At 42.7% G+C, this 270,415-nt stretch overlaps 5 protein-coding genes across 27 annotated transcripts; 3 read left to right on the top strand and 2 right to left on the bottom strand.

Annotated features, from left to right (window-relative positions):
• Window positions 1-50,393: 50,393 nt before the first annotated feature.
• On the top strand, window positions 50,394-52,772 carry PGAM2 (phosphoglycerate mutase 2). The gene is made up of 3 exons (XM_055557078.1): window positions 50,394-50,854; window positions 50,976-51,156; window positions 52,557-52,772. Exons 1-3 carry the CDS (start codon window positions 50,441-50,443, stop codon window positions 52,721-52,723), a joined length of 762 nt encoding a protein of 253 aa, XP_055413053.1. The 5' UTR covers window positions 50,394-50,440; the 3' UTR covers window positions 52,724-52,772.
• An 845-nt stretch (window positions 52,773-53,617) lies between these two features.
• On the bottom strand, window positions 53,618-66,277 carry DBNL (drebrin like). Of its 5 annotated transcripts, none has more exons than XM_055557073.1 (13): window positions 66,104-66,277; window positions 62,065-62,120; window positions 60,168-60,280; window positions 59,511-59,585; window positions 58,435-58,581; window positions 57,539-57,616; window positions 57,049-57,200; window positions 56,878-56,926; window positions 56,381-56,474; window positions 55,691-55,786; window positions 55,476-55,588; window positions 55,130-55,226; window positions 53,618-54,651 (listed from the first exon to the last, which is right to left on the bottom strand). In XM_055557073.1, the coding sequence occupies exons 1-13, from the start codon at window positions 66,184-66,186 to the stop codon at window positions 54,512-54,514; spliced, it is 1,293 nt and encodes a 430-aa protein (XP_055413048.1). In that variant the 5' UTR covers window positions 66,187-66,277; the 3' UTR covers window positions 53,618-54,511. The 5 variants fall into 5 exon arrangements, with proteins under 5 accessions (XP_055413048.1, XP_055413050.1, XP_055413049.1 ...); XM_055557075.1 differs by having other exon boundaries at window positions 56,381-56,456; XM_055557074.1 differs by having other exon boundaries at window positions 56,878-56,923.
• A 6,493-nt stretch (window positions 66,278-72,770) lies between these two features.
• UBE2D4 (ubiquitin conjugating enzyme E2 D4 (putative)) lies at window positions 72,771-98,574 on the bottom strand. Of its 17 annotated transcripts, none has more exons than XR_008706197.1 (11): window positions 98,454-98,548; window positions 96,645-96,708; window positions 96,349-96,559; window positions 88,878-88,941; window positions 85,006-85,037; window positions 84,839-84,916; window positions 81,531-81,636; window positions 79,687-79,824; window positions 78,217-78,258; window positions 77,313-77,343; window positions 72,771-75,037 (listed from the first exon to the last, which is right to left on the bottom strand). XR_008706197.1 is itself a non-coding variant. In XM_055558120.1 (11 exons), the coding sequence occupies exons 3-10, from the start codon at window positions 96,379-96,381 to the stop codon at window positions 77,316-77,318; spliced, it is 477 nt and encodes a 158-aa protein (XP_055414095.1). In that variant the 5' UTR covers window positions 96,382-96,559; window positions 96,645-96,708; window positions 98,454-98,547; the 3' UTR covers window positions 72,771-75,037; window positions 77,313-77,315. The 17 variants fall into 17 exon arrangements, 16 of the variants coding, with proteins under 16 accessions (XP_055414095.1, XP_055414097.1, XP_055414094.1 ...); XM_055558120.1 differs by having other exon boundaries at window positions 79,731-79,824; window positions 98,454-98,547; XM_055558122.1 differs by having other exon boundaries at window positions 72,771-74,463; window positions 79,731-79,824; window positions 98,454-98,547.
• Window positions 98,330-198,117, top strand: URGCP (upregulator of cell proliferation). 3 transcript variants are annotated; one of them, XM_055558112.1, is made up of 5 exons: window positions 164,875-165,226; window positions 181,236-181,306; window positions 189,459-189,509; window positions 189,753-189,791; window positions 192,892-198,117. In XM_055558112.1, exons 1-5 carry the CDS (start codon window positions 165,213-165,215, stop codon window positions 195,483-195,485), a joined length of 2,769 nt encoding a protein of 922 aa, XP_055414087.1. In that variant the 5' UTR covers window positions 164,875-165,212; the 3' UTR covers window positions 195,486-198,117. The 3 variants fall into 3 exon arrangements, with proteins under 3 accessions (XP_055414088.1, XP_055414087.1, XP_055414085.1); XM_055558110.1 differs by lacking the exon at window positions 164,875-165,226 and adding an exon at window positions 165,513-165,667; XM_055558113.1 differs by lacking the exons at window positions 164,875-165,226; window positions 181,236-181,306 and adding an exon at window positions 98,330-98,870.
• Window positions 198,118-203,667: 5,550 nt separating this feature from the next.
• On the top strand, window positions 203,668-225,855 carry MRPS24 (mitochondrial ribosomal protein S24). The gene is made up of 4 exons (XM_055558131.1): window positions 203,668-203,750; window positions 203,830-203,898; window positions 204,012-204,123; window positions 225,420-225,855. The coding sequence occupies exons 1-4, from the start codon at window positions 203,712-203,714 to the stop codon at window positions 225,701-225,703; spliced, it is 504 nt and encodes a 167-aa protein (XP_055414106.1). The 5' UTR covers window positions 203,668-203,711; the 3' UTR covers window positions 225,704-225,855.
• The last annotated feature ends 44,560 nt before the right edge of the window (window positions 225,856-270,415 follow it).

The raw sequence follows: 270,415 nt of genomic DNA, 5'->3' as shown, positions 1-270,415 counted from the left end.
AATCCAGGAAGCCCAGAGAGTCTCATATAGGATAAACCCACAAAGAAACACAAGACACATACTAATCAACTAATCAAAATTAAACACAAAGAACAAATATTAAAAGCAGCAAGGAAAAAGCAACAAATAACATACAAGGGGATCCTCATAAAGCTAACAGCTGATCTTTCAACAAAAATTCTGCAGACCAGCAGGGAGTATCAGGACATACTTAAAGTGATGAAAAAAGTTACAAACAAGATTACTCTTTAGCAAGAATCTCATTCAGATTTGAAGGAGAAATGAAAAGTTTTACAGACAAGGAAAAGTTAAGAGAATTCAGCATCACAAAACCAGCTTTACAACAAATGCTAAATGAACTTCTCTAGACAGGAAACACAGTGAAAGAAAAGGCCTAGAAAAACAAACCCAAAACAATAAAATAAATAGTAATAGGATCATACATATCAATAATTATCTTAAATGTAAATTAGTTAAATGCCCCAACAAAAAGAAACAGATTGGCTGAATGTAGAAAATGGCACCCCTATATATGCTATCTACAAGAGACCCACCTAAGAACTAGGGACACACACTCACTGAAAGTGAAAGGCTGGAAAAAGATATTCCATGCAAGCAGAAATCAAAAGAAAGCAGGAGTAGCAATACTCATGACAGATAAATAGACTGTAAAATAAACTCTGTTACAAGAGACAAGAAAGACACTATGTAATGATTAAGGGATCAATCCAGAAGAAGATATAACCATTATAAACATATATGCACCCAACTTTGAAGCACCACAATACATAAGGCAAATGGTAACAAGTATTAAAGGGGAACTTGACAGTAACACAATAATAGTGCAAGACTTTAATACCTGACTCACACAAATAGATCTTTCAGATAGAAAACTGATAAGGAAACACAACTTTAAATGATACATTGAACCAATTGGACCTAATTGATATCTATAGGGCATTTCATCCAAAAACAGCATATTTCACTTTTTTCTCAAGAGCACATGGAAATTTCTTCAGGATGGATAACATCTTGGGTCACAGATCAAGCCTTGGTAATTTTTTTTTTTAATTGAAAGAATTTCAAGCATCTTTTCTAACTGGACTAGATATCAAGTACAGGAAAAAAAGTACAAAAACACACAAGCACGTGGAGACTAAATAATACACTTCTGAATAACCAACAGATCACTGAAGAAATCAAAATACACCTAGAAACAAATGATAAAGAAAATATGACAACTCAAAACCTATGGGATGCACTAAAAGCAGTGCTAAGAAGGAAGTTCATAGCAGTATAAGTCTACCTCGAGAAACATCAAATAAACAACCTAACCTTACACCTAAAGCAACTAGAAAAAGAACAAAAACACCTCCAAAATTAGTAGATGGAAAGAAATCATAAAAATCAGAGCAGAAATAAATAAAAAGAAAATGAAGGAGACCATAGCAAAGATCAATAAAATTGTAAGAAAACTAGTTCTTTGAGAAGATAAACAAAATTGACAAATAATTAGCTAAACTCATTAAGAAAAAAATGGAGAAGATAAAAATCAATAAAAGTAGAGCTGAAAAAGCAGAGGTTACAACAGTTAATACAGAAATACAAATGATCATAGGAAACTACTACATGCCGTAAGAAGCAACTATATGCCACTAAAATGGACAACCTGTAAGAAACAGACAAATTCTTAGAAAATTATAATCTTCCAAAACTGAACCAGGAAGAAATAGAAAATATGGAGACCAATCACAAGCATGGAAATTGATACTGTAATCAAAAATCTTCCAACAAACAAAAGCCCAGAGCCAGATGACTTTACAGGGGAATTTTACTGAAAGTTTAGAGAAGAGCTAATACTTAACCTGTTCATCAAACTCTTCCAGAAAATCTCAGAAGAAATAAGACTCCCAAACTCATTCTATGAGGCTACTATCACCCTGATACCAAAATCAGACCACAAAAATGAAAATTACAGATCAATATCACTGATGAACATATATGGAAAATCCTCAACAAAATTCTAGCAAATAGAATCCATCAATACATTAAAAAGATCATACACCATGATCAAGTGGGCTTTACACCAGGGATGCAAAGATTCTTCAGTATACACAAATCAATAAATATGATACACAATATTAACAAATTCAAAGCTAAAAATCATATGATCATTTCAGTAGATGCAGAGAGAGCTTTTGACAAAATTCAGCACCCATTTATGATAAAGAAAATAATAATAATAACTCTCCAGAAAGTAGACATAGAAGGAACCTACCTCAACATAATAAAGGCCATATATGACAAATCCACAGCAAACATTATTCTCAATAGTGAAAAACTGGAAAGCATTTCCTCTAAGATAAGTAACAATACAAGGGTGCCCACTCATAGCCACTATTATTTAACATAATTTTAGAAGCCCAAGCTATAGCAATCAGAGACAAAAAGGGATAAAAAGGAATCCAGATTGGAAAAGAAAAAGTGAAACACTCATTGTTTGCAGATGAGATGGTACTATCTATACATAGATAACCCTAAAGATGCCACCAGAAAATTACTAAAGCTAATCAATGAATATAGCAAAGTCTCAGGATATAAAATTAACACAGAGAAATCTCTTGCATTCTTATAAACTAACCATGAAAAATTAGAGAAACTAAGGAAACAATCCCATTCACCACTGCAACAAAAAGAATAAAATACCTAGGAATAAACCTACCTAAAGAGCCAAAACACCTGTATGCAGAAAATTATAAGACACCAATGAAAGAAATCAAAGATATACAAATAGATGGAGAGATATACCATGTTCCTGGATTGTAAGAATTAATATTGTGAAAATGACTATAGTATCTGAAGCAATCTACAGATTCAATGTAATCTCTATCAAACAATGGTATTTTTCACAGAACTAGAACAAAAAATTTCACAACTTGTATGGAAACACAAAAGCAATCTTAAATCCAAAGCAATCTTAAGAAAGAAAAAGGGAGGTGGAGGAACCAACCTTTCTGACTTCAGACTGTACTACAAAGCTACAAGTCATGAATACAGTATGATACTGGCACAAAAATAGAAATATAGACCAGTGGTACAAGATAGAAAGCCCAGAGACAAACCCATGCAATTATGGGCACGTTATGTTTGACAAAGGGGGGAAGAACACACAATGGAGAAGATACTGTCTTCAGCAAGTGGTGCTGGGAAAACTGGACAGGCATGTGTAAAAGAGTGAAATTACAACAGTTCCTAACCACCAAACAAAAAGATAAACTAAAAAGGAATTAAAGACCTAAATATAGAGACCAGAAATTATAAAACTTTTAGAGGAAAACATAGAACACACTGACATAAATCACAGCAAGAACCTCTATAACCCACCTTCTACAATAATGGAAATAAAAACAAAGATGAACAAATGGGACCTAATTAAACATAAAAGTTTTCATTCCAATCCCAAAGAAAGGCCAAAGAATGCTCAAACTACCGCACAATTGCACTCATCTCACACGCTAGTAAAGTAGTGCTCAAAATTCTCCAAGCCAAGCTTCAGCAATATGTGAATCTTGAACTTCCAGATGTTCAAGCTGGTTTTAGAAAAGGCAGAAGAACCAGAGATCAAATTGCCAACATCCTCTGGATCATTGAAAAAGCAAGAGAGTTCCCCCAAAAGACATCTATTTCTGCTTTATTAACTATTTGCAAAGCCTTTGACTGTGTGGATCACAATAAACTGTGCAAAATTCTGAAAAAGATGGGAATACCAGACCACCTGACCTGCCTCTTGAGAAAGCTGTATGCAGGTCAGGAAGCAACAGTTAGAACTGGACATGGAACAACAGACTGGTTCCAAATAGGAAAAGAAGTACGTTAATGCTGTATATTGTCACCCTGCTTGTTTAACTTATATGCAGAGTACATCATGAGAAACGCTGGACTGGATGAAGCACAAGCTGGAATCAAGACTGCCAGGAGAGACATATCAATTACCTCAGATATGCAGATGACACCACCCTTATGGCAGAAAATGAAGAACTAAAGAGCCTCTTGATGCAAGTGAAAGAGGAGAGTGAAAAAGTTGGCTTAAAGCTCAACGTTCCGAAAACTAAGATCATGGCATCTGGTCCCATCACTTCATTGCAAACAGATGGGGAAACAGTGGAAACAGTGGCTGACAATTTTTCTGGGCTCCAAAATCACTGCAGATGGTGATTGCAGCCATGAAATTAAAAGACGCTGACTCCTTGGAATGAAAGTTATGACCAACCTAGATAGCATATTCAAAAGCAGAGACATTACTTTGCCAACAAAGGTCCGTCTAGTCAAGGCTATGGTTTTTCCAGTGATCATATATGGATGTGAGAATTGGACTCTAAAGAAAGCTGAGCACCAAAGAATTGATGCTTTTGAACTGTGGTGTTGGAGAAGACTCTTGAGAGTCCCTTGGACTGCAAGGAGATCCAACCAGTCCATCCTAAAGGAGATCAGTCCTGGGTAGGGACTGATGTTGAAGGGACTGATGTTGAAGCTGAAACTCCAGTACTTATGGCCACCTGATGCAAAGAGCTGACTCATTTGAAAAGACCCTGATGCTCAGAAAGATTGGGGGCAGGAGGAGAAGGGGACTACAGAGGATCAGATGGTTGGATGGCATCACCTACACAATGGACATGGGTTTGGGTGAACTCCGGGAGTTGGTGATGGACAGGGAGGCCCGGTGTGCTGTGGTCCATGGGGTCTCAAAGAGTTGGACACGACTGAGCAACTGAACTGAACTGAAACGTAAAAGCTTTTACACAGTGAAGGAAACTATTAAAAAGGGTGAAAAGACAAGCCTCAGAATGGAAGAAAATAATAGCAAATGAAACAACTGACAAAGGATTAATCTCCAAAATATATAAGCAGCTCATTCAGCTTAATACTAGAAAAACAACCCAATCAAAATTGGGCAGAAGACCTAGCCAGACATTTCTCCACAGAAGACATACAGATAGCTAATAAACACATGAAAAGATGTTGACATTGCTCATTAGTTAAGAAATACAAATCAAAACTACAATAAGTTATCACCTCACACCAGTCAGAATGGCCATCATCAAAAAATCTACAAACAATAAATGCTAGAGAGGGTGTGGAGTAAAGGGAACCCTCTTGCACTCTTGGTGGGAATCCAAGTTGATACAGCCACTGCTGCTGCTAAGTCGCTTCAGTCGTGTCTGACTCTGTGTGACCCCATAGACGGAAGCCCACCAGGCTCCTCCATCCTTGGGATTCTCCAGGCAAGAACACTGGAGTGGGTGATACAGCCACTAGGGAAAATAATATGGAGATTCCTTTTAAAACTAGGAATGAAAGTACCATACGACCCAACAATCCCACTACTGGGCATATACCCTGAGGAAACCATAATTGAAAAACACATACATACCCCACTCTTCACTGCAGCACTATTTACAATAGCTAGGATATGGAAGCAACCTAGATGTCCATTGATAAATAAATGAATAAAGAAGCTGTGGTACATGGTACATATACACAATGGAATATTATTCAGCCATAAAAAGGAATGCATCTGACTCAGTTATAATGAGGTGGATGAACCTAGAGCCTATTATACAGAGTGAAGTAAGTAAAAAACAGACAAATATCGTATATTAATGCATATATATGGAATTGAAGGGGCTTCCCTGGTGGCTCAGATGGTAAAGAATTTGCCTGCGATGCAGGAGATCTGGGTTTGATCCCTGGACCAGGAAGATCCCCTGAAGAAGGGAATGGCAATCCACTCTAGTATTCTTGCCTGGAGAATTCCATGGACAGAAGAGGCTGGCAGGCTACAGTCCATGGGATCGCAAAGAATCAGACATGACTGAGCAACTAACACACACACTCATGGTATCCATAAAGATGATGAACCCACATGAAGGCCAGCAGTGGAGATGCAGACATAGAGAACAGACTTGTGGACGCAGGGGAGGAAATAGAGGGTGGGACAAATTGAGAGAGTAGCATTGAGACATTTACATTAGTATGTAAAATCAGATAGCCAGTAGAAATTTACTGTATGGCACAGAGAACTCAAATCTGGTGCTCTGTGACAACCTAGAGGGGTGGGATGGTGTGGGAGATAGGAGATAGTGTCAAGAGGGAGGGGACATACTTATACCTATGGCTGATTCATGTTGATATACGGCAGAAACCAACACAGTAGTGTAAAGTAATTATCCTCCAATTGAAATTTAAGAATTTAAAAAGTAGATCACTCCAGTGCCAGGTACCAGGAAACTAAGGACCACCTCAGTAATCTGCAGAAATTGTTATAACTAGCCCATTATAAGCCGCCTGCTTTGGCTTTTCCATTCCTTACCACAAAAGAAACAAGGAAGGAAAGAAAAAAAGAAAATAAAGATTTTGCTCCCACTTTATTCTTGTTCCTTCTGTTTCCTGACCCTGGTGCTTCTTCATGTGGTCCTGCATGCTTTGCCTTGCCCCCTTCTTTGGGGAACTGTAAGTGATACATTATTTAAATGCAGTTGTATCCATGTCTGTCATCTTACCATACCTCATTAACATAAAATACTGGCTATATTTTAGAACAATAATGACTGATAGCCATAACTGAAAGTCATCTTGAGGTGATGAGAACAGCTGACAAATTTGCTTTCCCAGTAGAATGGAGAACTAGACTTAGTCTAGCCTGATACCAGGGAGTAGAAAGCCTCTGTATTTGCCTCACCCTTGAAACTGGAAGCAAAGGCTTTTCATATTGTTCCAGTTTTTTCTCCCTAGACACTCTGCCATAGAGAGTGGTGAGATAAAGGAAAGAAAGAGACTCTATATTCTAACAAACATTTAACACCTATCTTTATCAAACTATTTCAAAAAATTACAAAGGAAGGAACACTAGCAACATCATTCTGTGAGGTCAGCCCCAACTCCCTGGCAATTATGATTAAGAGCTAACACTTCCCCAGGGTATTTAATTATCACTCAGAGTCTCCTATAAGATATAAAGTTCAGCCTGCTAAACCACTGGGAAGTTTAAAAGTTGTCTGAGCTGTAGTACCTTCTCTCTATGAGAATAAAGTATGGCAGAACGATCTAATAATTTCAGGGATATAGTGAAGTTTTAACAAAACTTGAAATAAGATGTTTCTTACATGCTATTTGCACCAGACATTCAGCACACTGTGGTTTTCCAGTGAGTGGGAATGGTACTCATCCTGTAATGCTTGCAATAAAATGTCTAAAGAGACTTGTGATAAAGAAGTTCCTTACAAATCCATTCCAAGCTACTCTCGGCAGTGTTCTTTTGGTGAATGGAAGTGATAGCCCACCTGTGATGCAACTGTGAACTATTTAAAAACACTTATAAAGTCATTCCTTACAAGTTATGTGCACAGAGTTCAGCACCAATTTTTTTCAGTGTTTGTAGTAATACGCATTCTGTAATACATGTGGTGATGTGTTAACTAGACATGTTAATAATAAGATAATTCTTACAAACTACAGTTGACTCTTGAATAACATGGGGATTAGGGACACCAACCTTCCACACAATCAAAAATACACAAATGACTTATAGTAGTCCCTCCATATACATGGTTCCTATGAAACCAAGGTTCCTCTGTATCCATGGTGCTGCATCCTCAAACTGACCGATCATGGCTTCTGTGATAGTACAGTATTTACTATTGAAAAGAATCCATGTGTATGTGAACCCACATAGTAACCTTTGTTACTCAAGGGTCAACTGTACTAGCAATAACTGTTCAATACTATGTTCTTTAGGAAGTGGAAGTGATACCCATTCTCTAATGCATATAGCATTGTTAATTGAAACTTGTAATAAAGATGCTTCTCTTTTTTTTTTATTATTTTTTTTTATTAGTTTTGCCAAATATCGAAATGAATCCGCCACAGGTATACATGTGTTCCCCATCCTGAACCCTCCTTCTCCTCCACTGGGACGACCCAGAGGGATTGTATGGGGAGGGAGGAGGGAGGAAAGATGCTTCTTACAAGTGAATTGAAGTAGCACTCAATGTTCTTTCGTGAATGCAACTGAAAACCATTCTAGATGCAAAGTATTAATAAGACTTGTAATAAAGATTTTTAAGTTGAGATATAACATACTATATTAGCTTCAGGACACAATGTAGTGATTGGATATTTTTATACATTATGAAATGATCGTCACAAAGAAACTAGTTACCATTTGTCACCATACAAAGTTGTTACAATATTATTGGCTATATTCCCTATGTGTACATTTTTTGTTGTTCATTTGCCAAATCATGTCCGACTCTTCACGACTCCATGGACTGCAGCATGCCAGGCTTCCCTGTCCCTCACCACCTCCCAGAGTTTGCCCAAGTTCATTGAATCAGCGATGCCATCCAACCATCTCATCCTTTGTGACCCTCTTCTTCTGCCTTGCCCTCAATGATTCCAAGCCTCAGGGTCAGCTCTTTGCATCAGGTGGGCAAATTGTTAGAGCTTCAGCTTCAGCATCAGTCTTTCCAAAGAGTATTCAGGGTTGATGTCCTTTAAGATTGATTGGTTTGATATCCTTGCTTTCTAAGGGACTCTCAAGAGTCTTCTCCAGCACTACAGTTCAAAAGCTTCAATTTCTCGGTGTTCTGCCTTCTTTATGGTCCAGCTCTCACATCTGTACATGACTACAGGAAAGACCGTAGCCTTGACTATATGGACATTTGTGGGCAAAATGATGTCTTTGGTTTTTAACACACTGTCTAGGTTTGTCATAGCTTTCCTGCCAAGAAGCAGTCATATTCTAATTTCATGGCTGCAGTCACCATCCAAAGTGATTTTAGAGCCCATGAAGAGGAAATCTGTCACTCCTTCCACTTTTTCCCCTTCTACTTGCCATGAAGTGATGGAGCCGGATGCCATGACCTTAGGTCTTTCAATGCTGAGTTTTAAGTCAGCTTTTTCACTCTCCTCCTTCACCTTCAATCAAGAGGCTCTTTAGTTCCTCTTCTCTTTCTGCCACTAGAGTGGTATCATCACTGTATTTGAGGTTGTTTCTCCTAGCAACCTTCATTCCTACTTGTAATCATCCAGCCTGGCAATTCACATGATGTGCTCTACACATAAGTTAAATAAACAGGGTGAAAATAAACAGCTTTGTCGTACTCCTTTCTCAATCCTGAACCAGTTAGTTGTTCCATACAGGGTTCTAACCGTTGTTTGTCACACTGTTATAACTCAATGAAGCTATGAGCCATACCATATAGGGCCATCTAAGATGCGCAGGTCACAATGGAGAGTTCTGACAAAACATGTTCCACTGGAGGACGGAATAGCAAACCACTCCAGTATACTAGCTGTCAGAACCCCTGTGATTCCACATATGGGTTTCCCTGGTGTGAGTGAGTGTGAAAGTCGCTCAGTCGTGTCTGACTCTTTGTGACCCCATGGACTATACAGTCCATGGAATTCTCCAGGCCAGAATACAGGAGTGGGTAGCCTTTCCCTTCTCCAGGGGATATTCCCAGCCCAGGGATCAAACCCAGGTCTCCACATTGCAGGCAGATTCTTTACCAGCTCAGTGTTAAAGAATCCATCTGCATTGTAGGAGACGGGTTTGTCCCTGGTTGTGAAGATCCCTTGGAGTAGGACATGGCAATCCATGCAAGTATTCTTGCCTGGAGAACCCCATGGACAGAGGAGCTTGGCAGGCTACAATCCATGGGGTTGTCGGACACAACTGAGCAACTGAGCACACATGCACATATGCACCATCCCAGATATAAGTGAAAACATGGTATTTGTGGTTTTGTTGAGGATTTGTGCATTTATATTCATCAGTGAAATTGGCTTGTAATTTTATTTTTTCATGATATCCTTGTCTGGTTTTGATATCAGGGTGATGCTGACCTCACAGAATGATTTGAGAAGTGTTCCTTCCTTTGTAATTTTTAGAATAGTTTGAGAAAGATAGGTGTTAACTTTTCTTGAAGTGTTAGGTATAATTCACCAGTGACCTTGTCTGGATCTGAACTTTTGTTTATTGGGAGTTTTCTTATTACCAATTCAATTTCATTGTTGATTATTGATCTGTTCATATTTTCTGTTTCTTCCTGATTCAGTCTTGGGAGATTGTAAATTTCTAGAAAACTTTCCATTTCTTAGGTGTTGTCCATAGTAATCTCTTGTGATCCTTTTTATTCTGTGGTGTTGGTTGTCATTTTTCTCTTTTTATTTCTAATTTTTATTTGTTTGGCCCCTCTCTACTTTTTTCTTGATTAGTCTGGCTAAAAGTTTATCAATTTTGTTTATCTTTTCAAAGAACCAGCTCTTACTGTTATCAATTTTTCTACTGTTTTGTAAATCTTTATTTATTTTTTTATCTGACTTTCATTGTTTCTTTCCTTCTATGTCTTTGGGTTTTGCTTGTTCTTTTTCCAGTTCCTTTAGGTGTAAGGTTAGGTTGTTCATTTGAGATCTCATTTCCTGAGGTTAGCATGTATCACTATAAACTTTCTTTCCTCTTAGAACTACTTTTCCGAATCCCATAGATATTTGGATCATTGTGTGTTTTTTTTTTTGTTTTGTTTTCATTTGTCTCCAGGTATTTTTTTAATTACCTTTTTCATTTCTTCATTGAGTTATTGGTTGTTTTGTAGCATATTTTTAACTGCCATATGCTTGTGGGTATTAATCTTTTTTTCTTTCCTTGTAGTTGATCTCTAGTCTTAGAGTATTGTGGTCGAAAAAATATGCTTGATATAACTTTAGTCTTCTTAGTGTTATTGACACTTGTTTTGTGATATATCCTAGTGAATGTTCCAGGTGAACTTGAAAAGAATGTGTTTTCTGCTACTTCTGTTTTATTAATAATGTTTTTAATAATTATTTTTTTATTTTTGGCTGTGCTGTGTCTTCCTTGCTTTGCACTGTCTTTCTCTAGTTGTGGTGAAAGGGGGCTACTCTTCATTGTGGTGTGAAAGAGTTAAAGCTTAGGCAGGCAGTCCAAGGCCCTTTAAGGAGGAGGTGAACATTCTGGATCATGCGTTCCTTAAGCCTTGTGCAACAATGTGCCTTACCCAAGAACTGGCCTTTCTTTAGGTCCAGAACTAATGATAACACAGCACAATGTCCTACTCATGGAAATGCTTTTCTTAGGCTCTATGTTAATGATTATAATTGTAACAAATCACGCGTGGGAACCTGTTTCTCAAGACTTGTACCCCTGATTACACAGCAACAGTATGTCTATCCCAGAGATGTTGCCCAGAACCCATTCTCCCTGGCTAATCATCTCAGGATGTATGCCGTGGGAAATGGTCTGGTGGAATTCTTACAACCTTGAGGTATTCTTTTTATCTATTTTCAGCAGCAAATTGAAAAGTATATAAGGCCCCACTTAAACTAGTGAGGTGGGTACTCTCCTGCTCGCTTCTGTGTCTATGTCAGAAGCTTTTCCTGTCACTTTCACTTTAAATAAAATCTACACAAAGTTCTGAGTGACTGAGACTGTCTTTGGTCCCAGAGTTAAATCTTCTCCTTCGGAGATCAAATCTGGTGACACTGTTCACTGAACACCATAAACTATCATCTTGGGGTCGCATCCGGAATCATCAAGACAAGGTAAGAATGCTCAGAGCTGGGACTCCTTTGTTCTTTTACTGTAAAATCTCTACTTTACTAACTCAGAAGCATATGGACTGAGCTGCTTTCCCTGGTCAGCTTTTCCGGGTCTCTCTGACCATTTCATAACTGCTTGGGGGAATTAAAGCTACTAACCTAGTGTGCTGGATTGTAGACTTTCAGGGGACTTGCAATCCATGCTGTTCTTGTGTTTTTCTAGCCAGACCCCCATTTCAAGTTTTACAGGACACTGCAAGTAGGAACACATTAGGGAACTAGCTGGAGCTCTAGCTCCAGAGACAGCTCTCAGACTGGAAATCACCATCCTGACCCCAGAGACCCAGAGGCAAGTTCTTGTCATGGCTATGCCTCCGGACTGTATGGATGGAGACATTGCTGGTGAGCATGAGATTCCTCAGAACACAGATTGGGGAACCCCAGATTTGGGCAGACTGGAAACACAGCAAGCTTCTTCCCTTGGTAGTGCTAGCTCTTAGTGGACCAGAGAAAGCCCTCTGGTGGCTCCTGTTTCAATTCCTTAGATTTTTTTTTTTTTTTGTACACGCTGCTGGACAGGAATATAAAGGTTGACTTTGACACTCCATGAACATGAAAGATTATTTTTCCCTCACAGGCCAGCCCTCCATCACCTCCTTTGTTATCGCATAGACTCATGTGGCAACTTTCAGAAGGGACATCTTGGGTTTTCTGTTCATCCGTTTATGACTTATCACTTCTACTGTGGTCAGGAATATGTTCAACAATGTGCACAGGCACACAAAAGACGGATGTTTCCTCTAGCGGTCTTGGCTCGGGAGACATTCCAGAAGGCTATTCTGCTCCACCCAGGTGGCACCAGAGAAAAAGGGGAAATGAAGCCAAGGTTTTAATGGTGAGGAACTGTACATCAACCTGGGATGCCATCAGGTCTACCCCCGGTGCATCTCCACCCCACCTCAGTGGTAGAACAGGGAGGGGTGAGAGTGAGACACCTGCATCAGTAAGAGACAGGTTAGGGGAGGAACCTTAGGTGGGAGACCTGTCTCCACCCCCATCTAGAGCAGGGAGGGGTGCCTCCAGTAGAAAAAAGCCATGGCCCTGGGTGCTGCTTTTCTCTCTCTTACAGATGGGAGCTAGCAGTTCCAGAACCACCTTCTTTGAACTGTGTCTTGAAAAGATGGGATAAGTTTGATCCTCAGACCCTAAAAAGTCCTCTGCTTTCTTTTCTTTAAGTGAAGACTTCACCTCCCTAGAGAGACAATCCCTGCTGGGACAACATCTTATAGTCAGTCTCCACCCCTGTCATCAGAGCCAATTTGAACAATCTTTGGTTTAATTTTAGCTATGAAACTATGACTACAAAAAGGAGAGATGACATTTTTGTCACTGAATGGCCATGATATTCTGAGAAAACTGGTTAAAATGAAATCTTTTTGAAATCACAAAACTGGTTCTTTTTGCATGTGCAATTAGGAAAAAGCTGGCTTATTAAAATATTTTTATTGGAACTCCAACTCTGTTTGAAAAACAAAAACTGGCCTGGGAAAAAAACCTGAAGTTAACTCTTATCATGTCCTTCAGATATACAGCCCACTCTTTCTGGGACTCCAGCCATGAGCAAATTGGTAGAACTTCATGACAAGAGGAGAGAAAAAGGGCAAAGAGACATTTTAAAGTTCAAGTGTAAAACTGTGAGGTCTCTCTCTGTCTAGATTTATGTGTGTCTCAGTGTGTGTTTCTATCTTTGGACAACATTGCTGAAGGCTAACTGGTCAATGAGCTCTTTTTAATTGGCCTAAAGAGAAGTAAGTGCTTACAAATCAAACAATTCTAAATTCAAGAAAATTAAACTGAAATGAATTTCAGGCTTGTGTGAACTGGGAAATATTCATTATTGAATTGATACCTCGTATTGATGTTTGTTTATTGATCTAATTAACATAGACATTGTGAAAATACTTTTGCAAATGACATAGCTTTGGGTGATTTATGTTCACCGATCTACAAAATGATAATATAAAGTACAGTTCATTGTTGCTAAAGTAAGATGTGTGTTTTTAATAAAAAGGTATAAGGAATGGAATTACATTCTATTAAGGAAAAAGAAAGCAAGGCTAAACTTACACAGAACTTTGCTGTTCTCTAAATGGGCAAATGAAGTGATAAGTACAGAAGTGTAAAAACGTTTTTGGCTAGTAAAAGAAGAGTTTTGTACATGGTACAAGTTTCTTAAGACATTAAACTGCCTTTGAAACCTTTTATTGTTTCTTTGACTAAGTAAATAGCTATTGTTTCACAGTGAATATAAGCTGGTACCAAACTGGAATTTGGTTTTCTCTCCCTGATTAAAAGAACAAAGTTTTCTTGAAAAGAAAGCTAAGTCGCTTCAGTCGTGCCCGACTCTGTGCGACATCATAGATGGCAGCCCACCAGGCTCTCCCGTCCCTGGGATGCTTCAGGCAAGAACACTGGAGTGGGTTGCCATTTCCTTCTTGAAACATGGCTTTTAATAATAGACTGTGGCACACATAGACAAAGCTCACTCTGTTTCTACAACATTAAACCATCAGGGAACTTTAAATGGATAAACAATGGCTATAAACCAAATAGTTGGGGCTATGGGAAATACAAGATGGCCGCTTGGCTTTTCCTGGCTCCCTGACAGACTTCACTTTTATTTAATAGGATAAAGCCTTTCCTGGCTGTAGGGTTAATATCTCACAATGGAGCAAACATGGTTAAAATGTGTTTTCTGAGATCTCCAGTGATTGGGGCACCCACTTTGCTGGACAGGTCATACAGACATTGGCAAAGAGCTTCACAAGTTTCTTAGAGACTATTGCTTTCACTGGCATCCTCGGCTGTCAGGCAGGACTGGCAAAACAAAGGGATTGGTTGCATGAGATTAGACTGCTTAATATGGTTACAATTTTCATGACTTTTTGTCTGACATATTACTGGCTTCTAACCTTTGTTTTCAGATATAAAGAAGCTCTTCTCAAGTTACTGATGATTTAAAACAATTTAGTAATTTACACCTGCGGGTAAAATTAAAACATTTTTTCTTTCTGCCTCGCCCTTCCATAAATTTGAGACATTTGGGTTCTGAACAGCCTCATCAAGTTAAAAAAGACTGTCTCCCATCATACACAGAAATCTCAAAACGTACTGGGGAGCGCTAAAGAAAAACCCACCCAACCGATATCAGGCCTGTGGCATCTATTATATTTCACTGAATATTAAGTTCTAGTTTTGTTAATTAAGGTCTGTATTTATTAAGATTCACTTCTGAAATAGTTCCTTGTGATTATGCTACATCACTAAGAGGTTTATTTAGGTTAATAAAAAGGACACTCTGAGTTTGTTTCTAAAGCTTATCTCAGTAACCAGTCTTTGAATAAAGATCAGATGCCCCAAGATCTACAACCAGGAGATTAACAGCAGGCTATAGTCATTTAATAAACTAAGTCAGATGACCTGGAGATGTCACTGAGCTACACCTAATGGAAGTTCTTAAGTTCTTACTTACGATTTTACTATTACTGCTAACTAGTTGCTACATGGCCTGCTTCAGGAAGTGTTGTCCCTTACATTATCAAGTGTGTGACTGAGGCACTGATATAATGATGGTATACAGTTCCATATGAAATCCATAGTTATAATGGTGTGACTCTGTATGTGAGAAGAAGCAACACGAGGGAATATTTTCCTGGACCAAGAGACTAGTGAGACAGGTGCAGTCCACAGACTTGACACTCACAGGGCCTAGTCCAGTTAACAGCACACCCAGTGGCCTATCAGTGAAATCTGTGACAGACCTGGGAATGAGCCTTCCCAGCACTGTGGGACAAAATGGTCACGAAACCTGGTCAAACTCATGGCCATCAAGGGACTCTGCGACTGGAAACTGGCACTTGCTGTCTGCCTCTACAAAGGTTAAATCATGGACACTAAAAAGGTTAAATCACGGATGCTGATCTTCAACATCCCCTAAATGGAATTCAGGGTGGAAATCAGAAATTAGGTACTCACTCTGTGCTCTGGAAAAATGGACAAAACAGGCCTTCAGATAGTTAGATATTTTCAGGTAAATATTTTCTTGAGCCCATATTCTTGCATCTTCTCATACTTAGAAAAATGCTAAAATTGTTAATGGTGACAACTACTTGGGCTTGTATGTTAATATCATAATAAGAGGCTAAAGCCTACTTGGACAAACTTAGACAACTGGCTACCTGCATATAAGTCTCCCTAAAACAGCTGTCTACATTGGGGTTTAGACTCCTTCTTCTAAAAAGAAATGGTAAGATTTGTCTGTTAAGGCTCATGTTGTCACTCTTCCAACTACTTCTAACTGGGTTTGTTATACCTACATTCAAAATGTATATGAACATGCCAAACAGCTCCAATCTTATAAACAGGGCAGCCCAAGTGTTGACTCTATCTAGACCAGGATCAAAGTTACTACCAAATGTGACCTGATTCTTACTCTTGCTTGGACCCAGGTTTCTTTTAATTTCTGTTTGCATGGAATATCTTTTTCCATTCCTTCATTTTCAATCTGTATGTGTCTTTAGATATGAAGTGAGTCTCTTGGGGCAGACTATTTATAAGGGTCTTATTTTTGTATCCAATCTATGGGCTTCCCTGGTGACTCAGCAGTTAAGAATCCACCTGCCCATGCAGGAGATGCAGGTACAACCCCTGGGTCAGGAAGATTTCCTGGAGAAGGAAATGGCAACCCTCCAGTATGCTTGCCTGGGAAATCTCATGGACAGAGAAGCTTGTACCACAGTCCATGAGGTCACAAGAGTCAGACACAACTTAGCAACTAAAGAACAACAACAACAATCCAGTCTACATCTTTTAATGCAGAATTTAGTTCATTTACACTTAAGCAATTATTAGAAAGATTGTACTTACTGACATTTTGTTAATTGTTTTGAGGTTATTTTTCTAGTTCTTTGTTTTTCCCCCCTTTCTTCATTTGTGATTTATGACCATCTCTCAAGTTATGTTTCAATTTCTTTCTCTTTTTTGTCTGTATTATAGGTTTTTTTGGTTTGTGGTTACCATATTTATACATATAGAAAAAGATGTATATATGTATATAATACATTATATATATGCTTATTTTAAGTTTAGCAGCCTCAATTTTTACTCTATTCTCACCTCACACTTACTGCTTCTGACATATTTTACATTTTTGTTCTATGTATTCCTTAACTACTTATTTTGGATATAGGTAACTTGACCAATTCTTTCTTTTAGCTCTCCTACTAGTTTTATGGGTGTCTCATGTGGCACAGTGGTAAAGAATCCACCTGCCAATGAAGGAGATGCATGTTCGATTCCTAGGTTGGGAAGATCCCTTGGAGTAGGAAATGGCAACCCACTCCAATATTCTTGCCTGGAAATTTCCATGGACAGAAGAGTATGGCAGGCTACAGTCCATGGGGTTGCAGAGTCAGACACGACAGAGCACACACACAAACACATGTTTTATAAATGGCTGAACTTTACTAGATGTTTGGCTTTACAAATGAGATTATTCCTTTTTTAATTTTCATATTTCTTATTGTAAGCTTTTCTGCTTAGGGAAATCCCTTTAACATATCTTGTAAGGTTGGTTTCATGGTGACAAATTCTTTTAGCTTTGCTGTTTTGTAAAATTTTGATCTCTCAATCAAGTCTAAATGAGAGACTTGCTGAATAGAATATTCTTAATTTCTGACGCTTTCCTTTCATGACTTAAAATTTATTGTGCCACTCCCTTCTAGTGTCCAATTTTTTGCTGAAAAATCAACTGATGATCTTATGGGAGTTTCTTTGTATGTAACTCATTACTTTGCCCTCACTTCTTTTAATATTCTTTATTTTTGCCATTTAAATTACAATGCTTGTTGGTGTGATCCTCTTTGAATTGATCTTGTTGGGATTCTATATGATTCCTGGACCTAGAGTGTGTGTTTTCTTTTCCAGGTTTAGAAAAGTTTTCACCTGTTACATCTTCAAATATGTTCTCTGTTCTTTTCTCTCTTATTCTTCTTTTGGGACCCCATAATGTGAATGTTAGTACACTTGATATTGTCCCACCAATCTCTTAAAACTGTTCTCATTTTTAAAAAATTATTTTCTGCTCAGCCTGAGTGACATCCACTACTCCATCTTCAGTTCACTGATTCATTCCTTTGTACCATCTAATCTATTGCTGATTCCTTCTTGTGAATTTTTAATTTCAGTTTCCATATTCATCTTCTCTGGTTCTCTTTGTTAGAAACTTCTAACTTCTCACTCTGTTATTCCTTTTTCAAACATTCTTTGAGCATCTTTATGATCATTACATTTATTATTTATAGAGTAGATTGCTTATTTCTACTCATTTATCTCTTTTTCTTGGATTTTACTTTGTTCTTTTGTTTGAAGCATATTCCTGTGTCATCTAATTTTGCCTAATTCTGTTTTTATTTCTATGTATTTGGTAGGTTGGTTGTTTCCTGATCTTGGAGAAGTGGCCTTATGCAGGAGACATCCTATGAGGTCCAGCAGCACCCTCTAGTTACTAGAGCTATATACTCTAGGTGTGCCCTCTGTGTGTGCCTCATGGGCCCTTCTGTTGTGGTCGGCTGACTACTATGGACATGCTGATTGATGTGGCTAGTCTCCAGCCCTGTTGATCGCCAGGCCCGGCTTAGTATGAAATTTGTTGACTGCTGGTGGGTGGGGGCAGGTCCTGTCAGAGCTGGTGGCATGGTCTGAGGAGTCCCAGTTCTGGTACCCACATGCTGGTGGATGGTACCATAACCCAGGTGGGGGGAGTCCTCAGATAGTGTCAGACTGCTGGTGGATGGAGCTGTATCCTAGGGTGCCGGGAGCCGGCGAGAGACATTCCACTCGTGACAAAGGTCATGAGGAAGGAGGCTCGGCATAGGCAAAGGCGGGATCGAGCCTCGGGAGTGTCCCCAGATATTCTCGAGCATCTACCCCCCAAAAACCAGAGTCTGCCTACTTTATTGCTTTGTGCTCTCACCTCTGACTTTACTGGGGGCTGTCCCCCACCACCATCTCGCTCTCTCTGTCAAAGAGTTAACTTACAGCTCCAATTAATAAAGTTCCTGGGCAATTAGGAGTGTTTAAATCCAAACCCCCATGGGGGGGGGGGGGAAATAAATCCAAACCCCTCAGATGGCTCTCTAACTCGCCTGACAAGTTTACCCGGACACCTACAGCTATGCATACGATTGTTTACAGTCTCCCAGCCTCCAGAGGCACGGGAAGCTTAAGATATTCAAATAGCTTAGAGCCTCTCAGAGAATTAGAAACTGTCAGAATAAAACTAGTAAAAGATTTCAATGATGAGCCAATGTTTGTTGCCAAGTTTTCACATCCCCTGAATTGTATCCTTGAATGTGCATTAATTAATATAGTTGGTATGTAGAAAAAATAAGTAGTGGCCTTGGTGTTAGTAACTTTAGACCCTTAAGGTAGTAAATTCTTTACTTTGTAAACCCATTACACATCCACCCTATAGGAACGTAATCTTATCTTCGGAAGATGGCGCCAAACCTTAAAATAATTACTCTTAGAGAAAATAAGTCTTTGTTGATAAGTGCTTGTCAAGAGTCATAAAATGTTAATAGGCCTCTGGCCAGAAGATGATGTAAATCACCTAAACCATTTGTATACGATAAATCTGCAGGAAAGAAACCCTGGTTTTTGATAAGCATCAAAGACTGCTGATTTTGCATCCCCTATTATCCTCTATGTGTAACTTAGGGTATAAAAGCCCCTGTTGAAAATAAAGCTATGGGCCTTGCTCACCAACGCTTGGTCTCCCCATGTCATTCTTCCCTTTAACTTCCAGCTGAGTGTCCATCTGGAGCGTGGATGTCCTCTGCGACCATTTATTTGCCTGGGCTTCTAAGACCCACTCGAGAAGGTGTCTAAGGTGGGGCACCTTCCGCTATTCGAGAGGGCGCCTGCGGCCTCCGTGGTCAGAGCTAACCTGGTGTCACGGGTTATATTGATTTTCCGCGTAAACCAAGCCACTCAGCTTCTTTTCTCCACTGAATTTTCCTACTGAGCTATCCTCATTCTATTACTCTTTATTATCTCTAATTAACATTTGAATAGGTCGCCTAGCCGTCTCTCCTTCGAATACCCTGGATCAGCCGGGGCTGGACCTCGGCACTAGGGTAGCTTTCTGTGGGGCTGGGAGCCCTGGGACTAGTGTCAGCCTGCTGCTATGTGGGATCATGGCCTAAGGGCTCACATGACTGGTGTTGGCTTGCGGCTAGATAGGTCCAGATCCAGGAGTAGCTGTTTGTGTGGTCCCGTGGGTCCTGGAACTAGTGCCAGCCCAACTATGAATGGGGGTGGATCCTGGGCCCTGTGATGGGAGGAGCAGGGTCTCAGTGCTGCAGGGGACTTAGCACTTTCTACGGCAGCCAGTCTGCTGATGGGTGAAACTGTGTCATTATCTGGCTAGTTGCTTGGGCTGGGGCGTCCCATGACTAGTGCTGACAGGTTGGTGAGCTGGGCTGGGTCCTGTTCTGAATAAACTAGAGGGAGGATAGAAAAATGATACTTGCCAGTGTTCTTATGGTAGGATGAATTCCCAATAATGAATAATGACTCTCACCAGCATCTATGTACCCAAGGTGAATTCCAGTTGCTTCCTTCCTCTCTGGGAGGCTTTTTAATGTCAGCAAATGAGTCTGAGCTGAGCTCTTTTCAAATTACTGTTTCTGTCCTGGGTCCTGGAGCATGTGAGATTTTGTGTGCCCTTTAAGAGTGGAATCTATTTTTGATGTAACATTTTATATCTTTTTTTTGTGTGTATCCCTTAACTACTTATTGTAGTTATGGTTGATTTTACTACTTTTGTCTTTTAACCTCCATGCTGACTTTTTAAGTGGCTGGTCTACTGCCTTTGCCATGTACTTGCCTTTACCAGTGAGATTTTTTTTCCCCCCATATGCTTTGTAATTCCTAGTTGTGGTCTTTTCTCATCTGCATAAAGAAGACTAATACTTCTTGTAAGGTCATTTTATTAATCCTGAACTCCTTTAGTTTTTCTTCTCTGGGAAACTGTCTTTCTTTCAAATCTGAATGATAATTTTGCCAGATAGAATATTCAGCCTTTTAAATATATCTTACCACTCCCCCTGGCTTATAATTCTCCCTTTATTCTCCTTTCTGCTGAAAAATCAGTTGATAGTCTTATGGGGGTTCCTTTGTATTAGTTGTTTTTTTTTCTTGATGCTTTTAAGATTGTCTGTTTATGACATATGCCATTCTAATCATAATATATCTTGGTGTGGATTTCTTTGTGCACATCTTGTTTGGAACCCTCTGTGTTTCCTGTACCTGGATTTCTGTTTCATTCCCCAGGTTAGGAAGAATTTTAGTGATTATCCCTTCAAATAAATTCTCTCTGGAGAAACAGACATAGAGAACAGACCCATGAACGTGGGGCGAGGGGAGGAAGGAGGGGAGAGGGAGAGGGGGAGTTGTATGGAGAGAGTAACATGGAAACTTACAATACCATATGTAAAATAGATAGGCAATGGGAATTTGCCGTATGACTCAGGGAATTCAAACAGGGGCTCTGTGACAATCTCAAAGTGTGGGATGGGGAGGGAGATAGGAGGGAGGTTCAGGAGGGAGGGGACATGGGTATACCTATGGTGGATTCTTGTTGATGTATAACAGAAAACCACAAAATTCTGTAAAGCAATTATCCTCCAATTAAATAAAGTGGCAAAGATTTTTTTCTATCTCTCTCTCTGTTCATCTGAGACTCAGTTCGGTTCAGTTCAGTTCAGTCGCTCAATCGTGTCTGACTCTCTGAGACCCCATGAATCACAGCATGCCAGGCCTTCCTGTCCATCACCAACTCCCAGAGTTCACTCAAACTCATGTCCATCGAGTCGGTGATGCCATCCAGCCATCTCATCCTCTGTCATTCCCTTCTCCTCCTGCCCCCAATCCCTCCGAGCATCAGAGTCTTCCAATGAGTCAACTCTTTGCATGAGGTAGCCAAAGTATTGGAGTTTCAGCTTTAGCCTCAGTCTTTCCAATGAACACCCAGGACTGATCTCCTTTAGAACAGACTGGTTGGATCTCCTTGCAGTTCAAGGGACTCTCAAGAGTCTTCTCCAACACCACAGTTCAAAAGCGTCAATTCTTTGGTGCTCAGCTTTCTTCACAGTCCAACTCTCACATCCATACATGGCCACTGGAAAAACCATAGCCTTGACTAGATGGACCTTTATTGGCAAAGTAATGTCTCTGCTTTTCAATATGCTATCTAGGTTGGTCATAATTTTCTTTCCAAGGAGTAAGCATCTTTTAATTTCATGGCTGCAATCACCATCTGCAGTGATTTTGGAGCCCAACTATGATCCAAATGTTAGTATACTTGATGTTGTCCTAGAGGAACCTTAAACTCTTCTCATTTTAGAAAATTATTTCTTCTTTTTGCTGTCCTGATTGGGAAATTTCCTATTCTTTCAGATTTCTTATCCATTCTTCTGTATCAGCTAATTGACTGTTGAATGCCTCTAGGATTTTTAAATTTCAGCTATTCTTTAATTTGGTTAGTTCATTATTATGTTTTCTAAGATTTTGTTGAAGTTCTGAGTTCCTCCATTCTTCTCACAAGTTCAGTAACTATTTCTCCGAACACTTTGTCAGGCAAATTACTTATCTCTGTTTCATTAGGGGTTTTTCCTGCATTTTTGTTGTTGTTCTTTCATCTGAAACATGTTCATCTCTCTTTGACATTTGTTTGGTTTTTATTTGAGTTAGGCAAAACAGCTACTTTTCCTGGTCTTGTGTGAGATCATCCTGTGTCAACTGCTGTCACCTGGTGGCTTTTTCAGGTTGGCTGGGGCTGGAGTGGGTGCAGGCTGAGGGAGATGGAGCTGGAGGGGTAAAGGACAAGCTCAGTTTACAGGGCAAACTGCTCCTGAGGCTGAATTGGCAGGTTGGTGTGGGCTGAAGTGGGCAAGAGCTGTGGGTAGCCCTAAGACAGCATAACCCCCAAGGGTGTGTGGATAGAGCTGGAGTAGGTCCGGGACAATGAGACTCTCAGGGGCCTCAAAATGGCACTCACCAATGCCAACAAACAGAGATAGTTTCATCAGGTTCCTGCCCATTTGGCAGAACCTCTAGTGTTAGTAAATGGATTTCCTTTCAGATAGTGTAGGTACCTTTTAAACCACTGTTTTTTCAAGTATCCAAAAGCAGGTGTGTGCAGTCTGGTGCCTCAGCAATATGCCTCTTTACTACAGATCATTGCACTGAGCGAGGGATTCCTATCTCCATCTTTCAAATCTGGTTCTGTATGGTCCTTTTATATGTAGTAGTCATTCATTCTGCCCTCAGGTAGGTCTTCAGGAGAAAGTGCTCTGTGTGTAAGTGTAGATTAGTGTGTCCGTAGCAGGAGGTGAACTCAGAGTATTCCTATGCCATCATCTTAGACTCCTCTGATTATAAAAAAAAAAAAAAATTATTGGCTAATTGGAACATGTTTTCAACACTGTGTTATCTAAGTAAATGGGAGTGACAATATTCCAGAATGTATTTACTGAAGTGTTTAACAAGACTTGTTATAAAATTATTTCTTAAAAGCTATTTGCAACAGGTGTTCAGTAGAGTGTTCTTTCAGCTGAGCAGGGAATAGCCAGGAGAGGACAAGAAGGGAAATAAAGGGTAATATGGAAATTAGAAAGTGGAGTGATTCTTGGGACCAAAGTTTGCTTGTTCTATGAAAACATTTAATTTCTACTTTTTAAGCAAACTTTAATTGTACAATATGGTGTTATCAACTGTAATCATCAGGTTTTTACATTAGATCCTCAGACCTTAGTTTATAGCTCCCAGTTTGTACTATTTTACCAACCTCTCCCTAATTCCCCACACTCTGGCAACCACTTTTCTACTCTGTTTCTATAAGTTTGATGTTGTTGTTGAAGTTCCCCACATAGGTGATACCATGCAGCACTGGTCTTTCTCTGACTTATTTTGTTTAGCATAATACTCTCAATGTCCATCCACATTGTTGCAAGTGGCAAGATTTTTTTTTTTTCTTTCTCATGGCTGAATTTTACACACACACACACACACACACACACACACACGCACACATCATATACCTTCTTTATTCATTCATCCATTGAACACATTTCCTTTGGCTATATACCCAGACGTATGATTGCTGGATCCTAAGGTGTGGAGAGTCTATACATCCTCACCAACACTTGTTATCCCTTCTCTTTGTGGTGACACCCATTCTAACATGTGTGAGGTGATAATGGTAATTTTGACATGCATTTCCGTGATGATTAGTGCTGTTAAGCATCTTTTCATGTACCTATTGGGCATTTGTATGTCTTTTCTAGAAAAATGTTAATTCACTTCCTCTATTTTTAATCAGATCGTTTGGGTTTTGCTATTGAGTGTATGAATTCTTTACATATTTTGGATTTTAATCCTTTATGAGACACATGATTTTCAAATATTTTCTCTCATTTCATAGACTAACTTTTCTTTTGTTGATTGTTTTCTTGACTGTAGAAATTTCTTAGTTTGAGGTAGCGTCACTTGTTTATTTTTTATTTTTTTTCCTTTGCTTTTGATATTCAAAAAATTATTGCTAAGACCAATATCAAGGAGCTTTCCCTCTGTGCTTTCTTCTAGAAGTTTTATGGTTTCAGGTCTTACGTTCAAGTCTTTAATCTATCTTGAATTTATTTTTGTAAAAATTTCCCCAGAAAACTGGAGAAACTTAAGCATCTACCAGGACTTCCTTCTCAACAGTTAGGACTGAGGAATAGGCTTCCAGATAAACTTGACTACAACATCTTACTACTTCTAGACCCTTAACTGTAATATCCTTGACATCTTCTTGACCGAAGTCAATTAGTTCTGTCTTCAGGTACAAGATAGCAACATAGGAGGCTCCTAAACTCAATTCCTGGAGAAGGCAATGGCACCCTACTCCAGTACTCTTGCCGGGAAAATCCCATGGATGGAGGAGCCTGGTGGGCTGCAGTCCATGGGGTCACAAGGAGTTGGACATGACTGAGCAACTTCACTTTCACTTTTCACTTTCATGCATTGGAGAAGGAAATGGCGGCCCACTCCAGTGTTCTTGCCTGGAGACTCCCAGGGACGGCAGAGCCTGGTGGGCTGCCATCTATGGGGTCGCACAGAGTCAGACACGACTGAAGCGACTTAGCAGCAGCAGCAAACTCAATTCCTCCTCTGGGTACACTAAATCTATAGCTACACAAGAAGCAGTTCCCTCTAAAAGAAATCTTGAAAGTAGTTGAGCAATGCCCACATCTCAGCTGAATAAGAAAATACTCACAGTGAAAGTGCTCACCAGTCTCCCAAAGGAGTTTGTGAATACATCTAGCTCCCTAGTTTTGGCAGTTGCCATCCAAAGGACACACTCTTTGATCACCTGTCTCTGGTGGCCAGTGAGGCTTGCGTTTGCCGGGCCCGCACAGGTCTGTTAAAAAAACAAACAGATTTCAACCCACTATCCTCCCAAGGTTTACAGAGGACACAGACAGAAATTCCTTCTTGCTGTCCTTCCTTGCAAGAGGCTTATTTACCTATGTTAAGATCTTCTGCCGGAGGGTCAGGCTTCTAATTTAAGATACATCCAGAGGCGATCCTCACGTCTGACACGCTGACAAGTCTTGGCACGCCCTCAACTGCTGGCAGCCACTAAAAACAAAGAGGATATCTTGGACTATTACAAAGGTTTGAGAGAAAACCAAGAGCTCAGAACAGGCTAAATGATAAGGTTCATCTCCTTCATGAGACCATTCTATTAAAATCAAGACTGATAGAGGTGGCTATTTCATCTAATGCACAGAAACCAACATAAATAATGAAGAAAAATGATCAATAGAGGTGTCAACGACAAATTGGTACTTGTCATGGGCATTTGCCATTACAGGTGCTGTAATGGGCATTAAATTACAGGTGCTGCTGCAGCTGCTAACCTTAAGCACCCTGAAGAAAACTCAGGGTGGAGATCAGGAAGGAGGCACTCTGTGCTCTGGAAAAACTGGCAGGACAGGTCTTTAGATAGATGTTTTCAGGAGCAGATTTTGCAAGCCCAATTCTTGCACCTCCTCATATCTAGAAAAGCACTAAATTCCTTCATGGTGACATCTGCTCCTTGTGACTTACAGAAATATTCCACAAAAATATGTGCTTGACTGTAAGAACTCCCTTTCACCAAAATCACATATATATTGACCTTCCCCCCTTAACTCTTTGGAGCAGTTTCTCAGAGCTATCTGAAATGCTCTCTGCCAGGCTGCAGTCCTCATTTTGCCCCAAATAAAACTTAACTCACAACTCTCACTTTGTGCAAATTTTTTTTAAGTCAGCAGAAGAATATGCCCCCTCTCCTAAAAATAAGCTATAACTCTAGAAACAGATCTAAATGAAATGGTCATAAGTGATTTACCTGATAAACAGTTCAAAATAATAGTCATAAAGATGCTCAGTGAGCTCAGAACAATGCATAAACTAAGAAAGAATTTCAACAAAGAGACAGAAAACATAAGTAAGTACTGAACAGAAATCACAAACCTGAAGAATATAATAACTGAACTGAAAAGTTCAATAGAGAGATTCAACATCAGACTAAACAGGAAAAAAAAAAAAAAAAAAGATTAGCTAACTCAAATACAGGGAAGTGGAATCTGTCCAATCAAAAATGAAAGAAGAAAAAAACAAAAACAAGTGAAGAGAGTTTAAGGGACTTAGGGGACAGAATCAAGTGGGTCAACATATGCATCATAAGAGTCCCAGAAAGAGAAGAAAGAAGGCAACCAAAAGGTTATTCAAAGAAATAATGGCTGAAAACTTCCTTGAGCTGGGGAAACAAACAGACATCCAGATCCAGGAAGCACATAAAACTTCAAATAAGATGAATCTGTCACGCGAGTGTATGTTCCTCGGCTCTTTGTCTCGTCACAACAAAGATCTGGAGTGACGGACACTAAAGCCCCCTAGGCGTGTCACAGCTCTCGGGTCTTGGATAGACCGTGTTACAGCTCTCAGGTCTCGAATGGACCGTGTTATAGCTCTTAGACAAATCAGTGTTACAGCTCCGTGTTACAGCTCTATTTTATTTAGAAGATAGCAGGAAAATCCATCTTCGAGGCATGAGGGCACATTGATCGAAAGACACGAGGAGAAGAGCGCCCCAGCACCGGAGAGAGAGAGAGAGCAAGCTAGTTTTGGCTCCTCCATTTATATGTTTATCTCTCCCTGGGCCTGTCCTATGTAAATTGGGCCAGCCAGGAGTGTTGTTTGTTTTACCTGAGGTCCTCACTCTGGTCCTCGGACCTTCTTTTGTTCTATTTTTGCAGGCTTTTCCCTTCCTTGTCTTTTAGCCACCACCATTTTGGACTCCTTTTCCCTATTCTACCCACCTAACAAATCCAAAATGATTCACACCAAGACACATTATAATTAAATTGTCAAAAATTAAAGACAAGGAGAAAATCTTAAAAGCAGCAAAAGGAAAAAAAAAAGACTTGTGATACTAGGGAATCCCCCAACAGAGTTTTCATCAGAAACTATTGCTGGGAAAAATAAAACCTGCCAGTCAAGAATACTTGGCAAAGCTGTCCTTCAGAATTGAAGGAGAGATACAGAATTTTAATAATAAGCAAAAGCAGAAAGAGTTCATTACCGTTATACCAGCCTTACAAAAACTATTAAAAGAACTTCAAGCTGAAACAAAAGGACATTAATTAGTAACAAAAATCTAAAAATATAAATCTCACTGGTAAAGTTAAATATATAGTTAAATTCAGAATAATGTAATAATGGTTATGAACAGTTAAAAATCTACAAATCACTTTTAAGTCTAATAAAAGCTAGAAGGCAAAAGTATTTAAAATAACCAAATACAGTAATTTGTTAACTGATAATACATGCAAAAAAAAATGTAACATTGAAGACATAAAACATTGAGGGGGGGTGTATGAAAATGTACAGCTTGGTCCAGAGAATCAATATTGCTGAGTAGGATGTAGAACTCACCTCTCCCCCACAAACACATCAAAAATACATCAACAGAGTGAACAACTCTCACAGAAATTTACTAGAAACTGGTAGATCTCTTATACTACCAAAGTTGCAAGGAAAATTCCATGTTAGTGGGCAGAAGTGGGAGAAGAAAAGGCATCAGAATGGGACTGGTACCCTGGGAGGAATCTGTGAAGAAGGGAAGGTCCATACTAGCAGACTCTCACCTGGAGAGTCCCTTTGCCTGTTCAGAGGGCTGCTGGGACACATAGAGAGGCTGGAGGAGCCTGGATTCTGCTTGCAAAGAGTACTCATGCTGACCTGCTTGCAATCAGCGTGGAGAGAAACCGGTGATAGCAGCTGCCACCTCAGTGCAATTCTCAGTCTGAAACATGTCCAGAGAGGATGCTAGTACTTACAGGGGCTAGACATTAAATCCTGGGTGGTTGATCCCTGGGAGAGAACTTGGTATAGTTGTGTATAGAGCCCAGAGTGTCTGAGGTGGTCCAAGCCGAACTGAGGAGTTCATTAGCAGGGGCATGGCTGGGGTGCGTCTGGCCTTGAGCCCAGTGACAGCACTTGCATGTGAGAACGGGTCCAGTTGTGGTGGGCTTTGTTGCAGCACACACCGGGTGGTACCACAGAAATGCAAATCTCCATGGACAGGCCCTGGAGAGTACACAGTAGTTTGCTTCTCTGTGGAAGCACTCCAGCTCCACCAACCTTGCACTGCAGTTTGGAGCCAGATCTGGAGCAGAGAGGTCCTGGGGAAGGTCTGCCACAGAGTCAGCCCAGGTTGGTCCCAGGTGGATGCAAAATCTCAATTCTTACCTCCTCAGTACTCAGCACCAGCCCATTCCGTACCACAGCCTAGCACTAGATCTAGGATGAACACAGCAGAGAAAGGATATTTACCTTGAGCTGCTTTGGGCAGAACTGCAGGTGCTCACACAGATTGCACCTAAGTTCCCTGTGGCCATATGGGCTTAACGTGCTTTAGCAGTCACCTCCTTTGAGACAGGGCATGCACTCAAGGGCAACAAAGCCTTACCAAACCCAACCTTCAGGGTTTCTACTGCAACAACTGCAGAGCAGAACCTACGCCCTAGCAGGGCTGTGGCAGCCACTGAGCAAAGAGGAGGCCCTGCCCACATCCAGCACAGGTCTGGACTTCACAACAGCAACCACACTCTTATCAAGGGGATAACAGCCAGCACACTCTAAGGAAAGACAAGCCTTGCAACATGTCCAAAGCAGTCCTTACACCAAAAACACTGGACTCACACAATCTACACAGTGATACTCCCACATAAGCAAACCCCTTTAAGACCACAGTAGATAGCTGTTTCTCCTGAATTCATAGAGACAGAGAAGGTTAAGTAAAATAAGAAAAGGAAAAGAACTATTCCCAATGAAAAGAACAGGAGAAATCCTCTGAAAGAACAAACAATAAAACAGACCTCACCAGTCTATGAAACCCCAAATTTTAAAAAAGGTATTAAAAGTGCTAAAGGAACTAACAAAGGTTACCCATAGAAATGCAGAACACATAGCAAGAACTAGAAATTATAAATAGAAATGTATAACATGTAACAAGGAACTAGACATTATAAAGATACGCCAATCAAAATTAGACAAGTCAACTGCCAAGGTAAAAACCAACCTTGAAACAACAAACAGCAGACTAAGTAAGAAATAATTAATCTGGAAGATAGAATATTGGAAATCACCCAATCAGAACAGCGTAGGGAAAGACAAACTTAAAAAGTGAAAGTAATATGAGATCTATGGGATAATTTAAAGCATGCCAAAGATTGAGGGCAGGAGGAGAAAGGGAAGACAGAAGATGAGATGGTTGGATGGCATCACCGACTCAATGGACATGAGTTTGGGTAAACTCCAGGAGCTGGTGATGGACAGGGAGGCCTGGCGTGCTGCAGTCCATGGGGTTGCAAAGAGTTGGACACAACTAAGCGACTGAACTGAACTGAAACTACATATAATCAAGGTTCCAGGACAATGAGAAGAGAGAAGGGGATCAAAAATGTATTTAATGAAATTATGGCTGAGAACTTCCCAAACTTAAAAAAAGAACACCAATACTCAGGCACAGGAAGCACAGGAGCCCCAAACAAGATGAACCCAAACAGACCCACACCAACATATATCAGAAGTAAAGTGACAAATTTTACAGAAAAAGGATTTTAAAGGAAGCAAGAAAAAAATCTTAAACTCAATTACAAAGAAACCCCCATAACGCAATTAGCTGATTTCTCTGCAGAAACTCTGCAGGGCAGAGGGAGTGGCATATATTCAAAATTTGAAAGAGAGAAATCTGAAACCTAGTATATTCTACCAAGCAGATTATCATAAGAATAGAAGGAGAAATAAACAATTCCTCAGACAAGCAAAAATGAAAAGAATTTAGCAATATAAAACCTACCCTAAAAGAAATATTAAAGGATCTTCTCTAAACAGAAAAGAAACAAGAGTCTATGGGAAGGGGAAAATCACAATAGAAAAACTAAATATAGAAAAGGATTGAAAATCACTTAAATAAACCAGCACATAGATTAAAAAACAACCAAAAAATTTTGTGAAGGTGATTATAACTATTAACAGCAAAAGGATAAACATGAAGATGTAAAATAGGACATCAAAATCACAAAATGTGCAGGAGAAAAGTAAAAAAAAAATTGATCTTTAGAATGCATTTGAACTTACATGACTACCAGTTTAAAGTAAGTAGGTATGGTTATTGGTTGACATACTAGAAAACCATGGTAACTAAAAAGCAAAAACATAATAGATTTATAAAAACCAAAAGTCAAGGAATTCGAGCATAATACAAAAAGAAACCATCAAACCAGAAAAAAACAAAAAAAAAGAAGTAATGAAGAAAATCAACTGGGAAATGAAATTTAAAATTACAATAAGTACATATCTATCAATAATTACTTTAAATGTTTGAGCAATACTATTTGATTTAATATCTCAATAAAAAATATTTGAAATAATTAAGATACTCATATGGTTTCTATCTTTCAATTAGTTAACATAGTGTATCACATTAATTGATTTGCAAATATTGAAGAATCCTTGAATCCCTGGAATAAAGCCCACTTGGTCATGATGTATGATCTTTTTAAATATGTTGTTGGATTCTGTTTGCTAGAATTTTGTTGAGGATTTTTGTATCTATGTTCATCAGTGTTATTGGCCTGTGGTTTTCTTTTTTTGGTGGCATGTTTGTCTGGTTTGGTATTAGGGTTATGGTGGCCTCATAGAATGGTTTTGGAGTTTACCTTCCTCTGCAATTTTCTGGAAGAGTTTGAGTAGGATAGGTGTTAGCTCTTCTCTAAATTGGCAGAATTCACCTGTGAAGCCATCTGGTCCCAGGCTTTTGTTTGTTGGAAGATTTTTTATTCCAGTTTCCAATTCCATGCTTGTAACGGGTCTGTTAAGATTTTCTATTTCTTTCTGGTTCAGTTTTGGAAAGTTGTACTTTTCTAAGAGTTTGTCCATTTCTTCCAAGTTGTCCATTTTATTAGCATATAGTTGCTGATAGTAGTCTCTTATGATCCTTTATATTTCTCTGTTGTCTGTTGTGATTTCTCCATTTACATTTCTAATTTTCTTGAATTGATTCTTCTCCCTTTTATTCTTGATGAGTCTGGCTAATAGTTTGTCTATTTTATTTATCTTCTCCAAGAACCAGTTTTTAGTTTTTATTGATTTTGCTATCATCTCCTTCATTTCTTTTTATTTCCGCTCTGCTTTTTATGACTTCTTTCCTTCTACAAACATTGGGGTTCTACTTTTCATCTTTTTCTAGTTGCTTTAAGTGTTCAGTTCAGTCGCTCAGTCGTGTCCGACTCTTTGTGACCCCATGAATCGCAGTACGCCAGGCCCCCCTGTCCATCAACAACTCCCAGAGTTCACTCAAACTCATGTCCATCGAGTCGGTGATACCATCCAGCCATCTCATTGTCTGTCATCCCCTTCTCCTCCTGCCCCCAATCCCTCCCAGCATCAGGGTCTTTTCCAATGGGTCAACTCTTCGCAGGAGGTGGCCAAAGTATTGGAGTTTCAGCTTCAGCATCAGTCCTTCCAATGAACACCCAGGACTGATCTTCTTTAGGATGGACTGGTTGGATCTCCTTGCAGTTCAAGGGACTCTCAAGAGTCTTCTCCAACACCACAGTTCAAAAGCATTAACTCTTCGGCGCTAAGCTTTCTTTATAGTCCAACTTTCACATCCATACATGACTACCAGGAAAACCATAGCCTTGACTAGACGGACCTTTGTTGGCAAAGTAATGTCTCTGCTTTTTAATATGCTGCCTAGGATGGTCATAACTTTCCTTCCAAGGAGCAAGCGTCTTTTAATTTCATGGCTGCAATCACCATCCACAGTGATTTTTGGATTCCAGAAAAATAAAGTAAGCCACTGCTTTCACTGTTTCCCCATCTATTTTCCATGAACTAATGGGACTGGGTGCCATGATCTTAATTTTCTGAATGTTCAGCTTTAAGCCAACTTTTTCACTCTCCTCTTTCACTTTCATCAAGAGGCTCTTTAGTTCTTCTTCACTTTCGGCCATAGGGGTGGTGTCATCTGCATATCTGAGGTTATTGACATTTCTCCCAGCAATCTTGATTCCAGCTTGTGCTTCTTCCAGTCCAGAATTTCTTATGATGTACTCTATATAGAAGTTAAATAAGCAGGGTGACAATATACAGCCTTGACACACTCCTTTTCCTATTTGGAACCAGTCTGTTGTCCCATGCCCAGTTCTAACTGTTGCTTCCTGACCTGCATACAGCTTTCTTAAGAGGTAGGTCAGGTGGTCTGGTATTCCCATCTCTTTCAGAATTCTCCACAGTTCATTGTGACCCACACAGTCAAAGTCTTTGGCATTGTCAATAAAGCAGAAATAGATGTTTTCCTGCAACTCTCTTGCTTTTTTGATGATCCAGCAGATGTTGGCAATTTGATCTCTGGTTCCTCTGCCTTTTTTAAAACCAGCTTGAACATCTGGAAATTCACAGTTCACATATTGCTGAAGCCTGGCTTGGAGAATTTTGAGCCTTACTTTACTAGCATGTGAGATGAGTGCAATTGTGCAGTAGTTTGAACATTGTTTGACATTGCCTTTCTTTGGGACTGGAATGAAAACTGACCTTTTCCAGTCCTGTGGCAAGTGCTGAGTTTTCCAAATTTGCTGACATATTGAGTGCAGAACTTTCAGAGCATCATCTTTAAGGATCTGAAATAGCTGAACTGGAATTCCATCACCTCCACTAGCTTTGTGTGTAGTGATGCTTCCCAAGGTCCACCTGACTTCACATTCCAGGATTACTCAGTCATTAAAAGGAACAAAATAATGCCATTTGCAGCAGCATAGATGGATCCAGAGATTGTCATACTGAGTGAAGTAAGTCAGACAGAGAAAGACAAATATATGATATCTAGTATATGTGGAATTTGAAGAAGAGGTACAAATAAACTTCTCTATGAAACAGAAATAGAGCTACAGATGTAGAAAACTAACATGATTACTGGTGGACTGGGGAAGAGGGGAGAGAGAAAAATTGGGAGATTGGGACTTATATGTACAAACTACTATATATAAAATAGATAATTAGGGAGATTAGATCAAGATGGTGGAGGAATAAGATGTGGAGCTCACCCTTTCCCCACAGATACATCAAAAATACATCCACATGTGGAACAATTCTCATACAACTTCTACTGAACGCTGGCAGGCCTCAGACTTCCAAAAGGGTAGAAAACCTCCATGTAACTGAGCATGGCAAAAGAAAAAAGAACAAAAGAAAGAGAAAGGAATCTGGATGGGCCTTGTGCCTCTGGGAGGGAGCTGTGAAAGAGGAAAGGTTTCTGCACACTGGGAAGTCCCCTCACTAGCAGGAACTGAGAGAGCTTCAGAGCCTTGGAGGACAGGGCAGCAACAAGTGTATTGAGGGCAAAGTTGAGAGAGACCCTCAATTAGGGTCAGTGCCAACTGGCACTCCCCAGCTAAGATAGCTGTCCACTTCCCCACTGGGGTAGGTGAGGGCTGGGTACTGAGGCTCAGGCTTCAGTGGTCACACCCTGGAGAGAGGATTGGGGTTGTGTGAAGAGAGCCTGAGGGGGATAGGGTGCAGTGCATCACACCTGAGGGAGTCCAGCAAGAAGCCTGGGCCTGCCAGACAGACAAGGGATCATTGTTGGGAAGCATGCGAGGACAAGAGTCGGCCCACAGTAGGAGCTTCTTTCTCCAAGCTCACAGGCAGCAGATAGCACCTGCATGAGCTCCAGGGGCCAACCCAAGTGACAGCACAGACTGCTGTTGCTGCTGCCTGTGAGCAGGCGCAGGTCACCTGCTCAGGTCACTGCCTCCACCTTCCTGGGAGCTTACACAGCTACCACCACTAAGGGCTCTGTAATCTAGGGCCAGCTTCCCTGGGAGGGGGTGTGACCTGCCGCTAATTCTGCTGAGGAGGGACCCCCTGCCCCCACCTTCCTGGGAACCTGCATGAGCTGTGAACCTGAGTATCTGCACATTCCCTTCTCAAGGTGGTAATAGCCAGAACATGGTGAGGAAAGGACAGCAAGCATCCAAACCCAAAACAGCCCTCATACCAAAAAATATCAAACCCATACAAGCTATGCAGGGATGCTCCAATTTATAAATAATCCTGCAAGACTACAATTGATACTGTTTTTCCTAAACTAACAGACTAAGAGATATATAAGCAAAAATGAAGAAGCAGAGGAACCACTCTCAGTTAAAACTAAGAAAATTCCTCTGAAGGAAAAGTGAAATAAACCTCTTCAGTCTAACAGACACTCAGTTCAAAAAGAAGGTAATAAAAGTGCTGAAGGAATTAAGGAAGGATAGTGACAGAAATGAAGATTACTGTAAAAAGGAACTAGAAACTATAATGAGGACACAAGAAAATTTAGAAAATCCATTTGCCAAGATGAAATCTGAGCTCAAAGGAATGAATAGCAGAATGAATAATGCAGAAGAATAAGTGACCTGGATGATAGACTAATGTAAATTACCCAATCAAAACAGCATACAGAAAGCAAAAAAAAGAAAAGCAAGCAATATAAGAGACCTAACATATAATATAACACAGGACAATCTATACATAATACGGATTCCAGAAAAAGAAGAAAGAGAAATGGGATTAAACATGTATTTGAAGAAATTATGGCTGAAAATTTCCAAAATCTAAAGAATATATTCAGAACAGATACCCAGAACAGAAAGCACAGATGGTTCCAAACAAAATAAACCCAAACAGACCTACACCAAGACATATTATAATAAAAATGACAAAGATTAAAGATAAAGAGAGAATTCTAAAGCAGCAAGAGAAAAAAGAGTTCCTTACCAAGAAACCCTCATAAGGCTATCAGGTGATTTCTCTATAGAAACACTGTTGGCCAGAAGGGAGTGGCAAAATATATTTAAAGTTTTGAAAGAGAAAAATCTGCAACCTTCCCACCAAGATTATCATTTAGAATAGGAGGAGAAATAAAGAATTTCTCAAATAAGCAGAAGCTAAAAGAATACATTAATACTAAACCTATCCTAAAAGAAATAATGAAAGGTGGTCTCTACATAGAAAAGAAGCAAGAAGAAAACAGGCGGGAAGAAATCACAAGTAAGTCACTTAAACTGGGCTTCCCAGGTGGCACTAGTGGTAAAGAACCTGCCTGTCAATACAGGAGACATAAGAGACAAATAACCTATTTATACGGAGAAGGCAATGGCACCCCACTCCAGTACTCTTGCCTGGAAAATCCCATGGATAGAGGAGCCTGGTAGGCTGCAGTCCATGGGGTCGCTAAGACTCGGACACGACTGAGCGACTTCACTTTCACTTTTCACTTTCATGCATTGGAGAAGGAAATGGCAACCCACTCCAGTGTTCTTGCCTGGAGAATCTAAGGGACGGGAGAGCCTGGTGGGCTGCCGTCTATGGGGTCGCACAGAGTCGGACATGACTGAAGTGACTTAACAAGCAAGCAAGCAACCTATTTATGAAAATAATGATAAACACAAGCAACAGCAAAAGAACAAACACAAATATGTAAAAAGGGACATCAATATCATATAATTCAGGAAAGGAAAATAAGAAAATGAAGATTCTTTTTTTAGAATGTGTTTAAGTCTATAGGACTATTAGTCTAAAGCAAGCAGATATAGGAAGGGGTTAACATAATTTAAAAATGGCAACCCCAAATCAAAGACAATAGAACAGATTCACAAAAACCTAATAGAGAATACAAGCATTAAAAAGAAAGAAATCGATCAAACCACAAAAAGAAGCCAAAAAAAAAAAAAAAAAGGAACAAAGAAGAAACAAAGAATCAACCAGAAAACAAGGTTTGAAATGGCAATTAATACATATGATTCATGTCAATGTATGGCAAAAACCACAATATTGTAATCAGGCTCCAATTAAAATAAATAAATTAATTTTTAAAAATCTATTTAATTGTAAGAAAAATACATATGCATCAACAATTAACTTAAATGTCAATTGACCGGATATTTGGCTCAGCTGGTAAAGAATCCACCTACAATGTGGGAGACCTGGGTTTGATTCCAGGGTTGGGAAGATCCCCTGGAGAAGGGAAAGGCTACCCACTTCAGTATTCTGGCCTGAAGAATTCCATGGACTGTACAGTTCATGGGGTCACAAAGAGTTGGACATGACTAAGCAACTTTCACTTTCACTTTCTTTCCAATCAAAAGACAAAGAGTGACATACTGGTTTAAAATAGAAAACACAAGAGCTTATAATATTCTGTTTACAAGAGATCCACCTCAGGACAAAAGACACATACACTGACAGTGAGGGGATGGAAAAAAGATATTTCGTGCAAATGGAAATGACAGGAAAGCAAGAGTTGCAACGCTTATATCAGACAAAGTAGACTTTAAAGCAAAGGCTATAAAGAAGGACATATATAACGATAAAAGGATCAATATAAGAAGATATAAAGATAAAAGGATCAATACAAAAAGAAGATTTTACACTCATTAACATATATGTACTTAACATCAGTTCAGTTCAGTTCAGTTGCTCAGTCATTTCCGACTCTTTGAGACCCCATGAATCACCGCATGCCAGGCCTCCCTGTCCATCACCAACTCCTGGAGTTTACCCAAACTCATGTCCATCGAGTCAGTGATGCCATCCAGCCATCTCATCCTCTGTCATCCCCTTCTCCTCCTGTCCCCAATCCCTCCCAGCATCAGAGACTTTTCCAATGAGTCAACTCTTCACATCAGGTGGCCAAAGTATTGGAGTTTCAGCTTCAGCATCAGTCCTTCCAATGAATACCCAGGACTGATCTCCTTTAGGATGGACTGGTTGGATCTCCTTGCAGTCCAAGGGACTCTCAAGAGTCTTCTCCAATACCACAGTTCAAAAGCATCAATTCTTTGGCACTCAGCTTTCTTCACAGTCCAACTTTCACATCCATACATAGAAGAACCCAAATAATAAAACAAATACTGACATAAAGGGAGAAATTAATAACAATACAATAGTAGTAGGAGACTTTAATATCCCACTCATACCAATGGACAGATCTTCCAGACAGAATCAATAAAGCAACAGAGGTCCTAAATGATACAATATAACAATTAAACAATTAATATTTTTCAGGACACTAAACCCCAAAAAACCAGAATACACATCCTTTTCAAGTGTACACAGAACATTCTTTAGGACTGAACACATCCTAACACAAAACTAACCTCAACAAATTTAAGAGTACAGAAATTATATCAAGCATTTTCTCTGATGCCAATGGCATGAAACTAGAAATCAACCACAGGAAAATAAATTAGAAAAAAATGATTACATGGAGACTAAATAACTTTCTATTAAAAAGCAAATGGATCAAAAAGGGAATCACAAAGGAAATTTAAAAATACCTTGAAACAAATGACAATGAAAACATAATCATACAAAACCTATGGTCCACAGCAAAAGCAGTTCTTAAAGGGAAGTTCACAGTGATATAGGCCTTCATTAAAACAAACAAAACAAGAAAAATCTCAAGTAAGTCTAACCTATCACCTAAGAAAATTAGAAAAATAAGAACAAACAAAACCTAAAGGCATCAGAAGGAAGGAAATAATAATAATCAGGGAGGAAATAAATAAAATAGAGATTAAAAAATAATAGAAAAAATCAATAAAACCAAGAGCTGGTTTTGAAAGAGTAAACAAGATTGACAAACTTCTGGCCAGGCTTACCAAGAAGAAAAGAGAGGAAACCAAATAAACAAAATAACAAATGAAAAAGGAGAAATCTCAACTGTATCACTAAAATACAACCATTAAAAGAATACTGTGAACAATTATATGACAACAAATTTGACAACCTAGAAGAAATGGACAACTTTTTAGAAACACACAGCCTACTAAAACTGAATCAAGAATAAACAGATAATTTGAACAGACCAATCACCAGAAATTAAATAGAATCTGTAATAATAATAATAATAAATTTCCTACAAACAAAAGTCCATGACCAGATGGCTTCACAGGCACATTTTACCAAACATAAAAAGAAAGTATACTAAAAAAAAAAAAAAAAAAAAAGAAAGTGTACTGACTATTCTCAAATTCTTCCGGAAGACCGAAGAGGAAGGAACATTCCCAAAGTCATTCTATGAAGCTACCATCACCCTGATACCAAAACCAAACAAAGACACCACCAAAAAAGAAAACTACAGGCCGATATCCCTGATGAATATAGATGTAAAAATTCAACAAAATATTAGCAAACTGAAGCCAACAAGATATAAGAAAGATCATACAGGGGATTACTCTGGTGGTCCAGTGGTTAATACTTAACCTTCCAATGCAGGGTGTGCAGGTTTGACCTCTAGCCGGGAAGGTAGGACCCCATATGCCTCAGAGCAAAAAAAAAAAACAGAACAAAAAAACAAAAAAACAAACAAAAAAAAACATGCCTCAGAGCAAAAAAAAAAAAACCAAAAAACAAAAAACCGTAGCAATATCGTAACAAATTCAATAAAGACTTTAAAATATGGTCCATTTCAAAAAAAAAAAGATCATACACCCTGACCAAGTGGGATTCATCCCAGGTTCACAAGGGGATGCTTCAATATATGTAAATACATCCATCAATGCAATACACCAATCTATCCTAAAGGAACTTAGTCCTGAATATTCACTGGAAGGACTGATGCTGAAGCTGAAACTCCACTACTCTGGCCACCTGATGCGAAGAACTGACTCATTTGAAAAGACCCTGATGCTGGGAAAGATTGAAGGCAGGAGGAGAAGGGGATGACAGAGGATGAAATGGTTGGATGGCATCACCACCTCGATGGACCTGAATTTGAGCAAACTCTGGGATTTGTTGATGGACAGGGGAACCTGGACAGATGGACATGCTGCCATCCATGAGGTTGCAAAGAGTCAGACATGACTGAGCAACTGAACTGAACTGAACTTTATACTAACAATGTATCAGAAAGGGAATGTAAAAAAAACCAATACCTTTTAAAATTGTACCAAGCCCCACTCAACCTAGGAATAAAACTGACCAAGGAGGCGAACAACTTATACACTAAGAACTATAAAACATTTTAAAAAGAAATAAAAGATGATTTAAAAAAAAATGATTCAAAGAAACAAGAAGATATCCCGTGCTCTCTGACTGGAAGAATTAATACTGTCAAAGTGGCAATAATACTCAAAGCAATCTACAGATTTGAGTCCTATCAAATTACCCATGACATTTTTCACAGAATTGGAACAAATAACCCAAAAATATATATGGAAAAATAAAAGACCCAGAATTGCTAAAGCAATCCTGAGGAAAATGAACAAAGCATAAGGCATAACTCTCCCAGACATCAGACAATACTACAAAGCTAGAGTATCAAAACAGTGTGGTATTTAGTACAAAAACATGTATATGGATCAATGAAACAGAATAGAGAGCCCTGAAATAAACTCACATGCCTATGGTTAATTAATCTTTAACAAAGGATGCAAGAATATAAAAGGGGGAAATGACAGTCTCTTCAGCAAGAGCACTGGGAAAGCTGGACAGCTGCATGTAAATCAATGAAGTTAGAATACACCTGCACACCATGCACAATAATAAACTTAAATGGCTTAAAGATTTAAACACAATATATGACACTATAAAACTCCCAGAAGGCAGCATAGGCAAAACATTCTCTGACATAAGTCATGTTTTCTTAGGTCACTCTCCCAATTCAATAGAAAGAAAAACAAAAATAAATAAATGGAACCTTATCAAACTTATAAGCTTTTGAACAGCAAAGGAAACCAGAAAAAAACAAAAGATAACCCCACAGAATGGGAGAAAATATCTGCAAATGATACGATAGACAAGGGCTTGATCTCCAAATCGCTCATCAGTTCAGTTCAGTTCAGCTGCTCAGTTGTGTCCGACTCTTTGCGACCCCACGGACTGCAGCACACCAGGCCTCCCTGTCCTTCACCAACTCTCAGAGTTTACTCAAACTCATGTCCATTGAGTACGTGATACCACCCAACCATCTCATCCTCTGTCATCCCCTTCTCCTCTCACCTTCAATCTTTCCCAGCATCAGGGTCTTTTCATATAAGTCAACAATAACAAAGATTGGATGAAATCTCAAAAATGACAGAATGATCTCTGTTTGTTTCCAAGGCAAACAATTCAGTATCACAGTAATCCAAATCTATGCCCCAACCAGTAACGCTGAAAAAGCTGAAATTGAACGGTTCTATGAAGACCTACAAGACCTTTTAGAACTAACACCCCCAAAAGATGTCCTTTTCATTATAGGGGACTGGAATGCAAAAAGTAGGAAGTCAAGAAACACCTGAAGTAACAGGCAAATTTGGCCTTGGAATACAGAATGAAGCAGAGCAAAGACTGATAGAGTTTTGCCAAGAAAATACACTGGTCATAGCAAACACCCTCTTCCAACAACACAAGAGAAGACTCTACACATGGACATCACCAGATGATCAACACCAAAATCAGATTGATTATATTCTTTGCAGCCAAAGATAGAGAAGCTCTATACAGTCAACAAAAACAAGACCAGGAGCTGACTGTGGCTCAGATCATGAACTCCTTATTACCAAATTCAGACTTAAATTGAAGAAAGTAGGGAAAACCACTAGACCATTCAGATCTGACCTAAATCAAATCCCTTATGATTATACAGTAGAAGTGAGAAATAGATTTAAGGGCCTAGATCTGATAAATAGAGTGCCTGATGAACTATGGACTGAGGTTCATGACATTGTACAGGAGACAGGGATCAAGACCATCCCCATGGAAAAGAAATGCAAAAAAGCAAAATGGCTGTCTGGGGGAGGCCTTACAAATAGCTGTGAAAAGAAGAGAAGTGAAAAGCAAAGGAGAAAAGGAAAGATATAAGCATCTGAATGCAGAGTTCCAAAGAATAGCAAGAAGAGATGAGAAAGCCTTCCTCAGCGATCAATGCAAAGAAACAGAGGAAAACAACAGAATGGGAAAGACTAGAGATCTCTTCAAGAAAATCAGAGATACCAAAGGAACATTTCATGCAAAGGTGGGCTCGATAAAGGACAGAAATGATATGGACCTAACAGAAGCAGAAGATATTAAGAAGAGGTGGCAAGAATACACAGAAGAACTGTACAAAAAAAGATCTTCACGACCCAGATAATCATGATGGTGTGATCACTGACCTAGAGCCAGACATCCTGGAATGTGAAGTCAAGTGGGCCTTAGAAAGCATCACTATGAACAAAGCTAGAGGAGGTGATGGAATTCCAGTTGAGCTATTTCAAATCCTAAAAGACAATGCTGTGAAAGTGCTGCACTCAGCAGCAAATTTGGAAAACTCAGCAGTGGCCACAGGACTGGAAAAGGTCGGTTTTAATTCCAATCCCAAAGAAAGGCAATGCCAAAGAATGTTCAAACAATAACAAAAAAACTCCCTAAAAAAATCCATTCAAAAAATGGGCAGAAAAACTTTAGATATTTTTCCAAAGAAGACATACAGATGGCCAGCAGACACATGAAAAGATGTTCAATATCAGTGATTATTAGAGAAATGCAAGTTGAAACTACAATGAGGTATCACCTCACACCAGTCAGAAAACACAGCCTTCAGAACGAGAGAAAATAATAGCAAACTAAGCAACTGACAATTAATCCCAAAATATACAAGCAGCTCATGAAGTTCAAAACCAGAAAAATAAACAACTCTATCAAAAAGTGAGCCAAAGAACAGACATTTTTCCAAAGAAGACATACAGGTGGCTAACAAACACATGAAAAGATGCTCAACATCACTCATTATCAGAGAAATGCACACTGAAACCACAATGAGGTACCATTTCATGCTGGTCAGAATGGCTGCTATCCAAGAGTCTACAAACAATAAATGCTAGAGAGGATGCAGAGAAAAGGGAACCCTTTTACACTGTTGGTGGGAATGCAAACTAGTACAGCCACTATGGAGAATAATGTGGAAATTCCTTAAAAAACTGGAAATAGAACTGCCTTATGACCCAGAAATCCCACTGCTGGGCATACACAGCAAGGGAACCAGAATTGAAAGAGACACGTGTACCCCAGTACACAGTGTTCACAATAGCTAGGACATGGAAGCAACCTAGATGTCCATCGGCAGATGAATGGATAAGAAAGCTGTGGTACATATACACAATGGAATATTACTCAGCTACACAAAAGAACACATTTGAGTCAGTTCCAATGAGATGGAAGAAACTGGAGCCTATTACAGAGAGTGAAGTAAACCAGAAACAGAAACACCAATACAGCATATTAACATATATATATATGGAATTTAGAAAGATGGTAATGATGACCCTATATGCAAGACAGCAAAAGAGACGCAGAGGTAAAGAACAGACTTTTGGACTCTGTGGGAGAAAGCAAGGATGGGACAATAGGAGAGAATAACATTGAAACATGTATATTACCATATGTAAAATAGATGACCAGTGCAAATCCGATGCGTGAAGCTGGACACTCAAAGCTGGTGCTCTGGGACAACCCAGAGGGATGGGTGGGGAGGGAGGTGGGAGGGGGCTTCAGTTTGGTGGGACACATGTACACCCATGGCTGATTCATGTCAGGGTATGGCAAGAACCAGCACAAAACTGTAAAGTTAATTAGCCTCCAATCAAAATAAATACTTTTTTTAAAAAGAAAAAAAAATGTAAAGCTATAATTCAAAAAGATATATACACCCCTATATTCATAGCAGCACTGCTCATAGTAGCAGCACTGTTCACAGTAGCCAAAACATAAAAAGAATCAAAATGTCCATCAACAGCGGGACAGATAAAGAAGATGTGTACATACATATGATGGACTGCTACTCAGCTATAAAAATTAATGAATAATGCCATTTACATCAATACAGATGCAACTAGATTATTATCATAAGTCAGAAAAAGAAAGACAAATAACATATGATATCACTCTGATGGGTTCGATAAAGGACAGAAATGGTAGGGACCTAACAGAAGCAGAAGACATTAAGAAGAGGTGACAAGAATACACAGAAGAACTGTACAAAAAAGATCTTCATGACCCAGATAATCACGATGGTGTGATCACTCACCTAGAGCCAGACATCCTGGAATGTGAAGTCAAGTGGGCCTTAGAAAGCATCACTATGAACAAAGCTAGTGGAGGTGATGGAATTCCAGTTCAGCTATTTCAAATCCTAAAAGACAATGCTGTGAAAGTGCTGCACTCAATATGCCAGCAAATTTGGAAAACTCAGCAGTTGCCACAGGACTGGAAAAGGTCGGTTTTCATTCCAATCCCAAAGAAAGGCAATGCCAAAGAATGCTCAAACTATCACACAATTGCACTCATCTCACACGCTAGTAAAGTAATGCTCAAAATTCTCCAAGCCAGGCTTCAGCAATATGTGAATGGTGAACTTCCAGATGTTCAAGCTAGTTTTAGAAAAGGCAGAGGAACCAGAGATCAAATTGCCAACATCCACTGGATCATTGAAAAAGCAAGAGAGTTCCAGAAAAACATCTATTTCTGCTTTATTGACTATGCCAAAGCCTTTGACTGTGTGGATCACAATAAACTGTAGAAAATTCTGAAAGAGATGGGAATACCATACCACCTGACCTGCCTCTTGAGAAACCTATATGCAGGTCAGGAAACAACAGTTAGAACTGGACATGGAACAACAGACTGGTTCCAAATAGGAAAAGAAGCACGTCAAGGCTGTATATTGTCACCCTGCTTATTTAACTTCTATGCAGAGTACATCATGAGAAATGCTGGACTGGAAGAAACACAAGCTGGAATCAAGATTGCTGGGAGAAATATCAATAACCTCAGATATGCAGATGACATCAGCCTTATGGCAGAAAGTGAAGAGGAACTAAAAAGCCTCTTGATGAAATTGAAAGAGGAGAGTGAAAAAGTTGGCTTAAAGCTCAACATTCAGAAAACGAAGATCATGGCATCTGGTCCCATCACTTCATGGGAAATAGATGGGGAAACAGTGGAAACAGTGTCACACTTTATTTTTCTGGGCTCCAAAATCACTGCAAATGGTGACTGCAGCCATGAAATTAAAAGACACTAACTCCTTGCAAGGAAAGTTATGACCAAACTAGATAGCATATTGAAAAGTAGAGATGTTCCTTTGCCAACAAAGGTCCATCTAGTCAAGGCTATGGTTTTTCCAGTAATCATGTATGGATATGAGAGTTGAACTGTGAAGAAAGCTGAGCGCTGAAGAATTGATGCTTTTGAACTGTGGTGTTGGAGAAGACTCTTGAGAGTCCCTTGGACTGCAAGGCGATCCAACCAGTTCATCCTAAAGGAGATCAGTCCTAGGTGTTCTTTGGAAGGAATGATGCTAAAGCTGAAGCTCCAATACTTTGGCCACCTGAAGCGAAGAGTTGACTCATTGAAAAAGACTCTAATGCTGGGAGGGATTGGGGGCAGGAGGAGAAGGGGACGACAGAGGATGAGATGGCTGGATGGCATCACTGACTCGATGGACGTGAGTCTGAGTGAACTCCGGGAGTTGGTGATGGACAGGGAGGCCTGGCATACTGCGATTCATGGGGTCGCAAAGAGTCGGACACGACTGAGCGACTGAACGAAACTGATCACTTATATGTGGAATGACTTCCCTGGTGACTCAGACAGTAAAGCATCTGCCTACAATGTGGGAGACCTGGGTTCGATACCTGGGTCGGGAAGATCCCCTGGAGAAGGCAATGGCAACCCACTTCAGTATTCTTGCTTGGAAAATCCCATGGACAGAGGAGCCTGGCAGGCTACAGTCCAGGAAGTCGCAAAGAGTCGGACACAACTGAGAGATTTCACTTGCCATATGCGGAATGAACCTATCTGCAAAACAGAAACAAACTCATAGAAACAGAGAACAGATTATGGTTGGCAAGGTAGTGGGTAGGGCGAGACAGGGGCCAGGAGTTTGGAGTTGGTAGATGCAGACTGTTACATTTGCACTGGATAAACAAAAAGGTCTTAACGTACAGGGAGCTATGGTCAATATCCTGTGGTAAACCATAATGATAAAGAATATTTAAAAAGAATGTATATATGTGTATAACTGAGTTATTTTGCTGCACAGCAGAAATTGGCACAACATTGTAAGTCATCTATACTTCAATAACAAAACTAAGATAACAAATAAGGACCTACTGTTTTCACAGGGGACTCTACACAACACTCTATAATGGCCTATCTGGGAAAAGAATCTAAACAGTGGATATACATACATATATATAGCTGATTTACTTTGCTCTCTCTCTGTATATATATAAACACACACATATATAAAGAGATGTAGAGGTTATTGTATAAAGATAAAAGGGTCAATCCAACAAGGGTAATTTTAAATATTTACTCAGCTATTAAAAAGTATGCATTTGAATCAGTTCTTATGAGGTAGATAAAACTGGAGCCTATTATACAAAGCAAAGTAAGTCAGAAAGAAACACACCAATACAGTATATTAACACATATATATGGAATTTAGAAAGATGGTAATGATGACTGTATATGCAAGACAGCAAAAGAGACGCAGAGGTAAAGAACAAACTGTTGGACTCTGTGGGAGAAGGCAAGGGTGGGATGATTTGAGAGAATAGCATTGAAACATGTATATTAACATATGTGAAATAGATCACCAGTCCAGGTTCGATGCATGAGGCAGGGTGCTCAGGGCTGGTGCACTGGGATGACCCTGAGGGATGGGATGGGGAGGGAGGTGGAAGGAGTTCAGGATGTACACCCATGACTCATTCATGTCAATGTATGGCAAAACCCCCCACAATACTGTAAAGGAATTAGCCTCCAATTAAAATTTAAAAAAAAAAAATGAATACCCCCCCAAAAATATTTTGTACCTGCATCAGGGAAAGCAAATATATATTTTTTAATATATGTATATTATTATATATTTGTATAATTTACATCTTTATTAAATATATTTATGTTTATATTAACAGACATTAAGGGAAAATAGAAATACAGAGTAATAATTGGGGACTTTAGTATCCCACTTTCAACAAAGGATAGGTCATATAGACAGAAAACAAGGAAAAATTAGACTTAAAACTATGTATTACACCAAATGGACTTAACAGACATATACAGAACATTTCATCTATCAACAGAATACACATTCCTCTCAAACACACATGGAATATGCTCCAAGATAGGTCATATCTACAGACAAAGTTCTTAAACAATTTTCTTAATAAATTTCTTCTGCAAGAAGAAACCTGGAAAATTCACAAATATGTGGAGATGACATAATATACTCCTGAATAATCAATGAATCAAAAAAGAAGTCAAAAGAGAAAGCAAAATATATTTTGAAACAAATGGAAATGGAAATACAACATACCAAAGCATATGGAATGCAGCAAAAGCAGTTCAAGAGTGAAGTTCATAGTTATATACACCTACATTAAGAAAAAGAAAGAGCTTAAATAAGCAATCTAACCTTACACCTCAAGGAACTAGAAAAGTCCAAAGTTAGTAGAAGGACAGAAGTAACAAAAATCAGAGCAGAAATGAATGACCAGATAACAGTAAATATCAGTGAAACAAAGAGCTGGTTCTTAGAAAAAAGAAATGAAGCAGACAAAACTTTAGCTACTCATCAATGAGAGGAATCAAACAAAATTATAAATGAAAGAGGAAGAGGATACATTACAACTAAGAACACATAAAGGATCTTAAGAAACTACTACGAACAATTATATACCAACAAATTCAACAATCTAGGAGAAATCTAGAACTGTCAGAACTAATAAACTCAATGAAGTTTTGAAATACAAAATATACAAGTATCAGTTGTTTCTATATACTAAAAAATAGCAGAAAAAGAAATTAAGAAAACAATCCTATTTACAATTGTATCAAAAAGAATAAAATAACTAGAAATAAATTTAACCAAGGTGGTGGAAGATCTATACACTGAAACCTAAGACACTGATGAAAAATTTGAAGATGATACAAATAAGTGTAAAACTATTCTATGCTCATAGACTGGAAGAATTAATATTGCTAAAATGTCCATGCTACCAAAAGCAATTTATAGATTCAATACAGTCCCTATCAAAATTCCAGTGGCATTTTTCTCAAAAGAGAAAACAAACAAACAAAAAAGCTAAAACTTTGTTTGGAACCTCAAAAGACCATGAATAGTTAAAGGAATTTTGAAAAACAGGAACAAAGCTGGAGATACACAGCTGTTTGTAACTATATTACAAAGCTACAGTGATCAAAAAAGTATGATATTGGCATAAAACACACACATAGGCCAACAGACAGAATAGAGAACTCAGAAATAAACCCATGAGTGGTCAACTAATTCACAACAAAAGAACCAAGAATAGACAATAATAGGGAAAGGACATGCAATAAATGGTTTGGGAAAAACTAGACTGCCACATACAAAATTGTCCTAGGTATTTTGGATATTGAGAGTCCGTTTAAATTCTAAGGAGAACGTTGATCTTATCATTTTGGCAGATAATCAGGTCACCAATGAGTTAGTCTAGGTCGAAGCCCACAAGTGCAGGGACCCAGGAATTCACTTGTAAAACTGTACTGGATCACTCACTGAATCTGTCTCTTCTCCATGCTTACCTAGATACTTGACAGTTCCCTGGCCCCTGCTTTTCAAGGCCACTGGCCAGCAATTTGGGGTCTTATTCCTCCTCCATCCCCCAGCTTGCTGCACAGCTCCTGTAGCTGCATGCAGTCCTCAGCTGCAGGAGAGCAGAGAGAGAAAGCAGTGGGTAGTTGCCATGCACTCTTGCAGACTCTCCTCCTCTGGCTAGAGGGTAGCTCTTCTCTCAGGGTTTTAGGTACCTGCCTGGCTGACAGGGCCACCTCCACATTACTGCCCAGGAGCTGTGGTGGTAAGAAGGGGAGAAAAGGAAGGGGCTTGTAGGAACTTTATTTCTATTCCTTGGACCAGAGATATTCTCTGGAGCCCTTTCTGTCCACATTGGGCACACTCCTAGGTTTCAAGTTGGGCAATTCTGGAAGAAAAAACATGCAACTTTGAATCTGACCTGCTTCATCTGCCTGATACTTTTCAGTTCTCTGAGATCTGCATTCTGCCTCTGTCCAGGATTTACAGCTCTGCTCATGGGGAGACCAGTGGAGGGTGCTCACTCCATCCTCCCATTAAAGAGCAGTCCTCCCGCCCCCTTGCTTGCTTCTCCATGGACCTCTTAACTGTCCACCATGCTACACACATCATGTTGTTGTCCATGTCCCATCACTGGGATGGAGACCCCCCCAGGCAGAGCCTTGCTTGCCCACTGCTTGAACAGCCCTGGCACACTAGACATGCCCAGCAAATACTTTTTTGAATGAACGAGACAGGTTGAAGTGTGCCACGATTGAGGAGCTGTGTGTCTTCTCGATCTTAAAACTTCGAGGTCCCCTGTTTTCTCAACATACCTCAGACAGACAGAAAGGCATGTCCCATCTCTTCCTTTGATTTGCAGTAAGCCCACTGGCTCCCCAGTCTATCACCTCCTCACCAGGCCATCTGCACCCAGCCCAGGCTAAGCAGCCTCATTTGCACCTAAGCCAAAGCCACCACCTCTACCAGGGCCGTTGGCTTGCAATCCTGCCCCCACAGCTGCAACTGACTTTACAGCCATGCTTCAGACTCTCCAGTGATTCTCACTCATTAGGGCACATGACCCAGGCCCTCCATGCCTCTTTACCACACACTTGTTTGCTGTTCTATAGACTGGTTCTTCGCTGGTGCAGCTGCAACTTGGCATCTTAACCCTGCCCCTCTGCTTGGTTTCTTCACTGCCAAGACCCCAGCGGCCCTTGTCCCCCCAAAAACTGAATGCAGAAGTCCTGGGCCTGTACCCAACTCTACTGCCCCCAAGTCCCAACCTCAGCTGACCTCTGTATGCTTCTGTTAAGTTGGGTACAGACCTAATACACAGTACCTCTGATTCTGAGTCCTGGATTTCTTTTTCTTTTTAAAGGTACTTTCAACTGAGAATATGCCTGTCTTGCATGAAGGCAGGTAGGGTGGGAGAGTGTGGCAGATGTGGGTAAGAACTTGACAAAAGGATGTGAAAGCTGAAAACCTTCTGCCCCTCTTTGGCCCAAGCAGCCAGGCCCGCAGCTCTCATTTGCCCTGGAAACCCACCTCAGCCCTTGCCCCACGCTGCTGCCACTTCCCACAGGGCCAGACCTCTCCCTTCAGGGCTGCGGCCCTCACCCATTCCCTCATTCTGTCCACAGCACCCTTTCCTTCTCCCCTGTCCTTTGAGGGGATTAGTGGAGATATGAGAGTTCCTCCCAGCCTGGCTGTCAGCCAGAGGCTTCTATACGACCCATCCTGTGAGCAGGTAAGGCAGAGCAAGAGTCTGCCAGGGCAAGAGGGACCTGAGGAGGGAGGTCAGGAGTGCTGCGGAAGGTCCCCTGCCAATATACAGACCCCATTCATAGGTTAACAGAGCAGAGCCACAGGGGGAGCCTTGTGGCAGCTCACAAGTATGCACGTATGTGAGCACACAGGCAACATAGGTGTGAGTGCAAGGCACAAATATGTGTACATGTAGTATATGCATGCACACACACACGTCCTCACAGGCACACACACGTGGGTGGGCAAACACGTGTGCATACTTACATACTTTGGTTCCTTTGACAGCATACTAGTATCCTTACTGAAATGCAGGCTTGTGCCCCAATTGTGTTGAGTGACTTGAAGAAAGCAGTTAGGATTTTATTGTGCCTCTGCCTAGGAGTGACAAGTTCCCTGGGAGCAAACAGGGTGACAGGGCTGGGAGCGCCAACCTCTGGGGGTCTTTCCCCAGAGTCCCTCTGTTTCTGCTAGCTCACGCATCTCAGGTTTGTCAGAAGCCCTGGCTTCTGTTCTTCACACCCAGCCCTGCTCAGCAGCCCCACCCAGCCTGGGCTGTGGGCAGTGGGGACTGGTGAGGCTATTTTAAGTCCAGCTCTTGGCCTGCCTTACACCTAACTCTGCTACTGGCCACCTGCCGCCGCCTGTCAGGCCTGGAATGCTGATTGGCAGTTGGCTGGGGCGGGGGCTGGGGACAGACCGTTATAAAGCTGGGGCACCCTGGAGTCACCCGCCCCTGTCCACAGCCCACCAGTCTCTACCACCATGTCTACCCACCGCCTTGTGATGGTTCGGCATGGCGAGAGCACCTGGAACCAGGAGAATCGCTTCTGTGGTTGGTTTGATGCAGAGCTGAGCGAGAAGGGGGCTGAGGAGGCCAAGAGGGGGGCCCAGGCCATCAAGGACGCAAAGATGGAATTTGACATCTGCTACACATCGGTGCTGAAGCGGGCCATACGCACCCTCTGGACCATCCTGGATGGGACGGACCAAATGTGGCTGCCTGTGGTGCGTTCCTGGCGCCTCAACGAGCGGCACTATGGGGGTCTCACTGGCCTCAACAAGGCAGAGACAGCTGCAAAGCATGGGGAGGAGCAGGTGAAGATCTGGAGGCGCTCCTTTGACATCCCACCACCCCCCATGGATGAGAACCACCCCTACTACAAGTCCATCAGCAAGGTGAGGTGCTGGGCTGTGGGAGGGCAAAGGGAAGGCCTGGGGACCAGGGCTTCAGGGATGGAAGCCGGGTTGAGGCGGGGGTGCCCACCTGGGGAGTGAACAGCAGCATGGATGCCCCCAGGAGCGTCGGTATGCAGGCCTGAAAGCCGGGGAACTGCCCACGTGTGAGAGCCTCAAGGACACCATTGCACGGGCCCTGCCCTTCTGGAATGATGAGATCGCCCCTCAGATCAAGGCTGGCAAGAGAGTGCTCATTGCAGCCCACGGGAACAGCCTACGGGGAATCGTCAAGCACCTGGAAGGTGAGGCCCATCCTCACATTCGGAATGGGCAGAGGCGGGTGGGATGACACATTCCCATGAACCCATGAACCAATCAGCCCCCGACTGCTCTTTTCATAGAAGGGACAGTCACTTCGTTGAGGCAGCTTTGTGGACATTAGCATCAGGGTAGGGTTTTTTAATTGTGAACTCCAGTTCACAGGAGGGTTGAGAAACCTCTGTTTAAAAAAAAAAAAAAAAAATTTCTCTGTGTACTGGGATGCCATGTAACATGAGTCTCCTTCTAAAGATTCTGGGTGAAAATGTCTGCCACCAGACTCAGGGCTCAGGCCCTGTACAGGGGTCCACTGGCCTGGATTCCCAAACTCAAGCCCTAGGTGAGAAGGGGGAAGGCCCAGGGGCTGGCATCCTGCTGAAGGACACCAACTCCTGAAAAGACAGGGCTATCTGGTTCTAAATCCCAGTTTGCTGAGTGAACTTGGTCAAGTCATGTTAATGGTAATCAAGGGCAAGGTCCTGCCCACACCCCGGCTCACACCCACTCCAAACAGATTAGTCAAAAGAAGGGAACAGGGTATGGAGAACACTAGAGACCTTAGGTTTGTAACTTGGCTTTCATTAAAAGAGAGCAACACCTCCCAGCATGACAGGCTCCTTCATGGACGCCCCAGCTGCCTTTCTGATGCTGAGTCCACACAAGTGCCTCACATTTGGCGTTGGGCCTAGCGGATGGAAAGACCACCTGCCCTCCCTCCTGGGACTTCCTGCAGCCTGGTCTAGGAGAAATGAATGCACTGAGGCAAAGCTGATTGGGATCTTGCACTGACCAGAGCATGTTCTCTTAAGCTCTCCTTGCATTAAGAGTGGGGTGACAGGAATACCAAAGGTCGAGCTGCTATTCCAGGCCACGGACTGGAGGCCAGCAGGCTTGGGTTTCCTCGGAGATCTCTCCTTTACACGTGGCAGGACCTCCCATCCGCCGTGGCCATAAGCAGCCCTTCTCCCTGTCCCTCCCTGCCCCCTCCCCCTCCCCAATGCACCAGTGCTCCTTTGCTTAGAATGTCCAGAAACTAGAACTCTCTAGAAACCAAATGGCTGTTTTCCCTGATCCCAAACATCCAGAGTCTGGCCAGAGTTCACGCTGGGCCAAGGGGGCTGATGGCATTGCCCCAGATCAAGACAGCTTGGGGTGGAGTGAAGTCCCTGGTTCGCCACAGCTATTTCTGTAGGCTGCTGTCTCAGTGCTGCCTTGACCTTCTTCGGGCATACTCCTGTGGCCTTGCTGTCAGGGCCAGTGGGAGGATTGCTGCCTGGCTGACGGCACTGTGGCCCATAAAGGTCACGAAACCTGCTAAATGCACGAGCAGGTGGCTAGCTGGTCAGCAGGCTGGACGGGGCTAAGGACTGTTCCTCTGGTCTAGGGATGTCGGACCAGGCCATCATGGAGCTGAACCTGCCCACGGGGATCCCCATTGTGTACGAGCTGGACCAGGCGCTGAAGCCCACCAAGCCCATGCGCTTCCTGGGGGACGAGGAGACCGTGCGCAAGGCCATGGAAGCTGTGGCTGCCCAGGGAAAGGCTAAGTGAAGGGCGGGCGGTGGCAATAAAGGCACCTCCTTCCACAGCGTCAAGTTCAGCACGGCCCCAGACGTCCAGCAGGTGGCTTGGCAGATGCCTACCCTCTACCCCAGCACTCACTCAGGGCTAGTTCCACAGGTCTGCAGCCTGGGATGCCACAAGCACAGCCCCAGGCCCGTGCTGCCTGCCCAACCCACCCCCAGTGGTGGTGGCCAAGACACTCCCTATGCCTGGCTATCAAGTGGCTCCTGACAACTCACCACGTAACCCCTGAAGCTGAAGAGCCACTTGGTAGCCTTCCTCTAAATTAAGAGTGCCCAAGGTCACCTAAGGGGTGTCCAAATGATGCAGCCCACCCCGTGGTGAGCCAGGACTGCAGCCAGGACACCACTTCCTTCACACTGGTTGTCCTCTACTATCTTTGCAGCCCCATGGTGGGAAGGGCAAGATGGTACCCTGGGCCCTGCCCTATGAGTGTCCCCTTGTCCAGGGACAGATAAGCCCACACGTGGCCTTAAAGCTGGCAATACATGATTCATGGAGCTCCCATGGCTGGGTTGAGCCTTGGAGTTTGTCCTAGGAAATCGGGACATGGTGGGACCTGCCTGCAGCTCAGCCTAAGTAGACATAAGTGCCATCTGCAGCCAGACAGGTGAGGGGGCAGTGGGGTTGGCCACCGGCCCCATTGGGTGGGGCTGGCAGCCTCCTCAGCACATCCTTTGTCCTACGCTGCTTCCGTCCGGCACTAGCAGGAGGAGCTGTAATTGCCCAGATGTGGTGGTGCAGGTGCCTCGCTCCATGCACACAGGGACATGGGCTGTCCTGGGTGAGGGGAAGTTCCCTATGGCAGGGATCAGAGTGGTCCTCGGCCCCTCCCAGAGAACTGAGATGCAGGAGGCTGACTTCAGTCACATGTAGATCTTTATGCCTCTTCAGGTGGCTAATGGTCGGTCAGAGGGTGTACACGTGAGGGCTACAACAGGGTGGATCAGAGCTAGCGCCTGTGTGGGGCAGGTGTTACTCCAAAGCAGACATGAGTGGGCTGGGGCAGAAATAAGGAAAGACAACAGCAACAGGCCACCAAGGTTACTTTTCCTGAACCTCTCAGGCACACTGGGGCCAGGAGACAAGACTGAGCCACATGGAAGGAAATGCAGTGTCTCTTGATGTTTTCACCTCCTCCTTCATATATTCAGATGGGGGCTTGGTTGTCCCTGTCTCCACTGCCTACAGCCCAGGCAGAGGGACAAAGAAATGGGGAGGACAGAGTAGGATCCAGAAAGACTGTGGTCAAAATTGTCATGACCCACTCTGACTTTGGTCATAAACTAAGTTCATTGTTCCCAATGATCACTGACATTCTAATTATAGAAATCATCCCTTGGAGCCAAGAGGAATAGGAAAAAAAGGCAAATGCAGGAGGCCTCGAGGTGCCCCTGCTCAGACCCCCGCCACCTGGCAGTGCCATACTCCAGGGGCAGAGGTTACTGAGGACTGGCTCTGGGCAGGCCTTGGCTCAGTGTCTTCTGTTGGGAGTCAAGGGCCAGGCTGGTTGGATCGAGTTTGGGAAGCTCTGGTAGCACGTTTGGAGATCACCAGCTTATTGCTGCATTTGGGGTAACAGAGGCCAAGCCACCCAAGCCAGAGGGAGCCAGAGGGCTTGTCCTCATCAGCAGATACCATTCCTGGAAAAGTGCCATATACAACCCTCACCCGACCTCTTCCAGCAAGAAGGAAATCACATCTGGGTGGGGAAGGGAAGGACAGCCCTTGGCTTCAGCCAGCAGTCGAGAGTCCTTACTCAATGAGCTCCACATAGTTGGCAGGAAACATGCCAAAGTGGCCATCTGGCCCATAGCCACGCCACCAGCCTTCGTCAATCACCTCAATGCCGGTGATGAGGTTCTCAGGGTCAAAGGAGATCTCGGTCTCGTCGGCTGCAAAGAAGGTGAGCCCAGATGCTGTGCTGAGAGCTCAGGGACCCTGGCCACCAGCCTGTCCTGATGCTGCTCCTGTGGCCAGTCCCCAAGGACACATCTTTCTACACAGTCTGGCTCTGGGACCGCTGTCCCAGTGAAAGGCTAGAGTATAGCACTTCCACACATCAGCCTGCTCCCCGAAGCCTCCACCCAAGGTCAATGGGAGGGGTACCAGCATCCAGGCTTGACCCATCCCTCTGGTCATATTTCTAGTTCCGGAACAAAGTGGGCAACCAGGATTCACACCAGTGGACAGCAAGCAGCTGCTCAGAGCATGTGGGGAGGCCTGAGTTGTGCAGGACACCCACCCATTCTTCCTTCTCACCCTCCTGTTTTCATTTCCGACACCTCCCAGGGCTATTTCCTTGAGGGGACCCCTAAATCCTGCCTCCTGATCTTGAGCCCTGTGGTCTGAGGTGGTTGGACAGCACATTACCTGCCTGGTAGTCATACAGGGCCCGGGCACAGAGCCCTTTCCCACTCAGCCCAGGGTAGTGGTCAATGGGCTCAGAGCTGGCATCTTGCTGCTGCACCTGCCCATGGACGGGAAAGAAGAAGCAAAGTCTGAGGTCTTGATTACCTCAGATTCAACCCTGCTTGTGACCAGGGCTCACCACAGACTTGTGGGGAGGGCACGTGGGACAGGGCCTCCTCCAGATCTAAGCAAGATAATTCACAGGTAGTGAGTCACTGAAGTTAGGTGTCCCATGATGGGAGAGCCAAGGAGTGCATTTCTGGGTATGTAGCCCCTTCACAAATCTGCCCTGCTGCAGAGAACCCACCGCTGGAGGCTCCTCATAGAAAGTTTCCTGCTCTGGGGGCTCCTCATACACAGCCTCTTCTTCCACCTGCACCGAACACGGAGGGATGCTGGGCACCGGCTCCTCGCGGAGATCTGTGTGAGGGGACACAGCTCACTCTGATCCAGGGGAGGGGAGAGGACAGCCCACGTCTCCCTTCCACCCTCAACCCCCAACGGGGCAGCCAACAGCCTTGCCTGCCCTGGGCCTTGAGGTGGCATGAGGTGACTCTCTGCTGATGGGGGTATCTGGTTGAGTGAGTTGCTTCTGCAGGAAGGGGCTCTTCAGCTTGCCTACAAACCAATGGCAAACATGTAAGACATGACACAGCTGGAAAAGAGGAAGAAGCAAGTACTTGCTTTTTCTGTGCTCTGTATTGCTCAGAGTGGGGACCTGTTCTGGGACAGTGAGCATCACACAGGGAGTGAAAGTGGACATGCAACAGCTACAGGAATACTACCTAGCATGCACACATCATATACGTGTATCGTGGGCTTTGTACAGTGTTCGAGAGCTGGCCAGCAGTGTAGTCTGATACAGCCTTTGAGGGCCAGAGAGAGGACTGATCAAGGCCCCTGAGGCCCAGATAACAGCCCAGCACGGGAGGTGTGCCAGGTGTACAGGGCTAGGACTGGTGAGTATTCTTTCCAGAGCCACACATGGCCCCTCCTGTCCTACCAGGTCTCTGGAGGAAGAGGTCAAGAGCAGGAAGGTGACACTTGGGTCCCAGGCTCGCATCCCAGAAGCTACCCACACGAGCACAGGCTCTCCTTACTTATCCCTTTCACGTTCTGATACATCTGTCACTAATTCAGGGCAGCCTGTACTGGGACCCCAGACCCCTTCGGCCATCCCCTGCTTCACAGCTGGACCAAGGAAAGTCTCACCTGGCTGGGGGCTGGAGATGGATGTGGTAGACATGGCCCTCTCCTTCTGCTTGAAAATCTCCCGTGGGTGTGCTGGCTGTGGACAAACAAACTCCTAGAGGAGTGCACGTGGACCCGGTAGTGAATGAGGCCCAGGAGTCCATCGGCCTGCCTGGCTCCCTGCAGCTGTGCAGGGGGGTCAGGAAGCAACACCCCAAAGCTGAGGGGCTCACAGGTCTTTTCCAGGACCACAGGAGACCCACATCGGGCCAAACTTCTGCCCTCAGCCTCCTCTCCACTGCCAGCTCTGAGACACCACGTGTCCTGGGTTCAGATCTGCCTAGCCCCCTGCAGGCCCCTTAAAGGAAGCCCCTCCCTTGGGCCTGTGGGGCAAGATGAGTGCATCTGGAGGAATCCATATGGCTATCATCGCTCCCAGCAGGCAGCCTGCACACCTGTCCTGGACGAGCTTCCACGTATTACTTTGGCCTCTCAAGGTGGGAGCATCCAAGACTCACCTGCTCCTCTCTGTTCCTTGAAACCACCTCATGCTGTTCATACTTCCTGCTGGGAGGGGCAAAGGGAAGAGCTGCAGCCTGGCCTCAGCATACTCCTTACCTGCTTCTGGGGGACACTCCTAGGGAGAAGAAGAGTTAGCCCCTCTGGGTAGGTGCCAGCCCCAACCTCACCTCTGGAGGCCAGCCTCGCCTTCCTGCTCCTGATAGCGCTGCTCCCGGAGGGCAGCCTCACGCAGCTCCCGCTCCCGGCGCTCCTGCTCCAGCTGCTGCCGCTCCTCCTCCGCGCGCCGCTTCTCCTCTAGCCTGCGGTTCTCCTCCTCCTTCTGCAGGGAGAGTCGCACCCGCCTGTCCCACTCAGCCTCTGCACTGCCAGCAACATAGACCTGCCCTCTCACCCCTGTCCTATTCAGGTAGGCTGCATAGGCTGTGGTCAAGTGTGGGCTCTAAAGCGACGCCCACTAGCTATGTTACTTAACACCTCTAACCCTTAGTTCAACCATTTGCAAATGGGTGCTAAAAGGGTTATTTATTCAAATCCCTTACTGAACAAATATCAGTGAACTTATCATAAGAAATACTGAGATGTAGCAGCTCATGTTTGGTGTACAGACAATGCTTCATAAATGCCAGCTCTCATCATTATGCCCTGGGCAGCACTTACCTCTGCTTTGGCCCAGAAGCTGTCTTTGCCAACCCTTTTGATCTCAGACACAGCATTGGTCTTCTGGTACACTGAGCCCTGAGAGGGACAGAGAATTCACTACAGGGCCACTGACAGGAGCACAGAATGGCTAAGAACTGCTGTGATGGCCATGGCGGAAGCAGTGCGCTTGGCCCAGTGCCTCTTAAGGAGGCCTGAAACAAAAACAGCCTGAAAGGCCCTGGAAAACAAGTGGGGATGCTCAGCCCCAGAGAAAACTGGAGTCGTCTCTGGTTGCACCAGACCCTTGTGCACGGACGCCAAGGCAGGAAAGGCCCCTGGGCCTGCCTGAGAATCCTGGAAGCTGGGCCGTGCTGAGGCAAACTCTGGATAGGGGTCCCCTCAGACAGCTAACTGCAATGCAGCACCCACAGAATACCCAAGAACCTCAGCTTTGTGTTGGGAGACTCAGCTCCACACCAAGCACCAGGCCACAAGCCCAGAGGTGTCTGGCCACAACTCAAGAGAGGCTTGCCCTGTACACCAACAGGAGTTTCTCCAAAGCAACCACTGTCCAGGGCTGCACAGGATACTCTGGTGCCATGGCCTGGAGGGTGGATGGAATTTCTCTGTAGAGAACCCCTGACCACACAGGCGCAGCATAAGAGGCTCCAGCACCACCACACAGGGTGAAAGGCCACTCCTCACGCACACTGGTGCCTGCCTCAAGGAGGGAATTCCTGCTTCTGTCAGGCACAGGGTCACCACAGGCACCTCAATCGGGCTCCAGGACTAGAGGCCAGACAGGTGGCAGCCCAGTCCCTTTGGGAATAAAGCACTGAATGTGGGTTTAATCAGTCTGAAGTTAGGGATTGCACACTCCTGTCCGGTTGCCCTCAGGCCCACATAGCACTCACCACTGGGGCCTGGGGGCCCGTGTCCTGGAAGCGGCTACTTTCCTTGTGGAAGGTGTAGTTAGCACCTGAGGCCCTGGCCACCTTTTGCATGATGCACTCGGGCTCCACATCCTCCTCGGCCCTGGCATTGATGGTCACATGGGCCCCCTGCAGCAGGAGCAGGACTTGATGAAAAAAAACCACTGCAGCCCCGAGAGAGGACAGGCTGCACACCTCAGTCTGCACAGGGCTCAGGGTCAGGAGGCCTGGTCTCACCAAGGCCTCAGGAAAACAAGCTGAGGGAAACCTACTGTTCTTGTCCCAGCTTTCGTGGAAGGCCCATGCCCTCCACAGTGTGGCCTGTTCAGTGGTGCTACAAGACAGCCCTGGCATTAAAGAGCTTCTTTCTAGTGAATGAAAACTAACCTCAAAAGGCACCTGGAAACAAGCACATTTTCTGCAAAAAGCAAGTTACTATTTCTCCATGAGAAATGAGAACTATGACCTTATTGGTACTAAATACCAATAAGCTTGGGACCCTCTCTTTTACCTCCTAGATGGAGAAACTGAGGTCCATCTGAAGAAATGTTGGCAGAACCAGAAAACAAAGTCCTGCATCTCCTTGCCAGTAACCAAAGAAATGCAATGAGTAAGCTAACAAGTGAACAACAAATACTTTTTGATCACAATGCTTTTGAAATGAAACAAAGTTCCATTATATGATGACTAAAATAAATATATGCAGAAATGGACTAGAAAAAAAAAGCATTAAAGGGAACATGCACATTGAGGTTGTGGACATAAGCAACTATCCTTCTCCTCCAGATCCTGAAAGTACTGCTGAAAATTTGTACTCATTAAACAAGTGGAACCCAAGGCTTAGCCCTGCCGTAAGACCTGCTCCAGCATGGCCTCCTTGTGGTCCTTCGTCCCCAGTGAGACCAGCTTGCAAGGGCTCTGGCTACATCCTGGGCAAGAGTGGAGCAGCCTCAGATGTAAGGCACACTTCCAACTCTGGATGGGATTCCCGCTAACTCACACCCTGGAACCTGGGGATCTGGTGAATGCTGGAAGGCCCCGTACGGAGCAGCACTCACCTTCAAGAAGCCGGCCATGGTGCTGACGTGGTTGGCGCATGCTCCCTTCCGCACGTCATTCACGCCCTCACCGGTCTGCAACATAGCACATTCCTCGGTGTGACCCAGGTCTCCTTGCAAAGTCACCGCCCACCCCAGGGACTCAGCAGTTTCCCTGTGTTCCAGGAAAGAGAAAACTGCAATCCTAAAGCAGAGGACATGGTGAGACCCCAAAACTCCAAGTTAGGGGGAGTCTGGGAGAAGGATGGTCACCTGTGGTAAGTTTCCTTAGAATTCCGTAGTCCCCACCCAGGGGAGCCATTTCATTAGTCCCTGTCCTATACTCCCAGAGCCCTCCTAGCCCTTATCCAGGCCCTCTGCTCCCTCAGGATGACTACATTGAAAGGGACAAGGACAAGAGTGTCCTATGATTGCCTGTACTCCATTTTACAGGAGTAATTCTGGGCCAGGACAGTGAAGTCTGCACAAGTAAGGCCCCAGGTGCCCTTTGGGCCACACTGAATGAACCCACTATTCTGTTCAGTCACCAGATTCAAGCTGTTGGGAAGTCAAGTTCTCCCCTGCTCCAGTCACAAAAGGCAAAGAAGGAAATAAGAAAAGGGAGTTTTTCTGGATCACATCTAGATGAGAACTCGGAAGCCCTCAAGTTCTACATACCCAGTTGATGAGGACAAACTTGGGCAGGCCGGAATTGGGGTCCTTGACCCTGCAGAAGGCGTACATCACCTTCCCACTGTTGAGCTCCTCCACCATCTCCTCCAGGCCCCCCTCTGCAGCAGTCACAAGGAGAGTCAGAGGTGGCCCAGGCACCCCACGCCCACCCTGGCACCTAGTCCACCAGGAAAGGAAACCCAAGCTGCTTCTAAGCCAAGGTTCTCAGTTCTATCTGAAACAGAATCAGATTCCTAGGCCTATCCCCATGAAGCTGACTTATGAGAACTGGATGGAACCCAGGGTCTGCATTTGTGAAAAGCACCTCAAGTGATTTTTAAGCTACACTAGTCTAAAAATCACTCCTCCTGCAAACCCACAGGTAATTCTGGAAGTAAAAATGTCATTTCTGCTGCAAACCAGGCAGGCACCAGACCTCCAATGGAGGAGCTCTGCAATAGTTTTACCACAGCCTGAACTCCACTAACTGCCCTGGGACAGCAGGGCCTGCTGTGAGTCACCCTGTCCTTACATGTCTGCTCAGACTCCAGGGCTACCCAGAGGCTCCTGAGCAGATGTTAACTGCCCATAGCCATATAGGGGCTCAGCTCTTAGACTCTGAGTAGGGATAAGGGAATGATGTGGAAATAGGAGTGGACGACCCTATGCCACTCTACCCTGACACTTAGGCTGTAAGCCCCATCATGTACTGGAGTTCTGGATTCTTCTCAGGTACCCCAAACATTCCCAGGTTGTGAGAAGGTGCTGGATCAGGTATTTTATCTATTGGGCTCCACAGAACCTGGGGCAGTCCTGCAGCCCTGCTCTGGGCACCCACAGCAGAGCCTGTGAATACCACTGTGAATGGTGGCATGAAAACTGAACTCTGCAACTCTCAGTTCCCTATGACATCACAGTGCACCTGATACCACTGTCAATGGCAGTCCTTCTAGAAAGACGACCACCAAGAACAACTGCTCATGGAAGAGGTTTTCTACCAACAAGTTACTAGAATCATTCATGCAGCAAGCAGAGAACATGCCAGTGAGCATGCACTGAATAATGAAGCTATGTCACTCAGGTCAGGTGAGCTGGCCTTGAGAATTGAGGAGTCAAGGGTATGAGGTGGGGGATCTACAGTTTATAGCCCTCTGCCCAGCACTGGCCAAGAGCCTGTTCTTCCCAAGACTTCCTATCACTCTGTATTTGAACAGCATTTTTCCAGGTCACCCCATCCCAGCTGACCATATACACTGATGTGACCTCTCCCAGGTGAGGGTATGCCCAGCAGATATTCAGTCCATCAGAAAAGGGGCAGAAGGAAGGATGTGTCTGTACCTTCTCTTTCTCCACTAATACCCAGCTCTGCGGGACTGTCATCTTGTCTCAGCTACAGCCTGGGGATAAGGACAGAGCACAGGCCAGGCCTTGGGCTGTCTGCAAGCTAGAGAGGGCAGGCCTATTCCCCATTTCAGCTCTTCCCAATTATGACACAGAGAACACTGCTGCCTTGCACCTCCAGGCAGAGACAGCCAAAGAGTAGGTATTTGCACTTAGAAACATCTGAAACCCAAAGCAAGCCAGAAGGAGCTGTGGGCACTATGGACTCCACACTGCTGGGGGAAAGCCTCTGTCCTGCCTGGCTGGCTGCAGTCACTCAGATCAGGGGAGCAGGGAATTCCTCAACATTGACACTGATGTGAGGCAGGCTCCTCGTTAGCCAGGGAAGGTGCCACTGGTCATGCCATGTGCAGGGAATACATCTGCACCCTGAGTGTCCCTCCTCCTGCTGTGATGGCGTCAATGCCAGCAGAGAGAGAGCTCTGATGTCACAACTCTCGCGCCGCCCCCCATCTCCTGATGCTCTTGTAGCCCATCTACTTCCTCATTTGACCATACTCACCCCCAGTGCCAGCCACACGGATGTCATTGCTGTTTCCTTCGTAAGTAAAGAGGGCCCTGAAACAAAACACAAACAAGCTTATAACCAGTGCCCTGGTAACCTTGTGCCCTCACTGAACCCACCAAAGCTTCAAGCTGCACCCCAAGAGCTCAGCCTGACAGTAACAACTGGGCTGACACAAGCCCCACTCTGAGGCAGGATCTCAGTAGGCTGCTGGGGCTCCCAGAGCTGAGCCTTCTCATCTGGAACTAGCCCAACTTACCAGAGCAGCTTGTCGTGAGGACCAAATCTATGGAGATAGGAAGCATGCGTCTACTTTGCAGAAAACTAGGCTGTGAAATTTTATGGCAAAGTTCTACACATTTATGCGTGAAACATTTACCTGGCTACCATGTATGTCAACGGTGGTGGTGGTTTACTCGTTAAGTCGTGTCAGACTATCGTGACCCCATGGACTGTAGCCTGCCAGGTTCCTCTGTCCATGGGATTCTCCAGGCAAGAATACTGGAGTGAGCTGCCATTTCCTTCTCCAGGGATCTTCTCGACCCAGGAATCGAAACTGGGTCTCCTGCACTACAGACAGATTCTCTACTGACTGAGCTATGAGGGAAGCCCACGTATGTCCATATGAACAAGCAAAAGATACTTGCATATTTCTGAAACCAGAGCACACCAAGGAGAAGTAGGGAAGAGAAATACGTGCATTTTTAATAACCAATGCCCTTGTGCATGTCTGCAGTCTTCTGGAAAGTCTGAAAGGTTGGTGGAGCAGGTCTGTCTGGGCTTGAAACTCTTCCAGCAAATGCAGAATTTTATAGGTTGCATTCGGCATCAGAAACCATAGAGGCCATGACTCAACATGAAGTCAGTTTCCTCACATGACAGGCTCCTATGGGCAAGTTCTATAACCTAGCAGAGCCGCAGGTCTCCACAGGTGACCCTGGGTCATACCTTCCTTCTATAAGACTATTCATAAGAACGCTGGCAAAGATTTGGGCTTTTAAATCTGCTCTGTAAGTGTTGAGAAGTATGGTAAATTGTATTAAATCTGGGCCATGGAAGGTCCTTTGACCAGAACAAAGGTTAGTCAAAGAGAACATTCTAGAAGAGACAGCATCCATGCAGTCCACATAAAGCCCAGCTATCAACCTGAACTCTGCAGAAGCTCAGCTCCAGAGAGTGCTGGCAGACCCCAAGGTGAAGGTGATAATCCATGGGACAGTAAGTCAAAGGCAAAACCCAGTCTGGTGTGTCATCTCCCCATGCTCCAGAGCACAGGTGTGCCAGACAGAAACTGCAGGGTCAACAGTCTGAGAGGAACCAAATCAAATTCCACTCAGCTTTCCAAGGGCCTAGAAAACACCACTGGGTAGAGCTGCCTAAGCCTAAGAAAGTCAGAAGAAATTATACCCAGGTCTAAAGATCTTGTAGACCTCCAGAATCTGGTGGCCAGAGTTCTGACCAGCCTTCCTCCTGGAGGAAAGAAGCCCATTCCTCTTGAAGGCCACAAACCTTGGCTGCAGAAGACAGGCACACTGGACAAGCACCAAGAAACAGAGACTGCGGCTCAGGCTTAGCTTTTCCAAGAAGAGCTCCAGCAGCTAACAAGCCACGCCCCATGCCTCCCATCTACCCCTCTGACTTCATTCCCCTTTATTCTAGGCTCCAGCCTAAGCCACCTTCTTGAATGTTCCCAGTTCAGAAGTTCATCCAACATTCAATCCAACAATGCTTCTTCTAAATCAACATTAAAAAAAAAAAAAAGAGAGATGTGTTGGCTTGTGCAGGCACACAGCACAAGGAGCATGGGGGCACTAAGTACCTTATCATTCAATCACTTTCAAAAACAGTCTGAAAACCTGTTACTTGCTAGTGATGGAATGCAGCTATGAATAATCCTTAAAAGGACATAACCACAGAACTTACTAATGGGAGACAAAACACACATGCAAACACATCACACTAACATATTGTCAGGTAGTGAAGTGGGTACAGAAAGTGAGCAAACATGCCACAACCCACGGGAAGAATCTGGTTTCCCCAGGAGAAAGACCCAGTATAGACAGCTGATGTTAGGTCTGCTCCCTATTCCACCTTGCTTTAGGGCCTGTTCCAATGCACCCACTCTGAATGTGAAATTTTATGACTGGAGACCACTTCTTCCTTCTCTGCCATTTTTCCTATACTCCTCTCAGTACCCCTACACCTGGGACAGAGATGGGGCCCACCCTACCCTTTCTGGTGATGAGAAAAGGTGACAAGAAAATCAATGAGGATGTCTAGTGTGTGTCTGAGGAAGTCAACCAGGGAGATGGGAATATTTGACTGCAACCAAAGGGACAGGAATCCAGAAAGGCCTCTCCAAAAAGGCAATACCAGAGCTTGAGAAATAAAGTTTGGGGAGCCCCCTTGGATGATGTAGAAAGGCACTCCAGGCAGAGGAAGCAGAAAGAACAAGGGTTGTGAGGAACACCAGCTTGCAAGTTTAAGGAAAAGAAAGAAGGCTGCTGCTGCTAAGTCACTTCAGTCGTGGCCAACTCTGTGCGACCCCACAGACGGGAGCCCACCAGGCTCCCCCGTCCCTGGGATTCTCCAGGCAAGAACACTGGAGTGGGTTGCATTTCCTTCTCCAACACATGAAAGTGAAAGTGAAGTTGCTCAGTCCTGTCTGACTCTTAGCTACCCCATGGACTGCAGCCTACCAGGCTCCTCCATCCGTGGGATTTTCCAGGCAAGAGTACTGGAGTGGGATGCCACTGCCTTCTCGAAAGAAGGCTAGAGTTGTGGTAAACAGGTGGGGCAGTTAGGAGCCAGGTCATGCAGGGCCTGTCAGCCATGGCAAAGAGTCCAGGCTGTATTTATGCAACAGGAAGCCACTGCGGAGTTTAAGCAGGGAAGTGACATGGTCAGATATTTTTTCAGCAGGTCTGTACATGCAGACCTGCCCACACTGACGTAGCACCAGAGATTCTGCAGACCCAGGAAGCTGGTATTCTGAAGCTCTTCCCTAAAATGCCTGGGAGTGAAGGAAAGGATAGGCACTAGTGTTCTCAATATCCCAATAGTACACTGTACAAAAGCCACTGGGCTGGGCACCAGGGAAAGCAGAGATGAGAAAGCAGTAGCACTTGACAACTGGAGAAAGACACAGTTGTTCAGCCTCGCCCAGAGAGCCCTTTTCCGGGCAAAGGAATAACGCTCCTAAAAGCTGGTCACCTTACTTCTTTATACTTAGCATATTTCTTAGAACTATAAATGCTCAAAACTGGTCTGTGAATGCAATTTAAGACATATGGAAAGTAAAAGAATTACTATGCATACTACGACCCTTGCTGCAGGACAGAACAAGGGTCTATGTGTGGGCTACCCTGCGCTCTGCCAGAGATTTCAGATTCAGGCCCTTTGTGCTATAAAGGCCCTACTACCAACATTCCAGCAAAGGATGTTACTGGAGGTGGAGGGAAGTTGGGAGCTTTTTCCAAACACACAACCAGCATCTTCCTTTCATTCATTCCCCTATAGTTCACGCATATGAAGTAGTATTCTTCTTAATGAAAGGGAGGTTCTTAAAATCCCTGGAGAGCCAAGGACCTAAACCCCTGAATTTCTCTGTTTGACGCCCCCAAAGCAAGGCTCCCATTTCCAGTCTGGCTGCTAGACCACCCTTCATTCGGAATGAAGGCAGATGTAGCTTCCGCTTTCTCAAGGAGGCCTGAGAGGGCTTTCTCAAAGTGCCCCATTGTCCACGGAAGTCCCCGAGCAGGAAACGAGAACCTGGCAAAGCCATCAAGCACAGCCAGGCCCAGGCTCCAACAAGGCCTGCGGGCCGAGACCGGTGGCTAGCGGAGTGGAAGGGCTGGGGACTTAGCGGGCCCCCACCCGGGTTTAAGCTGCACAAGCAGTGGGGCACGGCGTGAGGGAGGTGGGAACCTAATCTCGCGGGGTGTGGCGCAGGTGAGCGGCAGTCAGCGCTCCGCGCGCCCTGGCTCCCCGGCCCCGGCCCGCTCCCGGCCCGCTCCCGGCCCGCCCCGTCGCCCACCAGTCGGTCGAGGACTTCTCGTTGACCACACGCTCGTAGGCCTCCAGCAGCTTCGGCCCATTGCGGCTCAGGTTCACAGCCATAGCCCACACCTCGGTCTCCGCTACACTATCGCCGCCACCGCCTCTGCCGCTTCCCCGACCTGCCTCGCAAGGCAGCCCAAGGCCCCGCCCGGCGGCCGGAAGCCCCGCCCTGACGGCCGGAAGCGGAAAGGGGGCCGGCGGGACCCAGGGTGAGCGGGCGAATGTAGGCTGGGCGTTTGTTGGGCTGCGGGCGGGTTGGAAGCCCTGGGGGGGGAGGGGGGCAGGGGAGTCGAGGTATGTAGATAGCTGTATGGGGCGATGGAGGGAAGGTGTGGCCTTCTGCGTGTCCCCGTGCTCTGTCCTGCCGAGCCAAGGCACGCTCTCTGAGTCTGGCCGAAAGATACTACCCAGCCCTTTATTAGTTACACTCGCGGAGCACTTTCTTACTCTTATTACGGTTAAAGGCACTTGTTAGAGGATCCTGTGACGGGCACTGGGGTCCCTTGATCGTCTATGTGAACTCCAAATAGAAGTTTTATCTAAGAATGAAGCATGTGTGAAAATTAATGAGCAGAAGAATAAAAATGAACACTAAGTGATGGCCACACTGCCACAAAGAAAGTGAAGTCGCTCAGTGGTGTCCGATTCTTTGCGACACCATGGACTGTAGCCTACCAGGGCTCCTCCGTCGATGGGATTTTCCAGGCAAGAATACTGGAGGAGGATGCCATTTCTTTCTCCTGGAGATCTTCCTGACCCAGGGATTGAATCCAGGCCTCCCGCATTGTCAGATCAGATCAGATCAGTCGCTCAGTCGTGTCCGACTCTTTGCGGCCCCATGAATCGCAGCACACCAGGCATCCCTGTCCATCACCAACTCCCGGAGTTCACTTAGACTCACGTCCATCAAGTCGGTGATGCCATCCAGCCATCTCATCCTCTGTCGTCCCCTTCTCCTCTTGCCCCCAATCCATCCCAGCATCAGAGTCTTTTCCAATGAGTCAACTCTTCGCATGAGGTGGCCAAAGTATTGGAGTTTCAGCTTTAGCATCATTCCTTCCAAAGAAATCCCAGGGCTGATCTCCTTCAGAATGGACTGGTTGGATCTCCTTGCAGTGCAAGGGACTCTCAAGAGTCTTCTCCAACACCACAGTTCAAAAGCATCAATTCTTCAGCACTCAGCCTTCTTCACAGTCCAACTCTCACATCCATACATGACCACAGGAAAAACCATAACCTTGACTAGACGAAACCTTTGTTGGCAAAGTAATGTCTCTGCTTTTTAATATGCTGTCTAGAATGGTCATAACTTTCCTTCCAAGGAGTAAGCATCTTTTAATTTCATGGCTGCAGTCACCATCTGCAGTGATTTTGGAGCCCAGAAAAATAAAGTCTGACACTGTTTCCACTGTTTCCCCATCTATTTCCCATGAAGTTTCTGAATGTTGAGCTTTAAGCCAACTTTTGCACTCTCCACTTTCACTTTCATCCATAAAAAAGTTCCTCTTCACTTTCTGCCATAAGGGTGGTGTCATCTGCATATCTGAGGTTATTGATATTTCTCCCGGCAGTCTTGATTCCAGCTTGTTTCTTCCAGTCCAGCGTTTCTCATGATAGGCAGATGCTTTACCATCTGAGCCACCAGGGATGTCCACAAACCTACCTCAAAGTGCAGTTGTGTTTCTCAGACCTCACCTGCATTTTCTAGAGAGGTCAAGGATGGGGTAAGGAAGGAAAGATGAGAATCTGCCCAGTGCTGGTCCTGTTACCCAGCCAAACTTGGGTCCACTTGTCCGTTGGTGCCAGTGCAGTAGAGGATGAGGTTGTGGTGGGAAAAGTGCAGCAGTTACTGTCAGCGCCAAGCAAGGAGTCCAGGCAACTAGTGCCCAGACCACCCACTGGCTTTCAGAAGGTTCTAAAAGATAGGGTGAGTGAGGGGGGTTGTGGGGTTCAAGATCAGCTTGTGGACATTCTTCTGATTGGCTGGTGGTGAGGTAATCAACAATCAGCATCATCAACCTTCTGGTTCCAACCAGTCTGAGGTCTACCTGCCAATGAGCAGCATGCAGTCAACTTCTTCCACCTGGCAGGGGTTTCAGTATATGTAAAAAAAAAAAAAAAGCTCAAGGATGTAGCTCAGAATATTATCTATAGCTCTTAAAAGGAACTAATGGTCCTTGACTTTATTTAGTGATGAAACTAATTATTTCACCTTATTTGACTTTTCCTTTGTTTCTGCATTGTCTCACTTCTCTGCTTAAATTTCTTCTTTGAAATTCAGGGAAGGCCTAGGAGGCTAAAGTTTTTCTATAGACAAGAGGCACGCAGAGGACCTGGTGGTGGTGGGGGAGGGGGTGGGTGTCTGTCCCAGGGAGGCCTCCTAGGGTCCTGCTGTTATGGTTCTTATTCTTTCCAGGCCCTAGCTGACTGATGGAAGGAGCTCCCCATGCGTCAATCTGCACCTGACTGTGACTGACCTATCTGGAGAGAAACAGAGACACATTCCTGGCCTATAGCAGCTCACAGCTTCCTTCTCGCCTTAGAGAACTCTCATTTCCCTAAAATTCATATCCACAGTCCCATAGCCCATTAGAATTCCATGTTTGAAATTCAGTCTTTCAGTTTTCAGAAAATATCAAGTATATCCTTTGTACTATATAAACCATACCATAGGATCCTGAGCAGAATCTGGTAGTCAAATATGTTCATTTTTCCGCAGCAATGTCTGAGAAATCAGTTAAGTGGCTTATAGAAAGACTCTAACAGCCTCATGACAGTTCAGGTCAGACTTCACTGCTAAATCAATTACCACAATCTTAAGGTGTTGGGGTTTGGACTGCATATTTAAGGACTTCTAAGCCTTATTTGGGGAAATATACTGTTCATTTGTTGCATCAATTTTCATTTCTGTTCACATCACTGCTTGTCTTACAGGCAGAAACTCTGACATCTCTCTGATGGGCAGAGCAGTTACCTGGTCCCACCCTGGGGAAACCCTGGGTCCTAGCCAAATACTCCCTCCCTTCAGCAACTCCGTCTGCAGCCCTCCCCCCTCCCCCAGTTCACCCTGGATCTTTTCTTCTACAGTGTACAGGTCTCATTTCACCACTTTGACTTCACAAATGTGTTTGCATCGGAAAAACCAAACACTTGTAAATAGAGGACTCCCAGATCTCCCAATCTCTAGTCTTTTTTGTTTTGCTCAGTAACATCTATGCTGTCATTTTTCCCTCAGACCCAACCTTCAGGTGACTTCCTGATCCACCACAGTTCAGTTCAGTCGCTCAGTCATGTCTTTGTCACAACTCTTTGTGACCCCATGGACTGCAGCACACCAGGCCTCCCTGTCCATCACCAACTCCTGAAGTTTATTCAAACTCGTGTCCATTGGGTCGGTGATGCCATCCAACCATCTCATCCTCTGTCATCCCCTTCTCCCGCCTTCAATCTTTCCCAGCATCACGGTCTTTTCTAAGGAGTCACTTCTTCGCATCACATGGCCAAAGTATTGGAGTTGCAGCTTCAACATCAGTCTGTCCAAAGAATATTCAGGATTGATTTCTATAGGATGGACTGGTTGGATCTCCTTGCAGTCCAAGGGACTCTCAAGAGTCACCTCCAACACCACAGTTCAAAAGCATCAATTCTTCAGCACTCAGCTTTCTTTATAGCCCAACTCTCATATCCATACGTGACTATTGGAAAAACCATAGCTTTGACTAGATGGACCTTTGTTGGCAAAGTAATATCTCTGCTTTTTAATATGCTGTCTAGAATGGTCATAACTTTTCTTCCAAGGAGTAAACATCTTTTAATTTCATGGCTACAGTCACCATCTGCAGTGATTTTGGAGCCCCCCAAAATAAAGTCTGCCATTGTTTCCACTGTTTCCCCATCTATTTGCCATGAAGTGATGGGACCAGATGACATGATCTTAGTTTTCTGAATGTTGAGCTTTAAGCCAACTTGTGCACTCTCTACTTGCACTTTCATCAAGAGACTCTTTAGTTCTTCCTCGCTTTCTGCCATAAGCGTGGTGTCATCTGCATATCTGAGGTTATTGATATTTCTGCCAGCAATCTTGATTCCAGCTTGTGTTTCATCCAGCCCAGCATTTCTCATGATGTACTCTGCATAAAAGTTAAATAAGTGCGGTGACAATTTACAGCCTTGATATATTCCTTTTCCCATTTGGAACCAGTCTGTTGTTCCATGTCCAGTTCTAACTGTTGCTTCTTGACCTGAATACAGATTTCTCAAGAGGCAGGTCAGGCGGTGTTGTATTCCCATCTTTTTCAGAATTTTCCACAGTTTGTTGTGATCCACACAGTCAAAGGCTTTGGCATAGTTGATAAAGAAGAAATAGACATTTTTCTGGAACTCTCTTGCTTTTTTGATGATCCAACAGATGTTGTCAATTTGATCTCTGGTTCCTCTGCCTTTTCTAAACCAGCTTGAACATCTGGAAGTTCACAGTTCACATATTGTTGAAGACTGGCTTGGAGAATTTTGAACATTACTAGTGTGTGATATGGAGAAGGCAATGGCACCCCACTCCAGTACTCTTGCCTGGAAAATCCCATGGATAGAGGAGCCTGGTGCGCTGCAGTCCATGGGGTCGCTAGGAGTCGGACATGACTGAGTGACTTCACTTTCACTTTTCACTTTCATGCATTGGAGAAGGAAATGGCAACCCACTCCAGTGTTCTTGCCTGGAGAATCCCAGGGACAGGGGAGCCTGGTGGGCTGCCGTCTATGGGGTCGCACAGAGTCAGACACGACTGACGTGACTTAGCAGCAGCAGCAGCAGTGTGTGAGATGAGTGCAATCGTGTGGTAGTTTGAGCATTCTTTGGCACACCTTTCTTTGGAATTGGAATGAAAACTGACCTTTTCCAGTCCTGTGGCCACTGCTGAGTTTTCCAAATTTGCTGGCATATTGAATGCAGCACTTTCACAGCATCATCTTTCAGGATTTGAAATAGCTCAACTGGAATTCCATTACCCCCACTAGTTTTGTTCAGAGTGATGCTTCCTAAGACCCACTTGACTTCGCATTCCAGGATGTCTGGCTCTAGGTGAGTGATCGCCAATAGCTGCCTAATCCCACCAAGCAATTTACTAGCCCTGCCCCTAATACACCCACTAGTACTACAAAAATAGTCAGGGGCCTGTAAAGAGCCCCCACCTGCCAACTGGTGGGACTTTCCCCACTTTAGCACATGTACTCACCTCACAGTATCCTGTACTAATCTTTGTCAGCCATTGGACTCATTAACTGCTCATAAATATTCCATGAATGTGCTGTGCTTAGTTGCTCAGTTGTGTCTGACTCTTTGTGACCCCAGGGACTGTAGCCCACCAGGCTCCTCTGTCCATAGGGATTCTCCAGGCAAGAATACTGGAATGGGTTGCTCTGACTTTCCTCCAAGGAATCTTCCCAACACAGGGCTTGAACCCAGATCTCCCACATTGCAGGCAGATTCTTTACCAGCTGAGTGACCAGGGAAGCCCATTCCATGAATATATACATCTAATTATAACAGACTAAATTATAGGAAGAACATGCACAGTAGAGCACCTTGTTATATAACCTGCAGCTATCAATCAATGACACCCCCTAATTACACAAATGACCCTGCCTTAAAAACTGTACTCCAGCCCTCCAGGGCCATTTGTTTCCCTTGCACGGCCCTCCTCCCGAAGTTTTCCTTCTGTACTTTTTTTGTGTATACTCAGTTCAGTCGCTCAGTCGTGTCCAACTCTTTGCAACCCTATAGACTGCAGCACACCAGGCTTCCCTGTCCATCAACTCCCGGAGCTTGCTCAAACTCATGTCCATCGAGTTGATGATGCCATCCAACCATCTCATCCTCTGTTATCCCCTTCTCCTCCTGCCTTCAATCTTTCCCAGCATCAGGGTCTTTTCTAAGGAGTCAGTTCTTCACATCAGGTGGCCAAAATATTGGAGCATCAGCTTCAGCATCAGTCCTTCCAATGAATATTCAGGACTGATTTCCTTTAGGATTGACTGGTTTGATCTCTTTGCTGTCCAAGGGACTCTCAAGAGTCTTCTCCAACACCACAGTTCAAAAGCATCAATTCTTTGGCTCTCAGCTTTCTGTCCGACTCTCACATCCATACACGACTACTGGAAAAACCATAGCTTTGACTATATGGACCTTTGTTGGCAAAGTAATGTTTCTGCTTTTTAATATGCTGAGTTGTCATAGCTTTTATCCAAGGGGCAAATGTCTTTTAATTTCATGGCTGCGGTCACCATCTACAGTATACTCAGTCTTGTCCAACTCTTTGTGATCTGTTCTTTCCTGATTGTTAATAAACTTCCTTGCAACAGGTAAGACCTTAGATTCTTCCTTGCATCCTTACCAAGAACTGAGGCCCATAGGAGAAACAGTCTTGAGACTCTCCTTCTGCTGACAGTTCATAGTGTTCTCACATGGCAAAAGGGACCAAGAAGCTCTCTGGGGCACCTCTTTTATAAGCACACTAATGCCATTCATGACGGCTCCACTGCTGTGACCTAACCACCTCCTAAAGGCCCCACCTCCCAATATCATTACCTTGAGGGTTAAGGTTTCAACACAGGGATTTTGAGGGTACATAATCATTGACACCACAACAATCGGTAGAAAACAATAGGTTTTTATTCAAAGTCTTCATCCACAGAAGTGTCAATTAGCAAGAAAATAATTTTCTTAAAAACCACCAGGATTACATTTCTATGCTCCAGCCACACATGGCCACATTACTACAGAAAGGGAGAAATGAAATCATTGGTTTTCCTGCCCTAATAAGAAAACTTATTTATGCTGCATGGTAAGTGGAATCCAGTAAGCAAATACTTCACATCTTGAGAAGATTAAAACCAAAACAAAAAACCCCAAACCTTCCTAGTTGAATCCCTGTTATGATTTAAACAGAGGGTAAGCAGTCAAGGGTAGAAAGGTGGAAAGGCTGCAATCCTGAGCTTGATCTGTGACTCAGGCCTGCAGGTAGGGAATGGCCAATGTGGTCTGTGTGTCATTTAAGGCTTGGCTATCAGGGTCTGCCACAAGTCAGTATGTGGTGTCTCACAGAAAGGGAAAAAACACCTCCTTCAGGAGAAGCAGTGCTCTTTCCTGCCATCCTAACCCTTTACAGAGAGGGCATACTTGCTGCTCACATAGCTCTTGCTGTGAGGGCTTCTAGCTTCTCAAGTCTTACCGAAGCCTTGACCTCAAAGACCTGGAGACATGTGCATCAGCCAAGCTCCCTGGTGTAGACAGATGGGCCCACAGCAAGGAGTCAGCAGAAATTTTAGGTTCAAAGGGAACAGAAGGTATAGGTGATGGGGATTTTGCAGTTTAACTACAACTCTGCCAACATTTTAAACCCAAAGATGTTGACAGGTTATTGTTAGTTCTTCCTGTTCCAGGATGGTGTCCTGAGCTTGCTTCTGGTCACATGGCATGTGGGATCATAGTTTCCTGACTAGGGATTGAACCTGTGACCCTTACAGTGGAAGCACAGACTGCTAACCCCTGGACCACCAGGTTATTCCTACTGCTGGATATTTGACAAAGAAGGAAGAACTAGCCAAGTTCCCTCAGATGGGTAGTTAGCCTTTCACCCCTTGCCTCTGCCACCCCCAACTTTACAGCCCATGCCTCCATCTACATCCTTATTTCTGGAGCTGGTAGATCATTTTGTCCATTGAGCATGCCTGGCCTTCTAGTGCCCTGGCCAGGTCATTATTGCTCCTGGGAACAAGCTTTGAGATGAGGCTGGGCCCAGGCCTAATGTCATTTCGTTCCTTTCTTCATGTGGATGGAGGAACAGATGTAGCTCTGTGCCCATGTCCTTGCCCCTACAAAGCCCCTGGCCCAGTGATGTGCTTGTTTCCCTGGGAGTCTATGGTGCAAAATGGTTTTACACACCAGCTTATATGAACTATGCCATCCACTTAATATGAAAATTGCTGTTCATCCTGCACTCCTCTGCCTTCAATGATTCTCCAGAAAGGTGAGCCCTGTGCCACCGAGAAGGTAACAGGGCCCCAATTTCAGAAGGGCCGTGTGCGGGAGTGTTGCCAGGTTGCTGAGTGAGGTCCCAGAATGTGCTGTGCTTGTTGGGGAACACAGTCCTTTGCCTGTAGGACCCTCCTTCCTATCCATCCATCAGGTCCTACCCTAGTTTTAGCTCCGTCCTGAGGCCTGTGTAGTTCCAGTGAACTCCCAGAAAGCAACCACATTTTCTTTGTATAATTCTTTTCCTTTCCCCTCCTCTTCACACCTTGCACTTGGCAAGTGCTCATTCATTGCCTGGATAAAGCCACCTAAAGTCAATAGAAAGTAATGACCAGCCAGTGGTGATGGACATTCCCCGTGACTAGCCCCTTGAGCTACTGTGGTGGTTGGTGGTGGTGGGGTGGGCAGCATGGGTGAGAGGCAGGCTCTGAGAGGGCAATTCTGTCATTACCTCCTAAAGTGGAGCCCAGTCAAGCCTGTGCACCCAGAGGTAAGCTCTGTTGCAGGGAGCTGGACAGCTCAAGTGGGCCTATCTGAAGGTAAGGTGTAGGAGCCTGGGAGAAGTGCAGTGGAGATGGGGTAATATGGAAACGTGACATTTTTTTAGGAAAATCAAGAAACCACTATTTGGTTTGAGAGAGGTTGTGCAGATTTTCTGTAGCTTTTTAGTTTTGTTTTTAATAAAATCCCTCTGCCAACAGAGGAGAAACCCCAATGGTGGTCATGATGCAGCCAGAAGACTGGCTGGGAAGATCACCAGGCCTGAGGGAGCCAGTGTGCGTGCCTGCCTGCATGGCACCAGGCTGCTGTTGTGAGGGTGCTGGTGAGATAGGTTGGGGCCTGGGTCCCTTTACTGGAGTGCTCGCACCTGGACAAACAGCTCTTTGAGCAACAGAACACAAAGAAACTATAAGGGACTAAAAATAACTTGATGAATGCACAGTTGGGGTCAATTCTGACTAATACAAAAAGACCAAAACCCAACTGTCATTTCTGAGGTACGGGGAGCACATAGCACCACCATGTGGGCTGGCAGACCACCCAAGCCACCCTTCCAACCTGACCCACTGGTCCACCCCACCCTCACCTCATTTAAGGGACCAGCTCGCCCTGCCACCTGCAGGGGTCAAGCAAGGGCACCGGTTCACTTGTTCTTACTCCCCACTGCTGCAGTGTGAGTTCCAGTAAAGCCTTGCCTAAATTTCTTGTCTGATCTCTTATCAATTTCTATTGATTAAAGAGTCCAAGGACTCAGGTTGATAACACTGGTAAGCCATCCTGTTTCTCAGACTAGCTTTCATGGCTAGATCTAATCCTCACTCAACCAGTGCTGCCAGGGAGGAAGCATGTGTCACAGTGAGAAGAGCTGGAGGAACAGAGGCACAGAAGAGGGGGCAGGCGAGGGCAAGAGGGACAAGTGGCCCGTGCTGCTCCCAAGGCTTTCTCTGCCTCTACTAGAACAGGCCTTCTGGCCAGAAGCTCTGTTGATCAGTCTCACAAGCACCTCTTTATCACTTTAGGATACTTTGTCCTGAATTTGAGGACAGAAACCTGCCCATCCTTGAGCCTCTGTGGTCAGGTGGTGTGGGATCCCATGGTGCTGACACATGGGTCAGCTGTGAGCTGCCAGGCCCATTGGACATGGGAGTTCTGGTGTTCTAATCCCTTGTCGGGAGATTTTGACCCTTTGCCATATTCTTGGAACTCCTGGGTCTTCCTGTAGTCTGCCAAAGGATCAAGATCACAGCTCCATCCAGCAAACTGAGACACTATTGGCCACAGTTAAGTCATTTGTTCATGTTGGATTAATTGCTTAAGATCATGCAATTCCCTGCTATCTCTGGTCCATGGAGAAAACAAAGTATCACTGCACAGTTAGATTTTTAGATCTGCTGTTAAGTTACTGACCTGGGACTCGCCTTGGAAACATGATATCTATACCTGTGTGATACCTGGGAGCTGCCTGCACACAATGCATTTTAAAATAAGGGTTTCAACTTAAGATGCCTGTCCTTCAGGCTGACCTGAGCCCTGGAAGGCTTTAAAAGCAAGTTTCTCAGGGATACGGAGTCCAAGGAACTTGCCGGGGACAGGCCTGCAAGAACATCACTGTGCTGGCCTGTCTATCACTTGGCCTGGCACAAGTAAAGGGCTGTCCAAGTACAGAGTGCAAATCAAGCAAAGGGTGAATGGTAATTCATAGTGGGGATCCCAAAGGATAATTTTACTTTTTCTACTGCATTATCTCCAACAGAGACAGCAGGCTTGGGAAAATTTTAACTAGACAGAGAAAATTCATGAGCTTCTGGGGAGTCAAAGCTATTATGCTTGAAAGGCTGAAAATGGCACCCTCCAACTCAACACCAACTTGGCCCTGGATATTCTTCTGACTTGTCTCTGAAATTTGAATCTGTCCCACCTTCCCATACTTTGTTATATTTGGTTCAAGGAGTATTATGGCCACTGTCTGAAATGGCAGAGTTGTGTGGTGGCAGTGTTCCCAGGGGACACCTGAAGTTTATCATTTTGTTTAAGTAAAGACCAAAGGGGTAGCAAAGAGAGAAAAAATTAACAGGGCAAATCCTCACCATGGTACAAATCAGCGAATGGGTCCCATGGAACACAGAAAGCAGCCCTGTAACTGAGGATCCTAAATGCGGACCCCCGTAAAGTAAATGCAGACCAGGCTCAGACTGCTGCCTGCTTTGCTAAGGAAGTGGTGGTGACTAGTCCCAGGGAAGCTGTGCTACAACTTCAGAGTTTCTGGAGCAGGTCAGGCTCACATGGTCACCTGGGGCTGATCCCCAGGTGCAACGTCTGCAGGCCTCCTTCCAAACTCCACAGACCTGGCCATCTGGTTGAAGAATTTTAGTGTTTCTCCACTTCCTGGTCCTACTTACCCAAACATTATTCTCATAGGGCTGTTCTGGGAGTGGACTAGCTTTGAAAACCACTTAGAAAAGACTAGGCCAAATTGGATATTTAGAGATGTGAAGTCCCTCAATTTTCCTCCTCTCTTTGGAGGTTCAATTAGAATAATCCCTTTACTACCCTTCTCCTCACTAACCTAATCTCAAACCTCTGAACTCTAAAGGCAGCTCTTGAAATGTGTTACATCAGAAACTTAAGAGAGGAGGCCAGTTACCCGATGGGCTACCTGTTAAAAGTTTCCGAATCTTCTGTTCTGCCTGGAAAAAAAAAGAGACTTAAATGTCAGTTATCATTTAGGGTTATGAGTGCATTACATTTTTATTTACATTTAACAGTTCCCCTCTCTCCCTGTGTTCTGTTCAATGAATGGCTCACACTTTGACTTTATGTAGGCTCAGAGTGGGAGGAGGTAGGGGTGGCGAAAATCTCATCAGATAGAAAAGCATAACCCCAATCTTTTCAGGTTTCATAATTTTGTTCTTGCTTCTAAAAGGACAGTCATCTCTCATGGCATGTTATGTGCTTTATATCCTGACTTTCTATTTACAGCTTCTTGGTGTGGGAGGAGAGTGCCAGCATGTGGCACTGCCAAGGAAGACTGGTGGGAGCTGTGGGGCAAGGCCTCCACTTCCCAGTGACACTGTTTCCAATTCCCAGAACTCCTGGGATGAGGTGAGAGTCCTCAGGACGTGGTTTGTGGCAGACACGATGTGAGGAAAGCCTGCCCGCTCCTCCCTGGGCACTGAGTTCTAAAAGACAAAGAGCACGTGGTAAGGGGCCAGACTGGGGCCCCTGTGTGGCGCCATGGTAAGCGATGCCGCCTAAAGTGAGGCCAGGCAGGGGAGGCACACAGGTTCCCCGAACAGGTGAGCAGTGAGTTGGGGTGGAGGGACCGATTCCAATGTAGCCAGGAAGGCTGCAGATCACAACAGTGACTACTGATCTGGCACCAGAGACATGACGTTGTCAAAACCATGATGGCTGAGAGTGGTACCAACATGCTGTGGTTGGAGAAAGTGGGTAATCAGCATTTGTTTGCAGAAGAGATGACGCTCTGTGAGTGGCTCAGCCAACAGCTCAGCTCAGCTTCTCTTGGACAATGTCTCCTGTAAAACCTCTGAGGCACTTACATAGCATATTTCTGTGTCCATTCTCTTGCTAGTCTGTTGTACCTGGAAGAAAAAAGCAGAGGAAGTGACACCCTAATTCATAAAGGTCACTTCCTTTCAATGCGCAGTAGAGAAAAGAACTGATATAGGAGAAATGCTGTTGCTTCTCATCAAATACCTAAGATGGATGAATGAATGAAATAGACCACCTGGAGCAGCAACATGTCATTCACGGCCATAAATCCCGAGCTTGGTGAGTCCTAGTAGTTCTTCACAACTATCTGCTGTGGAATATTTAAGAGCATAATAGACCTCCTCCCTCCCTCTCGTCTTTCAACATGGATGCATTTGGATCAGGAAGAGATACACAGAGGTCAGCTTGGGACAGTCCCTGGTATCCAGCACATGGGCTCCATGAATCTGGCCACCAGAGTGTGAGTCAGTGCCACCGTTGGCAGCCACAGAGCAGGTTTGGTGCCCATTGAGAATATGTGCATTTATCCACATTACTGTAATGAAACCTGGTGCCATGACACTGTAAGAGAGCTATGTAATCAGAGGAGACAGTGAAGAAAATCACTTCTAGTATATCTAAAATATATCATAATAAGTGTTGAAATAAATACAAATTAAGATCTCATCAATTAAAAATCACTTTTTCATACAGGAGAATTGAAATGAGGGAAATAATGAGCTCTATAAAGGTTTCAAGAAATATATGCTGGAAATAGCACATTCCATTCTAATCTCTTTAAATAGAAGAGAAATAATGAACTGAAAGACCTACTGGAGAGTTCTTTTAAAAGCCAGCAGCTCCACCCTCTGCACCCTGCTCCTGCCCAGAGCTGCTCACAGGGCTGCCACTGCTGATGCCTGGGGCCCTGCCTGGCTCTTTCTCACAGTGCTGTCAACGCTCAGAGGTTTTCACACAATGTACCTGCCCCAGCAGCCACAGACATCTGCTCAGGCTACAGTGCACACGGTTGTGTCCGGCCACATGAGTCAGAATTCTACAGTTATGAGTCTGGTAATCAGAGTTAGCAGTGAGGGTCTGTCAGTAAATCAGGAACACACTGCCTACTTCTTAGCCTCAACTAGCAAACTGAGCACAGCAGTGTTTCCCACCTCAGTCAGCCTTGGCCTCACCCTGAGCATATCTGAGCAGACACCCCATTATCTTGTGATAAAATCCTTGTATTTTAATCCAGAATTTTCTTGCTGTCAGATTCTTCTGAGTCCATTGTTGGCTGACCACTGACATTATTGGCCTCAAGGGCAGGTTTGGCAATAATATTTTAGGATTCAGTAGTGGCAGCTGATGAGCTATCCAGGAGGGGAAACTGCTTTTATCTCCTTCTCCCTCCTCAGAGTCAAAGGATATGTTAGTGAGAGAGGCAGGAGTCTCAGCCCAGCTCAGAATGGGCAGGATGATGTCCATGGGAAAACCCTGTTGGCCTGGAAGCACCAGCTTAGGGTATTTCTGGGAGCTACCTGGAGCAGCTGGGGCCCAAAGGCAATCCAAAGAGGACACATACTTCTCTCTATCAGCCTTGTAGGTATGGGCTATTTCTGGCACGAGAGGGTCATCAGGGTTGGGGTCGCAGAGCAGAGAACAGATGGATAAGAGAACTGGGAAAAAAAGAAACAATGAGTCAACTGCAGTCACAAGGCTCCCAGGTCACCCCAGGTCCAGTGAGCCCCTCAACTTGAACTCTCTGTTGACAGAGGAATTATTTTCTCTTCAACATCCCATCAAAATTATTCTGATACCCCAAGAGTCATGAATGTATTTACTTTGTCCATCTATCAGTTGAACAGCAACTTTACCCTGTGGTGTCCCAGGTACATCTGCTCTAGGGCACTTCTGGCCTCCCTTTCCTGATCTCAAAAGTTCTTTGGCTCCGTGCCATGTACCTTTGTTGTTTGGTCCCAGGGGCCCTGTTCACTATTAAAGAAACCAGAACTCAGAAGATTCTGGTGACCTGTCCAAGGTTACAGACTTGGAACACCCACCAAATGGGTAAAAACAAGATTCAGAACCAGGTCTGTGTGACTGCCAAGCAAACGTGCACTGCCCTACACTCTCAGTTCTGCTCTGGACCTGTGAGGACACTCCCACCGGGGCTGTGGTTGGGGGCTGAGGAAGCGGTGCTGCTGGGATTGTTAGGGTCTAGGCTAAATGCATTGTCAATCCTAGATTTGCTCTGGAACCCTCTGTACCACCCCAAACAAGTATCATCCTTGCCTCAGTGAATCTATCCAAGTCCTGACCACAGTTAAACTATGGTAAACCAGGTACACTATGATTGAGGGATGATTTGTCTTTTTAAAGCGATTCAACTCTCCTGCTGTTCTGAGCTCAAAGGATGTGTCATGAGAGGGCTAATTTCTTCCTTCCTTCCACATTCAAGTGCCTACTCCTGGCCATTCTGATTTCCTCTCCCTACTTTCTTAGAGAGTGTCCTGACCCCCCACATCCAAAGGCATGCTAGGCAGTGGGGTGAGGATTCAGCTCAGAGAGGAGCAGGCCCCTAGTGTGGAGTTGTCTCCTGGAGGCCTGAGTACTGGAGTCAGCTCTGCCTCCACGGCATCTGCACCACCACATGGGAGTGGGCAGCTTTCCCTGGAGATTTACCACGCAGTCTCAAAGGGCCTGCTCTGGTCAGCTGTCCTGGTGCCTTGTGGCCCACCCCCCTGCTGCCTAAAGCTCTGCCACCTGCACTGCCTCACACTCCACTCTGTTTGTTGGGCTCTGGTACCCTGATTCTCTCAGGTTGCTTTTTTTACCACCTTACTCACTCCACTGACAGGTAACTCACACACTCTGTGTTCAAGTCTCAGTATTCATACAACCATGTTCAGCCTGTCTTAGTTGGGAAGGAATATCTGCGTCCTTTAAGTCCAATTTAGACTGGTTTCTTCACCCTCATGCAGAGTGCAGGCCCTGTGTCCTCTTCACTCAGGGCTGGTTCACAATCCATGTTGCATAAATGAATAAGTGAGAGAATGGAAGAGGCAATGTAATATTTACTATTTGCCTTTCTTACTTTTAGATCAAAAGTATAAATAGGATCAATATTTTCTTTTGTACCCGTGCAACAGTCTGGCTGGAGCACCCTGCAGCAACAGATCCAGGTGGACACGGTGGGGGTGGGGAAAGCACCACTTCAGCCTCCTCCCCTCCAGGCTGTGACCACGGGCTAGGACCGTGGCTGCTTCCCCGGAGCCTGAATTTGCTCTCAGGAGTGTGGGGGTAGAAACTCTGCTGTGACAGAGACGGGCATGAGACAGGCACTCACAGCATCAGAACCTAGTGTACACATCTACCTTTTTACCTTTTGACACAGTCAGTGCTGGAGACCACTGGGACCGCAGGATGTCAAGGCAGATGCTGCCGTTGCTGTTGATGTTGGGATGATAAATTTTGGTTGTGAAAACAACCTGCAGAGATGAGAGACCTCAGGTCAGACAGACCACAGGGACATTCTAGATTGTTTATCTGTCTGGAAAATGAACCAAGTAAGGTGGAAATGACCACTACTGGGACATACCTGGCCCTGCACAATCCTGGGTGGGCTGGGCATTATTCCAAACCAGAACGGGATACAGGAGGGTGCGCCTGGAGGCAAAGTCCCCCAACCCATTCCCTGCTGGGCTCTTGAACTAGACGCGGGGACTGACACCATCTCTCCCAGAATAGTGTGCTCTGAGGGCTAACAAGAAGAGCAATGGCCAGGACTCAGAAGTCTTCTTGAATAATGGAGTTCTTAAGCCAGATGATGAATACGTGGGCATCCATTATATGATTATCTACAATACTTTACATGCCTGAAACGGTTTACAATAAAACAGGATTTTTTTTGTTGGTTTCATTTTAAAACAACTCACTTCAGAATATGAGGAGAAGGAAGGCTGTGTACGTGAGGCTCAGCATCTGTTACCAAATGACTTTTTCCAGGAAGGGTTTCCCTGGTGGCTCAAAGGGTAAAGAATCTGCCTGGAATGCAGAAGACTTCCTGACAGTCCCTGGGAGGGAAGATCCAGTATACCCACTGCAGTAGTCTTGCCTGGAGAATCCCATGGACAGAGGAGTCTGGCAGGCTACAGTCCATGGACTGTATAGAGTTGGACATGACTGAGCGACTAACACTTTCACTTTTCACTTTTTTCCAGGAAGCATCAAACTTCCAAAGTGACTCAGGCACTAAATATTTGCCTTATTCTTTATTATCTCCTGTAGAGAAGATCATGCAACCTTGCCAGATTCCCCCCATAGACCCAGAAAATTCTTGCCCAAACAGCAATCTTACTTTGTCTTGTTCTCCTGTGGAAAGGAGATTTTTAAAAAGACAGAAACTCTTCTATTGTAGAAGACACAACATTTTGGCACACAACTCTCCTTGTTACAGTAAACCCAACTCACAGGGCTGACTTCAGTCTCTAATAATAGGCGCTGCTTTTACTTCGTCCTTGGGCAATCAGGAATCCTGAAAATGCCCAACAGACATACAGGATTATATCCTATCTGTTTACTTTAAAAAAGATGAGCAGCAACTTATACACTAATGAAGGGTATAAGATGCTAGTTTACAAGACACTGCAGCAAATCTCAACAGGGAAAGGGGAGAGTGGGGGTAGATTCAAGACCATGAAACATACTTTTTCAACCAAACCCCTAAAATAACAGTTACACTTAAAAGAGGTATTTTACTATCTGTCCCCCTGTGCCCAGCACAACCCAGTCTTCTTCATTAAAAGCTGGCAAAATCTCCAGAATCTTAACCACATTTAACTCTGATTTAAAATATGGAGGCACCAATGGCTTCTGGTGGTAATGACCAAGAAGAGCTGTGGGCTGGGAAGCCCAGAGGAGCTTCTTCTCATGGCTTAGATAGAATGTGCACACAGGGGTGAAAGGTCTGACTTTAACTAAGCCATTAAGGTCAACCTCAGGGCAGTAAGACACATCACAAACCCTGAGACAGGGGGCCCTGGCACAGATTCAAGACTTCTGTGTAAGTCTTGCTAAAATGCAAAACCTTAGGTCAATCCTGAGAAAACAGCACACAAACCCCAAATGGGGCGGGGGGGAGTCTCTGACAATGATCATTACCTCTCAAGAGCATCAAGGTCATGAAAGACCAGAGGAAATGGAGGTTCTGTTACAGACTGTGGAGATGGAGGAGACAAGACAATAAATACAGTGCAGGGTCCTAGAACACGAGGAAAACTGGTAAAAAAGTAAGGCCATCAATTTAGCTCTGAGCATGTGGCCAACACTGACTTCCTGGATTTGATACTTGGACTTCAATAAAGTAAGATGTTGACTTCAGGGAAAGCTTGACAAGGCATATATGGAAAGTCTGTACTATTTTTGCAACATTTTTCTAGGTCTAAAATTAATTTAAAATAATTAGTTACCAAAAAATAGGATGACACATCTGGGTTCAAGTCCCACCCTCCACTATAAGCCACACCATTATCAGGAAATGGAGTGCCCGTTCAAAGCCTCAGTTTCCTCATTCACAACCAGAACTGACCATTTTATTTTAAAAAATAAGAATTAGAATATATATTGGTATATGAAGCAAAACCCTGGAGGAATGTACACTGTCCCTGTCCCCTGTCCTTACCCTTGGGGGCTTGAAAGGATAATCGGTAGGGCTATTAGCTGTGATATTCTCTGGGGATAGGTTTATAAATAGACTGATTTCCATCTGTGTATTAGTTAGTTCTCCATATGCTCTAATTTTAAAATAACCCACTTTTATCAATTTTTCAATCAGAAAGATAAAAATATGTTAGAAATAATATGAATAACATACAATCACTGCTGTGTGACCACATCTGCCTGTGCTGTTGGCTCACTTTGGAACATGCCACCTGCGTTGCCATAACAACCAGTCTCTGCCCTACCCAGCCTCTCACCACAGCAGAGCAACTGACTGCACACCGTGGGTCCCCTTGGGGTCATTGTTCCCACCCCCAAACAAAGGCTTGCCCTCCAGTTCCCTGTGCCCCTTTCCATGCTCAGGGTGATCCCACCACCACCTGCCCTCACTGTCCTATCCCACTTTCCTGCTCTGCGCTTCTCCTCAGCATGGCGTAGCTAAACTTCTCCTGCATGGGGCTATGAATCTCATGAAGGCAGGACTCCTCCAGGTGCAGGAAGGAGGTGACTTTCCAGGGTCCTAGGCCAGCATCTCTCCACCTGTGGACATTCAGGGCCATCCTGTGCAATTCAGGATGCTGAGCAGCATTCCTGGCCTCCACTAGATACTAGAAGCAATCCTCTCCTCACCTCCCATCTCAGGCTTTATTATCACAAAAATCTCAGTGTCCCTGGGACAGGGGCTGAGAAGTCCTGTCCTAGACTGAAAGGGACTCCAGAGAAGGGAGCTGGAGCCTGAGACACATCTTAACTCGGCCACCCGACAAGGAACACCCCTGAAAACATGGCTTCAGTAGGAAGCCCTCACCACACCAGCTCTTGCTCACATGAAGAGTGAGTCCTGAAAGTCCAGAGTTTAATTCCTGGAAAGCTGTACTCCTGGTGGTGAATAAGGGCCCCTGGGAAAAGCCCCAGGTGCAGCTTTCTGTACCAGTGACTTCATCACACACTGTCCCTGTCCCCTGTCCTCACCTTTGGGGGCTTGAAAGGATAATCAGTAGGGAAGTGGATGGTCAGGAAGAAAACGCCTCCTTGGTAAGGACTGTCATTCTGGAGGATGAGACACCGAAAGCAGATTAGTACATGTGCAAGAGGCACAACAGGCAAAGCAAGGGCTGTGCTCAGCAGCTGCTACCTACCGGGCCCATGATGGTGGCTTGCCAGTGGAACACTGCAAGACAAAAAAGAGACAGGAAGGTGAGCTTCTCCAGCAAACACGTCTCTCCACCAAAGAGGAGCTGCTCTGTTCAGAGGGTGCTGTTCACACATAAGCCTGCCCTCACTTCTGACACCAACCACTTCTGTAGGGGTTTCTGTAATTTAATTGGACTCCAGACTCATGAAAGATTGTTGTGCTCACAGCTCTGATTTATCACAGTGAAAGGCTGAGGTCAATGTCAGCTGAGGGAAGAGCTCATGGGGAAAGTTCCAGGCAGAGTCCAAACGTAGACCTTCAACTGTCCTCTTCCCTGGAGTCCTGGTATTGATGTGTGACAACACACGGAATACTGCCTACAGGGATGCTCACCCCTGGCTCAGCGTACAGAGTTTCTACTGGAACTCCATCAGGTTAGCAGGATGGATTAATGGACTATTCACATGGCTGATCTATGTCTCCAGTTCCTCTGGCAATGATCCAAAACCTCCATCTTAAACCAGGTGACTGGTCTGTCTAGTGTGGCCTGCCCCCACCTAACTCACATTGCTGGTTTGGGTCAAGGCCTTCAGCTAAACAGACAGTCCTATCAGGCAGGGTAGTTTAGATATCGCCTTCCTGAGGCTAGGGACAAAGGCCAGATCTTTTAAGGAGAAAATTAAATTTTTTACTATCCAGGTGCCAGTAAACTACAATTCAATCTTCTCTTTGCACAGAATAAAGCCTTAGGTAGGCTTTAGCCACTTTCCATGTTACTTTTATAAACCTTAGTTCTTCTCCTTAGTTCTTCACTATTTACTCTGAAGCCTTCTCCAAAGGGCCTCTTCCAGGAGTCAATCACTGCCTGTGGCCCGGGGCTTCAGTGGCTATTTCCCATCTGTGTCCTGTCATACATCCCCAGGACTAGGTGACAAGCCAAGAGCAGCCCCTTGTGTTCTTCCCTCCCAGGTTCCCACCAACCTGGTGGTCAGGCCACGTCCCTCCTTACAGCGTTAGAGCTTGCTCCTGCTGCACGTCACGCCTGCTGCCCTCTCTGGAGTCAGGCTACTTTTACTGCTGTACACATCCCTAGAAAAGCTACTGTACGCTCAGCAAGACTGGCCTAGAGCAGGCGGATGACTCAGTTCCAAAGCTCCCAGGACACTGTCCAGTCTTTGTGGAAAGTGCCTATATACCCACCTGGGGGGTGTGCTGAGAACATCTGAGGGATCTGTTATTCTCTAGGGAATTCTGTCTCATGGATCCATCATGGGTGTGAAATCAGCCCCAATTTTCAGACCTGGTCCTGTACTGGGTTTCCTGCCATCTATTCAAATATCTCACAGACTCTGCCCTTGCCAGAAATTGCCAAAGCATGAGGAGGGGAAGGAACTGAAGGGACAAGAGAAGAGGTTTCCCAAGCCCCTACAGGTATCCAAACATAGTCATAGCAGCCCTTGCCCTTTTTCAAATGTTTCAAGAAATGCTACTGATGGGAACACTCCAGTGTTTTTGCCTGGAGAATCCCAGGGACAAGGGAGCCTGGTGGGCTGCCGTCTATGGGGTCACACAGAGTTGGACACGACTGAAGTGACTTAGTAGCAGCAGCAAGCTAATAAAGTGTCACTTCTTTTTCTTTTGACTGCTTTTATTCCAACTCATACTAATCATTAGCTTGTAGGTATACATTTTCCTAATCATAGTATAGAATGGAATTCCTTATTAAATGTTTTTTGATAATTAATATACAGAGAAGGGGAGGAGTAGATAATATGAGTGGTTCCTTCTGGCAAACAGGTGACCCTTTGGTCCCATTCACTTTAACCTCTGAAGTCTGCTGAGGGGCTGAGCAGAACCCAAAGGCACAGTCAGAACAGAAGGCTCCAAAAGAGAAAGGAAGAGAAAGGAAATTGCAGAGGGATGCCGGAAAGGGGCTGTTAACTCACAGGGCAGGCATGAAATGGCCCCAAAAGGTTAGCTAGTTTCCAAGACTGTGCAAACCTCATCAAAACTCAGGTACTGAGTATGGAGAGTGGCTAGACTCTCAGATAAAGATGGCTGCTTCCCAGTACAGGGCTGCAGTGAAGGGTGAGAATGTGTGGTGCAGAGGAACACCAAGGGGTACCTTTAGAAAGCAGAAGCTGAATCATTACCAGTTCAATCTTCTCAGTAACCCCAGTTTACATTATTTTAAGCAAGAGGTAAGAGAGGGAAAATATGTTACTGAGACCTATGACACTTGGAAGGACAGCACAGATCAAGTAACAAACCGGTGAAGCTACACTTGTTTACTAACTCTGTATATGCAATGGGAATCATTTCTGTTCTGCTCTAAAGAATTATTTAAACTCTCACATAAAGCTTTTGGGATCCTCCATTTTCAGTAGCTGTCTGCCCACTTTCAGTTCCTCTAAGCATCAGCCCACAGAACATGCAGGAACACACACATATGACTTCTCCCTCACATATGACTACTTCCTCTTTTTTTTTTTTCATCTCTGTGAAATTTTTCTTTCTTGCATTTTAACACAGTGAAAGTTTTTAAAAAATGTAACATATGGCTTCCCTCTGTCTGCATACGAGACACCCATGTTTGATCCCTGGGTCGGGAAGATCCCCTGGAGAAGGGAATGGCTACCCACCCCAGTATTCTTGCCTGGAGAATTCCATGGGGTTGCAAAGAGTTGGACACGAAAATGTAGCATAAAATATGTCATTTAGGCCATTTTTAAGTGTCACGTCAGTGGCATTAAGTGCATTCACAATGCAGTGCAACCACCAACATTATCCATTTCTGAAACTTTTCCATCACTCCAAACAGAAGTTCTGTACCATGAAATATTTTCCCATTTCTGCCTCCTCTCAGTGTCTATAAACCTCTCTACTCTACTTTCTGTCTCTATATCTGCCTTGTCTAGCTAGATAGTTCATATAAATGGAATCATATGTGTCCTTTTGTTTCTGGCTTTATATGGCATATTTTCAAGATTCATCCATGTTATTGCATGTGTCAGAACTTTATCAATTTTTATTGCTAAATAATATACTATTGTGTATATATGTATACACACACACACATATATACCACTTTGCTTATTCATTAATTTGTTAATGGGCATGTAACGGGGGATTGTTAATGGGGGATTATAAACAATGGTGCAATGAACACTGATATATGAATTCTGTTTGAGTACCTGTTTTTAATTCTTTGGTGTCCTTGAAGGGCACCACCCCCTTTTACACAGTCTCTCCCTCTCCATCCTACTTTTCCTTCAGATGCAGCTATTAGAGCCTCACAGTAAAGGATGAGCATCCCAGAGCCTAAGATGCTCAGAAAGTAGAGGTGAAGTAGGATAGCAGAGTAGATTTGGGATGTCCAAGTGTTGGGTGGCATGGCCTATGGCCAGTCGGCTACAGAGGGTGGCAGAGGGCTGCCCACTGCAGCTCCTTCAGTCTCCCCCTGGGAGCAGAAGTGGGAGAAAAGAACTGTCCCTTCCCTTCGCAGAGGCACAGAGCTAGCCCCATTCCCCACCCTTCATCAACCCTCCAGTTCTACCCCCAAGTGCAATAGCAACAGGTCTTCCATGATTAGTTTCATGACCATTTTTCCAGCAATGCCCCAAGTTTTAGTTGGCTTTCCAGATGGCTTTCTTGTGCCCCAATGGAGGGAGATGGGGATTTCCAGCAACATCTTGACCAGCTGGGCTATGAAGTCAATGCATCTAATGAAAGAGCTACTCACAAGTAAAGGAAGAGAAAGCAACAGTAACAACGATAGGTTTTCTAAAAACAAAAAACAAAAAAACTGAGGGATGGATAAATTTGGGGGTCTTAATTTCAAGGCTCATGGGATCTGGATCCCTGAACGGTACTTACAATCATCTCCCACAGGTCCTGCGGAGCACTGGGCAGGGGGGTCCCTCTGCAAGTCAGTTAATTCCTGGAACACAAAATAGTGAGCTCAGAGCCAGGGTGTGAACTGGGGATACTGCTCTACACCCCACATATTTTGGCCAGAAGTGCATTCTCCTAGTGGGAGGGGGCTTCCAGACTTCAGGAGGGGGGTGAGCCTGGCTAATGAAAACAAGTGATCTGCAATACCCTTGAAAACAAGGGTCTGCTCATGTCTGTGAAGATATGTGTGAAAAATGTGTTACCATTTCCAATTAATAAGCTAGAAAATTGAGAGGTAAAGAGGTTAAGTTACTTACCCAAGGTCACAGAGCTGAAAGGGGGCAGGGCCCTAACACCACTCAGGTGGAGAAGGGCAGGGGCTGGGCTTTAGCTCTGAGCTTCTGAATGGAAGCACTTAGCCCAGAGGAAGTGTCTAGTCAAGGACAGGCCTCCTGTATTTCAATCTCTCTGCTCCACTACTGCCCTACTCACCATTGGTTGTATGGGAGTCCTAAGGCTCCAAGTGGGAGATGAAGGACATGTGAGCCAGTCTAGCACAGCTATACTATGTACCAATGGGGGGAAACAGGAATCACATTATAACTGCTAAGTTGCTTCAGTCATGTCCGACTCTGTGCGACCCTATAGACGGTGGCCCACCAGGCTCCCCTGTCCCTGGGATTCTCCAGGCAAGAACACTGGAGTGGGTTGCCATTTCCTTCTCCAATGCATGAAAGTGAAGAGTGAAAGTGAAGTCACTCAGTCGTGTCCGACTCTTGGCGACCCCATGGTCTGCAGCCTACCAGGCTCCTCTGTCCATGGGATTTTCCAGGCAAGAGTATTGGAGTGGGGTGCCATTGCCTTCTCCAACATTATAACTAGATTCCCTAAATGGGATACAACTTGTGGACACAATCCCCAAAAGTCATCCTAGCCCAGATTAGCCTCAAGGTCTAAGATTTTGGGCAGTGACTTAAAAACTATAGTTTGTATGAACTAGGATGTTTCCTAATACTCCTCACTCTCCCTAAGTTCCAAATCTGGGTAAACTTCTTGTGGTCTCCAGAGGGGTTCCAAAGAGAAGGAATGAGGCACAAGTAATGGTCCATCAGGTTGCAGGGAAACTCCTCAGAGGATGGCAAATCCCAGGGTCTAGGGCATTATGTATGAAGTTTAAACATGGCTGATCACATTCCTCCTTACCTGAACAATGCTTGAAACTGAGCTCATTCTCAAAGAACCTCCTGATCCCACCTTGTAATCTCTGGGCATGCTGATCATTCTAATAATGCCTGCCTCTCTGGCCATTCTGTACTTATCCCACCTACACACAAATACAATTGGCCACAGTGGGAATATTTATATTACAGAAGCTGGCAAGCACCACAAGTCAGAGCCAAGTTTTATCCCAGAAGTTGGTTGGTTTTTAAACACCTACTAGTATACCACTGGTCAGTTCTTAGCTGCTAATGCTTCTCAGTCGCTTCAGTCGTGTCCGACTCTGTGCGACCCCAGAGACGGCAGCCCACCAGGTCCCCTGTCCCTGGGATTCTCCAGGCAAGAACACCGGAGTGGGGTGCCATTTCCTTCTCCAAGGCATGAAAGTGAAAAGTGAAAGTGAAGTCGCCCAGTCGTGTCCAACTCTTAGCGACACCATGGACTGCAGCCTTCCAGGCTCTTCCGTCCATGGGATTTTCCAGGCAAGAGTACTGGAGTGGGCTGCCATTGCCTTCTCCATCTTAGCTAGTATCTAATGTATCTAAATAGGTTACTTTTTATAAGCACTAAGTACCCAGTGTTACTAGTTGTCACAATAGAAATGAGCTTGGGGAGCAACTAATGTCAGGTGAGGGGACCAGAGGACATGCTCAGAAATGCCTACAGGAAGCCCCACAGAACAGCCCCTTGCCTGCTTACCTCTACTTTGCACTTCCACGCCTCTACAACCACTCTGTAGGGGACTGTTTATACTCTCTGCAATCCTGTATGAATGAATGAGCTCTGTGATGAGGCTAAGGCAAATCCTGGAGAGATCACATGAGCAACTGGGGGCAGGAAAGCTAGTAGAACTGGCCAATTCCCCCCAACTCACCAGGTTTATCCATATCTCCAGGCATCTACATGGGCTGTTCCCTGTCCCTAGAAGGCAAATACCTTGCAAAGGGTATGGTGAATGGTTACTAACAGTTGATGATTCCTGAAGGCCCAGAAGTGGGTCTCAAATGACAGAGACTCCAACTAGCACCAAGGAGTTTCAAATGCTAACTGGCATTTCAAGGAAGAACAGTGATTTGAAAGAAACTACCAATATATTGCATTCCTGTGTTTTGCCAACAGAGGCCAGAAGACCCAGGTCTGAATTCCAGCTTTGTCACTGGGAAAACAACTTTGACCTCTTTGGGCCTCAGTATAAATTATCTGTTGAGTTGTAATTACATTTGCCTGCCAACTGGCCAGCACTAATATTTGGCTATAATTTTGTAATGTTTATAATGTACACAAATGTACTTGGTAAAAAATCAAGGATGACAGTGTATAGAGGATTCAATTATTAGCATTATAAGAAGAAGAATGAGGCATGTATAAAGATACCTAGTACTGGAAGAGTACAGAAGAAACTAGTAACATTAATCACACCTTGGGAGAGGAACTGGGTGTCTGGGGACAGGAGTGGATGGGAGAGGTTTCCCTGTAGACTCTTTTGCATTTTTTGAATTTTGAACCATGGGATGGTTCAAATGATAAATGCATAAATATTTCATAAATTGTAAAGGACTAAGCACATTAACATTGTGTAATACTTATTGTTTCAAGTAACGCTGATGATTAGTGAGTCTTGAAAAGGAAAAAGGTTAAAGTAGAGTGGATTACCAGAGGAAAATAGTGAAGCAAACATAACACACACTCATTTCTTTTACTGTGCTATACTCAATTCAAGATCTCATTCAATGCAAGACACAATCTTATAGGCAACTAAGAAAGAAAACACACTGGCAATTAAACTAAGACCAAATGCATTCTTTTCTTTCCATTTTTTAATTGGAGTCTTTCATTCTTGAGTTGTAAGAATTTTTACATATTCTGGATATATATCCCTTTTCAGATATTACTATTTGAGAAATACATTCCTCCATTCTGTGGGTTATATTATTGCTATCTTTAAATTTTTTTTTTTTTAAGTATAGTTGATTTACAGTGCTGTGTTAGTTTCAGGTGTACAGCAAAGTGATTCAGTTTTATAATTTTTTTTTTCTTTTTCAGATGCTTTTCCATATAGGTTATTGCAAGATATTGAATATAGTTCCCTGGGTTATATAATAGGTCCTTGTGTATTTTATACTGTGTATTTGTTAAACACAAACTCCTAACTTATCCCCTCTTCCCCTTTGGTAACCGTAAGTTTGTTTTCTATGTCTGATTTTTACTTTGTAAATCAGTCCATTTTTGTATAATTAAAAAAAAAAAAAAAAAAACCTCCACATATAAGTGATATCCTATGAGATTCTTTACACTTAAAATTTTAATTTTAATTTGAAACTAAGCTTTAAGTCAAAGCTATTCCATTTTTGTATAATTAAAAAAAAAAAACTCCACATATAAGTGATATCCTATGAGATTCTTTACACTTAAAATTTTAATTTTAATTTGAAACTAAGCTTTAAGTGAAAGCTATGGTTTTTCCAGTAGTCATGTGTGGATGTGAGAGCTGAGCACAGAAGAATTCATGCTTTTGAAATGTGGTGCTGGATAAGATTCTTGAGAGTCCCTTGAAATACAAGGACATCAAAACAGGTCAATCCTTTAAATCAACCCAGAACTTTCATTGGAAGGACTAATGCTGAAGCTCCAATACTTTCTCCAATACCTGCTGAGAAGAGCTGACTCACTGGAAAAAATCTTGATGCTGGGAAAGACTGAGGGCAGATGGAGAAAAAGGCAACAGATGATGATGAGATGGTTGAATAGCATCACTGACGCAATGCACATGAGTTTGAGCAACTCCAGGAGATGGTGAAGGACAGGGAAGCCTGGCATGCTACAGTTCATGGGGCTGCAAAGAGGCAGACACAACTTAGTGACTAAACAACAACACAAAGCTTACTTGGGCATATGTTTTTATTTTTAAATCATTCATGCATAGCAAAAAAGGAGTGGAAGACAAACGAAATAAATAAATGGGCTCTCCTCGTTTAGAGTCTATACTAACCCTGGGTCATGGGTATGCTCCTAGTCATCCCCTGTGCATTCCAGGCAGTGGTGATGTGGCAATTCTTAAAACAGTCCTCCATGAATGTTTTTGGAGTTTTCTTACAGAAAGGCCCACAATACACACTCTTTTGCACAAACTTCAGCAAATATAGGTGAGCCAGCCTCACTGACTAGAGGGTACATGGTATCTTCCTTTCTGTGGTCTATGAAGCATTTGGTTAGCTTGACATGGAAATAAAGAACTGCAGTCCCTTTTCCAGCAACATTTATTCCTTTAGTATAAAATTTATTCCCTACTGTTTTGTTTCTGTGCCTGTGTTCACAAAAGCTTTAATCTTCAGCATTAAATCAAAATATCTTTTTGGAGACATTTTTAAAGCAATTAAACTCAACACATCAACAATGCATTTAACCTCAATATACACTGCTGTGACATGGCTTTCACACAATGACAGTCATACTGCCAGTGATTTTAAGCAGCATCCCAATTTCAAAGGAGTGACAATGTAAAAAACTGTTCATCTTAGAGTAGATGTAAATATGGTATTATCTATACTTTCCTGATTTTGCAAGTTATCTCTAAAGAACAATTAACATTTATAGTCAGATCATTACATCTACCACTGTGGACAAGAATCCCTTAGAAGAAATGGAGTAGCCCTCATAGTCAACAAGAGTCTGAAATGCGGCACCTGGGTGCAATCTCAAAAATGACAGAATGATCTCTGTTTGTTTCCAAGGCAAACCACTCCAAGTCTATGCCCCAGTCACTAATGCCAAAGAAGATGAAGTTGAACAGTGCTATAGAGGCCTACAAGACTTTCTAGAGCTAACAGCAAAAAAAGAAGAAGAAGAAAAAAAAAAAGATGTCCTTTTCATCATAGAGGACTAGAATGCAAAAGTAAGAAGTCAAGAGTAACAGGCAAGTTTGGCCTTAGAGTACAAAATGAAACAGGGCAAAGGTTAACATAATTCTGCCAAGAGAACACATTGGTCATAGCAAACACCCTCTTCCAACAAAACAAAAGAAGACTCTACACATGGACATCACCAGATGGTCAATATTAAAATCAGATTAATTATATTCTTTGCAGCTGAAGATGGAGAAGCTCTATACAGTCAGCAAAAACAAGACTGGGAGCTGACTGTGGCTCAGATCATGAACTCTTTATTGCCAAATTCACACTTAAATTGAAGAAAGCAGGGAAAATCACTAGACCATTCAGGTATGACCTAAATCATATCCCTTATGATTATACAGTGGAAGTGACAGATTCAAGGGATTGGATCTGGTAGACAGAGTGCCTGAAGAACTATGGGCAGAGGTTTGTGACATTGTACAGGAGGCAGTGGTCAAAATCATTCCCAAGAAAAATGCAAAAAGGCAAAATGCTTGTCTGAGGATGCCTTACAAATAGCTGAGAAAAGAAGAGTAGTGAAAGGAAAAGGAAACATATATTCATCTGAACGCAGAGTTTCAAAGAATAGAAAGGAGAGATAAGAAAGCCTTTCTCAGTGATCAGTGCAAAGAAATAGGGGAAAATAGAATGGGAAAGACCAGAGATCTTTTCAAGAAAATCAGAGATATCAAGGGAAAATTTCATGCAAAGATGGGCACAATAAAGGACAGAAATGGTATGGATCTAACGGAAGCAGAGGAACTTAAGAAGAGGTGGCAGAAATACACAGAGAACTATACGCAAAAGATGTTAGAGCCAGATAACCATGATGCTGTGATCACTCACCTAGAGCCAGACATCCTGGAATGTGAAGTCAAGTGGGTCTTAGGAAGCATCACTCTGAACAAAGCTAGTGGAGGTGATGGAATTCCAGCTGAGCTATTTCAAATCCTAAAAGATGATGCTGTTAAAGTGCTGCACTCAATATGCCAGCAAATTTGGAAAACTCAGCAGTGGCCATGGGACTGGAAAAGGTCAGTTTTCATTCCAATCCCTAAGAAAGGCAATGCCAAAGAATGTACAAACTACCACACAATTGCACTCATCTCACATGCCAGCAAATTAATGCTCAAAGTTCTCCAAGCTAGGTTTCAACAGTACATGAACTGAGAACTTCCAGATGTTCAAGCTGCATTTTTAAAAAGGCAGAGGAATCAGAGATCAAATTGCCAACATTGGTTCAATCACTGAAAAAGCAAAAGAGTTTCAGCAAAACATCTGTTTCCGCTTTATTGACTATGCCAAAGGCTTTGACTGTGTGAAAGTGAAGTTGCTCAGTCATGCCCGACTCTTTGTGACCCCATGGATAGTAGCCTGCACCAAGCTCCTCCGTCCATGGGATTTTCAAGCCAAGAGTACTGGAGTGGGTTGCCGTTTCCTTCTCCAGGGAATCTTCCCCACCCAGGGATCAAACCCAGGTCTCTCACATTGTAGACAGACACTTTACTGTCTGAGCCACCAGGGATCACAACAAACTGTGGAACATTCTTAAAAAGATGGGGATACCAGACCACCTTACCTGACTCCTGAGAAATCTGTATGCAGGTTAAGAAGCAACAGTTAGAACCAAACATGGAACAATGGACTGGTTCTGAATTGGGAAAGAAGTACAAGGCTGTATATTGTCACCCTGCTTATTTAACTTACATGCAGAGTATATCATGCAAAATACTGGGCTGGATAAAACGTAAGCTGGAATCAAGATTGCCAGGAGAAAAAAAAATTGCCAGGAGAAATATCAATAACCTGAGATATGCAGATAACACCACCCTTATGGCAGAAAGTGAAGAAGAACTAATGAGCCTCTTGATTAAGGGGAATGAGGGGAGTGAAAAAGTTGGCTTAAAGCTCAACATTCAAAAAACAAACATCATGGCATCCAGTCCCATCAATTCATGGCAAATAGATGGGGAAACAATGGAAACAGTGACAGACTTTATTTTCTTGGGCCCCAAAATCACTGTAGATGGTGACTGCAGCCATGAAATTAAAAGATGCTTGCTCCTTGGAAGAAAAGCTATGACAAACCTAGACAGCATATTTTAAGCCAGCTTTTAACTCTTTCACTTTCAAGGCTCTTTAGTTTCTCTTCACTTTCTCTTAGTTCTCCTTTTTACAAATCTTATCAGTCTATATGTTCAGACATGTAAGTTCAAACCTACACCCTTACCTCCCTCACCTTACTCCCTGCCTTCAAAATGTCTGATTTCCAACACAGGCAATAACACTGCCATCCAATCAGTTATCCATGTTGTGCATCCCCCTCTCTCACTTTCACCACATACTCTTTCAAGTTCTGTCGATTGTATCCTTTGCATGTCATCCAAGCACAGGTCCCGTCTTGGCAACTGCTCCACGGTCGGTCACTTGGACGACAGCTTTGCCGGACGTTCATGGTGCCCTCAGTTCCCCCTCTGGCCACTCCAGGCTACAGCAGAGCCAGAAGCCTCTTTTCACAACACAGATTTGAGCATATCATTCACCTGTTTCAAAGTCCTAGGATAACAGATGACCTCTTTCAGAGAATAATTTGCGAAACATATTACTTTTAGGAGAGCTGTTTATTAAAAATGAGCCTTACCCTTAGCATCCCCTTGATGCTTTTGAATCGTGGTGCTAAAGAAGACTCTTGAGAGTCCCTTGGACTGCAAGGAGATCAAACCAAACCAGTCAATTCTAAAAGAAATCAACCCTGAATATTCATTGATAGTACTGATGCTGAAGCTGAAGCTGAAGCTCCAATACTTTGGCCACTTGATGTGAAGAGCCAACTCATTGGAAAAGACCCTGATGCTGGGAAAGACTGAAGGCAAAAGGAGAAGGGGACAGCAGAGAATAAGATGGTTAGACAGCATCACTGACTCAATGGACATGAATTTGAGCAAACTCTGGGAGATAGTGGAGGACAGAGGAGCCTGGTGTGCTGCAGTCCGTCAGGATGCAAAGTCAGACAGCACTTAGTGATTGAACAATAACATCATACTCCTAAGAGATCCCACAATCCCACCTCAGGCAATCAAACCTAAGCTCACCATGTTGCTTTTAGTCACTAAGTCACAGCCGACTCTCGGGACCCTATGGACTATATCCCGCCAGGCTTCTCTGTTCATGGGATTTTCCTGGCAAGAATACTGAAGTGGATTGCCATTTCCTTCTCCAGGGGATATTCCTAACCCAGGGATCGAACTAGAGTCTCCTGCATTGGCAGGCAGATTCTTTACCACTGATTGACCAAACTCACCATACAATGATGCTTATCACAGTATTATTTACTTCTTATAAAATTTAGAGTATCAGTGGTCGTTAATTCATACTGAGCGCTTGATATATTCCACGCATGTACTAAACATATATCATCTAAGTCTAAAAAAAAAAAAAACCAACTTATAAAAACATGTGGACATGGAGGCTGGGAATGATTAAGTTCTTTGCCTTCTGACATCCATTTCCATGTGTTTATTCACTACAGGTAATGATTAAATTAATGGTCATATACTTTTGGAAAGCTGATGTTAAAAACTACAGTTATGAATTCTACTTAACAACATGAAAAAATGCCTAGTTTAATGCTATGTGAAAAAGCGGGATGCAAAGTGTGATTTTTTTTTAAGAAAAGGGAAAAGACTGATAGTAGATATACTACGATGTAAACAAATAATATTGCATAACTGAAAATACTTTTTCTTCCTCCTATTGTGCATTTTCCAAATTCTAGTTAATATATTAAATGCCCATAAGGACTCCCAATTACCTACAGGATAAAAAAGTTATCCCAGCACTGCCCCTAATACCCCCACATAGTCCTGCCCACCCACTCCCATCCCCTGTTCCAGCGGCACTTAAACCCCAGTCATGCTCTCCCCACTCCAAGCCCAGCCACGGCATCTCTCCAAGACCGCGAACGCCCTTGTTCCTTTTCTGCACTTGCAGAGTTCATACTCATCCCCTAGAATCCAGCTCCAGCCTCGACTCCTCTGACCAGCCCTCCAGACACCCCCACAAGGGCATGCCCTCCTTCCTCCGAGACCAGGCGCTACCTCTCCGCCCAGACGCCCGGAACACAGCGGTCCAGGGTGCAATGAGCCCGCACCTTGCCACAGATGCCGAGATAGGAGACCGGGGAGGCGTGTGGAACGCTAACCCTCCGTGGCCCCGCTCGGGGCCCCGCCCCGTCGCGCGCGATGCTAACCCCACGTGACGCAGCCCCGCCCCCGCGCGCTGCGTGGTACCCTTTTAAGGCCGCGCGGGCGGCGGTTCCGCCTCCTTTCCTGGCAGGTGTTACCGTTCTCTGCTCGGTCTCAGCCGCCGTTCATTTGGCGGCCGTGGCGCCCCTACCCGGGAGTCGACACTTCGGACTCGCAAGGAGCCCTCAGGCGGAAGGACTGCTTACCTTTTGGATCCTCTTCAGCGCCATCTTACGCCCGCTGCTGGGGAAGGGGGCGCCTGGCCCGGGGCTGCCAGAGGCGGCCCGCTGCCGGCTCGGCCGCCGCGCAGCGCTGCAAGCTGGGAACGGCCGCTTGCGCGCGTGCGCGCCGCGGGGCACTGTGGGTAGGCGTTCTGCGTGTGGCTGGTACCGGCGCGGGCAAGCAGAGCGGGCCTGGCCTGGGGAACCTGTCGTGTCGTCGCCCCGCCACCTTACCTCTGGGTCGGCGAGGGCTTGGGGAGGCCTGCGGAGAGGATCGCTGGTTGGTTTAACAGAGGACGTTCCCGGGTCGTGCCCTTTTAGCTTCTGCCTGTATTCCATCTCAGGCTGTTACATATTCTTGTACATAGTGGTTCTTAGTGGTTCTGCTTTGAACTTAAGTCTGTAAGTATTCATACCTTTTCATTTGTTATATGTCAAATATGTTACAGTTCTTTCCATAGAAATACATGTAATAGAGCTTTATATGCAGTGGACCTGGAGGTGTGCATTTTCAGTAATGTTTCAGTCTTTTTTGATGGACTGCCAAGGTTGAGAACCAGGGCCTCAAAAGTGTGCATATCCAAACTTAAACTGTGTCTTTTTCCTCATTAAAACCTGACAGGCATCTTGGTCAGAGTTTTGGGATTTAGTTCAGTTCAGTTCAGTCGCTCAGTCGTGTCCGACTCTGTGACCCCATGAATCGCAGCACGCCAGGCCTCCCTGTCCATCACCAACTCCCGGAGTTCAATTACACTCAACGTCCATCGAGTCAGTGATGCCATCCAGCCATCTCATCCTCTGTCGTCCCCTTCTCCTCTTGCCCCCAATCCCTCCCAGCATCAGAATCTTTTCCAGTGAGTCAACTCTAAGCATGAGGTGGCCGAAGTACTGGAGTTTCAGCTTTAGCATCATTCTTCCAAAGAAATCCCAGGGCTGATCTCCTTCAGAATGGACTGGTTGGATCTCCTTGCAGTCCAAGGGACTCTCAAGAGTCTTCTCCAACACCACAGTTCAAAAGCATCAATTATTCGGTGCTCAGCTTTCTTCACAGTCCAACTCTCACATCCATACATGACCACAGGAAAAACATAGCCTTGACTAGACGGACCTTTGTTGGCAGAGTAATGTCTCTGCTTTTGAATATGCTATCTAGGTTGGCCATAACTTTCCTTCCAAGGAGTAAGCATCTTTTAATTTCATGGCTGCAGTCACCATCTGCAGTGATTTTGGAGCCCCCAAAAATAAAGTCTGACACTGTTTCCACTGTTTCCCCATCTATTTCCCGTGAAGTGATGGGACCAGATGCCATGATCTTCGTTTTCTGAATGTTGAGCTTTAAGCCAACTTTTTCTCTCTCCACTTTCACTTTCATCAAGAGGCTTTTTAGTCCCTCTTCACTTTCTGCCATAAGGGTGGTGTCATCTGCATATCTGAGGTGACTGATATTTCTCCCGGCAATCTTGATTCCAGCTTGTGTTTCTTCCAGTCCAGCGTTTCTCATGATGTACTCTGCATATAAGTTAAATAAGCAGTTTTGGGATTAGGAACAATTAATGTGTGTCGTAAAGTCAATTTAATGTGTTGCAGCTCATCTAGGGTGCCAGCAATAAGGCTTGGAGTGGGGCGTGTGTTCCCAGCCAGAGACTGAGGCAGGGTCCTGGCAGTGAGAGCACCAAATCCTAACCACTAAACATGTGGTCAGTGACAAAGGCCCTGGCTCTTTGGCTTTGCAGAGAAGAATTGCCCCAAACAAGGAAAATAGTGAAGCAAATAAAGGATTTAATAGGAGGAAAAAGAATACAGGACTTGTGGATAGACACACAGGCAGACTGAGAGTGAGTCGCTGAGTCACACCCTCAAGGTAGTTAGAATTACTTTTATGGGGCGTTTCTTCTGGGTTTCCTTTGGCCAATCATTTTGATTCTCCTGTTTCACAGCCCATATTTGGTATATCTCAGGATCCACCCACGTATGCACATGCATTTCTTAGCCAAGATGGATTCTACTGTAAAGGCGAGTTGGTAGAACAGCTCTTGACATCACTCCCACTTTGACTTATAAGGAACCTTTCTGTGCATGTGTGGTCAGGGAAGTCCCCTGACTTTGAGAAATATGTGGTCTGGACTGGGCCCAAGCCTCCTCCCCTAATTGTATTGTTCTCATCTTGGAGTTTTTTGGTCTACAGGGAATTAATCTCCAATCGCGTGGGGCTATCTACCGCCTGCCTCACAACCAATGTACATTTTTTTTAGTGAATTAGACTACAAAATCTCAGTGCATTTAGCATAGTAAAGGTGAGGATTGTGAAAGTTATGTGTGTGTGTGTGTGTGTAGATGATATTTATCCTCCAAACTTAGGCATTTTGAGAGTGAAAGGGGGTACCACTAGAAGACCAAAGGTATAACTGAGGCTGTGACCAACCAGGACATATGGTCATCTATATGTGAGGACTCTTATAGTGTATATGAGTGTATCACAATATAAAGTGTATCACAGACATTTCCATTGTCCTCAGCCATCTTTGTCCAGAAGTCCTTAAGGATGTCCCATTGCCTGCATGGATCACATTCATTGCAGTGTAAAGCCCTTCAAAATCCAATGTCATCCAGTCTGGCTTAGTATCAAGAGGTTACTCACTGCTCCCTTGACATTCCTTTACTTCTGGTTGCCCTCTATAAAACTTTCTTTTTCCCCTAAAGCACACCTGTAAAGTCAGTTCAGCCCACCACTATCTCTCTTTGGTGTCACATGGCGTCACAATAGCTCTCCCTGCACAGAACAAGTGCTCCTCAATTTTTATGAATATTTATATATTTGTATGAGAATATGACCCTCAGTAACAGTGATAATTATCTCTGGATGGTGAGTTTACTAATGCTAATTTCCAGAGAATTTGCATCACTTGTATAATCTGGAAAAGAAAAAGAAACAATTGTATTTAATAGCAAAGGAAAAATTCCATTTCTCTTTCCTTTCGGTAGTCTAGAGCATAGTCTTCTAAACGTCTTACATAGATTTTTAGTTTTTTTATGTTGAAGTAATTTTAGATGTATAGAAGTATTGGAAACCAGATATAACATTGTAAAACTTTTGTGCTTTAAATAGCACTATCAAGAAAGCAAAAAGACAACCCACAGAATGGGAGAAAATACTTGCAAATTGTGTATTTGATAAAGATTCAGTATCCAGAATTGTTGCCCAGATGGCTCAAGCAGTAAAGAATCACTTGCAGTGCAGGAGATGCAGGTTCAATCCCTGGATCGGGAAGATCCCCTAGAGGGGGAAATGGCAACTTACTCCAGCATTTTTGTCTGGGAAATCCCATAAACAGAGGAATCTGGTAGGGTACAGTCCATGGGATTGCAAACAGTTGGACACGACAGCATGTGTCCATGCATTCAGTATATATAAAGAACTCTTACAACTCAATAAAAAAGATAAACTGATTAAAAACTAGGGAAAGGATTTGAGTAGAAATCTCTTCAAAGAAGATAGAGAAATGGTCAATAAAGCACATAAAAAAGTTCAACCTCTTTTCCTCTGTGTGTGTCTTACCTCATGTCAAAATTTCCCCTTTTTATAAGGACTCAATCATCGGATTAGGATTCACCACACCTAATGACCTCATCTTTACTTGACATCTGCAAAGATCCAAATTTCAAATAAAGGCACTTTTCATAGGTACTGGCATTAGGCTGTCAACATCTTTTCAGTTCAGTTCAGTTGCTCAGTCGTGTCCGACTCTGCGACCCCATGAATCGCAGCACGCCAGGCCTCCCTGTCCATCACCAACTCCCGGAGTTCACCCAGACTCATGTCCATCGAGTCGGTGATGCCATCCAGCCATCTCATCCTCTGTCGTCCCCTTCTCCTCCTGCCCCCAATCCCTCCCAGCATCAGAGTCTTTTCCAATGAGTCAACTCTTTGCATGAGGTGGCCAAAGTACTGGAGTTTCAGCTTTAGCATCATTCTTTCCAAAGAAATCCCAGGACTGATCTCCTTTAGGATGGACTGGTTGGATCTCCTTGCAGTCCAAGGGACTCTCAAGAGTCTTCTCCAACACCACAGGTCAAAAGCATCAATTCTTCAGCACTCAGCCTTCTTCACAGTCCTACTCTCACGTCCATACATGACCACAGGAAAAACCATAGCCTTGACTAGACGGACCTTTGTTGGCAGAGTAATGTCTCTGCTTTTGAATATGCTATCTAGGTTGGCCATAACTTTCCTTCCAAGGAGTAAGTGTCTTTTAATTTCATGGCTGCAGTCACCATCTGTAGTGATTTTGGAGCCCAGAAAAATAAAGTCTGACACTGTTTCCACTGTTTCCCCATCTATTTCCCATGAAGTGATAGGACCGGATGCCATGATCTTCGTTTTCTGAATGTTGAGCTTTAAGCCAACTTTTCACTCTCCGCTTTCACCTTCATCAAGAGGCTTTTTAGTTCCTCTTCACTTTCTGCCATAAGGGTGGTGTCATCTGCATATCTGAGGTTATTGATATTTCTCCTGGCAATCTTGATTCCAGCTTGTGCTTCTCCCAGTCCAGCGTTTCTCATGATGTACTCTGCATATAAGTTAAATAAGTAGGGTGACAATATACAGCCTTGACGTACTCCTTTTCCTATTTGGAACCAGTCTGTTGTTCCATGTCCAGTTCTAACTGTTGCTTCCTGACCTGCATACAAATTTCTCAAGAGGCAGGTCAGGTGGTCTGGTATTCCCATGTCTTTCAGGATTTTCCAGTTTATTGTGATCCACAGAGTCAAGGGCTTTGGCATAGTCAATAAAGCAGAAATAGATGTTTTTCTGGAACTCTCTTGCTTTTTCCATGATCCAGCAGATGTTGGCAATCTGATCTCTGGTTCCTCTGCCTTTTCTAAAAGCAGCTTGAACATCTGGAAGTTCACGGTTCATCTATTGCTGAAGCCTGGCTTGGAGAATTTTGAGCATTACTTTACTAGCATGTGAGATGAGTGCAATTGTGTGGTAGTTTGAGCATTCTTTGGCATTGCCTTTCTTTGGGATTGGAATGAAAACTGACCTTTTCCAGTCCTGTGGCCACTGCTGAGTTTTCCAAATTTGCTGGCATATTGAGTGCAGCACTTTCACAGCATCATCTTTCAGGATTTGAAATAGCTCAACTGGAATTCCATCACCTCCACTAGCTTTGTTCGTAGTGATGCTTTCTAAGGCCCACTTGACTTCACATTCCAGGATATCTGGCTCTAGGTGAGTGATCACACCATCATGATTATCTGGGTCGTGAAGATCTTTTTTGTACAGTTCTTCTGTGTATTCTTGCCACCTCCTCTTAATCTTTTCTGCTTCTATTAGGTCCATACCATTTTTGTCCTTTATCAAGCCCATCTTTGCATGAAATATTCCCTTGGTGTCTCTAATTTTCTTGAAGAGATCTCTAGTCTTTCCCATTCTGTTGTTTTCCTCTATTTATTTGCATTGATCGCTGAGGAAGGCTTTCTTATCTCTTCTTGCTATTCTTTGGAACTCTGCATTGAGATGCTTATATGTTTCCTTTTCTCCTTTGCTTTTCACTTCTCTTCTTTTCACAGCTATTCGTAAGGCCTCCCCAGGCAGCCATTTTGTTCAATCCCTAGGTCAGGAAAATTCCCCTGGAGAAGGAAATGGCAACCCACTCCAGTATCCTTGCCTGAAGAATCCCATGGACAGAGGAGCCTGGCAGGCTATGGTCCATAGGGTCACAAAAAGCTGGACACGACTGAAGCATCTTAGCAAGCAGGCAAAGCTGTTTGAAATATAATAACAGCAGAACACAGAGTCCTTGTATACCTTTCATCCAGCTTTTAATGTTCACATATTACATAACTAATTGATTGCGAAAACACCTGTACAATACTATTTACTAATTTACAGACTTCATTTAAATTTCACTATCCAAACTGTCATTTTTCTGGTCAAAATCTGATTTAGCATCCCATGTTGTTTGTTTTTCCTGTCATCTTAGCCACCTGCAATCTCAGACAATTCTTTAGTTTTTCTTGTCTTTGATGCCCTTGACACTTGGACTATTGGAAAGTTATTTTGTAAGATGTTCCTCAGTTGGGGTTTTCTGATTGATTAAATTAAGGTTATGCATTTTTGGCGAGACATATTACAGAAGTGATGTTGTATCTTTCTTGTGCAGCATATTATAGGTATATGAAATTGATGTCATTACTGGTTAAGCCTGGTTATTCTGTTATTAGATTTGTGTACTATAAACTTAAAATTTTTCTTTATAAATTAATAAGTAGCCTGTGGGGAGAAAATTTAAGACTTTGCCTTTACCTTATTTTTTAGAATCAAAATTTCATCCAGTAATTTTAGATTCTATTGTGGCTCACAGCATTTATTTATGTGGTATGTACCAAATGGTAATTTTCTTTCTATCTTTGTTAAATGGAATTCTGCTGTAAGGAATAGCTTTGTCCTTTCCCCTCCATTTATTAACAGACAGCCCCTGACTTACGGTGATTCAATTTATAATTTTGTGTTTTGCAAAAGCAAAAGTTGAGTGCAAACTGTACATGGAATTTTGAATTTTGATCATTTCCTGAGCTGGCGAGAAGTAGTATGATACTCTTAATGATGCTGGGCAGTGACAGTGAAGGTGTCAGCCACACATTCAGAAAGGTAAACTACAAATACACTTGCAACCATTCCATACATCCATTCTAAATCTTTACTTTCAGTATAGTATTCAATAAAATACATGAGATATTCAATATTTTATTATAGGTTTTGTGTTAGATGACTTTTTCCAACTTTAGGTTACTGTAAGTGTTCTAGGCACATTTAAGATAGGCTTGGCTGAACTGTGATGTCCAGTAAGTTAGGTGTATTAAATGTATTTTCAATTTATGATGGGTTTATCAGGACATAACCTCATCATGTGTTAATTTGTGTTTATTTATTCAATTGTTTTATGTAACAGTATGGACTCATGGATTTTTATTCTATCAATTTTAATCCATTAGTGTCATCATTTTATTATGCTGCTCAAATTGTCCCAAATTGGGCCATTGAGACCTTGTTTAGTTCAGTTCAGTTGCTCAGTCATGTCCGACTCTTTGTGACCCCATGAACCACAGCATGCCAGGCCACCCTGTCCATCACCAACTCCCCGAGTCCACCCAAACCCATGTCCATCGAGTCGTTGATGCCATCCAACCATCTTATCCTCTGTCGTCCTCTTCTCCTCCTACCCTCAATCTTTCCCAGTATCAGGGTCTTTAGAAATGAGTCAGCTTTTTGCATCAGGTGGCCAAAATATTGGAGTTTCAGCTTCAACATTAGTCTTTCCAATGAACACCCAGGACTGAACTCCTCTAGGATGGACTGGTTGGATCTCCTTGAGAGACTTCTCCAACACCACAGTTCAAAAGCATCAGTTCTTCGGCACTCAGCTTTCTGTACAGTCCAAATCTCACATCCATACGTGACCACTGGAAAAATCATAGCCTTGACTAGATGGACCTTTGTTGGCAAAGTAATGTCTCTGCTTTTTAATATGCTGTCAAGGTTGGTCATAACTTTCCTTTCAAGGAGCAAGCGTCTTTTAATTTCATGACTGCCATTACCATCAGCAGTGATTTTGGAGCCCAGAAAAATAAAGTCAGCCACTGCTTCCACTGTTTCCCCATCTATTTGCCATGAAGTGATGGGACCGGATGCCATGATCTTCGTTTTCTGAATGTTGAGCTTTAAGCTAACTTTTCACTCTCCGCTTTCACTTTCATCAAGAGGCTCTTTAGTTCTTCTTCACTTTCTGCCATAAGGCTGGTGTCATCTGCATATCTGAGGTCATTGATATTTCTCTCGGCAATCTTGATTCCAGCTCGTGCTTCTTCCAGCCCAGCGTTTCTCATGATGTACTCTGCATAGAAGTTAAATAAGCAGGGTGACAATATACAGCCTTGACGTACTCCTTTTCCTATTTGGAACCAGTCTGTTGTTCCATGTCCAGTTCTAACTGTTGCTTCCTGACCTGCATACAAGTCTCAAGAGGCAGGTCAGGTGGTCTGGTATTCCCATCTCTCAGAATTTTCCACAGTTTATTGTGATCCACACAGTCAAAGGCTTTGGCATAGTCAATAAAGCAGAAATAAATGTTTTTCTGCAACTCTCTTGCTTTTTTCGATGATCCAGCAGATGTTGGCAATTTGGTCTCTGGTTCCTCTGCCTTTTCTAAAAGCAGCTTGCACATCTGGAACTTCATGGTTCACATATTGCTGAAGCCTGGCTTGGAGAATTTTGAGGATTACTTTACTAGCGTGTGAAATGAGTGCAATTGTGCGGTAGTTTGAGCATTTTTTGGCATTGCCTTTCTTTGTGATTGGAATGAAAACTGACAGATGACAAGAGAGAACATAGACATTCTAGGAATAAGTGAACTAAGATGGACTGGAATGGGTGAATTTAACCCAGATGACCGTTATATGTACTACTGTGGGCAGGAATCCCTTAGAAAAAAATGGAGTAGCCATCATAGTCAACCAAAGAGTCCAAATTGCAGTACTTGGATGTGATCTCAAAAATGACAGAATGATCTCTGTTGATTTCCAAGGCAAACCATTCAGTATCATGGTAATCCAAGTCTATGCCATGACCTGTAATGCTGAAGATGCTGAAGTTGAACAGTTCTATGAAGACCTACAAGACCTTCTAGAACTAACACCCAAAAAAGATGTCCTTTTCATTATAGGGGACTGGAATGCAAAAGTAGGAAGTCAAGAAACACCTGGAGTAACTGGCAAATTTGGCCTTGGAGTATAGAATGAAGCAGGGCAAAGGCTAATAGAGTTCTGACAAGAGAACACACTGGTCATAGCAAACACCCTCTTCCAACAACATAAGAGAAGACTCTACAGATGGACATCACCAGATGTTTGACACTGAAATCAGATTCATTATATTCTTTGCGGCCGAAGATGGAGAAGCTCTATACAGTCAGCAAAAACAAGACCAGGAGCTGACTGTGTCTCAGATCATGAACTCCTTATTGCCAAATTCAGACTGAAATTGAAGAAAGTGGAGAAAACCACTAGAGCATTCAGGTATGACCTAAATCAAGTCCCTTATGATTATACAGTGGAAGTGAGAAATAGATTTAAGGGACTAGATCTGATAGAGTGCCTGATGAATTTTGGATGGAGGTTCGTGACATTGTACAGGAGACAGGAATCAAGACCATCCCCAAGAAAAAGAAATGCAGAAAAGCAAAATGGCTGTCTGAGGAGGCCTTACAAATAGCTCTGAGAAGACGGGAAGTGAAAAGCAAAGGAGAAAAGGAAAGATATAAGCATCTGAATGCAGAGTTCCAAAAAATAGCAAGGAGAGATAAGAAAGCCTTCCTCAGCGATCAATGCGAAAATATAGAGAAAAACAACAGAATGGGAAAGACTAGAGATCTCTTCAAGAAAATCATAGATTCCAAGGGAACATTTTATGCAAAGATGGACTCGATAAAGGACAGAAATGGTAGGGATCTAACTGAAGCAGAGGCTATTAAGAAGAGGTGGCAAGAATACACAGAACTGTACAGAAAAGATCTTCATGAACCAGATAATCACGATGGTGTGAGACCTTGTAGGGAGCCTCTAGGATGACCTCCAATAATACCTACCTCCTAGTATTCAGGCCCTTTTAAAATCTCTCTTTGAGTGTGGGCTAGATTTAGTGACATTTCTAATGAAAAGAAAAGGTGATGGGATGTCGCTGCTGAGATTAGGTTGAAGTAAAAGACTGGCTTCCATCTTGAGCAGACAGTTACTCCCAGATTCTCTTATTCCCTTGCTCCTTCAGTTCCTTGCTGTGATGGAAACCAGCTACCATATTATTAGCTGTCCTATGGAGAGACCCCTGTGCCATGGAACTGAGAGAGGCCTCCTCACAATAGCTAGTGAAATGAAGGTTCTTGGTCCAGCATCCCACAAGAAACTGAATCCAAAACCATGTTAGTGAGCGTGGAAGTTGATCCCTAGCATGATCCTGGCTGACAGTTTGATTGCAACCCCATGGAAAACTTTGAGCCAAGGCAATCTGTATTCGTTTGCTAGGACTGTCATAAATACCACAGAATGGGTGGCTTAAACAGCAGGAATTAATTTTCTCACAGCTCTGGATGTTAGAAGTCCAAGATCAAGGGTCTAGCTGACTTGGTTTCCAGTGAGGGATCTCTTCCTGGTATGTAGATGGCCTCCTTCTCACTATATGGTTACATGGTCATTTTTTGGTGTGTGTACCTAGGGAGAGGGCCTGGGTGGGAAGAGCACTAGTTCTCTGGTGTGCTTTATAAAAGGACACTAGTCCTATTGAATTAAAGCCCAATATTATGACCTCATTAACTTTAATTATTACTTAGAAAACCCCATTTCCCAGTATAGCCACACTGGGGGCTTCAACATATGGACTTTGGGGGAAAATAAATAAGGACCAAGAAAGAGGAAACTTAGCAAGAGAGAAAAATTAACAGACAATAAATGCTTTACTGCAGCCAAACACGGTGAAATAAAATGGGCCCTTATCCCCCTCAGCATAGGTTAAGTGGGGAGTCTAGACTTCCATGATAGTCTTGCTGATATGATTTCAGAAAAGGCTAAGAGAAGCTGGGATTGTCATGGTGACTCAGTGGTAAGGAGACCTTTCCTCTATAGTGTTTTTGAAAGTAATGTAGGGAACAATTGAAGGCATTCTCCCCTACCCTCAAACTGGCACTTGGTATTAGGGTTCTCCTGAGAAACTGGAGGAAGGTAGAAAGAAGAGGAGATTGACCAGAAACACTAAGGGCAGAAGACTGGTATCTTAAACTCAAGCATTCAGGCTTGAACTTTGTTCTGTTCAGGTTCTTGATAGATTGGATGATATCCACCCACTTTGGGGAGGACAGTTAGCTTTATTCAGCTCACCAATTCAAGTGCTAGTAATTGCTTCTGGAAACACTCTCACAGACATCCAGAAATAATCTTTAGCTATTTAGGTATTCTGTAGTCTAATCAAATTGAAGCATAAAATTAATTATCATACTCTCCCAGCCAGGGTGGTGGACTTTCACCCCGACTTGGCAGAAATAGGGTGAGGTCTGCCTTTCTGTGCTGATGTCAGAGGCACCTGTGAAACAGATTTAAGTAGGATCCAGTCTCATAATGTAGTAATCAAAAATGTCCAGGCTACAACTGAAAACCACTGATAGATACCAAGAATCAGGACTATCTTGAGTAAGACAACTGTCTTGATACAGAGATGGGAATTATCTGACAGGATTTAAAGCAGGCATGATAAAAATACTTGGATGAAAATTTATGAAAATGCTTGAAACAAAACTGTAAAGTCTCAGCAAAGAAGTACAAAATATAAAAAGGAACCAAATGGAAATTTAAAAACTGAACAATACAATAAAGGAAATAATAAGCTCACTAGATGGACCCAGTAGCAGAGTGGAAATGGAAACAATAGTGAAAGGATCAGTGAAAGTAAAGATAAAGCAATAGAAATTAACCAGCAGAGAATAGATTGGAAAAAAAGTAAATAGAGCCCCAGGGATCTGTGGTAGTATAACAAATGATCTAATATTTATTTCATCTGTGTCCTGGAGGGCGAGGAGAAAGAGGGTGGGGTTGAAAAGCTATTTAATGTCTGGAAAAAAAAATTTGGTGAAAGACAGAAACCTACAAATTCAAGAAGCTGAGCTTACCCCAAATAGGATACACCCCCAAAATTATCTTGCCAAGATACATCATAATCAAAATTCTGAAAACTAATGGTGAAAAATCTTGAAAGCAGAAAGAAAAAAATAATACTTTACCTATAACTGAAAAGCAATTTGAATCATATCAAGTTTCTTATCAGAAACCAAAGAGGCCAGAAAGAAGGAGCATTACATTTCCAAGTGCTGAAAACAAAGAACTGTAATTGAGAATTTGATATGCAGTGAAAATATTCTTCAGGAATAAAGGGGTTAGATATCAAGACATTCTCAGACGAAGGAAAACTAGAAGGATTTGTCCCCAGTAGATCTACCTAATTTTAAAAAAAGTAAAAGACCTGCAGGAGGTTCTTGAATTGGAAAGGAAATGATAAAAAGAGGAAACTTGAAACATTAGGGAAGGAGATTGAACAATACAAAGAGTAAATATATTAGTTAATACAGTGAAATTTTTTCTTAAGTTTTCTAAATTGTATCTGAAGCAAAATTATAACATTATCTGATAGTAACTACCATACAGTTGCACTCATTTCACATTCTAGCAAGATAATGCTCAAAATTTTTCAAGGTAGGCTTCAATAGTATGTGAACCAAGAACTTTAAATGTACAAGCTGGATTTAGAAAAGGCATAGGAACCAGAGATCAAATTGCCAGCATCCGTTAGATCATAGAAAAAGCAAGGAAATTCCAAAAAAAAATGCTTCATTGACTACGCTAAAGCTTTTGACTGTATGGATCACAACAGACTGTGGAAAATTTAGAGAGATGGGAATACCAGACCACCTTACCTGTCTCCTGGGAAATCTGTTTGCAGGACAAGAAGCAACAGTTAGAACCAGACATGGAACAATGGTCTGGTTCCAAATTGGGAAAGGAATACATCAAGGCTGTATATTGTCACCCTGCTTATTTAACTTATATGCAGAGTACATCATGCAGAATGCTGGGCTGGATGATTTACAAGCTGGAGTCAAGATTGCTGGGAAAAATACCAGCAATCTCAGATATGCAGGTGACACCACCCTAATGGCAGAAAGCAAGAAACTAAAGAGTCTCTTGAAGGTGAAAAAAGAGAGTGAAAAAGCTGGCTTAAAACTCAGCATTCAAAAACCGAAGATCATGGCATCTGACCCCATTGCTTTATGGCAAATACAAGGGGGGGGGGGGGGGGGGAATGGAAGCAGTGACAGATTTTATTTTCTTGGGCTCCAAAGTCACTGTGGACGGTGACTGCAGCCATGAAATTAAAAGACCCTTGCTCCTTGGAAGAAAAGCTATGAAAAAGTGTATTAAAAAGCCAAGGCATCACTTTGCTGACAGAAGTCTGTATGGTCAAAGCTATGGTTTTTCCAGTAACATATGTTTGTGAGAGTTGGACCATAAAGAAGGCTGAGTGCTGAAGAATTGATGCTTTTGAATTGTGCTGGAGAAGACTCCTGAGATTCCCTTGGACAGCAAGGAGATCCAACCAGTCCATCCTAAAGGAAATCAGTCCTGAACATTCATTGGAAGGACTGAGGCTGAAGCTGAAGCTCCAATAATTGGGCCACCTTGTGGGTGGGAAAGATTGAGGACAAGAGGAGAAGGGGGCAGAAACCGATGAGATGATTAGATAGCATCACTGATTCAATGGATGTGAGTTTGAGCAAATTCCAGGAGATAGTGAAGGACAGGGAAGCCTGGTTTGCTGCAGTTTAGGGGTTGCAAATATTCGGACATGACTTAGCAACTGAACAACTAATAGTAAAGGATCTTAAAGGATTGAAAGGTTTTTGCACTTCACTGGAACTGGTGAAATCTTGACACCAGAGGACTATGAAAACTTACATATACATAATATAGTACAAGAACTAAATATCTACAGAAAGAGATACAAAACCACTATTGATAAAATGGAATTCTAAAAATGGTACAAGTAACCCAAAGCAATAGAAGAAACAAATCCCACTGAAGTCCTAGCCCAGCAATAATTATATTAAATGTAAATGTTCGAATATATCAACTAAAAGAGGGACAGAGTACATAAAAACAATACCCTACTCTATACTCCCCAGAAGAAACTGAATTCAAAATGAATAGTGTTAAAAGTTGTTGTTGAGCCATGAAAGATGCCAGGATTCTTGGCCTCCGGAGGAGAGGAATTGAATCCGGGGCCAGTGACAAGGCTTGATCGCTCAGAGCTTTTGTGTAATAAAGTTTTATTAAAGTATAAAAGAGATAGAGACAGCTTCTGACGTAGACATCAAAAGGGGGCAGAAAGAATGCCCCGCTGCTAGTCTTTAGCCATAGGTTATATAGCTACTAGCAGTCTGTTAATTAGAGAAAGGAAATGTCTCAAAACTCCAAGCCTGGCACCATGCCCCTCACCCACAACATGCATTTTGAGATAACATTGGCACAAGGTGAGTTGTCCAGGGCCATAAAACGATTGACATGAATCTTGAAGAAAGGTAGGTTTCCAAGCAAATATAGTCTCATTAACATAGCTTAAGAGAACATTTGCATGAGTAAAACATACTGGTTTGTCAAGTGGGTTCTGAGTCTTAGGGTAAATACATAGTTCATTAACATAGCTTAAGACAAACGTTTCCATAAGAAAAATGCATTGGTTAGCTCAAGTCTTGAGAATAGTTCAGTTCAGGTGGAACCAGGTGTCTTTATGGCAGCACAATTTTAAGAGAAACCTATTTTAAAATTCATATAGAGAAGGGGGAAAAAAATCTAACACTTGTAGTTTGTTTCCTCCTGCTGCTTAAGAGAGAGAGAAAAAATGTCTGAGACTTGCAGCCTATTTCTTCCATTTGGAGACCCCTGGCCTGCCTTCCTTACCCTCTCATTCCCCCCTTTTCTTTTAGGAGAATTATGTTGCCTAGGGAAAGGGGCGTCATTCTCATTCTATAACTGCTTCCAAGCTGATAAGGGGTGTCGTCACTAAATTGGTGAGGCAAGATGCTCTCCTAACCCTAATATTGAAGGTCTCTGATCCAAGGACCCAAGTAAGAGTTGGAGGGAGCTGCCACAGTTGTAGGAGTTTTGTTAGGGGAAGCACACTGATTGACACCACCCACCCTGGCCAGGCACCATAGTAACTATTTGCATGAGTTGTTTTATGACAGGAGATCCTGATAAGGAATACAGAACTAATAAGCCACCACCAACCAGAAGATTTCAGGAAAGGTCTAAAGGAGACACCACGTGTCCGTCCACGTCCTGGAATCCCTCTCGCTAGCATCCATCTTGGCTGAGCAATGTGTGTGCCACCAGGAAAGACTCTGAATTAGAATGATTGGCCAAAGACCACCTGGAAACTAATCCCATCACCATAAAACCCGAGACTGCAAGCCATGAGGCAGAGCAGTTCTCCTGGGCTCCCTTACCCTACTGCTCTCCACCTGGGTGCCCTTTCCCAATAAAATCCCTTGCTTTGTTAGCGCATGTGTCTCCTCGGACAATTCATTTCTGAGTGTTAGACAAGAGCCCAGTTTCAGGCCCTGGAAGGGGTCCCTCTTCCTGCAACAGTTTGAGCAACCATTTGTAACTTAAAAGCTGTCATGCAATTAGAAACAAATCCAGCTACACAATTACAGATGGATGGAGAAAACAGCAAGAACAGAGCAATTGAAATCATTACAATTAGGATAGTTTTCCATCATGAACTAGTTAGCATCTCCCAAAGTGAGGCAGTTGAGGATTCAGGAGTATCTATAGCTGGAATCATTTTGTTCATATGTTTAGTAAAGTGAGTAACATTAGTGCTCATATCAGGTATATATGTATAGCACTGGGTATGAATAATGGCACAAGTTCCTCCTTGTGCAGCTGTCAGAATAAGGCCAATCTGTTTTGTAAAACCATGTTTCTAATTTGTATTTGTTCAGCATTAAGAGCTGAAATAGCTTTTTGAGAATCTTGTAAAGCCTATTAGAGCGTCCACTTGAAGTATAACATCTGTAGTTCCCAGAGAGGGAACAAATACTGCAGCCAAATAATCATACCAGTGAAATACAGACCTTGCCCTGTAAGTTCTGCTGCTGCTGCTGCTGCTGCTAAATCTCTTCAGTCGTGTCCGACTCTGCGACCCCATAGACAGCGGCCCACCAGGCTTCCCCGTCCCTGGGATTCTCCAGGCAAGAACACTGGAGTGGGTTGCCATTTCCTTCTCCCATGCATGAAAGTGAAAAGTGAAAGTGAAGTCGCTCAGTAATGTCTGACTCTAGTGACCCCATGGACTGCAGCCTACCAGGCTCCTCCGTCCATGGGATTTTTCTAGGCAAAAGTACTGGAGTGGGGTGCCATTGCCTTCTCAGATGCAAGTTCTAAGTAGTCATAAATTAGCAGGCTTCTCTAGAAGCTCTGAAAATATGAAACCCTGAGGAAAATGTAGACCTAGGGTTCATCTCCCTATCCAGCCAGGGGGAAGCCATGCCCATACGTAAGAGCCACATATCCAATAGGTCCCGTTTGGAGCAAGCCAGCATGACTGAGATATCCAGTCCCAACTAGTGCCTGGCCAGGCAAAGGGAGGACCTGAACTGGTATTGGAAAACACAGGAATGATTATGTTGCATATTTCCTGAGGCAAAAATCCCAAATGTTTCCAATCATTATAATTAAGTTGTTGGCTAATTTCTGGGGATGGCTTTATTTGTTCCCAGCATATGGGGGGTACTAGATATTAGGTGTCCCTTTCCAGGAGTTAGCCATGTAATTTCATCCCATATTTGGTAAACGTCAGGTAGCCACCAGATCTAGACCCATTTACCTTCTTATATGTAGCAGAATAGTCATTAAACCAAGACAATGCATAATCAAAATTGAAAGTCACATATCTATCACTAAAGTACAAAATGTTGCACTTTTTTTTAGGATTGTTAAATGTCATCACATTAAGAAGAGGCATTACACATGATTGTTGTTGTCGAAGGTATTCACAGACTTGGAGAAAGTTCTTTCCTTGAAGTGGAGATGCCCACTACGGGAAGCCTTCCACTGATGAAGAGGGGAGCACTCTGCAGACCCAACAGTTAGACCACTTGTGGAATGCAGCATAGGAGTGAGCCCAGGCAGGAAGGCATTGTCTTGAGGATCAAACGGCAGACTCAGGATTTTTGGAGTCAGCAGAAGCAAGCTCACATAGATTATCAGGCTGATCTGAAAAGTACAAAGTCAGAGCCTACAAAATAAAGACATAAAATGACATCACTTAGCATCTGGTCAGGATGCTACCTCTTTTATCAAGTGTGATGCACCCAGGAATCAATTCCTGGCACTTTGACAACTATGGGAGAAGAAAGAGTAACCTGGTAAGGGCCTTCCCTGAGGGGCTCAAGGGATTGCCCCCAAGATCCCAATGGTTTTATGAAGACCTTGGTTCCTGGTTCAAATAGAGGCTTGCTTGACTCAGAGGCAGGGTCAGGAGTCACCTCCCTGAGTTGTGCTAATGCCTGTTGAAAAGCTGAGAGCTGAGTTACATAATTAGTTAATTCCAAGGCTTCAGTGTCTATAACAATGTCTGTACATAAGAAAGGCCTTCCATAAATACATTCAAAGGGGGACAGTTCCTCCTTTTAGGGGCAATTTGAGCCCTCCTTAGAGTGAATGTCGACATTCTAGGAATCAGCGAACTCAAATGGACTGGAATGGGTGAATTTAACTCAGATGACCATTATATCTACTACTGCGGGCAGGAATCTCTCAGAAGAAATGGAGTAGCCATCATGGTCAACCAAAGAGTCCGTAATGCAGTACTTGGATGCAATCTCAAAAATGACAGAATGATCTCTGTTCGTTTCCAAGGCAAACTGTTTAGTATCCCAGTAATTCAAGTCTATGCCCCAACCAGTAACACTGAAGAAGCTGAAGTTGAACGGTTCTATGAAGACCTACAAGACCTTTTAGAACTAACCCCCCAAAAGATGTCTTTTTCATTAGAGGGGACTGGAATGCAAAAGTAGGAAGTCAAGAAACACCTGGAGTAACAGGCAAATTTGGCCTTGGAATACGGAATGAAGCAGGGCAAAGACTAATAGAGTTTTGCCAAGAAAATGCACTGGTCATAGCAAACACCCTCTTCCAACAACACAAGAGAAGACTACACATGGACATCACCAGATCGTCAACACCGAAATCAGATTGATTATGTTCTTTGCAGCCAAAGACGGAGACGCTCTATACAGTCAACAAAAACAAGACCGGGAGCTGACTGTGGCTCAGAGCATGAACTCCTTATTACTAAATTCAGACTGAAATTGAAGAAAATAGGGAAAACCACTAGATCATTCAGGTACTTTGCCAACAAAGGTCCGTCTAGTCAAGGCTATGTTTTTTCCTGTGGTCATGTATGGATATGAGAGTTGGACTGTGAAGAAGGCTGAGCACCAAAGAATTGATGCTTTTGAACTGTGGTGTTGGAGAAGACTCTTGAGAGTCCCTTGGACTGCAAGGAGATCCAACCAGTCCATTCTGAAGGAGATCAGCCCTGCGATTTCTTTGGAAGGAATGATGCTAAAGCTGAAACTCCAGTACTTTGGCCACCTCATGCGAAGAGTTGACTCATTGGAAAAGACTCTGATGCTGGGAGGGATTGGGGGCAGGAGGAGAAGGGGACGGCAGAGGATGAGATGGCTGGATGGCATCACTGACTCGATGGACGTGAGTCTGGGTGAACTCCGGGAGTTGGTGATGGACAGGGAGGCCTGGCGTGCTGCAATTCATGGGGTCACAAAGAGTCAGACACGACTGAGCGACTGAACTGAACTGAACTAAAGCTATAGGTAGAAATTTTATCCAATTGTCTTGCGTCTCTTGAGTTAATTTGCGCAGATGTCACTTAATAATGTCATTAGCTTTTATCAACCTTTTCTGAGGACTGGGGTCTCCAGGAACAGTGTAAGTGATATTCTATTCCTAGAACTTTTGACACGCCCTGAGTTACAGCAGCTTTAAAGGTGGAGCCATTGTCACTCTGAAGGCTCCATGGCAGCCCAAACCTGGAATTAATTTCATGGATTAAATAATTTTCATGGATTAAATAATTTAATCATGGATTAAATAATTTCATGGATTAAAATTCTTTAGCCTGTTCACTACGACAGGGAAAAGCCTCATCTATCCGGTAAAGGTATCCACCCAAACTTGTAAGCAAGAATATCCATTTGCTTTTGGCATATGAGTAAAATCAATTTCCCAGTCCTCTTTAGGATATTTTCCACTTCGTTGTAACCCAGGATTTTGTTAGATTTTTCAGTCTTTGGGTTATTTTTCTGACAAACCTCACATCTTTTCATAATGTTCTTTAGTCTTCATTACATTTTCACCTTCAAACAAATGAGAAGCCATCTGGTAAGTACTCTCTACACCTAAATGAAAACTCTGGTGTAAACCCTTAAGAATTTTCCATTAAGCATTTTCAGGAATTATTAATTGTCTATCCTTGGACTGTAAAAATCCTTTATCAGTAATCTTTGCTCCTCTTTTCTCATATCTTTCTAATTCTTCCTCAGTATATTGTGGTTTTTCCTGTTCCACAGAACCTGTCTAGATCAAAGGTGTCTGTAGTGAAGGGGTTTTGGAAAGTGCCACTTTTCTGGCTTGACAGCCAGGAAGCTGATTACCTTCAGCTACTTTACTCTTGCCCCTGCTGTGCCCTTTGCAGTGCATAACAGCTAATTCTTTAGGACAATATATAGCAGTTAAAAGTCTTTCAATCTCTCTGAAATGGTTAATAGGTTCTCCTGTTGCCATTTTAAACTGTCTTTCCATATTGCAGCATGAGCATGTAAAGTCAAATAAGCATATTTAGAATCAGTGTAGATATTAACTTGCTGCCCTTTGCTTAACTCTAGAGCTCAGGACACAAGCTCCTCTAACTGAGCACTCATTCCCTGGGGGAGAGATTTTGCCTCTAAAACCTGTTCAGCCATCACCACGGTGTAACCCGCCTTACAATTCCCATCCCGAACAAAAGAACTGCCATCTGTAAATATTTCCATATCTGGATTGTCCAGTGTGGTATCCATCAGATCTTCCTTAACTGCATAGTTTAAAGTTAGATATTGGGAACAATTGTGATCAGGTGTTTCATTTTCCTTTTCAGGAAGGAAAGTGGCAGGATTAAATTTCCACTAACTTTAAGCTTAATTTTTGGTCCTTGGAACAACAAGGACTGATATTTAAGAAGCCTACTGTCTGTCATCCAAGTATTAACCTTAGAGTTTAACAGTCCACTCACATCAGGAGAAGTCAGTACAGTAAGAAATCACCTATTAATTATTTTGAGGGATTTAGGTGTTAATAAAACAGTTGCCTTAATTACTATTAGACAGTGTGGCCACCCATGTGACACTACATCTGATTCTCTGCTCAGACATGCTATAGGTTTCTGGTGAAGCCCTCGGGGTTGTGTCAAAACTCCTAAGGCTGTACCTTTTCTTTCAGTGACAAATTAAATTCTGACCCTGTGGGCAGACTCAAAGCAGAAGTTTGCAGAATAGCAGTCTGAAGAGACTTAAAAGCCTTTTGAGTATCTGGACACCAAACCAGTTTGTCAGTTTGGGCTTGTTGAGTTTCAGCTAGAAATTTATATAAAGGCCGGGCAAGTTCCCCGTAACCAGGAATCCAAATGCAGCAGTAGCCTGTGATTCCTAAAAGTCCTCTCAGTTGTCTTAAAGTCAAAGGTAGTGGATGATTTCAGCAATATGTGAACCGTGAACTTCCAGATGTTCAAGCTGGTTTTAGAAAAGGCAGAGGAACCAGAGATCAAATTGCCAACATCTCTGCTTTATTGACTATGCCAAAGCCTTTGACTGTGTGGATCACAATAAACTGTGGAAACTTCTGAAAGAGATGAGAATACCAGACAACCTGACCTGCCGTTTGAGAAATCTGTATGCAGTCAGGAAGAAACAGAACTGGATATGAAACAACAGACTGGTTCCAAATAGGAAAAGGAGTACGTCAAGGCTGTATATTGTCACCCTGCTTATTTAACTTACATGAAGAGTACATCATGAGAAATGCTGGGCTGGATGAAGCACAAGCTGGAATCAAGATTGCTGGGAGAAATATCAATAACCTCAGATATGCAGATGACACCACCCTTATGGCAGAAAGTGAAGAAGAACTGAAGATCCTCTTGATGAAAGTGAAACAGGAGGGTGAAAAACTTGGCTTAAAGCTCAACATTCAGAAAACTAAGATCATGGCACCTGGTCCCATCACTTCATGGAAAATAGATGGGGAAACAGTGTCAGACTTTATTTTTCTGGGCTCCAAAATCACTGCAGATGGTGACTGCAGCCAAGAAATTAAAAGAGGCTTACTCCCTGGAAGGAAAGTTAAAACCAACCTAGACAGCATGTTAAAAAGCAGAGACATTACTTTTGTCAACAAAGGTCCATCTAGTCAAGGCTATGGATTTTCCAGTAGTCATGTATGGATGTGAGAGTTGGGCTAGAAAAAAAGCTGAGGGCCGAAGAATTGATGCTTTTGACCTGTGGTGCTGGAGAAGACTCTTGAGAGTCCCTTGGACTGCAAGGAGATCCAACCAGTCCATCCTAAAGGAGATCAGTCCTGGTTGTTCATTGGAAGGACTGATGCTGAAGCTCCAAAACTTTGGCTACCTGATGCGAAGAGCTGACTCATTTGAAAAGACTCTGATGCTGGGAAAGATTGAAGGCAGGAAGAGAAGGGGATGACAGAGGATGAGATGGTTAGATGGCATCACCAACTCGATGGAAGTGAGTTGGGTAAACTCCGGGAGGTGGTGATGGACAGGGAGGCCTGGTGTGCTGCAGTTCATGGGGTTGCAGAGAGTCGGACACTACTGATCAACTGAACTGAACTGAACTGAGGGGATGATTTAGTATAGGTTTAATTCTCTCGGGACCTATGGCCCTAGTCCCTTCTAATATGATTAGGCCCAAATATTTAACAGATTGTTGACAAAGCTGAGCCTTTTCTCTTGATGCCTTATAACTGCAGCCAGCCAAAAAGTTTAGGAAGTTTCCTGAGGCTTGTGAGCAAGCTCCCTTTGTCTCAAAACAGAGCAAAATATCATCTACATATTGTAACTGCCTCAGAGCTATTAAAAGTTTTTTAGATCCTGTGACAAACTTTGCCCAATAGGTGGTAGCTGTCACGACATCCCTGGGGCAAAACTGTCCAGGTTAACTGAGAAGCTGGCTGAATAGGGTCTTCAAAGGCAAATAGAAACTGACTTTCCTCTGCCAAAGGTACAGAATAGAAGTTGTATTTCAAATCAATTACTCAGAAATATTTGGCTCATTCAGGAATTTCAGACAATAGAGTATAAGGATTAGGCACCATGGGGTGTAAAGGAACTACAGCCTCATTTATTATTTGTAAATCTTGAACTAGTCTCTATCACCAAAAATAGGAGTATTGCATGCACTGTTTCAGGGAATTAATAGCCCCTGCTCCTTTAAATTCTCAATGATGAGTTTTAACCCTTCCTTAACCTCAGGTTTCAGTAGATACTGCTTTTTATGTAGAAATAAATGTGGGCCTTTGAGCTTGACAGCTATAGGAATAGCATTTTTGTGCATGACCCACAGATTTTCCATAAGCCCACACTCTAAGATTACATTTTGTTCAACTAGAGAGAGAGGGCTCCATAGTCATGAAAACAGAGGCATGGACCTTGCTCAATATATCCCTCCCCAAAAGGGGTGAGGGAGACTAGCATGATCAAAAATTCGTGTGAAAATAGCATAAAGTCCCAGTTGCAGCTTAGAGCGCGACTGAAATAATAATGTTTGGCTCATCCAGACAGTCCCATTACAGAAACGGATCAGAGTGGGCCAAGGGCTTCACTAAGCACAGAGTAAATTGCCCTAGTGTCTAAAAGGAAATCAATGGATTGCCCTCCTCCCCCCCAGTTATTAATACCTGGGGTTCCTCAGGTGTAATTAGGACAGGAGCTTGTGTGGGGACCCCTGGGCACCTTCAGTCCTGATTGTCTTGAGAGTCTTTCCTCCAGTGTAGTCCCTTGCAGACCGGACATGGAGCCAGGGGTGGCTTAGATGCCTGAGGGCAATCCCGCTTGAGGTTCCCCTCCTTTCAACAGTAATAGCAAGCCCATCCCTTTTCACCTGGGTCCCTCTGGGCATTTTTCTCAAGACTGTTTAAGAACGGTTCTGACAGCCATTACAAGGGCGTCTGCCTGTTCTTTTGTCTTTCTCTGCCTTTCTTTCTTTTCCTCATATTCCCTGCCATAGTAGACTGCTCAGCCAGTTGCAACAGGTTATCTAAAGACTGATTTTGTCCATACACCTGTTGTAATATCTTATGACTCTTCTGAGTCTTCAGCAGAATCGACTTGAAGACAGAGTCTAGGGTAAATACATAGTTCATTAACATAGCTTAAAACAAACATTTCCACAAGAAAAATGCATTGGTTAGCTCAAGGTTTGAGAAAAGTTAAGTTCAGGTGGAACCAGGTGTCTTTATGGCAATACAGAATTTAAAAAGAAACTTCTTTTTAAATGCGTATAGGGAAGGGGAATAAAATCTAGCACTTGTACTGTTTCCTCCTGCTGCTTAAGAGAGAGATAAGAGATGTCTGACACTTGCAGCCTGTGTCCTCCATTTGGAGACCCCTGGCCTTCCTGCCTTTTACCCTCTCATATGGATAGGTTGAAAGGAAAAAGATGGCCAAAGATATGCAATACAAACATTAATCAGAAAAATGCATTAGCAGATATATTAATGCTAAATAAAGTAGACTCTAGGGCAGAGAAAATTGCTATGGTCAGAGAGGGGCATCTCATAAGAATAAAAAGGCAGTTTGCCAAGAAGACAGGGCAATCATAAATTTGTATGTACCAAACAACAGAGCTGCAAAACACTTAAAGCAGAATGGATAGAGCTGAGAAGAGAAATAGACAAATCCATGATTATAGTTGGAGACCTTCAATTCAGTTCAGTTCAGTTCAGTCACTCAGTTGTGTCCGACTCTTTGCGACCCCATGAATCGCAGCACGCCAGGCCTCCCTGTCCATCACCAACTCCCGGAGTTCACTCAGACTCACGTCCATTGAGTCAGTGATGCCATCCAGCCATCTCATCCTCTGTCGTCCCCTTTTCCTCCTGCCCCCTGCCCCCAATCCCTCCCAGCAGCAGAGTCTTTTCCAATGAGTCAACTCTTCGCATGAGGTGGCCAAAGTACTGGAGTTTCAGCTTTAGCATCATTCCTTCCAAAGAACACCCAGGGCCTCTCTTTCGATAATTTAGCTACATGGAAATCAGCAAGGATATATAGTTATGAACAGCATCATAATCAACAGGATGCAGCGTGCATGCGTGCACACACACACTTTCCATTTCTCCTGTGGATAGTTTACCAAGACAGATCACTTAGCATAATAGGACCATAAAACAGACTTGAAGATATTTAAAATACTTGAAGCCATACTGTGTGTGTTCTCACCACAAAGGAACCAAACTAAAAGACAATACCAGAAAGATAATAGGAAAATCTCCGAATAGTTGGAAACTAAACAATAAATTGTTGAATAATCTTTGTATCAAAGAGGAAATCTCAAGGGAGATTAAAAACAACACATTGAACTAAATTAAAATGAAAGTAAAATGTACCCAGTTGAGTGGACCACAACTAAAGTAGTGTTGAGTGAAAATTTTATAGCACCAAATTCTTACATTAGAAAAAAGGCAAAGTTGGGACTTCTCTTATGCTCCAGTGGTTAAAAATCCATCTTCCATTGCAGGGTGTGAAGGTTTGATTACTGGCCAGGAACTTAGATCCCATATGTTACAAGGCAACTAAATTGCATGCCACAACTGGAGAAAGCCTGTGGCTGCAACAGAGACCCAATGCAGCCAAAAATAAATTTAAAAAAAAATTTAAAGGGAAAGTCTGAAGAAAATAATGTAAGCTCTCACCTTAGGATCACATAAAAAGAAGAGCAGGGTAAACCCAGAGGTGCAGAAGTAGGAAAATAATGAAACTGAAAATAGAAACGCAATAAAGTACACAAAAGATGGTTCTTTGAAAAGGCCAATAATATTGCCAAACAACAGAAATTAATAATATCAGAAATGAAATGGTATATTACACAGATCTTGTAGATGTCAAAGAATAATAAGGAAATATAAATTTTACAAAATTGACAACTAAAAGGAAATAGATTAGTTCTTTAAAAAATCACCTAATATGAAAGAAATATATAATTCTGTAGTTCTGTAAATATTAAATTGAATTTTTAATTTAAAAATGCCCAAGAAGGGACTTTCCTGGTGGTCTAGTGTTAAGACTCTGAGCTACCAATGCAGAGGCATGGGCACAGTCCCTGGTCAGTGTACCAAGATCTTAAACATGTTGCATGGTATGGCCAAATAAATAAATAAATGATTCAAACATTTTAAAAATAAAAATAAAAACTTCCAGGAAAGAATCAGATGTTTTCAATGGAGAATTATACCAAACATCTAAAGAAAAAGCAATTCTACTCATTATCTACCAGAAAACAGAAAAGGAGACATTCCCCAACTCATTTTACAAAGACCACCACTCAAGAAAGGAAAACAGATTAATAGCTCTCATGATAACATGTGCAAAAATCCTCAGAGAAACATTAATAAGTGGAATTCAGCAATATATAAAAGAACTATGGGATTCTGGGAAGATGACAGAGTATAAAGTGTCAGGAACCTATCTTTCCTAGACAGTTGTACTGTCAGAATCTGCTTGATATAGCTATGTTGTAACTCTTGAGTCTATTCAGACTTGCAACTTCAAGGAGAGGGTTTGAATGGGAAATTACAGTTAATTTTGGTCAATTTCAGCAATGGCTACCCATCCTCCACTTATATCTCTGAGACAGACAGTTGTTCATTTCTACCAGGATCAGTTTACATGCAGCTTGCTGACCCAGGGTGGGCAATAAGGACTCTGTGCTCCGAATATCAGGGATCTGTTTTCTGATTGCTGATTGCTGCTTCTGATAATGGAAGTACAGACAAAGAGGTGGGCAGTCATTGCTGCACCACCACTCCCATTGTTGCAAGCCCTTTGCTCTATAGCTTAAGCAACTTCCAGGAGATTTAAAGAGCTGGCAACTCTCTCTCCATTTTTATTTATCTCTTTTCTTCATTTTGGGAGCCAGACATTAAAGGACTAGGACATTTAAAAGCAACTACATATGCATGTCACCATACATGCCTAAGGAAAAAATACAGGCTCAAAAAGATCTGATAAGACCTTAAGTTTATACCTCAGGCAAATCCCTTGGAAAGAGAACATAAAACAACAAAAATATCAATAAAATAAACAAAAGCAAAAGGAAATCCCTTGAGAACTGAAACAATCTGATTTACAGACTTACTCCATTCCTGGACTCACTTATCAAGTTTTTAGAAAAAAATATAAGATGTGCAAAGAAACAGGGGAAAAATTCTATTCCAAGGGAAAAAAATCAACAGAAACTGGTGAGAAAGGCCAGATAGCAGACACAATAGACAAAAAATCGGGGGAAAAAATGTCTTGAAGATGTTCAGAAAACTAAAGGAAGACATGGAGAAGGTCAATAATGATGTATGGACAAAATGGAAATATGAATAAAGAGAAAATATAAGAACATACCAAAAAGAAATTCTGAAACTGAAAAGTACAATAGCTTGAATAAAAAACTCACTAGATGGCAATCAAGACAGATTTGAGTAGGAGAAGAATCAGTGAACTAGAAGATAAAATAATTGAAATTGTCAAGTCTGGGGAACAAAGAATACAGGGTGAAGGAAAGTGAAAAAAAGTGCAAGGAATCTGTGGAACATCTTCCAGAGGATCAGCATGCATTTTGGAGTTCCAGAAGAAGAGAGAAACAGGAGCAAAGGGAAAGAAATAAGGCCTAAAAACTTCCCAAATTTGAAGAAACACCTGAACATAAACACTCAAGAACCTTAATGAATACCTAATCAGAATAATTCAAAGAAAGTCATGTGATGCAGAGACACAAAAACTGTTGAGAGTAAAAGAAAATCTTGAAAATAGCAAGAGAGAAGTGACTTGTTACATAAAAGTGATCTTCAATAGGTTATAAGCAGATTACTCCCTTGAAACTTTGGAGACCAGAGGTCAGGGTTGACATATTCAACCCTGGTATATAGTCAACCTGGTATATATTCAGTATATACCAGGGTTGGTATATTCAAAGTGTGTGCTGAAGAAAAACTCTAAAAAATGTCAATCAAGAATCCTCTATCTGTCAAAAGGGAGGGAAAAATTAAAACAAAATCTAGCACAAGGTATAAATAATAAAGATTAGAACAAAGATGAATGAAATATAAATTAGAAAGATTATAGAGAAAATGAGTGAAAACAAAGGATTATTTAAAGAACATGTAAAATCAATTTTTACCTAGATAGATTGAAGAAAAAAAAAAGTCTTCTGGATAGATGGTGAAGGCAGAAGCACCACAAATCTGTCTACCCAACTAGACAACTATTATCTTGACAAATAACTTGACAGCTGCATTATCTTATAAAACTATTGTGGAGCTCTGGAGTCTGTTGAACACAAGTAACATTTACGGGAACATTTGGATGGTAAATTTTATGTCAGCAATCAACATTTAGCACAGTGGCAGCTACCGGTTTCCAACATACAGTTACATGGAAGGCAGCTGTAACTGTGTTCCTGAAGTGGCTTGTACCCAACTTGTGAGAGTCAGGGTGGGCAACAAGTACCCTTTCTTTCAAGTATCAGGGATCTCTGATATAATTGTTGATTGCTACTTCTGATCAGCGAGGTGCAGATAAATAGAGCTAGAAGGGAGCCGCTGTGGTTGCACCTCTTCCCATTATTGCAAGCTCCTACCCCTCCTAGCTCAAGTGTCTTCCAAGATACTTAAAGAGCCAGCACTCTTCCTCACACTTTTATTTTCAGATTTTTCTCTGAGAGGCAGGAATTAAAGACAAGACTATTTAAAAAAGAACAACTGCATATATGGATAAAATTAGAAGGTAATTGCAAATGCCTAAGAAAATTCCCAGAAAATACGTAAGCCCTTGACTTTACACCTTAGGCTGATTCTCAGGACAGAGACAGTCAACAGCAGTCAAAAACAACAACAGCAAATTCTTGGGGAAGGAGGAAGAATCTGATTTCCAGAGCTACCACATTATTACATTCAAATGCCCAGTGTTCAACAAAAACATCACAAGACATACAAAGAAACAGAAAAGTGTGACCCATTCAAAGACAAAAATGTATATCAACGAAATCTGACCCTGAATAGAGTTTATGGCAGAAGAGGGGCAAGATGGCACAGGAGAGGTCGTGAGATCACCCTTTTTTATAGAAACACCCAAATCACAAATAACTGTTGAAAAACCACTGACAAAAAATGCTGGAATGTACCAAAAAGATACCTCATATCCAAAGGCAAAGAAGAAGCCACAAAGAGATGATAAGAGGGACACAATCATGATAAAATCAAATCTCAAACACACTGGGTGAACAGTCCACAAACTGGAAAATAGTTATACCACAGAAGTTTTCCCACAGGAGTGAAACTTCTGAGCCCTACATTGGGCTTCTCAGCCTTGGAGTCTGGGAATGAGAGGAGTAGCCCTCAGAGAGTTTAGCTTTGAAGACCATTTGGATTTGGCCATAAGACTTCCACAGAACTTGGGGAAACAGAAACTTCACTCTTAGAAGGTGTTGTGTGCACCAGGACCTGGGAAAAACAGCAGTGACCTGATAACAGACTGGGCCAGACTTAGCTGCAAGTGATGGAGTGTCCCCTGCAGAGGCAGGGGGCCTCTGTGATGTACTGTGGGGAAAGGGAGACTGGTAAAAGTGACTCTGTCAAGTGCTAATTGGCATGGGCCCTCTAGGAGGCTGCCACTTTTTCCCTAAGACCTGGCCCCACCCAACAGCCTGAAGGCTCCAGACCTGAGGTGCCTAAGGCCAAAGAACCAACAGAGTGGGGACATAACCCCACCCATTAGCAGAGAGGCTTCTTAAAGTCTTTCAGGATAAATGGCTGCCCAATAATGAACACACACCCAGACATGATCCTGCCCAACAGAGGGATAAGACTGAATGCTACCCACCATTGGGCAAGTACTAGTCTCTCCCACCAGGAGGCCTCAGCTATGGGTGGCAGACAACAGAAGCAAGAAGAACTACAACCCTGCAGCAACATGGAACTGCAATCACAGAAAGTTAGACAAAATGACACAGCAGAGGAATATGTCCTGATAAAGGAAAATGATAAACCATGAACAGAACAACTAAGAACAGACTAAGAGCAGTGGAGATAGGCAATCTATCCAGAAAAACAACTAAGCGAGGTGGATCTGGCCAAAAAAGAATTCAGAGTAATGATATTAAAGATTATCCAAGATCTCAGAAAAATATTGGGGGCACAGACTTAGAAGACACAAAAAATGTTTAGCAAAGACCTAGAAGAACTAAAGACCAAACAAACAAGGTGAACAATAAAATAAATGAAAACTACACTAGAAGGAAACAATAGTAGAATAATTGAGACAGAAGAATGGATAAGTGACTTGGAAGGCAAAATGGTGGAACTGCTACAAAACAAAATTAAAAAAAAAAATTAGAACAGTGTACAAGACTTCTGGGAAAACATTAAATGCACAATCACATGATAGGGGTCCCAGGAAAAGAAGAGAGAGAAAGGGCCTGAGAAAATATTTGAAGAGATAATAGCTGAAATATTCCCTAACGTGGGAAAGTAAACAGTCACCCAAATCCAGGAAGTGCAGAGTCCCAGCCAGGATAATCCAAAGGAGGAACACACTGAGACATATAGTAATCAAACTGACAAAAATTAAAGATGAAAAGCTTTTTGTTTTAAATTTTTTCATTTAATTAAAAAAATTAAAAATATTAAAAGCAACAGGGGAAAAACAAATAATACATAAGGAAAACCCATAAAGTTATAAGCTGATTTCTCAGCAGAAACATTACAGGCCAGAAGGGAATGGCACAATATATTTACACTGATGAAAGGGAGGAACCTACAACCAAGAATACTCTACCCAGCAACATCTTCATTCAGATTTAACAGAGAAAGTGAAATCTTAACACGAAAGTGAAATCTAGGAGAATTCTGCACTACCAGACCAGTTTTGCACCAAATGCTGAAGGAGCTTGTCTAGGTGGAAAATAAAAGGCCACAACTAGAAACAAGAAAATTATAAATGGAAAAGCTCACTGGTAAAATCATACATACAGTTTAGGGAGGAAATCATCTGTACCCAAGGATGGTATCAAAACCAGCAACAACGAGAAGAGAGCACAAATACAGAATTTTGGAAATGCATTTGAAATTACAATATATTATTTTTCATATATAGACTCCTATATCAAAACTTCATGGGAACAGCATTTGAAAATTTATAATGATATACACTCAATGGACATGGGTTTGGGTGGACTCTGGGAGTTGGTGATGGACAGGGAGGCCTGGCGTGCTGTGGTTCATGGGGTTGCAAAGAGTTGAACATGACTGAGTGGCTGAACTGAACTGATACACACAAAGAAGAAAAAGGAATCCAAACAGAACACTAAAGTTAGTCATCAGATCACAAGAGAACCAAAGAGGAAGGGAAGGAAAAAAACACCTACAAAAACTAATCCAAAACAATGAACAAAGTGGCAATAAGAACATACATATCAAGAATTACCTTAAATGTAAATGGATTAAATGCTCCAACCAAAAGACCTAGACTGGTTAAATGGATGAAAAAACAAGACCTGTATAGGCTACCCTGGTGACCCAGACAGTAAAGAATATGCCTATAAGTCAGGAAAGCCAGGTTCAATCCCTGGGTCAGGAAGAACCCCTGGAAAAGGGCATGGCTACCCACTCCAGTATTCTTGCCTGGGGAATTCTATGGACAGAGGAGCCTGGTAGGCTACCATCCATGAGATCACAAAGAGTTAGACACAACTGAACAACTAACACACACATGCTGTCTACAAAAGACTTACTTTAGATCAAGGGACACGTGTAGACTGAAAATGAGGGGCTAGAAAGATGTATTCCATGCAAATGGAAATGAAAAGAAAGCTGGAGTAGCAATACGCATGTCAGACAAAATAGACTTTAAAGACTATTGTAAGAGATACAAAGGGCACTACATAATGATCAAGGGATCAATCCCCCCAAAAGATACAGCGATTGTAAATATATATGCATCCAAAATAGGAGTACCTCAATTTTTAAGGTAAATACTATCAACCATAAAAGGAGAAATCAACAGTAACAGAATAATAGTGGGGGATTTTAACATCCTACTTTTTAATCAATAGACAGATGATCCAGCAGAAAATAAGTAAAGAAACACAGGCATTAAATGGCCAATTAGATCAGATGGGCTAAATTGATATTTATAGAACATTCCATACAAAAGAAGCAGAATATACATTCTTCTCAAGTGCACATGGAATATCCTCCAGAATTGATCACATTCTGGTCCAAAAAGTGAGCCTCAGTAAATTTAAGAAAATTGAAATCATACCAGTCACCTTTTCTGAATACAATGCTATGAGATTAGAAATCTACTACAAGAAAAAAAAAAAAAAAAAAGTAAAAAAACCCCAAGTACATGGAGGCTAAAGAATATGCTACTAAACAACCGATGGATCACTAAAGAAATCAAAGAGAAAATTTAAAAATGCCTGGAGACAAATGAAAATAAAAGCACAAAAATCCAAAACCTATGGACACAGCAAAAGCAGTTCTAAGAAGGAAGTTTACAGCAATAAAGTCTTACCTCAGAAAACAAGGAATATCTCAGGTATACACCTAACCTTATACCTAAAGCAACTTAGTAGAAAGGAAGTGAGAGGCTAACAGGCAGGAAGGCCAGGGGTCTCCAAACAGAGGAAATAAGCTTCAAGTGTCAGACATTTTTTTCTCTCTCTCAAGAGAAAGGGGGAAACAAACCAGTGATATATTTTTTCCCCTTCTCTATACAAATTTAAAAAGAGGTTTCTCTTAAAATACTGTGCTGCCATAATGATAATTGGTTCCACCTGAACTTAACTTTTCTCAAATCTTGAGCTAACCAATGCATTTTTCTTATGCAAATGTTTGTCTTAAGCTATGTTAATGTACTATGCATTTACCCTAGACTCTATCTTCAAGTCTGTTGCTGCTGCTGCTGCTAAGTCGCCTCAGTCGTGTCCGACTCTGTGCGACCCCATAGACGGCAGCCCACCAGGCTCCCCCGTCCCTGGGATTCCCCAGGCAAGAACACTGGAGTGGGTTGCCATTTCCTTCTCCAAGGCATTAAAGTGAAAAGTGAAAGTGAAGTCTCTCAGTCGTGTCCAACTCTTCGCGACCCCATAGACTGCAGCCTACCAGGCTCCTCTGCCCATGGGATTTTCCAGCAAGAGTACTGGAGTGGTTTGCCATTGCCTTTGGTTCTGCCTAAAAGCTCAGATTTAGGCTCAGAACTGACTTGACAAACCAGTATCTTATACTCTTACATTGTTCTCCTAATCTACGTAAATGAAACTATTTGTATGGTAACCTGCTTTTCTTCAAGATTCAAGTCAATCGTTTATGGCCGGGATGACTCATCTGGTTCCAAGATTATCTCAAAATGCATCTTGTAGGTGAGGGGCCTGGTGACCTTCTCTGAGTTTTGAGACATTTCCTTTCTTTAATTAACAGACTGCTAGTAGCCATACAACATCCAGCTAAAGACTAACAGGCGGGTACTCTTTCTGCCCCCTTCTGATGTCTATGTCAGAAGCTTTCTCTACCTCTTTTATACTTTAATAAAACTTTATTACACAAAAGCTCTGAGTGATCAAGCCTCGTCTCTGGCCCCTGATTGAATTCTTCTCCCTCAGTGGCCAAGAATCCCGGCATCTTTCATGGTTCAGCAACCACTTCTCAGAAGTAATCATAAAGATCAGAACAGAGATAAATGAAATAGAGTGAGGGTGAGAAATGCTGCTGTGGTAGTTGCTTAGTAAACATAAAAAATTAGATTATGCAAGTAAGGCCAAATGACCCTAATTCTTTCATTCCTGCAGGGAAACACCTTCTGCAGTATATTCAGCAGTGACTGCAACTTGGATATTTCTAAAGCTCCAGAAGCTACCATAGGATTTATAACAGGAACAAAAGAAGGGAAGAAATATAAAGAAGATAATAAATTACTTGCATTGAAGCAGCTAGAATATATAAAATATAAAATAAGTCATAATAAAATAAAAACATAGAAGGATTAAGTAAACAATATGAAAAATTCTAAGAACTATTGCTTTAATAGATGTGAAATGTCAAGACAAGATTACCACTGATCAAACCACATTTAGAATATACAGTTCTGGATGCCAAAGCATAAGTGAGATATTTAAAAACCTTGTGAGCAGAGGAAAGATTTTCCACTGTTTCCCTATCTATTTCCCATGAAGTGATGCGACCAGATGCCATGATCTTCGTTTTCTGAATGTTGAGCTTTAAGCCAACTTTTTCACTCTCCTCTTTCACTTTCATCAAGAGGCCTTTTAGTTCCTCTTCAATTTCTGCCATAAGGGTGGTGTCATCTGCATATCTGAGGGTATTGATATTTCTCCCAGCAATCTTGATTCTAGCTTGTGCTTCTTCCAGACCAGTGTTCCTCATGATGTACTCTGCATATAAGTTAAATAAGCAGGGTGACAATAACAGCCTTGACGTACTCCTTTTCCTATTTGGAACTAGTCTGTTGTTCTATGTCCAGTTTTAACTGTTGCTTCCTTACCTGCATACAGATTTCTCAAGAGGCAGGTCAGGTGGTCTGGTATTCCCATCTCTTTCAGAGTTTTACACAGTTTATTGTGATCCACATAGTCAAAGGCTTTGGCATAGTCAATAAAGCAGAAATAGATGTTTTTCTGGAACTCTCTTGCTTTTTTCGATGATCCAGCAGATGCTGGCAATTTGGTCTCTGGTTCCTCTGCCTTTTCTAAAACCAGCTTGAACATCTGGAAGTTACGGTTCATGTATTGCTGAAGCCTGGCTTGGAGATTTTTGAGCATTACTTTACTAGCGTGTGAGATGAGTGCAATTGTGCGGTAGTTTGAGCATTCTTTGGCATTGCCTTTCTTTGGGATTGGAATGAAAACTGACCTTTTCCAGTCCTGTGGCCACTGCTGAGTTTTCCAAATTTGCTGGCATATTGAGTGCAGCACTTTCACAGCATCATCTTTCAGGATTTGAAATAGCTCAACTGGAATTCTATCACCTCCACTCCTTTGTTCATAGTGATGCTTTCTAAGGCCCACTTGATGTCACATTCCAGGATGTCTGGCAGAATATGCAGTATATGCAGAATACATCATGCAAAATGCCTGGCTGGATGAAGCACAAGCTGGAGTCATGATTTCCTGGAGAAATATCAATAACCTCAGATATGCAGATGACACCTTCTAGGGGACCCATGTCCCTGTCCAGGGTACAAATAGCTGCAGCAAAGATAGTCTGATCCTTATTCCATTTAGGCTGCCACAGATCAGCTGCTTCACTCTGAGCCTCAAATGTTTCTCCTCTGACCCAAACAAGTGCTCTTTTGTGGGGATCAGACCCTTCCTTCAGTTCCCCCACCCACCTAAGGCAGGTCCAGTCCAATTAACTCTCCTGTTTTTCCCCCTACTTCCTTCATCCAAGTTTTGCATTGGTCTATATATTCCTTTCTGGTGGTTAGGTACTCCTGTCCACGTTTAGCTGTTGTTCTGAAGCACTTCTGTGTCTCTGTTATGTATATTTCATCACAGTAAAAAATAAAAGACAATTGAGCCCATGTGCACTGGAAACTTAATCTTTGATCTTGACAGTTTTGACAGCCTTGTGAATAATGGAGTCAAAAATCAAATCCAAGACTTGTTGTTGTTGTTCAGTTGCTAAGAATGTGACTCTGTGACTTCATGGACTGTAGTATGCCAGGCTCCTCTGTCTTCCACTTACTCTCAGAGTTTGCTCAGATTCATGTCCATTGAGTTGTTGATGCTATCTAACCATCTCATCCTCTGCTGCCCAAATCTTTAATCTTTAAAAAAATCAGGGTCATTTCCAATGAGTTGACCATTCTCATCAGGTGGCCAAAGTATTGGAACTTTAGCTTCAGCAACAGATCTTCCAATGAATATTCAGGGTTGATTTCCCTTAGAATTTACTGATTTGTTCCCCTTGCTGTTCAAGGGAGTCTATAGAGTATTCTTCAGCACCACAATTCAAAAGCATCAATTCTTTGGTGTTTAGCCTTCTTTATGGTTGAACTCTCACATCTGTAGATGACTACTGGGAAAACCATAGCTTTGACTATATGCACCACTATATCACCAGGCAAGGTGATATCTCTGCTTTTTAATACACTCTAGGTTTGTCATGGCTTTCCTTCCAAGGAGCAAGCAGCTTTTAATTTCATGACTGCAGTCACCATCCAAAGAACAATAATAACAAAGGAGGCAAAAGAGCTGGAGCAGGCAATGGCAACCCACTCCAGTACTTTTGCCTGGAAAATCCCATGGACGGAGGAGCCTAGTAGGCTGGAGTCGGGCACGACTGAGGGACTTCACTTTCACTTTTCACTTTCATGCATTGGAGAAGGAAATGGCAACCCACTCCAGTGTTCTTGCCTGGAGAATCCCAGGGACAGACGGCAGACATAGTGGGCTGCCGTCTATGGGGTCGCACAGAGTCAGACACGACTGAAGTGACTTAGCAGCAGCAGGCAAAAGAGTTGTACTCTGAAAACTTTAAAACACTGATGAAAGAAATCAAAGATGACAAACAGATGGAGACATATACCATGTTTTGGATTTGAAGAATTAATATTCTGAAAATGAATATACTACCCAAAGCAATCTACGGATTCAGTGCAAGTCTGACCAATTACCAATGGCATTATTCACAGAATTAAAACAAATAATTTTACAATTTGTATGGAAACACAAAACACTTTGAATAGCCAAAATATCTTTAGAACGAAAAACAGAAGTGGAGACATTAGGCTCCTCAACTTCAAACTATACCACAAAGCTACGGTAATCAAGACAGCATGGTACTGGCACAAAAACAGAAATATAGACCAGTGGTACAGAATAGAAAACCCAGAGACAAACTCATGCACCTGTGGTAACCTAATCTATGGCAAAGGAGGCACGAATATACAATAGAGAAGACAGCATCTTCTAGAAGTGGTGCTGAGAAATCTGGACAACTACATATAAAAGAATGAAATTAACATTACCTAGCATCACACACAAAAATAAACTCAAAATTGATTAAAGACCTACATGCAAGACCATTCACTATAAAACTCTTAAAGGAAAACATAGGAAAAACACTCTTTGACATAAACCACACAAGATCTTTTTTGACCTACCTCCTAGAATAAAGAAAATAAAAACAAAAATAAGCAAATGGTACCTAACTGAACTTAAAAACTTTTGCACAGCAAAAGAAACCAAAATGAGATGAAAAGATAACTGTCAGAATGGGAGAAAATATTTGCAAATGAATAACATAAACAAGTTTTATCTCCAAAATATACAAATAGCTCATGGAGCTCAATATCAAGAATACAAACAACCCAATCAAAAAATGGATGCAAGGCTTAAATAGATCTCTCTTCAAAGAAGACACACAGATAGCCAAGAAGGACATGAACAGATGTTTAACATGACTAATTATTACAGAAATACAAATCAAAACTACAACGAGATACTGCCTCACACCAGCTATTGTAAAAAATCTACAAACAATACATGTTGGAGAGTGTGTGAAGAAAATGAAACCCTCTTACACTGATGGTGGGAATGTAAATTGATACAGCCACTGTGGAAATAGTATGGAGATTCCTTAAAAAACTAAACATAAAACTACCATATGACGAAGCAATCCCACTACTGGGCATACATCCTGAGAAAACCATAACTCAAAAAAAAAAAAAATGTGGTAAATGGATTAAACACACCAATAAAAAGACATAGACTAGCTGGGTGAATGAAAACATGTGCATGTATGCACTTTCACTTGCCATATCACTCTACTTAACTTCCAAAATTGTATATAATTATTTTATATTATTAGGTGAATCATTTTTCCATTATGGCTCGCAAATGCAATAATCTTTCTTTTCCCTGGCTATTGTTTATTAAAAAATGATAAGTATTTTTTTACTATTGAAATTAACTGTTACTCATTTTAATAGTATCTTGATTGGTCAACATAAAATGATATAATTCTATATCACTAAAACTACCATTTATAGAAAAACCTGTAATTACTTTTCAAAATCCAAATGTACATTAGAATTATCTTGGAATTTTTTGAAAAGTATTAATGCCCAGGTGCGTGCTGAGATTCATCGGGTCACAATGAGTCAGACATGACTGAGCGACTGAACTGAACTGAATTGAATGCCCAGGTATTATTTTTTTCCTCCAAAGCTCCAGATACAATTCTAATGAGCAGCCATGTTTAAAAACTGGACTATATCATGATCTTTTATCTAGTCTGTTTCACTTTTTCTATTCCATATTGAGTGCTCCCATTTCATTTAATCTATACTTTCCAATTTCTCGATCTCTTTTTTTGTTGTTCATTCTTAAGCCTTTATCAAGCATAGTAGAAAGCTTTTGTATACATATATATCTATAAATAGCATGTATAATATAATATATATGTTAGAAAACTTATGTTTTTGCATAAATAAAAACAATATAACATATAATTCCACTTGTTTGACTAAGTATGAATAGAATGTTAGATTTCTAATTTTATTCACTCAAAACTTCGATATAGTTCCACTTATTCTGGCATCTAATATTACAGCTAAAAGTCTAGAAAGCTATTATCTTAGTGATTTTTCTGGTCACGTGAGCTGCTTGGACCTCGAAAGGGCACAAAACGCAGGCCCAACCGAGTCTGCGCCTTTGTGGAGTACCCAAGAACCTGAACCTGAGCAACTTAGACCTGGGAAGTGCACGCAACCCAGGGCCTGCCTCTGACAGTTCCCAGCAGAGCAACCTAGAGCCTGAGAAGTGTAGACCATGAAAGCACACAAGCCCTGAGCGGGGGCAAACCCAGTGCAGCTGACAGCAAGCACTCCCCACACATGCCAGTGATATTTGTTTGCAGTGTTCCTCCCTCGCCACAACACGACTGAACAAGTGAAGCTAAAAAAGTGACCACCATCGCCCCCTTGTGTCAGGGCGAAAATTAGACACTGAAGAGACCAGCAAACAGAAGCTAAAATAAACAGAGGGAACCGCTTTGGAAGTGACAGGTGCAACAGATTAAAACCCTGTAGTTAGCGCTAACTACATAGGAAGGGCCCTATAGATCTTGAGAAGAAATATAAGCAAGATCAAGGAACTATCTAAATTTAAAAAAATTAAGTCCTCTATTACTCTTTTAATTTTCATTTTTATAACCTACTATTACCCTGCAAAGAAAGACCTTTGTTCATACATATTTTATAATTGTTGTGACTTTTTTTTTTAATATTGTATTTTTGAGAATTTAATCTCTACTCTAGATTTTTAATCTTTGCTTTTTGGTTATTTGTTATCAATTTTGTACCTTTAAGAACCCAATCTTCAGTATCCATTTTGACTTGGGAGTGAGATTACTGGCTTCATTGTTCTCTCCCCCTTTGGACACTCCTTTTTCTCCACCAGGTCACCTCTATATCCTCCCTCCCCCTTCTCTTCTCTATCCAACTCTGTGATTCTTTTTGTGTGTTCCAGGCTGTGGAGAACACTTAGGGAACTGATTACTGGCTGGATCTGTCTCTCTCCTTTTGATTCCCCATTTTATCCTGGCCACCTTTGTCACCTTACTCCCTCTTCTCTGTGTAACTCCATGAACATCTCTGAGGGATCCAGATTGTGGAGAGCACATAGGGAAGTGATTACTGGCTAGCCTGATTTCTCCCCTTTTGCTTCCCTGTCTTCTCCTCCTGGTCACCTCTATCTCCCTCCTCCCTTTTCTCTTCTCCATGTAACTCTGTGAAACTCTCTGGGTGTCCCTCACTGTGGAGAAACTTTTCATCATTAACCTAGATGTTTTATCATCGGTGCTGTATAGATGGAGAAGTCTTGAGGCTGGTGTAAGAATAAGACTGAAAACCAGAGGCAGGAGGCTTAAGTCCAAAACCTGAGAACACCAGAGAACTCCTGATTCCAGGGAACATTAATCAATAAGAGCTCATCCAACGCCTCCATACCTACACTGAAACCAAGCACATACCATGCAAATTCTCCAGCAACACAGGAACATAGCCCTGAGCTTCAATATACAGGCGCCCAAAGTTACTCCAAACCCACTGACATTGCAAAACTCACTGCTTGACACTTCATTGCACTCTAGAGAGAAAAAAATCCAGCTCCGCCCACCAAAACACTGACACAAGCTTCCCTAACCAGGAAACCTTGACAAGCTACCCATCCAACCCCACAAACAGCAAGGAACCTCCACAATGAAGAGGAACCACAAAGTGCCAGAATACAGAAAGGCCACCCCAAACACAGCAATATAAACAAGATGAAAAGGCAGAGAAATACACAGCAGGTAAAGGAACAGGATAAACGCCCACCAAAACAAACAAAAGAGGAAGGGATAGGGAATCTACTTGATAAAGAATTCAGAATAATGACAGTGAAAATGATCCAAAATCTTGAAAACAAAGTGGAGTTACAGATAAGTCGCCTGGAGACAAGGATTGAGAAGATACAAGAAAGGTTTAACAAGGACCTAGAAGAAATAAAAAAGAGCCAGTATATAATGAATAATGCAATAAATGACATCAAAAACACTCTGGAGGGAACCAACAGTAGAATAACAGAGGCAGAAGATAGGATAAGTGAGGTAGAAGATAGAATGGTAGAAATTAATTAAGCAGAGAGGAAAAAAGAATTAAAAGAAATGAGGACAAACTCAGAGACCTCTGGGACAATGTTAAATGCCCCAACATTTGAATCATAGAAATCCCAGAAGAAGAAGACAAAAAGAAAGGCCATGAGAAAATACTTGAGGAGATAATACTTGAAAACTTCCCTAAAATGGGGAAAGAAATAATCACCCAAGTCCAAGAAACTCAGAGAGTCCCAAATAGGATAAACCCAAGGCGAAACACCCTGAGACATGTATTAATCAAATTAACAAACATCAAACACAAAGAACAAATATTAAAAGCACTAAGGGAAAAACAACCAATAACACACAAGGGGATTCCCATAGGAATAACAGCTGATCTTTCAATAGAAACTCTTCAGGCCAGAAAGGAATGGCAGAACATACTCAAAATGATGAAAGAGAAAATGTACAGCCCAGATTACTGTACCCAGCAAGGATCTCATTCAAATAGGAAGGAGAAATCAAAAGCTTTACAGACAAGCAAAAGCTTAGAGAATTCAGCACCACCAAACCAGCTCTCCAACAAATGCTAAAGGATCTTCTCTAGACAGGAAACACAGAAAGGCTGTATAAACTCAAACCCAAAACAATAAAGTAAATGGCAACGGGAATCATACTTATCAATAATTACCTTAAACATGAATGGGTTGAATGCCCCAACCAAAAGACAAAGACTGGGTAAATATATACAAAAACAAGACCCCTATATATGTTTTCTACAAGAGACCCACCTCAAAACATGGGACACATACAGACTGAAAGTGAAGGGCTGGAGAAAGATATTCCACGCAAATAGAGACCAAAAGAAAGCAGGAGTAGCAATACTCATATCAGATAAAATAGACTTTAAAACAAAGGGTGTGAAAAGAGGCAAAGAAGGACACTACATAATGATCAAAGGATCAATCCAAGGAGAAGATATAACAGTTATAAATATATATGCACCCAACATAAGAGCACCACAATATGTAAGGCAAATGCTAACAAGTATGAAAGGGGAAATTAACAATAACACAATAATAGTGGGAGACTTTAATACCCCAGTCACACCTACGGATAGATCAACTAAACAGAAAATTAACATGGAAACACAAACTTTAAATGATGCAACAGATGAGTTAAACCTAATTGATATCTTTAGGACATTTCACTCCAAAACAATGAATTTCACTTTTGTGTCAAGTGCACATGGAACCTTCTCCAAGCAGATCACATCCTAGGCCATAAATCTAGCCTTGGTAATTCAAAAAAATTGAAATCATTCCAAGCATCTTTTCTGACCACAATGAAGTAAGATTAGATCTCAATTACAGGAGAAAACATATTAAAAATTCCAACATATGGAGGCTGAACAACACACTGCTGAAAAACCAACAAATCACAGAAGAAATCAAAAAAGAAATCAAAATATGCATAGAAATGAATGAAAATGAAAACAGAACAACCCCAAACCTGTGGGACACTGTAAAAGCAGTGCTAAAGGAAGGTTCATAGCAATACAAGCATACCTCAAGAAACAAGAAAAAAAAATCAAATAAATAACCTAACTCTACACCTAAAGCAACTAGAAAAGGAGGCAATGAAGAACCCCAGGGTTAGTAGAAGGAAAGAACTCTAAAAAATTAGGGCAGAAATAAATACAAAAGAGACCATAGCAAAAATCAACAAAGCTGGTTCTTTGAGAAGATAAATAAAATTGACAAACCATTAGCCAGCCTCATCAAGAAACAAATGGAGAAGAATCAGATCAACAAGATTAGAAATCAAAATGGAGAAATCACAACAGACAACACAGAAATACAAAGGATCATAAGAGACTACTATGAGCAACTATATGCCAATAAAAAGGACAACTTGGAAGAAATGGACAAATTCTTAGAAAACTACAACTTTCCAAAACTGAACCAGGAAGAAATAGAAAATCTTAACAGACCCATCACAAGCACGAAAATTTAAACTCTAATCAGAAATCTTCCAGCAAACAAAAGCCCAGGACCAGACGACTTCACAGCTGAATTCTACCAAAAATTTAGAGAAGAGCTAACACCTATCCTACTCAAACTCTTCCATAAAATTGCAGAGGAAGGTAAACTTCCAAACGCATTCTATGAGGCCATCATCACCCTAATACCAAAACCAGACAAAGATGCCACAAAAAAAGAAAACTACAATATCACTGATGAACATAGATGCAAAAATCCTTAATAAAATTCTAGCAAACAGAATTCAACAACATATTAAAAAGATAATACATCATGACCAAGTGGGCTTTATCCCAGTAATGCAGGGATTCTTGAATATCTGCAAATCAATCAATGTAACACACCACATTAACAAATTGAAAGATTAAAAACCAGATGATTATCTCAATAGATACAGAGAAGGCCTTTGACAAAATTCAACATCCATTTATGATAAAAACTCTCCAAAAAGCAGGAATAGAAGGAACATACCTCAACATAATAAAAGCTATATATGACAGTTCAGTTCAGTTGCTCAGCCATGTCTGACTCTTTGTGACCCCATGAATTGCAGCACACCAGGCCTCCCTGTCCATCACCAACTCCTGGAGTTCACTCAGACTCACGTCCATCGAGTCAGTGATGCCATCCAGCCATCTCATCCTCTGTCGTTCCCTTCTCCTCCTGCCCCCAATCCCTCCCAGCATCAGAGTCTTTCCCAATGAGTCAACTCTTCGCATGAGGTGGCCAAAGGACTGGAGTTTCAGCTTTAGCATCATTCCTTCCAAAAAACACCCAGGACTGATCTCCTTTAGAATGGACTGGTTGGATCTCCTTGCAGTCCAAGGGACTCTCAAGAGTCTTCTTCAACACCACAGTTTAAAAGCATCAATTCTTCTGTGCTCAGCTTTCTTCACAGTCCAACTCTCACATCCATACATGACCATTGGAAAAGCCATAGACTTGAATAGATGGACCTTGGTTGGCAAAGTAATGTCTCTTCTTTTGAATATGCTATGTAGGTTGGTCATAAATTTCCTTCCAAGGAGTAAGCGTCTTTTAACTTCATAGCTGCAGTCACCATCTGCAGTGATTTTGGAGCCCAGAAAAATAAAGTCTGACACTGTTTCCCCATCTATTTCCCATGAAGTGATGGGACCAGATGCCATGATCTTCGTTTTCTGAATGTTGAGCTTTAAGCCAACTTTTTCACTCTCCTCTTTCACTTTCATCAAGAGGCCTTTTAGTTCCTCTTCACTTTCTGCCATAAGGCTGGTGTCATCTGCATATCTGAGGTTATTGATATTTCTCCCGGCAATCTTGATTCCAGCTTGTGTTTCTTCCAGTCCAGTGTTTCTCATGATGTACTCTGCATATAAGTTAAATAAGCAGGGTGACAATATACAGCCCTGATGTACTCCTTTTCCTATTTGGAACCAGTCTGTTGTTCCATGTCCAGTTCTAGCAAACAAATTTCTCAAAAGGCAGATCAGGTGGTCTGGTATTCCCATCTCTTTCAGAATTTTCCACAGTTTATTTTATTTCTTTTTCTGCTTTGATTGCTGTGGACAAAACTATGTTGAACATTAGTGGTGAGAGTGGGCACCCTTGTCTTATGCCTGTCTTTAGGGGAGATGCTTTCAATTTTTCACCATTTTAGCAAACAGTATCCTCAATGGTGAAAAATTGAAAGCATTTGCGTTAAAGTCAGGCATAAGACAAGGGTGCCCACTCTCACCACTACTATTCAACATAGTTTTGGAAGTTTTGGCCACAGCAATCAGAGTAGAAAAAGAAATAAAAGGAATCCAAATTGGAAAAGAAGAAGTAAAACTCTCACTGTTTGCAGATGACATGATCCTCTACATAGAAAACCCTTAAGACTCCACTAGAAAATTACTAGAGCTAATCAATGAATATAGTAAAGTTGCAGGATATAAAATTAACACACAGAAATCACTTACATTCCTATACACTAACAATGAGAAAACAGAAAGAGAAATTAAGGAAACAATTCAGTTCACCATTGCAATGAAAAGAATAAAGTACTTAGGAATATATCTACCTAAAGAAACAATAGACCTATATATAGAATACTATAGAACACTGATGAAAGAAATCAAAGAGGACACAAATAGATGGAGAAATATACCATGTTCATGGATTGGAAGAATCAATATAGTGAAAATGAGTATAGTATCCAAATCAATCTATAGATTCAATGCAATCCCTATCAAGCTACCAATGGTGTTTTTCACAGAACTAGAACAAATAATTTCACACTTTGTATGGAAATACAAATAACTTCGAATAGCCAAAGCAATCTTGAGACAGAAGAACGGAACTGGAGAAATCAACCTGCCTGACTTCAGGCTATACTACAAAGCCACAGTCATCAAGACAGTATGGCACTGGCACAAAGACAGAAATATACATCTGTGGAACAAAATAGAAAGCCCAGAGATAAATCCTTGCACCTATGGACACCTTGTCTTTGACAAAGGAGACAAGAATATACAATGGAGAAAAGACAATCTCTTTAACAAGTGATGCTGGGAAAACTGGTCAGCCACTTGTAAAAGAATGAAACTTGAATACTTCCTAACACCATACACAAAAATAAACTCAAAATGGATTAAAGATCTAAACGTAAGACCAGAAACTATAAAACTCCTAGAGGAAAACATAGGCAAAACACTCTCCGACATAAATTACAGCAGGATCCTCTATGACCCACCTCCCAGAACACTGGAAATAAAAGCAAAAATAAACAAATGGGACCTAATTAAACTTAAGAGCTTTTGCACAACAAAGGAAACTATAAGCTAGGTGAAAAAACAGCCTTCAGAATGGGAGAAAATAATAGCAAACGAAGCAACTGACAAAGATTTAATCTCAAAAATATACAAGCAGCTTCTGCAGCTCAATTCCAGAAAAATAAACGACCCAATCAAAACATCGGCCAAAGAACTAAACAGACATTTCTCCAAAGAAGACATACAGATGGCTAACAAACACATGAAAAGATGCTCAACATCACTCACTATCAGAGAAATGCAAATCGAAACCACAATGAGGTACCATCTCATGCCAGTCAGAATGGCTGCGATCCAAAAGTCTACAAGCAATAAATGCTGGAGAGGGTGTGCAGAAAAGGGAACCCTCTTACACTGTTGGTGGGAATGCAAACTAGTACAGCCACTATGGAGAACAGTGTGGAGATTCCTTAAAAAACTGGAAATAGAACTGCCTTATGATCCAGCAATCCCACTGCTGGGCATACACACTGAGGAAACCAGAAGGGAAAGAGACACGTGTACCCCAATGTTCATCGCAGCACTGTTTATAATAGCCAGGACATGGAAGCAACCTAGATGCCCATCAGCAGATGAATGGATAAGAAAGCTGTGGTACATATACACAATGGAGTATTACTCAGCCATTCAAAAGAATACATTTGAATCAGTTCTAATGAGGTGGATGAAACTGGAGCCTATTATACAGAGTGAAGTAAGCCAGAAAGAAAAACACCAATACAGTATACTAACGCATATATATGGAATTTAGAAAGGTGGTAACGATAACCCCATGGGTGAGACAGCAAAAGAACACATATGTATAGAACAGTCTTTTGGACTTTGTGGGAGAGGGTGAGGATGGGATGATTTGGGAGAATGGCATTGAAACATGTATATTATCATATGTGAAATAGATCACCAGTCCAGGTTCGATGCATGAGACGGTACTCAGGACTGGTGCACTGTGATGACCCAGAGGAATTGGATGGGAAGGGAGGTGGGGGGGGGGGGTTCATAATGGGGAACACATGTATACCTGTGGCAGATCCATGTCAATGTATGGCGAAACTGCTAAAATATTGTAAAGTAATTAGCGTCCAATTACAATAAATAAATTTATATTAAGAAATAAAATAAATAAATAAATTTAAAAAATAATAAAAGGAAAAGAAAGACTGAGACTAAAAAAAAAATTTAAATAAAAATAAAATAATTTGAATTAGGCTTGAAACTTCTAATCCAATTCTGAGAATATAAAGAAATACTATGTTGTAAAGAAAACAGGAAACTAACCTTTCATGGGGTCACAAAAAGTTGGACATGACTGAGTGACTGAACTGAACTGAACTGATGATAAATTTATATATATATTATAAATTTTAATTGATATGCACAAATACCAAATAATCTACATGAAAAGAAAATAATTTTAAATGTCTTATTACACCTAATCTACCTCTTTTGGGGAAAAGTTCATTAATCATGTTACATTAGATAACAGGATTTTAAATTTTCACTATGTTTTTTCTTGTATTTTCCTCTCTTACATCACTTATATTTTCTCTCTTAAGTGAAGAGCTATGTAATTTTATTTCCAATTGAATAGTATTTACAAAAGTATTTACAGAAGCAGAAGGTACAGTATCTTGATATATTTCTGTAGCCATGAAGTTAAAAGATACTTGCTCCTTGGAAGAAAAGCTATAACAAACCTAGACAGCATATTAAAAAGCAGAGACATCACTTTGCCAACAGAGGTCCATATAGACAAAGCTGTGGTTTTTCCAGTAATCATGTACAGATGTAAGAATTGGACCACTGAGTGGCTTAATTCTGAAGAATTGATGTTTTTGAACTATGGTGCTGGAGAAGACGCTTGAGAGTCCCTTGGGCAGTAAGGAGATCAAACCAGTCTATCCTAAAGGAAATCAATCCTGAATAGTCATTGGAAGGGCTGATGATGAGGCTAAAGCTCCAATACTTAGGCCACCTGGTACAAAGAGCCAACTCATTGGAAAATATCCTGATTCTGGGAAAGATAGAAGGAAGAAGGAGAAGAGAACGACAGAGGAATAAGATGGTTGAATGGCATCACTGACTCAAAGGACATAAGTTTGAGCAAACTCTGGGACATAGTGAAGGACAGGGAAGCATGGCATGCTTCAGTCCATGGGGTCGCAAAGAGTCAGACACGACTAAGTGAGTGAAGAACAATAACAAAAGCCTGTCATACAGAGTCAAGTAAGCCAGGGGAAAAAAAAAAAAAAAGACCATATATTAACACATATATATGGAATCTTGAAAAATGGTACTGATAAACTTATTTGCAGGACAGGAATAGAGACACAGATGTAGAGGATGGACTTGTGGACACAGGAAAGGAAGGAGAGGGTGGGACAACTGAGAGAGTAGCATTGACATATATACACTATCATATATAAAATAGATAGCTAGTGGGGAGCTGCTGTATAGTACAGGGAGCTCAGCCCAATGCTCTGTGGTGACCTAGAGTGGTGGGATGGAGGGGTAGGAAGGAGGCTCAAGAGGAGGGGATTTCAATGGTATCCCACTCCAGTACTCTTGCCTGGAAAATCCATGGACAGAGGAGCCTGGTAGGATGCAGTCCATGGGGTCGCTAAGAGTCGGACACGACTAGGTGACTTCACTTTCACTTTTCACTTTCATGCATTGGAGAAGGAAATGGCAACCCACTCCAGTGTTCTTGCCTGGAGAATCCCAGGGATGGCAGAGCCTGGTAGGCTACCATCTATGGGGTCACACAGAGTCGGACACAACTGAAGTGACTTAGCATAGCATAATAGCATAGCATAGCATAGCATAGCTATTTTACATTATTGTACATCAGAAATTAACACAGCATTGTAAAGCAATTATATTCCAATAAAAAATTAATAAGGAAAAGGCTCAATGGAAAAAGCAGGTGAACAGTATGAATAACAACTTACAATGGAGCAAATCCAATGATTGAAGACAGTTTGAAGTGATTCCTAGCCTCATTAGTGATCATGGAAAATGAAATTGAAAAACAACAAAGGGATATTCTTTTCCATTCAGCAGATAGTCACAATACTACAGAGCAGGGCCTCAGATCCTCCTGATGGGAGTATTGATTGCTCCACTCTTTGGGAATAACAGCCTGGAGGTCGATTTAAGATGAAAAATACACATACTCTCTGAAATTTCATTTTAGATAATGTATTTTGTGAAAATTAAGCTTACATCAACACAAACAAACATGCATTTTCCACAGATATTTTTCTATGTACATAAATATATACACAATTAACAACTGAAAGCTACCTTAATGCCAATCAATAGAATGTTTGGCCAAACTAGAGTACATCTTTACTAGGGTTATTTATTATGCAGTCATTAGTAAATGAATTGCATTTGTTATGGTGATCTGTGATCAGTGATCTTGATATTACTACAGTAATTGTTTTGGGATGCCACAAACTATCCTTAAGTAAGACAGTGAATTTAATCAATAAAAGTTGCATGCATTCTAATATATACTATGATAATGAACATCATGTTTTTCACTGTCAGAGGGAAAAATGCCATGCTATTGCTTGCAGTGAATTAGATTCTGAGGTATTAGTTTGACCTTTTTAATATGCATTTTTATTGTGGTAAAAAATACATAACACAAAGTTGCTATTTTGATAATTTTAAAGTATTAGTCCAGTGAAAATAGGTATATTCACATCATTGTACAAGCATTACCATTATCAATTTCCAGAACATTTTCATAATCCCAAACTGAAACTCTGCACCTACTAAACAATATTTCCCCATTCTCCCTCCCCCCAGCCCCTTATAATTTCTGTTCAACTTTCTTTGTGTTTTTAACTCTTCAAACTCCTTCATATAAATGTATGCATACAATATTTATATATTTTTGTTTGGCTTATTTCACGTAGCATAATGTCTTCAAGGTATAGCTACATTGTAGCATGTATCAGAACTTCATTCTTTTTAAAAGACTATATATACCACACTTTGTTTATCCATTCATCCACTGATGGACATTTTGGTCGTTTCCACCTTTTGGCTATTGTGAACAATATTTCTTTGAACACTGATTACAGACAATTGCTTGAGTTCATCTTTTCAATTATTTTAGTTACATACACAGAGGCAAATATTTAGGTTAAATGTTAAGTCTGTGTTTAATATTTTGAGGACAACCATATTTGTCCACAATGACTGCACCATTTTATAATTCCACTATAAACCCACAAAGGTTCCAGTTTCTCCACATCCTTGCCAACACTTTTTGTTTTCTGCCTATATATATATATGCTAATGGATTTTTAAATATAGATGTGTGTCTATATGACTTAGTATATACATATTTCCTTTTTCTGCCAGCTGAGAGGACCTAGAAGCAGCAACACAACAATGATGATGAACTAACTACCTAGCACACAGATTTTGGTTTCTAAGTACCATTCTCCATTAAAAACGACCAGGGCCCCCTGGAGAAGTGGTTAATTTCAGGGCTGAGACAAGGAAAATGTGAGATAATTCTGGAGTTTCTTTTGTGGCAGAAAGTCAGGAAGTGCTAGGGGAAACCTGAGAGAAGATGGGAACATGTAGAAAGACACAGTAGTCAGCCTGAAAGAGCTCCCGTTATCACAGCTGGAAAAATTTGAGTAATATTTCTGTGGTATTTCCCAAAACTTATAACCTCAGACTACTTATAAGATAACATCAGGCAAACCCAAATTGAAGGACATTCTTTGAAATATTGAACCTGTACTTTTCAAAAGTGTCAAGGTCATAAAAGGCAAGGAAAGACTGAGGAACTGTCACAGAGTAGAAGAAAATAAGGAAACATTACAACCAAAAGCAAAGTGGAATCTTGGATTGAATTTTGGAAGAAATAAAGAACATCAGTGGAAAAACTGGTAAAATCTGAGTAAAGTCTGTAGTTTAGTTAGTGGTATTGTGACAATATTAATTTCTCAATTTTGACAATTGTATTATGGTTCTACAGATATTAACATTACAGGATGCTGAGTGAGGAACATAGGAGAATATAACACAATCATTGCGGATTTTCTGTCCACTGAAAATATGCCTTATGCCAAGTTATGAAAATATATTATGTGTTTAACTTACTTTTTGTGTGTTTCTCATGTGCTGAATGTGTTAAAATCTTATACTATGATGGTAGATAAATCTATTTCTCTTCATAATTGTATCAATGTTTACTTTCTATAGTTAATGTTATATAACTAGGCACATGCAAATTTAAAATTGTTGTATCTATCTGTGAAATAACACTTTATGAACTTTCCCTATTTTTCACTTGTAGTGATTTTTGCCTTGAAATCTATTTTACCTAGTATTAATGTAACTTTAGCAACTTTTTTTTTGTTAGAATTACCCTAAATGTCTTTTTCTAACCTTTTACTTTGAAATTCTCAGCGTTCTTGTACTTCAGAAGTGCCTCTTTAATAATATGTAGTACATTTCTAAAAAATACAGTCTGACAACTTTTGCCTTTTATGATTGTAATCACTAATGTTCCGATTTATAACTGTCATCTTTGTACTTTTTATTGTCTCACCTGTTTTATATGTATTTTCTTGGGCTCCAAAATCACTGAGGACAGTGACTGCAGCCATGAAATTAAAGGACACTTGTTCCTTGGAAGAAAAGCTATGACAAACCTAGACAGCATAAACATGTATAATATCATATAAGAAACGCTCGCCAGTCCAGGTTCCATGCAGAATACAGGATGCTTGGGGCTGGTGCACTGGGATGACCCAGAGGGATGGTTTGGGAAGGGAGGTATGAGGGGGCTTCAGGATGGGGAACACGTGTACACCCATGGCAGATTCATGTTGATGTATGGCAAAACCAATACAATACTGTAAAGTAATTAACCTCCAATTAAAATAAATTAAATTTAAAATAAATAAATAAATAAAGACATCACTTTGCTGACTACAAGGAACTTGCAGCAAAGCTATGGCTTTTCCAGTAGTCATGTACAGATGTCAGAGTTGGACCATAAGGAAGGGTGAGCACCAGAGAATTGATGCTTTTGAATTGTGGTGCTGGAGAAGACTTGAGAATCCCCTGGACTGCAAGGAAATCAAGCAAGTCAGTTCTAAAGGAAATCAACCCTGAATATTCATTGAAAGGATTGATGCTGAAGCTGGAGCTCCAGTAATTCTGCCATCTAATGTGAAGAGCTGACTCATTGAAAAAGATCCTGATGCTGGGAAAGATTGAAGGTAAAAGGAGAAGGGGACAGCAGAGGATGAGACAGATAGCACCACCAACTCAATGGACATAAATTTGAGCGAACTCCAGGAGATAGTGGAGGACAGAGGAGCCTGGTGTGCTTCAGTCCGTTGGGTCACAAAGAGTCAGCACTGTCTTAGCAACTGAACAACAACAACATTTTAAATAAATTCAGTATTAGTCTGGAAGTTAGGGTTAGGACTATAATGCTTCTATATTCCAAGAATTACAATATGCTTTTTCTATTTAACAAAAGGCAATAAATAAATTAAAAATAATATTAGCAAATAAAAGCCTTGTTTGTAGCATGTACTTATTTCTGTGATTTAAGTACTCCCATCATGGCTGATTTCAAGTTACCAACAGTGGGAGTCAGAAATGTCCAGAAATGGCATGTAAGTTTCATACTACTTACACCCTCAATAAATTAAAAGGTCTTAGAAGTACTTTTCTTCCATCTGCTATTATACTATTGTTGACATGTTAACTCTGTGTTAAGTTTCTATTGCTGCTGTAACAAATCATTATAAGCTTAGTGACTTGAAACAACACCATGTATTATCTTCCAGTTCTGTAGTTCAATTCAGATCTCACTGAGCTAAAATCAAGCTGTTGGCAAGTCTTTGCTCCTTGCTAGAGGTCCTAGAAGGGAATCTGTTTCCTTGCTTTTCCAGCTTCTAGAGATGGGCTGTATATTTTGGCTCAGGTCCCTTCCTCATTCTTCAAATCCAGCAACAGTAGATCAAATCCTTGAGAGCATCACCCTGACATTTTATTCTGCCTCCCTTTTCTACATTTAAAGACGCTGTGTAGTGGACATTGTTCTTCCTCCAGTAACCCATATACTCTTCCCTTGTTAAAACCATCTGATTAGTTCCATCTTTAATCTTAATTTCCCTTTGCCATGTAACATAACATATTCACAAATAATATGGGAATTTGGGGGGACTGTACTTTGTCTACTAATCTTGCCCTTAAAATAGTTTTCAGTTCAGTTCAGTTCAATTACTTAGTTGTGTCTGACTCTTTGCGACCCCATGAATCGCAGCACGCCAGGCCTCCCTGTCCATCACCAACTCCCGGATTTAACTCAGACTCATGTCCATCGAGTCAGTGATGCCCGCCAGCCATCTCATCCTCTGTCGTCCCCTTCTCCTCCTGTTCCCAATCCCTCCCAGCATCAGAGTCTTTTCCAATGAGTCAACTCTTCGCATGAGGTGGCCAAAGTACTGGAGTTTCAGCTTTAGCATCGTTCCTTCCAAAGAAATCCCAGGGCTCATCTCCTTCAGAATGGACTGGTTGGATCTCCTTGCAGTCCGAGGGACTCTCGAGAGTCTTCTCCAACACCACAGTTCAAAAGCATCAATTCTTCGGCGCTCAGCCTTCTTCACAGTCCAACTCTCACATCCATACATGACCACAGGAAAAACCATAGCCTTGACTAGATGAACCTTTGTTGGCAAAGTAATGTCTCTGCTTTTGAATATGCTATCTAGGTTGGTCATAAGTTTCCTTCCAAGGAGTAAGCGTCTTTTAATTTCATAGCTGCAGTCACCATCTACAGTGATTTTGGAGTCCAGAAAAATAAAGTCTGACACTGTTTCCACTGTTTCCCCATCTATTTCCCATGAAGTGATGGGACCAGATGCCATGATCCTTGTTTTCTGAATATTGAGCTTTAAGCCAACTTTTTCACTCTCCACTTTCATTTTCATCAAGAGGCTTTTGAGTTCCTCTTCACTTTCTGCCATAAGGGTGGTGTCATCTGCATATCTGAGGTTACTGATATTTCTGCCGGCAATCTTGATTCCAGCTTGTGCTTCTTCCAGCTGAGCGTTTCTTATGATGTACTCTGCATAGAAGTTAAATAAGCAGGGTGACAATATGCAGCCCTGACATACTCCTTTTCCTATTTGGAACCAGTCTGTTGTTCCATGTCCAGTTCTAACTGTTGCTTCCTGACCTGCATACAGATTTCTCAAGAGGCAGGTCAGGTGGTCTGGTATTCCCCTCTCTTTCAGAATTTTCCACAGTTTACTGTGATCCACAGAGTCAAAGGCTTTAGCATAGTCAATAAAGCAGAAAGAGATGTTTTTCTGCAACTCTCTTGCTTTTTCCATGATCCAGCAGATGTTGGCAATCTGATCTCTGGTTCCTCTGCGTTTTCTAAAACCAGCTTGAACATCAGGAAATTCACGGTTCACATATTGCTGAAGCCTGGCTTGGAGAATTTTGAGCATTACTTTACTAGTGTGTGAGATGAGTGCAATTGTGCGGTAGTTTGAGCATTCTTTGGTATTGCCTTTCTTTGGGATTGGAATGAAAACTGACCTTTTCCAGTCCTGTGGCCACTGCTGAGTTTTCCAAATTTGCTGGCATATTGAGTGCAGCACTTTCACAGCATCATCTTTCAGGATTTGAAATAGCTCAACTGGAATTCCATCACCTCCACTAGCTTTGTTCGTAGTGATGCTTTCTAAGGCCCACTTGACTTCACATTCCAGGATGTCTGGCTCTATGTGAATGATCACACCATCGTGATTATCTGGGTCGTGAAGATCTTTTTTGTACAGTTCTTCTGTGTATTCCTGCCACCTCTTCTTAATATCTTCTGCTTCTGTTAGGTCCATACCATTTCTGTCCTTTATTGAGCCCATCTTTGCATGAAATGTTCCCTTGGTATCTCTAATTTTCTTGAAGAGATCTCTAGTCTTTCCCATTCTGTTGTTTTCCTCTATTTCTTTGCATTGATCACTGAGGAAGGCTTTCTTATCTCTTCTTGCTATTCTTTGGAACTCTGCATTAAAATGCTTATATGCTTCCTTTTCTCCTTTGCTTTTCACTTCTCTTCTTTTTACAGCTATTTGTAAGGCCTCCTCAGACAGCCATTTTGTTTGTTTGCATTTCTTTTCCATGGGGATCTTCTTGATCCCTGTCTCCAGTACAATGTCACGAACCTCATTCCATAGTTCATCAGGCACTCTATCTATCAGATCTAGGCCCTTAAATCTATTTCTCACTTCCACTGTATAATCATAAGGGATTTGATTTAGGTAAGACCTGAATGGTCTAGTGGTTTTCCCTACTTTCTAAGTCTGAATTTGGCAATAAGGAGTTCATGGTCTGAGCCACAGTCAGCTCCTGGTCTTGTTTTTGCTGACTGTATAGAGCTTCTCCATCTTTGGCTGCAAAGAATATAATCAATCTGATTTCCGTGTTGACCACCTGGTGATGTCCATGTGTAGAGTCTTCTCTTGTATTGTTGGAAGAGGATGTTCGTTATGACCAGTGCATTTTCTTGGCAAAACTCTATTAGTCTTTGCCCTGCTTCATTCCGTATTCCAAGGCCAAATTTGCCTGTTACTCCAGGTGTTTCTTGACTTCCTACTTTTGCATTCCAGTCCCCTATAATGAAAAGGACATCTTTTTTGGGTGTTAGTTCTAAAAGGTCTTATATGTCTTCATAGAACAGTTCAACTTCAGCTTCTTCAGTGTTACTGGTTGGGGCATAGGCTTGGATTACTGTGATATTGAATGGTTGGCCTTGGAAACGAACAGAGATCATTCTGTCATTTTTGAGATTGCATCTAAGTACTGCACTTCAGACTCTTTCGTTGACCATGATGGCTACTCCATTTCTTCTGAGGGATTCCTGCCCACAGCAGTAGATATAATGGTCATCTGAGTTAAATTCACTCATTCCAGTCCATTTTAGTTTTCTGATTCCTAGAATGTCAGCATTCAGTCTTGCCATCTCTTGTTTGACCACTTCCAATTTGCCTTGATTCATGGACCTGACATTCCAGGTTCCTAAGCAATATTGCTCTTTACAGCATCGGACCTTGCTTCTATCACCAGTCACATCCACAGCTGGGTATTCTTTTTGCTTTGGCTCCATCCCTTCATTCTTTCTGGAGTTATTTCTCCACTGATCTCCAGGAGCATATTGGGCCCCTACCGACTTGGGGAGTTTCTCTTTCAGTATTCTATCATTTTGCCTTTTCATACTGTTCATGGGGTTCTTAAGGCAAGCATACTGAAGTGGTTTGCCATTCCCTTCTCCAGTGGACCACATTCTGTCAGATCTCTCCACCATGACCTGCCCATCTTGGGTTGCCCCACAGGCATGGCTTACTTTCATTGAGTTAGACAAGGCTGTGGTCCTAGTGTGATTAGATTGACTAGTTTCCTGTGAGTATGGTTTCAATGTGTCTGCCCTCTGATGCCCTCTTGCAACACCTACCGTCTTACTTGGGTTTCTCTTACCTTGGGTGTGGGGTATCTCTTCACGGCTGCTCCAGCAAAGCGCAGCCGCTGCTCCTTACCTTGGATGAGGGGTATCTCTTCACCGCTGCCCTTCCTAACCTTCAATGTGGGATAGCTCCTCTAGGCCCTCCTGTGCCCGCGCAGCCACCGCTCCTTGGACGTGGGGTTGGTCCTCCCAGCTGCCGCCCCCGGCCTCTGGCGTGGGGTTGGTCCTCCTAGCTGACGACCCTGGCCTCAGGTGTTGGGTAGCTCCTCCCAGCCGCGGCTTCTGACGTCCGACATGGGATAACTCCTCTCCTCGCTGCCCCTGACCTCAGACGTGGGGTAGTTCCTCTCGGCTGTTCCTGCGCCCTCACAGCCTGGCACTCTCGGCCGCTGCCCCTGACCTTGGACGTGGGGTAACTCCTCTTGGCCGCCCCCCCTTCAGGCATGGGGTCCTCCCGGCTTCTGCCCCTGACCTCGGACGTGGGGTAGCTCCTCACGGCCCCGCTTAGTGCGCCGGTTGCAGCCACCCCAAATACATCCTTATTGTTTTTAAGGCCAACGTTAGTTTAAATTTATCCACGAAGTTACTGCTTCTTGTGCTCTTTATTACCTCTTGCTGCCCAGATCTTCTACCTGCTAATTTTCCTTTTCCCTAGAGTATATTCTTCGTGTTATGCATTTCATTCTTATATAACCAGGTATGGATTTCTTTTTGTTTCTTCTGCTTGAGATTTGTTTAGCTTGTTGGATCTGTGAGTTGTTCCCTTTCATCACTTCTTAGTCATTATGTTTTCAGATATTGCTGCAGGTATTTCAGATATTGCTTCTTCTCCACATTCCCTTCCTTTTTAGCTGGATCATTAATTACATATACATTAAACTTTCTTCATCTTCTGTGTTTCTTAATCATTCATATTTTATCTTTGACTTTTTGTTCCTTTCTAGATAATTTTTTAACTTCTATATTTCAATTTACCAATTTCTTTTCAGTATGTCTAATTTGCAGTTAAACCCACCCATTACACTTGTGATTTTAATTATAATTTATGTTTTGTTATTTTTCAAATCTCATTCACATGTTTTGGTAAATATATTTAAGATTATCTTTTATTTCTTTCAAAGTATTAAACATAGTTACTATAAAATCTATGGATAATAATTCCATTTAGTTAAAATTCTTGAAGGTTTGAGTTTTTTCTCACTCATGGTGCCTTGTTTCTGTTTGTGTTATTTTTGACTATCAGATGCTCATTTTTCTTGGAATTTTATTTCAGAAATTCTTTGAGGCCTGGAATAAAATGTGTATTTTTCCAGAGGGGATTTGTGCTTGTGTCTTCCAGGCTCCTGGAAGGACTCCCAATCCAGAATTTACTCTAAATTTACTTCTCAATTTTCAGATTTCCCAGGTAATATTAATTCAGGCTGTAAACTCATGTGAGGGCCACCTCTCACTTTGATATTCTCAGAGGTTATCCTCCTAAGCCAAACTGGAGACAATCAACTCTCCTCTGAAATGGATGCCAGTTTGCTGCTATTTCACTCTCAATCCTGTGTATACGGCCCTTTGTGGTACCAGCTTTAGACATGGAGGCTGTTCTTTTACAGTTATTGCCTTGGGTGGGTCCTGAGATTTGTTTTCTGTTTCTCAGACTCTCAAATTTTCACTTGGTAAGGCAAAGATCTCCAAGAAGAAAGAGGTTGAAGATACTCTGTAGGTTCACTTTGTTTCTAACCAAAGAATTCTTAACTTCTTATGAACTCATTGGAGAGATTTAATATTTTTAAAATTTCCCAGAGTTTTAAAATTCTTTATAGCATTAGGGTCAAACTGAATAAGATAGTCTGGATTTTTTGATAATCAAAATCCACTCTTTCAGCCCTTTAACTTCAATGTGCTAAGTCACTTCAGTTGTGTCTGACTCTGCAACCTCATGGACAATAGCCCACCAGGCTTCACTGTCCATGGGGTTCTCGGATTTTCCAGGCAAGACTACTGGAGTGGGTTGCCATGCCCTCCTCCAGGAGATCTTGCTGACCCAGGGATCGAGCTTACGTCTCTTAAGTCTCCTGCATTGGCAGGCAGGCTCTTTACAACCAGTGCCACCTGGGAAGACTTTTGCCTCCTTCGGTACATTTATTCCTAGGTATTTTATACTTTTTGTTGCAGTGTTGAAAGGGATTGTTTCCTTCTCTTATTTTTCATTGTTACTGTATAGGGATACATGGGAATTCGGGTCATTAATTTTATATCCTGTGACTTTATGATATTCTTTGATGAGCTCTAGTAATTTTCTAGTGTTATCTTTAGGGTTTTCCATGTATAGTGTCATGTCATCTGCATACAGTAAGAGTTTACTTCTTCTTTTCCAATCTGGTTTCCTTTTATCTCTTTCCTTCTCTGATTGCCATGGCTAGGACTTCCAAAACAATGTTCAATTATAGTGGCAAGAGTGCGCACCCTAGTCTTGTTCCTGATCTTAGAGAAAATGCTTTCAGTTTTTCACCATTGAGAATAATGTTTGCTGTGGATTTGTCATATATGGCCTTTATTAAGTTGACATAGGTTCCTTCTATGCCTACTTTCTAGAGAGTTTTTATCATGATTTGTCGTTGTTCTTTAGTTGCCAAGTCCTGTCTGACTCTTTGCAGCCCCATGGACTGCATGCAGCTCGCCAGGCTTCTCTATCCCTCACCGTCTCCCAGAGTTTTCCCAAATTCATGTCCAGTGAAACAGTGATGCCATTCAACCATCTCAAGCTCTGTCACCCCCTTCTTCAGCCTTCACTCTTTCCCAACATCAGGGTATTTTCCCTATGCCACTCTTGAAGATGGGGTCCTGAAGTTTGCAAGTGTGCAAAGTTACTGCAGCAATGATTTCTTGTCTCTCTGGCAGGCCCAGGCTTTCCCCTGGACTCCCTCAGCTGTGTCATACTGGCCTCCTTAGAGTATATTCATGGCAAGTAACCAGAGTCCTCTCTCTGGGGTCCAGCCCCCAAAGCCTGAGCCTCAGCATCCAACCCCTACTCACCGTGGCAGGTGTGCAAACAGTGTTTTGGCTAGGGAGTGTTGGTTGGCAATGATTTCTATGGTGAACTTTCCACTTTGTTTTCCAAGCACCTGTTGCTGGTTCCCCTCTGAGATTCCAAATCTCCACCTGTCCCTACCTTTAAGGGAGTTTCCAAGTGTGCAGAAAGTGTTTCTCCTTCATAGCTCCCTTCTCAAGACACAGGTCCCTGTCCCAAATCCTTTGTCTATTTACTTTTTTTATATCTTTTGCCCTACATCATTCTGTGGAGATTACCTTGCTTTTTGGAAGTCTAGGGTCTTCTGCCAGTGTTCAGGTGTTCTATAGGGGTTGGTCATATGCAGATGTATTTTTGATGTATTTGTGGGCAGGAAGGTGATATGCCAATTTGACTCTTCTGCCACCTTGTGTGGGTCTCCCAAATAGACTTTAGAACAAAGCCCATGAAGAAAACAATGGACATTACATAATGATAAAGGGAAGAAGAAGGATATATTAAACTCTTTAACATATGCACCCAATAGAGGAGTCCCCAAATATATAAACAAATAATAATAGAAATAAAGAGAGAAATGGACAATAATACAATAATAGTAGGAGACTTTAACAATCTACTGACACCAATGGACAGATATTCCAGAAATAAAATCAATAATGCAATAGAGGACCAAAATGACACAATAGGCCATTTGGACTTAATTGATATCTACAGGACACTACATCCAAATACATATTATTTTCAAGCACACAGAAAAAGTTCTCTAGGGTGGACCACATCTGATGTCACAAAACAAGCCTCAACAAATTCAGTTGGATAGAAATTAAAGCAAGCATCTTTTCCAACCACAGTCATATGAAATTAGAAATCAATTTGCAAAAAGAAAAATGGGAAAAGAACATGTGGAACCTAAACAAAATACTACCCAAAAAATCCAATCAGTCAATTATGAACTCAAAGAGGAAATCAGAAAATACCTCAAGACAAATGACAATGAAAACATAGTCTTATAAAATGTATGGAGTGCAGAAAAGCAGTTTTAAGAGGGAAGTTCATAGCAATATAGGCCTTCCTCCAGAAACAAACAAACAAAAACTCAAATAGAAAAATCTAACCTACCACCTAAAAGAATTGGGAAAAGAAGAACTAACAGAACCTAAAGTCAGCAGAAGGAAGGAAATAATAACAATCAGTGAGGAGATAAATATATATTAATATTAAAAACAATAAAAATGATCAATGAAACTAAGAGCTGATTTTTAAAAAGGTAAAGCCAACAAACCTTTAGCCAGATTCATCAAGAACAGAGAGAGAGAGAGGACCCAAATAAACAAAATAAGAAATGAAAGAGGAGAAGTAACAACCTCAGGAAAAAAAAAATCATAAAAGAAAGCTATTAACAGTTATATGCCAACAAATTGGTCCACCTAGAAGAAACAGACAAGGTTCTAGAAATATAGAGCCTGCCAAAACTGAGTAAAGAAAAATTAGGTAATTTGAACAGGCCAATCACTAGAAGTGAAATAGAATTTGCAATAATAATAATAAAAACTCCATGTGAACAAAATTCCAGGATTGGACAACTTCTCCAGGGAATTCTACCAAACATACAAAGAATTTACACCTATCCTCCTCAAAATATTCCAAAAAATTGAAGAGAAAGGAACACTTCCAAATTCATTCTATAAAGTCACCAGCACCTTGATACCAAACTCAAAGGCACCACACAAAAAAAGAAAGATAGAAAGAAAAAAGAAAATTACAAGTGAATATCTTTGATGATTATAGATATAGAAATCCTCACAAAATGTCAGCAATCTAAATCCAACTATACATAAAAAAGGATCATACACCATGATCAAACTGGATTCATTCCTAGTCAAAAGTGTGGTTCAACTTATTCCTTATTGAGTTATGGTTGACAGTGTGTTTCTAGGAAAATTTTTTAGGTAATCCAATTCATTGGTATACATCTGTTATAATGTTCTCTAAAATTATTTTTGTTTCTGTAAAATCTATAGTAATGCCCTCACATTTACTTCTGATTTTAGTAATTTGAGTCTTCCTTTGTTTTTTCTTAGTGAGTTGAGCAAAGATTTGTTAATTTTGTTGATCTTTTCAAAAAGTCAACTTCTTAAAAAATATTTGGCTATGCTGGGTCTTAGTTGTGGCATGTGGGATCTTCTATCTTCATTGCAACATGTGGAATCATTTTAGTTTAGGCATAAGGGATCTTTAGTTGTGGCATACGAACTCTTATTTGGCATGCAGGATCTAGTTTCATGACCACGGGTCAAACCCAGGACCCAAGCACTGGGAGCACAGGATTTTAGCCAGTAGATCATCAGGGAAGTCCCAGAATCAACTTTTTACTTCATGGATTTTTCTCTCTAGTTTATCCTCTACTCTTTATTTTCTCTGTCCTAATCTTTAATTTTTTTTTTTTTCCATTTTGCTAGCTTTGAGTGCTCTTCATTTTTTTGTTTGTTTGTTTTGTTTTTCCTTAAGATACAGAGTTAGGTTATTAATTGGAGATCTTTCTTCTTTAACACAGATATTCACAAGTATAAAATTCCTTCTTAGCCTTGATTTTGCTGTGTCACATAAGCTTTAACATACTGTGTGTCTTATTTTTATCATGGTATTTCCTAATGTTCCTTATGATTTATTATTTAATCCACTGGTTTTTAGAGTCAGTTTTTTAATTTCCACATATTTGTGAATTTTCTAGTTTTCCTTCTTTTTTCTAGTCTCATTCCACTGTGATCAGAAAAGTAACTTTGCAGTATCTTTAAAGATCTTTAAGGATGATTTGTCTTTTACAAATTTGGCCTAACATAGGGTCTATTCCAAACAATGTACCATGTACACTTGAGAAGAATGTGTACTCTGCTGTTATTGAGTGGAGTGTACTGTATATGTCTGTGTGGACTCCCATATCAGTAAACAAATTATGTTGCTGCCATCAGTGTCTATAGCCACCCCAGACTTTATATCCCAAGGAAATTCAGGAGGGTTAAGAACAGGATACTGGTCTTAGACAGTTAAGGTGCTCAGCAAAGGAATATTTTTAATGAGCCTATACTCTTGAACCTTGCCATACATAGAAAAGTGCTAAATTGATTAACTTGAGATGTCTGGGTTTTCTTGAATTAATCGTCTTTTGAAGTTCTGACTACCTGGTTTTTGTTGCAAAACTTCTATATGTCCTGTCTCCTCCCTTACCTCTTCAGAGCAGTCCCTCACAGCTATATGAAAGGCTGTCTTCTGGAATTAAGTCCTCAGAAAGCCTTAAAACATCATTGCCAGCTCTTAGATTGTGCACTTTTTTCAGTTGACACCTGTTAAGTAAAACTGACTTGTAGTACTGTTTAAGTTATCTATTTTCTTTTGCCTGGTTCTAACTACTATTGAAAATGATTACTGAAGTATTCAACTATGACTGTGGAACTATTTTCCCTTCAATTCTGTGAATGTTTGCTTCATTATATTTTGAGGCTCATTTTTGTACATATATGTTTATAATTAGGTCTTGTTGAATTAACTTTTGTTTACTACATAATGTCTTTATCCTTTGTAAGTTTTAAAACTGAAGTCTATTTTGTCTGCATTAGTATAGCCTACCCAGCTTTCGTTTGGTTAATATTTACATGGAATATCTGTTTCCATCCTTTCATTTTCAGTCTTCTATCTTTACATCTAAAGTGAGTCTCTTGAAGACTATATATTTGGATCATTTTTCTAATCCATTCAGCTATCTCTGCCTTTTGATCAGTTTGATCCATTTACATATAAAATAACTACTTGTGAGGAGGAACTTCTTACTGTCACTTTGCTACTTTTGAAAAAGTCTTATAGGTTTTTGTGTTTTTTTTTGGTCTCTATTACTGCCATCTTTTCTATTCAGCTTTTCGTTTTTTGTAATGACATGTTTTTAGTTCCCTTCTCACATATACTTTTCTGTATATTCTATAGATATTATCTCTGTGGTGACCATGAGGAATACATATAACATTCTAATGTTATTAACAATCTAATTTGGATGATACCAACTTAGCTTCAGTTGCATACAAAAACTCTACTCCCTAAAAGTTCTGTTTCCCCTTTATGTTAATATCACAAATTACATCTTTATATGTTGTATGCCCAATAATATATTTATAATATGTATTTTTAAAGTCTTGTTGGAAATAAAAAATGGAATTGCTATCAAAATTAAAATAATATTGCCCATGCATTACTTTTATATTGCCCATGGATTTCTTTTTTGGATTATTACATCTTCATACTGCTGTGAGTTACCGTCTAGCATCTTTTCATTTCAAACTGAAGGACTGATTTTTACCATTTCTTACAGGTCAGGTAGTATACAAATAAAGTCTGCTCTGCTCCTTCCAGTTCAAGGTGATAGGAATGTAGGGAATGGAAAATAGGATGCTACCATCTCAAGACCAAGACCACTGCCACACTAGAGAATGAGTAGGGCAATGGAATCTGAAAATGCCACAAAACTTTTGTGTCATTTTAAAGATGGCTTTTTCTTGCTTGAATGTTTGCTTGGTTCCTATGAATCTTTGATTTTTTTCAGAGTATCTACAAAATTAGTTCAGACAACTTGTTTGCTTTCTTCATGTTTCTTTCTATGGGAAAAGGAGAGCTTGGAACTTCCTAGTCTGCCATTTTGTCAAAATACTGTTTTTTAATCTATTAAATTTGCAATGATAAAGAAATAATAAAATTTATTGAGAGTTTTGGCAAACTGGCACCATCATCGGTGTTGGTGACTGCTGGGACAGCAATGTCTATGTGTGTGTGTTAGTATGTATATGTGTGTGTGTGGGTGTGTCTGTGTGCATGCATAAGTATATATGTGTGTGTGTGTTTGTGTAATTAAGTACACAAATACAAACAGAGATTATATATGTATCTGAAGAGACCTAAAATACTAGTATCATCTGGCTCCTGGGAACTTAGCTTAAGGAAATACTCATGGGTATATATACAGAGTTTTTGCTATATTTATAGTCCACATTCTCTATAATAATGAAATACTGGAAGCAAAATTTTGTCTAATAATATGTATGGAAAAAGTGAAAGTGTTAGTCGCTCAGTCATGTCCAACTCTGTGACCCCAAGACTGTAGGACTGCAGCCCACAAGCCTGCCCACCAGGCAAGAATACTGGAGTGGGTTGCCATTTCTTCCTCCAGGGGATTTTCCCGACCTGGGAATCAAACCTGTGTCTCCTGCACTGTAGGTGGATTCTTTACCATTGGGGCTACCAGGGAAGCCCAAAGTCATAGGTGTGGAGCCCTGTACGAAGGTCACAGGACAAAAACCTCTAGACCTGACCAAGCCTCATAGCAACTGTTGCCTTGAGCCTCTGGATCTAAACAGACCAGTTCCTTGACCCCATATTAGGTAAAATGTCCACCCTATTACCCACCCTGAGCTTCAATTCCTAGATCAGGAAGATGCCCTGGAGAAGGAATAGGCTACCCACGCCAGTAGTCTTGAGCTTCCTTGGTAGCTCAGCTGGTAAAGAATCTGCCTGCAATGAGGGAGATCTGGGTTCGATCCCTGGGTTGGGAAGATCTCCTGGAGAAGGGAATGGCTACCCACTCCACTTCTGGCCTGGAGAATTCTATGGACTGTATAGTCCACAGGGTTGCAGAGTTGGCCACAACTGAGTGGCTTTCACTTTCACTTTTCATTACCCACCCTATAGAACCCTAACCAATCACCTAATGCCACCATTCCAGTAGGAATTTTCTGTGTCTTGAGGCTATAAAAATTGGCTATAAGCCTGCGAAAGGGTTCTGGTCTTTCTCGGGCCGGCCTTCTGTTCTAACAGTGCCTCCCACTCTAATAAACTTTATTCTCCTCTCATTCTGCCTCACATATGAAAATTATTTTCCAATCCACACATGGACCACAACAATAGGGATTTGTTAAAACATATGATGGTCCACCATGCAGTGAAATGCTACATACCTAGTATAACTCATATTGAAGAAGAATATTTACTTTCATTGAACTAATACTAGTCAGTATTTCAAAACATATTTTAAAACCAACAGCTTATTTTAAAAAACACTGGACCTCCTCTGCTCCAATGGCAACCACTGCTGCCTGGAATCAGGCCACTTTATCAGTTGCCCATTCCCCAAACTCTTCTTTAACCCTCTAAGATTTACACCTACTTTGGGTCTTACAAACCCCTGTAGCTTTACTTTTCAGCTCACACTTACAGAGCGTTATCTTCTGAACTCAAGGCATCAATTGTGACATTCCATTTTACTGAAGGAAAGAGGATTCTCAAAACATCGGATGGGTTCTCTGGAGGTTAAGAGGCTGAGAAATGGAGTGTTTCCTCCCATACATTAAACAAGAATGTCACAGTCACCAGTGATTACAGCTACCATATATGGTGAGCTGGTGAGCCACGAGGGGACTCAGGAAGGAAAGAATACCTGCCATCCCAATGTTCACTGCAGTACTATTTATAATAATTAGGACATGGAAGCAGCCTATATGTCCATCAACAGAAGAATAGCTAAAGAAGCTGTGGTACATATATATAATGGAATATTACACAGCCATAGTAAGGAATGCATTTGAGTCTGTTCTAATGAGGTGGATGAACTTAGAGCCTATTATATAGAGTGAAGTGAGTCAGAAAGAGAAAAACAAATGTTGTATATTAATGCATATATATGGAATCTAGAAAGATGGTACTGATGAACCTACTCGCAGGGCAGCAATGGAGACACGGACATAGAGAACAAACTAATGGACATGGTGCGGGGGGTGGGGGGAGGGAGAGAATGGGACAAATGGAGAGAGTAACATGGAAACATATACGCTTGTTATTCAGTCACCAAGTTGTATCCAACTCTTTGTGATCCTATGGGCTGCAGCACGCCAGGCTTTGCTGTCCCTCATCATCTCCCAGAGTTTGCCCAAGTTCATGTCCATTGAATTGGCGATGACATCCAACCATCTCATCCTCTGTACACTACTCTACGTAAAATAGACAGCCAATGGGAATTTGCTGTATGACTCAGGGAACTCAAATGGGGACTCTGTAACAACCTAGAGGGGTGGGATGGGGTGGGAGGCGGGAGGTGGGAGGGAGGTTCATGAGGGAGAGGATGTAGGTATACCTATGGCTGATTCACGATGATGTGTGGCAGAAACCAACACAATATCATAAAGCAATTATCCCTCAATTTAAAAAAAAACAAACAAACAACAGAATATATGCCATCTAGCAGCTGTCAGACTGCAGTCACTACCTACAGTGAACCTCCAGGAAGCTCAGGATGTAAAAATAGGATACTGGCCCCAGAAAGCTAGAGTACATATCAAAGGAATGGTTTCAGGAAGCCCAGACTCTTATATCTCTCCATACATAGAAAAGTGCTAAATTCCTTAACTTGGGTTATCTAGTTTTCTTTAATGATAACCTTTTGATATTCAGACTACCTATCCTTTGTTACAAAACTTCTATATAACTTGGCTCCTCCCCTCACCTTCTCCAAGCAGTTCTCCAGGCTTAAATTCCTAAAAATTCCCACTGTATAAAACATAACTCTCAGCTTTTATGTTGTTAATCTTTAAGTCAACAAGGCCATCTACCAGGCAATGTATTAATCACTTTACAAATATTAACTCATTCAATCCTTATAGAGATGAAGGGCCCTATCATTATCCTCGTTTTTCAACTGGGAAGGTTCTATCTTCCTAAGGTTCCACAGATGATAATTAGTAGAGGTGAGATTTCAATCCAGGTGTTTTGGCTCCAGAGCCAAGGCTTTCAGTCACAACTTTATTGTCTCTTAACTCTTATTATTAGTAAAAATAATGAAATAATGATTAATACTATTTAATATAACACAGAAGTGTAATCAATGATGATTTTCATTGTCCAGAGCTTTTTACTAAGTGTTCTTACTTACAAGAGCTCATTTACCTCTGAAAACTCATTTTGTTGAGACAAGAACTGAGGTTCAAGTACCCATCATTGATGCTGTGAAACCCACTGCAAGAATTCCAGAGCCATTACTATGGATAAATAGTATAATGTAAAGAATAATAAAAATGTGCCCCCACAGTCCTCAAGCCTTCACAATGTGATTTTACACATCTTTTACAATGGATAACTGACTCCGAAGCCAACATTCATGCAACACAGTACACCAAGTAAGAAATAGTGAAGTTACTGTTTTGCTTAATAACAACACATCTTCACACACCAGCGCTAAAGGATTTTCTTAAGGAAATCAAACTCAAATCTGGGAGGTTCTGACTTCACCAGGGTCCTGCAGCTGTTTAGTGGCCCCAGGGCAGGTTCTCCCGCTGGTTTGGCACCGAAGGCGTCTTCCAGCGACTGCTGGCCTCTAGGCAGCGGTGCACCTGAGCAGGTGGGAGGATCAGGCCTGCGGGTCGCGCACCGCCCTCGTTCTCGGTGCCACCCAGCGCCGTCAGCGCGCCAACTGCCCCCCGCCCCCAACTCTGGGCCGCTCGGAGCGGGCCCTGGACCCCCTCCCGAGGCCCCACCGCCCTAGACGCTCAGAACTGATGCCTGGCTTCAGCCTCATCTGGCCGCCGGCGCGCTCACACCCTTCTCCGGCTGACCCCGGGCCCTCCCCGCCGTCCCCGCCGCCTGCTGGTGGAGTCGGGCCGGCGAGAGGCCCCTCCCCGGCGGAGCGGCTCAGCGCGGAGGAAGCACAGGCTGCGCGAGTACCGAGGCCTCGTCGCGCTCATGGCGTCGTCCGGGTGAGTACGGCGCTCGCGGCCGCGCCGGTGCGGGCTGCGCGGTGGGTGCTCCGGCCCACCGCCCGCGGCCTTCCCCGGCTCGCGGCTCCGGACCCCCACCCACCCGGCCCTGCGGCCCTCTGCTGCCGACCTTGGTCGCGGGCGGCCGAGGCGGGGGCAGGGGCGGGCTGGGGGCGCGGGCTGAGGCTCTGAGCGTGGGGGGCGGGATCGGGGTCCCGGGCCGCGGAGGCGGGCAGCGCGGGGGGACGAGGGCTTGGAGCGCGGGCGCGGCAATTCCCCACCCCCACTGGCGCCCGGGGCCTGGAGCCGCAGCGCCCGGAGCTCGGCTGGGGTTTGCCACCCTGCCTTCCGCATCTGTTTTCTCCTCTTGTTCTCGTTAGAGTTGATGCTGGGCTCTCATCGCAGTCAGGACGCAGCCTGAATGTACCCGAACGTCGGGGGGTAAGGGCAGGGTCAGCCCTCGACTTGGCCAGGTCGGGGCCTCCTTCTTGGTCTGGGCCGTGGGCCTGGTTACAGTGGCTACCGCGATTCCGACATCACCTCCATTCTACCGTCTTGGTATTAAAATGTTCTTTTAGGAAGTGATGGTGACACACGGAGTTTGTAATTAAAAAAATTTTTTTATTGCAAAGTAAAACCTCAGCAGTTCATTATGATCATGAAAGCTAGGATTGACAGAATTAATCAAACAGCTATGCTTAACAGAGGAGGAAAATTAGTCTCAAGGTCATTGCTTTAGTTGTTACTAGTATTCATTTGACTATTGTCCACTGTTGAGAGTGACATAGACCTAGTGGCTGCGATAGCGATTCAAGTTGTAGATCCTTTAACATCTCAAAGGGCTTTTACCTGTTCGTGGTGTGGGGGTGGGGTTGCTGCGAGGTAGAAATGATGGATATTACGACCCTTACAGGGGATGGAAGTTCACTCATGCCATGCCTTAATGAACTGACTCAGTGGAGTGGGTCTTAATGGAGCAAGCTGGATTTGACTCCAGCCAAGTCATGGGCATTTTCCATCTACCTGCTGCCTTTCTAGGTTTGGGGAGCAGCAGTCAGAAGTACCCAGTACTTTGAGGTTGTAAATGTAATAAACAGTCATTCCTCAGAAGGCCAGGTTGATTCACCCAGAGGTTCAAGGTCCCACTGTGTTGCTGGCCCTCTTGTCAGGAAAGGGTGAGGCAGGGCAGACTGGAAGCAGCAAGGGCTGGCTGAGCCTGTGTGGGGCTTCCATGAGGCCTTTTAACAAGGTGCATTTGGTGTCCACTACTTTGTAGTCATGGGTCAGAGGTGGACTTAATGCTGGGCTGGTATGCCCTTCTATGAGCCAATAGTCCCTAAACTGTGTCCCTGTGGTAGATCATATAAGTGCAGATTTGATATTTGCAGTTTGAAGTATTTTTGAGTGATCTCATAAGTCTGCAGTTGTTACTTATTTCCTAGAGGTACCCATTTGAAAACTGAGGTCACATTTTTAGTATACTTTATTTTCATTTCATGGAAAGAACTATGTACTTACTATGGTATGTACAAATTTGGGAATAGTCCGCATCTCCAGATGTCTGCAGGTTTTGCTGATAGACCAGTGTTTAGCCAGGCAGACCTGGTTTTCTAAGATCCTTTGGCCTTTCCAAGTCAGTCTACTAGATTAGGTGCTGCAGAAATAAGTCCAGAGATTCAGGGCAGGGATGGGAGGGGAGCCATGATTTCTGCTGGGCTGTTTATGGATGAGCCTCCAAACCTAGTGTTCTTTTCTAAGTGACAATTTCCATAAGAGGGTTGGTAAGGAAAGAAGAACTTCTGACAAGTTTTGAGGACCTTACCAATGTGCTAGGCATTATACAAAAGAAAATGGCAAAATGAAGTCATGAAAGGGAAAAGATATATTTGAGATGACTCACAGCTCAGTGTGTTTGGAGCTACGTAGAGATAAGGCCAGAGATGGAAGCAGGGTCAAACTGCAGGATCAGATCAGATCAGTCGCTCAGTCGTGTCCGACTCTTTGCAACCCCATGAATCCCAGCACGCCAGGCCTCCCTGTCCATCGCCAACTCCCGGAGTTCACTGAGACTCACGTCCATCGAGTCAGTGATGCCATCCAGCCACCTCATCCTCTGTCGTCCCCTTCTCCTCCTGCCCCCAATCCCTCCCAGCATCAGAGTCTTTTCCAATGAGTCAACTCTTCACATGAGGTGGCCAAAGTACTGGAGTTTCAGCTTTAGCATCATTCCTTCCAAAGAAATCCCAGGACTGATCTCCTTTAGAATGGACTGTTTGGTTCTCCTTGCAGTCCAAGGGACTCTCAAGAGTCTTCTTCAACACCATAGTTCAAAATAATCAATTCTTTGGCACTCAGCCTTCTTCACAGTCCAACTCTCACATCCATACATGACCACAGGAAAAACCATAGCCTTGACTAGATGGACCTTTGTTGGCAAAATAATATCTCTGCTTTTCAATATGCTGTCTAGGTTGGTCATAACTTTCCTTCCAAGGAGTAAGTGTCTTTTAATTTCATGGCTGCAGTCACCATCTGTAGTGATTTTGGAGCCCAAAAAAATAAAGTCTGACACTGTTTCCACTGTTTCCCCATCTATTTCCCACGAAGTGATGGGACCGGATGCCATGATCTTCGTTTTCTGAATGTTGAGCTTTAAGCCAACTTTTTCACTCTCCTCTTTCACTTTCATCAAGAGGCTTTTGAGTTCCTCTTCACTTTCTGCCATAAGGGTGGTGTCATCTGCATATCTGAGGTTATTGATATTTCTCCCGGCAATTTTGATTCCAACTTGTGTTTCTCCCAGTCCAACATTTCTCATGATGTAGTCTGCATAGAAGTTAAATAAGCAGGGTGACAATATACAGCCTTGACGAACTCCTTTTCCTATTTGGAACAAGTCTGTTGTTCCATGTCCACTTCTAACTGTTGCTTCCTGACCTGCATACAAATTTCTCAAGAGGCCGATCAGGTGGTCTGGTATTCCCATCTCTTTCATAATTTTCCACAGTTTATTGTGATCCATGCAGTCAAAGGCTTTGGCATAGTCAATAAAGCAGAAATAGATGTTTTTCTGGAACTCTCTTGCTTTTTCCGTGATCCAGCGGATGTTGGCAATTTGATCTCTGGTTCCTCTGCCTTTTCTAAAACCAGCTTGAACATCAGGAAGTTCACGGTTCACATATTGCTGAAGCCTGGCTTGGAGAATTTTGAACATTACTTTACTAGCGTGTGAGATGAGTGCAATTGTGCGGTAGTTTGAGCATTCTTTGGCATTGCCTTTCTTTGGGATTGGAATGAAAACTGCCCTTTTCCAGTCCTGTGGCCACTGCTGAGTTTTCCAAATTTGCTGGCATATTGAGTGCAGCACTTTCACAGCATTGTCTTTTAGGATTTGAAATAGCTGAACTGGAATTCCATCACCTCCACTAGCTTTGTTCGTAGTGATGCTTTCTAAGGCCCACTTGGCTTCACATTCCAGGATGTCTGGCTCTATGTGAGTGATCACACCATCGTGATTATCTGGGTCGTGAAGATCTTTTTTGTACAGTTCTTCTGTGTATTCCTGCCACCTCTTCTTAATATCTTCTGCTTCTGTTAGGTCCATACCACTTCTGTCCTTTATCGAGCTCATCTTTGCATGAAATGTTCCTTTGGTATCTCTGATTTTCTTGAAGAGATCCCTAGTCTTTCCCATTCTGTTGTTTTCCTCTATTTCTTTGCATTGATTGCTGAAGAAGGCTTTCTTATCTCTTCTTGCTATTCTTTGGAACTCTGCATTCAGATGTTTATATCTTTCCTTTTCTCCTTTGCTTTTCACTTCTCTTCTTTTCACAGCCATTTGTAAGGCCTCCCCAGACAGCCATCTTACTTTTTTGCATTTCTTTTCTATGGGAATGGTCTTGATCCCTGTCTCCTGTACAATGTCACGGACCTTATTCCATAGTTCATCAGGCACTCTATCAATCGGATCTAGGCCCTTAAATCTATTTCTCACTTCCACTGTATAATCATAAGGGATTTGATTTAGGTCATACCTGAATGGTCTTGTGATTTTCCCTGCTTTCTTCAATTTAAGTCTGAATTTGGCAATAAGGAGTTCATGGTCTGAGCCACAGTCAGCTCCTGGACCTAGCCTCCTCCAGTGCCCACTGTTCATGGGAGGATGTTTGTCATACAGTTCTTGGGCAATCCATGTGACAGCAGTTTGGAGGTGGCAGAGGGGACAGGAGAGACGGAGCTCATCAGCCTGCTACCGGCTACTCTTCTGCAGGCCTCCACTCCTTACAGCCCGCATCTCTTCTTTACTCTGCCTGCTCCTTCATCGTTGGGGTTTTTTGGGGTTCTACAGTCTATCTCTGTTAATTCCTGTGTAGTGCATGTTCTTTGCATGATTGCATCCATTTCTGCAGCTTTAAATGTCCAAATCAAAGGTTCTTAACCTGGGGTTCATACCTTATGTGTAGGCTTCCAAGGTCCTGCATTCCTTGAAATTATGTAAAGTATTTGGATATACTTGAATTTGTATAAAATACTAATAAAGAATTAGTATTCTTTATTATATAAATAAATTGTACAAAGTGTGTGTTTTCCTGGGACCAAACTCTGTGGCCTTCATCATCTGCAGCCTGTCTTGAAGGGGCTCCTACCCAGAGCAACTTTACAACCATCCATCCATACCCATCTAGAGGGATAGCAAACCTACTTAACTGTTAACCTAGTTAACCTATATACACATATATATGCTATGCTATGCTAAGTCACTTCAGTCGTGTCCGACTCTGTGTGACCCCATAGACGGCAGCCACCAGGCCCCGCCGTCCCTGGGATTCTCCAGGCAAGAACACTGGAGTGGGTTGCCATTTCCTTCTCCAGTGCATGAAAGTGAAAAGTGAAAGCAAAGTCACTCATATATATATATATATGAGTGACTTATATATATATATATATATATATATATATATAAGTCACACATATATATATCATATTGTTAATGGCAGATAATTTGATAAACAAAAGTATAAAATTTAAAAACAAAAAAAGTATAAAACAGAAAATAAAAATCAAGTGTAGTTGGAGTTTCTATAGACCACCAGTTTAAACATTTTGATATTTTTAAAATCAGGCCATTATTTTATCAGAGAGACATGCTCCGCTCCCCACCACCCCGCTGCCCCTGCCACCATCTTAGTTAGGCAGGTATCCTGACAGACATTTTCTATTGCATTTACATGTTTTATCCTTCCCCCCCATTTTTTAATTTATTATTTTACAAATAACATAAAATTTGCCATCTTAAATATTTGCTCTCTTTTACATAATTGGTCTCATACTGTTCTGCAGCTTGCTTTATTCACCCGGCAGTATGCTTTGAAATGCTTTACATGTGAAAACAAAGAACAGATCTACCTAAAATTTGACAGTTATATAATATTTTGTCATGCTAATGTTATCTAGTTAAGAATGCTTTCAGTTTTCTTCATAAGATAATGCTGTACAATTGGTATCTCCCTATGGACATGCACAAGTGTTTTTCTAAAATAGATACAATGCATTGTGGTCAGAGGACCTGTCTGTTTTTTAGCTGATGCTACCAAATATCCTTATAAATGATTGTACCACATTCCCCTTCCACCACCACATTGTAAGGGTCCTCTACACCTTCCAACATGTGATGATATCAAACTTTAAAAGTTTTGCCTGTCTGATGGAATTATTGAATCAAGAAATAGTAAGCTAATGGCATCTTCATTCACCCTGTCTTCAAAATAGAAACTTCATCCCTGACTCCTTATATCCCCTTGGTGCTTAGTCGCTCAGTAGTGTCCAACTCTTTGTGACCCCATGGACTGTAGCCCACCAGGCTCCTCTGTCCATGAGGATTCTCCAGGCAAGAATACTGGAGTGGGTTGCCATGCCCTCCTCCAGGGGATCTTCCCAACCTAGGGATCATACCCATGTCTCCCACATTGCAGGTAGATTCTTTACCATCTGAGCCACCAGGAAAGCCCTTGGAAATAGTCCTAATTTCTTTGATCTGGTTGATAACATTGAACTCTAACCACCCATAATATCTCATAAGTAAACTCATACCCTCAGGTTTTTGTTTCAGAAAATGTGGTCATTGTAACACTTAAGTAGTCTCTACACAAGGCCTGGAGTGATGATGAGATCTGTCCTGGACTGAAAGTAGGGGAAGCAAGGAGAGCCACAGAACACCTCACCTGCCCTCCTGGCCACTCTCCCAGGATTCATCTCTCTTGGCAGCTGAAAGCAACTCCCATTAACATTGACTGGATATTTAAAAGTCCCCCAGACTTAATGCAACCTTTTGTCTTTCCTGTCCAGGAAGATTCTCTCCAACACCAACATTTTGTGGGAAAGGAAAGGATCCTGGGCTTCCCTTCCTGGGAAGGACTCAGCTTTCCCACTGAAGCCTGTTCTGGTCCAAATGGACCACAAGAGCTTCAAGCTCTTCACACTGGGTGGAGGATGGGTCTTCTGGCCAGGCCAGGGGGAGGAAGGAAAAGGCCCACATATCACACCATGGGGATGAGACACTGAGGAATTCATGTGAGGTATATATATCTGCTCCTGGGTGAAGTCCAAAAGAGCTGTGAGCCTCTGCTCAGGAGCTGCTGTGGCTTCCAAAGAATGCATGCATGTGGCTTTGGCAGCAGGATGCAGATTTCGCTCTTCCTCTGTAGATCTGGGGTTGCTCAGTGAACCAGCAGCCACCCCAGTGGCTCCCCGCTGGAGAAAACTAGAGAACTGGGAGGGTTGTTATGGCTGAAGCATCCCTGGCTCTGCAAGAGCAGCTCTCCAGACTCCACTTACATGCTCACGGGTGTCAGATGTGCCAGTGCTTCGTCAGATGGAGTGCCATGTGGTGACTTCTCTCTCAGCTTAAAGGAGAACCTCTTCTTACACATAACCATGAGTGTCAGGAGTTTTCCAGCCCAAAGGAATGTTCTTTTAAATTTAGATCCTGCCTGCTTCTAAGGAGTGTGTTGTTAGGCCCTCTTGAAGTGTTTTTGTATATATTGTGTTATTTAATCTTCATAGCAACCCTATAGTAAGTACTATTATTACCTGCATTGTAAGGATAAAGAAATTGAGGCCCAGCTAAGCAATTTAAGTTAAAACTTGATGCCTAACAGGCCCATTATGGATAACTGGTTTAAATTTATTTACTGAGGCACAACAAAAATGTTCGATTCAGTATTTTGTTCTGATCACAAAGCACATGCAGCATCTCTGGCATGCTCGGAATGAAAGTGAAGTGAGGATGTGTTCACTTGGTTTATTGGAGCAAGAAGCTGTTTTAGCAGAGTGGTTATACCCTCAATTTTGCTTGTATGAAATATGGCTGAGTGTAGAATAATTTAGACACAGCTCTTTATTTTAAAGAAGAATTCCCTCTAGGAGGTTTTACATTCCTAGTGAGATGACCTGCATGTCAGGAAGGCCTTTTTTTCTGTTGTAGTTCAGACGTGGTCTGTCTTAGATTCTCTACATTGTAACTTTTTATAAAACTGTTAGTTGTCTTAAATGCACATGGTAAAATTTTCAAAATGAACATAAATGAAAACTCAGGCACCTTGCCTCCTGCTCCTGTCTGAAAAGCTGGCATCCTCATTAGAGAAGCATCTCCTGGGAGGCAGGGCACAGTGTGGATTCCAGTCCTTCTTGTTCTGTTTTAAACCCAGAATGTTTTTTGGAGATATCTTTGTTACTTTGTTTCTATTTAGCTTGGTTCTTTCTCATGGATTTGTAGATCTTTGTACATTGAGAAAACTAACTTTCATCCTTTGCGTTATACATGCTTTTCCACTGTCTGGCCTTTTGACTTTATGAAGTCAAATTTTAAAGTCTTAAATATTTATTTCAGTGCATTTTTGTTTCATTTTCTAATTTAACTCTTTGATCCAGGTAGTTTTCATTTTGGTGAAAGGAGGAGTAAGAATTTACCTTTATTTTTTCCAAGTTGTTATAATTGAATAATCACCAGATACTTAGAGCTACCTGGATCAGGGACAAAATTCCCAACTGTATTTGGGCCTACTCTGGGGTCCTGTTCTACTGAACTCTTCGTCTCTTTGTGAACCAGTACTACAGCTTTAATTTTTTGTGGTTTAGACTATGTTTTACTGTCTGGCAGGTTTTGTCCTCCTTCATTACTATTCTTTTTCAGAATTTTCCTGATTATTATTGTACAGATATTCCTGAATAGGGCCAGCTTATCTGTTTTTAAACCTAAATTCACTTATAGGTCAATTTAGTGAGAATTGACTTTAAAATTATGGTAAGCCTTTCTTTATCCAAAAAGGATATGGGCTTTCATTTGTTCAAATCTTTTTTTTTTTTAATATAAATTCATTTATTTTAATTGGAGGTTAATTACTTTACAATATTGTATTGGTTTTGCCATACATCAACATGAATCCGCCATGGGTATACACGTGTTCCCCATCCTGAACCCCCCTCCCTCCTCCCTTCCTGTACCATCCCTCTGGGTCATCCCAGTGCACCAGCCCCAAGCAACCAGTATCATGCATCGAGCTTGGACTGCCTATTCGTTTCATATATGATATTATACATGTTTCAGTGCCATTCTCTTCTTTAGTATTTAGAAATTCTTTTCATTTAGAGGTTGAACATTTTTATGTATATTAAATTTTTTTTTTCTTTTTGATATTCTACATGGGAGTCCTCCTTTCACATTGTTAAACTTGTTTGTATATAGGAAGGCAATTTGGTTATTACAATTTTTTTTTGTATGTCCCCAGCTTACCAAGTTCTCTTATTGCTCACAGCAATTTTTCAGTTGATCTCTTCTATTTTCTTTCTGTTATCACGGATAAATAACAAGTTGATTCTTCCTTTGCTATGGGCAGACTGTGTGTCTTTTGGGTCCATGGTGGAATGCTGCTTTCCCTAAGTGCCCCCAGCCCCTTTGCTGCTCAGCATCTCCAAGGAGGTTGTTTGTGGGTCCTGGGCCAGAACATAAGCATTGGCTTGCTCATGGTGCCCTCCAGCCAGGCTCATCTATAGCCTTCCCATTTGAGACAGTAGCAGCCCTACTGAGTCTTAACATTTGAGGTTTACCAGACTCTTTCTCACATGCTCTCCAGTCCTGCACAGAGTTCAGAGCCCAACCCTGTGTTGTTGCCTCTGGTGTTGCCACCCAGATCTCATCTTCCTCATCTCTAGTCTGTTCCCAATATGAAACAGGCATATTGACTTGCACTCAGACCACCTCCCAGAATAAAAACCGGAGTCTTTTCTATGGCCTGGAAAGTTTGGTCTTACCTGACCTCTTCTGTGTCTTCCTCCTACTCACTCCATACCAGTTGCACCATCTTCCCACTGAGTGCTGAACCCCTTCTGGCCTGTGTGGTGCCTGGAACACTCTCCTCATGGAGCCAACCATATGCCCCCACTTGCCAAGCTTGCACTTGATGTCCCCTTCTCCAGGAGGCCCACCCTGACCTAATTACTGCAGTCTGTGCTGCCTGTTCACCACATGTCTGGTACCCTGATCTTAGTCTACACTTTCTTTCTTTCTTCCACAGTGTTTTAACACCTCCCAGTGTATCTTCTATTTAAACTTTCAAAAATAGTTTGTCAGTTTCCCCTACCTCCTTGAATGTAAACTAAGAGCAGAGGTATTTATGTCCTTCACAGATATATCCTGAACTCCTAGAAAAGTTCCTCAGTTCAGTTTAGTCACTCAGTCGAGTCCGACTCTTTGCGACCCCACGAATCGCAGCACGCCAGGCCTCCCTGTCCATCACCAACTCCCGGAGTTCACTCAGACTCACGTCCATCGAGTCAGTGATGCCACCCAGCCATCTCATCCTCTGTTGTCCCCTTCTCCTCCTGCCCCCAATCCCTCCCAGCATCAGAGTCAACTCTTCGCATGAGGTGGCCAAAGTACTGGAGTTTCAGCTTTAGCATCATTCCTTCCAAAGAAATCCCAGGGCTGATCTCCTTCAGAATGGACTGGTTGGATCTCCTTGCAGTCCAAGGGACTCTCAAGAGTCTTCTCCAACACCACAGTTCAAAAGCATCAATTCTTCATCGCTCAGCTTTCTTCACAGTCCAACTCTCACATCCATACATGACCACTGGAAAAACCATAGCCTTGACTAGATGGACCTTTGTTGGCAAAGTAATGTCTCTGCTTTTGAATATGCTATCTAGGTTGGTCAAAACTGTCCTTCCAAGGAGTAAGCATCTTTTAATTTCATGGCTGCAGTCACCATCTGCGGTGATTTTGGAGCCCAAAAAAATTAAGTCTGATACTGTTTCCACTGTTTCCCCATCTATTTCCCGTGAAGTGATGGGACCAGATGCCATGATCTTCGTTTTCTGAATGTTCAGCTTTAAGCCAACTTTTTCACTCTCTACTTTCACTTTCATCAAGAGGCTTTTGAGTTCCTCTTCACTTTCTGCCATAAGGGTGGTGTCATCTGCATATCTGAGGTTATTGATATTTCTCCCAGCAATCTTGATTCCAGCTTGTGTTTCTTCCAGTCCAGCGTTTCTCATGATGTACTCTGCATAGAAGTTAAATAAGCAGGGTGACAATATACAGCCTTGACGAACTCCTTTTCCTATTTGGAACCAGTCTGTTGTTCCATGTCCAGTTCTAACTGTTGCTTCCTGACCTGCATACAGATTTCTCCAGAGGCAGGTCAGGTGGTCTGGTATTCCCATCTCTTTCAGAATTTTCCACAGTTTATTGTGGAAATCCACACAGTCAAAGGCTTTGGCATAGTCAATAAAGCAGAAATAGATGGTTTTCTGCAACTCTCTCGTTTTTTCCATGATCCAGTGGATGTTGGCAATTTGATCTCTGGTTCCTCTGCCTTTTCTAAAACCAGCTTGAACATCAGGAAGTTCACAGTTCACATATTGCTGAAGCCTGGCTTGGAGAATTTTGAACATTACTTTACTAGCGTGTGAGATGAGTGCAATTGTGCGGTAGTTTGAGCATTCTTTGGCATTGCCTTTCTTTGGGATTGGAATGAAAACTGACCTTTTCCAGTCCTGTGGCCACTGCTGAGTTTTCCAACTTTGCTGGCATATTTAGTGCAGCACTTTCACAGCATCATCTTTCAGAATTTGAAATAGCTCCACTGGAATTCCATCACCTCCACTAGCTTTGTTCGTAGTGATGCTTTCTAAGGCCCACTTGACTTCACATTCCAGGATGTCTGGCTCTATGTGAATGATCACACCATCATGATTATCTGGGTCGTGAAGATCTTTTTTGTACAGTTCTTCTGTGTATTCTTGTCACCTCTTCTTAATATCTTCTGCTTCTGTTAGGTCCATACCATTTCTGTCCTTTATCGAGCCCATCTTTGCATGAAATGTTCCCTTGGTATCTCTAATTTTCTTGAAGAGATCTCTAGTCTTTCCCATTCTTTTGTTTTCCTCTATTTCTTGGCGTTGATCGCTGAGGAAGGCTTTCTTACCTCTTCTTGCTATTCTTTGGAACTCTGCATTCAGATGTTTGTATCTTTGCTTTTCACTTCTCTTCTTTTCACAGCTATTTGTAAGGCCTCTCCAGACAGCCATTTTTCTTTTTTGCATTTCTTTTCCATGGGGATGGTCTTGATCCCTGTCTCCTGTACAATGTCACGAACCTCATTCCATAGTTCATCAGGCACTCTATCTATCAGATCTAGGCCCTTAAATCTATTTCTCACTTCCACTGTATAATCATAAGGGATTTGATTTAGGTCAGACCTGAATGGTCTAGTGGTTTTCCCTACTTTCTTCAATTTAAGTCTGAATTTGGTAATAAGGAGTTCATGATCTGAGCCACAGTCAGCTCCTTGTCTTGTTTTTGCTGACTGTATAGAGCTTCTCCATCTTTGGCTGCAAAGATTATAATCAATCTGATTTCGGTGTTGATCATCTGGTGATGTCCATGTGTAGAGTCTTCTCTTGTGTTGTTGGAAGAGGGTGTTTGCTATGACCTTATGGTCAACGTGTTCTCTTGTTCTCTCAGAGAGAGATAGCAAGCTCTTGGGGGTCTCCTCCTCTCATAGGACACCAATCTCGTCAGATCAGTGCCTTACCCTGGTGACTTCATTCAACAGTAATTACTCCTCTAAAGGTCATATATCCAAATGTAGTTTCATTGGGGGTTATGGTTTCACTATAGGAATTTGGGGGAATATAATTCAGGCCGTGCAATCATTGAAAGGAGAGTTGTAAACTAAAATGCATGGGACAAAGGTGCGATTCTGCTGCTGCTCTCTCTTGCAAGACTTGGCTCTGCTTCCAATTGAAACACAGAGACTCAATTAGATGTGAAGTTCTTTGATGAGAAAAAAGAAGAGATTTATATGTATATTTTTAGAAAAGGGCACAAATTCAGGGTTGTCCCTGTGATAATTACACTCTTGTCTTCTACCTCTTGCATGGAAATGAAAGGGCTGAAGTTAAGTTCCTGTCTTCGGAACTTCTGACAAGTGTGTCCTGAAAGCCTGTGTGCAGGGGGAAGAGGCCAGGGAATACCCTGGGTGGAACTACCTGTCCTCTGCCCTTGTCCTCCCTGTGTCTCAGCACAGGGCTCCATGTCACCGCCAGGACAGGCCTGCTTCTTCCCCTCTGGAAAACTATTTTTAACCAGTCATGGTTAATTTTTTATTCTTTTTACAAAAGCTATATATGTTCTTTACAGAAAAATGAAGTGAAGACAATGAAAACCTCCATTTTTGTCAGCAATAGGATCAGATTTAGTTAGAGAGTTGCCTAGTACTCTGCAATGATAACCTGGAGTCGGAAATAGCAATCCACTCCAGTGTTCTTGCCTGAAAATTCCATGGACAGAGGAGCCTGGTAGACTATATAGTCCCTGGGGTCACAAAGAGTTGGACACAACTGAGCACACACACACTGCATTGTTAAAATGGCTAAAACAGCTGTGACAACAGTAACCACTGGAGTTACCAGAACTCATTTCAGAGAGGGCTGAAGATGAGACCTTCAAGGAACATGCTGGAATAATAACCAATGGTCCTGAAATCCTTCTTTCCTCTAGGAGGATCAATTTCATGAACACAAAACATTTGTTTTGCTGATGAATTAAATGGAGCTAGATTACTTGTCTCTAAGGGGGCCTGCCACAGTGTTTTACACTCTTGGAAAAACATTGGTTTGAAGGGGCAGCAGATTACAAGTTTTCTTGGGGCAGACACACACACAGTTCTCACCCTGACCCTGAGTAATAGCATTACTTTAATAGCTCATTTAGCTTTATTAAATCAGTATGTGCCTCTTCTATTTAAAAAATTCGAATAAGACAAAATAAACTGATATCATACTACCCAGAAATAACTAACACTATTAACTTTAAAGCATTTTGTTTGGAAATAACTTCTACTTAGAGATAAGTTACAAAATTAAAAAGGCACCTCATACAGAGTCTCCTATTCTTAATCTTTTAGCTCATTTACCATTCCCGTTTATCATTCTATGGGTATGCATGTGTATACACACACACATAAATACATACATATATACTTTTTTCTTAACTAGAAGTTAAGAAAAAGTTAGAAACTAACTTGCATGTATTATTACCCTTTATTCCTAAATTCTTCAGTACCTTATTTCGTAAGAGTAGAGATATTCTCTTACATAACCACAGTACCAGTTATCAACATCAGTAAATGTGACATGGATAGCACCTATATTTCAATTTAGTCAATAGATCACAAAATGTCTCCTTCTGGTTTAAGATCCAGTCTAGGGGTAGTTACTACATTTTTTCCTTATCTCTGTAGCACCCTTAATCTGGAAAGTTCCTCAATATTTTTTTTTTCTTTTGAGACATTCATTGTTGTTGTTTAGTCGTGTCCAACTCGGTGTGACCCTATGGACTGTAGAGGAGCCCCATTCTCCAGGGTCCTCTGTCCATGGAATTCCCTGGGCAAGAATAACTGGAGTGGGTTGCCATTCCCTTCTCCAGGGATTCCTCCCAACCCAGGGATCAAACCCGGGTCACCCTCATCACAGGCGGGCTCTTCACTGCTGAGCCACCAGGGAAGCCCAAGACGTTCATACTTTGTGATAATATTTTTTCCCCTGTCACAATACATTTCATTTTGGGTTTGTCCTTATGATTACATCAAGGTTCTACAGTCTCAGCCAGAGTGCTGCAGGTGATGGTGTGTGCTTCCTCAAGGTACCACAGCTGGAGACACATACAGCTCTCTATCCCCGTGTTCACTGGCTTTGCTTACCCCGTCAAGTATAATTGCTAGTTTTTCTTTTTTCCTCCTGGCACCTAATAAGCAATCTGTGAGGAAACATTTTGGGCCTGGGCAAATATCTTGCTCCCTGTCAACATTCTCTTGCCAGAACTGGCATTGGTTGGTGTTTCTGGCTTGACCCACTCTTTATTCGGGTAATTCTAAAAGTGCGGCTGTGCTACCTGCAGCACCTCCGCATTAGCTCTGTTGCAAGCAAGGGCCCTCATTGCCTCCCCTGCCATTTGTTTATCTGTTTCTTATCTATATGCACTCACTAATACCTGTTTTTCAGTGGTTTTAAATTGATTACTGTATTTCATTATATTATATTCATGCTCAAACTGACTAACACTTGGTAGTGGGAGCCCCTTCAAGGTGGCTTCTGTGTCCTGTGACGTACCCCAGCATTTTCTTTTTTCGAGTACTTCCTAGTTTTCAGAGGGATTCTCTGGTAGCTCAGCTGGTAAAGAATTAGCCTGCAATGCAGGAGACCCCAGTTCAATTCCTGGGTCAGGAAAATCCGCTGGAGAAGGGGAATGGCTACCCACTCCAGTATTCTGACCTAGAGAATTCCATGGACTGTATAGTACATGGGGTCACAAAAAATCGGACACAACTCAGCAACTTTCACTTTCACTTTTAGTCTTCAGAAATAAAATGCTCAGGCGCATCTTGTTCTTTTGCTGCTCCAGCCCTGGATTCTCTAATTTCTCCAAGGAGACCTGATAGCTTTTAGTGTGGTGTGATATTGAAGGGTACTTGGTATGCTCACTAATACTGTAGTGTCTTTGCTTCGGGCCTTTTCAATGGACAGAGCTAGGAAATGTATGCATGTGTACACAGATACATGAACACGCATGTAGAAATCACGAGTGCATACCAGTACCTCCAATCCCAGTGTACCTCTGTGAATTCTTTTTCTAACTTCCTTCATTCCTTATTTGTGTGCCCTTTCTTCAACAATGGAATCCTGACTTCTGACAAAATGAACACATTTAATCATTCCTATAATATACCTTAAGTAGTTTATTCTTAAATAGATTATACTTATCCAGGCTACTTAAATTAATTCAGGATCATCCCTCCCTGCCCACACTATTAACTTTTGATGAATATCCTTTTAGATCTCCCTGTATACACCTTTAGATAAAAAGACAGTTTTATTAAATAGTAATCACACTCTACATACTCTTCTGTAACCTGGCTTTTCCCAACCAATGAAAATATCATTAACATCATTCCATATCATACAACATCTTTTTTTTCCACAAAATGAGATCCATAGAATATTTTTTAATGATTGCACAATAAGACTACCATAATCCCTGTTTTTGGACTTTGATTTAAAAGATGTCCAATTTTTCACATAATAGTGTAAAAGAATGAAAATCTATCTTTTATCCACTTGGCATCAACATATTTGTAACTCAATTTTAATTGTTTCAGTAGGATAGAAGTGGACTTACTGGTCAAAGGATATATATATATATATATATATATATATATATATATATTATGCTTTTCTGGATGGCTGTTTGCTCTGTTCCACAGTTTTTGAGTGCTGGTTTTTCTAGACACATGTGGGCCTGGCTTCGAGATTCTAGTTTTGAGGATCTAGAGTGTGACCAGGATTTGTAGTTTTTAAAGGCTTCTTAAGAGATTTTGATGTGCATCCAATTTGATAGGTGAAAGTGACATTTCATTAATTTAATAATAATTTTCTTCTGAAATTGTTTCAGACACTCAGATTTGGGAGAAGTAACATCAGAAATAAAAGCTTCTGAGAGACGAGCAGCTGTGGCCATTGCAGGTAAAGTTGGGCTTGGGCACACCCTGAAGCAAATCCATTTCTTCTGTCCCATTGGGATTCTGGATTCCAGTATCATACTGGGCAGGATCATGGACCTCAAAAATACATAAGCATAAGGAGCCTGCCAGGCTCCTCTTTCCATGAAATTCTCCAGGCAAGAATATTGGAGTGGGTAGCCATTCTCCTTTCCAGGAGATTTTCCCAACCCAGGGAAGCCCCCATTTTGGATCTATCTTTTATTAATTTGGTGCTCCTCGAAATGAATGTGTCCTATTGGATATTAATAGTGTTATGCAGAAATAACCCTACAAAAATATGCAAATAAGTTTGGGTTAATCAAATTTTATTTTATCCATTCAAACAAATATTTGTTGACTATTTACCATGTGTTGGTTTTATTGTAGGGATTGTGAATATAAGAAACAATAGTGAATGCAATAACCAAAAATCCTAGTCTTTTGGGAACTTAAGTTCTAGAAGGTAGGCATTGTGGGAGTTCATGGTCAGTTGGTCAAGGCTAAGCAAAGCTGAGATCAAGCAATAATTGCTCAAAGCCCTTCAGTTTCTCAAGACCTTGAATTGTACTATTCATTAGCCACTAGGCACACATTTAAAATTAAATAAAATTAAAAATCCAGTTCCTCATTCACACTAGCCATATGTCAAGTGCTCAATAGCCATACAGCTAGTGACTGCATGTTTAACAGTGTAGATAGAGAACAAGGCAATCTATTGGCAGGCAGTGCTGTATAAAATCAGGAAAGAAAATTTCAGGGTGGGCTGGGGAAAAGCAGTGGCCTTACTGGCTTATTGTGAGCTGCTGCTGCTGCTAAGTCACTTCAGTCGTGTCCGACTCTGTGTGACCCCATAGACGGCAGCCCACCAGGCTCCCCCATCCCTGGGATTGTCCAGGCAAGAACACTGGAGTGGGTTGCCATTTCCTTCTCCAATGCGTGAAAAGCGAAAGGGAAGTCGCTCAGTCGTGTCTAACTCTTCGCGACCCCATGGACTGCAGCCTACCAGGCTCCTCCATCCATGGGATTTTCCAGGCAAGAGTACTTGAGTGGGGTGCCAGCCAAGTTGCCCTATTTAGTTCTTTACAACAGCCTCATAAGATAGTCATTATCAGTCCTTTGTTTCATTTGAGGAAACTGAGGCTCAGAGATGTAATGGCCCTTCTCCAAAATTCTATCTTCCCAGTGAATAAGGCTTTTGTAATTATTAAGAAAAATTTCTTCCTGAGGCATGTGAATTCCTCTTAAGCATATTTTTAAGACCTAAAGCAAGCTTTTCAACCTATAAGATTAAAAAAAAAGTTGTATTGAAGTATAATATAAATATGGAAAAGAGCCCATATTGTAAGTGCATAGCTTCATAAAGTTTCACAAAGACTGACCTATGTTAGCCAGCATCCAGGAGAAGAGGCTAAACAAAAACATTACCTAAGAAGTCCACCTTCTAATCACTTCCTACCATGCCTTTGCCAGACATAACCACTCTCTAGACTTCTAAAAGCTTAGATAAATTTTGCTTGGTTTGTGCTTTATATAATTATCCTATAGAATATATTTGCTTTTGCTTTATCTCAAGTCTGAGGACTCTAATTACTTCATAACTTTTTCTTTAAAAAATTATTTAAATCATTGAAGAGAATTCTGGAAGATGGCATAGCAAGATGTGCCAGAAATACCTCTCCTCACCTGGACAGCAGTTGTGCTGGCAGAATCTGTCTGATGTAATTACTCTGGGACTCTGCAGTCTGATGGAGGCTTCCAACTTCCAGGGGAAGAATTAGAGGGTAAACTGCAGTTAATTTTGGTCAGTTTCAGCTCTTAATACAGTAGCAGCTACCCATCTCTACCCACAGCCAAGTGGCAGGCAACTGTGTACATGGTATTGGAGTAACTTGACACAGCATGTGGGATCCAGGGTGAGCAAAAAAAACCCATCCTATAAATATCCAGTATCTGTGCTCTAATTGCTGATTGCTGTTTCTGATCACAGAACTGAAGGCAAAGAGGGGGACAGCAATTGTCAGAACTCCAAACATTGTTGCAAGCCCCTCCCACTCTGGCTGAAGGGCCTTACAGGGAGAGTCAAAAGATCAACACTTTCCCATCTATCATTATTTGCTTATTTCTATTTTGTAAGCCACACATTAAAGAGTAGAACATTCAAAAACAACTGCATATATGGGAAAAATTAGAAAATAACTGTGCATTCCCAGGAAAATGCTCAAAAAAGATCAGTTCAGTTCAGTTCAGTTCAGTCACTCAGTTGTGTCTGACTCTTCGTGACCCCATGAATCGCAGAACTCCAGGCCTCCCTGTCCATCACCAACTCCCGGAGTTCACTCAGACTCACGTCCATCAAGTCAGTGATGCCATCCGGCCATCTCATCCTCTGTCGTCCCCTTCTCCTCCTGTCCCCAATCCCTCTCAGCATCAGAGTCTTTTACAATGAGTCAACTCTTCGCATGAGGTGGCCAAAGTACTGGAGTTTCAGCTTTAGCATCATTCCTTCCAAAGAAATCCTAGGGCTGATCTCCTTCAGAATGGACTGGTTGGATCTCCTTGCAGTCCAAGGGACTCTCGAGTCTTCTCCAACACCACAGTTCAAAAGCATCAATTCTTCAGCGCTCAGCTTTCTTCACAGTCCAACTCTCACATCCATACATGACCACAGGAAAAACCATAGCCTTGACTAGATGGACCTTTGTTGGCAAAGTAATGTCTCTGCTTTAGAGAAGACTTTAAATTTACATCTTAAGCTGAATCTCAGCACAGCAACAGTCAACGGCAATCAAAAACAAACAATAAAAAAATAACCATAGCAAACCCTGAGTAAGGGGAAATAATCTTATTTCCATAATTAGCACATTATTAGATTCAAAGGTGTTCAACAAAAACATCATAAAGCATAGAAAAAACAGGATTATGTGGTCCATTCAAAAGGAAAAATATATCAACAAAATCTGCCCCTCAAAAGACTTTGTGGCAGATATATTAGACAGACTTGAAAACAACAATCCTAAAGATGCTAGAAGAACTAAAGGAGGATATAGAGAAAGTCAAGAGAATGATGAGTGAACAAAAGGTGAATATCAATAAAGAAATAGAAAACCTAAAAATAAGCCAAAACAAATTCTAGAGCTGACGAGTACAACAACTGAAATGAAAAATTCACGAGCAGGATTCAAAGGCAGACTTGGCAGGCGGAAGAATGAATTAGTGAACTTGAAGATCGGACAGTGGAAATTATCAAAGCTGAGGAACAGAAAGAGAAAAGATTGAATAAAAGCAGACAGAGCCTGTTTGACACCATCAAAAGGACCAAGATACTCATTGTAGGAGACCCAGAAGGAGAAGAGAAAGAAGCAGAGAGGATATTTGAAGAAATAATGGCTGAAACTTGCTGAATCTAAAGAAAGATGTGTATGTAATCATCCAAAAAGCTCAGTGAACTCCAAGTAAAATGAATTCAGAGAGACCTACACCAAGACACATAATACAAAGAAAAAGAAGAAATCTTGAAAGCAGCAAGTGATAAGTCACTACAAGTGATTTTCAAAGAGATAATCTGCAGATTTCTCATTAGAAACTTTGAAGGCCAGAAAATATAGTCAAAGTATTTTAAAAAACTGTCAACCAGGATTCATATATCCAGCAAAACTGTGCTTCAGAAATGAGGGAGAAATGAAGACATTCCCAGATGAACAAAAGCTGAGGGAGTTTGTGACCACTAGTTATCCCTAAAAGAAGTGCTTAAGGGAGTGCTGCAAAGAGAATGGACATTCATTAGACAGTAACCTTATGCTGTATGAGAAATAAAGATCTCAGTAAGGTAGATACATGGGCAATTATATAGTTAGTATTATTGTAACAGTTGTTCATAACTGCAGTTTTTGTTTTTTATGTGATGTAAGAGACCAATATATTTAAATGAAAAATTAATATAATAGCTAGCATTACTGTAACATTGATTTGTAATTCCAAATCTTGTTCTGTATGTAATTCAGGAGACTAATACATTTGAAGAGTTATTAGTTTATGTTTAGGGGCACACATTATATAAAGATGTAATTTTGTGATATCAAAAAACAAAAGGGGTTTTTGGTTTTACAGCATGTAAACAATTAGAATATATGTTGTTGACATTAAATTAGTATAAATTCAAATTAGAATGTTATAAACTTAGGAGACTGAATGTAATCCCCATGGCAACCACAAAGGAAATTGTTATAGAATATACACAAAAGGGAATCAAGAAGGAATTTAAACATTTCACTACCAAAAAATAAATAGACACAAAAGAAGAAAGGAATGCAGGAAATGAGGGACAAAAAGATATAGCACAATGACAGAAATAAGTGCCTCCTTATCAGTAATTACTTTAAATGTAAGTGGATTAAACTCTCCCATCAAAAAACAGAGATTGGCAGAATTGATAAAAACACATGACCTAACTCTTGCCTGGAAAATCCCATGGATGGAGGAGCCTGGAAGGCTGCAGTCCATGGGGTCACTGAGGGTCGGACACGACTGAGCGACTTCACTTTCACTTTTCACTTTCATGCTTCATGCTTTGGAGAAGGAAATGGCAACCCACTCCAGTGTTCTTGCCTGGAGAATCCCAGGGACAGGGGAGCCTGGTGGGCTGCCGTCTATGGGGTCGCACAGAGTCGGACACGACTGAAGCAATTTAGCAGCAGCATAAGAGACTCACTTTTGAGATCCAAGACAACTTGTAAAAGTAAAAAGATGGAGAAAGATATTATGTGCAAATAATTATCAAAAGAGAACTTCAGTGGCTATACTAATTTCAGATGAAATAGGCTTTAAGTAAAAAACAACTACAAGAGACAGAGAAGGACATTACATGTTAACAAACATTTCAATATAGCAAGAAGATATAACAATTATAAGCATTTATGTAATGTCAGACCATCAAAATATAAAAAGCAAAACCTGAGAGAACTGAAGGAGAAAATAGACGGTTCTACAGTAATAGTTGTGGATTCCAATACCTCACTCAGAATAATGGATAGAACAACCAGACAGAAGATAAGTGAGGAAATAGAGGCCTTCAACAACACAATAAACCTACTAGATCTAAGAGACATATGCAGAACACCCCCCTCCCCCAGCCAGCAACAACAACAACATACACATTCTTCTCAACTGGATATAGGATATTTTCCTGGGTAGACCATATATATGGCCACAAAGTAAGTGTCAGTGGTTTCTAAAAGATATCATACAAAGTATCTTCTTTGACCATGGTGAGATAAAGTTAGAAATCAATAACAACCTGGAGAATTCACAAAATTTTGGAGACCTAATAATGTCCTTTCAAACAACCAATGGATCAAAGACAAAATCACAAAGAAATTAAATAGTTAAGAAGACATGAATGAAAATATAAACACATCATATTAACACTTATGGACTGCATCCAAAGTGGTACTAAGGGGAAATTTATAAATGCTCATGTTAAAAACAAGAAACAGCCCATATAAACAGACTAACTTTACAACTTTAAGTTGTAACAGGAAAAGAAAAACAAGCTAAATGCAAAGCTCACACCAAGAAAGAAATAATAAAAGATTAGAGCAGAGATCAATGAAATAGAGAATAGAAAACTAATAGATTCCAGTTCAAGATGATGGAGTAGAAGGATGTGCGTGTATCTCCTCCCATGAGAGCACCAAAATTGCAACTAGCTGTTGAACAACCATCAACAGGAGGATGCTGGAAACCACCAAAAAAAGATACCGCACATCCTAAGACAAACAAGAAGCTGCAGTGAGACAGTAAGAGGGGCACGAAGAGAAAGAGAAAGGACCTGGGAAAATATTTGAAGAGATAATAGCTGAAAACATGAAGAGATAATAGCTGAAAACATCCCAAACATGGGAAAGGAAATAGTCAGCCAAGTCCAGGAAAGACAGAGTCCTAGAAAGTAAAAACCCAAGGAGGAACACACCAAGACACAGACTAATCAAACTGACAAAAATTAAAGACAAGACAAAATATTAAAAGCAACAAGGGAAAAACAACAAATAACATACAGGGAACTCCCATCAGGCTATCAGCTGATTTCTAAGCAGAAATTCTATGAGCCAGAAGGGAATGGCATGATTTATTTAAACTGATGAAAGGGAAGTACCTACAACCAAGAATACTTCCTCTACCCAGCAAGACTCTCCTTCAGATTTGATGGAGAAATCAAAAGCTTTCTGACAAGCAAAAGTTAAGAGAATTCAGCATCACCAAACCAGCTTTACAACAAATGCTAAAAGCACTTCTCTAGGCAGGAAACACAAGAGTAGGAAAAGACCTACAGAAAATAAACCCAAAACAATTAAGAAAACAGTAATAGGATTATACATATCTATCAGTTCAGTTCAGTTCAGTTCAGTCACTCAGTTGTGTCCGACTCTTTGCAACCCCATGAACCTCAGCATGCCAGGCCTCCCTGTCCATCACCAACACCCGGAGTCTACCCAAACCCATGTCCGTTGAGTTGGTGATGCCATCCAACCATCTCATTCTCTGTCATCCCCTTCTCCTCCTGCCCTCAATTTTTCCCAGCATCAGGGTCTTTTCAAATGAGTCAGCTCTTCGCATAAGATGGGCAAAGTATTGGAGTTTCAGCCTCAGTGTCAGTCCTACCAATTAACACTCAGAACTGATCTCCATTAGGATGGACTGGTTGGATCTCCTTGCAGTCCAAGGGACTCTCAAGAGTCCCTGGTGGTCCAGTGGTTAGGACTTTGCGCTTTCACTTCCCAGGGCCTGGGTTCACTCCATAGTCCAGAAACTAAGATCCTCTAAGCTGTGTGGTATGCCCCTCCGACCCTGCCAAAATAGTAAATTTTATGTTACGTGTATTTTAACACAGTTTTTAAAAACGGAAAAATACTGAAGGAAAAAAGTGGTTTATGGTGAATAATTCTATGACATTTAGTACATTCATAAACTTATGAAAGCACAACTTCTTATCTATTGATTTCCAAAACATTTCCATCACTTGAAAGTAAAACTCTCTACCCCTTGAGCAGTTTCTCCCATCTCTCCTCCCAGTTTCCAGACTGGACCACCAATCTGTGTTGTCTTTATTTATATTTATGTTAAGTATTTTCCTATAAATGAAGTCATACAATATGTGCCCTTTTGTGTTTTTTTTTTTCACCTAGCATAGTGTTTTGGAGTTCCTCCATGTTGTTCCTTTTTAGGGTTGAATTATATGCTATTGTATGGATAGACTGCATTTTGTTTATCTATTCATCTGTCAGTGGACATTTGGCTATTTGGTTTCCACCTTTTGGCTATTGTAAATAATAATGCTATGAACATGCATGTACATGTACTTGTTTGAGTCCCAGTTTTAAGTTCTTCTAGGCAGATACCTCAGAGTGGAATTACTGAGTCAAATGGTAATTCTGTGTTTAACTGTTTGAGGAACAGCCAAATTGTTTTCCCAACAGCTGCACCACTTAAAGTCCTACCAGAAATGTACAAGCGTTCTGATTTCCCCCCATCCTGTCAATGCTTACGATTTTCCATCCTTTTTTAAAGTCACCATCCTAACAGGTGTGCAGTGCTATCTCACTGTGGTTTTGATTTGATTTCCCTCGTGGCTGATGATGTTGAGCATCATTTTATGTGCTTGTGATCATTTGTATATTTTTTTGGAGAAATGTCTATTCAAGTTCTTTGAATATTCCACTTTTCAATTGAGGTTTTTTTGTGTGTGTCTTTTTTGTTGTGAAGTTGTACTTGTTTACATATTCCAGATACTAGATCTAATCACATATGGTTTGCACATATTTTCCACATTCATAGGTTGTCTTTCACTTTCTTGAGAATGTTCTTTGATGCATAGAGAATTTTACTTTGATGAAGTCCAGTTTATGTGTTTTTTGTGGTCTGTGCTTTTGGGCTGGTAATCCTAGAGCAAATCATTATCTTGTGTGTGTGGTTATTACTACTTTGTGTCATATTTGGGGTTGAAAGCAAATGAAATTTACACAGGAAAAACTGAAACCAATAATAGTACTCAAAATAAACATTGTATCTTCACTTGAGTTTTCCGGTAGAAAGGTCCTAACTTGCTGATGAAACTAAATGTGTATGTTTTTTTCTTCCAGATTTGGAATGGAGAGAAATGGAAGGAGATGACTGCGAGTTTCATTATGGAGGTAGAAATTACAGGATTGGCAACAGATTGGATTAGGGAAAGAGATAAGGAAGTGATGGGCAAAGATAGGCAAAGTGAAAAAAAATAACTGGGATTTTAGATTTTGAACAATTGGGAGAAGTTACTACCTTAGTAAGAAAGAATGGGGGTTCTAAGTTTAGCCTAAATTAATTTGTGTCAATTGAAGCCCCTTGATTTGATTGATATTTCATTTTCCTTTGTTTTTTTTTTTTTGTTTTTTTAGAGGGTCCAAATGAAGCTCAGGATAGTGACTTTCCAATAGGTATGTTTCATCTCTCTGCTCTGTCTGTGTTATTGATGGAAAACATCATCTGGGCTGATAGTTTTAACCCCTGACTGCATCAAAAGCACTGCTAGTCCATTAATCCTTTATGTGCCATTAATAATACTGCCAGGAAAATAACCCCTGGGGAGCTGTTACCATATAGAGTAACATAATGAATTTGCATATTTGGACGTAAAGCTCAAAAATCTTATTTTTAACAAGTTCCCAAAGTGATTCTAAAGCTTATCCAAGTTTGGGAGTCAGTCATCTGATCCAGTGGTTTCATTTATAGATCTGCCAAGGGTCATGGACTGGGCATGGGTGTACACATTATTAGGTTTGTTTGCTCTGGCTTTCCCTGTCACATTTAGCTACATGCTACTTTAAAAAAGTTATTCTATGCCTGGATAAGAAAAACAGTGTCCCTGGTTTTAATTCAGGCAACAATCAGAAAACTAAGTTACTTCTATGATGGATTTCTACTAAGGTGTCTCTCCCCATGTGGTTCTTTTGTTTCTGCAACAAGTTTGCCAGCTCTTGACTCTCTGGGATGGTATGGCCAGTTAGCCCCTGTGGAAGGCTGAGCTTCTGAAGAGAGACATTAGGCAGCAAGTGGATCCCTACAGGGGAATGAATGCTTTGAGTCCTGCTCTTCACCCAAGCATGGTCCTGATCCCATCGTATAACTTACTGGGAACAAGAAGAAGGCTGATCACCTGCACTTCCTCCTGTGGTTTCTGTCAGCACCTAACGTAGCATCATAGGCATAGCTTCCTCTTTTAAGAAAAGAATGGAGAGAATCCTAGAGCTCAGCAGGATTTATGTTTATTTGTTTTGTTAATATATTTAACATTTAAAGTTTTCTAATTATATGCAGTGCTATCAAAGTGCTGCCCTCGATATGTCAGCAAATTTGGAAAACCCAGCAATGGCCATAGGACTGGAAAAGGTAAATCCTCATCCCAATCCCCAAGAAGGCAATACTAAAGAATGTTCAAGCCACTGGACAATTGCACGCATGTTCCCTGCTAGTAAGGTTATGTTCCCAGTCTTGCATGCTAGACTTCAGCATTACATGAACAGAGAACTTCTAGATGTCCAAGCTGGGTTTAGAAAAGGCAGGAACCAGAGATCAAATTGCCAACATTCACTGGATCATAGAGAAAGCAAGGGAGTTTCCAGAAAAACATCTACCTCTGTTTCATTGACTATGCTAAAGCGTTTGACTGTGTGGATCATAACAAACTGTGGAAAACTCTTAAAGAGATGGGAATACCAGACCATCTTACCTGTCTCCTGAGAAACCTGTATGTGTCAAGAAGCAACAGATAGAACCAGACATGGAACAACTGCCTGGTTGATTGAGAAAGGAGTACGACAAGGCTGTTTATTGTCACCTTGTTTATTTAACTTATACACAGGGCATATCATGTGAAATGCCGGGCTGGATGAATTACAAGCTGGAACCAAAATTGCCGGGAGAAACATGAACAACCTCAGATATGCAGATGATTACCAATGGCAGAAAGCGAAGAGGAACTGAAGAGCCTCTTGATGAGGGTGAAGGAGGAGAGTGAAAAATTTGGCTTAAAACTCAATGTTAAAAAAACTAAGATCATGGCATCTAGCCCCATCACTTCATGGCAAATAAAAGGGGAAAAGGTAGAAGCAGTGACAAATTTCCTCTTCTTGGGCTCTAAAATCTGCAGCCATAAAATTAGAAGACAACTGCTTCTTGGCAGGAAAGCTATGACAAACCTAGACAGTGTGTTAAAAACCAAAAACATCACTTTGCTGACAAAGGTCCGTATAGTCAAGGCTGTGGTCTTTCCAATAGTCATGAACGGTTGTGAGAGCTGAACCATAAAGAAGGCAGAACACTGAAGAATTGATGCTTTTGAACTGTGGTGCTAGAGAAGACTCTTGAGAGTCCCCTGGACTCTCAAGCAAAGAGATCAAACCAGTCAATCTTATAGGAAATCAACCACAAATACTCATTGGAAGGACTGATGTTGAAGCTGAAGCTCCAGTTCTTTGGCCACCTGATGTGAACAGCCAACTCATTGGAAAAGACCCTGATTCTGGGAAAGATTGAGGGCAGGAGGAGAAGAGGGTGACAGAGGATAACATGGTTGTATGACATCATTGATGCAATGGACATGAACTTGGGCAAACTCCAGGAGATGGTGAGGGACATGGAAGCCTGGTGTGCTGCAGTCCATGGGGTCGTGAAGAGTTGGACACGAATTGGTGACTGAACAAATTATATGCAGTAAATTATATGCAATGAAAATTGGTAAGGTGCTGTGGCCAAGAACAGGGATGGTGGAGGAAACCTTTGCAGGTGGCATTACTGTTCTGAGCATCTAGTGCTTGTAAGAATTCACTCTATTGGATGTTATGGCTGAAAATCTGAACAAATAAGTACAGACTTATGATCTCTACCAAATATTTTAATACAGTGAAAATTTAGAACCATACTAGTGGCTTCAAGTTTGGAGAAATGTTATTTAAAAGTGATTGCTATTACTCTGTACCAAGAGTAACTCCCTGTTTCCTTTACAAAATTTCCAGCTTGTTTGTAGACAGAAAAGAACATCAACCAGAAAACCACAGTGAATCAGTGATTGTGTCCACTGTGGAAAGTTCCTGGTAACAGTGTGAGGGAATCCACTGCTGGGCCAGAAGCACAGGAGTATGTTGAAGGGAGGGGGGTGTGGCCAGAGAATGAGGCCTGTGTTCCACATCTAAAGTGCATAGCTGCTCACTCTAGCCAATTAAATTTGGGCTTGGCATTGCTAAATCTTGGCGGCTTCAAGAGAAACAAGACATTTTTTACATAAAATCTCCCAATTCTTAAATGTAGCCCCTGGATGTCCCTTTCTTTTTCGTCTCTAATGTCACATGTATCTGGCCACACTTGGGTCTGGGGTGGGTGATGTTACCTTTGTCTTGTTCTCAGGTGGCCTAGGGGTGCCTGCATTTTGCTCTGAAGGAGGCCATCTCCTACCTGCTGAGTTGGGCTCTCCCTCCCCACCTCTAACCTGGGTCCTCTGACATGCAGAGTATGCAATTATATCTTCATTTCTCTCCACAGAGGAGAGAAGCAGACTACAAGAAATGCTGTTCCTTTTGGGACTAGAGACATACCAAACACAGAAACTCAGCCTCCAGGACGCCTTACAGATCAGCAGTGACAGCATGAAGAACTGGGCTCCTCAGACTCCCAAAGACTTGCCCTGGAATTTCCTCAGGAAGCTGCAGGCCCTCAATGCTGAAGCCAGGAATACCACCATGGTCCTGGACATTCCCCTGGACACCAGGCCTGTGGAGAAGGAGAGCCAAATGGAAGAGGAGATCATCTACTGGGACACGGCTGAGGACATCTCAGCAGACATCTATTCCTTCTCCGAGCTGCCAACACCCGACACACCTGTGAATCCCTTGGACCTTCTCTGTGCCCTTCTGCTTTCCTCTGATAGTTTCCTGCAACAGGAAATTGTGTCAAAAATGTCTCTCTGCCAGTTTGCACTCCCTCTCATTTTGCCTGACCCAGAAAACCACTACCACACATTTCTGCTGTGGGCCATGAGGGGGACTGTGCGGACATGGGGGTCACAGCCCCCAAGGGTGATGGGAAGCTTCAGAGAAGACAGCATGGTCCTGTCCCGAGCACCTGCCTTCGCCTTTGTGCGCATGGAGGTCAGCAGCAACTCCAAATCCCAGCTTCTCAACGACGTGCTCAGCCCTGGCCACAGGCAGCAGGACTGTTTCTGGCATCGGGATCTGAACTTGGGCACTAACCCTCGGGAGATAGCAGACGGGCTGGTAGAAATTTCCTGGTTTCTTCCCAGTGGCAGGGAGGACTTGGACATTTTCCCAGAGCCCATGGCCTTCCTAAACTTGAGAGGTGACATTGGGTCTCACTGGCTGCAGTTCAAGCTCTTGACAGAAATCTCCTCGGCCATATTCATCTTGACTGACAACATCAGTAAGAAGGAATACAAATTGCTGTCTTCCATGAAGGGGTCAGCCACAAAATACTACTTCATCCTGAGCCCCTACCGTGGGAAACGAAACACAAACCTGAGATTTCTGAACAGGTTAATTCCTGTGCTGAAGATGGACCACTCTCATGTCCTCGTGAAGGTCAGCAGCACAGACAGTGTAGGCTTTGTGCGTAGGGTCCGCGCCATCGTCGCACATGTGACCCGGTCCCCCTGCAGGAGGGTATCCGTGGAGGACATGGCGAACGCGGCCCGAAAGCTGGGGCTGAAGGTCGATGAGGACTGTGAGGAGTGTCAGCGGGCAAAGGACCGGATGGAGCAGATCACCAGGAAAATCAAGGATTTGGATGCCTACCGCAGGGATGAGCTGAGGCTACAGGGGGAAACTTGGAGAAAGGTGGCCCAGGTGGAGAAGGAGCTCTGCCAGATCCAGTGGGCCAGCGACCCTCCTGAGAAGTACAGGGCTGAGCTGAGGCATCGGTTACTGGAACTTCGAATGCAGCAGAATGACCATGACCCTTCCTGGGGGGTCCAGGAGTTCATCTCAGGCATCAGCAGCCCCTCCCTGGGGGAGAAGCAGTATTTCCTGAAGTGGATGGAGTGGGGACTGGCCCGGGTGGCCCAGCCAAGGCCAAGACCATCTCCAGAGATGATTTTTGCCCTGAGACCAAAGCACTGTGGGGCCGTGGACTTCAGTGAGCCATTCTGGCCTGAGCCCCTGGGGGTGGAGCATTTCCTGCGGGAGATGGGACAGTTTTACGAGGCTGAAAGCTGCCTTGTGGAGGCAGGGAAGCTGCCAGCAGGGCAGAGGCGGTTTGCCCACTTCCCAGGCTTGGCCTTGGAGCTGCTGCTGAAGGGGCTTCCCCTGGAGCTGATCGATGGGAACACCCTGAGCCCCGCCTTGCGCTGGGTCACAGGGCTCCTGAAGGAGCTACACGTCCACCTGGAGAGGAGGTCACGCCTGGTAGTCCTGTCAGCACTTGGCATGCCAGGCACGGGCAAGTCCACCCTTCTCAATACCATGTTCGGGCTGCGGTTTGTCACAGGAAGGGGCCGTGGTCCTCGAGGGGCCTTCATGCAGCTCATTAAGGTGGCTGAGAGCTTTAGCCAGGACCTGGGCTGTGATCACATCCTGGTAATAGACTCTGGGGGCTTGATAGCTGGAGCCCGGACCGAGGCAGGGGAGAGGTTTGAGCGGGAGGCTTCCCTGGCCACTTTGATTATGGGGCTGAGCAATGTCACTGTGGTCAGTTTAGCTGAAACAAGGAACATTCCACCAGCTATTCTGCATGCATTTCTAAGGCTGGAAAAAACAGGGCACATGCCCAACTATCAGTTTGTATACCAGAACCTTCATGATGTGTCTGCCCTTGGCTCCAAGCCAAGAGATCGGAGGCAGCTCCTGGACCAGCCCAGTGATGTGGGCAGAGCCACAGTGCAAATGGAGAAACAGGGTGACGGGATCCAGACGCTGGCTGACCTGGCCTTTTGGGACCCTGAGAAGCAGCACATTTGGCACATCCCTGGCTTATGGCATGGAGTGCCTCCCATGGCCGCTGTGAACTTGGCGTACAGTGAAGCCATTTTTGAACTGAAGAGATGCCTGCTAGAAAACATCAGGAATGGCCTGTCCAACCAAAATAAAAACATTCAGCAGCTCATTGAGCTAGTAAGACGGCTGTGAGTCATCAAAAGAAAAGATCAGCTGCCAGAGGCCTCCTCTGGGCAACCTGTTCTGATGGGCCTGTCCATGTGGGGCTGTGCCCAGCTTCTGAGAGGGGAGAAAAGTGAAAATGGGGCTGGGTCTGGAGTTGCCTACACAGTGTTAGGAAAGGAAGTTACCTCACAGACCAGCTCAGAGATGCTTTCAGGAGTATAACAACTTGGGGCAGGGGCTATTGACACAAGCAGTAAAGTGTTCTTTGTCTCTGAACTTTGCAGCCCCTGGTGGTTTGCCTTTTGTACAGCTACTCTCTGTCATTAGCCTCTGAAGCAGAGAGTGGCTCCTGAAAACTGCAGCCCAGGCAGACAGTAATCAGGATAGGGCTGGGAAGGTGCCCTGAGGAAGCAGGTAGGCCTTCCCAACTAGCAAACTTCAGCATCAACATGGGTGACCCGGTCCTGCCCACTGAGGGAGTGCCTGCTGTGTGCACGCGATGTATGGACTGCCCGTGCCTCAGGAGGGCTCCTGCTGGTTCTGTTGCACCCACAGCACTTTGTTTACACCTCCGCCACAACACTCAACATGTGCAGTGTCTTACCTGTGCATATGTTTGCCTCTTGCCTAGACCTGTGAGCTCCTTGAGAGTACATGACCCACATCTGTACCCCCAGAGCCTGACACACTGTAGGCACTTAATAAATGTGTGTTGAATGAATGAAATTAGTGAATGCACAAATGGTAAGTAATGGGCAGGTTCCTCTCTGTGCCTTGATTTTTCTTTTTCTTCAAAGAGGATCACAGTGTCGTCTTAGAGGGTTGCTTACTAGAACATCTGAAATAGTGGACACCTGGGAGAGCATCTTTAAAAATGCCATCATGTCCCCTTTCTTTAAGCAGAGATCCAGTCTTCAGGGTATTAATAGAAAACTGAACTAAATATCTTCACGGGAACTCTGTGATGGTGATGATAGCTCCATCATTACCCATTTTAGGAAAGGAGGCCTGGAGCAGTTTAGCAGCTCATCCAGCCTGCAAACCTGCATCGGAGGTGAGGAGCTGATGAGGAAGCGGGTGCCCTCTGCCCTGCGCCTCTGCTTGTGACTACTTATTGTCCCCAAACTTCCACAGCTTCCAGGCTGAACCCGAGCCTGGCCCTTGGGTGTCCCCAGTTTCATGCCTCCAGGGCAAGACCCCTGACATCATCCATGGCCCACTTGACACCATGAGCCAGAACATGGAGTTTTTCCTCTGGTGAGTCTCCAGCTGGAATCTGTCTGTGCTGGAACAGCTTGAATCAATTTTTAAAGGAACTGACTGATTTTCATCCATCGTAAAGAGATTTCCAGTGCTTGAATTTGGGACCCAGGAATGTCCTGGGTGAAATTCCTATAAGTGCTAGAGAGGCAACTGGGTAGTTTTCATGACTCTAAGAGGGAAAAAGGAAGGACAGGTTTTGGTATTTCCAGGTAAACCAACATCTTACTATTTGTGTATATAATGATCCAGGAAGAAATGAATTTTTAGTGCCTGAGCACTAGAAACTCTTTTGAGTTTCAAAAGTGATATGTGAAAGTCATGTCCGACTCTTTGTAACCCCACCTATTGTAGAGTTCATGTAATTCTCCAGGCCGAATACTGGGGTGGGTAGCCTATCCCTTCTCCAGGGTATCTTCCCAATCCAGGAATTGAACCCTAGTCTCCCATATTGCAGGTGGATTCTTTACCATCTGAGCCACAAGAGAGGCCCTCAGAAGTGATAAGGTTTTCCTAAATTTGTTAGCAAAAGACTAGGTTCCCCGAGTTCCAGCACTTCTTCCAACCTCTGTTTCACATATCCAGAGCCAGGCTCCCAGAGCACAGGGACCACATTCTGAACATCAGGGGCAGCAGGCGGAACATCCTGGAGCTTTGGAACAGGGGCTGAGGAGCCTGCCGTTAAAGAAAGGGTTCCAGTCTGGAGGGCTCCCTTTCCAAGTCTGGTAGAAGGAGTTCAGGGAACAGACAGAAGTTCCTGGTCCCCACCTGGAGGCCTCATTTTCCTGAAATCGCAAATTACAGAGGGGAGGAGGCCCTAGGCCCAAGCAAGAGATTTCCAGAACTAGTGACACAGCTAGGGTTGGGGTCTGCGGCTCAGACAGGTGACCCTGGTCCTCGAGCTCAGAACACTAAGCATCAGCCTACTATAGCCATTCACGGGTACACCACAGTCAGAAGGCCTCCCTGCATCAGACCTGAAGACATCTTTAGGGTCTGAGAGGTCATGGAACTTGCTGTAGGGCTACTGGGCAGTAATGTCTTTAGAGCCCAGCTTTGTAATGTGAGAGTGTCTCAGAGGAATGGGTGGGTGGACAGCTCACAGGGTATCAGGTGCTTTGGTGAAAACATAAACCATGTCAATGATCTTGGAGTAAATGGGCCTGTGAGTCTTAAGATTGGGCACAGAGCGCCTGCCCCATTCTCTGGAGACAGAAAGTAGGGTGTGGAACTCAAGGTCTGGTTTTGAACTTGGCCTTGCTTCCTGCTAATTACATGGCCCTTGAACAGAGTCATTCAACGTCTCTAAGCCTTATCTGTCACTCCTAGCACCTCCTCTGTGGTGAGTGCACAAAAGCTGGTTTTGGAGGAGCCAGTCTGTGTGCACAAACAAGTAAGGCATCTAAAGATGTGTCTACACCAGTCTGCATACCTATGAGACTCATGCAAAGGAAGCTGCCTGCCTTCTCCATCAAATTCATTTTAACAGGCCAAAAAGGATTTATCTTGTAATTGATTAGTGAATCTTAATTTACAGCCTTTTCTTCTAATTAGTGATGTCTTCTAAGCGATGTGATCTTAGATTTACTGAAACATATTGTCTAGCAGGGCTACTGTTGAGAAATCTGTACCAGTGTAAACCTGATCTGGTAGCTCTCCCCAGCTCCTCAGATGTGAATTAGCCCAATAAAGAGAAATCCTTTCTTTCTGAGTCAGTAGTAAAAAAATGATTTTTGCTACAAACCTATCCTGAGTTCCTAAAATTTCAACAAAATTACATCAGAATGCAGCCTTACAAGCACCATAAGTCAGAGCCGCAAAAGAGAGCTCCACGGTGGTCTTGCTCCGGTTTCTGTGACTTGCCAGCCCGCATCCGCAGCACCCACACTCTGGGTTCCATGGCTGCATCTACGCTGTCTGTCTGGGGCCTCCGTCCACCTGTCCTTGGTCCTGGCTGGCCCTTCTTCAGGATGGCTTTGACAGCAGCCCCACCTCCTCTCTACCACCTAAGGGGGTCATGGTCCTCATCTAAGCCCCTTTTACTTGTCTCCTTCTCTGCCCTCCCCATCAGAAGAAGGATATCAAGCCCATTTTTTTATGTCCAGGTCTAGCACAGTAGCTAAGAACCAGGGAGTGATGTCTCAATGTCTTTCATACATGAGGCCCACTCCTATCCATCTACTTCAAGGGGTCCTGAAGTAGGACCGTTTTAGCTTAGGCTATCAGTGTAGCAAAGGGTGTTTCTAATTGGTTCCACCATTGGAGACTGGACTTCCTCAGGATGGCAATGCTGGTCAGTAATGATAGTTTTGGATGTAACCCCTCTTCTTGTGCCTCAACAGAAGGAGAGTTGAGGGGTAGGAGTAGAAGCTTATGGGGAAACATGGGATTAGGGCCCCTTTAGCTTCCTATGCAAGAGAGAAGACAATTCAAGACTCTTCTTTAATTTGGTTTCAGTGGTTGGCATAATTCACAGAAGAGAGGTCGTGAGAACCTCTGGGATTCTCTTGGTGAATGGGTTGGTTATTAGCAGAATATGAATTACCAACAGTGACACAAAAACCATAGGGTTACAAAATTTAAAGTATCAGCAGTTCTGAATTAGAACAAGTCCATCTTGTGAGGAGAATCAACATGAGTGGAGCTGTCTCCATGACCCCACAGCCAACAGGATTGCAGACGTCTCTGCCTAAGACACCTCTCCCAGAGGGTGCATTCTTGTGAGTTCTAGGAAACAAACACTGTTCTAGGCTGTGCTGTGCTATGCAGAGTCTCCTTCTCACACAGGGCCACCCCACAGCCTAGCCACTGCTCTATCCTTTGATACAAGTCAGCCTTTGGGCTACACTGGACCCACTGAACACACCATCTTAAAAAAAAAGTCCAGACCACACAGCAGCCCCCTCCTTTTTCTAGTCCCCTCAGAATAAGAGCTGTGATGGTCTCACAAGACTGGTGGTAGGAAAGGGTTGTAAGAATCATCTAATGTCCCTCTCCTGCAAAGGGGTCTCTACAGATCAGGTTCTGAGGGTCTTGCACATAAACCTGGAGTTGAGGATGCTGTTTCTCAACCTTGGCTGTAAATTGGGATTATCTAAGGAGTGCTGCAGGAGGACAGGTGCCACTCCTCTGCCCAGCACTGTCCTTGTGGTATGGGGTCCAGTGGGCTCTAATATGCAGTCAGGGTGGAGAATCGCTGCTCTGAGAGTAAATAGGGAAATCTGGATCCTCCTGGCTACCATGAGGAGAGCAAAGGAGCTCACCTGTGAGAATAAACAGCCGGACACCCTTGTCTCCCCAGGGTTCTGGTCTGGACTCCCAGCAAGGGAGTCCCCCAGGGCCAATCCTGAGCACTCTGTGCCCAACCACAGACACATGGGCCATTCGTCCATTCTCTATGGTTCTGAACACTCACCCCCACTCAGTGATGCAGTGGAACCCCAGATACGGAATGAGCACATGCTTTGGAACAAGAAGTCTGCTACCCTTTGCTAGTTCTGTAACCTCAGAGGAATCTCTGAGCTTCCATCTTCTGATCTGCAAAACGTGGACAATACTGCCTCCTTTCTAGGATTGATGGGAGAAGCAAAATACATAAAAACACCGTTAGTGTTTTGTTAAATGGAAATTACAGAAAAATAAATATCCTACTAAATTTTTTCTCTTGGTGATCTAAAACAATGTAAGTTCATGCTAATGTATTAAAATGTACTTTTAAGTTGTTTAAATCATGCAAACACATTTATGTGATCCCCCCTCCTCTACCACCCCCTTTCAAGGAACCAGCTGAATCCCTTTTTGCAACAAGACATAGTATAAAATAAAGATAATAAACAAAAGGTAGCAAATGGTCTGGATCAGTTTGGAATTCCTGGGAGACTCTCAGGCATAAGGAAGAGTGGCAAAACTTGAACCCCAAGTACAATAGCTCCTGCTCGGCTGGACAGCACTGCCTTCTGCTGTGAAGTCCAGGCCACTGTCACCTTGATGGAAAACCAGGCCTTTCCTTGAGTGAAGGTGGTATTTCAGTGAATTCTCATGAACCCTCAATGGCTGGTTCATTTCTCTAAGAGGATATAGATATCAGGGACTTTATTATTTAAACAACAACAACAACAAAATATTTATTAGCTGCTCACTCCGTCAGGCATTTTACAATGTGAGTTTCACAACAACCATCATTGTCCTCATTTTATAGATAAGAGAAACTGAGACTCAGGAAGGTCAAGTCACTTGCCTAAATTTACAAGCCAGGAAGTTGTAGTTCTACCTGATCTATATCTACCAGATCCCACGTGCCTCACCACTTTGGAGATTTAAAAATGCTTCTCTTGTGGCTCAGCTGGTAAGTAATCCACCTGCAATGCTGGAGACCCAGTTCAATCCCTGGGTTGGGAAGGTCCCCTGGAAAAGGGAAAGTCTACCCATTCCAGTATTATGGCCTGGAGAGTTCCATGGACTGCAGTTCATGGGGTCGCAGAGAGTCAGACATGATTGAGCAACTTTCACTTTTCAAAAATTTACCAAAATATAAATTACCAAACTTTATGGAAACTTTTAAAAGAAAAAAATACTATCAGCTTAAAAAAGTCCTTCAGTTAAAGTTGAAATTTCTTATATTTGAAAAATATTGTGATTGAAGAACATCTTAGTCCTATTCTGTCCCCTTATTCAATATGCAGAACAGTTGGAGGCCACAGTTAAAAATTTTAGAAATAAAATGTTCTAGTAAAGTGGGCTTGAAAGACGTTGTCCCTTTTTGGAGAAGCCAGCTCCCAATGGTCAGAGGAAACGTGATCATGGAAAATGGACTGCACTGAAGCCAAGAGTCCCCTCCAAACCTCCCCGTGTCGTCTGAGGCAGCTCACCGTTTGCCTTTGCCTCTGTTTCCCTTCCACACACATGATAATCTAGTCCTCCCTCCCATGGGAAACCACAGCAGTTTTAAATAGCATTAGGTGAATGATTTAAGTCAAAATGGTCAAATGGTGGCAACTTCACATGATTCACCCTAACAGTACCAATAACAGCACTATGAGGTGGTATTATTAACAAAACCAATTATATAGATTATGGAACTGAGGCTCAGCTGTACAAAAATTGTTATACCCGAATCCAGAGTCTGTGTTTTTTCCATTACTATGTTGAATTCTGAACTAAGATATCCAGTGTTGATATTTTCCCCTCTGACAATTTCTGGATACAATTACAATGGCAATGCTTTGGTTTGAGTAGACCAGGTTCTATAATATCTTCAAGAATTTTCTGACCATCAGTCTTTTCTCCTTTAAAACTTCCTTTCCTCAAGGACCAGATCCTAGGGTATGGTCAGATGTGAAAACCTACCCTCTGCATAACCCATCCTTGAAGACTTGGATGATTTTTAAGTTTAAGTTACAGCTAATTTATTAATATTAGTGTACAATATTATATTAGGTGCTAAACTAAAAAACTAAACTAAGTCACTTCAGCCGTGTCCAACTCTGTGCGACCCCAGAGACGGTAGCCCACCAGGCTCCCCGGTCCCTGGGATTCTCCAAGCAAGAACACTGGAGTGGGTTGCCATTTCCTTCTCCAATGCTTGAAAGTGAAAAGTGAAAGTGAAGTCGCTCAGTCATGTCTGACTCTTAGGGACCCCATGGACTGCAGCCCACCAGGCTCCTCCATCCATGGGATTTTCCAGGCAAGTGTACAACAATATTAATAATTCAATATTTTTATAGATTATACTTCATTTAAAGTTATTATAAATTAAAAACTTTTTATATTCCCTGTATTGAACAATATTTCTTTTACCCTATTTATTTTTACATTGCAGTCTGTGTCCCTGAACCCTGTCAACTAAAAAATATTAGTTACAACCTGTAAATAGTTATTTTATTTGGTGGGAATGTTTAGGACCCTGAGCCTGGGAGACAGCAGCTCAGTAGCTCTGAGAACACTGCTCCAAGGAGGCGGGCGTGGGTGCCAGGTGTGCAGTTAAGTTTGCAACAAAGGGAGAGGTAGGGGCAGGCAATCTAAACATCGAAGATTATTGTTAAGTAAAGAAACCCAGCTATCAAGTTTAGGAATTTAGTATTCTTCTATGTAATGGGAAGATGCAAGAGTGTGGGATTAATTAAGTCATTCCTTTCATATGCTTCTCAGCTTGGGGCCACCATGTTGCGTATTTACAGAGATAATTTCTCTTTCCTGAGTTCCCTTAGGGCCTTCTGGGTCACACTGGAGGCTGTAACTGTGACTTTGGTCAATCACTGGTGACTGCGACATCCTTAAGTACGTTATGTAGGGAGTGGTGCCGAGTGCCAGCATGGCTCAGGAATTCACATTTGGAAGGTTGGAATCTCGCAGAAAGCTGTGACATCGCTTGCCCACCAATATGGCAGGAAATATTTCATTTCACAGTTTCGTACCCCTATCTTGCCCCTCCCAAGAACTGTATAAAGTTCTAACCAAAAGATATTTCTTCTTTATTTGTGGATAAGTCAGTACCCCCACCTTTTTTTAAAAAAGGATATTATTTGAAGACAGAGCTTAGCAGCCTAATCTGTCAGACGTGGTAAAACGCTGTTTCCCTAGAGACCCTGGCCAGGCGGTAGGGTTAGCACCAACCCTCCGAAACACTCGTCATTCCACCTGTGAGAACTCTCAAGACAGCGAATCCTCGCGTTCAGCATCCTTCAGTTTCCGCATAGATGACGCAAACCACGACTGTGGCACGGCGGAGTGGTGCGAGACATGCACAGGGCTGCGGGGGGAGGCGCTGAGTCCAACTCCCCGCACCTCCCGGCCCCACACAGCCCGGCTCCTGAAGCCGGAGCCAGGGCCTCCACCGCCCACAGCAGGTCGGTGCCGACGGTGCGCAGCCCCGCCAGGCCGAGAGGCTCGCGCCCCTGCGCCGGCCCGCGGGTGGTCTCGCCCTGGTGGAAGCCTCGCGCGGTTTGTCTTTACACGGCCCGCCCCGCCCCGCCCCGCCCCGCCCCCACGTCCAAGATGGTGGCGCTCCACTGCGGTGGCGGGCTCAGGCCTCTGGTGAGTGGGCGGTGCGGGCCGGACGGCCGGGTGGAAGTGAGGGCCGCTGTCTGGGTCTCACCCCTCACTGTCCCTACAGATGCTGTCCTGGAGCCGGGATCTGCCGTGCATCTGGCGCGCCCTGCATACCTCCGCGGTCTGCTTCAAGGTGAGCGCAGCATGGGGACTCGCGGCCTCGGGGTCTGGGACCTGGGGGTGGGGACATGACCTAGGGCTCGTCCTTGGTCAGTGGTCGCGGAAAGTCACGGCTTCTCTTTTCAGAACCGGGCGGCCCGAGTCCGAGTGGGCAAGGGGAACAAACCAGTGACCTACGAGGAAGCGCATGCGCCTCACTACATCGCCCACCGCAAGGGCTGGCTGTCACTGCACACAGGTGAGGGGACGGTGCGGGACAGAGACGTGCTGTGTCGTGACTGTCACATAAAACACGAATTGAACACGTGTCAGAGATTTTAGTTAACTCAGTATTAAATGGGTGGATCAGAAATAAGTTAAAGTAAAGGAGAATTAATATAGATGAGAGGTATGTGATACGGAATGTCCAAATGTATTTGAAGGGATGCAAAATTGTTTTTTTTTTCCATGGGGGGTGGGCAAGGACTTTGTTGAACTTTCACAGAAATTACTTGCATGCCTAAAGATAATTGTTTTGCATTGCTGTCGGTTATTTGGGGCTTCCTGCATGGTTCAGCCTGGAGAAGGCAATGGCACCCCACTCCAGTACTCTTGCCTGGAAAGTCCCATGGACGGAGGAGCCTGGTGGGCTGCAGTCCATGGGGTCGCGAAGAGTCGGACAGGACTGAGTGACTTCACTTTCACTTTTCACTTTTATGCATTGGAGAAGGAAATGGCAACCCACTCCAGTTTTTTTGCCTGGAGAATCCCAGGGACGGGGGAGCCTGGTGGGCTGCCGTCCATGGGGTCACACAGAGTCGGACACGACTCAGGTGACTTAGCAGCAGCAGCATAGTTCAGCAGTGATGAATCTGTCTGCAGTGCAGGAAACCTGGAGACACTGGTTTGATCCCTGGGATGGGATGGCAACCCACTCCATTAATCATGCCTGGAAAATCCCATGGACAGAGGAGCCTGGTGGGTAACACAGTTCAAGGGGTTGCAAAAAAAGTCAGACATGACTAAATGACTAAAACAATAAAACTTGATTATAATTTAGAGATATAAAATAGCTCAGAGGCAGTGAAAAAAGTGAAACCTTGTAGAATTTGAACAACCCAGGAAACTGTTCTAAATATTGCAGTTTTCAACCAGAGCACAAATCTACATACAGTTGATACCATTATTTGCAGATTCCATGTTTGTGAATTTGCCTGCTTGAGGTGCTTTTTGATTTCAGACCTGCGTAACACTAGGCGGTAGCTTGCAGCAAGTAGCAGTAAGCGGTAGCTAATAACAGGCCCTTAGTTTCCCAGACAGGGAGTCCTAACCACTGTACTGCAGAAGCCAGCAATTAGGGCCATGTTCCCTAGTCTTGCCTGCCTAGTCAAGAACAAATTCAGGTAAGGAGGCAGAAGATAAAGAATAAAGTAGAAAGTTTATTGAAACGAAAAATACATGTAGAAAGGTGCATAGACAAGCTCAGAGAGAGCCAAGCCTTTGGGAAGTTTAAATCCTTTGTAAAGGGGCAGTTTTCCAAGTCTGTGTCTTCCCTCAGGCCAGTCACCTTGCTTTGTTCCCTTTGGTTAATTTGTCTCAGGAACCTCCTCTAGGGTGCCCACGCACACCCTAGCCAAGATGGATCTTTAAGTGAAGGCTTCTGGGAGGAGCAAGAGTCACTGTGGCCTGGAATTATCCTCTGACTTTTGACCCCAAGGAGCCCTTCCGTGCATGTGTAGTGTTCCCCTTATCAGACAGGGTTTTTTCCTTTCTTTGTCCTTGCCATGATTATTCCCTTGAGGTGTTAGCAAGAGACAAAGACTGGCTATATGCCCTGTTTTGTTGCCTGTAAATTCCTCAACTGAAGCGCACCTGTCTCTTATCTCAGGAAATGCAAGCAGAAGAGTGGCTAATTATAAATGTCCAGCCTGAATTCCATCTATCTCCTACCTCATTTTGACATTCATCCTCAGATGTGGGCGGAGCAACAACTCTGCGTATACCTTCCCAGCTGAGGTTGAATAAGGCTCTCGGCCTTCTTGTTTCAGCTTTCATGGTGTAAACAAGTACTCTCTTTGAGATCTGTTAGAAGGCAGTGGCAACCCACTCCAGTACTCTTGCCTGGAAAATCCCATGGAAGGAGGAGCCTGGTAGGCTGCAGTCCATGGGAGGCGAAGAGTCTGACACGACTAAGCGATTTCACTTTCAGTTTTCACTTTCTTGCATTGGAGAAGGAAATGGAAACCCATTCCAGTGTTCTTGCCTGGAGAATCCCAGGGATGGAGGAGCCTGGTGGGCTGCCATCTATGGGGTCACACAGAGTCGGACACGACTAAGCAACTTAGCCAGAGTGCAATGTTTTCAAGTTTTGTGCTTTTTGTTGTTGATTCCCCTGACATGCTCTTGTTACCAGCAAAATCTTGCTTTTCTCTGCCCATTGATGCTGAAAAAAAAAAATACAGGCAGAGTTTCGAGGGAATAGAAAGATGGCTTTAATCTTCAGCCAGCTGAGGGGAGAACACAGCAGGCTAGTGTCTGAGGAGCTGCGCCCCACTCCTAGGGGAAACGAGAGTTTATATAGCCTGGGTCTTGTGGTCTTAGGGTAAATGATAATGCTTAAAGTAATGAAGATCTTGAATTTTTCTTGAATTCTTTCAAAACAGTCATAGTTGGCATCAGATAACCTGGTAATTGAGTCTTGCAATCTGGTAGCCCAGTAATTGGGTCCATTTGTCTCTGGTTTATTGTACTGTGGCCTTCTTTCTGAAATGCAAAAAGCTACAAGGGTGGTCTGCAAAGGGAGTGCCATGAAGGTGAGTAAGCACAGGTCCAGGATGTAATTAGCATTAGAGTTAAAGCATAGTCGTGCGGGATGTAACTCATGCAGAATTAGGGGGCAATAGGTGCAGGGTGTAGTTTACGTAAAGTCAGGTTAGTTTTGGGAAAAGCAACCCTAGTTGCAGACTAAGATTGGGAATAGGTAAACTAAAACTAGGTAAACTAATCTAAAGTAAAACTAGTAAAACTAAAATGAGCTCTTTCAGGCCTGTTTATGTTTCTTCTCCAGCCTGTTCAGTGTTCTCTTTATTTTCTTTATTTTCAGGAAAGGGAAAAGAAAATAAAGAGAAACTCATTCCTCTTTTTTCCTTTTCACTGCAACAAATTCCCCAGTGTTAATTTATTTACTCCGTATCAGTGGAGGAAGGGAAATAGGCATCATTCTTGTCTGGCTGAGGATAAAACCTCAGTTTTGCTCCACTTGACAGTCACCAGCTGTCCAACCAAGGGGCTCATTTATGTCCTATTTCAAATCCCCTTTGAGAGATGTGAACCCCAAGAAATCTTTATTGGGAAGATGAGGGACAATGGTCTGTCTTCTGTAGCTTGTTCAGGCTAACAAGGGACTCGTCGACCCTACCTGGTTGGGATTGTGGAGTTCTCATTCTGTTTCATTATATTTTATTAAGGGGCCCTCTGGTGAGTTCTCTTGTTATTCCTCTAGGATCTGTTCTTCAGTTCAGTTCAGTTCAGTCGCTCAGTCGTGTCCGACTGTTTGCGACCCCGTGAATTGCAGCACGCCAGGCCTCCCTGTCCATCACCAACTCCCGGAGTTCACTCAAACTCACGTCCATCGAGTCAGTGATGCCACCCAGCCATCTCATCCTCTGTTGTCCCCTTCTCCTCCTGCCTCCAATCCCTCAGAGTCTTTTCCAATGAGTCAACTCTTCGCATGAGGTGGCCAAAGTACTGGAGTTTCAGCTTTAGCATCATTCCTTCCAAAGAAATCCCAGGGCTGATCTCCTTCAGAATGGACTGGTTGGATCTCCTTGCAGTCCAAGGGACTCTCAAGAGTCTTCTCCAACACCCCAGTTCAAAAGCATCAATTCTTTGGTGCTCAGCCTTCTTCACAGTCCAACTCTCACATCCATACATGACCACTGGAAAAACCATAGCCTTGACTAGATGGACCTTTGTTGGCAAAGTAATGTCTCTTCTTTTGAGTATGCTATCTAGGTTGGTCATAAGTTTCCTTCCAAGGAGTAAGCATCTTTTAATTTCATGGCTGCAGTCACCATCTACAGTGATTTTGGAGCCCAGAAAAATAAAGTCTGACACTGTTCCTACTGTTTCCCCATCTATTTCCCATGAAGTGTTGAGACCGGATGCCATGATCTTGGTTTTCTGAATGTTGAGCTTTAAGCCAACTTTTTCACTCTCCACTTTCACTTTCATCAAGAGGCTTTTGAGTTCCTCTTCACTTTCTGCCATAAGGGTGGTGTCATCTGCATATCTGAGGTTATTGATATTTCTCCCAGCAATCTTGATTCCAGCTTGTGTTTCTTCCAGTCCAGCGTTTCTCATGATGTACTCTGCATATAAGTTAAATAAGCAGGGTGACAATATGCAGCCTTGACGAACTCCTTTTCATATTTGGAACCAGTCTGTTGTTCCATGTCCAGTTCTAACTGTTGCTTCCTGACCTGCATACAAATTTCTCAAGAGGCAGGTCAGGTGGTCTGGTATTCCCATCTCTTTCAGAATTTTCCACAGTTTATTGTGATCCACAGAGTCAAAGGCTTTGGCATAGTCAATAAAGCAGAAATAGATGTTTTTCTGCAACTCTCTTGCTTTTTCCATGATCCAGTGGATGTTGGAAATTTGATCTCTGGTTCCTCTGCCCTTTCTAAAACCAGCTTGAACATCTGGAAGTTCAGGATTCATGTATTGCTGAAGCCTGGCTTGGAGAATTTTGAGCATTACTTTACTAGCATGTGAGATGAGTGCAATTGTGCGGTAGTTTGAGCATTCTTTGTCATTGCCTTTCTTTGGGATTGGAATGAAACCTGACCTTTTCCATTCCTGTGGCCACTGCTGAGTTTTCCAAGTTTGCTGACATATTGAGTGCAGCACTTTCACAGCATCATCCTCCAGGATTTGGAATAGCTCAACTGGAATTCCATCACCTCCACTAGCTTTGTTCATAGTGATGCTTTCTAAGGCCCACTTGACTTCACATTCCAGGATGTCTGGCTCTATGTGAGTGATCACACCATCGTGATTATCTGGGTCGTGAAGATCTTTTTTGTACAGTTCTTCTGTGTATTCTTGTCACCTCTTCTTAATATCTTCTGCTTCTGTTAGGTCCATACCACTTCTGTCCTTTATTGAGCCCATCTTTGCATGAAATGTTCCCTTGGTATCTCTAATTTTCTTGAAGAGATCTCTAGTCTTTCCCATTCTGTTGTTTTCCTCTATTTCTTTGCATTGATCGCTGAGGAAGGCTTTCTTATCTCTTCTTGCTATTCTTTGGAACTCTGTATTCAAATGGATATATCTTTCCTTTTCTCCTTTGCTTTTTGCTTCTCTTCTTTTCACAGCTATTTGTAAGGCCTCCCCAGACAGCCATTTTTCTTTTTTGCATTTCTTTTCCATGGGGATGGTCTTGATCCCTGTCTCCTGTACAATGTCATGAACCTCATTCCATAGTTCATCACGCACTCGTTCTTAGGAGTGCTGTAATCTCTGTATCGTCATTACCTTGAGGTGAATCTGTTGTAATCTGGAGGAGGCAAAATTTAACAAGTAGTTTTTTGTTTTTCTTAAAAAAAGCAGAGGCCAAAGATCAGTGAAAGAATTACTGTAACAAGGAGTCAAACTAGGAGTCAAAGCAGGAATAAGAACCAAGCTACATTTGATAACAATTTTGAGTGTGGTCCAGATAATGATCACTGCTTGGGTTATCCTGTCCAAAGGAATGGAACCATTTGCACTCAGTTAGAACTGGAATCAAGATTGCCGGGAGAAATATCAGTAATCTCAGATATGCAAATGACACCGCCCTTATGGCAGAAAGTGAAGAACTAAAGAGCCTCGATGAAAGTGAAAGAGGAGAGTGAAAAGGTTGGCTTAAAGCTCAACATTCAGAAAACTAAGATCATGGCATCTGGTCCCATCACTTCATGGCAAATAGATGGGGAAACAGTGTCTGACTTTATTTTTCTGGGCTCCAAAATCACTGCAGATGGTGATTGTAGCCATGAAATTAAAAGATGCTTATTCCTGAGCTCCGAAGAATTGATGCTTTTGAACTGTGGTGTTGGAGAAGACTCTTGAGAGTCCCTTGGACTGCAAGGAGATCCAACCAGCCCATAATAAAGGAGATCTGTCCTGGGTGTTCATTGGAAGGACTGATGCTGAAGCTGAAACTCCAATACTTTGGCCACTTGATGTGAAGAGCTGACTCATTTGAAAAGACCCTGATGCTGGGAAAGATTGAGGGCAGGAGGAGGAGGGGACGACAGAGGATGAGATGGTTAGATGGCATCACCGACTCAATAGACATGGATTTGGGTGGACTCTGGGAGTTGGTGATGGACAGGGGGGCCTGGCGTGCTGCAATTCATGGAGTCGCAAAATGTCGGACACGACTGAGCGACTGAACTGAACTGAGAATGATAGTAAACAGGATAGAAATTATTTTTTTTTTTTTTTAGGAAAATACACCTGAATCCTAATCTAGACTTTACACTTCAAGGAGACTTGAAGCCAGGGTAGCCAGTTGTCTGGTTTTATCCAAGTAGGTTTTAACCTTTAATATGGCTATTGGTAACTGCACGTGTGTTTTCTATTTTTGTTAACATGTGATCTGAGGCAGTTTGTCTAAACATACAATAATTACAAGAAGTGACCTTTAAAAAGTAACACTGTGTGACCCATTGCTAGCAGACATTGTTTGGAGAATGGCTAATGGCATCTTGGATGGCATCACCGACTTGATGGACATGAGTTTCGGTGAACTCCGGGAGTTGGTGATGGACAGGGAGGCCTGGCATGCTGCAATTCATGGGGTTGCCAAGAGTTGGACACAACTGAGCGACTGAACTTAACTAAACTGAATGGTATCCCAAGTTGGATACAACTCAGAAAAGTCAAGTTTTTAACAATACAAGGACTAGTCTGAAATCATACCCATTGTGCCATCTAGTTATTTCCTTGAATGTCTGAACCACAGCTACTGTATTTTGACTTTTAATTGTAGTTTTCTCCTTAATAGCCAAAGCAAATGTCACTGTCAATGGCGTTAGTGTTTCTCTAGGTATGAGAAGATGAGCTAGGTATGAGCAAGAGTCTGGGCTCATAAAATCTCCTCTTGAAAGTATTTTAAGTATTTGAAGGTCTGTTCTGTCAGTTGTTCCAGAGCACAGAGTGCTTCATTCCTGATCTCCACCCAGAACTCCTTTCAAGAGATATTGAAAGTCAGCAGCTGCAGTGGCCATGATTTAATCTTTGTAGAGGTAGATGGCAAGTGCCAATATCTAGTTGGTAGATTCCCTTCAGGGTCATAAATTTGACCATGGTTTGGGGGCATTCATGGCCATTTTGTCCCAGTGTGCTGTTTCGTTGGTGCAAAAGTAATTGAGGTTCAAAAGTAATTGTGGTTGATGCAAAAGTAAGAGTAATTACAGTTGGTGCAAAACTCAACTGCAGTTACTTTTGAACCTCAATTACTTTTGCCCCAACTGCAATTACTTTGCACAGTCCAAATAGGAATGCTTATTCCCAGGTCTGGTGAAGATTTCATTGACAGGCCACTCAATGTGCTGTTACTGGGTTAGGCCATAAAACAATATCCAGAATTCTCTGAATTACCTGTCTTTACTAGTCTCTTGTGGTCCAGGAAGATATCCCCTCTTGTTGCTTCTTCTCATATCTGGAGTTATGCTGTTAGAATCACTGCTCTCATATGGAACTATATATCATCATTTTATCAGAGGCTCAATCACACATTTGGTAATGTAAGAAACAATTTTCTGAAGCAGGCAGTATAGAAAATACCTAATAGTATTAGTAGGGTTAAGTTAGAATTTAAGTCAAGAACTTCCATTAGGTGTAACCCAGTATATCCCCAGGTTATCTTAGTCTGTTCTGTTACAGTCCCTATCTTTAAGGGAAATTATACATTATCACTGTTTATAAGACACCCAGCTTAATTTCCTAATGTTACTAGACTGATTATCCTTAGTGTAGTCTAATTGTTTCTAACATAGAGGACCATTAAAACTTAAATTACCGTAGCCTGGTGTTAACTGCATAAATCTCATACTTATGAGAGGCTTTTATTCCTTGGCTGAAATTTTGCTTGTTGCTGTGACTGAACTTGAGTGATAAGGAAATTTTATGTTTATGGCCAAGTTCAGAGCAGGTATTATTAATTGATCAGGTGAGGGGATATCTATTAATATCAATAGTGGCCTGAACATGACTATAATTTTTCTTTAAAATAAATTCCCTAACAGTCAGCCAGTTAGAGCCTTGGAGTGGAGAAATCCACCAAAGTAACCCAGAAGTACTAGACACAGTTAATTGGCTACAAACCCAACAATTGGATTGATGTTTAAAACTAGCATAGGATCATGTCTGTGATAGAAAAACGTTTGATTCATATGCAGAGGTCCAAGAAGTCAAGAAAATATTTTAAAGAATCATATAAGTCAGGTCCAGGATCTTGGGTAGGCTGTCTCCTTCTGATGTCTTCTCATCCTGGTATGAATGTAGTTTCTCCTCTGAGCATTGTTTTAAGGTAATTTTGAGATCAGCAGTCTTCACTATAACCCAATCCAATGCAGAGACCCTTTGTGAGTGAAAATTAATCCAAGAGATAATTCCTCTTAGTTTCACTGTGCATGAGCTAGTTAAGAGTACCTGATCCTTCCATCTAGGTTGGTGATTGTCCTTTGAATTAGATCTTTTCCAGTATGCATAATACCCTGGTTTCAGGTCACAGGGCATCTGATCTCCATTCAAAGATAAGATTACTGAGATAAGCTTCGGAAACAAACTTAAAAGTACTCCTTAATTAAACTTCTTTAGCATTATAACATAATAGCAAGAAACTGGGAAATGAGTCTTGGTAAACGGAGACCTTAGTTAACAAAACTCTTAAGTGAAACATAATTGTTTCCATTGTGAGGACATTAAACCCATCAAATTAAAAAAATTTTGATTTGTCAGGGGGCTGGGAAAAGCCAGGTGGCCGTCTTGGGTTTTCCGTAGTCCTGAGTCTGATTTACAGCTATTGTTTACCCATTTTAATCCCCTGATGTAGTAGTAGATTGTTGCCATGTTTTAAGGACATCAAGATAAAAAATTTTGTAGAAGCAGAATGAGCTTTACCTACACATGCCATAACCTTTGTAGATCATTGTGAGATAATACTTGTTTACCTTACCAAAATAACAGAAGATTTTAACAACAAATATAAGTCACTTAAAGGCAAATAAGTTTACACAGACTAATTAAAAGCAGCCTTCCATGAAAACTTTGTTCTCTTAAGAGAAAGAACCAAATTTCAGTCTAGTTTCAATGAACTTGACCTGATGATGTATATAATTACAGTTGATCATAGAGGCTTTTTGCTTGCTGAAACTTTTTAAGGATTCTCAGACTGAACTTTTAAAAGACTTCTCAGGGCTAAGAAAATCACACCAAGGGCTTGTCACAGATTTTACTTATCAGACCCACTGACTTCCTTCCTTTTTAAGGTCCCCCAAATCTTGAGATTTTTGTACCTGTTAGTGAGGTAGGCTTCCTGACTTAGCTAATAAGCTTCTGGGAATCTAAGAGTTCCTAATCTCTAGAAAGCAGACAAAGGGGAAAAGATAAATGTTTCCATTCTGCTTACAAAGAAAATTTACCAAATTACTTTACGTCATAATCAGTTTGAGAAGAAGGTTTTCCTTACACCGGAAAACACAAATTCAAATCTGTTATTTTTCAGATAGAAATCATAAAATTAAAACCATATCTTCTGTCCATTTAATCCTTTTGTTAGCATTTTATGAAGCCATCAGGTACTTATTAGGATTCTTTGATTTCTTAGCCAATTCAGCATTATGGTGTGAAGATCAGAAACTTGTATTTATCTAAAAATCCTTCTATAAATCTTGCAGCTGAAGCATTTTTCAAAGACATCAGAGTGAACCCATAGGTATATATAATGACAAAAGACTTAAATCATGTTTAAAATCTGATTACAATGCAATTGACAGAGTAACTAGGTTACTGGTGTGACATAAAACACTTTCAGATAATAACTAGGGTTATGGTTGTTGACATTTTACCAGGTTCGCCTGCCATGCTGGAGATGCAGGAGACGCAGGTTTGATCCCTGAGTCAGGAAGGTCCCCTGAAGGAGGGCATTGGCAACCCACTCCCGTATTCTTGACTAGAGAATCCCATGGACAGAGTGTTACTGAACATAGTCAAGTCTGTGTGCTTGATGCACAGTAAGGCCAAACAATACTAAAACATTGGAGTTTGGGACAGAGAAAAGTTTTTTTTTCAGGGCCATGTAAGGAGACAGGTGGTTCATGCCTTAAGAATCCCAGTTTTCAGCAAAGTCCTTGTAAAAGCAAAAGGTGATGGAGGGACATGGTTAGTTGTTGCAAACTTCCTGATATTAGATCCTTTGTTCTTGAAGTCAGGTCATGTTCAGGTAATGATTTTCCTGTAAATCTCTACCCAAACGAATGTTATTGTCTTGACAAGAAAGGACAAGGTCTCAAGGCACAACTTTTACACTCCAAAGTCCTGGTCCTGGCTAAGAGGACGCAGAGCTCAGTTGACAGTTCCTTCAGGGCCAGGTCTCCAGGCTTTGCCCAACCCAACTAGTCCTCAGGCCTCTAAAGAGGGGAGACCAGGTCCCACAAACTGTGTCCCAGGCAAACTGCCACTGTTACTGAGCCCAAGCTCATTCTGCTCACGGCATAACAGGCCAATAAATTTGGAAATGAGTTGTTGGAGCAAGAAATAATGACTTTAATTGGAAGGTCAGCAAACAGAGAAGATGGCAGACTAGCCCCTCAAAAACCGTTAGAATTCAGGGTCTATACAGTAGAGGGAGGGGCTTTCAGTAGCACTGACCAATGGCAGAGCAGGGCTGTTAATGGTCACTTCTCTATGGTTGCTCACTTGCTTTGGGGGAGGGGCCCACCGGAGTGGGCCAATGGCTGAGAGAACCATTATAGCTGGTGTCTGTCTTAGTGGAGCATGCAGGCCAGCGCCAGGGAGGGAAAGGCCCCTTATGCCTTGGGTCCCATCTGGGACCACCACACCACCATGGCTGTTAGGTCGCAGAGACCAGGATGGGGGAGAGGTTCACCGCTGCCTCAAGGCCTGGGCCAAAACTAGTGAGTGGCCTTGGTGAGGGCTCTGAAAAGTCCTACAGTACACAGCCCCAAGCCTGTTCTTTGGGCCCCCCATCTGCCCCACTGGCCCAAGGCTGGGTGAGCTGGAGGGCCTTGGGAAGAAGACTGGGATCCGCCTCTTACCTCACTCTCCACTATTGACCAACATTCATCTATTGTCTGAATCCTCTCACTAACTGTTGCTCATTGACAGTTGGTTGCCAGTGGGTGAGGCACACTGAGGCACTAACCAATGGCTGAGTAGGACCCGTTGCCTGATAACAGGGTGCAGAGTAATGATGCACAGCAGTGGCTGTATGCTAAAGGCTGAGCTCACTGTGCTGTTACAAGAGGATCCTGGCAGGCTGTAACAACAGGATGAGCATAGCCCTTAGCAGGCAGCCATTGCTGTCCCTTGTTACTCTGCACCCTGTTACTAAGCAACAGGTTTTGCTCAGTCATTGCTTGCTGCCTCAGTGGGCCCTGCTCACAAGCAACCATCTGTCAGTGAGCGACCATTAGTGGTCCTGCTTAGCTATCGGTCAGTGCCACAGTTGGCCCTATCCACTGCTAACTGTCAATGAAGGACTATTGGGGAAGTGATTCAGTCAAGGGTTAGTGGTGTGGTCATGAGGTAGACATTGAGGTAAGAGGCAGATTCAGGCCTTCTCCTGGAGGCCCTACAGCTTACCCAGCCTTGGGCCAGCAGGTGAGCTGGAGGGCCCAGGGAATAGACTGGGGACTATGTCCTGCAGGGCTTCATAGCCCTTACTGAGGCCCTCCACTAGCCTTGGCCCAGGCCTTGAGGCAGCAGTGAACCTCTTTCCTCATCCCTGTCTCTGCAACCTGATAGCAGTTGCCTTCTGCCTGGCCGCAGTCTGGGGGACCTGGTCTCCCCATTTGGATGGGCTGAGGAGACTGACGATCAGTTGGTTGGGTGCCTGGCTCCCTCAGGGATGACAGCTGGGCAGACTGTAGGAAGCAGCTGCCAACTGAGATCTGCCTTCTCTTAGCCAGACTGGGACCTCGGAGGGTGAAAGTTGTTGTGCTTTGGGACTTTGCCCTTTCTTGTCAGGACAGAGAATAACATTCAGCTGGTAGAGATTTACAGGAACATGGTTACTTAATCATGACCTGACCTTGAGAACAAAGGATCTGACACGGAGAAGTCTGCAACAAGTAACCATGCCCATCCCTCACCCTTTCTTTTAAAGGGCTTGCTGAAATCTTTTTAGTAACTCTGGGGTTCTTAGGGGATGAGCCACCATCTCTTTGTATGAATCTATAATAAACCTTTCTCTGTTCTAAACTGTAATGTTTTAGTATTGATGGACCTCACCATGCATCTGGCACACAGACTTGCAATTTCGGTAACAATTTAGCGCTACAGTCCATGTGTTCACAAAAAGTCAGACATGACTGAGCATGCACACATGTACCATACAGTATAATCTTTGTTGTTGTTCGGTCACTAAGTCATGTCTGACTCTTGACAGCACCGTGGACTGCAGCATGCCAGGCTCCTCTGTCCTCTGCTATCCCCCGGAGTTGCCCAGATTCATGTCCATCGAGTCAGTGATGCTGTATAACTATCTCATTCTCTGCTGCCCTCTTCTCCTGCCCTCAATCTTTCCCAGCATCAGGGTCTTTTCCAGTGAGTCGGCTCTTTGTATTAGGGGCCAAAGTATTGGAGCTTCAGCATCAGCCCTTCCACTGAATATCCAGGGTTGATTTCCTTTAGGGTTGACTGGTTTGATCTCTTGGCAGTCCAAGGGCCCCTCAAGAGTCTTCTCAGCACCACAATTTTAAAACATCAATTCTTCGGCTCTCAGCCTTCTTTGTGGTCCAACTCTCACATCCATACATGACTATTGGAAAAACCATAGCTTTGACTATACAGACCTCTGTGGACAAGGTGATGTCTCTGCTTTTTAATACTCTGTCAAGGTTTGTGATAGCTTTCCTTCCAAGGAGCAAGCATTTTTTAATTTTAGGGCTGCAGTCACTGTCAGAAGTGATTTTAGAGCTGAAGAGAAAAAAAATCTCACTGCTTCCATTTTTTCCCTTTTTATTTGTCATGAGTAATGGGACTGGCTGCCATGAGCATAGTTTTTTTAATGTTGAGTTTAATTGGAGGATAATTGCTTTACCGTATTGTATTGGTTTCTGCCATACATCAACATGAATCAGCCATAGGTGTGCTTATGTCCTCTCCCTCTTGAGCCTCCCTCCCATCTCTCACCCCATCCCACCCCGTAGGTTTTCAGAGAACACCGAGTTTGAAGTTTCCTGAGTCATAACGCAAATTCCCACTGGCTATATTACATATGGGAATGTATATGTTTCCATGCTCCTCTCAGTTCGTCTCATCATGTCCTTCCCCTACTGTGTCCACAGGTTTGTTTACTATGTCTGTCTCCGTTGCTGCCCTGAATATAGGTTCATCAGTACCAGCTTTCTAGATTCCATATATATGCGTTGCAGGAGTGCTCAGTCACTCAGTTGTGTCTGACTCTTTGTGACCTCATGGACTGGACCCTGCTCGGCTCCTCTGTCCATGGAATTTTCCAGACAAGAATATTGGAGTGGGTCGCCATTTCCTACTCCAGGGAGCTTCCTGACCCAGGGATTTAACCCACGTCTCTTGCATCTCCTGCATTTGCATGTGGATTCTTTTACCATTGCATCAATATGTGTTAATATAGGATATTTATTTTTCTTTTTATTAACTCTGTATAATAGGCTCTAGGTTTATTAGAGCCTTATTAGAACTGACTCAGATGCGTTCTTTTTTTTATGGCCGAATAATATTCCATTGTATATATGTCCTACAAGTTCTTTATCCATTCATATGTCCATAAACATCTAGGTTGCTTCCATGTCCTAGCTATTGTAAATAGTGCTGCAGTGAGCATTGGGGTACATGTGTCTTTTTCAGTTATGGTTTCTTCAGGGTATATGTTCAGTAGTGGGATTGCTGGGTCGCATGATAGTTTCATTCTTTATATTCTAAGGAATCTCCATACTGTTCTCCATAGTGGATATATCAGTTTACATTCCTACCAACAGTGCAAGAGGGTTCCCTTTACTCCACACCCTCTCTAACATTAATTGTTTGTAGATTTTTTTGGTGATGGTCTTTCTGACCGGTGTGAGGTGATACCTTATTGTAGTTTTTTTTTTTTAACTTTAAACTTTTTATTTTGTATTGGGGTATAGCCAGCTAACAATGTAGTAGTTTAAGGTGAACAGTGAAAGGACTCAGCCATACATTTACATGTATCCATTTTCTCCCACACCCCCCTCCCATCCACCCCCTCACCACTCTAACATTGAGTAGAGTTGCATTCAGTTCAGTTCAGTTCAGTCACTCAGTCGTGTCCAACTCTTTGCGACCCCATGAATTGCAGCACGCCAGGCCTCCCTGTCCATCACCAACTCCCGGAGTTCACACAGACTCACGTCCATCGAGTCAGTGATGCCATCCAGCCATCTCATCCTCTGTCGTCCCCTTCTCCTCCTGTCCCCAATCCCTCCCAGCATCAGAGTCTTTTCCAATGAGTCAACTCTTCACATGAGGTGGCCAAATTACTGGAGTTTCAGCTTTAGCATCATTCCTTCCAAAGAAATCCCAGGGCTGATCTCCTTCAGAATGGACTAGTTGGATCTCCTTGCAGTCCAAGGGGCTCTGAAGAGTCTTCTCCAACACCACAGTTCAAAAGCATCAATTCTTTGGCACTCAGCTTTCTTCACAGTCCAACTCTCACATCCATACATGACCACAGGAAAAACCATAGCCTTGACCAGACAGACCTTTGTTGGCAAAGTAATGTCTCTGCTTTTGAATATGCTGTCTAGGTTGGTCATAAGTTTCCTTCCAAGGAGTAAGCATCTTTTAATTTCATGGCTGCAGTCACCATCTGCAGTGATTTTGGAGCCCCCAAAAATAAAGTCTGACACTGTTTCCACTGTTTCCCCATCTATTTCCCATGAAGTGATGGGACCAGATGCCATGATCTTCGTTTTCTGAATGTTGAGCTTTAAGCCAACTTTTTCACTCTCCTTTTTCACCTTCATCAAGAGGCTTTTTAGTTCCTCTTCACTTTCTGCCATAAGGGTGGTGTCATCTGCATATCTGAGGTTATTGATATATCTCCCAGCAATCTTGATTCCAGCTTGTGTTTCTTCCAGTCCAGCATTTCTCATGATGTACTCTGCATATAAGTTAAATAAGCAGGGTGACAGTATACAGCCTTGACATACTCTTTTTCGTATTTGGAACCAGTCTGTTGTTCCATGTCCAGTTCTAACTGTTGCTTCCTGACATGCATACAGATTTCTCAAGAGTCAGGTCAGGTGGTCTGGTATTCCCATCTCTTTCATAATTTTCCACAGTTTATTGTGATCCATGCAGTCAAAGGCTTTGGCATAGTCAATAAAGCAGAAATAGATGTTTTTCTGGAACTCTCTTGCTTTTTCCATGATCCAGCAGATGTTGGCAATTTGATCTCTGGTTCCTCTGCCTTTTCTAAAACCAATTTGAACATCTGGAAGTTCACAGTTCACGTATTGCTGAAGCCTGGCCTGGAGAATTTTGAGCATTACTTTACTAGCGTGTGAGATGAGTGCAATTGTGCAGTAGTTTGAGCATTCTTTGGCATTGCCTTTCTTTGGGATTGGAATGAAAACTGCCCTTTTCCAGTCCTGTGGTCACTGCTGAGTTTTCCAAATTTGCTGGCATATTGAGTGCAGCACTTTGATAGCATCATCTTTCAGGATTTGAAATAGCTTAACTGGAATTCCATCATTACTATGTATAATAGTTCCTTCTTCATTTTCCATTTTGAGTATATTAGTGTATACGTGACCTCCCCAAACAGCCTAACTATCCCTTCGTGCCAACAACCATAAGTTCGTTTTCTGAGTCTGAGTCTCTGTTTTGTACGTAAGTTCATTTATATTCTTTTTAGATTCCACATATAAGGGATGTCATATGATGTTTCTTCTTCTCTTATTTGTCAGTTTGACACTGTCTAGGTTGCCCATGTTGCAAATGGCATCATTTCATTCCTTTTAATGGCTGAATAATATTCCATTGTATATATGTAGCATCTTATTTATCCATTCCTCTGCCTATGGACATCTAGGTTGCTTCCATGTCTTGGCTATTGTAAATAGTCCTGCAATGAACATTGAGGTGCACATATCTTTTCGGATCATGTTTTTCTCCAGATATGTGCCCAGGAGTGGGATTGTAGTGTCATATGGTAGCTTAGTTTTTTAAGGAACCTCTGTACTATTCTCTATAGTGGCTGTACCAACTTACATTCCCACCAACAGTGTAGAAGGCGCCCTTCCTCTCCACACCCTCGCCAGCATTTACTGTCTGCATTTTTTGGTGATAACACTCTGACCCCTGTGAGGTGGTATCTCGTTGTAGCTTTGATTGCGTCTCTCTAATGATTAGCAATGTTTAGCAGCTGTCCATATGCCGTCTGTATGTCCTCTGGAGAGATGTCTGTTCAGTTCTCCTGCCCGAGCAGGCTGTTTCTTTTGATGCTGTTGAGGATTATAAGCTGTTTGTAAATTTTGGAGACTAAAACCCTGTCAGTCACATCATTTGCAAATATTTTAATATTTTCTCCCAATCTGTGGGTTGTCTTTTTGTTTATTCCTTCACTGTGTAAACTCTTTGAGTTTTAAGTAGGTTTTTGGTTTTTTTTTTAATTTACGTTATTCTGGGAGATGGATCAAAAAAGATGCTGCTATAATTTGTGTCAGAGAGCATTCTGCTGATGTTTTCCTCTATGAAATTTATAGTGTCCAGTCTCACATTTGGGTTTTTAATCCATTTTGAGCTTATTTTTGTGTGTAAAGTTAAAGAATGATCTATTTATCTATTTTTCTACCAGTACCATACTGTCTTGATGACTGTAGTTCATAGTATAGTCTGAAGTCAGGAAGGTTGCTCGGATTCATAGAAAGGAGTTTGTGAGTAGTAGGGATTTAAGCTCTGTTTTTCTTTCGCAACATTACTTTGGTTGTTCAAGGTATGTTGTGTTTCCATACAAATTGTGAAATTTTTTTATTCTAGTTCTGTGAAAAATACCATCCGTGGTTTAATAGACACTGTGTTGAATTTGTAGATTACCTTGAGTAGTTTAGTCATTTTCACAATATTGATTCTTCTAGTCCAAGAACATAGTATATCTCTCCATCTCTGTGTCATCTTTGATTTCTTTCATCAGTGTTTTACACTTTTCTGCATACAGCTCTTTGTCTCTTTAGGTAGGTTTATTCCTAGGTATTTTATTCTTTTGGTTGCAATGGTGAATGAGATTGTTTGCTTAATTTCTCTTTCTGATTTTTTATTGTTAGTGTATAGGAATGCAAGGACTTTCTACGTATTAATTTTATATCCTACAACTTTATGATATTTATTGATTAGGTCTAGCAATTTTCTAGTGGTATCTTTAGCGTTTTCTATGTATAGTATCATGTCATATGCAAACAGTGAGAATTTTCCTTCTTTTCTGATCTAGATTGCTTTTATTTCTTTTTCTTCTCTGATTACCATGGCTAGGACTTCCAAAACTATGTTGACAAATAGTGGCAGGAATGGGCAGGCTACTCCATTTCTTCTAAGGGATTCCTGCCCACAGTAGTAGATACAATGGTCATCTGAGTTAAATTCACCCATTCTAGTCCATTTTAGTTTTCTGATTCCTAGAATGGCGACGTTCACTCTCGCCATCTCCTGTTTGACCACTTCCAATTTGCCTTGATTCATGAACCTGACATTCCAGGTTCCTATGCAATATTGCTCTTTACAGCATCGGAACTTGCTTCTATCACCAGTCACATCCACAACTGGGTATTGTTTTTGCTTTGGCTCCATCCCTTCATTCTTTCTGAAGTTATTTCTCCACTGATCTCCAGTAGCATACTGGGCACCTAATGACCTGGGGAGTACCTCTTTCAGTATCCTATCATTTTGCCTTTTCATAGTGTTCATGGGGTTCTCAAGGCAAGAATACTGAAGTGGTTTGCCATTCCCTTCTCCAGTGGACCACATTCTGTCAGACCTCTCCACCATGACCCTCCTATCTTGGTTGGCCCCACAGGGCATGGCTTAGTTTCATTGAGTTAGACAAGGCTGTGATCCATGTGATCAGATTGGCTAGTTTTCTGTGATTATGGTTTCAGTGTGTCTGCCCTCTGATGCCCTCTTGCAATACCTACTGTCTTACTTGGGTTTTTCTTACCTTGGACGTGGGGTATCTCTTCATGGCTGCTCCAGTAAAGCGTAGCTGCTGCTCCTTCCTTACCTTGGACAAGGGGTATCTCCTCACCGCCTCCCCTCCTGACCTTGAACATGGAGTAGCTCCTCTAGGCACAGCCACCGCCCCTTTGACGTGGGGTTGCTCCTCGGCCACCACCCCTGACCTCAGGCGAGGGGTAGCTCCTCCCGGCGGTCACCCCTTGTTATCTATAGGTCGACAATAACTTAGAATTTTTCCTAGGGGACTCTGTGATGGAACCTTAGAGGAAGTGCTTCCTATTCTAGCTTGAACAGTTAGTACTGGATGTTTGCATGCTCATAACAATATAAACAAACCAAACTGCAGCAGCAGAAAGTCACTAAAAAGAAAGAGAATGGCAAAGACATGCCCAGAAATCAAAAGCAAGGGGGCAGAAAAATGCCCCAAAAGGATGGCATGAAGATGTCCAAAAATCAAAAAGCCAAATGGCAAGAATGCCTCAAATGTGACTTCCAAGTCCTGCTAAACCTGTGATATTTGTCCAAAGTGGCACCTTGTGAAAGCAGTTTCTCTTCATAGAATTTTCCAAACTGGGACTGAAGCTATTCCCCAAATAGGAAACATCAACAGTCTCTAGAGGGCTTACCAAACATAGCAGTTTGGGACATACCAAACTCCCTCTTTTTTATCCTCCACGAATTAATGTCTTCTCGGAGTAGAAATCTGTGCCAGAGAGAGCAGTGGAAGAGAAGGTGTCCTCAAGGCAGAAATAAAGCTTCTGCAGCTGTAGGGCATCTTTTCCCCTGTTCTCCACCATAGCCTCAGATTTCTGCAGCCAAGGTGGCCAATTGGGTGTGTTTGAGGTACAGCCCTACAACAGGGAGTCCCAGGCCATCTGGCCTCAGAGAAATCCCCCAATGAGCTATTCTTCCTGAAAGAGCCTGGTGTGGAGAGAGATCCCTAAACTTCCTATCAAGCCAAGGGGCCCTGTGGAGTCACCTGCCTGCAAGCAGATTCTGCATGAGCTCCCATTTATTGCTGCCAAAATCTTGGCTTTCTCTGCCCACCCATGCCAAATAAAAATTATGGAGACAGAGTTTAGAGGAAGAAGTTAGCTGAGGGGAGAACACAGCATGCTAGTGCCTCAGGAACTGTGAATCAAGAGACTTCATTTTTTTTTTTTTTTTTTCTTTAGACTTTATATAGCCTGGGTCTCCTGGTCTTAGGGTAAATGATAAGGCTCAAAGTAATGAAGGTCTTGCATTCTTGCATTGTTTTAAAACAGTAATAGCAGGCATCAGGTAACCCAGTAATTGGGTTCATTTGTCTCTGGTTTATTCAATGTGGCCTTCTTTCTGAAATGAAAAAGCTACAAGGAGTGGTCTACAAAGGGAATGTGATAGGGGTATACACCAGGCACTGGATGTAATTAGTAAAGAGTTAAAGGGTAATGGAGAAGGAAATGGCAACCCACTCCAGTGTTCTTGCCTGGAGAATCCCATGGACGGAGAAGCCTGGTAGGCTGCAGTCCATGGGGTCGCACAGAGTCGGACACGACTGAAGCGACGCAGCAACAGCAACAACAACAACAGCTGAGAAGGCAATGGCAAACCACTCCAGTACTCTCGCCTGGAAAATCCCATGGACGGAGGAGCCTGGTAGGCTGCAGTCCATGGGGTTGCTAAGAGTCGGACACGACTGAGCGACTTCACTTCACTTTCACTTAAAGGGTAATAGGCTTCCCTAGTGGCTCAGATGGTAAAGCGTCTGCCCACAATGCAGGAGACCTGGGTTCGATCCCTGGGTCAGGAAGATCCCCTGGAGAAGGAAATGGCAACCCGTTCCAGTACCCTTGCCTAGAAAATTCCATGGATGGAGGAGCCTGGTAGGCTACGGTCCATGGGGTCACAAAGAGTCGGACATGACTTAATAACTTCACTTAGGAAAGGGTAATAGGTTCTGGATGTAACTCATGCAGTTAGGGGGCTATAGGTGCAGGATGTAATTTACATAGTGTCAGATTAGTTTGGGGAAAAGTAAACCTAGATACAGACTACAGATTGGGAATTAAGTAAAATTAGGAGTGATTATCTCTTTCAGGCCTGTTTATATTTGCCCTCCAGCTTGTTTACTGTTTTCATTATTTCCTTTGTTCTCAGGAAAGAGAAAGAAAAAAGAGAAACTCATTGCTTTTTTTTTCCTTTTCACTGCAACACCATCTAGTGTTTCTAAGCACAAGAAGACTGTGTTGTACCTTACAGGGCACGATTGTTAGAAAAGCTTTCTTCAGGCATGTGTTACAGAGCTGTTGGGGGAGAGTTCAGTGTTAATCAGCCATTTGTAGGTGTCTTTAACAGAGAAATAAAATAAAACTTAATATCAATCTGTTGATAAAAGTATTGTAACCAGAGACTTGCAGAATTTCCACCAGGAGCAGTGGTTTAGTTTAGTATTTACTAATTTGTTATTCATTTTGATTATATAGAACATAACTCTTAACTTTATAAAGCATAACTACTGTGAATTAATGAGAATCAACAATATTTTGTTCATTATAAGGGTTCTCAACTTGAACGTTTGAGATACATCTGTCTAGAGAACCTACTTAAAGTATGGATTTCTATCCCAAACCCTTTTCAAGTTCTTGTTCTGAGGTCTAGGGGGTGGGTGTGGAGACTCATAACAAATATTGTAAGAGGTGCAAAGGTTTATGGTCTACAGTGAGAATTTACTTGTTGAGGCCATGGCTCTAGTTAATGAGAGAGCTCACACCTCAGAAGTAGCTGATGGCCTCATCTCTCTGGCCCATGGAATGACCAGTGCTTTTGTATGGCAGTGAGGAGAGAGTGGGAAAGGGGTACTCTGTGTCTACATAAAGGAATCTCAGCTTTGTGCCCTTCTCTTTTGTGAGACAAGATAATGATAATACATGCTTCACAGGATTTGTTTGGGGATTACTGAAATAATGTTCTTGAAGCTTCAGAGTATTATTCTTTTTCCACTGTAGAAGAAAAGAGAAGAGGCGGGTGGGGAATTGAATGCCCAGTGCTTTTGGATGTTACCTCTGGAATTTTGGCCAACTCACCATGGTACACTTCTCTTTTCAGGTAACCTGGATGGGGAGGACCACGCTGCCGAGCGAACAGTGGAAGATGTTTTCCTTCGCAAATTTATGCTGGGCACCTTCCCAGGCTGCCTGGCTGACCAGCTTATTCTGAAGCGCCGGGCTAACCAGGTGGAGATCTGTGCCCTGGTTCTGAGGCAGCTACCTGCGCACAAGTTCTACTTCCTTGTGGGCTACAGTGAGACCCTGCTGTCCCACTTTTACAAGTGTCCTGTTCGTCTGCACCTCCAAACTGTTCCCTCAAAGGTTGTGTATAAGTATATCTAGGACATACATCAAGCTTTTTACATCAAGTTGTAGCCTGCGAAGGACAGAAACTTGTGAAAATGGACTGAAGTAGAAATAGGGGAAATACATCCCCTCAGATTTCTGAGACTTTGTCTTCAGAGTTGCTATTGAATAAATAGACTCTCCATGTTGTCTTGCTTCTTCGTCTGTCTAGAGAACTAGAATAGGGTCTTTGAGGATGCCCCAGGGTTCCCAAGAAGGCTGCCAGTTACCTGAGGTTTAGGTAATAGCTATGGTTCAGTGCATATCCTGTGCCAATCACTGTGTCAGGAATTTTACCTGAAGTTCTTTGTTTTCTCTTAAAATGGAAAGATCCATTTTTGGAGATTATAAAGCAGTTATTTTTTAAAAAACCTTTTTCAATTTAAGTCTGAATTTTGTAATAAGGAGTTCACAATCTGAGCCACAGTCAGCTCTTGGTTGTGTTTTTGCTGACTCTATAGAGCTTCTCTATCAGCTGCAAAGAATATAATCAACCTGATTTTGGAATTGACCATTTGGTGATGTCCATGTGTAGTCATCTCTTGTGTTGTTGGGAAATTGTGTTTGCTATGACCAGTGCATTCTCTTGGCAAAACTTTGTTAGCCTTTGCTCTGCTTCATTTTGTACTCCAAAGCTAAACTTGCCTGTTTAGCCAGGTATCTCTTGACTTCCTGCTTTTGCATTCCACTTCCCTATGGCATAAGGACATCCCTTTTTTGGTTAGTTGTTTGGTTAGTTCTACAAGGTCATGTAGGTCTTCAAAGAACTGGTCAACTTCAGCTCCTTTGGCATCAGTGGTTGGGGCATAGACCTGGAGTGGTTTGCTCTGGAAATAAACAAAGATCGTTCTGTTGTTTTTGAGGTTGCACCAAAGTACCGCCTTTTGGACTCTTGTTGACTGTGAGAGCTACTCCATTTCTTCTAAGGGATTCTTGCCCACAATAGTAGATATAATCGTCATTTGAATTAAATTCTCCCATTCCCATCCTTTTTAGTTCACTAATTACTAAGATGTTGATGTTCACTCTTGCCATCTCCTGCTTGATCACTTGTAACTTAACTTGATTCATGGATCTAACATTCTAGATTCCTATTCAGTATTGTTGTTTACAACATCAGACTTTGACCACCAGACATATCCACAGCTAAGCATTGTTTCTGCTTTGGCCTAGCAGCTTCATTCTTTCTGAAGCTGTTTGTAATTGCCCTATGCTTTTCCCCAGTAGCATACTGGAAACCTTCCATCCTGGAGAGCTCATCTTCTGGTTTCATTTCTTTTTGCCTTTTCTTACTGCTCATGGGGTTCTCGTGACATGAATAATGGAGTGGTGTGCCATTTCCTTCTCCCATGGACCTTGTTTTTCAGAACTCTTCACTATGACCTGTCTTTCTTAGGTGGCTCTGCAAGATATGGCTAATAGCCTCATTAAGTTTTGCAAGCCTGCTCATGATGACAAGGCTGTTTTGTCATATATGGTGTTACTATGCAAGGAGATCCAACCAGTCCATTCTGAAGGAGATCAGCCCTGGGATTTCTTTGGAAGGAATGATGCTAAAACTGAAACTCCAGTACTTTGGCCATCTGATGCGAAGAGTTGACTCATTGGAAAAGACTCTGATGCTGGGAGGGATTGGGGGCAGAAGGAGAAGGGGACGACAGAGGATGAGATAGCTGGATGGCATCACTGACTCGATGGACATGAGTCTCAGTGAACTCCGGGAGTTGGTGATGGACAGGGAGGCCTGGCGTGCTGCGATTCATGGGGTCGCAAAGAGTTGGACACGACTGAGCAACTGATCTGATCTGATCTGATCTGATGTTAGGTATGTTACTTCTCTACCCAATCTGTTGAGAGTGTTTTTATTTTTTTTTTATTTTTTATTTTTTTTTAATCTTGAAATCTCTGCAGACAGTGACTACAGCCATAAAATTGTAAGGTGCTTGCCCCTTGGAAGAAAAGCTATGACAAACTTAGTGTATAAAAAAGCAGAGACATTGCTGCTGACAAAGATTCGTATATACCTAGCTATGGTTTTTTCAGTAGCCATGGATGTGATGGTTGGATGTGAGAGTTGGACCATAAAGAAGGTTGAACACTAGTGCCTTTGAATTATGGTGCTGGAGAAGACTTTTGAGAGTTCCTTGGACTGCAAGGAGATCAAAGCAATCAATCCTAAAGGAAATCAACCCGGAATATTCATTAGAAGGACTGATGCTGAAGCTTCAGTTTGGCTACCTGATGGGAATAGCCAACTCATTGGAAGAGACCCTGATGGCTGGGAAAGATTGAGGGCAAGAGGAGAAGGGGGCAATAGAGGATGAGATGGTTGGATGGCATCACTGACTCATTGAACAAGTTCTGAGAGATGGGCAAGGACAGGGAAGCCTAGCATGCTGCAGTCTACAGGGTCACAAAGAGTTGGACATGACTGAGCAACTGAACAACCACAACTTCCTTATCCATTCAATGTCGATGGACATCTAGGTTGCTTCCATGTCCTGGCCATTGTAAATAGTGCTGCAGTGAACTTTGGGGTACATGTGTCTTTGTCAGTTCTGGTTTTCTCAGGGTATATGCCCAGTAGTGGGATTGCTGGGTTGTATGATAGTTTTATACCTAGTTTTTTAAGGACTCTCCATACTGTTCTCCATACTGGTTGTATCAATTTACGTTCCCACCAACATTGTAAGAGGGTTCCCTTTTCTCCACACCCTCTCTAGCATTTATTTGTAGATTTTTTTATTATGGCCATTTTGACTGGTGTGAGCTGATACCTCATTTTGGTTTTGATTTGAATTTCTTTAATAATGAACGATATTGAGCATCTTTTCATGTGTTTATTAGTCATCTGTATATCTTCTCTGGAAATATCTTAAAAAAAATTTTTTTTTTCCTTGCTATTGCAGGAGCTGCTTGTATATTTTTGAAGTTAATCTTCTGTCAGTTGTCTTATTTGCTATTATTTTCTCCCATTCTGAGGGTTGTCTTTCATCTTGTTTGTAGTTTCCTTTGTTCTCTAAAAGCTTTTAAGTTTAATTAGGTCCCATTGTTTATTCTTGTTTTTATTTCCATTACTCTAGGAGGAGAGTCATATAGGATCTTGGCTGTGATTTATATCAGTGTTCTGCCTCTGTTTTCCTCTTAAGAGTTTTATAGTTTCTGGTCTTACGTTTAGGTCTTTAATCCAGTTTGAGTTTATTTTTATGTATAGTGTTAGGAAGTGTTCTAACTTCATTCTTTTACATTAGTTGACCAGTTTTCCCAGCACCACTTATTGAAAAGACTATCTTGTTTCCATGTATATCCTTCTTCCTTTGTCAAAAATAAGGTGTTCATAGGTGTGTAGACTTTTCTCCGGGCTTTCTGTTTTGTTTCATTGATCTATATTTTTGATTACAGTTTCAGTTTCCATGCATGTGCTTGGTCTGTTCATATTTTCTATTTCTTCCTGGTTCAGTTTTGGAAGGTTGTACTTTTCCAAGAATTTGTCAATTTCTTCCAAGTTGTCCATTTTATTGGCGTATAGTTGCTCATAGCTGTCTCTTACAATCCTTTGTTTTTCTGTGTTGTCTTTTGTAGCTTCTTTTTCATTTCTAGTTTTATTGATTTGAGTTTTTTTCCCTTTTTCCCTTGATGAATCTTGCTAACGGTTTGTCAATGTTATCTTCTCAAAGACCCAGCTTTTATTTTTATTGATGTTTGCTATCTTTCATTTCTTTTTCATTTATTTCTGCTGTGATCTTTACGATTTCTTCCCTTCTACTAACTTTGGGTTTTTTTTGTTGTTGTTTTTCTTTTTCTAGTTGCTTTAGGTGTAAGGTTAGGTTGTTGATTTGATTGTCTCTTGTTTCTTGAGGTAGGCTTTTATTGTGATGAACTTCCCCCTTAGCACTGCTTTTACTACATCCCATTGGTGTTGGATTGTCTTGTTTTCATTGTCATTTTCTTCTAAGCTTGTTTTGATTTCCTTTTGCTATGCTATGCTAAGTCACTTCAGTCGTGTCCGACTCTGTGCAACCCCATAGACGGCAGCCCACCAGGCTCCCCCGTCTTCAGTGATCTATTGGTTATTCAGAAGTGCATTGTGTAGCCTCCATGTTTCTTGTTATTTATAGTTTTTTTATCCTGTTGTTGTTCAGTCACCAAATTGTGCCCGACTCTGTCACCCTGTGGACTGTAGCACACCAGGCCTCCTGTCCTTCGCTGTCTCCTGGAGTTTGCCCAAGTTCATGTCCATTGAATTGGTGATGCCATTCAACTATCTCATCCTCTGTCATTCTCTTCTCCTTTTGCCTTAAATCTTTCCCAGCATCAGGGTCTTTTCCAATGAGTCAGATTTTGCATCAGGTGGCCAAAGTATTGAAGCTTCAGTTTCTGCATCAGTCCTTCCAGTGAACATTCCGAGTTAATTTCCTTTAGGATTGATTGATTTTATCTTCTTGCTGTCCAGGGGACTCTCAGAGTGTTTTCCAGCACCACAGTTCAAAAGCATCAATTCTTTGGCACTCTGCCTTTATGGTCCAACTCCCACATTCATAGATGACTACTGGAGAGATCATAGTTTTGACTATACGGACGTTTGTTGACAAACTGATGTCTTTGCTTTTTAATACACCCTTTGTAGTTAATATCTAAGCTTACAGCATTGTGATCAGAAAAGATGCTTGAAATGATTTCATTTTTAAATTTTTCCAAGGCTTAATTTGTGGTCCAGGATTTGATCTATTCTGGAGAATGTTCCATGTGCAATTAAGAAAAAAGTGAAATCTATTGTTTTGAAAAGACCCTGATGCTGGGAAAGATTGAGGGCGGGGGGAGAAGGGGACGACAGAGGATGAGATGGTTGGATGGCATCACCGACTCAATGGACATGGGTTTGGGTGGATTCTGGGTGTTTGTGATGGACAGGGAGGCCTGGCATGCTGTGGTTCATGGGGTTGCAAAGAGTCAGACACGATGGAGTGACTGAACTGAACTGATTGTTTTTGGATCAGATGTACTGAAGATATTAATTAGGTCCAACTGGTCCAATGTATTGTTTAAAGCTTGTGTTTCCTGTTAATTATCTGTCAGGATGATCTATCCATCCATGAGTGAATGGATTAAAGTCCCCCACTATTACTGTGTTGCTGTCGATTTCCTCTTTAATAATTATTTCCATTTGCCTTATACATCTTGAGGTGCTCCTTTGTTGGGTTCATGTGTGTTAATAATTGGGCTTCCCTGGTGGCTCAGAAGTTAAAGTGTCTGCCTGGAATGCGGGAGACCTGGGTTCCATCCCTGGGTTGGGAAGATCCCCTGGAGAAGGAAATGGCAACCCACTCCAGTACTCTTGCCTGGAGAATCCCATGGAGGGAGGAGCCTGGTAGGCTACAGTCCATGGGGTCACAAAGAGTCGGACATGACTGAGCGACTATGGTAATAATTATGTCTTGGATCGATCCCTTGATCATTATGTAGTGTCCTTCTTTGTCTCTTATAACCATCTTTATTTTAAAGTCTATTTTACCTGATAGAAGCATGGCTACTTGTATTTTCTTTTGGTCTCAATTTGCATGGAATAGTAACTTCCCTGGTGGCTCAGATGGTAAAAACGTCTGCATACAATGCAGGAGACCCGGGTTCGATCCCTGGGTTCGATCCCTGGGTTCGATCCCTGGGTTGGGAAGATCCCCTGGAGAAGGAAATGGCAACCCACTCCAGTATTCTTGCCTGGAGAATCCCATGGACAGAGGAGCCTGGTAGGCTATAGTCCATGGGGTCGCAAAGAGTCAGACATGACTGAGCGGCTTCACTTTCACCTTCACTTTGCATGGAATATCTTTTTTCACTCCCCACTTTCAGTCTGTATGTGTCGCTAGGTTTGAGGTGGGTCTCTTGTAGACAGAATATATAGGGTACTTGTTTTGTATCCATTCAGTTAGTCTGTGTCTTTGGTTGGATCATTTAACCCATTTATGTTTAAGGTAATTCTTGATAAATATGTTCCTGTTACCATTTACTTTATTGTTTTGTGTTTGTTTTTATAATCCTTTTTTGTATTTCCTGTCTAGAGACATTCCTTTAGCATTTGTTGAAGAGCTGGTTTGGTGGTGCCGAATTCTCTTAGCTTTTGCTTATCTGAAGCTTTTTATTTCTCCTTTGTATCTGAATGAGATCGTTGCTCAATAGAGTATTCTTGGTTGTAGGTTTTTCCCTTTCATCACTTTAAGTATATCCTGCCATTCCCTTCTGGCCTGCAGAGTTTCTGTTGAAAGATCAGCTTTTAGCCTTATAAGAATTTCCTTGTATGTAATTTTTTGCTTTTCCCTTGCTGCTTTTAAGATTTTTTCTTTGTGAATAATTTTTGTTAGTTTGATTAGTATATCTCTTAGCATGTTTCTCCTTCGGTTTATCCTCTGTGGGACTCTCTGGGCTTCCTGGACTTGGTGGCTATTTCCTTCTCCATTTTAGGGAAGTTTTCAACTATTAACTCCTCAAATATTTTCTCATGCCCTTTACTTTTGTTGTCTTCTCTTGGAACACCTATGATTCTAATGTTGGGGTGCTTAGTATTGTCCCATAGGTCTCTAAGGCTGCCCTCATTTCTTTTTATTCTTTTTTCTTTTTTTCTGCTCTGCTTCAGTTATTTCCACCATTCTATCTTCCAGCTCACTTATCTATAACTGCCTCAGTTACTGTACTGTTGGTTCCCTCCAGAGTGTTTTTAATCTCAGTTATTGTGTTGTTCGTTGCTGATTGACTATTCTATATTTCTTCTAGATCCTTATTAAACATTTCTTACCCCTTCTCAATCTGTTCCTCCAATGTATTTATCCGTGTCTCTGTTTTGTTTTCAAGATTTTGGATCATCTTTACTATCATTATGAATTCTTTTTCAGATAGATTCCCTATCTCCTCTTTTGTTTGATGGGTTTTTACCATGTTCCTTCACCTGCTAGATATTTCTGTTTTATCCTTTTGTTTAGTTTGCTATACTTAGGATCTCCTTTCTGAAGGTTGTAGAGGCATAGTTCCTCTTAGTTGTGGAGTCTGCTCCCTGTGGGTGTGGTTGCACCAGTGCCTTGTGAAGGTTTCCTGGTTGGGGGGATTTGTGCCTGTGTTCTGGTGGATGGAGCTCCATCTCATCTTTCTGGAGGGCAGTGCAGTGTGCAGTAGTGAGTTTGGGAGTGTCTGTGGGTTTGATGTGGTTTGGGGCCTCCTGTCTGTTAATGTGCAGGGTTGTGTTCTTGCTGGAGGATTGGCATGTGGTGTCCTGCACTGGAGCTTGCTGGCTCTTGGGTGGAGCTAGGTCTCCGTGTAGTTATGGAACTTTTGGGGCGGGATCTCGTCTATTAATGTTCCATGGGTTTGGGAGTTCTCTGATGTTCCAAAGTCCTGGAGTTGAGTCTCTTGCCTTGGATTTAATTCCGACCTCTTACAGGAGGACCAGAACTTCTCAGGCCACATAGCACAGGAGACAAAACCCATAGGTTAATGGTGAAACAACTCTCAACAGACAATAACACCCAAAGAGATTCACAGAGTTATGTAGAGAACAGAAGAAGGTGAAAAGGAGAAAAGAGAAAGTCAGAAGAGAGTAACCAAGCCAACAATCAAATTCTTAAGTGAAAATGGATACTAAAACTTAGATTCTCAAAGATTAAAATTAACAAAGGAAAAAAAAAGTTAACAAAAGATCATAAAGCAAAAATTAAAAACCTAGTATAAAAATTAGTCCTTCAAAAGTCCAATATAAAAACACTAAATATCAAACACAAAAGTAAAGTATGGAATTTATTTTAAAAATAAGGTTTTTATTTTTTTAAGAAAGGTAAAAGGCTATAAAAATAAAAAAGGAGTAATAAAGAACTGTATTAGAACACTATAAGGGGGGAAAAGGGGGTTAAAAGAATAAAAAATTTAAAAATAATAAATTTATAGGAGGTAGATAGTATGTATACGGTGGTAGTGAGAGAAATGTTTGTGATTCCTCCCTTTTTCTGCTCCAGTCGCTTTGCCTACTCAGAAGGTTCTCCAATATATCTTGGAAGGTTTCTGGACTTGTGTGCAGTGTGGAATCAGTTCAGTCTCAAGATCTTCCATTGTTCAGGTTTTTACTTGCTCTGAAAGCCTACAGTTTTGCCTAAAGCACACAGTCTGAAGTTAACTGTAGGATTTTAATCTGTTGCACTTGCCACTTCTGGTGTGATTCCCCCTTTGCTTTGCTCACACTTCTGCTTTGTTTTTTGGCCTGCCTCTGCTTGCAAGTCTCTCTTCAATGTCTTATCTACCCCTTGACATGAGGGGGTGAAAGGGGCCACTTATTTGGGCTCACTTGCTCAGTTATGCTGTGGAGAGGGAGGGACACTGTAAACGCTGCTACGTGTATGGGGTGCAGTTGCTGTGGCTGGACCACATGGGAGGTTGCCACTGTGGTAGGTGGGCATGCACCTCCCAGGAGAGTCGGTCTCAGTCTGTGGGACCCTTGGCCAAGCCGCTTGGGCTCCTGGCTAGTCCATGAGGTCACAGTCCCAGGTGCGTTGTGCGCTTCCCTAGGCTGCTGGCAGATACGAGCCGCCGAGGATCACAGGAGGAAGTGGGTGGCAACTGGCGGCTGCTCACAGCTTGGCAGCAGCAGGCCCTTGCCTTCTGATTCTGGCAGTCATGCACCTGCCTGTCTTCCTCTGGAGCTGTAGACTACAGCTAGCCCACCCCACTTCGGTATTTGCTAGGGTACAGTCCTTTGTTCTGTGAGTGCACTGAGTTAGAGTGCGGCATTAGAGCCTTCCTGTGGGAATGATCTTTTGTTTTTCTGGTGGTTCCAGGGTTTTCTCTATCCTGGCTATGCTGTGTCACATTAGCCTCCTCAGCATGTCTTCATGGCATTCAACCTCAGTCCTTTTCCTTAGGACTGACCCACACAGCCTGTGCTTCTGCACCCAGCCCCCATTCACTGCTGCTGGACACAAGTGTGGGAGCTGCTGCTTGGCTGGAAGTTGCATTTTGGTGCAGTCTTTGTAGTGAATTTTCTCCATTTTGCCTCATTGTGCTTCCCTCTGACATTCCTAAACTCATCCCTGACCCCACCTGTGAGAGGATTTCCTATTGTGTGGAAACATATCCTCCTTCATGACTCCCTCCTTAGGATGGGTCCCCTGTACCAAAATCTTTGGTCTTCCTTCTTGTCTCGTCCCAAAATCCTTTGTCTCCTTTCTCGTCTTCTTTTGCCCTACCTCATTCCGAGGAGATTGGTTTGCCTTTCTGTAAGTCTGGGGTCCTCTGACAGTGTTTAGAAGTTGTTCTGTGGGAATTGTTACACATGGAGATGATCTTTTGATGTATTTGTGGGGGAGAAGGTGGTCTCCCTGTCCTATTCCTCTGCCATCTTGAAGCTCCTCATAAATCCTACTTAATCATGGTGTATAATCTTTTATGTGCTTTTGAATTCTGTTTGCTAATATTTTGTTGAGAATTTTTGCATCTGTATTCATCAGAGATATTGGTCTAGTTTTCTCATTGTGTCCTTATCTTGCTCTATTAGGGTAATTCTGGCTTCCTAGAATAAGTTTGGAAGTATTCCATCCTCCTCAGTTTTTGAAAGTATGAGAAGGACTGGTCTTAAATCTTTGAATGCTTGGTAGAATTTGTCATTGAAGATTTCTGGTTCTGCGGTTTTCTGTGGGAGGTTTTTGGTTATTGATTAAATCTATTTACTTGTTATTGGTCTGTTCAGATTTTCTGTCTCTTCAGTCTTGGTAACTTGTGTGTTTCTATAAATTTATCTATTTATTCTAGGTTATTTAATTTTTTTTTGGCTTATACTTGTTCATAATAATTTCTTATGAACCTATGTATTTCTGTTAGATCAGTTGTAATGTCTCCACCACCCCACCATTTTCATTCCTAATTTAATTTATTTTAAGTCTTCTCTTTTTTTCTTAGTCTAGGTAAAGTTTTGTCAATTTTATCTTTGGGGAGACCGCCTCTTAGTTTTGTTGATTCTTCCTATTGTTTTTCTGAACTCGCACTCATTTCCACTCTGATCTTTATTATTTCCTTCTTTGTGCTAACTTTGGGCATAATTTGTTCCTTTTCTAGTGCATTGAGTTGTGTTTTTTCATGTCTTTCGGATGATGATATTTGTATTTATTGCTATAAACTTTCCAAACTGCTTTTGCTGCACTCCATAAGTTTTTATATGTTGTTTTTTCATTTTCAGTTGTTGGCGATTTTTTTTATTTTCCCATTGACGCATTGGTTGTTCAGAAATATGCTGTTTTGTTTCTATATATTTGTAGATTTTCAAGGTTTTTCTGTTGTTGATTTCTAGTTTTATACCATGTGGTCAGAAAACATAGTTGATAGGATTTCAGTCTTCTTAAATTTTCTGAGATCTGTTTTCTATCTAATATCTGTCCTGGAGAATTTTGAATGTGCCCTTGGGAAGAACTTGTATTCTGCTGCTATTGAATGAAATTTAAAAATATAGATATTTGTTAATTCCATTTGTTCTGGAGTATTTTTCAATTCCACTGTTTCCTTGATGATTTTCCATCGAATGATCTACTTATTGTTGGCAGTTGGGTGTTGAAGTCCCCTACTACTAATATGGGCTTCCCTGGTGGCTCAGTGGTAAAGAATCTGCCTTCCAAGCAGGAGATACGAATTTGATCCTTAGGTCAGAAAGAGCCCCTGAAGGAGGAAATGGCAACCCAGCCCAGTGTTCTTGCCTAGGAAATCCCATGGATAGAGAACCCTGGGAAGCAACAGTTCATGGGGTTGCAGAGTTGGATACAACTTAGTGACTGAGCACGCATGCACACACTATTAATGTATTGTCTGCTTCTCCTTTTGGATATGTTAGCATTTGTTTATATTGTGGTGCTCCAGTGTGATTTACAATTGATCTTTTTATCAATATATACTGTCCTTCTTTGTCTCTTATTATCATTTTTGGGCTAAAGTCTATTTTGTCTGATAGCTCTATGGCTATGCATACTTTTGGTTTCTACCTGCATGGAATATCCTCTTCAATATTTCCACTTTAAACCTGTGTATTTGTAGAGCTGATATGAGTTCCCTGTAGGTAGCTTATAGTTGGGTCTTGTCTTTTAATCAATCCATCCATTTTTGTATTTTTTGACTGGTGACTTCAGTCCATTTAGAGTAATTACTGACAGGTAAAGACTTACTGCTGTCACCTTATTTATTGCAGGCTGTAGGCATGTGGGCTTCAGTAGTTGTGGCATGTGGGCTCAGTAGTTGCAGCTTGCAGGCCATAGAGTGTGGGCACAGTAGCTATGATACATGGGCCTAGCTGCTCCATGGCATGTGAAATCTTCAAGGGATTGAACCTATGTCCCCTGCACTGGCAGGTAGACTCCTATCTACTGTACCACCAGGGAAGTCTTGCATCATTTCTTTTGATCTTTCTGTCTGCTTTTTCATGGAATTTTCTCAGCTTCCCTCTCTTTGTGTGTGTTTCATGACTCTACTGTAGGTTTTTGCTTTGTGGTTACCATGTGATTTATGTGAAATATATCAGGTGAAATAATCATTTTTATGCAGATAGCACCTTAACTTTATCCACCTATAAAGTTTCCACCATTTTACATCTCTTAATGTTGCAATTTACCTTTTTTATGCTGTGAATTTTTTGAGAAATTATAATAGCTGTAGTTGTATGAATGCTGTGTCCCTTTAGCCTTTATATTAAGTGGTTGATGTACCATTGTAATATATGGAGTCACAGTTTTCTCATTCTGTTTACTTTTCATTTTTGTTAAGAATATTGTGTACTTTCATTTGCTTTTATGTCACTAGTTAGTGTCTTTATTTCAGCTTGAAGAGCTCCTTTCAGTCTTTCTGAAAGGTAGATCTAGTGGTGGTGAAGTTTCTCAGCTTTATCTGAGAAAGCCTTTAATTTTCCTTCTGATCTGGTGGCTAATTTTGCTAGATAAAAGTATTCTTAACTGGCAGTTTTTACCTTTTAACACTTTGAGTATGTCATTCTACTTTTTCCTGGCCTGTAGAGTTTCTTCTGAGAACTTTGCTGATAGCCTAATGGGGATTCCTTTGTGGATTACTTTCTTTTCCCCCCATAGGCTGCCTTTAAGATTTTTTCTTTGTCACTGACTTTTGACAATTTTCATATGTCTTGGAGAAGGTTTTTGCATTGAAGTAGGTAGATATTCTCTTAGTTTCATGGACTTATATATACAGCTTCTTCCCCAGGTTTGGGAAGTTCTCAGCTATTATATAAAAGATGCTTGTTCCTTGGAGGGAAATCTATGACAAACCTAGGCAATGTATTAAAAAACAGAAACCTCACTTTGCCAACAAAGATCTGTATAGTCAAAGCTGTGGTTTTTCCAATAGTCATGTACAGGTGTAGTTGGACCATAAAGAAGCCTAACTGCCAAAGAATTGATGCTTTTGAGGTGTGGTGCTAGAGAAGACTTTTGAGAGTCCCTGGGACACCAAGGAGATCAAACCAGTCAATCCTAAAGGAAATTAACCCTGAATACTCATTGGAAGGACTGATGCTGAAGCTGAAGCTCCAAAACTTTGGCCACCTGATGCGAAGAGCTGACTCATGAGAAAAGACTTTGATGCTGGGAAAGATTGAGGGCAAGGAACAACAGAGGATGAGGTGGTTGGATGGCATCACTGACTCAATGGACATGAGTTTGAGAAAACTCTGGGAAATGGTGAAGGACAAGGAAGCTTGCTGTGCTGCAGTCGATGGGGTCATAAAGAGTCAGACACAACTGAGCAACTGAACAACAACAGAATAGATGATGGGTGTGAAGTGGAAGTATGATAATCATTCACAATATATACAAATATTCAGTCTTCATATTGTACACCCGAAACTAATATAATGGTATATGTGAATTATGCATCAATTAAAAACAAGAAAAAAGCCGGGGGAGAGTGGGGAGAGGGCAACAAGTATTCTAACAATTCCAAACAAAGCCAAAACGATGAGCTTTCCTTCAGGGTTTGCAGTCTTCCCTTCTTGTCATTAAGGTAAAGGATACATACGGCCGTTGATACAATGGGATGGGATGGGACTGGGATCCTGCATTTCTCACAAGCACTCAGAAAAGAAAATGCCAGTACTGCAGGTCCCTGGGTTGTATTTTGAATTTGTTGTTGTTTAGTCACTCAGTCATGTCTGACTCTTTTGCGAACCCATGGACTCTAGGCCTCCAGGCTCAAAATGCTCTAGACAGAATTTCCCAGGCATGAATTTTGTAGTGGGTTGCCATTTCCTTCTCCAGGGGATCTTCCCAACTCAGGGATCAAACTCATGTTTCCTGCCTTAGCAGGTGGATTCTTTGCCACTAAGCCACCAGGGAAGCCCACAGCAAGGTCTTAAAGCACCTGAGGGTGGAGATTAGCTGGGCTGGTTTCTAAGGGATCAGATTACAATTATAATGAGTGGAGCACAAGGGCCATTTTGGCCTCCTTTCCTGACAACCTGAAATAGCTGTGGGTGAACTGAGGTAGTGTTTCCTTGCTACAGAGAAAAATAAATCAGTGGTTTTCACAGACTGGGTTATATAACTCAAGTGGTTTAACATTCTGGGCATTTAATTTTTCTTGGAGGGCTCATTGGGAACCCTTCTTATTGTCTACAGTCACACTTTCCATGAGGACTTCACTCAGTTTGTCATCATTGTTTCAAGGCTCCAGTGGGAAATGAACGATTTAAAGCAATATAGGGAGGAATCTTTGCTACAGTTGGTAAAAAATGAAATGAACTTGCTTGAGAAGCTTTAAATTGTGTTTCACTGTGAGGAGTAGAAAGTTGGGAAGGAAAAGAAACATCTGTGCCACACAGGAGCCAGATGGGCTACTCCTAGCTCTCAGCTTCTATGACTAAAGGTGATGTCCACGCCCCCAAGCCTTGGACACACCTCCTGATGGCCCGGTGGCCCTGAGTGGCCTGGTGTGGACACAGGGCTTTTATTTCTGATGTGGGAGAAGGCAGTGGGCTCAGGAGAGACCCTGGGCTCTGGCTCTACCACACACTGGGTGACACCTCTGGGGTCAGCGTCCTCATGTGTAAAATGAGGCTACTCTTAGAGTTCCTTGTGGTGACTTGATTTTCCAACAGTGTTTGGGCATCAACAAAGTTGGCAGGTGTCAGAAGTGTGAGGTCTCTGTCTGGCAACTCCATAGTACCAGAGCCCCTGCAAACAGCTGGGGAGGCTCTGGCCAAGTGGTGTCACTGCAGACACGGAGGGCACAACTGTGGTGCTGGGGCAGCTACAGGCGTTATCTGGTCCCCACCATGTCCTGAAATGATGGCCCTCTTCTTCTTACCTTCTGATGCACACAGGCCAGCATCCTGGGAGTCAGTTGGGTAGCCAGTCCTCTCTCTGCACCCCATCTGGGCCACCCATGTGGTCTGTGCATGTTGCAGGAATGGGGACCCCTTCCTAACACTCAGAAATGAATTATCCAACATGTGCGGACAAAGAAGAGACTTTATTGGGAAGGGGGCACCCTGATGGAAAGCAGGAAGGTGTTAGGGAAATGAAAATTATAGTCTTGTTCAGGCTTCAGAGACAAAGCATAGCAGGCCTCTGACTTGTCCCTGACCTGCCTGGATGACACCCTGGCTACATGCCTGCCTGCACTTGTTACCAGCCAGCTGGGTAGCATCATAGAGAGGATAGGTAGTGAGTCGTGGAATTCTCCCAAGCCCTGGAGATCCAACCAATCTCCCAGACCTAGAGAATATCAACACTCACAAGATAAACAGCATTAACATGAAACCAGAGCTGCAGTTTGCTCACAGACTGATGATGATATCAGTTTGTGGCCCTAGGATGATAAGCAGGAACACCAAACTGCAACTTTTGAAGTCTCACCCATGGAGCAAACGTACTGCCTGGGACCTTTTCCCAATTGGGACTCTGGACAAGCTATGACATGGGATGTCCCAGTGCTGTTGAAATCTAAATGTTGATTGAAATCTGCTGATGAATCCTCTGCTGTTTCTGTCTCTTTTACTTTACTGTTAGTGTCTTGAAAATAAGCTTGATAATTCTCTAATAAATATTAGTATTGTTAATATGTATATAACAAGTGGTTTATTTTGTTAACAAATCATTTGAACCTCAGATGAAAATTAAAACTTGGCAGAACAGAGGGTAAGGGAACCCAGGAGAACTGCTCTGCCCCATGGCTCACATTCTCAGGTTTAATGATAATGGGTTGGTTTCCAGGTTGTCTCTGACCAATCATTCTCACTCAGGGTCCTTTATAGTGTCACATATGTTGCTCAGCCAAGATGGATTCTGGGAGGTGGTAGGGGAAGTCTCCTTTTGCCCTTTACCGAATTCTGGTTCAGTTCAGTTCAGTTCACTTCAGTCGCTCGGTCATGTCCAACTCTGTGACCTCATGAATCGCAGCACGCCAGGCCTCCCTGTCCATCACCAGCTCCCGGAGTTCACTCAAACTCATGTCCATCGAGTCAGTGATGCCATCCAGCCATCTCATCCTCTGTCTCCCCCTTCTCCTGCCCCCAATCCCTCCCAGCATTAGGGTCTTTTCCAATGAGTCAACTCTTCGCATGAGGTGGCCAAAGTTTTGGAGTTTCAGCTTAAGCATCAGTCCTTCCAATGAACACCCAGGACTGATCTCCTTTAGGATTGACTGGTTGGGTCTCCTTGCAGTCCAAGGGACTCTCAAGAGTCTTCTCCAACACCACAGTTCAAAAGCATCAATTCTTCGGCGCTCAGCTTTGTTCATGCTCCAACTCTCACATCCATACATGACCACAGGAAAAACAGCCTTGACTAGACGAAGCTTTTTTGGCAAAGTAAAATCTCTGCTTTTGAATATGCTATCTAGGTTGGTCATAACTTTCCTTCCAAGGAGTAAGCGTCTTTTAATTTCATGGCTGCAGTCACCATCTGTAGTGATTTTGGAGCCCAGAAAAATAAAGTCTGACACTGTTTCCACTGTTTCCCCATCTATTTGCCATGAAGTAATGGGACCAGATACCATGATTTTCGTTTTCTGAATGTTGAGCTTTAAGCCAACTTTTTCACTCTCCTCTTTCACTTTCATCAAGAGGCTTTTTAGTTCATTTCTGCCATAAGGGTGGTGTCATCTGCATATCTAAGTTTACTGATATTTGTCTCGGCAATCTTGATTCCAGCTTGTGCTTCTTCCAGCCCAGCGTTTCTCATGATGTACTCTGCATATGAGTTAAATAAGCAGGGTGACAATATACAGCCTTGACGTACTCCTTTTCCTATTTGGAACCAGTCTGTTGTTCCATGTCCAGTTCTAACTGTTGCTTCCTGACCTGCATATAGGTTTCTCAAGAGGGAGGTCAGGTGGTTTGGTATTCCCATGTCTTTCAGAATTTTCCAGAGTTTATTGTGATCCACACAGTCAAAGGCTTTGGCATAGTCAATAAAGCATAAATAGATGTTTTTCTGGAACTCTCTTGCTTTTTTGATGATCCAACGGATGTTGTCAATTTGATCTCTGGTTCCTCTGCCTTTTCTAAAACCAGCTTGAATATCTGGAAGTTCACAGTTCACGTACTGCTGAAGCCTGGCTTGGAAAATTTTGAGCATTATTTTACTAGCGTGTGGGATCAGTGCAATTGTGCAGTAGTTTGAGCATTCTTTGGCATTGCCTTTCTTTGGGATTGGAATGAAAACTGACCTTTTCCAGTCCTGTGGCCACTGCTGAGTTTTCCAAATTTGCTGGCATATTGAGTGCAGCACTTTCACAGCATCATCTTTCAGGATTTGGAATAGCTCAACTGGAATTCCATCACCTCCACTAGCTTTGTTCGTAGTGATGCTTTCTAAGGCCCACTTGACTTCACATTCCAGGATGTCTGGCTCTAGGTGAGTGATCAAACCATCATGATTACCTGGGTCGTGAAGCTCTTTTTTGTACAGTTCTTCTGTGTATTCTTGCTACCTCTTCTTAATATCTTCTGCTTCTGTTAGGTCCCTACCATTTCTGTCCTTTATGGAGCCCTTCTTTGCATGAAATATTCCCTTGGTATCTCTAATTTTCTTGAAGAGATCTCTAGTCTTTCCTATTCTGTTGTTTTCCTCTATTTCTTTGCATTGATCGCTGAGGAAGGCTTTCTTATCTCTCCTTGCTATTTTTTGGAACTCTGCATTGAGTTGCTTATATCTTTTCTTTTCTCCTTTGCTTTTCACTTCTCTTCTTTTCACAGCTATTTGTAAGGCCTCCCCAGACAGCCATTTTGCTTTTTTGCATTTCTTTTCCATGGGGATGGTCTTGATCCCTGTCTCTTGTACAATCACGAACCTCTGTCCATAATTCATCAGGCACTATCTGTCAGATCTAGTCCCTTACATCTGTTTCTCACTTCCACTGTATAATCATAAGGGATTTGATTTAGGTCATACCTGAATAGTCTAGTGGTTTTCCCTACTTTCTTTAATTTAAGTCTGAATTTGGCAATAAGGAGCTCACGATCTGAGCCACAGTCAGCTCCCAGTCTTGTTTTTGCTGACTGTCTTTGCTTCTCCATCTTTGGCTGCTGCAAAGAATATAATCAGTCTGACTTTGGTGTTGACCATCTGGTGATGTCCATGTGTAGAGTCTTCTCTTGTGTTTTTGGAGGAGAGTATTTGTTATGACCAGTGCGTTCTCTTTGCAAAACTCTATTAGCCTTTGCCCTGCTTCATACTATACTCCAAGGCCAAATTTGCCTGTTACTCCAGGTGTTTCTTGACTTTCTACTTTTGCATTCCAGTCCCCTATAATGAAAAGGACATCTTTTTTGGGTGGTAGTTCTAAAACGTTTTGTAGGTCTTCATAGAACCGTTCAACTTCAGGTTCTTCAGTGTTACTGGTTGGGGCATAGGCTTGGATTACTGTGAGATTAAATGGTTTGCCTTGGAAACGAACAGAGATCATTCTGTCGTTTTTGAAATTGCACCTAAGTACTGCATTTCAGACCCTTTTGTTGACCATGATGGCTGCTCCATTTCTTCTAAGGGATTCTTGCCCACAGTAGTAGATATAATGGTCATCTGAATTAAATTCACCCATTCTGAGTTAAAGAATCTTTAACTGAGATTCTTCTGGTAAGTGGTGGCTTATTTGTTCTATGTTCCTTGCCAGGACCTCCTGTCATAAAATAGCTCATGCAGATGGTTACAGGGTGCCTGGGTAGGGTGAGTGGTTTCAGTTATTGTTTTCCCTAACACACATAGGGCCTATATGAAGTGGCGTGCTCAAATTCCTGCCTGTCTGTTCCTTCTCCACACCTCCCACTGCTCTGGAAGCTCCTGGAATGCAGGGCTGATGAATCCTGCATGTCTGTGTTGGGCTCCCATAGCCCTGGTAGACAGCAGACACTGAAGAGTGAATGGAAGAAGGAGTAGAGTAGGATAAACTGGAAAGCATGTGACTCTGTTGTAAAGATGGAGAGATGGGGGTTCTTAAAGTGAAAAGCTGCTCCTCCACAGCACAGACAGTGTTTGTGATGAAAGACCAAGGAAGCCAGGAGGCCTTATGAAACAGTCACAGCTTCCAGTCATTGGGCAGACAAACAGTGAGCACCTCTGTGCCGATGCAAGGCTGGAGACTGGGTTCCTGCTCTTAGGAAGCCCTGGGCCTAGGAAGGGAGTCAGACAAGAAATATTTGTCCCACCATATGGTAGATGCTCACCAAGCAAATGTCACAGAGGACCAGAAGAATGGACAAGGAGATGCGACTCAGCCTGAGGGAGTCAGAGGAGATGGTTATCAGGCAAGGCCTGAGAAATACAGTTAGCAGCCAAGAATCTGGAGCCAGGAGCCAATGGTAGGTGCAACATAGAGAGAAAGTCTCTGAAAAAGGCAGGTGAGAAGGAATAGGATACATTTAAGCTTCTGGAGGATGTCAAAGGAAGCATGGGCTGTAGGGGTTCATGCAGAGTGGGTGCAGCAGAGGAAGGGGACAAGGAAGAGAGAATGAAAGGGTTAGGGCCTGGCCATACATGCCATTCTCCTTCCAAGAGAAATGGGGAGCTATTCAAATGCTACAGAGACCTGACATGTTCAGAGCTGCAGTTAAAACAGATCACTTATCACACAGAGAAGGCAAACAGGAGAGTGGAGAAGGTGCAGCCAGAGGGCTGTGTCAAGAACCCACTAAGACTACCAATGAGAAACAGTACCCACCTGAACTCAAAAGATGTCAGATCTGGAGAGAGGAAGCAAGTTAGCAGTACTGGGGGGAGGCACAGAAGGAGGAGGCAAAACAGTAGTAAAATCAAGAACAATTCATGCAGATGCTAAGAATCCTGTCCTCATCGTTTGCTAATGAAGTTCAGAGAATACAATCGCTGAAGAATAAGACTTGAACTCTAATCTCTGTTCATTGCTTTCCCCAGGTGCTGCTTTCTGTCAGTTCCCTAAGCAAGGCTGCTTTTTTTTTTTTTTTTAAGTTAATTAACCTCCAATAAAATAAATTTATATGAAAAATAAAATAACATTACATCATTGTAATATAGTTGTTGGTTATTAAAATTGTAGATAAAACAGGGGCGGCCCTAAGATGGTGGAATAATAGGATGGGGAGACCACTTTTTCCCCCACAAATTCATCAAAAGAACATTTAAATGCTGAGTAAATTTCACAAAACAACTTCTGAATGTCGGCAGAGGACATCAGGCACCCAGAAAAGCAGCCCATTGTCTTCGAAAGGAGGTAGGAAAAAATATAAAAGACAAAAAGACAAAAGAGGTAGGGACTGAGCTCCGTCCTGGGAAGGGAGTCTTAAAAAGAGAAGTTTTCAAACACCAGGAAACACTCTCACTGCGAGTCTGTGGTGAGCCTTGGAACCACAGAGGACAACATAACTGGGAGGAAAAATAAATAATTAAAACCCACAGATTACATGTCCAGTGGTAACTCTCCCAGCGGAGAAGCAGTGCAGACGCCCGCATCCTCCACTAGCAAGCGGGGGCTGGGCAGGGAGACGCGGGCTGCGTTGCTTAGAGTAAGGACTGGGCCTGAATGCCCTGAGGGCAATCTGAGGGAACTAACTTGGGCTAGCAAACCAGACTGTGGGATAGCTACCACGCGAAAAGCCCCAAGACACCGCCAGGCCTGCTCACAGAAGAAAGGACTGACTAGAGCTACGCAAAAAGCCCTAACCTGAGACACCATTAGGCCCGCTCACAGAACAAAGGTCTAAGCAGAGCTAGCCGGCTGCAGACCATCCCTTTCTGGTTACAGGCAGCCAGAGCCAGAAGGGGGCAATTGCGGCTCCAGAGAGGCATTATCTACCAAACTGTAAGCAGGCTTCTTTGCTAACTAAGACTTCTTGGGATTCTGGATGGTCAACATGCACCTGAGAAGGTGCGCTGGTTGTACACCCAGAAAACCCAGTGGCAGGTATGGGGGAGGCGATAAGTCCCAGTGACCACACTCTCCAAACACCTGATCACCTTAACTGCTCGGACCTGGGAAGGGCACAAAATGCAGGCCCAACCGAGTCTGCACCTCTGAAGACTACCTGAGTGCCTGAACCTGAGTGGCTTAGACCTAGGAGGTGCATGCAGCCCAGGGCCGGCCTCAGACAGTTCCTGGCGGAGCAACCTAGAGCCTGAGCAGTGTGGGCAGGGAGGGCACATGCGCCATGAGCTGGGGCAGGCCCAGTGTGGCTGAGATACTGCAAGCACATGCCAGTGTTGTTTGTTTGCAGCATCCCTCCCTCCCCACAGCACGACTGAACAAGTGAGCCTAAAAAAGTGTCCACCACCGCCCCCTTGTGTCAGGGCGGAAATCAGACACTGAAGAGACCAGCAAAAAGAAGAAGCTAAAACAGAGGGAACCGCCTTGGAAGTGACAGGTGCAATAGATTAAAACCCTGTAGTTAGTACCGACTACATAGGAAGGGGCCTATAGATCTTGAGAAATATAAGCCGGACCAAGGAACTATCTGAAAACGAACTGACCCCACACTGCCCACCACAACACCAGAGAAAGTCCTAGATATACTTTTACTATTTTTACTATCATTCTTTATCTTTTTAACTTTTAAGTCCTCGATTACTCCTTTAATTTTCATTTTTACAATGTACTATTACTTTGCAAAAAAAAAAAGAGAGCCCCTATTTTTTAAAGCAAACCATATATATATATATTTTAATAATTTTTGTGACTTTTTTCTTTTCTTTAATATTGTATTTTTGAAAATCCAACTTGTACTCTAGATTTTTAATCTTTGCTTTTTGGTATTTCTTATCAAGGTTGTACCTTTAAGAACCCAATCTTCAGTACCCATTTTTACTTGGGACGAGATTACTGGCTTGACTGCTCTCTCCCCCTTTGTACTCTCCTTTTTCTCCACCAGGTCGCCTCTATCTCCTCCCTCCCCCTTCTCTTCTCTACCCAACTCTGCGAATCTCTTTGTGTGTTCCAGACGGTGGAGAACACTTAGGGAACTGATTACTGGCTGGATCTGTCTCTCTCCGTTTGATTCCTCCCTTTATCCTCCTGGCCACCTCTGTCTCCTTCCTCCCTCTTCTCTTCTCTGTATAACTCCATGAACATCTCTGAGCAGTCCAGACTGTGGAGCACACATAAGGAAGTGATTACTGGCTAGGTTGCTCTCTCCTCTTTTGATTCCACCTCATCTCATTCGGGTCACCTCTAACTCCATCCTCCCTCTTCTCTTCTCCATGTAACTCTGAACCTCTCTAGGTGTCCCTCACTGTGGAGAAACTTTTCATCTTTAACCTAGATGTTTTATCAATGGTGCTGTAGAGATGGAGAAGTCTTGAGGCTACTGTAAAAATAAGACTGAAAACCAGAAGCAGGAGGCTTGAGTCCAAATCCTGTGAACACCAGAGAACTCCTGACTCCAAGGAACATTAATCAACAGGAGCTTATCAAATGCCTCCATATCTACACTGAAACCAAGCACTACCCAAGGGCCAACAAGTTCCAGAGCAAGACATACCATGCAAATTCTCCAACAACACAGGAACACAGCCCTGAGCTTCAATATACAGGCTGCCCAAAGTAACTCCAAACCCATTGACATCTCATAACTCATTACTGGACACTCCCTTGCACTCCAGAGAGAAGAAATCCAGCACCACCCACCAGAACACTGACCAAGCTTCCCTAAACCTTGACAAGCCACCATACAACCCCACCTGCAGCGAGGAAACTCCCCAATAAAGAGAATTCCACAAACTGCCAGAATACAGAAAGGCCACCCCAAACACAGCAATACAAACAAGATGAAGAGACAGAGGAATACCCAGCAGGTAAAGGAACAGGATAAATGCCCACCAAACCAAATCATACCAAAGAGGAAGAGATAGGGAATTTACCTGATAAAGAATTCTGAATAATGATAGTGAAAATGATCCAAAATCTTGAAATAAAAATGGAATCACAGATAAGTCGCCTGGAGACAAAGATTAAGAAGATGCAAGAAAGGTTTAACAAGGACCTAGAAGAAATAAAAAAGAGTCAATATATAATGAATAATGCAATAAATGAGATAAAAAACATTCTGGAGGGAAAAATAGTAGAATAATGGAGGCAGAAGATAGTATTAGTGAGGTAGAAGATAGAATGGTAGAAATAAATGAATCAGAGAGGAAAAAATAAAAACGAATTAAAAGAAATGAGGACAATCTCAGAGGCCTCTGGGAAAACTTTAAACGCCCTAACATTTGAATCATAGGAGTCCCAGAAGAAGAAGACAAAAAGAAAGGCCATGAGAAAATACTTGAGGAGATAATAGTTGTAAACTTCCCTAAAATGGGGAAGGAAATAATCACCCAAGTCCAAGAAACCCAGAGAGTCCCAAACAGGATAAACCCAAGGCCAAACACCCCAAGACACATATTAATCAAATTAACAAAGATCAAACACAAAGCATAAATATTAAAAGCAGCAAGGGGAAAACAACAAATAACACATAAGGAGATTCCCATAAGGATAACAGCTGATCTTTCAATAGAACTCTTCAGGCCAGGAGGGAATGGCAGGGCATACTTAAAGTGATGAAAGAAAATAACCTACAGCCCAGATTACTGTACACAGCAAGGATCTCATTCAAATATGAAGGAGAAATCAAAAGTTTTAAAGGCAAGAAAAAGCTGAGAGAATTCAGCACCACCAAACCAACTTTCCAACAAATGCTAAAAATCTTCTCTAGACAGGAATCACAAAAAGGTGTATAAACTTGAACCCAAAACAATAAAGTAAATGGCAACGGGATCATACTTATTAATAATTACCTTAAACGTGAATGGGTTGAATGCCCCAACCAAAAGACAAAGACTGGCTGAATGGATACCAAAACAAGACCCCCATATATGTTGTCTACAAGAGACCCACCTCAAAGGAAGGGACACATACAGACTGAAAGTGAATGGTTGGAAAAAGATATTCCACGCAAATAGAGACCAAAAGAAAGCAGGAGTAGCAATATTCATATCAGCTAAAATAGACTTTAAAACAAAGGGTGTGAAAAGAGACAAAGAAGGACACTACATAATGTTCAAAGGATCAATCCAAGAAGAAACCATAACAATTATAAATATATATGCACCCAACATAGGAGCACCACAATATGTAAGACAAATGCTTACAAGTATGAAAGGGGAAATTAACAATAACACAATAATAGTGGGAGACGTTAATACCCCACTCGCACCTATTGACAGAGCAAATAAACAGAAAATTAACAAGGAAACACAAACTTTAAATGCTACAATAGACCAGTTAGACCTAATTGATATCTATAGGACATTTCACCCCAAAACAGTGAAGTTCACCTTTTTTCTCAAGCGCACATGGAACCTTCTCAAGGATAGATTGCATCTGGGCCATAAATCTAGCCTTGGTAAACTGAAAAAAATTGATCATTCCAAGCATCTTTTCTGACCACAATGCAGTAAGATTAGATGTCAATTACAGGAGAAAAACTATTACAAATTCTAACATATGGAGGCTGAACAACACACTGCTGAACAACCAACAAATCACAGAAGAAATAAAAAAAGAAATCAAAATATGCATAGAAACGAATGAAAATGAAAACCCAACAACCCAAAACCTGTGGGACACTGTAAAAGCAGTCCTAAGGGGAAAGGCATACCTCAAGAAACAAGAAAAAAGTCAAATAAATAACCTAACTCTACACCTAAAGCAACTAGATAAGGAAGAAATGAAGAACCCCAGGGTTAGTAGAAGGAAAGAAATCTTAAAAATTAGGGCAGAAATAAATGCAAAAGAAACAAAAGAGACCATAGCAAAAATCAACAAAGCCAAAAGCTGGTTCTTTGAAAGGATAAATAAAATTGACAAACCATTAGCCAGACTCATCAAGAAACAAAGGGAGAAAAATCAAATCAATAAAATTAGAAATGAAAATGGAGAGATCACAACAGACAACATAGAAATACAAAGGATCATAAGAGACTACTATCAGCAATTATATGGCAATAAAATGGACAACATGGAAGAAATAGACAAATTCTTAGAAAAGTACAACTTTCCAAAACTGGACCAGGAAGAAACAGAAAATCTTGAGACCCATCACAAGCACGGAAATTGAAACTGTAATCAAAAATCTTCCAGCAAACAAAAGCCCAGGTCCAGACAGCTTCACAGCTGAATTCTACCAAAAATTTAGAGAAGAGCTAGCACCTCTCCTACTCAAACTCTTCTAGAAAATTGCAGAGGAAGGTAAACTTCCAAACTCATTCTATGAGGCCACTATCACCCTAATACCAAAACCTGACAATGATGCCACAAAAAAAGAAAACTACAGGCTAATATCACTGATGAACATAGATGCAAAAATCCTTAACAAAATTCTAGCAATCAGAATCCAACAACACATTAAAAAGATCATACACCACGACCAAGTGGGCTTTATCCCAGGTATGCAAGGATTCTTCAATATCCGCAAATCAATCAATGTAATACACCACATTAACAAATTGAAAAATAAAAACCATATGATTATCTCAATAGATACAGAGAAAGTCTTTGACAAAATTCAACATCCATTTATGATAAAAACTCTCCAGAAAGCAGGAATAGAAGGAATATACCTCAACATAATAAAAGCTATATATGACAAACCCACAGCAAACATTATCCTCAATGGTGAAAAATTGAAAGCATTTCCTCTAAAGTCAGGAAAAAGACAAGGGTACCCACTTTCACCATTACTATTCAACATAGTTTTGGAAGTTTTGGCCACAGCAATCAGAGCAGAAAAAGAAATAAAAGGAATCCAAATTGGAAAAGAAGAAGTAAAACTCTCACTGTTTGCAGATGACATGATCCTCTACATAGAAAACCCTAAAGACTCCACCAGAAAATTACTAGAACTAATCAATGATTATAGTAAAGTTGTAGGATATAAAATCAACACACAGAAATCCCGTGCATTCCTATACACTAATAATGAGAAAACAGAAAGAGAAATTAAGGAAACAATTCCATTCACCATTGCAACGAAAAGAATAAAATACTTAGGAATATATCTACCTAAAGAAACTAAAGACCTATATATAGAAAACTATAAAACACTAGTGAAAGAAATCAAAGAGGACACTAATAGATGGAGAAATATACCATGTTCATGGATCAGAAGAATCAATATAGTGAAAATGAGTATACTACCCAAAGCAATTTATAGATTCAATGCAATCCCTATCAAGCTAACAATGGTATTCTTCACAGAGCTAGAACAAATAATTTCACAATTTGTATGGAAATACAAAAAACCTCGAACAGCCAAAGCAATCTTGAGAAAGAAGAATGGAACTGGAGGAATCAACCTGCCTGACTTCAGACTATACTACAAAGCCACAGTCATCAAGACAGTATGGTACTGGCACAAAGACAGAAATATAGATCAATGGAACAAAATAGAAAGCCCAGAGATAAATCCACGCACATAGCGACACCTTATTTTTGACAAAGGGGACAAGAATATACAATCGAGAAAAGACAATCTCTTTAACAAGTGGTGCTGGGAAAACTGGTCAACCAGTTGTAAAAGAATGAAAAGAGCACTTTCTAACACCATACACAAAAATAAACTCAAAATGGATTAAAGATCTAAACCTAAGACCAGAAACTCTAAAACTCCTAGAGGAGAACATAGGCAAAACACTCTCTGACATACATCACAGCAGGATCCTCTATGACCCACCTCCCAGAATACTGGAAATAAAAGGAAAAATAAACAAATGGGACCTAATTAAACTTAAAAGCTTCTGCACAACAAAGGAAACTATAAGCAAGATGAAAAGACAGCCTTCAGAATGGGAGAAAATAATAGCAAATGAAGCAACTGACAAACAACTAATCTCAAAAATATACAAGCAACTCCTACAGCTCAACTCCAGAAAAATAAATGACCCAATCAAAAAATGGGCCAAAGAACTAAACAAACATTTCTCCAAAGAAGATATACAGATGGCTAGCAAACACATGAAAAGATGCTCAACATCACTCATTATCAGAGACATGCAAATCAAAACCGCCATGAGGTACCATTTCACGCCAGTCAGAATGGCTGCAATCCAAAAATCTACAAGCAATAAATGCTGGAGAGGGTGTAGAGAAAAGGGAACCCTCTTACACTGTTGGTGGGAATGCAAACTAGTACAGCCACTATGGAGAACAGTTGGAGATTCCTTAAAAAACTGGAAATAGAACTGCCTTATGATCCAGCAATCCCACTGCTGGGCATACACACTGAGGAAACCAGAAATGAAAGAGACACGGGTACCCCAATATTCATCGCAGCACTGTTTATAATAGCCAGGACATGGAAGCAACCTAGATGTCCATCAGCAGACGAATGGATAAGAAAGCTGTGGTACATATACACAATGGAGTATTACTCAGTCATTAAAAAGAATACATTTGAATCAGTTCTAATGAGGTGGATGAAACTGGAGCCTATTATACAGAGTGAAGTAAGCCAGAAAGAAAAACACCAATACAGTATACTAACGCATCTATATGGAATTTAGAAAGATGGTAACAATAACCCTGTATATGAGACAGCAAAAGAGACACAGATGTATAGAACAGTCTTTTGGACTCTGTTGGAGAGGGAGAGGGTGGGAAGATTTGGGAGAATGACATTGAAATATGTATAATATCATATATGAAATGAGTCGCCAGTCCAGGTTCGATGCACGATACTGGATGCTTGGGGCTGGTGCACTGGGACGACCCAGAGGGATGGTATGGGGAGGGAGGAGGGTTCAGAATGGGGAACACATGTAAACCTGTTGTGGATTCATTTCTATATATGGCAAAACCAATACAAAATTGTAAAGTTTAAAAAAAAAAAGAATTAAAAAAAAAAAAAGGAATACAAAAGGTCCTTCCCCGTTACATGTTTAGGCCAAACCATGGAAAGTAGGGCACACTGAGGGGAGAGCAGGGAGAGGCTCCAGTATGATGTCCTCCTCACCCCCTTCATGACTGTCTTGCTGACTCAGCAACCTGTGTTCTGGCTGCTTGGGAGCCCTTGTTTGTCTTCTTCTCTGGGACACTGCTCATTAGTAGCAACACCCACCTCTGTTCCTCTCTGATCAGGCCCCGGGAAATGAGTTCCCCTGACCTGGGACAGCCTTAAACATAACTGCTACCTCCCACAGCTGGGGTCAGAATGCTAGGTATGTTGTTCAAGGTTCAACAAGCCATTTCACATTCTCCCAGTATCTCCTCTCATCTCCCTAAGGAACTCTCAACACCTCCCACTAATATCCTTCATTTGGTGGGAGCTGGTGCTGAGCTGTCAATATTTCCAGCTCAGAAAGACCACAGCCCTGTGCTTTGGAACATAGAAAACCCTCCCCCTCTATCCTCAGCCAATCCAAATCTCCCCTGTTCCCCAGCTCCACCAACCCATAGACAGTTTCTGAGTCTGTTCAGCAGACAAGCTCCCACAGGTGTTAGATGGTAAGGTTCCTCCAGCCATCATGATCCATTCAATCCAATGATGAGTCCGCAGTCCCCTGTGAGTGGCAGGACCCCTCCAATGTGCCTTTATCAGGATGGTTGCTGGACCTTCTTACTCCTTAAACTAGGGCAAGGAGCTTGACTTGCCTATGCCTGTGAAGTAGGGTAGAAATGGACAAATGGCCTAGAGAGTTCAGTCCATTCTGGATCCCATGGTTCCAAGATCCTTGCAGGTGGAAGCAGTGGGGGCAGTGGGACAGCAAGGGTTTTGGCGTGCATAGTGACTCAGGATTTAGGGCACATTCAAGTGGAGGCTGAACCTCTGGGAGAATGTTGATGGAGACAAATTCCTTCCACATCTGTAGGAGCTGGATCAGTTCACCAAGCTCTCTCAAAACTAACATCCATATATAAGCATTCTTACTTCTTTCAACTGGGGAAAGGCCCGCTATGTTCCAGTAAACTTCTCCCTACCCTCTGGGAAATATTCTGACAAACCCTCTAAAGATGCAACAAAGGATTTTTTTTTTTTTTTTAAGACACTGGAGGATTTGAACATTGGTTCCAAAGATACATTTTGGTAATGTAAAAAACTGTAATGCATTATTCCAAAAGTTAAAATCTTATTTTATGATTTAGAATCTACTGTACTCAGGTGACTGATAAATTGTTTAATTCAGGCATTGATAAAAACAAAGTTCAGTTCAGTCGCTCAGTCGTGTCCGACTCTTTGGGACCCCATGAACTGCAGCATGCCAGGTCTCTCTGTCCATCACCAACTCCTAGAATTTACCCAAACCCATGCCCATCAAGCTGGTGATGCCATCCAACCATCTCATCCTCTGTCATCCCCTTGTCCTGCCTTCAATCTTTCCCAACATCAAGGTCTTTTCGAATGAGTCAGCTCTTCGCGTCAGGTGGCCAAAGTATTGGAGTTTCAGCTTCAACATCAGTCCTTCCAATGAACACCCAGGACTTATCTCCTTTAGGATGGACTGGTTGAATCTCCTTGCAGTCCAAGGGACTCTCAAGAGTCTTTTCCAACACCACAGTTCAAAAGCATCAATTCTTCGGTGCTCAGCTTTCTCTATAGTCCAACTCTCACATCCATACATGACTACTGGAAAAACCATAGCCTTGACTAGAGGGACCTTTGTTGACAAAGTAATGTCTCTGCTTTTTAATATGCTGTGTAGGTTGGTCATAACTTTCCTTCCAAGCAGTAAGTGTCTTTTAATTTCATTGCTGCAGTCACCATCTGCAGTGATTTTGGAGCCCAGAAAAATAAAATCAGCCACTGTTTTCACTGTTTCCCCATCTTTTTGCCATGAAGTGATGGGATCAGATGCCACAATATTAGCTTTCTGAATGTTGAGCTTTAAGCCAACTTTTTCACTCTCCTGTTTCACTTTCATCAAGAGCCTTTAGTTCTTTTTTTTTTTTTTTCATTTGTTTGATAAAAACAAAAACTGAGAGCTAAACAGCTTTATTATCATTTTCTATTTTCATAAATCTTACACTATAGTCTTAAACTGGGGAATATATGTCTATTTATTTATCTACCTCTCCTCTCCTCCTTCTCTCTGTATTTTTAAGATGTGTGTCACCATTGGGTTTGTGCCAATTTGCATACAGCATGTACACTTCATTCTGTAGAAGTGATAATATTTGTTCATACTAGTGTAAGTGAGGAGGTGATACACAGGTGGGCTGGGGCCACTGTGATGTGGTGAAAAAAGGAAGGGAGCTGGCCAGGGAGGTTGAGCCCTGGCCTTTAGGCTCCTGCTTTGCCCATACACTCAGGGCTCCATGATTCACTCTTGACCCAGTAAAAGGGGCTTAGAAAAGCCCTGTTAGTAGCCTGGCCAGGAGGCCCTCCCATACTTCTCTCCATTTACGTCATGGGCATGGAGTTCCCTCAAAGGTTTTCAAAATTCTGGGTTCTTCTGATTTCTTTAGTATTTACCAGTCTTCTTACTAAGGATGTCACTAACTAAATCAGCCTATATATTATTAATATAAATGTTGTTATATTAAAATAATAATACTAACCATATTTAACTTTTTATTTACATTATATATACACATCATTTATATAGTATTATGTTCCTCTGTCCATGGGATTCTCCAGGCAAGAATACTCGAGTGGGTTGCCATCTCATTCTCCAGGGCATCTTCCCACCCCAGGAATCTAATCCAGGTCTCTGGCCTTGCAGGCAGATTCTTTACTGACTGAGTTTTGAGGGAAGATGTATATTATAATCAGTTAAATTAATAAGTATAAATAAACTAATATAATATGAATATATATTATGCCTAGGAATCAATCCTTTGCCTTTTGCATGGTCAGCTCTGCCCACTGACTATATATTGTTTGCCGCCCCCCCCCAAATGAAGACTTGAGACCATAGTGAAGCATGAGGGGGAAGTGGGCACAGAAAACCCAGCTTCTCTGGGAAATTATAGGGAAGGCACCAGAACTAAATTACACAAGGGAAGCATGAAGTGTGTTATCAGGACCAACTTGAACTGCACAGTTTTAGTGAAAGGAGTGGATGTAAACTCCCTCTCCTGACACACACACCCTTTCTGGAGTGCGGGATGCAGAGGAGGAAGCATCCTCCAGGTATTTCTTCTGCAGCCCCTCCCAAAGGACCCTCTTTCTCCTCCCCAGTGTCTGCTCTGACCCTTGTGTTTGGCTATCTAGAAGTCAAGTTACTGTCTCCCAACTCTTCTCCCTCCCGTTTCTTTTCTTTCCCTTCCTTGATTCTCTCCGGCTGGTGCCACCCAGGCTGGGGACACAGCCAGACATATGCACCTTCCTTCCAGTCAGTGAGCTGTCCTTGCCCCTATCCTCCTCCTTTAGAGCTGGCTGGAGATCCTGGATGCCTGCTCTCAGTTTCCTCCCTTCCAGATGGTTGGATGTGCAGGCCAACTAAGGGCAATTCTGAATTCCTCCAAGTGGGGATGCTAGAATGGATTGGAGGTCATTAATACTTTCCACTTAAGCACAAACAGTGAGTTGGTTTAAGCTGTAGTTCATAAATAAAATAAGAAAACTCCCTTGATAAAAGTAGGATGATGGAATAAATTCAGAATTTGAGTGAGCTTATTCTCGTACACTTGGTTTTCTACATGTTTAAAGTAAGAGATTTCTAACTTCTACTCAGATTTGCAAAGATTGGTCATTGGGAAATTTATTAGCTGCCATTTTTTCCAGATGGCAGACTAAACAGGAATTTAATGTAGAAAAGTCTGCAAAACACTTAATTTGGTCCAAACTGTCTGACTACTTTTAAAATGTTATTGCATAATCATCCAGAGAGATGTCAGAGAAAAGTCAACTAGAGACCTTTTCTGTTAACACAAAAGAGGAAGTTGGCCCAGCATGGTTGGTGGGAGCAGACAGTTCAGATCTTTTATGGAGGCAGCTGTGGTGGCAGCTTGGCCATGTCCTCCCTGGGGCTGGTCTCTCAGCGCCCCAGGCAGACAGCCTTCCTAGGGAAACACAGAGTAAGAATATTGGCCGTTCATCAGGGTCTGCTTTGGCTTCTCACATTACCAGGACACTTGGAGCCTCAAGGTTTACACATTAGAGCCTCTGCTGTCCCCAGGCTATGCTTTGTGCCCTCCTCAACTGAAGAATCTTCTAGTATCTATAACAGCACCTATTCCATGTCCTGAGGGTCCAGGCTCACAGGGGAGCTGCTTGAGGCTAGGCTGTGACATTTCCATGCCTGGCATGTAGCAGGCATTCCACGAACACTTACTAAGGACAGAGTGGTCGACACTGTATGAGCATACACTCCTAATTTTCTCATAGTTTGTGATTGCAGCTTTTATCCAGAGACTCCACTCCCTGTTGTGGGCACTCTAAGCTCTCAGAGCTTGTTTCATCTGCATGCTCTTTTCCCCTCTGGCAGTATAATCCTCTTAACAGAGTTTTGTATAGCCCCACATCTGGCTGTAGGCAGTTCCAATATATACCAGAAGCTCAGGAAAAGAACTGCATTTTTGGAGGGTGACTTTCAATAAAAGATGTTACAATGCAACTCACCTCAAAGACGTCTGTACTTTCTGTACAAAGATATTAGTCAAACACTGCTTTAAAAGTGCACAATTTACACTGTGTGAAGTTTAAGCTCTTTACTCTTGCTCTGAGGCAAGATTTTCCAATCACAGCATCAAAGGCATTCTGGGCTGGAGAATTCTTGGGTGTGGGGGCTCCCTGTTAATTGTGGGATGTTGAATAGCACCCCTGTTCTCAGCCTACTAGCACCTCCTCAGTGGTAGCTGCCCCAAATATCTCCAAACATTGCCACTTGTCGCCTGGGTGTGGGGGGTTGGGGTAAAATTGCCCCAGTTGAAAATCACTTCTTAAATGGCACCAGTAGATGGCAAGGAGAAACAAAAACAAATGACCTACTGAGAGGGTAACAGGCAGAAAGTACTGGAGTCTCCAAACGGAAGAAATAGGCTGCAAGTGTCAGACATTTCCTATCTCTCTCTTAAGCTGCAGGAGGAAACAAATAAGTGCTAGATTTTCCCCCTTCTCTACACATTCTCCAAGCCAGACTTCAACAATACGTGAACCATGAACTTTCAGATGTTCAAGTTGGTTTTAGAAAAGGCAGAGGAACCAGAGATCAAATTGACAACATCTGCTGGATCATCAGAAAAGCAAGAGAGTTCCAGAAAAACATCTATTTCTGCTTTATTGACTATGCCAAAGCCTTTGACTGTGTGGATCACAATAAACTGTGGGAAATTCTGAAAGAGATGGGAATACCAGGCCACCTGACTTGCTCTTGAGAAACCTATATTCAGGTCAAGAAGCAATGGTTAGAACTGGACATGGAATAACAGACTGGTTCCAAATAGCAAAAGGAGTATGTCAAGGTTGTGTATTGTCACCCTGCTTATTTAACTTATATGCAGAGTACATTATGAGAAACACTGGGCTGGAAGAAGCACAAGCTGGAATCAAGACTGCCAGGAGAAATATCAATAACCTTAGGTATGCAGGTGACACCACCCTTATGGTGGTGAAGTGAAGAATAACTAAAGAGCCTCTTGATGAAAGTGAAAGAGGAGAGTGAAAAAGTTGACTTAAAGCTCAACTTTCAGAAAACTAAGATCATAGCATCCAGTCCCATCACTTCATGGCAAATAGATGGAGAAACAATGGAAACAGTGGCATACTTTATTTTTCTGGGCTCCAAAATCACTGCAGATGGTAACTGCAGCCATGAAATTAAAATACGCTTACTCTTTGGAAATAAAATTATGACCAACCTAGACCACATAATAAAAAGCAGAGACATTACTTTGCCAACAAAGGCTATGGTTTTTCCAGGAGTCATGTATGTGAGAGTTGAACTATAGAGAAAGCTGAGCGCCAAAGAATTGATGCTTTTGAACTGTAGTGTTGGAGAAGACTCTTGAGAGCCCCTTGGACTACAAGGAGATCCAACCAGTCCATCCTAAAGGAAATCAGTTCTGAATATTCATTGGAATGACTGATGTTGAAGCTGAAAATCCAATAATTTGGCTACCAGATGTGAAGAGCTGACTCATTTGAAAAGACCCTGATGGAAAGATTGAAGGAAGGAGGAGAAGGGGATGACAGAGGATGAAATGGTTGGATGGCATCACCGACTTAGTGGGCATGAGTTTGAGTAAACTTAGGGAGTTGGTGATGGACAGGGAGGCCTGGCGTGCTGCAGTCCATGGGGTCACAAAGAGTTGGAGGCAACTGAGGGACTGAACTGAACTAATACAAACTTAAAAGGGGTTTCTCTTAAAATTCTGTGTTGCCATGACAATGCCTCGCTCCAACTGAACTTAACCTTTCCCAAACCTTGAGCTAACCAATGCGTTTTTCTTATGGAAATGTTTGTCTTAAGCTATGCTAATGAACTATGTTTTACCCTAGACTCTGTCTTCAAGTCTGTTCTGCCTAAGACTCAGAACCCACTTGACAAACCAGTATGTTTTACTTATGCAAATGTTCTTTAAGCTATGTTAATGAGACTGTATTTGCTTGGAAACCTGCCTTTCTTCAAGATTCATGTCAATCATTTTATGGCCCAGGACAACTCACCTTGTTGTTCTGTGCCAATGTTATCTCAAAATGCATGTTGTGGGTGAGGGGCCTTGTGCCAGTCTCAGAGTTTAGAGCCATTTCCTTTTTCTAATTATCAGACTGCTAGTAGCTATATAACATCCAGCTAAAGACTAGCAGCGGGGCGCTCTTTCTGTCCCTTCTGATGTCTATGTCAGAATCCTTCTCTATCTTTAATAAAACTTTATTACACAAAAGCTCTGAGTGATCAAGCCTCCTCATTGGCTCTGGATTGAATTCTCCTCCAGAGGCCAAGAATCCTGGTGTCTTCATGGCTCAGCAACAACCTTTCATCTTGGGGACTCATCTGGGATTCTTCAGGACAAGTTAAGGACGCTTGAAACTCTAGTTCTTGTTCTCCTGCTGCTGCTGCTGCTAAGTCGCTTCAGTCGTGTCCGACTCTGTGCGACCCCATAGACGGCAGCCCACCAGCCTCTGCCATCCCTGGGATTCTCCAGGCAAGAACACTGGAGTGGGTTGCCATTTCCTTCTCCATTGCGTGAAAGTGAAAAGTGAAAGTGAAGTCGCTCAGTCGCGTCCGACTCGTAGCGACCCCATGGACTGCAGCCTACCAGGCTCCTCCATCCCTGGGATTTTCCAGGCAAGACTACTGGAGTGGGGTGCCAGTGCCTTCTCCGTCTCCTAGCAAACACGTTTTCTGCTGTACTTTACTAACTCTAGGGGGTGCTTGTGTGTGATCAATTGAAAGAGGCACACACGTGCAAACAAAGAGCTGTGTCCTAATCTATGGTTCTGAGGTGACCTCATACAGTTTATGGCAGAAAACCCTGTCAGGGGATTATAGCCCCCTGCTAACGTCAAGAGGCACCAAACGCCTCCTTCGGGAATGGCCAGAAACGGACAAAGCACGTGGACCAAACTCTCCTTTCTCGGTCAAACTTTCCAGTCTCTTTGACTATTTCATAACTTCCTGGGAATTAGAAATACTAACCCAATCTCTCAGATCATAGACTTTCAAGGGACTTGTGATCTATGTTGCTACTGTGTACTGTTACTTAGGTCCCAAACTTGAACTGGTAGTCAGGAAGCACCTAGACTTGCTAGGAGTCGAAAGTTCGAAAGCTAGATGGAGCTCTAGCTCCAAGAGCATCTCTCAGGTTAAAGGTTGCTCAGATAGGAAGTACAGCGGTCTTCTTTTGTAAAGCTAGCTCTCAGTGGACCAGTGGAGGCTCTCCAGTGGCTGTTGTCCCAAATCCTTAGATATCCTTTCTGTGGAATCTGTGGGAATGAACTGGAAGGACTAGCTCTAATAACTTGAGGACAAAAATCACTTTTTCCTCACTGGCCACCCCTTCACTGTCTCTTTTGCTATCACTTATACTGGTGTGGTGACGCTTGAAAGGAACATATTGGTTTTATGTTCATACCGGTCTTATTATGGTCAGGAATATACTCAGGGTCATGCACAGGCACTCAGGAGACAAATGTTTTCCCCAGTGGTCTTAGCTTGGAGGCATTCTGGAAGGTTACTCTGATTGCACCCCAGATGGCATCAGAGGCAAACAAGGTTTTAATGGTGAGGAACTGGATACTAGTCTGGGATGCCATCAGGTCTACCCCTGGTGCATTGCCATCCTGCCTCAGTGGTAGAACTGGGAGGGCTGAGTATGGTGCCTGCATTGGAAAGGGACAGACTAAGTCTGACCAGGGAAGGAAAGCTTTCTTGTAAAGTCTGTTTACACCCCCATCTAGATCAGGGAGGGACATCTCCAGTAGAAAGATGGCACTGGTCACTTTTTTCCTCTCATACAGATGGGAGCTAACAATTCCAGCCTCACTCCTTTGAACTGTATCCTGAAAAACTGGGGTAGATTTAATCCCCAGAGCTTGAAGAAGCATGCCTGATCTTCCAATGTGATAGTACATGGCCACGATATCCACTGGAGAATGGTGAATGGAGGCCAGTTGGAGAGTCTCTTAATTATAATACTGTTATACAATTAGACCAGTTCTGTAGAAAACAAGGTAAATGGATAGAAGTAGCATATGTGTTGCCCTTTTTCTCTCTGTGAGACATGTCAGACGTATGTCCTAAGAGTATAGATTTAGGTATGAAGCCTTCTGCTCCCTCCTGTCCTCCTACTTTGCCCCCGTACCTGGGGCTCCAGACTGAACAAACTGAAAGTCAGGGAACCCCCCCCCCCCCCAGAAAGGATTCCCTTGGTGTCACTAAAAACCCAAACAGATTCAAACTGTCCAAGTAGAGGTCCAAACAACCCCTGTCTCAGTACAACCTCAGAACTCTGTGGTTTCAAAGGAAACTCAGGCAATTGAAGTAAGAGAAGCTCAGACAGCAAAAACTAAGGGTGAAATACAGGTTGAGATGGAGGACAGGAGACAAAGAGATAAAGAAAAGCAGGTTTCTCCAGTCTATCCATAGGATCATATGCACCACGCAGCCAGAGAGGCTGAGGAACAGCCACACAAGCTTTTGCCTCTTCATGAAGCACCCACCAGGAGAAATAATCTATCTATGAGAGCTAATAAGCCCTTTTCTTATGAAGAAATACAAAGAATCAAGAATTATCTGGAAGATTATTTAGAGAACCCAGAAAAGTATATTAGAGCTTTTAAGGGTGTTACTCTGCTTTATGACCTTACTTGGAAGGACAATGGCCCTTACTTGGGACAAACGCTAACTCCTGACTCAAAAATTCGAGTTTTGGGGAAAGCTGTTGCCTATGGAGATTAATGGCTTGGTGATGAATCAGTAGGGAAGGGGGAGGATGATATAGCTGCCCTCCCTGCTGGGAATCAGGTGGTCCTGACTATAGAACCAGATTGTGACTATAACACGGCTAAAGGAAGATGAGATCAAAGTCATTTTGTCAGATGTATTCTTGAAGGACTCAGGCAAGTGTGTGCTAAGACTTTAAACTATACCAAATTGGCAGACATAGAACAGGAAGAGAAGGAAGCTCCTGGTAAATTCCTAGACTGAGTGAAGCCCTTCACAGATTCACTGAAATTGATCCCAAGAGTGAAGAGGGAAGAGTGATCTTAAAATATAGATTTCTCAGTCAGTTGGCTCCAGATATCTGCCGTAAACTATTAAAACAGGTGTATGGACCAAATCAGTCTTTAAATAATCTGTTGCAACTGGCTCAGTCTATTATGGTATAAAATATGAGGAAAAGAAAGGCAAAGAAAGACAAAGGAACAGGCAGAAGCCCTTGTAATGGCTGTCAGAAGCAGCTGGAAACAGCCAGAGAAAAATGCACAAAGGGACCTAGATGAAAAGGGATGGGCTTGCTATTACTGTGGAAAGGAGGGCACCTCAAGTGGGATTGCCCTCGGGCATTTAAGTTGCCCCTGGCTACATATCCAGTTTGGAAGGGACCACACTCGAAGAAAGACTGCCCCTAGAGGCGTAGGTTTCAGGGGTCAGACTCTCAAGACAATCAGGATTGAAGGTGTCTGGGGATCTGCACACAAGCTCCCGTCCTAATTACACCTGAGGAAACCCGGGTATTAATAACTGTGGGGGACAATCCATCGATTTCCTTTTAGACACTGGGGCAACTTACTCTGTGCTTACTGAAGACCCTGGCCTATTTCTCCCCAATCCACTTCCATAATGGGACTGTCAGGATGAGCCAAACGTTGTTATTTCAGTTGTCCTCTAAGCTGCAGCTGGGACTCTGTGCTATTTTCACATGAGTTTCTGATCATGCTAGAGTCTCCCTCACCCCTTTTAGGGAGGGATATACTGAGCAAGGTACATGCCTCTGTTTTCATGAATATGAAGCCCTCCCTTTTTCTCCCTTTAATTGAACAAAATGTAAATCCTAGAGTGTGGGCTGATGGAAAATCTGTGGGTCGAGCACAAAATGCTATTTCTGTAGTTGTCAAATGCAAAGATGCACATTTATTTCCACATAAAAAGAAGTATCCTCTGAAACCTGATGCCTATGCCTCCTATACAATGTCACTAACCTCCATCCATAGTTCATCAGGCACTCTGTCTATCAGATCTAGTCCCTAAAATCTATTTCTCACTTCCACTATATAGTCATAAAGGATTTGATTTAGGTCATACCTGAATGGCATAGTGGTTTTTTCCACTTTCTTCAATTTCAGTCTGAATTTTGCAATAAGGAGTTTATGATCCAAGCCGCAGTCAGCTCCCAGTCTTGTTTTTGTTGACCCTATAGAGCTTCTCCATCTTTGGCTGCAAAGAATATAATCAATCTGATTTCAGTGTCAACCATCTGGTGATGTCCATGTGTAGAGCCTTCTCTTGTGTTGTTGGAAGAGGGTGTTTGCTATGACCAGTGCATTCTCTTGGCAGAACTCTATTAGCCTTTGCCCTGCTTCGTTCTGTACTCCAAGGCCAAATTTGCCTGTTACTCCAGGTGTTTCCTGACTTTCTACTTTTGCATTCCAGTCCCCTATAATGAAAAGGACATCTTTTTTGGGTGTTAGTTCTAGAAGATCTTGTAGGTCTTCATAGAACTGTTGAACTTCAGCTTCTTCAGTGTTACTGGTTGGGGCATAGACTTGAATTACCAGGATATTGAATGGTTTGCCTTGGAAACAAACAGAGATCATTCTGTCATTTTTGAGATTGCATCCAAGTACTGCATTTCAGACTCTTTTGTTGACTATGATGGCTACTCCATTTCTTCTAAGGGATTCCTGCCCACAGTAGTAGATATAATGGTCATCTGAGTTAAATTCACCCATTCCAGTCCATGTTAGTTCACTGATACCTAGAATGTTGATGTTCACTCTTGTCATCTGTTTATATATTGTCCTAAAGAAGTAGATGTTATGGATTGCCAAGGGCACAGCAGGGCCAGGACTAAAGTAGCCAAAGGTAATCAGCTGGCTGACTGTCAAGCCAGAAAGGCCACACTTTAGGAAACCCCTTCAATGCAAACACCTTTGATCTGAACATGTCCTGTGGAACAGGAAAAACTATAATATACTGAGGAAGAATTAGAAAGATATGAGAAAAGAGGACTAAAGATCACTGATAAAGGGTGGTTACAGTCAGAGGATGGATGATTAATAATTCCTGAAAATGCTCAATGGAAAAGTTTTCCTAGAACTTTGGAATTAACTATGAAACTCATCTCTCAGCTTTTCAACAGGCCTTAATGGAAGTCCAAGAGGTGACTCTTGACCCAGCCTCTGAGTCAAGCCAGCTGCCCTTTGAGCCAAGAACCAGGGTCCTGATAAAAACATTGGGATCTGGGGGCCAATCCCTCAAGCCCCTCTGGGAAGGCCCTTACCAGGTTATTCTTCTCCCACAGCTGTCAAAGTGCCAGGAATTGATTTGTGCATATACCACACTTGAATTAAGAGATGGCACCCTGAGGAGAACTAAGTGATGTCATTTTATGTCTTTACTTTCTAGGCTCTGACTCTGTATTTTTCAGATGGGCCTGATAATCTATGTGAGCCTACTGCTGCTGACTCCAAAAATCCTGAATCTGCCATTTGATCCTCAAGACAATGCCTTCCTGTCCTGGAAGAAACTGTCAGGGGGAGGGGTGGGGACACCCTGGGTCCATCCCAGTGGGAAGCCAGGTGAGCATGGGAGCATGGAAAAAGAGGCCAGAGTCCCTGCTGGGGAAATGGCAAAGGGAAGGGAGTCAAGCCATTAGGTCTGTGCCAGAACAGAGCTTTCCAGCCTGGAACCTGCCCACTCCAGCAGACGGGTGGGGCTGGTGGGAGACGAGTGCAGAGCCATGGGAGAGCCCCAGCTCGCTGCAGGGTAGCCCAGAGGAGACTTCGCCCAAGAGACACAGGACGTCTGCCAGGGCCCCGGCAGTGGGCTGGGCTCTGCCTCCTGCCTGCCTCCTGCTGGTACCTTGGAAGAGTGCATGGGGCCCCATGGGTCTCCAAGGTGCCTGCACCCCAGCTCTGGGGAGACACTGCCAAAGAGATTTGGATGGTCTACCAGGGCAACGGCTGGCTGGGCCCTGCCTCCCGCCAGCCCGTCAGAGAGGTGCAGGGTGGCCAAGAGCTGGGGGCCTCAGGGGACTCGCTAGATTTAGGTTCCCAGTCCAGGAGATACTCTGTCAACGAGACAGGGGAAGTCTGCCAGGGATCTGGGGAGCTGCCATCTGCAACCCGCTGGGGGCTCGGCGGGATGCAGGGCAGCCAGGAGCTGTGGGCATCAGGAGGACTCCATGGGATCTAGGTCCCAGCCCATGGGAGACTCCACAGAAGAGACTGAGGAGGTTTGCCAGGGGCCTGGCAGGCTGGTCTCTGCCACCCACTGGCGCCTCTGGTGGCTGCAGGGGTACCCGTGGCGCTCCCAGGGGTCTGCGCCCCAGCTCAGGGGAGATCTGGACAAAGACATGGGGAGGTCTGCCAGGGCCCGGGTGTGCCCGCTGGGCTGCCCTCTGCATCGCGCCAGCCCATCTGAGGGGTGCACGGTGGCCAGGAGCTGGTGGCCTCACGGGGGCTTGCCTGGTTTGGGGCCCAAGCTCAGGGGATACCCCGTCAAAGAGACTGGGGAGGTCTGCCAGGGACCCGTGGAGCTGCCATCAGGGACCAGACAGTGGCTTGGTGGGCTGCAGGGCTGGCAGGAGCTGGGAGAGTTGGGGGTCTCCCCAGGGTCTCTGACGCAGCCCATGGAAGACTCCGTGGAAGAGACCCAGGAGGTCTGCCAGGGACCTGGCGGGCTGGCCTCTGCCTCCCGCCGGCGCCTCTGGCAGCTGCAGGGGTCCCCACGGGGCTCCCAGGGCTCTGCGCCCCATCTCAGGGGGGACTCTGCCAGCCAAGGACACGGGGGAGGTCTGCCAGGGCCCCTCGGTGCCCGGAGGGGCTGGCCTCTGCCTCCTGCCGGTAGCTTGGCAGGGTGCAGGGTGGCGAGGAGCCAAGGGCCATGGGTGAACCCAGGGAAGATCCTGGGCCAGCACCTGGCAGGCTCAGTGCTTGGGTTGATGCTTCCTGCGTGGGACAGGCCCAGGGACCCACAAGCCTGGAGACAGTTGGAGAACAGCTGGGGTCCTCAGGAGAGTCCCAGGCAGCTGCTGCTGATGCCAGGGGTGACCCTGCGCAAGACATGGGGAAACTCTGCCAGGTAACGCTGGTGTCCCAAGGACTGGGTTCTGACTCCTGCCAGGGTCTGGGAGGTGTGCTGGGCGACAAGCAGCTGCGGCCCACGGAGGACTCCATGAGGGGAGGGCGTGAAGGACTAGGCGACGACAGGACAAACATATGGTACCTCGTGGTGAAGCCAGGGGACAGCGAGGACACCACGCGGGAAGAAGCTGATGTCGAGCCCCCTGAATCCGGTGGGGACTGCCCCGTGCTCTCTCCCCAGGGAAGTGGGAAATCCAAGGAGGGTGCTAGAGGTGGAACCACCAAGGTGCTTGGCCTGGGGGTGCAGGCAACCTGCCCCTGCAGTGCCCCTGCTGAGGCATCACCTCTGCACCCTGAGAGGCTGGGTGAGCCAGGCCCACCATGTGGGCAGTGAAGGCCAGAGGACCGTTGGGGTGAGAGACGTCCATTGTGTCTGTCTCCTCATGAGACAACTGGGGAAAACCTTTGGCTTTTAGGACACCCTGACCACACACCCCTTTTCCTCCTTCTTCTCCTCCTCCACTGCCCTCAACAGCAATGGGGGGTGAGGTATGTGTACATGTACATGTGTGTGTGTGTGTGTGTGTGTGTGTGCGCGCGCGTGTGCAGCGTGTCAGGATAGCGGTTCCGTGAACGTGTAGGTGAGCGCCTGCAGGGTCAAGGATGGAACGCGTCCCCCCGCCCCACCACCACCACCAAAAACAAGAGCAAAAGCAACACTCCCCACACCATCCAGCAGCTCAGATATAAGAACAAAACAGACAGACCAAGACTCAGGCTTTCCCTCCTTCTGTCTTGGCAATGGGCTTCCAGGTCGCAGGACGCTGTAAGCACCAGGCACAGGGAGAAGGTCCAACCAAAGTGTCCCTCCTATGAATGTCCATGACCAAACAGAGACCCAGAGCCCCCTGGGCAAGGCCTTAAGTAACCTTGGTCAGGGGGCGGTGGGCAGGGATTGAGAGGAGAAAGGAGTGGAGCCTCGCCCCACGCCTCCACCCATGCCTGAAGGAGTGCACTCTCCTGGCCAGGACCAATGGAGAAGGCTCAAATTGTCCACCACCTGAAGCAGGGGAATTCTGGAAAGCCCGGATGGTTAATGGCCTAGGATGAGTGCAATGACCTTTTCCCCCAGAGGGTGTAGGCCAGAGAAGTCCTACTAGAGAAAGGCTCCTCTTGTTTGCCTGGGGATATATAGCAAGAACTTCCTTCAAATTTTAACCACACCATGCCACCCCATCCCGCTTACTAAGCTTGGTAAAAGGCCCTATGGCCAACATCATTGTTTTTGAAAAAGAAAAACTAGTCTCCCCTGCCCACCCCTCCCCACCACAAAAAGCACCTGAGAGGGGGAGTGTCCTTGGGTCACGGGGGCAGGGTTGAGGAGGGCAAGTCGTGGCAAAAGGAGCCTGGCTGTGAGTGTTGGTCCTGCCAGGTGCAGATGCTGATGCTGCCCTGGACCTGCAGCAGTGGAGTGGAAGGACCTACCACAGGATCAAGCAGGTCAGGCCGGGCTCACCACACTGCCCCTCCCGCCAAACCAAGAAGAATTGAAATGGGGTAAGGCCCCTGGCAGAGATGGGAGCTATGCCCTGTTTATTGGCACCAAGGTTCTCAAGCATGAAGACTTTTGTCAAGCACCCGAACTCTCCAGGGAAAAGGAAAGGTGTGTGGACGCTGATAAGCTGCTGCGTCCACCCCAATGCGTTTTCTCCTCCCACCTCTCAAAAAGAAGACACTTTTCTGCATGGTGTAAGCCAAATGGCTGAACCTGGAGGACACCGATGCCAGGGGAAAGAAGCCAGTCCCTGGAGGACTGTGCTTCCACTGGGGCTCGTTCCTCTGACCTATGCCTCCTCATTCATGCTGGGACGTGCCGTTGGCTGGGATGTGGGGGGCTGGGGGGTGGCGGATGGATGACGCTGAGATCAGCTAGCCTGTTCTCTCCTGGGGGCATGGCCTTGAACTTGGCTTGCCTGTGCTCAGGGCTTTCCTGATAGCTCAGTTGGTAAAGGATCCGCCTGCAATGCAGGAGACCCTGGTTTGATTCCTGCGTTGGGAAGATCCCCTGGAGAAGGGAGAAAGCTACCATCTGGCCTCCAGAACTAGTCTAGGGGGTCGCAAAGCTTCAGTCATGGAGCGGGAAATAGACCTATTGCCCTTTTGCCCTGGCATGATCATGCGGAGGGATGCAGTCTCACTAGAGCAGGTGGCTCCAATTCTGCCTTTCCTCCCCTTCTGATCAGTTACCAGCCCACTGGAATGGCAGGGGCAGGCAGGCAGGTGGGGCAGAGCGGGAGCATGGCTTGAACACTCCCCATCTCACCTAGGATTTTGCAGCCCTGTAGCTTAGCTCATGGTGGACGCCTAGACGTCTGCTGCTTCATTGAATTTCCCACCATCCGACCACCACCTACCACGAGCGCACTTGTGATCTCCGATGATGCAAGATCAGTGAGTGAGTGGGTGTCCCTCCTAGGCTGCACCCATATGCCTTTCTTGTCTTTCTGCTAAGACACATGGATCTTTTGAGAATGTCCAGGCTGGCTTGAGATGCTGAGAGGCCACGGAGGGGTTGGGGGGTGGGGTGGGTAGGGAAGGACGGCTGAGCGCTTCATTGGGAGGGGGCACTGGCAAAAAAGAGCCTTCCTGTCCCCACCCATGCATCCAAAAGGTACAGCTCTTATGTTTGTCCCCAAGTTACTGGTAGACATCCCGTCTGTATTCTCTTCTCTCCCAAACGAAAACTGCCCCCCTCTCCGAGTTCCATGGCTCTGCATCCCAGGCAAGGAGACCTGAAAGGGGCTCAGGGGAGAAGGTGCCCCTTCCTTCCTCTCCCTCTAAGCCCAAGGGTTTGGGGAGGCTGGCAGCATGTCTAGGAGGTGCTAGTAATCGTCCTCACTGAGGGGTGTTTTCAGGATTGCCTCAACTCCTTTCTCCTCTGCAGTGGCCCACAGGGAAAACCAGGGCGTGTCCTGGGTGGCCGTGACAGCCAAGATATCCCCTAGGAGGCTGGATGACCCAGGGAGAGCTGAGTGGTCCCCTGTGATGACAATTGAAGACCCCAGGGAAGGACCTGGTGAGCCTGAGATGCACATGGGAGCCAGGAGCTCGTCTTGGAGGCTGGGTGAGTGTGGTAGGGCGAGGTGTGATTGTGCATCTGCAGCAGCCACTGAGGAAGGCGCCTGCGTGTCCAGGATGCCTGTGGCCGCCAAGAGCTCATCTAGGAAGCTGGGTGTACCTGGGAGGTCAGGGTGCGCTCTTGCATCTGCAGTGGCCCCCAGGGAAGGTGCTTGTGGGTCCGGGATGCCCAGTGCCGCCAAGAGCTCATCTAGGAAGCTGAGTGCGCCTGGGAGGGCAGAGTGAGCCTCTGAATCAGAAGCGGCCCCCACAGAAGGCACCTGTAAGTCCGGGACACCTGAGGCCTCCAAGCCCTCGCCTAGGAAGCTGGGTGCACCTGGAAGGGCAGGGTGCGCTCCTGCATCTGCAGCGACCCTCACAGAAGGTGCCTGTGTGTCTGGGATGCCCATGGCCGCCACGAGCTCATCTAGGAGGCTTGTTGA

This window comes from Bubalus kerabau, chromosome 20 (assembly GCF_029407905.1).
Source record: "Bubalus kerabau isolate K-KA32 ecotype Philippines breed swamp buffalo chromosome 20, PCC_UOA_SB_1v2, whole genome shotgun sequence".
NCBI classification, from domain to species: domain Eukaryota; kingdom Metazoa; phylum Chordata; class Mammalia; order Artiodactyla; family Bovidae; genus Bubalus; species Bubalus kerabau.
The sequence above is the reverse complement of the archived record's forward strand: the minus strand, read 5'-3'. Positions and strand labels throughout refer to the sequence as shown.

What these genes read in the sequence shown, in the direction of transcription:
- URGCP (XM_055558110.1), top strand. Translation starts at nt 165,648, where the DNA reads ATGTACCCGAACGTCGGGGG. An exon ending in ATGTACCCGAACGTCGGGGG is followed by an intron (nt 165,668 to 181,235) that starts GTAAGGGCAGGG and finishes AAATTGTTTCAG; the next exon opens with ACACTCAGATTTGGGAGAAG. An exon ending in CTGCGAGTTTCATTATGGAG is followed by an intron (nt 189,510 to 189,752) that starts GTAGAAATTACA and finishes TTGTTTTTTTAG; the next exon opens with AGGGTCCAAATGAAGCTCAG.
- UBE2D4 (XM_055558116.1), bottom strand. Translation starts at nt 96,381, where the DNA reads ATGCAAAGGATACAATCGACAGAACTTGAAAGA. An exon ending in AATCGACAGAACTTGAAAGA is followed by an intron (nt 88,942 to 96,348) that starts GTATGTGGTGAA and finishes TTTGTGTTCCAG; the next exon opens with GAATTAACTGACTTGCAGAG. An exon ending in AAGCCACCATCATGGGCCCG is followed by an intron (nt 84,917 to 85,005) that starts GTAGGTAGCAGC and finishes CTCATCCTCCAG; the next exon opens with AATGACAGTCCTTACCAAGG.
- PGAM2 (XM_055557078.1), top strand. Translation starts at nt 50,441, where the DNA reads ATGTCTACCCACCGCCTTGTGATGGTTCGGCATGGCGAGAGCACCTGG. An exon ending in ACTACAAGTCCATCAGCAAG is followed by an intron (nt 50,855 to 50,975) that starts GTGAGGTGCTGG and finishes GGATGCCCCCAG; the next exon opens with GAGCGTCGGTATGCAGGCCT. An exon ending in AATCGTCAAGCACCTGGAAG is followed by an intron (nt 51,157 to 52,556) that starts GTGAGGCCCATC and finishes CCTCTGGTCTAG; the next exon opens with GGATGTCGGACCAGGCCATC.
- MRPS24 (XM_055558131.1), top strand. Translation starts at nt 203,712, where the DNA reads ATGGTGGCGCTCCACTGCGGTGGCGGGCTCAGGCCTCTG. An exon ending in CCTCCGCGGTCTGCTTCAAG is followed by an intron (nt 203,899 to 204,011) that starts GTGAGCGCAGCA and finishes TTCTCTTTTCAG; the next exon opens with AACCGGGCGGCCCGAGTCCG. An exon ending in CTGGCTGTCACTGCACACAG is followed by an intron (nt 204,124 to 225,419) that starts GTGAGGGGACGG and finishes TTCTCTTTTCAG; the next exon opens with GTAACCTGGATGGGGAGGAC.
- DBNL (XM_055557073.1), bottom strand. Translation starts at nt 66,186, where the DNA reads ATGGCTGTGAACCTGAGCCGCAATGGGCCGAAGCTGCTGGAGGCCTAC. An exon ending in CCGTGTGGCTGGCACTGGGG is followed by an intron (nt 60,281 to 62,064) that starts GTGAGTATGGTC and finishes TGACTGCTGCAG; the next exon opens with AGGGGGGCCTGGAGGAGATG. An exon ending in CAAGGAACAGAGAGGAGCAG is followed by an intron (nt 56,475 to 56,877) that starts GTGAGTCTTGGA and finishes GCACTCCTCTAG; the next exon opens with GAGTTTGTTTGTCCACAGCC.